Source organism: Carcharodon carcharias, chromosome 33, assembly GCF_017639515.1.
Source record: "Carcharodon carcharias isolate sCarCar2 chromosome 33, sCarCar2.pri, whole genome shotgun sequence".
NCBI classification, from domain to species: Eukaryota; Metazoa; Chordata; class Chondrichthyes; order Lamniformes; family Lamnidae; genus Carcharodon; species Carcharodon carcharias.
This window is the reverse complement of record NC_054499.1, coordinates 7681817-7944837: the sequence shown is the minus strand read 5'-3', so window position 1 is coordinate 7944837 and position 263021 is coordinate 7681817. Positions and strand designations below refer to the sequence as shown.

At 51.4% G+C, this 263021-nt stretch overlaps 2 protein-coding genes and 1 pseudogene across 12 annotated transcripts; 2 read left to right on the top strand and 1 right to left on the bottom strand.

Moving 5' to 3' along the window:
- Positions 1–20694: 20694 nt before the first annotated feature.
- LOC121272384 (monocarboxylate transporter 13-like) lies at positions 20695–209902 on the top strand. Of its 10 annotated transcripts, XM_041179041.1 has the most exons (7): positions 20695–21257; positions 65613–65680; positions 158021–158102; positions 159768–159988; positions 199040–199183; positions 205156–205941; positions 207641–209902. In XM_041179041.1, the coding sequence occupies exons 4-7, from the start codon at positions 159784–159786 to the stop codon at positions 207928–207930; spliced, it is 1425 nt and encodes a 474-aa protein (XP_041034975.1). In that variant the 5' UTR covers positions 20695–21257; positions 65613–65680; positions 158021–158102; positions 159768–159783; the 3' UTR covers positions 207931–209902. The 10 variants fall into 10 exon arrangements, with proteins under 10 accessions (XP_041034975.1, XP_041034980.1, XP_041034985.1 ...); XM_041179046.1 differs by lacking the exon at positions 158021–158102; XM_041179051.1 differs by lacking the exon at positions 199040–199183.
- Positions 209903–217559: 7657 nt separating this feature from the next.
- On the bottom strand, positions 217560–231795 carry LOC121272386 (monocarboxylate transporter 13-like). 2 transcript variants are annotated; one of them, XM_041179052.1, is made up of 5 exons: positions 231670–231795; positions 229429–229651; positions 227848–227991; positions 226228–227016; positions 217560–218674 (listed from the first exon to the last, which is right to left on the bottom strand). In XM_041179052.1, exons 2-5 carry the CDS (start codon positions 229631–229633, stop codon positions 218457–218459), a joined length of 1356 nt encoding a protein of 451 aa, XP_041034986.1. In that variant the 5' UTR covers positions 229634–229651; positions 231670–231795; the 3' UTR covers positions 217560–218456. The 2 variants fall into 2 exon arrangements, with proteins under 2 accessions (XP_041034986.1, XP_041034987.1); XM_041179053.1 differs by lacking the exon at positions 227848–227991.
- A 21654-nt stretch (positions 231796–253449) lies between these two features.
- The window catches only part of LOC121272219, a 14822-nt pseudogene continuing 5250 nt past the window's right edge, over positions 253450–263021 (top strand).

Here is a 263021-nt window from a genome sequence, read left to right as displayed (position 1 = left end):
AGAGATTAAATCTCCCTCTACACTGTTCTCATCAAACACTCCCAGGACAGGTACAGCACGGGTTTAGGTACAGAGTAAATCTCCCTCTACACTGTCCTCATCAAACACTCCCAGGACAGGTACAGCACAGGGTTAGATACAGAGTAAATCTCCCTCTAAACTGTCCCCATCAAACACTCCCAGGATAGGTACAGCACGGGGTTAGATAGTGAGTAAAGCTCACTCTACACTGTCCCCATCAAACACTCCCAGGACAGGTACAGCACGGGGTTAGATACAGAGTAAATCTCCCTCTAAACTGTCCCCATCAAACACTCCCAGGATAGGTACAGCACGGGGTTAGATAGTGAGTAAAGCTCCCTATACACAGTCCCCAACAAACACTCCCAGGATAGGTACAGCACGGGGTTAGATACAGAGTAAAGCTCCCTCTACACTGTCCCCATCAAACACTCCCAGGACAGGTACAGCACGGGGTTAGATACAGAGTAAATCTCCCTCTACACTGACCCCATCAAACACTCCCAGTACAGGTACAGCACGGGGTTAGATACAGAGTAAATCTCCCTCTACACTGTCCCCATCAAACACTCCCAGGACAGGGACAGCACGGGCTTAGATACAGAGTAAATCTCCTCTACACAGTCCCCATCAAACACTCCCAGGACAGGTACAGCACGGGGTTAGATACAGAGTAAAGCTCCCTCTACACAGTCCCCATCAAACACTCCCAGGACAGGTACAGCACGGGGTTAGATAGTGAGTAAAGCTCCCTCTACACTGTCCCCATCAAACACTCCCAGGATAGATACAGCACGGGGTTAGAGACAGAGTAAATCTCCCTCTACACAGTCCCCATCAAACACTCCCAGGACAGGTACAGCACCGGGTTAGATACAGAGTAAATCTCCCTCTACACTGTCCCCATCAAACACTCCCAGGACACGTACAGCACGGGGTTAGATACAGAGTAAATCTCCCTCTACACTGTCCCCATCAAACACTCCCAGGACAGATACAGCACCGGGTCAGATACAGAGTAAATCTCCCTCTACACAGTCCCCATCAAACACTCCCAGGACAAGTACAGCACGGGGTTAGATACAGAGTAAAGCTCCCTCTACACCGTCCACATCAAACACTCCCAGGACAGGTACAGCACCGGGTCAGATACAGAGTAAATCTCCCTCTACACTGTCCCCAACAAACACTCACAGGATAGGAACAGCACGGGGTTAGATAGTGAGTAAAGCTCCCTCTACACTGTACCCATCAAACACTCCCAGGACAGGTACAGCACGGGGTTAGATACAGAGTAAATCTCCGTCTACACTGTCCTCATCAAACACTCTCAGGACAGGTACAGCACGAGGTTAGATACAGAGTAAATCTCCCTCTACACTGTCCCCATCAAACACTCCCAGGACAGGTACAGCACCGGGTTAGATACAGAGTAAATCTCCTCTACACTGTCCCCATCAAACATTCCCAGGATAGATACAGCACGGGGTTAGATAAAGAGTAAATCTCCCTCTACACTGTCCCCATCAAACACTCCCAGGATAGGAACAGCACGGGGTTAGATACAGAGTAAAGCTCCCTCTACACTGTCCCCATCAAACACTCCCAGGACAGGTACAGCACGGGGTTAGATACAGAGTAAAGCTCCCTCTACACCGTCCCCATCAAACACTCCCAGGACAGGTACAGCACGGGGTTAGATACAGAGTAAAGTTCCCTCTACACTGTCCCCATCAAACACTCCCAGGACAGGTACAGCACCGGGTTAGATACAGAGTAAATCTCCATCTACACAGTCCCCATCAAACACTCCCAGGACAGGTACAGCACGGGGTTAGATAGTGAGTAAAGCTCCCTCTACACAGTCCCCATCAAACACTCCCAGGACAGGTACAGCACGGGGTTAGATACAGAGTAAATCTCCCTCTACACTGTCCCCATCAAACACTCCCAGGACAGGTACAGCACGGGGTTAGATACAGAGTAAATCTCCTCTACACAGTCCCCATCAAACACTCCCAGGACAGGTACAGCACGGGGTTAGATACAGAGTAAATCTCCCTCTACACTGTCCTCATCAAACACTCCCAGGACAGGTTCAGCACGGGGTGAGATACAGAGTAAATCTCCCTCTACACTGTCCCCATCAAACACTCCCAGGACAGGTACAGCACGGGGTTAGATACAGAGTAAAGCTCCCTCTACCCTGTCCCTATCAAACACTCCCAGGACAGGTACAGCACCGGGTTAGATACATAGTAAATCTCCCTCTACACCGTCCCCATCAAACACTCCCAGGACAGGTACAGCACGGGGTTAGATACAGAGTAAAGTTCCCTCTACACTGTCCCCATCAAACACTCCCAGGACAGGTACAGCACGGGGTTAGATACAGAGTAAAGCTCCCTGTACACCGTCCTCATCAAACACTCCCAGGACAGGTACAGCACCGGGTTAGATACAGAGTAAATCTCCATCTACACAGTCCCCATCAAACACTCCCAGGACAGGTACAGCACCGGGTTAGATAGTGAGTAAAGCTCCCTCTACACTGTCCCCATCAAACACTCCCAGGACAGGTACAGCACGGGGTTAGATACAGAGTAAATCTCCTCTACACAGTCCCCATCAAACACTCCCAGGACAGGTACAGCACGGGGTTAGATACAGAGTAAATCTCCCTCTACACTGTCCTCATCAAACACTCCCAGGACAGGTACAGCACCGGGCTAGATACAGAGTAAATCTCCCTCTACACTGTCCCCATCAAACACTCCCAGGATAGGTACAGCACGGGGTTAGATACAGAGTAAATCTCCCTCTACACAGTCCCCATCAAACACTCCCAGGACAGGTACAGCACGAGGTTAGATACAGAGTAAAGCTCCCTCTACACTGTCCCCATCAAACACTCCCAGGACAGGTACAGCACGGGGTTAGATAGTGAGTAAAGCTCCGTCTACACAGTCCCCTTCAAACACTCCCAGGACAGGTACAGCACGGGGTTAGATACAGAGTAACTCTCCCTCTACACTGTCCTCATCAAACACTCCCAGGACAGGTACAGCACGGGTTTAGGTACAGAGTAAATCTCCCTCTACACTGTCCTCATCAAAAACTCCCAGGACAGGTACAGCACAGGGTTAGCTACAGAGTAAATCTCCCTCTAAACTGTCCCCATCAAACACTCCCAGGATAGGTACAGCACGGGGTTAGATAGTGAGTAAAGTTCCCTCTACAAAGTCCCCATCAAACACTCCCAGGATAGGTACAGCACGGGGTTAGATAGTGAGTAAAGCTCCCTATACACAGTCCCCATCAAACACTCCCAGGACAGGTACAGCACGGGGTTAGATACAGAGTAAATGGCCCTCTACACTGACCACATCAAACACTCCCAGTACAGGTACAGCACGGGGTTAGATACAGAGTAAATCTCCCTCTACACTGTCCCCATCAAACACTCCCAGGACAGGGACAGCACGGGCTTAGATACAGAGTAAAGCTCCCTCTACACAGTCCCCATCAAACACTCCCAGGACAGGTACAGCACGGGGTTAGATAGTGAGTAAAGCTCCCTCTACACTGTCCCCATCAAACACTCCCAGGATAGATACAGCACGGGGTTAGAGACAGAGTAAATCTCCCTCTACACAGTCCCCATCAAACACTCCCAGGACAGGTACAGCACCGGGTTAGATACAGAGTAAATCTCCCTCTACACTGTCCCCATCAAACACTCCCAGGACACGTACAGCACGGGGTTAGATACAGAGTAAATCTCCCTCTACACTGTCCCCATCAAACACTCCCAGGACAGATACAGCACCGGGTCAGATACAGAGTAAATCTCCCTCTACACAGTCCCCATCAAACACTCCCAGGACAAGTACAGCACGGGGTTAGATACAGAGTAAATCTCCCTCTACACTGTCCCCATCAAACACTCCCAGGACAGATACAGCACCGGGTCAGATACAGAGTAAATCTCCCTCTACACAGTCCCCATCAAACACTCCCAGGACAGGTACAGCACGGGGTTAGATAGTGAGTAAAGCTCCCTCTACACTGTCCCCATCAAACACTCCCAGGACAGGTACAGCACGGGGTTAGATACAGAGTAAATCTCCCTCTACACTGTCCCCATCAAACACTCCCAGGACAGGTACAGCACGGGGTTAGATACAGAGTAAAGCTCCCTGTACACCGTCCACATCAAACACTCCCAGGACAGGTACAGCAAGGGGTTAGATAGTGAGTAAAGCTCCCTCTACACAGTCCCCATCAAACACTCCCAGGACAGGTACAGCACGGGGTTAGATACAGAGTAAAGTTCCCTCTACACTGTCCCCATCAAACATTCCCAGGATAGGTACAGCACGGGGTTAGATACAGAGTAAATCTCCCTCTACACTGTCCCCATCAAACACTCCCAGGACAGGTACAGCACGGGGTTAGATACAGAGTAAAGCTCCCTGTACACCGTCCACATCAAACACTCCCAGGACAGGTACAGCACGGGGTTAGATAGTGAGTAAAGCTCCCTCTACACAGTCCCCATCAAACAATCCCAGGACAGGTACAGCACGGGGTTAGATACAGAGTAAATCTCCCTCTACACTGACCCCATCAAACACTCCCAGGACAGGTACAGCACGGGGTTGGATACAGAGCAAAGCTCCCTCTACACTGTCCCCATCAAACACTCCCAGGACAGGAACAGCACAGGGTTAGATACAGAGTAAATCTCCCTCTACACAGTCCCCATCAAACACTCCCAGGACAGGTACAGCACAGGTTAGATACAGAGTAAATCTCCCTCTACACTGTCCCCATCAAACACTCCCAGGACAGGTACAGCACCAGGTTAGATACAGAGTAAATCTCCCTCTACACTGTCCCCATCAAACACTCCCAGGACAGGTACAGCACGAGGTTAGATACAGAGTAAAGCTCCCTCTACACTGTCCCCATCAAACACTCCCAGGACATGTACAGCACGGGGTTAGATACAGAGTAAATCTCCCTCTACACTGTCCCCATCAAACACTCCCAGGACAGGTACAGCACGGGGTTAGATACAGAGTAAATCTCCCTCTACACTGTCCCCATCAAACACTCCCAGGACATGTACAGCACCGGGTTAGATACAGAGTAAATCTCCCTCTACACAGTCCCCATCAAACACTCCCAGGAGAGGAACAGCACGGGGTTAGATACAGAGTAAAGCTCCCTGTACACTGTCCTCATCAAACACTCCCAGGACAGGTACAGCACGGGGTTAGATACAGAGTAAATCTCCCTCTACACAGTCCCCATCAAACACTCCCAGGACAGGTACAGCACCGGGTTAGATACAGAGTAAATCTCCCTCTACACAGTCCCCATCAAACACTCCCAGGACAGGTACAGCACGAGGTTAGATACAGAGTAAAGCTCTGTCTACACCGTCCCCATCAAACACTCCCAGGATAGGAACAGCACGGGTTTAGATACAGAGTAAAGCTCCCTGTACACCGTCCCCATCAAACACTCCCAGGACAGGTACAGCACGGGGTTAGATACAGAGTAAATCTCCCTCTACACAGTCCCCATCAAACACTCCCAGGACAGGTACAGCACGGGGTTAGATACAGAGTAAAGCTCCCTCTACACTGTCCCCATCAAACATTCCCAGGATAGGTACAGCACGGGGTTAGATAGAGAGTAAAGCTCCCTCTACACAGTCCCCATCAAACACTCCCAGGACAGGTACAGCACGGGGTTAGATACAGAGTAAATCTCCCTCTACACTGACCCCATCAAACACTCCCAGGACAGGTACAGCACGGGGTTGGATACAGAGCAAAGCTCCCTCTACACTGTCCCCATCAAACACTCCCAGGACAGGAACAGCACAGGGTTAGATACAGAGTAAATCTCCCTCTACACAGTCCCCATCAAACACTCCCAGGACAGGTACAGCACCAGGTTAGATACAGAGTAAATCTCCCTCTACACTGTCCCCATCAAACACTCCCAGGACAGGTACAGCACGGGGTTAGATACAGAGTAAATCTCCCTCTACACTGTCCCCATCAAACACTCCCAGGACAGGTACAGCACGGGGTTAGATACAGAGTAAATCTCCCTCTACACTGTCCCCATCAAACACTCCCAGGACATGTACAGCACGGGGTTAGATACAGAGTAAATCTCCCTCTACACTGTCCCCATCAAACACTCCCAGGACAGGTATAGCACGGGGTTAGATACATAGTAAATCTCCCTCTACACTGTCCCCATCAAACACTCCCAGGACATGTACAGCACCGGGTTAGATACAGAGTAAATCTCCCTCTACACAGTCCCCATCAAACACTCCCAGGACAGGTACAGCACGGGGTTAGATAGTGAGTAAAGCTCCCTCTACACAGTCCCCATCAAACACTCCCAGGATAGGTACAGCACGGGGTTAGATAGTTAGTGAAGCTCCCTCTACACTGTCCCCATCAAACACTCCCAGGACAGGTACAGCACAGGGTTAGATACAGAGTAAAGCTCCCTCTACACTGTCCCCATCAAACACTCCCAGGACAGGTACAGCACGGGGTTAGATACAGAGTAAATCTCCCTCTACACTGTCCCCATCAAACACTCCCAGGACAGGTACAGCACGGGGTTAGATACAGAGTAAATCTCCCTCTACACTGTCCCCATCAAACACTCCCAGGACAGGTACAGCACGGGGTTAGATACAGAGTAAATCTCCCTCTACACAGTCCCCATCAAACACTCCCAGGACAGGTACAGCACGGGGTTAGATACAGAGTAAATCTCCCTCTACACTGTCCTCATCAAACACTCCCAGGACAGGTACAGCACGGGGTTAGATACAGAGTAAAGCTCCCTCTACACAGTCCCCATCAAACACTCCCAGGACAGGTACAGCACCGGGTTAGATACAGAGTAAATCTCCCTCTACACAGTCCTCATCAAACACTCCCAGGATAGGAACAGCACGGGGTTAGATACAGAGTAAAGCTCCCTCTACACTGTCCCCATCAAACACTCCCAGGACAGGTACAGCACGGGGTTAGATACAGAGTAAATCTCCCTCTACACTGTCCCCATCAAACACTCCCAGGACAGGTACAGCACCGGGTTAGATACAGAGTAAATCTCCCTCTACACTGTCCCCATCAAACACTCCCAGGACAGGTACAGCAAGGGGTTAGATACAGAGTAAATCTCCCTCTACACTGTCCCCATCAAACACTCCCAGGACAGGTACAGCACGGGGTTAGATACAGAGTAAAGCTCCCTCTACACTGTCCCCATCAAACACTCCCAGGACAGGTACAGCACGGGGTTAGATACAGAGTAAAGCTCCCTCTACACTGTCCCCATCAAACACTCCCAGGACAGGTACAGCACGGGGTTAGACACAGAGTAACTCTCCCTCTACACTGTCCTCATCAAACACTCCCAGGACAGGTACAGCTCGGGTTTAGGTACAGAGTAAATCTCCCTCTACACTGTCCTCATCAAACACTCCCAGGACAGGTACAGCACAGGGTTAGATACAGAGTAAATCTCCCTCTACACTGTCCCCATCAAACACTCCCAGGATAGGTACAGCACGGGGTTAGATAGTGAGTAAAGTTCCCTCTACAAAGTCCCCATCAAACACTCCCAGGATAGGTACAGCACGGGGTTAGATAGTGAGTAAAGCTCCCTATACACAGTCCCCATCAAACACACCCAGGACAGGAACAGCACGGGGTTAGATACAGAGTAAATTTCCCTCTACACTGTCCCCATCAAACACTCCCAGGACAGGTACAGCACGGGGTTAGATACAGAGTAAATCTCCCTCTACACAGTCCACATCAAACACTCCCAGGACAGGTACAGCACGGGGTTAGATACAGAGTAAATCTCCCTCTACACTGTCCTCATCAAACACTCCCAGGACAGGTACAGCACGGGGTTAGATACAGAGTAAAGCTCCCTCTACACAGTCCCCATCAAACACTCCCAGGACAGGTACAGCACGGGTTAGATACAGAGTAAATCTCCCTCTACACAGTCCTCATCAAACACTCCCAGGATAGGAACAGCACGGGGTTAGATACAGAGTAAAGCTCCCTCTACACTGTCCCCATCAAACACTCCCAGGACAGGTACAGCACGGGGTTAGATACAGAGTAAAGCTCCCTCTACACAGTCCCCATCAAACACTCCCAGGACAGGTACAGCACCGGGTTAGATACAGAGTAAATCTCCCTCTACACAGTCCTCATCAAACACTCCCAGGATAGGAACAGCACGGGGTTAGATACAGAGTAAAGCTCCCTCTACACTGTCCCCATCAAACACTCCCAGGACAGGTACAGCACGGGGTTAGATACAGAGTAAAGCTCCCTCTACACTGTCCCCATCAAACACTCCCAGGACAGGTACAGCACGGGGTTAGATACAGAGTAAAGCTCCCTCTACACCGTCCACATCAAACACTCCCAGGACAGGTACAGCACGGGGTTAGATACAGAGTAAATCTCCCTCTACACAGTCCCCATCAAACACTCCCAGGACAGGTACAGCACGGGGTTAGATACAGAGTAAATCTCCCTCTACACTGTCCCCATCAAACACTCCCAGGACAGGTACAGCACGGGGTTAGATACAGAGTAAATCTCCCTCTACACTGTCCCCGTCAAACACTCCCAGGACAGATACAGCACGGGGTTAGATACAGAGTAAATCTCCCTCTACACAGTCCCCATCAAACACTCCCATGACAAGTACAGCACGGGGTTAGATACAGAGTAAAGCTCCCTGTACACCGTCCACATCAAACACTCCCAGGACAGGTACAGCACGGGGTTAGATACAGAGTAAAGCTCCCTGTACACCGTCCACATCAAACACTCCCAGGACAGGTACAGCACGGGGTAAGATAGTGAGTGAAGCTCCCTCTACACAGTCCCCATCAAACACTCCCAGGACAGGTACAGCACGGGGTTAGATACAGAGTAAATCTCCCTGTACACCGTCCCCATCAAACACTCCCAGGACAGGTACAGCACGGAGTTAGATACAGAGTAAAGCTCACTCTACACTGTCCCCATCAAACACTCCCAGGACAGGTACAGCACGGGGTAGATACAGAGTAAAGCTCCCTCTACACTGTCCCCATCAAACACTCCCAGGACAGGTACAGCACGGGGTGAGATACAGAGTAAATCTCCCTCTACACAGTCCCCATCAAACACTCCCAGGACAGGTACAGCACGGGGTTAGATACAGAGTAAATCTCCCTCTACACTGTCCCCATCAAACACTCCCAGGACAGATACAGCACCGGGCTAGATACAGAGTAAATCTCCCTCTACACAGTCCCCATCAAACACTCCCAGGACAGGTACAGCACGGGGTTAGATAGTGAGTAAAGCTCCCTCTACACAGTCCCCATCAAACACTCCCAGGACAGGTACAGCACGGGGTGAGATACAGAGTAAATCTCCCTCTACACTGTACCCATCAAACACTCCCAGGATAGGTACAGCACAGGGTTAGATAGTGAGTAAAGCTCCCTCTACACAGTCCCCATCAAACACTCCCAGGACAGGTACAGCACGGGGTTAGATACAGAGTAAATCTCCCTCTACACTGTCCCCATCAAACACTCCCAGGACAGGTATAGCACGGGGTTAGATAGTGAGTAAATCTCCCTCTACACAGTCCCCATCAAACACTCCCAGGATAGGTACAGCACGGGATTAGATACAGAGTAAAGCTCCCTCTACACAGTCCCCATCAAACACTCCCAGGACAGGTACAGCACGGGGTTAGATACAGAGTAAATCTCCCTCTACACTGTCCCCATCAAACACTCCCAGGACAGGTACAGCACGGGGTTAGATACAGACTAAAGCTCCCTCTACACAGTCCCCATCAAACACTCCCAGGACAGGTACAGCACGGGGTTAGATACAGAGTAAATCTCCCTCTACACTGTCCCCATCAAACACTCCCAGGACAGGTACAGCACGGGGTTAGATACAGAGTAAATCTCCCTCTACACTGTCCCCATCAAACACTCCCAGGACAGGTACAGCACGGGGTTAGATACAGAGTAAATCTCCCTCTACACTGTCCCCATCAAACACTCCCAGGACAGGTACAGCACGGGGTTAGATACAGAGTAAAGCTCCCTCTACACAGTCCCGATCAAACACTCCCAGGACAGGTACAGCACCGGGTTAGATACAGAGTAAACCTCCCTCTACACTGTCTCCGGGACAGTGATTAAATTATTCTCTTAATGCACAAGGCTGACGTGATGCTCTGCCATTCTCCTGATATCTTAGCGTTTTTTTTAACAATCCTTTTCTCTTGTTGACTGAAACCTAGTGAGAATCAGTGTGTGTGGGACCCGTACCCCAGTGAGAGTCAGTGTGTGTGGACCCATACCCCAGTGAGAGTCAGTGTGTGTGGGATCCCTGCCCCAGTGACTCTTGCAGGATGAGAGTTAGGAAAATACTGGTTTACTATCTTTCGTCTCGCTGCATCTTTTAGTGCTTTACATACCTTCCAACTGTACGCAGCATCCAATTGGACCTTATGAATGCAACATGTTATAAACCTTGAACACGGTCGCCCCCCTCTGGCCCTGTGAACTATTACATGAATGCGCAAAACTGCTTCTGGAAAGCTGTGGGTCGTGGCTTGCCGGTTTCATTCTGCAGCCCTCATTGTTCCAGTGTGACTGTCCCTCAGTATTGCTGAGGTGAAATACACATGAACTGACCTCTGGTTGGGTCAGGGTAGGGTCTAACTGAGAGACAGCTCAATTAGGGGATTTTTGTAGTTATTATAGCAGGTCATTTTGTGTACATACATATGTACTTGCAATATTTCTTGTATTAATAAATGTTTATTTGGAAATCCAAATATATTACCAGTAGACATCATATATTTGGAATTCCAAAAGCTGTTCGATCAGGTACCACATGTAAGGCAACTTAATAAGATAAGAGCCCATGGTGTTGGGGGTCAGTATATTAGCATGGATAGGGGATTGGCTAACTAATAGAAGACAGAGAATTGGGATAAGGGGGGCATTTTCAGGATGGCAACCTGATCAGTGCTGAGGCCCCAATTATTTACAATATATATTAATGACTTAGATGAGGGAAGTGAAGGTACTATCGCCAAGTTTGCAGATGGCACAAAAATAGGTGGGAAGGCAAGTGGTGAGGGTGACACAAAGAGTTTACAGAGGGATATAGACACGTTAAGTGAGTGGGCAAAAACATGGCAGATGGAAATTAATATGGGAAAATGTGAGGTTATGTACTTTGGCAGGAAGAATAGAGGAGCTGAATATTATTTAAATGGAGAAAGACTGTGGAAGGCTGCAGCACAGAGGGATTTGGGGGTCCTCGTGCATGAATCACAAAAAGCTAACATAGAAGTTCAACAGATATAAGGAAGGCAAGTGGAATGTTGGCCTTTATTTCAAAGGGAATGAAGCATAAAAATAGGGAAGTCTTGCTAAAACTATACAAGGCACTATTTAGACCACACCTAGAATACTGCGAACAGTTTTGGTCCCCTTATCTAAGGAAAGATATACTGGCATTGGAGGCAGTACAGAGAAGGTTCACTAGGTTCATCCCAGGGATGGAGGGATTTTCTTATGAGGAGAGGTTGAATAGGTTGGGCCTGTACTCATTGGAGTTTAGAAGAATGGGAGGTGACCTTATTGAAACATATAAGATTCTTAGGGGCTTGACAGGGTAGATGCTGAGAGGTTGTTTCCCCTTGTGGGAGAGTCTAGGACCAGAGGGCATAATCTCAGAGTAAGGGGTCACCCATTTAAAACAGAGATGAGGAGGAATTTCTTCTCAGAGGGTAGAGAATCTGTGGAATTCTTTACTGCAGAGGGCTGTAGAGGCTGGGTCATGAAGTATATTCAAGGCTGAGATAGGCAGATTTCTCATCAGGGTCGTGGGGAAAAGGCAGGAAAGTGGAGTTGAGGATTATCAGATCAGCCATGATCTCATTGAATGGCGGAGCAGACTCGATGGGCCAAATGGCCTACTTCTGCTCCTTATGGTTTTAATTTAGTTTTATAAAAACAACTTTCAACTCGGTGGTCTTATTACTACTGAATTCAAAGCCTGCATCTCGAAACATACAAATTGCAAAAATGGGTTATGACAGTTGTTTCAGGTTTCCCTCTGGGACTTGAGCAGCTTAGTCTTTACCATCGGCTGTGTCAGAATGCTGTGTCACCCTTTTCCTAACACTGTCTCTCCTTCCTTCCTTTCTCTCTTTTCTTTCTGTCTCCCTCTCTCTCTATCTCACAATTTCTCTCTGCCTTTCCATCTCTGTCCATCTCTCTCTCCCTCTGTATTTCTCTCTCTCTGTTCATCTATCTCTCTCTGTGTCCCTCTCTCGCTCCTTCTCTCTCTCTCTCCATGCCTCTTGGACTCCGTTTCTTTCTTTCTCTCTTCATCTGTTTCTCTCTCTTTCTGTCGCTTTGTCCTTCCCTCTCTGTCCCTCTACCTCGTTCTCTCTCTCTGTCCCTCTATGTCTGTCTGTCCCTTTCTCTTTTGCTGTCTCTCTCTCTCTCTCTGCCACTTTGTCCTTATGAGTATGTCTCTCTCTCTCTCTCTTTCTGTCTCTGTTCTTCTCTCTTCGACTGTCTCTCCCTCTCTCTCTCTCTCTGCCACTTTGTCCTGATCTCTGCCTGTCTGTCTCTCTGTCTCTGTCCCACGACAGAGTGTTTATCTCCAGACACGGTCAGCCTCGGTGGGGGGGTGGGGGGGGGACGGGGGACGGGACATCCTGATTGACAAAGTGTCGCAATCCCAGTGGCATTTCTCTCCTGGGGAAAAGTTCATTCCTCGATCAACACCGAGAAACAGATGATCCGCCCGTCATCAGGTTGGTCACTGTGGGATCTTGCTGTGCCGCAGGCCGGCCGCCGCCTCTCCCGAGCTGCAGAAGTAGAGACGACTTAACTCGTGGCAAGGCGCATTTCGGACGTCCTGACCTTCTGCAGGGCGCTATGCAAATACAGGCTCCTCCATTCTTGGCTTGAGCGCCTGTTCATCAGTGAGTGGCCATATCGGCGGTGGGACAGTGGTGGTGGTGGGGGGAGGGGGGGGGCGGGTGGGGGTGGTGGGGGGCAGGGATTGTCCCACCCCCGCCCCCCTACCCACTCTGCGCACTGAGGGAGGGAAACATTGAGACACTGAGGATCCTCCCACCCCCCCCCCGCCCCACCATCACCGCTGCTCTGGGCAGATGGTCCAGGTTCGTCTGGTGTCAGTCCTGGCTCATGAGTGAACTGACCACGGCTCAAGTGGGGGGAGGAAATAGGAACATAGCAGTGGGAGGGGACAGGATCATTAGGGGGGAATAGACACTGTTCTCTGCAGCCGTGTGTGTGTGTGAATCCTGAAGGCTGTGTTGCCTGCCCGGTGCTAGGGTTAAGGACATCTCCTCAGGGCTGGAGAGGAACCTGGGAGTGGGAGGGGAGGGATCCAGTTGTCATCATCCATGTTCATACCAACGACATTGATAGGACTAGAAAGGAGGTTCTGCTGAAAGAATTTGACCAGTTAGGAGCTAAATTAAAAAGCAGAACCTCCAAGGTAATAATCTCGGGATTGTTACCTGAGCCATGGGCAAACTGGCAAAGGGTAAATAAAGTCAAGGAGTTAAATGTGTGGCTCAGAGATTGGTGTGGGAGGAATGGGTATCAGTTCATGGGGCACTGGCACCAGTACTGGGGTAGGAGGGAGCTGTTCTGGTGGGATGGGCTTCACTTGAACCGTGCTGGGACCAGTGTCCTGGTGAATCGAATAACTAGGGCTGTAGAGAGGGCTTTAATCTAAATAGAGGTGGGGGGATGGTTCTGGAGAAGGAATACGTAGGCTTACAAAGCAAAAGGATATGGTGGCATTGCAGGGCAGCTACTTAGGTAATGATACCCAGAGTGTGACAGGAAGGGACAGAGTGTACAAACATAAAAAAGAGGAGGAAATAGGGTCAAAGGGGTAAAAAATAGTAAAAAGGCAAAATGAATGGCTCTTTAGTTAAATGCATGTAGTATTCAGAACAAAATGATTTAATCAATGGCACAAATAGGGGTTAATGGGTTTGATCTTAGGGCCATTTCGAAGACATGGTTACAAGGAGATCAAAGGTGGGAACTATATATTCAGGGGTGTGTGACTTTATGAAAGGACTGGCAGGAAGGAAAGGGTGGTGGGGTAGCTTTGTTAGTTCGAGACGGAATAAGTACGACAGCAAGAAATCTTGGATAGGAAGATGTGGAATCCATATGGGTGGAAGCAAGAAATAACACAAGGAAGAAAACACTGGTGGGAGTAGTCTATAGGCCCCCCTAACAGTAGCTATGCTGTAGGACAGAGAATAGATCAGGAGATACTGAGGGTATGTAAAAAAGGCAGTGCATTAATCATGGGTGACTTTAATCTTTATGTAGATTAGGAAAATCAAATTGGCCGAAGCAGCCAAGAGCAAGAATTCACAGAGTATGTTCCTAGAACAATATGTTGTGGATCCAACCAGGGATCAGGCTATTTTGGATCTGGTAATGTGTAACGTGGCAGGTTTAATAAATTATCTCAGAGTAAAAGATCCCCTAGGAAACAGTGATCATAACATGGTAGAATTTAGCATTCAGTTTGAGAGTGAGAAACTTGGGTCAGAAACAACTGTGTTAAACTTAAATAAGGGTAATTACAAAGGAATGAGGGCAGAGTTGGCTGGAGTGGACTGGGAAAGGAGTTCAGGTTGATGAACAATGGCAGACATTTAAGAAAATAGTTCATGACTCACAACAAAGATATATGCCAGTGAGGAAGAAGGATTGTAGGAAGGAGATAAACCAACCATGGTTAACCAAAGAAGTTAAGGATAGTATCAAAGTGAAAGAAAAGAACATACAATGTGACAAAGATTAGTGGTAATCCAGAGGATTGGGAAAGTTTTAAAAACCAACAAAAGATGACCAAAAAATAATAGAGGAAGAAAATAAACTTTGAGGGTAAACTAGAAAGTAACAGAAAAACGGACAGTAAGAGCTTCTTTAAATATATAAAAAGGAAGAGAGCAGCTCCCACAACACTCAAGAAGCTCGACACCGTCCAGGATAAAACAGCCCCACTTGATTGGCACCCCATTCACAAACATTCACTCCCTCCACCCCAGGCACAGAGTAGCAGCAGTGTGTGTACCATCTACAAGATGCACTGCAGGAACTCACCAAGGCTCCTTAGACAGCACCTTCCAAACCCACAACTACTACCATCTAGAAGGACAAGGGCAGCAGATAGATGGGAATACCACCACCTGAAAGTTCCTCTCTGAGTCACTCACCTTCCTGACTTGGAAATATATTGGCCGTTCCTTCACTGTCACTGGGTCAAAATCCTGGAACTCCCTTCCTAACAGCACAGTGGGTGTACCTACACTGCATGGACTGCAGCGGTTCAATAAGGCAGCTCATCATCACCTTCTCAAGGGCAACTAGGGATGGGCAATAAATGTTGGGCCCAGCCAGTGAAGTCCACATCCCATGAATGAATAAAAATAAAGAGAGAATCCAAAATGAACATAGGCCCCTTACAGAATGAGGCTGGGGATATAATATTAGGGAATCAGGAAATGGCAGAGGAGTTGAATAAATACTTTGCACCAGTCTTCATGGTAGAAGGCAGTAATAGCATTCCAAAAATACTAAATAATCAAGAGGCAAACGGGGTGGAGGAAATAAATACAATAAATATCACTCGAGAAAAAGTACTAGGGAAACTAATGGGGCTAAAGGCCGATAAGTCCCCTGGACCTGATGGGTTGCATCCTAGAATATTAAAGGAAGTGACTACAGAGATACTGGATGCACTGGTAGTAATCTTCCAAGAATCCTTAGATTCTGAAAAAGTCCTAGAAGCTTGAAAAAAGGGAGGGAGACAAAAGACAGGTAACTATAGGCCAGTTAGTTTAACATCTGTCATTGGGAAAATCTTAGAGTCTTTTATAAAGGATGTAATAGCAGAGCATTTAGAACTGCATAATATAATGAAGCAGAGTCAGCACAACTTCATGAAGGGGAAATCATGCTTGACAAATTTATTAGAATTCTTTGAGGAGGCAACAAGCAGGATAGATAAAGGGGAACCGGTAGATGTAATATATTTGGATCTCCAAGAGGTGTTTGATAAGGTACTGTACATAAGGCTTCTTAATAAGATAGGAGCCATGGTGTTGGGGGTCAGTATATTAGCATGGATAGGGGATTGGCTAACTAATAGAAGACAGAGAGTTGGGATAAGGAGGGGCATTTTCAAGATGTAACTAGTGGAGGGCCACAGGGATCAGTGCTGGGGCCACAATTATTTACTATATATATGAATGACTTAGATGAGGGAAGTGAATGTACTATCAGCAAGTTTGCAGATGACACAAAAATAGGTGGGAAGACAAGTGGTGAGGGTGACACAAAGAGTCTACAGAGGGATAGATACAGGTTAAGTGAGTGGGCAAAAACATGGCAGGTGGAATATAATGTGGGAAAAGGCAGGAGGAGGCCATTCATCCCCTCGTGGATCCTCCAACATTCAGTTAGATCATGGTGGATCTGAACTTAACTCCATCTACCGCCCTTCGTTCCTTGTCACCCAATCCTCTCAGTACTGAAATTTCTAACTGACACCCAGCCTCAACAGCGTTTTTTTTGGGGGGGGGGGGGTGGGCAGAGAATTCTAGATTTCCGTCCCCTTTGCCTGAAGCTCCCTGATTTCATCCCTGAACGTCCTGGCTCTAGTTTGAACGTTCTGCCCTCTTGCTCAGGATACCACCCTTTCACCCCCATCCCCCACCCTCTCACCCCCATCCCCCACCCTCTCACCCCCATTCCCCACCCTCTCACCCCATCGCCCCCATTCCCCACCCTCTCACCCCATTCCCCACCCTCTCACCCCATTCCCCACCCCATCACCCCCATCCCCCACCCTCTCACCCCATTCCCTACCTTCTCAGCCCGATTCTCCACCCTCTCACCCCATTTCCCACCCTCTCACCCCATTCCCCACCCTCTCACCCCCACTCCCCACCGTCTCACCCCATCCCCCACCCTCTCACCCCCCAACTCCCCACCCTCTCACCCCCATTCCCAACCCTATCGCCCCCATTCCCCACCCTCTCACCCCCCAACTCCCCACCCTCTCACCCCCATTCCCAACCCCATCGCCCTCATTCCCCACCCTCTCACCCCCCAACTCCCCACCCCCTCACCCCCATTCTCCACCCCATCGCCCCCATTCCCCACCCTCTCACCCCCATTCCCCACCCCATCGCCCCCATTTCCCACCCTCTCACCCCATCCCCCACCCTCTCACCCCCATTCCCCACCCCATCGCCCCCATTCCCCACCCTCTCACCCCCATTCCCCACCCCATCGCCCCCATTCCCCACCCTCTCACCCCCACTCCCCACCCTCTCACCCCCATTCCCAACCCCATCGCTCCCATTCTCCACCCTCTCACCCCATCCCCCACCCTCTCACCCCCATTCCCCACCCCATCGCCCCCATTCCCCACCCTCTCACCCCCATTCCCAACCCCATCGCCCCCATTCTCCACCCTCTCACCCCATCCCCCACCCTCTCACCCCCATTCCCCACCCCATCGCCCCCATTCCCCACCCTCTCACCCCCATTCCCCACCCCATCGCCCCCATTCCCCACCCTCTCACCCCATTCCACACCCTCTCACCCCATGCCCCACCCACTCACCCCCATCCCCCACCCTCTCACCCCCATTCCCAACTCCATCGCCCCCATTCCCCACCCTCTCACCCCCCAACTCCCCACCCTCTCACCCTCATTCCCCACCCTCTCGACCCCACCCTCTCACCGCATCCCCCACCCTCTCACCCCCATCCCCAACCCTCTCACCCCATCCCCCACCCTCTCACCCCATTCCCTACCTTCTCAGCCCAATTCTCCACCCTCTCACCCCATCGCCCCCATTCCCCACTCTCTCACCCCATTCCCCACCCTCTCACCCCATCCCCCACCCTCTCACCCCCATCCCGCAGCCTCTCACCCCATCCCCCACCCTCTCACCCCCATCCCGCAGCCTCTCACCCCATCCCCCACCCTCTCACCCCATTCCCCACCCTCTCACCCCCATCCCCCACCCTCTCACCCCATTCCCCACCTTCTCACCCCAATTCCCCACCCCATCGCCCCCATTCTCCACCCACTCACCCCCCAACTCCCCACCATCTCACCCCCCAACTCCCCATCCTCTCACCCCCATTCCCGACCCCATCGCCCCCATTCCCCACCCTCTCACCCCCACTCCCCACCCTCTCACCCCCAACTCCCCACCCTCTCACCCCCAACTCCCCACCCTCTCACCCCCCAACTCACCACCCTCTCACCCCCATCCCCCACCCTCTCACCCCCATTCCCCACCCTCTCGCCCCCATTCCCCACCCTCTCACCCCCACTCCCCACCCTCTCACCCCCCAACTCCCCACCCTCTCACCCCCCACTCCCCCAGCCTCTCACCTCCCAACTCCCCACCCTCTCACCCCCATTCCCCACCCTCTCACCCCCACTCCCCACCCTCATCACCCCCCAACTCCCCACCCTCTCACCCCATCCCCCACCCTCTCACCCCCCAACTCCCCACCCTCTCACCCCCCAACTCCCCACCCTCTCACCCCCAACTCCCCACCCTCTCACCCCCATTCCCCACCCTCTCGCCCCCATTCCCCACCCTCTCGCCCCCATTCCCCACCCTCTCACCCCCACTCCCCACCCTCTCACCCCCACTCCCCACCTCTCACCCCCCCAACTCCCCACCCTCTCACCTCCCAACTCCCCACCCTCTCACCCCCCAACTCACCACCCTCTCACCCAACTCCCCACCCTCTCACCTCCCAACTCCCCACCCTCTCACCCCCAACTCCCCACCCTCTCACCCCCCAAACTCACCACCCTCTCACCCCCCAACTCACCACCCTCTCACCCCCATCCCCCACCCTCTCACCCACATTCCCCACCCCATCGCCCCCATTCCCCACCCTCTCACCCCCCAACTCACCACCCTCTCACCCCCATCCCCCACCCTCTCACCCCCACGCCCCACCCTCTCACCCACATTCCCCACGCCATCGCCCCCATTCCCTACCCTCTCGCTGTCTCCCCCCACCCCCCCCCATTCCCCACCGGTCCCCCCACATGGGTATACTATCACAGGAAAGGATTGACCGGCTGGGTCTCTTCTCTCTTGGGAAAAGAAGGCTGAGGGGGCGACCTGACCGAGGCCTTTAAAATGATGAAAGGTTTTGATCGAGTGGGTCCAGACAGAATATTTCCTCTTGTGGGGGAACAGCAGAACTAGAGGCTGTCAACGTAGGACAGTCACCAGGAAATCCAATGGGGAATTCAGGAGAAACTTCTTTACCCAGAGAGTGTGGGGAATGAGGAACTCGCTCCCACAGGGAGTGGGTTGCGGTGAATCATGTAGAGAGGTTTAAGCGGATAAAAGCAAAGTACTGCGGATGCTGGAAATCTGAAATAAAAACAGAAAATGCTGGAAATGCTGGGCTGGGGTCTGAGGAAGAGTCATAGGGACTGGAAACGTTAGCTCTCTTTCTCCCTCCACAGGTGCTGTCAGTCCTGCCGAGTGTTTTTCCTGCATCCTCTACATTTAAGGGGAAGCTGGGTCAACAGGGTGAGGGGGAGGAGAGTAATACATTTGGATGAGAAAAGATGGGAGGAGTCTCAGGTGGGGAATAAACAGCAGCACGGGGCAGAGGGGCTGAATGGCCTAGTTCTGAGCCCTCGATCCTGTTTAACCTGATGGTAATCGAGCGGAAAGTTCCGTCGACCGTACCAATCCCTTTCATTTTAAACTCCTTCATTGGATCAATGGTCAATATTCGAGTGAACGCGGCATCTTACAACAACCTGCCAGTTATCTAAATTAATTAACTTTTGATCCTTTGTATTATTAGCCCGGTATTATTCTGGTGAATCCACACTGCACCCGCTCCAGGACCAAACGCACCCTTCCTGAAGAGTCATAGAGTTATACAGCACTGAAACAGGCCCTTCGGCCCATCGTGTCCATGCTGGCCATCAAGCCCCTATCTATTCTAACCCCATTTTCCAGTACTTGGCCCGTAGCCCTGTATAATATGGCATTTCAAGTGCTCATCTAAATAATATTTAATTGTTGTGAGGGAATAGTGAAGCAAGGGTGTTAAATATGGAGTGGGCTCTGTCAGGGAAGGAGATGAAGTTCTTGGGGGGTCTAAGCTTGGCTCACGATTGAAGGATGAGAGGTGGAGGTTTCAATAAACAGCAGAGATTCCACCCAGGGCTGCCACTGCTCCTCCGGTGCGGCAGGTGGCGCAGTGCTGGGCGGAGCCGCTCTAGCTGATGCTGCCACTGCTCCTCCGGTGCGGCAGGTGGCGCAGTGCTGGGCGGAGCCGCTCTAGCTGATGCTGCCAATGCTCCTCCAGTGCGGCAGGTGGCGCGGTGCTGGGAGGAGACGCACGAGCTGATGCTGCCACTGCTCCTCCGGTGCGGCAGGTGGCGCGGTGCTGGGAAGAGCCGCTCTAGCTTGTGCTGCCACTCTTCCAGGCCGGCAGGTGGCGCGGTGCTGAGAGGAGCCGCTCCAGGTGCTGCTGCCACTGTTCCTCCGGTGCGGCAAGTGGCGCGGTGCAGACAGAAGCCCCTGCAGCTGATGCTGCCACTCTTCCAGGCCAGCAGGTGGCGCAGTACTGGGAGGAGCAGCTGCCGCTGATGCTGCCACTCTTCCAGACCGGCAGTTGGCGCGTTGCTGGGAGGAGCCGCTCCAGCTGCTGTAACTCCTCCGGGACGGCAGGGGGCGATGTGCTGCGCGTAGCCACTCCAGCTGCTGCAACTCCTCCGGCGCGGCAGGGGGCGATGTGCTGCGCGTAGCCGCTCCAGCTGCTGTAGCTCCTCCGGCGCGGCAGGGGGCGATGTGAATCGCGGAGCCGCTCCGGCTGCTGTAGCTCCTCCGGTGAGGCAGGGGGCGATGTGCTGGGGGAGGGGCCTCTATCTCTGACGCTCCACCGGCGCGGCCAGGAAGGTGGAGCTTTGACCGCAGGATCGACTCCTTCAGTTTGAATGAGCGCGTGGCCGGAGCGAGGGTGGAGAGAGCGAGGTAAGGGAGCGGGACAATGGGGGGGGGGGGGGGGGGGGGGGGGGGGGGGGGGGGGGGAGGGGGGGTCACAGGGGCGGGGCTTGAGTAGCGGGCGGGGCCACATGGGGTGGGGCGACATGGGGTGGGGTCACAGGGGGCGGGGTAACATGGGGCGGGGCAACCTGGGGCCAGGAAGGGCGGGGCTACCGAGTGCTGGGCGGGGCTGCAGCAGAGGGTGGGGCTACCTGGGGAGGGGGGTCACCGGGTGGGGCTACAGTGTTGGTGGGGGAGGGGGTGTCTGAGGGAGAGGGGGATGGGGGTGAGAATGGAGGGAAATAGGTTCATTAATGGTTTGTGGGAATGAGGTGAGGGTGAGTGGATTGGGAATGGGGAAGAGAAGGTGGGGAATGGGGGGGGGGAGGGGAGGGGGAGGGGGAGAACGGGGGGAGGGGAGGGGGAGGGGAGGGGGAGAACGGGGGGAGGGGGGCTGGGGCGTGAGGAACGGGATTGGGGAGGGGGTGGGGAAACGGTGTCGAGGGTTGTGTGTGTGTGTGTGTGTGTGTGTTAGTTTACTGGTGTCGAGGATTGTGTGTGTGTTAGTTTAGTGGTGTGGAGGGTTGTGTGTGTGTTAGTTTAGTGGTGTGGAGGGTTGTGTGTGTGTTAGTTTAGTGGTGTGGAGGGTTGTGTGTGTGTGTGTGTGTGTGTGTGTTAGTTTAGTGGTGTGGAGGGTTGTGTGTGTGTTAGTTTAGTGGTGTGGAGGGTTGTGTGTGTGTTAGTTTAGTGGTGTGGAGGGTTGTGTGTGTGTTAGTTTAGTGGTGTGGAGGGTTGTGTGTGTGTTAGTTTAGTGGTGTGGAGGGTTGTGTGTGTGTTAGTTTAGTGGTGTGGAGGGTTGTGTGTGTGTTAGTTTAGTGGTGTGGAGGGTTGTGTGTGTGTTAGTTTAGTGGTGTGGAGGGTTGTGTGTGTGTTAGTTTAGTGGTGTGGAGGGTTGTGTGTGTGTTAGTTTAGTGGTGTGGAGGGTTGTGTGTGTGTTAGTTTAGTGGTGTGGAGGGTTGTGTGTGTGTTAGTTTAGTGGTGTGGAGGGTTGTGTGTGTGTTAGTTTAGTGGTGTGGAGGGTTGTGTGTGTGTTAGTTTAGTGGTGTGGAGGGTTGTGTGTGTGTTAGTTTAGTGGTGTGGAGGGTTGTGTGTGTGTTAGTTTAGTGGTGTCGAGGGTTGTGTGTGTGTGTGTGTGTGTGTGTGTGTGTGTGTTAATTTACTGGTGTCGAGGGTTGTGTGTGTGTGTGTGTGTGTGTGTGTTAATTTACTGGTGTCGAGGGTTGTGTGTCTGTGTGTCTGTGTGTGTGTTAGTTTAGTGGTGTCGAGGATTGTGTGTGTGTTAGTTTAGTGGTGTCGAGGATTGTGTGTGTGTTAGTTTAGTGGTGTGGAGGGTTGTGTGTGTGTTAGTTTAGTGGTGTCGAGGGTTGTGTGTGTGTGTGTGTGTGTGTGTGTGTGTTAATTTACTGGTGTCGAGGGTTGTGTGTGTGTGTGTGTGTGTGTGTGTTAATTTACTGGTGTCGAGGGTTGTGTGTCTGTGTGTCTGTGTGTGTGTTAGTTTAGTGGTGTCGAGGATTGTGTGTGTGTTAGTTTAGTGGTGTGGAGGGTTGTGTGTGTGTTAGTTTAGTGGTGTCGAGGGTTGTGTGTGTGTGTGTGTGTGTGTGTGTTAGTTTAGTGGTGTCGAGGATTGTGTGTGTGTTAGTTTAGTGGTGTGGAGGGTTGTGTGTGTGTTAGTTTAGTGGTGTGGAGGGTTGTGTGTGTGTTAGTTTAGTGGTGTCGAGGGTTGTGTGTGTGTGTGTGTGTGTGTGTGTGTGTTAATTTACTGGTGTCGAGGGTTGTGTGTGTGTGTGTGTGTGTGTGTGTTAATTTACTGGTGTCGAGGGTTGTGTGTCTGTGTGTCTGTGTGTGTGTTAGTTTAGTGGTGTCGAGGGTTGTGTGTGTGTTAGTTTAGTGGTGTGGAGGGTTGTGTGTGTGTGTGTGTGTGTGTGTGTGTGTGTGTGTTAATTTACTGGTGTCGAGGTGTGTGTGTGTGTGTGTGTGTTAGTTTAGTGGTGCCGAGGGTTGTGTGTGTGTGTGTGTGTGTGTGTGTGTATGTGTGTTAGTGGTGTCGAGGGTTGTGTGTGTGTGTATGTGTGTGTGTGTATGTGTGTTAGTGGTGTCGAGGGTTGTGTGTGTGTGTGTGTGTGTGTGTGTTAGTTTAGTGGTGCCGAGGGTTGTGTGTGTGTGTATGTGTGTGTGTGTATGTGTGTTAGTGGTGTCGAGGGTTGTGTGTGTGTGTATGTGTGTGTGTGTATGTGTGTTAGTGGTGTCGAGGGTTGTGTGTGTGCGTATGTGTGTGTGTTAGTTTAGTGGTGCCGAGGGTTGTGTGTGTGTGTGTGTGTTAGTTTAGTGGTGTCGAGGGTTGTGTGTGTGTGTGTGTGTGTTAGTTTAGTGGTGTCGAGGGTTGTGTGTGTGTGTGTGTGTTAGTTTAGTGGTGTCGAGGGTTGTGTGTGTGTGTGTGTGTGTGTTAGTTTAGTGGTGTCGAGGGTTGTGTGTGTGTGTGTGTGTGTGTTAGTTTAGTGGTGCCGAGGGTTGTGTGTGTGTGTATGTGTGTGTGTGTATGTGTGTTAGTGGTGTCGAGGGTTGTGTGTGTGTGTATGTGTGTGTGTGTATGTGTGTTAGTGGTGTCGAGGGTTGTGTGTGTGTGTATGTGTGTGTGTTAGTTTAGTGGTGCCGAGGGTTGTGTGTGTGTGTGTGTGTGTGTGTGTGTGTTAGTGGTGTCGAGGGTTGTGTGTGTGTGTGTGTGTGTGTGTGTTAGTTTAGTGGTGCCGAGGGTTGTGTGTGTGTGTATGTGTGTGTGTGTATGTGTGTTAGTGGTGTCGAGGGTTGTGTGTGTGTGTATGTGTGTGTGTGTATGTGTGTTAGTGGTGTCGAGGGTTGTGTGTGTGTGTATGTGTGTGTGTGTATGTGTGTTAGTGGTGTCGAGGGTTGTGTGTGTGTGTATGTGTGTGTGTTAGTTTAGTGGTGCCGAGGGTTGTGTGTGTGTGTATGTGTGTGTGTTAGTTTAGTGGTGCCGAGGGTTGTGTGTGTGTGTATGTGTGTTAGTTTAGTGGTGTCGAGGGTTGTGTGTGTGTGTGTGTGTGTGTGTGTGTGTGTTAGTTTAGTGGTGTCGAGGGTTGTGTGTGTGTGTGTTTAGTGGTGTCGAGGTGTGTGTGTGTTAGTTTAGTGGTGTCGAGGTGTGTGTGTGTATGTGTGTGTGTGTGTTAGTTTAGTGGTGTCGAGGGTTGTGTGTGTGTGTGTGTGTGTGTGTTAGTTTAGTGGTGTCGAGGGTTGTGTGTGTGTGTGTGTGTGTGTGTGTGTGTGTTAGTTTAGTGGTGTCGAGGGTTGTGTGTGTGTGTGTGTGTGTGTGTGTGTTAGTTTAGTGGTGTCGAGGGTTGTGTGTGTGTGTGTGTTTAGTGGTGTCGAGGTGTGTGTGTGTTAGTTTAGTGGTGTCGAGGTGTGTGTGTGTATGTGTGTGTGTGTGTTAGTTTAGTGGTGTCGAGGTGTGTGTGTATGTGTGTGTGTGTATGTGTGTGTGTGTGTTAGTTTAGTGGTGTCGAGGTGTGTGTGTGTATGTGTGTGTGTGTATGTGTGTGTGTGTATGTGTGTTAGTGGTGTCGAGGGTTGTGTGTGTGTGTATGTGTGTGTGTTAGTTTAGTGGTGCCGAGGGTTGTGTGTGTGTGTATGTGTGTGTGTTAGTTTAGTGGTGCCGAGGGTTGTGTGTGTGTGTATGTGTGTGTGTTAGTTTAGTGGTGCCGAGGGTTGTGTGTGTGTGTATGTGTGTGTGTTAGTTTAGTGGTGCCGAGGGTTGTGTGTGTGTGTATGTGTGTGTGTTAGTTTAGTGGTGCCGAGGGTTGTGTGTGTGTTAGTTTAGTGGTGCCGAGGGTTGTGTGTGTGTGTATGTGTGTGTGTGTATGTGTATTAGTGGTGTCGAGGGTTGTGTGTGTGTGTGTGTGTGTGTGTTAGTTTAGTGGTGTCGAGGATTGTGTGTGTGTTAATATGGTGATGTTGGGATTCAGTGTGAGGTGAGAGTGACTGCTCTTGACATCAGGGCTGCATTTGACCGTGTGCCAAGGAGACCTAGCTAAACTGGAGTCAATGGGAATCGGGGAGAAACCTCTCAACTGGTTGGAGTCATACCCAGCATAAAGGAAGATGGTTGTGGTTGTTGGAGGTCAATTATCTCAGCTCCAGGAGATCCTCCAGGTTGTGTTCTAGGCTGAACCATTTTCAGCTGCTTCATCAATGACCTTTCTTCCATCATAAGGTCAGAAGTGGGGATATTCGCTGATGATTGCACAATGTTCAGCACCATTCACGGCTCCTCAGATACTGAAGCAGTCCACGTCCTAATGCAGCAAGACCTGGACAATATCCAGACTTGGGCTGACAAGTGTCAAGTAACATTCGTACCACACAAGTGCCAGGCAATGACCATCTCCAATTAGAGAGAATCTAACCATCACCCCTTGACATTCACTGGCATTACCATCACTGAATCCCCCACTATCAACATCCTGGGGGGGTTACCATTGACCAGAAACTGAACTGGACCAGCCACATAAATACTGTGGCTACAAGAGCAGGTCAGAGGCTGGGAATCCTGCAGCGAGTAACTCACCTCCTGACTCCCCAAAACCTATTCACCATCTACAAGGTACAAGTCAGGAGTGTGATGGAATATGCATCATTCGCCTGGATGAGTGCAGTTCCAACAACACTCAAGAAGCTGGACACCATCCAGGATAAAGCAGCCCCGCTTGATTGTCACCCCATCCACAAACATTCACTCCCTCCACCACCGATGCACAGTAGCAGCAGTGTGTGTACCATGTACAAGATGCACTGCAGGAATTCACCAAGGCTGTTTAGACAGCACCTTCCAAACCACGACCACTACCATCTAGAAGGACAAGGGCAGCAGACACATGGGAACGCCACCACCTGGAAGTTCCCCTCCAAGTCACTCACCATCCTGACTTGGAAATATATCGGCCGTTCCTTCCCTGTCGCTGCGTCAAAATCCTGAAAATCCCTCCCTAACAGCGCGGTGGGTGTACCTACACCACATGGACTGCAGCGGCTCAAGAAGGCAGCTCACCACCACCTTCTCAAGGGGCAATTAGGGATGGGCAATAAATGCTGGGCCCAGCCAGATACACCCACCTCTTGTGAGAGAATAAAGAAACGTGGTGTTGGGATTCTTTGAGTGTGTGTGTGTGTTAATATAGTGGTATTGGGGATCCAGGCTATAACCTTGTGGATGTGACACTATGATTTATCAGTGAGGTACATTTGTTGGATGTGTTCTCTCTGTTGTGGGCCAAGTAATTTCCTTTCAGTGTATTGTCGAGCTCTGACCTTCCTGTTCAACGTACTGAGCTGAACGTGTCGGGGGGAAGAGGGGGCGAGAGACTGGGGTACCAGGGGGCAGGGAACCGGCGGGCAAAGGGGTGGGGATTGGGGGCTGGGGGTTGGTGAATACGGGGCGAGAGCGTGGATAATATGGGGAGTGGATGAGGGGAATAGAGGGTGAGGGCTTGGGGAATAGGGGGCAAGAGGCTGGAGAATGTGAGGTGGGGAATGGGGAGGTGGGGATTGGGGTGGGGTGAGGTGAAGTGTGGGGCATAGGGGACGAGGGGCGGGGAATGGGGACGGGGGGGTGGGGAATGGGGGTGAGGGTTTGAGAAGGTGGGGAAAGGGGGCAAGGGGGTCGGAATGGGTGTGAGGGGTGGGGAATGGGGGGATGTGGGGGTGGGGAACTGGGGGACGAGGGGGTGGGGAACAGTGTTGAGGGTTGTGTATGTTTACTGGTGTCGAGGGTTGTGTGTGTGTGTGTTAGTTTAGTGGTGTCGAGGGTTGTGTGTGTGTTAGTTTACTGGTGTCGAGGGTTTTGTGTGTGTGTGTGTGTGTGTTAGTTTAGTGGTGTCGAGGGTTTTGTGTGTGTTAGTTTAGTGGTGTCACGGGTTTTGTGTGTGTGTGTGTGTGTGTGTGTGTGTGTGTGTGTGTGTGTGTGTGTGTGTTAGTGGTGTCGAGGGTTGTGTGTGTGTGTATGTGTGTGTGTTAGTTTAGTGGTGTCGAGGGTTGTGTGTGTGTTAATATGGCGATGTTGGGATTCAGTGTGAGGTGAGAGTGACTGCTCTTGACATCAGGGCTGCATTTGACCGTGTGCCAAGGAGACCTAGCTAAACTGGAGTCAATGGGAATCGGGGAGAAACCTCTCAACTGGTTGGAGTCATACCCAGCATAAAGGAAGATGGTTGTGGTTGTTGGAGGTCAATTATCTCAGCTCCCGGAGATCCTCCGGGTAGTGTTCTAGGCTAAACCATTTTCAGCTGCTTCATCAATGACCTTTCTTCCATCATAAGGTCAGAAGTGGGGATATTCGCTGATGATTGCACAATGTTCAGCACCATTCACGGCTCCTCAGATACTGAAGCAGTCCACGTCCTAATGCAGAAAGACCTGGACAATATCCAGACTTGGGCTGACAAGTGTCAAGTAACATTCGTACCACACAAGTGCCAGGCAATGACCATCTTCAATTAGAGAGAATCTAACCATCACCCCTTGACATTCATTGGCATTACCATCACTGAATCCCCCACTATCAACATCCTGGGGGGGGTTACCATTGACCAGAAACTGAACTGGACCAGCCACATAAACACTGTGGCTACAAGAGCAGGTCAGAGGCTGGGAATCCTGCACTGAGTAACTCACCTCCTGACTCCCCAAAACCTATTCACCATCTACAAGGTACAAGTCAGGAGTGTGATGGAATATGCATCATTCGCCTGGATGAGTGCAGTTCCAACAACACTCAAGAAGCTGGACACCATCCAGGATAAAGCAGCCCTGCTTGATTGGCCCCCCATCCACAAACATTCACTCCCTCCACCACCGATGCACAGTAGCAGCAGTGTGTGTACCATGTACAAGATGCACTGCAGGAATTCACCAAGGCTGTTTAGACAGCACCTTCCAAACCACGACCACTACCATCTAGAAGGACAAGGGCAGCAGACACATGGGGAACACCACCACCTGGAAGTTCCCCTCCAAGTCACTCACCATCCTGACTTGGAAATATATCGGCCGTTCCTTCACTGTCGCTGGGTCAAAATCCTGGAACTCCCTCCCTAACAGCACTGTGGGTGTACCTACACCACATGGACTGCAGCGGTTCAAGAAGGCAGCTCACCCCCACCTTCTCAAGGGGCAATTAGGGATGGGCAATAAATGCTGGGCCCAGTCAGCGACGCCCACATCTTGTGAGAGAATAAAGAAAAGTGGTATTGGGATTCTTTGAGTGTGTGTGTGTGTTAATATAGTGGTATTGGGGATCCAGGCTATAACCTTGTGGATGTGACACTATGATTTATCAGTGAGGTACATTTGTTGGATGTGTTCTCTCTGTTGTGGGCCAAGTAATTTCCTTTCAGTGTATTGTCGAGCTCTGACCTTCCTGTTCAACGTACTGAGCTGAACGTGTCTGGGGTGGGGTTGGGCGTGAGAGACTGGGGTACCAGGGGGCAGGGAACCGGCGGGCGAAGGGGTGGGGATTGGGGGCCGGGGGTTGGTGAATACGGGACGAGAGCGTGGAGAATATGGGGAGTGGATGAGGGGAATAGAGGTTGAGGGCTTGGGGAATAGGGGGCAAGAGGCTGGAGAATGTGAGGTGGGGAATAAGGGAGGTGGGGATTGGGGTGGGGTGAGGCGAAGTGTGGGGCATAGGGGACGAGGGGTGGGGAATGGGGGCGAGGGGGTGGGAAATGGGAGCGACGGGGTGGGGAATGGGGGGGGGTAAGGGGATGGGGATGGGAAACGGGGGTGTGAGGGGTTGGGGAACGAGGGGGCGAGGGGTTGGTGAACAGGAGGGTCGAGGCGTTGGGGAACTGGGGGACGAGGGGTGGGGAACGGTGTTGAGGGTTGTGTGTGTTTAGTGGTGTCGAGGGTTGTGTGTGTGTGTGTGTGTGTGTGTGTGTGTGTGTGTGTGTGTGTGTGTTAGCTTACTGGTGTCGAGGGTTGTGTGTGTGTGTGTGTGTGTTAGCTTACTGGTGTCGAGGGTTGTGTGTGTGTGTTAGTTTAGTGGTGTCGAGGGTTGTGTGTGTGTGTGTGTATGTGTGTTAGTTTAGTGGTGTCGAGGGTTGTGTGTGTGTGTGTGTGTGTGTGTGTGTGTGTGTGTGTGTATGTGTGTTACTTTAGTGGTGTGGATGGTTGTGTGTGTGTGTGTGTGTGTGTTAATTTACTGGTGTCGAGGGTTGTGTGTGTGTGTGTTAGTTTAGTGGTGTCGAGGGTTGTGTGTGTGTTAGTTTAGTGGTGTCGATGGTTTTTGTGTGTCTGTGTGTGTGTTAGTTTAGTGGTGTCAAGGGTTGTGTGTGTGTTAGTTTAGTGGTGTCGAGGGTTTTGTGTGTGTTAGTTTAGTGGTGTCGAGGTGTGTGTGTGTGTGTGTGTGTGTGTGTGTTAGTGGTGTCAAGGGTTTTGTGTGTGTGTGTGTGTGTGTGTGTGTGTGTGTGTGTGTGTGTGTGTGTATGTGTGTGTGTTAGTTTAGTGGTGTCGAGGATTGTGTGTGTGTTAATATGGCGATGTTGGGATTCAGTGTGAGGTGAGAGTGACTGCTCTTGACATCAGGGCCGCATTTGACCGAGTGTGCCAAGGAGACCTAGCTAAACTGGAGTCAATGGGAATCAGGGAGAAACCTCTCAACTGGTTGGAGTCATACCCAGCACAAAGGAAGATGGTTGTGGTTGTTGGAGGTCAATTATCTCAGCTTCCGGAGATCCTCCGGGTAGTGTTCTAGGTTAAACCATTTTCAGCTGCTTCATCAATGACCTTTCTTCCATCATAAGGTCAGAAGTGGGGATATTCGCTGATGATTGCACAATGTTCAGCACCATTCACGGCTCCTCAGATACTGAAGCAGTCCACGTCCTAATGCAGCAAGACCTGGACAATATCCAGACTTGGCTGACAAGTGTCAAGTAACATTCGTACCACACAAGTGCCAGGCAATGACCATCTCCAATTAGAGAGAATCTAACCATCACCCCTTGACATTCACTGGCATTACCATCACTGAATCCCCCACTATCAACATCCTGGGGGTTACCATTGACCAGAAACTGAACTGGAAGAGCCACATAAATACTGTGGCTACAAGAGCAGGTCAGAGGCTGGGAATCCTGCAGCGAGTAACTCACCTCCTGACTCCCCAGACCTATTCACCATCTACAAGGTACAAGTCAGGAGTGTGATGGAATACGCATCATTCGCCTGGATGAGTGCAGTTCCAACAACACTCAAGAAGCTGGACACCATCCAGGATAAAGCAGCCCCGCTTGATTGTCACCCCATCCACAAACATTCACTCCCTCCACCACTGACGCACAGTAGCAGCAGTGTGTGTACCATCTACAAGATGCACTGCAGGAATTCACCAAGGCTGTTTAGACAGCACCTTCCAAACCACGACCACTACCATCTAGAAGGACAAGGGCGGCAGTCACATGGGAACACCACCACCTGGAAGTTCCCCTCCAAGTCACTCACCATCCTGACTTGGAAATATATCGCCGTTCCTTCACTGTCGCTGGGTCAAAATCCTGGAAATCCCTCCCTAACAGCACTGTGGGTGTACCTACACCACATGGACTGCAGCGGTTCAAGAAGGCAGCTCACCCCCACCTTCTCAAGGGGCAATTAGGGATGGGCAATAAATGCTGGGCCCAGCCAGAGACACCCACATCTTGTGAGAGAATAAAGAAAAGTGGTATTGGGATTCTTTGAGTGTGTGTGTGTGTTAATATAGTGGTATTGGGGATCCAGGCTATAACCTTGTGGATGTGACACTATGATTTATCAGTGAGGTACATTTGTTGGATGTGTTCTCTCTGTTGTGGGCCAAGTAATTTCCTTTCAGTGTATTGTCGAGCTCTGACCTTCCTGTTCAACGTACTGAGCTGAACGTGTCGGGGGTGGGGGTGGGGCGAGAGACTGGGGTACCAGGGGGCAGGGGACCGGCGGGCGAAGGGGTGGGAATTGGGGGCCGGGGGTTGGTGAATACGGGACGAGAGCGTGGAGAATATGGGGAGTGGATGAGGGGAATAGAGGTTGAGGGCTTGGGGAATAGGGGCAAGAGGCTGGAGAATGTGAGGTGGGGAATAGGGGAGGTGGGGATTGGGGTGGGGTGAGGTGAAGTGTGGGGCATAGGGGACGAGGGGTGGGGAATGGGGACGAGGGGGTGGGGAATGGGGGTGAGGGGGTCGGAATGGGTGTGAGGGGTGGGGAATGAGCGTGAGGGGGGTGGGGAATGGGGGCGAGGGGGTGGGAAATGTGAGCGACGGGGTGGGGAATGGGGGGGGTAAGGGGATGGGGATGGGAAACGGGGGTGTGAGGGGTTGGGGAACGAGGGGGCGAGGGGTTGGGGAACAGGAGGGTCGAGGGGTTGGGGAACTGGGGGACGAGGGGGTGGGGAACGGTGTTGAGGGTTGTGTGTGTTTAGTGGTGTCGAGGGTTGTGTGTGTGTGTGTGTGTGTATGTGTTAGCTTACTGGTGTCGAGGGTTGTGTGTGTGTGTGTTAGTTTAGTGGTGTCAAGGGTTGTGTGTGTGTGTGTGTGTGTGTGTGTTAGCTTACTGGTGTCGAGGGTTGTGTGTGTGTGTGTGTCTGTGTGTGTGTGTTAGTTTAGTGGTGTCGAGGGTTGTGTGTGTGTGTGTGTGTGTGTGTGTGTTAGTTTAGTGGTGTCGAGGGTTGTGTGTGTGTTAGTTTAGTGGTGTCGAGGGTTTTTGTGTGTCTGTGTGTGTGTTAGTTTAGTGGTGTCGAGGGTTGTGTGTGTGTTAGTTTAGTGGTGTCGAGGGTTTTGTGTGTGTTAGTTTAGTGGTGTCGAGGTGTGTGTGTGTGTGTTAGTGGTGTCAAGGGTTTTGTGTGTGTGTGTGTGTGTGTGTGTATGTGTGTGTGTGTTACTTTAGTGGTGTCGAGGATTGTGTGTGTGTTAATATGGTGATGTTGGGATTCAGTGTGAAGTGAGAGTGACTGCTCTTGACATCAGGGCCGCATTTGACCGTGTGCCAAGGAGACCTAGCTAAACTGGAGTCAATGGGAATCGGGGAGAAACCTCTCAACTGGTTGGAGTCATACCCAGCACAACGGAAGATGGTTGTGGTTGTTGGAGGTCAATTATCTCAGCTCCAGGAGATCCTCCGGGTAGTGTTCTAGGCTAAACCATTTTCAGCTGCTTCATCAATGACCTTTCTTCCATCATAAGGTCAGAAGTGGGGATATTCGCTGATGATTGCACAATGTTCAGCACCATTCACGGCTCCTCAGATACTGAAGCAGTCCACGTCCTAATGCAGCAAGACCTGGACAATATCCAGACTTGGGCTGACAAGTGTCAAGTAACATTCGTACCACACAAGTGCCAGGCAATGACCATCTCCAATTAGAGAGAATCTAACCGTCACCCCTTGACATTCACTGGCATTACCATCACTGAATCCCCCACTATCAACATCCTGGGGGGGTTACCATTGACCAGAAACTGAACTGGACCAGCCACATAAATACTGTGGCTACAAGAGCAGGTCAGAGGCTGGGAATCCTGCAGCGAGTAACTCACCTCCGGACTCCCCAAAACCTATTCACCATCTACAAGGTACAAGTCAGGAGTGTGATGGAATATGCATCATTCGCCTGGATGAGTGCAGTTCCAAGAACACTCAAGAAGCTGGACACCATCCAGGATACAGCAGCCCTGCTTGATTGGCCCCCCATCCACAAACATTCACTCCCTCCACCACCGATGCACAGTAGCAGCAGTGTGTGTACCATGTACAAGATGCACTGCAGGAATTCACCAAGGCTGTTTAGACAGCACCTTCCAAACCACGACCACTACCATCTAGAAGGACAAGGGCAGCAGACACATGGGAACGCCACCACCTGGAAGTTCCCCTCCAAGTCACTCACCATCCTGACTTGGAAATATATCGGCCGTTCCTTCACTGTCGCTGGGTCAAAATCCTGGAAATCCCTCCCTAACAGCACTGTGGGTGTACCTACACCACATGGACTGCAGCGGCTCAAGAAGGCAGCTCACCCCCACCTTCTCAAGGGGCAATTAGGGATGGGCAATAAATGCTGGGCCCAGTCAGCGACGCCCACATCTTGTGAGAGAATAAAGAAAAGTGGTATTGGGATTCTTTGAGTGTGTCTGTGTGTTAATATAGTGGTATTGGGGATCCAGGCTATAACCTTGTGGATGTGACACTATGATTTATCAGTGAGGTACATTTGTTGGATGTGTTCTCTCTGTTGTGGGCCAAGTAATTTCCTTTCAGTGTATTGTCGAGCTCTGACCTTCCTGTTCAACGTACTGAGCTGAACGTGTCGGGGGGAAGAGGGGGCGAGAGACTGGGGTACCAGGGGGCAGGGAACCGGCGGGCGAAGGGGTGGGGATTGGGGGCCGGGGTTTGGTGAATACGGGACGAGAGCGTGCAGAATATGGGGAGTGGATGAGGGGAATAAAGGTTGAGGGCTTGGGGAATAGGGGGCAAGAGGCTGGAGAATGTGAGGTGGGGAATAGGGGAGGTGGGGATTGGGGTGGGGTGAGGTGAAGTGTGGGGCATAGGGGACGAGGGGTGGGGAATGGGGACGAGGGGGTGGGGAATGGGGGGTGAGGGGGTCGGAATGGGTGTGAGGGGTGGGGAATGAGCGTGAGGGGGGTGGGGAATGGGGGCGAGGGGGTGGGAAATGGGAGCGACGGGGTGGGGAATGGGGGGGGTAAGGGGATGGGGATGGCAAACGGGGGTGTGAGGGGTTGGGGAACGAGGGGGCGAGGGGTTGGGGAACAGGAGGGTCGAGGGGTTGGGGAACTGGGGGACGAGGGGGTGAGGAACGGTGTTGAGGGTTGTGTGTGTTTACTGGTGTCGAGGGTTGTGTGTGTGTGTGTGTGTATGTGTGTGCGTGTGCGTGTGTGTTAGCTTACTGGTGTCGAGGGTTGTGTGTGTGTGTGTTAGTTTACTGGTGTCGAGGGTTGTGTGTGTGTGTGTGTGTATGTGTGTGTATGTGTGTTAGTTTAGTGGTGCGGAGGGTTGTGTGTGTGTGTGTGTGTGTGTGTATGTGTGTTAATTTACTGGTGTTGAGGATTTTGTGTGTGTGTGTGTGTTAGTTTAGTGGTGTCGAGGGTTGTGTGTGTGTTAGTTTAGTGGTGTCGAGGGTTTTTGTGAGTCTGTGTGTGTGTTAGTTTAGTGGTGTCGAGGGTTTTGTGTGTGTTAGTTTAGTGGTGTCGAGGTGTGTGTGTGTGTGTGTTAGTTTAGTGGTGTCGAGGATTGTGTGTGTGTTAATATGGTGATGTTGGGATTCAGTGTGAGGTGAGAGTGACTGCTCTTGACATCAGGGCCGCATTTGACCGTGTGCCAAGGAGACCTAGCTAAACTGGAGTCAATGGGAATCAGGGAGAAACCTCTCAACTGGTTGGAGTCATACCCAGCACAAAGGAAGATGGTTGTGGTTTTTGGAGGTCAATTATCTCAGCTCCAGGAGATCCTCCGGGTAGTGTTCTAGGCTAAACCATTTTCAGCTGCTTCATCAATGACCTTTCTTCCATCATAAGGTCAGAAGTGGGGATATTCGCTGATGATTGCACAATGTTCAGCACCATTCACGGCTCCTCAGATACTGAAGCAGTCCACGTCCTAATGCAGCAAGACCTGGACAATATCCAGACTTGGGCTGACAAGTGTCAAGTAACATTCGTACCGCACAAGTGCCAGGCAATGACCATCTCCAATTAGAGAGAATCTAACCATCACCCCTTGACATTCACTGGCATTACCATCACTGAATCCCCCACTATCAACATCCTGGGGGTTACCATTGACCAGAAACTGAACTGGAAGAGCCACATAAATACTGTGGCTACAAGAGCAGGTCAGAGGCTGGGAATCCTGCAGCGAGTAACTCACCTCCTGACTCCCCAGACCTATTCACCATCTACAAGGTACAAGTCAGGAGTGTGATGGAATACGCATCATTCGCCTGGATGAGTGCAGTTCCAACAACACTCAAGAAGCTGGACACCATCCAGGATAAAGCAGCCCCGCTTGATTGTCACCCCCATCCACAAACATTCACTCCCTCCACCACCGACGCACAGTAGCAGCAGTGTGTGTACCATGTACAAGATGCACTGCAGGAATTCACCAAGGCTGTTTAGACAGCACCTTCCAAACCACGACCACTACCATCTAGAAGGACAAGGGCAGCAGACACATGGGAACACCACCACCTTGAAGTTCCCCTCCAAGTCACTCACCATCCTGACTTGGAAATATATCGCCGTTCCTTCACTGTCGCTGGGTCAAAATCCTGGAAATCCCTCCCTAACAGCACTGTGGGTGTACCTACACCACATGGACTGCAGCGGTTCAAGAAGGCAGCTCACCCCCACCTTCTCAAGGGGCAATTAGGGATGGGCAATAAATGCTGGGCCCAGCCAGAGACACCCACATCTTGTGAGAGAATAAAGAAAAGTGGTATTGGGATTCTTTGAGTGTGTGTGTGTGTTAATATAGTGGTATTGGGGATCCAGGCTATAACCTTGTGGATGTGACACTATGATTTATCAGTGAGGTACATTTGTTGGATGTGTTCTCTCTGTTGTGGGCCAAGTAATTTCCTTTCAGTGTATTGTCAAGCTCTGACCTTCCTGTTCAACGTACTGAGCTGAACGTGTCGGGGGTGGGGTTGGGCGCGAGAGACTGGGGTACCAGGGGGCAGGGAACCGGCGGGCGAAGGGGTGGGGATTGGGGGCCGGGGGTTGGTGAATACGGGACGAGAGCGTGGAGAATATGGGGAGTGGATGAGGGGAATAGAGGTTGAGGGCTTGGGGAATAGGGGGCAAGAGGCTGGAGAATGTGAGGTGGGGAATAGGGGAGGTGGGGATTGGGGTGGGGTGAGGTGAAGTGTGGGGCATAGGGGACGAGGGGGTGGGGAATGGGGGTGAGGGGGTCGGAATGGGTGTGAGGGGTGGGGAATGAGCGTGAGGGGGGTGGGGAATGGGGGCGAGGGGGTGGGAAATGTGAGCGACGGGGTGGGGAATTGGGGGGGTAAGGGGATGGGGATGGGAAACGGGGGTGTGAGGGGTTGGGGAACGAGGGGGCGAGGGGTTGGGGAACAGGAGGGTCGAGGGGTTGGGGAACTGGGGGACGAGGGGGGTGGGCAACGGTGTTGAGGGTTGTGTGTGTTTAGTGGTGTCGAGGGTTGTGTGTGTGTGTGTGTGTGTGTGTGTGCGTGTGCGTGTGTGTTAGCTTACTGGTGTCGAGGGTTGTGTGTATGTGTGTTAGTTTACTGGTGTCGAGGGTTGTGTGTGTGTGTGTGTGTATGTGTGTTAGTTTAGTGGTGTGGAGGGTTCTGTGTGTGTGTGTTAATTTACTGGTGTCGAGGGTTTTGTGTGTGTGTGTGTGTGTGTTAGTTTAGTGGTGTCGAGGGTTGTGTGTGTGTTAGTTTAGTTGTGTCGAGGGTTTTTGTGAGTCTGTGTGTGTGTTAGTTTAGTGGTGTCGAGGGTTGTGTCTGTGTGTGTGTGTGTGTGTTAGTTTAGTGGTGTCGAGGGTTTTGTGTGTGTTAGTTTAGTGGTGTCGAGGGTTGTGTGTGTGTGTGTGTGTGTGTATGTGTGTTAGTTTAGTGGTGTGGAGGGTTGTGTGTGTGTGTGTGTGTGTGTGTGTTAATTTACTGGTGTCGAGGGTTGTGTGTGTGTGTGTTAGTTTTGTGGTGTCGAGGGTTGTGTGTGTGTTAGTTTAGTGGTGTCGAGGGTTTTTGTGTGTCTGTGTGTGTGTTAGTTTAGTGGTGTCGAGGGTTGTGTGTGTGTTAGTTTAGTGGTGTCGAGGGTTTTGTGTGTGTTAGTTTAGTGGTGTCGAGGTGTGTGTGTGTGTGTGTTAGTGGTGTCAAGGCTTTTGTGTGTGTGTGTGTGTGTGTATGTGTGTGTTTTAGTTTAGTGGTGTCGAGGATTGTGTGTGTGTTAATATGGTGATGTTGGGATTCAGTGTGAGGTGAGACTGACTGCTCTTGACATCAGGGCTGCATTTGACCGTGTGCCAAGGAGACCTAGCTAAACTGGAGTCAATGGGAATCGGGGAGAAACCTCTCAACTGGTTGGAGTCATACCCAGCATAAAGGAAGATGGTTGTGGTTGTTGGAGGTCAATTATCTCAGCTCCAGGAGATCCTCCGGGTTGTGTTCTAGGCTGAACCATTTTCAGCTGCTTCATCAATGACCTTTCTTCCATCATAAGGTCAGAAGTGGGGATATTCGCTGATGATTGCACAATGTTCAGCACCATTCACGGCTCCTCAGATACTGAAGCAGTCCACGTCCTAATGCAGCAAGACCTGGACAATATCCAGACTTGGGCTGACAAGTGTCAAGTAACATTCGTACCACACAAGTGCCAGGCAATGACCATCTCCAATTAGAGAGAATCTAACCATCACCCCTTGACATTCACTGGCATTACCATCACTGAATCCCCCACTATCAACATCCTGGGGGTTACCATTGACCAGAAACTGAACTGGACCAGCCACATAAATTCTGTGGCTACAAGAGCAGGTCAGAGGCTGGGAATCCTGCAGCGAGTAACTCACCTCCTGACTCCCCAAAGCCTATTCACCATCTACAAGGTACAAGTCAGGAGTGTGATGGAATATGCATCATTCGTCTGGATGAGTGCAGTTCCAACAACACTCAAGAAGCTGGACACCATCCAGGATAAAGCAGCCCCGCTTGATTGTCACCCCATCCACAAACATTCACTCCCTCCACCACCGACGCACAGTAGCAGCAGTGTGTGTACCATCTACAAGATGCACTGCAGGAATTCATCAAGGCTCCTTCGACAGCACCTTCCAAACCACGACCCCTAACATCTAGAAGGACAAGGGCAGCAGACACATGGGGAACACCACCAACTGGAAGTTCCCCTCCAAGCCACTCACCATCCTGACTTGGGAATATATCGGCTGTTCCTTCACTGTCACTGGGTCAAAATCCAGGAGCTCCCTCCCTAACAGCACTGTGGATGTACCTACGCCACATGGGACTGCAGCGGCTCAAGAAGGCAGCTCACCACCACCTTCTCAAGGGGCAATTAGGGATGGGCAATAAATGCTGGGCCCAGCCAGAGACACCCACCTCTTGTGAGAGAATAAAGAAAAGTGGTATTGGGATTCTTTGAGTGTGTGTGTGTGTTAATATAGTGGTATTGGGGATCCAGGCTATAACCTTGTGGATGTGACACTATGATTTATCAGTGAGGTACATTTGTTGGATGTGTTCTCTCTGTTGTGGGCCAAGTAATTTCCTTTCAGTGTATTGTCGAGCTCTGACCTTCCTGTTCAACGTACTGAGCTGAACGTGTCGGGGGGAAGAGGGGGCGAGAGACTGGGGTACCAGGGGGCAGGGAACCGGCGGGCGAAGGGGTGGGGATTTGGGGCTGGGGGTTGGTGAATACGGGGCGAGAGCGTGGATAATATGGGGAGTGGATGAGGGGAATAGAGGGTGAGGGCTTGGGGAATGGGGGCAAGAGGCTGGAGAATGTGAGGTGGGGAATAGGGGAGGTGGGGATTGGGGTGGGGTGAGGTGAAGTGTGGGGCATAGGGGACGAGGGGCGGGGAATGGGGACGGGGGGGTGGGGAATGGGGGTGAGGGTTTGAGAAGGTGGGGAAAGGGGGCAAGGGGGTCGGAATGGGTGTGAGGGGTGGGGAATGAGTGTGAGGGGGGTGGGGAATGGGGGCGAGGGGGTGAGAAATGGGAGCGACGGGGTGGGGAACGAGGGAGCGAGGGTTGGGAATGGGAGGGTCGAAGGGTTGGGGAACTGGGGGACGAGGGGTTGGGGAATGGGGGGATGTGGGGGTGGGGAATGGGGGGGGTGAGGTGGTGGGGAACGGTGTTGAGGGTTGTGTATGTTTACTGGTGTCGAGGGTTTTGTGTGTGTGTGTGTGTGTTAGTTTAGTGGTGTCAAGGGTTGTGTGTGTGTGTGTGTGTGTGTGTGTGTGTGTGTGTGTGTGTGTGTGTGTGTATTACTTTAGTGGTGTCGAGGGTTGTGTGTGTGTGTGTGTTTAGTGGTGTCGAGGGTTTTGTGTGTGTTAGTTTAGTGGTGTCGAGGTGTGTGTGTGTGTGTGTTAGTGGTGTCGAGGGTTGTGTGTGTGTGTATGTGTGTGTGTTAGTTTAGTGGTGTCGAGGATTGTGTGTGTGTTAATATGGCGATGTTGGGATTCAGTGTGAGGTGAGAGTGACTGCTCTTGACATCAGGGCCGCATTTGACCGAGTGTGCCAAGGAGACCTAGCTAAACTGGAGTCAATGGGAATCAGGGAGAAACCTCTCAACTGGTTGGAGTCATACCCAGCACAAAGGAAGATGGTTGTGGTTGTTGGAGGTCAATTATCGCAGCTCCAGGAGATCCTCCGGGTAGTGTTCTAGGCTAAACCATTTTCAGCTGCTTCATCAATGACCTTTCTTCCATCATAAGGTCAGAAGTGGGGATATTCGCTGATGATTGCACAATGTTCAGCACCATTCACGGCTCCTCAGATACTGAAGCGGTCCACGTCCTAATGCAGAAAGACCTGGACAATATCCAGACTTGGGCTGACAAGTGTCAAGTAACATTCGTACCACACAAGTGCCAGGCAATGACCATCTTCAATTAGAGAGAATCTAACCATCACCCCTTGACATTCATTGGCATTACCATCACTGAATCCCCCACTATCAACATCCTGGGAGGGTTACCATTGACCAGAAACTGAACTGGACCAGCCACATAAATACTGTGGCTACAAGAGCAGGTCAGAGGCTGGGAATCCTGCAGCGAGTAACTCACCTCCTGACTCCCCAAAACCTATTCACCATCTACAAGGTACAAGTCAGGAGTGTGATGGAATATGCATCATTCGCCTGGATGAGTGCAGTTCCAAGAACACTCAAGAAGCTGGACACCATCCAGGATAAAGCAGCCCTGCTTGATTGGCCCCCCATCCACAAACATTCACTCCCTCCACCACCGATGCACAGTAGCAGCAGTGTGTGTACCATCTACAAGATGCACTGCAGGAATTCACCAAGGCTGTTTAGACAGCACCTTCCAAACCACGACCACTACCATCTAGAAGGACAAGGGCAGCAGACATATGGGAACACCACCACCTGGAAGTTCCCCTCCAAGTCACTCACCATCCTGACTTGGAAATATATCGGCCGTTCCTTCACTGTCGCTGGGTCAAAATCCTGGAAATCCCTCCCTAACAGCACGGTGGGTGTACCTACACCACATGGACTGCAGCGGCTCAAGAAGGCAGCTCACCCCCACCTTCTCAAGGGGCAATTAGGGATGGGCAATAAATGCTGGGCCCAGCCAGCGACCCCCACCTCTTGTGAGAGAATAAAGAAAAGTGGTATTGGGATTCTTTGAGTGTGTGTGTGTGTTAATATAGTGGTATTGGGGATCCAGGCTATAACCTTGTGGATGTGACACTATGATTTATCAGTGAGGTACATTTGTTGGATGTGTTCTCTCTGTTGTGGGCCAAGTAATTTCCTTTCAGTGTATTGTCGAGCTCTGACCTTCCTGTTCAACGTACTGAGCTGAACGTGTCGGGGGGAAGAGGGGGCGAGAGACTGGGGTACCAGGGGGCAGGGAACCGGCGGGCGAAGGGGTGGGGATTGGGGGCCGGGGTTTGGTGAATACGGGACGAGAGCGTGCAGAATATGGGGAGTGGATGAGGGGAATAAAGGTTGAGGGCTTGGGGAATAGGGGGCAAGAGGCTGGAGAATGTGAGGTGGGGAATAGGGGAGGTGGGGATTGGGGTGGGGTGAGGTGAAGTGTGGGGCATAGGGGACGAGGGGTGGGGAATGGGGACGAGGGGGTGGGGAATGGGGGTGAGGGGGTCGGAATGGGTGTGAGGGGTGGGGAATGAGCGTGAGGGGGGTGGGGAATGGGGGCGAGGGGGTGGGAAATGGGAGCGACGGGGTGGGGAATGGGGGGGGTAAGGGGATGGGGATGGCAAACGGGGGTGTGAGGGGTTGGGGAACGAGGGGGCGAGGGGTTGGGGAACAGGAGGGTCGAGGGGTTGGGGAACTGGGGGACGAGGGGGTGAGGATCGGTGTTGAGGGTTGTGTGTGTTTACTGGTGTCAAGGGTTGTGTGTGTGTGTGTGTGTGTATGTGTGTGCGTGTGCGTGTGTGTTAGCTTACTGGTGTCGAGGGTTGTGTGTGTGTGTGTTAGTTTACTGGTGTCGAGGGTTGTGTGTGTGTGTGTGTGTATGTGTGTGTATGTGTGTTAGTTTAGTGGTGCGGAGGGTTTTGTGTGTGTGTGTGTGTGTGTGTGTGTATGTGTGTTAATTTACTGGTGTCGAGGATTTTGTGTGTGTGTGTGTGTTAGTTTAGTGGTGTCGAGGGTTGTGTGTGTGTTAGTTTAGTGGTGTCGAGGGTTTTTGTGAGTCTGTGTGTGTGTTAGTTTAGTGGTGTCGAGGGTTTTGTGTGTGTTAGTTTAGTGGTGTCGAGGTGTGTGTGTGTGTGTGTTAGTTTAGTGGTGTCGAGGATTGTGTGTGTGTTAATATGGTGATGTTGGGATTCAGTGTGAGGTGAGAGTGACTGCTCTTGACATCAGGGCCGCATTTGACCGTGTGCCAAGGAGACCTAGCTAAACTGGAGTCAATGGGAATCAGGGAGAAACCTCTCAACTGGTTGGAGTCATACCCAGCACAAAGGAAGATGGTTGTGGTTTTTGGAGGTCAATTATCTCAGCTCCAGGAGATCCTCCGGGTAGTGTTCTAGGCTAAACCATTTTCAGCTGCTTCATCAATGACCTTTCTTCCATCATAAGGTCAGAAGTGGGGATATTCGCTGATGATTGCACAATGTTCAGCACCATTCACGGCTCCTCAGATACTGAAGCAGTCCACGTCCTAATGCAGCAAGACCTGGACAATATCCAGACTTGGGCTGACAAGTGTCAAGTAACATTCGTACCGCACAAGTGCCAGGCAATGACCATCTCCAATTAGAGAGAATCTAACCATCACCCCTTGACATTCACTGGCATTACCATCACTGAATCCCCCACTATCAACATCCTGGGGGTTACCATTGACCAGAAACTGAACTGGAAGAGCCACATAAATACTGTGGCTACAAGAGCAGGTCAGAGGCTGGGAATCCTGCAGCGAGTAACTCACCTCCTGACTCCCCAGACCTATTCACCATCTACAAGGTACAAGTCAGGAGTGTGATGGAATACGCATCATTCGCCTGGATGAGTGCAGTTCCAACAACACTCAAGAAGCTGGACACCATCCAGGATAAAGCAGCCCCGCTTGATTGTCACCCCATCCACAAACATTCACTCCCTCCACCACCGACGCACAGTAGCAGCAGTGTGTGTACCATGTACAAGATGCACTGCAGGAATTCACCAAGGCTGTTTAGACAGCACCTTCCAAACCACGACCACTACCATCTAGAAGGACAAGGGCAGCAGACACATGGGAACACCACCACCTTGAAGTTCCCCTCCAAGTCACTCACCATCCTGACTTGGAAATATATCGCCGTTCCTTCACTGTCGCTGGGTCAAAATCCTGGAAATCCCTCCCTAACAGCACTGTGGGTGTACCTACACCACATGGACTGCAGCGGTTCAAGAAGGCAGCTCACCCCCACCTTCTCAAGGGGCAATTAGGGATGGGCAATAAATGCTGGGCCCAGCCAGAGACACCCACATCTTGTGAGAGAATAAAGAAAAGTGGTATTGGGATTCTTTGAGTGTGTGTGTGTGTTAATATAGTGGTATTGGGGATCCAGGCTATAACCTTGTGGATGTGACACTATGATTTATCAGTGAGGTACATTTGTTGGATGTGTTCTCTCTGTTGTGGGCCAAGTAATTTCCTTTCAGTGTATTGTCAAGCTCTGACCTTCCTGTTCAACGTACTGAGCTGAACGTGTCGGGGGTGGGGTTGGGCGCGAGAGACTGGGGTACCAGGGGGCAGGGAACCGGCGGGCGAAGGGGTGGGGATTGGGGGCCGGGGGTTGGTGAATACGGGACGAGAGCGTGGAGAATATGGGGAGTGGATGAGGGGAATAGAGGTTGAGGGCTTGGGGAATAGGGGGCAAGAGGCTGGAGAATGTGAGGTGGGGAATAGGGGAGGTGGGGATTGGGGTGGGGTGAGGTGAAGTGTGGGGCATAGGGGACGAGGGGGTGGGGAATGGGGGTGAGGGGGTCGGAATGGGTGTGAGGGGTGGGGAATGAGCGTGAGGGGGGTGGGGAATGGGGGCGAGGGGGTGGGAAATGTGAGCGACGGGGTGGGGAATTGGGGGGGTAAGGGGATGGGGATGGGAAACGGGGGTGTGAGGGGTTGGGGAACGAGGGGGCGAGGGGTTGGGGAACAGGAGGGTCGAGGGGTTGGGGAACTGGGGGACGAGGGGGTGGGGAACGGTGTTGAGGGTTGTGTGTGTTTAGTGGTGTCGAGGGTTGTGTGTGTGTGTGTGTGTGTGTGTGTGTGCGTGTGCGTGTGTGTTAGCTTACTGGTGTCGAGGGTTGTGTGTATGTGTGTTAGTTTACTGGTGTCGAGGGTTGTGTGTGTGTGTGTGTGTATGTGTGTTAGTTTAGTGGTGTGGAGGGTTCTGTGTGTGTGTGTTAATTTACTGGTGTCGAGGGTTTTGTGTGTGTGTGTGTGTGTTAGTTTAGTGGTGTCGAGGGTTGTGTGTGTGTTAGTTTAGTTGTGTCGAGGGTTTTTGTGAGTCTGTGTGTGTGTTAGTTTAGTGGTGTCGAGGGTTGTGTCTGTGTGTGTGTGTGTGTGTTAGTTTAGTGGTGTCGAGGGTTTTGTGTGTGTTAGTTTAGTGGTGTCGAGGGTTGTGTGTGTGTGTGTGTGTGTGTATGTGTGTTAGTTTAGTGGTGTGGAGGGTTGTGTGTGTGTGTGTGTGTGTGTGTGTGTTAATTTACTGGTGTCGAGGGTTGTGTGTGTGTGTGTTAGTTTTGTGGTGTCGAGGGTTGTGTGTGTGTTAGTTTAGTGGTGTCGAGGGTTTTTGTGTGTCTGTGTGTGTGTTAGTTTAGTGGTGTCGAGGGTTGTGTGTGTGTTAGTTTAGTGGTGTCGAGGGTTTTGTGTGTGTTAGTTTAGTGGTGTCGAGGTGTGTGTGTGTGTGTGTTAGTGGTGTCAAGGCTTTTGTGTGTGTGTGTGTGTGTGTATGTGTGTGTTTTAGTTTAGTGGTGTCGAGGATTGTGTGTGTGTTAATATGGTGATGTTGGGATTCAGTGTGAGGTGAGAGTGACTGCTCTTGACATCAGGGCTGCATTTGACCGTGTGCCAAGGAGACCTAGCTAAACTGGAGTCAATGGGAATCGGGGAGAAACCTCTCAACTGGTTGGAGTCATACCCAGCATAAAGGAAGATGGTTGTGGTTGTTGGAGGTCAATTATCTCAGCTCCAGGAGATCCTCCGGGTTGTGTTCTAGGCTGAACCATTTTCAGCTGCTTCATCAATGACCTTTCTTCCATCATAAGGTCAGAAGTGGGGATATTCGCTGATGATTGCACAATGTTCAGCACCATTCACGGCTCCTCAGATACTGAAGCAGTCCACGTCCTAATGCAGCAAGACCTGGACAATATCCAGACTTGGGCTGACAAGTGTCAAGTAACATTCGTACCACACAAGTGCCAGGCAATGACCATCTCCAATTAGAGAGAATCTAACCATCACCCCTTGACATTCACTGGCATTACCATCACTGAATCCCCCACTATCAACATCCTGGGGGTTACCATTGACCAGAAACTGAACTGGACCAGCCACATAAATTCTGTGGCTACAAGAGCAGGTCAGAGGCTGGGAATCCTGCAGCGAGTAACTCACCTCCTGACTCCCCAAAGCCTATTCACCATCTACAAGGTACAAGTCAGGAGTGTGATGGAATATGCATCATTCGTCTGGATGAGTGCAGTTCCAACAACACTCAAGAAGCTGGACACCATCCAGGATAAAGCAGCCCCGCTTGATTGTCACCCCATCCACAAACATTCACTCCCTCCACCACCGACGCACAGTAGCAGCAGTGTGTGTACCATCTACAAGATGCACTGCAGGAATTCATCAAGGCTCCTTCGACAGCACCTTCCAAACCACGACCCCTAACATCTAGAAGGACAAGGGCAGCAGACACATGGGGAACACCACCAACTGGAAGTTCCCCTCCAAGCCACTCACCATCCTGACTTGGGAATATATCGGCTGTTCCTTCACTGTCACTGGGTCAAAATCCAGGAGATCCCTCCCTAACAGCACTGTGGATGTACCTACGCCACATGGGACTGCAGCGGCTCAAGAAGGCAGCTCACCACCACCTTCTCAAGGGGCAATTAGGGATGGGCAATAAATGCTGGGCCCAGCCAGAGACACCCACCTCTTGTGAGAGAATAAAGAAAAGTGGTATTGGGATTCTTTGAGTGTGTGTGTGTGTTAATATAGTGGTATTGGGGATCCAGGCTATAACCTTGTGGATGTGACACTATGATTTATCAGTGAGGTACATTTGTTGGATGTGTTCTCTCTGTTGTGGGCCAAGTAATTTCCTTTCAGTGTATTGTCAAGCTCTGACCTTCCTGTTCAACGTACTGAGCTGAACGTGTCGGGGGGAAGAGGGGGCGAGAGACTGGGGTACCAGGGGGCAGGGAACCGGCGGGCGAAGGGGTGGGGATTTGGGGCTGGGGGTTGGTGAATACGGGGCGAGAGCGTGGATAATATGGGGAGTGGATGAGGGGAATAGAGGGTGAGGGCTTGGGGAATGGGGGCAAGAGGCTGGAGAATGTGAGGTGGGGAATAGGGGAGGTGGGGATTGGGGTGGGGTGAGGTGAAGTGTGGGGCATAGGGGACGAGGGGCGGGGAATGGGGACGGGGGGGTGGGGAATGGGGGTGAGGGTTTGAGAAGGTGGGGAAAGGGGGCAAGGGGGTCGGAATGGGTGTGAGGGGTGGGGAATGAGTGTGAGGGGGGTGGGGAATGGGGGCGAGGGGGTGAGAAATGGGAGCGACGGGGTGGGGAACGAGGGAGCGAGGGTTGGGAATGGGAGGGTCGAAGGGTTGGGGAACTGGGGGACGAGGGGTTGGGGAATGGGGGGATGTGGGGGTGGGGAATGGGGGGGGTGAGGTGGTGGGGAACGGTGTTGAGGGTTGTGTATGTTTACTGGTGTCGAGGGTTTTGTGTGTGTGTGTGTGTGTTAGTTTAGTGGTGTCAAGGGTTGTGTGTGTGTGTGTGTGTGTGTGTGTGTGTGTGTGTATTACTTTAGTGGTGTCGAGGGTTGTGTGTGTGTGTGTGTGTTTAGTGGTGTCGAGGGTTTTGTGTGTGTTAGTTTAGTGGTGTCGAGGTGTGTGTGTGTGTGTGTTAGTGGTGTCGAGGGTTGTGTGTGTGTGTATGTGTGTGTGTTAGTTTAGTGGTGTCGAGGATTGTGTGTGTGTTAATATGGCGATGTTGGGATTCAGTGTGAGGTGAGAGTGACTGCTCTTGACATCAGGGCCGCATTTGACCGAGTGTGCCAAGGAGACCTAGCTAAACTGGAGTCAATGGGAATCAGGGAGAAACCTCTCAACTGGTTGGAGTCATACCCAGCACAAAGGAAGATGGTTGTGGTTGTTGGAGGTCAATTATCGCAGCTCCAGGAGATCCTCCGGGTAGTGTTCTAGGCTAAACCATTTTCAGCTGCTTCATCAATGACCTTTCTTCCATCATAAGGTCAGAAGTGGGGATATTCGCTGATGATTGCACAATGTTCAGCACCATTCACGGCTCCTCAGATACTGAAGCGGTCCACGTCCTAATGCAGAAAGACCTGGACAATATCCAGACTTGGGCTGACAAGTGTCAAGTAACATTCGTACCACACAAGTGCCAGGCAATGACCATCTTCAATTAGAGAGAATCTAACCATCACCCCTTGACATTCATTGGCATTACCATCACTGAATCCCCCACTATCAACATCCTGGGGGGGTTACCATTGACCAGAAACTGAACTGGACCAGCCACATAAATACTGTGGCTACAAGAGCAGGTCAGAGGCTGGGAATCCTGCAGCGAGTAACTCACCTCCTGACTCCCCAAAACCTATTCACCATCTACAAGGTACAAGTCAGGAGTGTGATGGAATATGCATCATTCGCCTGGATGAGTGCAGTTCCAACAACACTCAAGAAGCTGGACACCATCCAGGATAAAGCAGCCCTGCTTGATTGGCCCCCCATCCACAAACATTCACTCCCTCCACCACCGATGCACAGTAGCAGCAGTGTGTGTACCATCTACAAGATGCACTGCAGGAATTCACCAAGGCTGTTTAGACAGCACCTTCCAAACCACGACCACTACCATCTAGAAGGACAAGGGCAGCAGACATATGGGAACACCACCACCTGGAAGTTCCCCTCCAAGTCACTCACCATCCTGACTTGGAAATATATCGGCCGTTCCTTCACTGTCGCTGGGTCAAAATCCTGGAAATCCCTCCCTAACAGCACGGTGGGTGTACCTACACCACATGGACTGCAGCGGCTCAAGAAGGCAGCTCACCCCCACCTTCTCAAGGGGCAATTAGGGATGGGCAATAAATGCTGGGCCCAGCCAGCGACCCCCACCTCTTGTGAGAGAATAAAGAAAAGTGGTATTGGGATTCTTTGAGTGTGTGTGTGTGTTAATATAGTGGTATTGGGGATCCAGGCTATAACCTTGTGGATGTGACACTATGAGGTACATTTGTTGGATGTGTTCTCTCTGTTGTGGGCCAAGTAATTTCCTTTCAGTGTATTGTCGAGCTCTGACCTTCCTGTTCAACGTACTGAGCTGAACGTGTCGGGGGTGGGGGTGGGCGCGAGAGACTGGGGTACCAGGGGGCAGGGAACCGGCGGGCGAAGGGGTGGGGATTGGGGGCCGGGGGTTGGTGAATACGGGACGAGAGCGTGGAGAATATGGGGAGTGGATGAGGGGAATAGAGGTTGAGGGCTTGGGGAATTGGGGGCAAGAGGCTGGAGAATGTGAGGTGGGGAATAGGGGAGGTGGGGATTGGGGTGGGGTGAGGTGAAGTGTGGGGCATAGGGGACGAGGGGTGGGGAATGGGGACGGGGGGGTGGGGAATGGGGGTGAGGGGGTCGGAATGGGTGTGAGGGGTGGGGAATGAGCGTGAGGGGGGTGGGGAATGGGGGCGAGGGCGTGGGAAATGGGAGCAACGGGGTGGGGAATTGGGGGGGTAAGGGGATGGGGATGGGAAACGGGGGTGTGAGGGGTTTGGGGACGAGGGGGCGAGGGGTTGGGGATCAGGAGGGTCGAGGGGTTGGGGAACTGGGGGACGAGGGGGTGGGGAACGGTGTTGAGGGTTGTGTGTGTGTGTGTGTGTGTGTGTGTGTTAGTTTACTGGTGTCGAGGGTTGTGTGTGTGTGTATGTGTGTTAGTTTAGTGGTGTGGAGGGTTGTGTGTGTGTGTGTGTGTTAATTTACTGGTGTCGAGGGTTTTGTGTGTGTGTGTGTGTTAGTTTAGTGGTGTCGAGGGTTGTGTGTGTGTTAGTTTAGTGGTGTCGAGGGTTTTTGTGAGTCTGTGTGTGTGTTAGTTTAGTGGTGTCGAGGGTTGTGTCTGTGTGTGTGTGTGTTAGTTTAGTGGTGTCGAGGGTTTTGTGTGTTAGTTTAGTGGTTTCGAGGTGTGTGTGTGTGTGTGTTAGTGGTGTCAAGGGTTTTGTGTGTGTGTGTGTGTGTGTGTATGTGTGTGTGTTAGTTTAGTGGTGTCGAGGATTGTGTGTGTGTTAATATGGCGATGTTGGGATTCAGTGTGAGGTGAGAGTGACTGCTCTTGACATCAGGGCCGCATTTGACCGAGTGTGCCAAGGAGACCTAGCTAAACTGGAGTCAATGGGAATCAGGGAGAAACCTCTCAACTGGTTGGAGTCATACCCAGCACAAAGGAAGATGGTTGTGGTTGTTGGAGGTCAATTATCTCAGCTCCAGGAGATCCTCCGGGTAGTGTTCTAGGCTAAACCATTTTCAGCTGCTTCATCAATGACCTTTCTTCCATCATAAGGTCAGAAGTGGGGATATTCGCTGATGATTGCACAATGTTCAGCACCATTCACGGCACCTCAGATACTGAAGCAGTCCACGTCCTAATGCAGCAAGACCTGGACAATATCCAGACTTGGGCTGACAAGTGTCAAGTAACATTCGTATCACACAAGTGCCAGGCAATGACCATCTCCAATTAGAGAGAATCTAACCATCACCCCTTGACATTCACTGGCATTACCATCACTGAATCCCCCACTATCAACATCCTGGGGGTTACCATTGACCAGAAACTGAACTGGAAGAGCCACATAAATACTGTGGCTACAAGAGCAGGTCAGAGGCTGGGAATCCTGCAGCGAGTAACTCACCTCCTGACTCCCCAGACCTATTCACCATCTACAAGGTACAAGTCAGGAGTGTGATGGAATATGCATCATTCGTCTGGATGAGTGCAGTTCCAACAACACTCAAGAAGCTGGACACCATCCAGGATAAAGCAGCCCCGCTTGATTGGCCCCCCATCCACAAACATTCACTCCCTCCACCACCGACGCACAGTAGCAGCAGTGTGTGTACCATGTACAAGATGCACTGCAGGAATTCACCAAGGCTGTTTAGACAGCACCTTCCAAACCACGACCACTACCATCTAGAAGGACAAGGGCAGCAGACACATGGGAACACCACCACCTGGAAGTTCCCCTCCAAGTCACTCACCATCCTGACTTGGAAATATATCGCCGTTCCTTCACTGTCGCTGGGTCAAAATCCTGGAAATCCCTCCCTAACAGCACTGTGGGTGTACCTACACCACATGGACTGCAGCGGTTCAAGAAGGCAGCTCACCCCCACCTTCTCAAGGGGCAATTAGGGATGGGCAATAAATGCTGGGCCCAGCCAGAGACACCCACATCTTGTGAGAGAATAAAGAAAAGTGGTATTGGGATTCTTTGAGTGTGTGTGTGTGTTAATATAGTGGTATTGGGGATCCAGGCTATAACCTTGTGGATGTGACACTATGATTTATCAGTGAGGTACATTTGTTGGATGTGTTCTCTCTGTTGTGGGCCAAGTAATTTCCTTTCAGTGTATTGTCGAGCTCTGACCTTCCTGTTCAACGTACTGAGCTGAACGTGTCGGGGGTGGGGGGGGGGGTTGTTGGGGCGAGAGACTGGGGTACCAGGGGGCAGGGAACCGGCGGGCGAAGAGGTGGGGATTGGGGGCCGGGGGTTGGTGAATACGGGACGAGTGCGTGGAGAATATGGGGAGTGGATGAGGGGAATAGAGGTTGAGGGCTTGGGGAATAGGGGGCAAGAGGCTGGAGAATGTGAGGTGGGGAATAGGGGAGGTGGGGATTGGGGTGGGGTGAGGTGAAGTGTGGGGCATAGGGGACGAGGGGTGGGGAATGGGGACGAGGGGGTGGGGAATGGGGGTGAGGGGGTCGGAATGGGTGTGAGGGGTGGGGAATGAGCGTGAGGGGGGTGGGGAATGGGGGCGAGGGGGTGGGAAATGGGAGCGATGGGGTGGGGAATGGGGGGGGTAAGGGGAGAGGGATGGCAAACGGGGGTGTGAGGGGTTGGGGAACGATGGGGCGAGGGGTTGGGGAACAGGAGGGTCGAGGGGTTGGGGAACTGGGGGACGAGGGGGTGAGGAACGGTGTTGAGGGTTGTGTGTGTTTAGTGGTGTCGAGGGTTGTGTGTGTGTGTGTGTGTGTGTGTGTGTTAGCTTACTGGTGTCGAGGGTTGTGTGTGTGTGTGTGTGCGTGTGTGTTAGCTTACTGGTGTCGAGGGTTGTGTGTGTGTGTGTGTGTGTGTGTGTTAGTTTAGTGGTGTGGAGGGTTGTGTGTGTGTGTGTGTGTGTGTGTGTTAATTTACTGGTGTCGAGGGTTGTGTGTGTGTGTGTGTGTGTTAGTTTAGTGGTGTCGAGGGTTTTGTGTGTGTTAGTTTAGTGGTGTCGAGGGTTTTTGTGTGTCTGTGCGTGTGTTAGTTTAGTGGTGCCGAGGGTTGTGTGTGTGTTAGTTTAGTGGTGTCGAGGGTTTTGTGTGTGTTAGTTTAGTGGTGTCGAGGTGTGTGTGTGTGTGTGTTAGTGGTGTCAAGGGTTTTGTGTGTGTGTGTGTGTGTGTGTATGTGTGTGTGTTAGTTTAGTGGTGTCGAGGACTGTGTGTGTGTTAATATGGTGATGTTGGGATTCAGTGTGAGGTGAGAGTGACTGCTCTTGACATCAGGGCTGCATTTGACCGTGTGCCAAGGAGACCTAGCTAAACTGGAGTCAATGGGAATTGGGGAGAAACCTCTCAACTGGTTGGAGTCATACCCAGCATAAAGGAAGATGGTTGTGGTTGTTGGAGGTCAATTATCTCAGCTCCAGGAGATCCTCCGGGTAGTGTTCTAGGCTAAACCATTTTCAGCTGCTTCATCAATGACCTTTCTTCCATCATAAGGTCAGAAGTGGGGATATTCGCTGATGATTGCACAATGTTCAGCACCATTCACGGCTCCTCAGATACTGAAGCAGTCCACGTCCTAATGCAGCAAGACCTGGACAATATCCAGACTTGGGCTGACAAGTGTCAAGTAACATTCGTACCACACAAGTGCCAGGCAATGACCATCTCCAATTAGAGAGAATCTAACCATCACCCCTTGACATTCACTGGCATTACCATCACTGAATCCCCCACTATCAACATCCTGGGGGGGTTACCATTGACCAGAAACTGAACTGGAAGAGCCACATAAATACTGTGGCTACAAGAGCAGGTCAGAGACTGGGAATCCTGCAGAGAGTAACTCACCTCCTGACTCCCCAAAACCTATTCACCATCTACAAGGTACAAGTCAGGAGTGTGATGGAATATGCATCATTCGCCTGGATGAGTGCAGTTCCAACAACACTCAAGAAGCTGGACACCATCCAGGATAAAGCAGCCCTGCTTGATTGGCCCCCCATCCACAAACATTCACTCCCTCCACCACCGATGCACAGTAGCAGCAGTGTGTGTACCATCTACAAGATGCACTGCAGGAATTCACCAAGGCTGTTTAGACAGCACCTTCCAAACCACGACCACTACCATCTAGAAGGACAAGGGCAGCAGGCACATGGGGAACACCACCGCCTGGAAGTTCCCCTCCAAGTCACTCACCATCCTGACTTGGAAATATATCGGCCGTTCCTTCACTGTCGCTGGGTCAAAATCCTGGAACTCCCTCCCTAACAGCGCTGTGGGTGTACCTACACCACATGGACTGCAGCGGTTCAAGAAGGCAGCTCACCCCCACCTTCTCAAGGGGCAATTAGGGATGGGCAATAAATGCTGGGCCCAGCCAGCGACGCCCACATCTTGTGAGAGAATAAAGAAAAGTGGTATTGGGATTCTTTGAGTGTGTGTGTGTGTTAATATAGTGGTATTGGGGATCCAGGCTATAACCTTGTGGATGTGACACTATGATTTATCAGTGAGGTACGTTTGTTGGATGTGTTCTCTCTGTTGTGGGCCAAGTAATTTCCTTTCAGTGTATTGTCGAGCTCTGACCTTCCTGTTCAACGTACTGAGCTGAACGTGTCGGGGGTGGGGAGGGGTGGGGGGGGGGTGTGGCAAGAGAGTGGGGTACCGGGGGCGGGGAACCGGCGGGCAAAGGGGTGGGGATTGGGGCGAGCAGAACGGGCGGTGAGGGAGTGGAAATTAGGGGGCAAGGGGGTGGGGATTGGGGCGAGGGGGTGGTGAATGGGGGCGAGGGGAATGGGGGTGAGGGGGTGAGGAATGGGGGCGAGGGGGTGAGGAATGGGACGAGGGGGTGAGGAATGGGGCGAGGGGCTGGGGAATGGGGGCGAGGGGGTGAGGAATGGGACGAGGGGGTGAGGAATGGGGCGAGGGGCTGGGGAATGGGGGCGAGGGGGTGAGGAATGGGGGCGAGTGTTTGAGGAATGGGGGCGAGGGGTTGGGGAATGGGAGCGAGGGGCTGGGGAATGGGGCAGGAGGGTGAGGAATGAGGCAGGAGGGTGGGGAATGAGGGGTGAGGAATGGGGAATAGGGGTTGAGGGCATGGGGAACAGAGACGGGGAATACGGGTGAGGGGTTGGGGAATGGGGTGTTAAGGGGGTGGGGAATAGGGGCGAGGGTGTGGGGAATGGGGGGTGAGGGGGTGGGGAATGGGGGGGTAAGGGTGTGGGGAATAGGGGCGAGGGTGTGGGGAATGGGGGGTGAGGGGGTGGGGAATGGGGTGGTAAGAGGGTGGGGAATAGGGGCGAGGGCGTGGGGAATGGGGGGTGAGGGGGTGGGGAATAGGGAATAGGGGGTTGAGGACATGGGGAACAGAGACGGGGAATACGGGTGAGGGGTTGGGGAATGGGGGGTTATGTGGGTGGGGAATAGGGGCGAGGGTGTGGGGAATGGGGGGTGAGGGGGTGGGGAATGGGGGTGTAAGGGTGTGGGGAATAGGGGCGAGGGTGTGGGGAATGGGGGGTGAGGGGGTGGGGAATGGGGGTGTAAGGGTGTGGGGAATAGGGGCGAGGGTGTGGGGAATGGGGGTGAGGGGGTGGGGAATGGGGGTGAGGGTGTGGGAAATGGGGGCTGGGGAATGGGGGTGAGGGTGTGGGGAATGGGGGTTAAGGGGATGGGGAATAGGGGCGAGGGTGTGGGGAATGGGGGGGTGAGGGGGTGGGGAATGGGGGCGAGGGTGTGGGGAATGGGGGGGTGAGGGGGTGGGGAATGGGGGCGAGGGTGTGGGGAATGGGTGGGTGAGGGGGTGGGGAATGGGGGTGAGGGTGTGGGGAATGGGGGAGTGGGGAATGGGGGCGAGGGTGTGGGGAATGGGGGGGTGAGGGGGTGGGGAATGGGGCGAGGGTGTGGAAAATGGAGGGGTGAGGGGGTGGGGAATGAGGGGGCTGAGGGGTTGGGGAATGGGGGGGTAAGGGGGTGGGTGGAGACGTTTTGAGAGGCTGTGGAGGTGGTGGTACAGATGCATGTGAAACTAAATCAGAAACTGCTGACAGAACCTGTGGAGGGAGAAACAGTTAACGTTTCGAGTCCACATGACTCCTCTTCAGAGCTAAGGACAAGTAGGAATGTGATGAAATTTATAGTGTTTGAGTGGGGGTGGAGCAGGTAAAGTAGGGTAGAAGACAGCGGCAGGTGGAGGCTAAAGAAGGATTGATAAAGATGTCCTGGACACAAGACGAAGGGAGTGTTAACATAGTGGTGTAGACTAAAGAAGATGCTGATAGTGGCTGACCCTTGTTCTACGATTAACACCTTCCACTTTCTTACCTTCATGCTGCTATCAGCACCTTCTTTAGTCTTTAACTGTTACAACTCACTGGGGATAGTACGCTGGCGCATCTTTGCAACACAGGCTGCTCGATCCCTTGCGCTCAGTTGTAAGGTGAGTAAAATATGCAGGTGTGGGGCGAAGAATTGAGGCTGAGCAGAGCACGGGGGATGTGCGTTCGCCATGCTGTGGCTGACAAGGGGAGGTCGACTTATGTGTTTAGTATACGCAAAAATATGACTTTTGGGGCCTTAAAGTGGGGTTGTCTTATAACAGCAATCTAAGGTCACTCTGAGCTGTCACAGTTTGTTCTGTATCATTCGACGGTTCGAACTGACGTTGGCTAATGATTGAATGACCGGTCACAAAGCCTTTTCACAGGAGGAACAGCATGCGATCATTGACAAGGGTCGCAGTTTTCCCTTTGATGATCTTCCAAGGGTCTTTATAAAACTGCAGCGCGACCAGGGTCCAGAGTGAGAAGGCCTTGAGTTTCACCTCTGCCTCCCCGCATCCTCCCACTCCACCCACCGCCCCCTGCCCCCTGCCCCCAGCCCCCAGCCCCCACAACCCAGCCCTGTGATATATGTCCTCCAGCTGCCCCATTCGTCCTTCAGGTGAGAGCTTGCATCTGGTGTTAAGTGGACCATTCGACCTTGGGAGGCATCAGCCAGCGACGAGGGGTGGGGAATGGGGACGAGGGGGTGGGGAATGGGGGTGAGGGGGTCGGAATGGGTGTGAGGGGTGGGGAATGAGCGTGAGGGGGGTGGGGAATGGGGGCGAGGGGGTGGGAAATGGGAGCGACGAGGTGGGGAATTGGGGGGGTAAGGGGGTGGGGATGGCAAACGGGGGTGTGAGGGGTTGGGGAACGAGGGGGCGAGGGGTTGGGGAACAGGAGGGTCGAGGGGTTGGGGAACTGGGGGACGAGGGGGTGAGGAACGGTGTTGAGGGTTGTGTGTGTTTACTGGTGTCGAGGGTTGTGTGTGTGTGTGTGTGTATGTGTGTTAGTTTAGTGGTGTGGAGGGTTGTGTGTGTGTGTGTGTGTGTATGTGTGTTAATTTACTGGTGTCGAGGGTTTTGTGTGTGTGTGTGTGTGTGTTAGTTTAGTGGTGTCGAGGGTTGTGTGTGTGTTAGTTTAGTGGTGTCGAGGGTTTTTGTGAGTCTGTGTGTGTGTTAGTTTAGTGGTGTCGAGGGTTTTGTGTGTGTTAGTTTAGTGGTGTCGAGGTGTGTGTGTGTGTGTGTGTGTTAGTTTAGTGGTGTCGAGGATTGTGTGTGTGTTAATATGGTGATGTTGGGATTCAGTGTGAGGTGAGAGTGACTGCTCTTGACATCAGGGCCGCATTTGACCGTGTGCCAAGGAGACCTAGCTAAACTGGAGTCAATGGGAATCAGGGAGAAACCTCTCAACTGGTTGGAGTCATACCCAGCACAAAGGAAGATGGTTGTGGTTGTTGGAGGTCAATTATCTCAGCTCCAGGAGATCCTCCGGGTAGTGTTCTAGGCTAAACCATTTTCAGCTGCTTCATCAATGACCTTTCTTCCATCATAAGGTCAGAAGTGGGGATATTCGCTGATGATTGCACAATGTTCAGCACCATTCACGGCTCCTCAGATACTGAAGCAGTCCACGTCCTAATGCAGCAAGACCTGGACAATATCCAGACTTGGGCTGACAAGTGTCAAGTAACATTCGTACCACACAAGTGCCAGGCAATGACCATCTCCAATTAGAGAGAATCTAACCATCACCCCTTGACATTCACTGGCTTTACCATCACTGAATCCCCCACTATCAACATCCTGGGGGTTACCATTGACCAGAAACTGAACTGGAAGAGCCACATAAATACTGTGGCTACAAGAGCAGGTCAGAGGCTGGGAATCCTGCAGCGAGTAACTCACCTCCTGACTCCCCAGACCTATTCACCATCTACAAGGTACAAGTCAGGAGTGTGATGGAATACGCATCATTCGCCTGGATGAGTGCAGTTCCAACAACACTCAAGAAGCTGGACACCATCCAGGATAAAGCAGCCCCGCTTGATTGTCACCCCATCCACAAACATTCACTCCCTCCACCACCGACGCACAGTAGCAGCAGTGTGTGTACCATGTACAAGATGCACTGCAGGAATTCACCAAGGCTGTTTAGACAGCACCTTCCAAACCACGACCACTACCATCTAGAAGGACAAGGGCAGCAGACACATGGGAACACCACCACCTGGAAGTTCCCCTCCAAGTCACTCACCATCCTGACTTGGAAATATATCGCCGTTCCTTCACTGTCGCTGGGTCAAAATCCTGGAAATCCCTCCCTAACAGCACTGTGGGTGTACCTACACCACATGGACTGCAGCGGTTCAAGAAGGCAGCTCACCCCCACCTTCTCAAGGGGCAATTAGGGATGGGCAATAAATGCTGGGCCCAGCCAGAGACACCCACATCTTGTGAGAGAATAAAGAAAAGTGGTATTGGGATTCTTTGAGTGTGTGTGTGTGTTAATATAGTGGTATTGGGGATCCAGGCTATAACCTTGTGGATGTGACACTATGATTTATCAGTGAGGTACATTTGTTGGATGTGTTCTCTCTGTTGTGGGCCAAGTAATTTCCTTTCAGTGTATTGTCGAGCTCTGACCTTCCTGTTCAACGTACTGAGCTGAACGTGTCGGGGGTGGGGGGGTGGCGAGAGACTGGGGTACCAGGGGGCAGGGGACCGGCGGGCGAAGGGGTGGGGATTTGGGGCCGGGGTTTGGTGAATACGGGACGAGAGCGTGGAGAATATGGGGAGTGGATGAGGGGAATAGAGGGTGAGGGCTTGGGGAATGGGGGCAAGAGGCTGGAGAATGTGAGGTGGGGAATAGGGGAGGTGGGGATTGGGGTGGGGTGAGGTGAAGTGTGGGGCATAGGGGACGAGGGGTGGGGAATGGGGACGAGGGGGTGGGGAATGGGGGTGAGGGGGTCGGAATGGGTGTGAGGGGTGGGGAATGAGCGTGAGGGGGGTGGGGAATGGGGGCGAGGGCGTGGGAAATGGGAGCGACGGGGTGGGGAATTGGGGGGGTAAGGGGATGGGGATGGCAAACGGGGGTGTGAGGGGTTGGGGAACGAGGGGGCGAGGGGTTGGGGAACAGGAGGGTCGAGGGGTTGGGGAACTGGGGGACGAGGGGGTGGGGAACGGTGTTGAGGGTTGTGTGTGTTTAGTGGTGTCGAGGGTTGTGTGTGTGTGTGTGTGTGCGTGTGTGTTAGCTTACTGGTGTCGAGGGTTGTGTGTATGTGTGTTAGTTTACTGGTGTCGAGGGTTGTGTGTGTGTGTGTGTGTATGTGTGTTAGTTTAGTGGTGTGGAGGGTTCTGTGTGTGTGTGTTAATTTACTGGTGTCGAGGGTTTTGTGTGTGTGTGTGTGTGTGTTAGTTTAGTGGTGTCGAGGGTTGTGTGTGTGTTAGTTTAGTTGTGTCGAGGGTTTTTGTGAGTCTGTGTGTGTGTTAGTTTAGTGGTGTCGAGGTTTTTTGTGAGTGTGTGTGTGTGTTAGTTTAGTGGTGTCGAGGATTGTGTGTGTGTTAATATGGCGATGTTGGGATTCAGTGTGAGGTGAGAGTGACTGCTCTTGACATCAGGGCCGCATTTGACCGAGTGTGCCAAGGAGACCTAGCTAAACTGGAGTCAATGGGAATCAGGGAGAAACCTCTCAACTGGTTGGAGTCATACCCAGCACAAAGGAAGATGGTTGTGGTTGTTGGAGGTCAATTATCTCAGCTCCAGGAGATCCTCCGGGTAGTGTTCTAGGCTAAACCATTTTCAGCTGCTTCATCAATGACCTTTCTTCCATCATAAGGTCAGAAGTGGGGATATTCGCTGATGATTGCACAATGTTCAGCACCATTCACGGCACCTCAGATACTGAAGCAGTCCACGTCCTAATGCAGCAAGACCTGGACAATATCCAGACTTGGGCTGACAAGTGTCAAGTAACATTCGTATCACACAAGTGCCAGGCAATGACCATCTCCAATTAGAGAGAATCTAACCATCACCCCTTGACATTCACTGGCATTACCATCACTGAATCCCCCACTATCAACATCCTGGGGGTTACCATTGACCAGAAACTGAACTGGAAGAGCCACATAAATACTGTGGCTACAAGAGCAGGTCAGAGGCTGGGAATCCTGCAGCGAGTAACTCACCTCCTGACTCCCCAGACCTATTCACCATCTACAAGGTACAAGTCAGGAGTGTGATGGAATATGCATCATTCGTCTGGATGAGTGCAGTTCCAACAACACTCAAGAAGCTGGACACCATCCAGGATAAAGCAGCCCCGCTTGATTGGCCCCCCATCCACAAACATTCACTCCCTCCACCACCGACGCACTGTAGCAGCAGTGTGTGTACCATGTACAAGATGCACTGCAGGAATTCACCAAGGCTGTTTAGACAGCACCTTCCAAACCACGACCACTACCATCTAGAAGGACAAGGGCAGCAGACACATGGGAACACCACCACCTGGAAGTTCCCCTCCAAGTCACTCACCATCCTGACTTGGAAATATATCGGCCGTTCCTTCACTGTCGCTGGGTCAAAATCCTGGAAATCCCTCCCTAACAGCACTGTGGGTGTACCTACACCACATGGACTGCAGCGGCTCAAGAAGGCAGCTCACCCCCACCTTCTCAAGGGGCAATTAGGGATGGGCAATAAATGCTGGGCTCAGCCAGCGACGCCCACATCTTGTGAGAGAATAAAGAAAAGTGGTATTGGGATTCTTTGAGTGTGTGTGTGTGTTAATATAGTGGTATTGGGGATCCAGGCTATAACCTTGTGGATGTGACACTATGATTTATCAGTGAGGTACATTTGTTGGATGTGTTCTCTCTGTTGTGGGCCAAGTAATTTCCTTTCAGTGTATTGTCGAGCTCTGACCTTCCTGTTCAACGTACTGAGCTGAACGTGTCGGGGGGAAGAGGGGGCGAGAGACTGGGGTACCAGGGGGCAGGGAACCGGCGGGCGAAGGGGTGGGGATTTGGGGCCGGGGGTTGGTGAATACGGGACGAGAGCGTGCAGAATATGGGGAGTGGATGAGGGGAATAAAGGTTGAGGGCTTGGGGAATAGGGGGCAAGAGGCTGGAGAATGTGAGGTGGGGAATAGGGGAGGTGGGGATTGGGGTGGGGTGAGGTGAAGTGTGGGGCATAGGGGACGAGGGGTGGGGAATGGGGACGAGGGGGTGGGGAATGGGGGTGAGGGGGTCGGAATGGGTGTGAGGGGTGGGGAATGAGCGTGAGGGGGGTGGGGAATGGGGGTGAGGGGGTGGGAAATGGGAGCGACGGGGTGGGAAATGGGGGGGGTAAGGGGATGGGGATGGCAAACGGGGGTGTGAGGGGTTGGGGAACGAGGGGGCGAGGGGTTGGGGAACAGGAGGGTCGAGGGGTTGGGGAACTGGGGGACGAGGGGGTGGGGAACGGTGTTGAGGGTTGTGTGTGTTTAGTGGTGTCGAGGGTTGTGTGTGTGTGTGTGTGTGTGTGTGTGTGTGTGTGTGTGTGTGTGTGTGTGTGTGTGTGTGTGTGTGTGTGTGCGTGTGTGTGTGTGTGTGTGTGTTAGCTTACTGGTGTCGAGGGTTGTGTGTGTGTGTGTGTGCGTGTGTGTTAGCTTACTGGTGTCGAGGGTTGTGTGTGTGTGTGTGTGTGTGTGTGTATGTGTGTTAGTTTAGTGGTGTGGAGGGTTGTGTGTGTGTGTGTGTGTGTGTGTGTGTGTGTTAATTTACTGTTGTCGAGGGTTGTGTGTGGGTGTGTGTTAGTTTAGTGGTGTCGAGGGTTTTGTGTGTGTTAGTTTAGTGGTGTCGAGGGTTTTTGTGTGTCTGTGCGTGTGTTAGTTTAGTGGTGCCGAGGGTTGTGTGTGTGTTAGTTTAGTGGTGTCGAGGGTTTTGTGTGTGTTAGTTTAGTGGTGTCGAGGTGTGTGTGTGTGTGTGTTAGTGGTGTCAAGGGTTTTGTGTGTGTGTGTGTGTGTGTGTATGTGTGTGTGTTAGTTTATGGTGTCGAGGACTGTGTGTGTGTTAATATGGTGATGTTGGGATTCAGTGTGAGGTGAGAGTGACTGCTCTTGACATCAGGGCTGCATTTGACCGGTTGCCAAGGAGACCTAGCTAAACTGGAGTCAATGGGAATTGGGGAGAAACCTCTCAACTGGTTGGAGTCATACCCAGCATAAAGGAAGATGGTTGTGGTTGTTGGAGGTCAATTATCTCAGCTCCAGGAGATCCTCCGGGTAGTGTTCTAGGCTAAACCATTTTCAGCTGCTTCATCAATGACCTTTCTTCCATCATAAGGTCAGAAGTGGGGATATTCGCTGATGATTGCACAATGTTCAGCACCATTCACGGCTCCTCAGATACTGAAGCAGTCCACGTCCTAATGCAGCAAGACCTGGACAATATCCAGACTTGGGCTGACAAGTGTCAAGTAACATTCGTACCACACAAGTGCCAGGCAATGACCATCTCCAATTAGAGAGAATCTAACCATCACCCCTTGACATTCACTGGCATTACCATCACTGAATCCCCCACTATCAACATCCTGGGGGGGTTACCATTGACCAGAAACTGAACTGGAAGAGCCACATAAATACTGTGGCTACAAGAGCAGGTCAGAGACTGGGAATCCTGCAGAGAGTAACTCACCTCCTGACTCCCCAAAACCTATTCACCATCTACAAGGTACAAGTCAGGAGTGTGATGGAATATGCAACATTCGCCTGGATGAGTGCAGTTCCAACAACACTCAAGAAGCTGGACACCATCCAGGATAAAGCAGCCCTGCTTGATTGGCCCCCCATCCACAAACATTCACTCCCTCCACCACCGATGCACAGTAGCAGCAGTGTGTGTACCATGTACAAGATGCACTGCAGGAATTCACCAAGGCTGTTTAGACAGCACCTTCCAAACCACGACCACTACCATCTAGAAGGACAAGGGCAGCAGACACATGGGAACACCACCGCCTGGAAGTTCCCCTCCAAGTCACTCACCATCCTGACTTGGAAATATATCGGCCGTTCCTTCACTGTCGCTGGGTCAAAATCCTGGAACTCCCTCCCTAACAGCGCTGTGGGTGTACCTACACCACATGGACTGCAGCGGTTCAAGAAGGCAGCTCACCCCCATCTTCTCAAGGGGCAATTAGGGATGGGCAATAAATGCTGGGCCCAGCCAGAGACACCCACATCTTGTTTGAGAATAAAGAAAAGTGGTATTGGGATTCTTTGAGTGTGTGTGTGTGTTAATATAGTGGTATTGGGGATCCAGGCTATAACCTTGTGGATGTGACACTATGATTTATCAGTGAGGTACGTTTGTTGGATGTGTTCTCTCTGTTGTGGGCCAAGTAATTTCCTTTCAGTGTATTGTCGAGCTCTGACCTTTCTGTTCAACGTACTGAGCTAAACCTGTTGGGGGGTGGGGGGGGTGGTGGGTGGGGGGTGGGTGGGGGGTGTGGCAAGAGAGTGGGGTACCGGGGGCGGGGAACCGGCGGGCAAAGGGGTGGGGATTGGGGCGAGCAGAACGGGCGGTGAGGGAGTGGAAATTAGGGGGCAAGGTGGTGGGGATTGGGGCGAGGGGGTGGGGAATGGGGGCGAGGGGAATGGGGGTGAGGGGGTGAGGAATAGGGGCGAGGGTGTGGGGAATGGGGGGGTGAGGGGATGGGGAATAGGGGCGAGGGTGTGGGGAATGGGGGTTAAGGGGATGGGGAATAGGGGCGAGGGTGTGGGGAATGGGGGGGTGAGGGGGTGGGGAATGGGGGCGAGGGTGTGGGGAATGGGGGGTGAGGGGGTGGGGAATGGGGGTGAGGGTGTGGGGAATGGGGGGGTGAGGGGGTGGGGAATGGGGGTGAGGGTGTGGGGAATGGGGGGGGTGAGGGGGTGGGGAATGGGGGCGAGGGTGTGGGGAATGGGGGAGTGGGGAATGGGGGCGAGGGTGTGGGGAATGGGGGGGTGAGGGGGTGGGGAATGGGGCGAGGGTGTGGAAAATGGAGGGGTGAGGGGGTGGGGAATGAGGGGGCTGAGGGGTTGGGGAATGGGGGGGTAAGGGGGTGGGTGGAGACGTTTTGAGAGGCTGTGGAGGTGGTGGTACAGATGCATGTGAAACTAAATCAGAAACTGCTGACAGAACCTGTGGAGGGAGAAACAGTTAACGTTTCGAGTCCACATGACTCCTCTTCAGAGCTAAGGACAAGTAGGAATGTGATGAAATTTATAGTGTTTGAGTGGGGGTGGAGCAGGTAAAGTAGGGTAGAAGACAGCGGCAGGTGGAGGCTAAAGAAGGATTGATAAAGATGTCCTGGACACAAGACGAAGGGAGTGTTAACATAGTGGTGTAGACTAAAGAAGATGCTGATAGTGGCTGACCCTTGTTCTACGATTAACACCTTCCACTTTCTTACCTTCATGCTGCTATCAGCACCTTCTTTAGTCTTTAACTGTTACAACTCACTGGGGATAGTACGCTGGCGCATCTTTGCAACACAGGCTGCTCGATCCCTTGCGCTCAGTTGTAAGGTGAGTAAAATATGCAGGTGTGGGGCGAAGAATTGAGGCTGAGCAGAGCACGGGGGATGTGCGTTCGCCATGCTGTGGCTGACAAGGGGAGGTCGACTTATGTGTTTAGTATACGCAAAAATATGACTTTTGGGGCCTTAAAGTGGGGTTGTCTTATAACAGCAATCTAAGGTCACTCTGAGCTGTCACAGTTTGTTCTGTATCATTCGACGGTTCGAACTGACGTTGGCTAATGATTGAATGACCGGTCACAAAGCCTTTTCACAGGAGGAACAGCATGCGATCATTGACAAGGGGCGCAGTTTTCCCTTTGATGATCTTCCAAGGGTCTTTAAAAAACTGCAGCGCGACCAGGGTCCAGAGTGAGAAGGCCTTGAGTTTCACCTCTGCCTCCCCGCATCCTCCCACTCCACCCACCGCCCCCTGCCCCCTGCCCCCAGCCCCCAGCCCCCACAACCCAGCCCTGTGATATATGTCCTCCAGCTGCCCCATTCGTCCTTCAGGTGAGAGCTTGCATCTGGTGTTAAGTGGACCATTCGACCTTGGGAGGCATCAGCCAGCGACTTTAAAAAAATTTTGCCCAGGGTCTTGAGAACTCTGCTGATCTCCGGTAAAACCAACCACCTGGAATTGGAATCACTCCCAACGGGGATGGGATGTTCCCACTTGAAAACAGCTCTGTTAGCATCGCCTCCCCCCCAACTACACTCTGTGTCTGCCAGAGAGGTCACGGGGTTAGGATTTTGCGTTCCTTTGTGCCTGGGAGATTTAAGAGAGTAGACTGTGCTGCTCTATGTCACGCTCCATAATCCTGGCTGGCAAGAAGCAGCCGGCAATCATCCCTCATCTCCGGGTTTTACCGCTTCTCTGCTGCTTCGGAATCAACTGGCTGTATTGTGCGGACTTAAAGCAGCAGTTCCTTAATGTGATGGGACACATCAAGGGTTGGTTGGGGGGAAGGGGGAGGGGATAAATAAAACCAGCCAAGTTGGAACCGATGACCTCCAGAGAGGGATCAATGGGTTCACTGAACACAAATAAGGGTTCCAGGGCAGGGATAAGAGAGGATTGGGAAGTGAGGGTCTTCATGGCATCTTATCATTGGTATCAAACGTGAATAAACTTTAAGCCGGGGAGAAGGGACTCCAGTTAGTGTGGAGAAGCTGGGATTGTTCCCCTCAGAGCAGAGGAGGTTAAGTGATGGTGTTCAAAATCATTGGGCGGGGGGGGGGAGGTTTTGATAAAAATAAACGAGAAGGAATTGGCAGTTGGGGGGGCGTCAGTAACCAGAAGGAAACATTTAAACTAATTGACAGAAGAGCCAGAGGCAGAATTTGAGATTTTCCTTTGTCGAGCAGCGAGCTCATTACAAAAAAAACTTGCATTTGTATAGCGCCTTTAACAATTAAATACTTCTGAAAAAAGTGTAGTCACGGTTGACATGTAGGAAATTCTGCAGCAAACGACCTGGGGAGGCGATGCCTGAAAGGGCGGCGGAAGCAGACGCAATTGGAACTTCCAGGAGGGGAATCGGATAAATACTTGAAAAGGAAATGGCAGATTTGCAGGGCTATGGGGGTAAAGAGCAGGGGGACTGGATAGCTCTTCAAAGGGCCAGCGCAGGCCAAGTGGCCTCCTCCTGTATCATTCAGTCGGCCTCGTTGAAGCTACTCTGTTTTGCCAGGACATGAGTGAGCTGCAGATTCGGAAAGACCTTTGGTCTGCGGCGCTGGTTAGCGGACCCGAACACCTTTCCATCAGTTCCCATCCGCCGTTGACCCGCCATGTGTGGGAGCTACGCCCATGGACACATCGAGGTCCGCGAGGTTTGGCGCTCAGCTCACTGCACCTCCTCAAACCTCTGACAGAGGCTGGCCGGCAACAGGTTCGGAAAGAGGAGGAACTGTGTAAGGTGGTAGCTGAACGAGCCACTCTACGTTTGTGACTGGAGTGGGAACTTTGGAGACGGTCCCTTGGCAATGCGGCAGTACTTGGGAAGAGTTGGCCTGGAGTTACTGCGAGCAGCAGCTTTGGAGCCCGAGGTAAACGTTTGAGGGTAAATTGTTCCAGGAACATTAAAATGCTGAGGTAAGGGAAGGGGAGAATGGTTCGAGGGAGGGTGAGTGGGGCTGGCCTTGGTCTGTGCCAGGAACAGGAGTTATAGGGTAGTGAGTCAGATGAACACCAGGATGAAGAAGAATGAATTGTTGGATGGTTGACCTGTCAATGCTTTTCAGATTTTCCTACTCTAGAGACCGTGTGGACTGTATCCAAACCAGAGACGCAGAAGAGCTCAGACTGTCCTCGAACAGTCTCCCCAGTGGAGATAATCCCCTCAATGTCATGACCTCTGGGGTTCTCTGTTGGTGAAATACCACTCAGCAGCTCTCTCTAACTCATGTTCGCTTATTACACAGGGACAGAAAGTGCAGAAGAGAAGGAACTGTCGAGGTTACCATGGAGACATCCCCTCAGCACTAATGAGGTAACGGGGTAGATAGGGTGTGAGGCCTGTGGAGGAGGTGATTGAAAAGAAACCGACAGTGCAATGCAGACATTGCCTGAGTTATTGTCAGGGCACTGACTCTCACTGGGGTACGGGAACCACACACACTGACTCTCACTGGGGTACGGGAACCACACACACTGACTCTCACTGGGGTACGGGAACCACACACACTGACTCTCACTGGGGTACGGGAACCACACACACTGACTCTCACTGGGGTACGGGAACCACACACACTGACTCTCACTGGGGTACGGGAACCACACACACTGACTCTCACTGGGGTACGGGTCCCACACACACTGACTCTCACTGGGGTACGGGAACCACATACACTGACTCTCACTGGGGTACGGGAACCACACACACTGACTCTCACTGGGGTACGGGAACCACACACACTGACTCTCACTAAGGTACGGGTCCCACACACACTATCACTGGGGTACGGGTCCCCCACACACACTGACTCTCACTGGGGTACGGGTCCCCCACACACTGACTCTCACTGGGTTACGGGTCCCACACACACTGACTCTCAGTGGGTTACGGGTCCCACACACACTGACTATCACTGGGGTACGGGTCCCCCACACACTGACTCTCACTGGGTTACGGGTCCCACACACACTGACTCTCTGTGGGTTACGGGTCCCACACACACTGACTCTCACTGGGGTACGGGTCCCACACACACTGACTCCCACTGGGGTACGGGTCCCACACACACTGACTCTCACTGGGGTACTTTTCCCACACACACTGACCCTCACTGGGGTACGGGTCCCACACACACACTGACTCTCACTGGGTTACGGGTCCCACACACACTGACTCTCAGTGGGTTACGGGTTCCACACACACTGACTATCACTGGGGTACGGGTCCCCCACACACTGACTCTCACTGGGTTACGGGTCCCACACACACTGACTCTCAGTGGGTTACGGGTCCCACACACACTGACTCTCACTGGGGTACGGGTCCCACACACACTGACTCTCACTGGGGTACGGGTCCCACACACACTGACTCTCACTGGGGTACGGGTCCCACACACACTGACTCTCACTGGGGTACCTTTCCCGCACACACTGACCCTCACTGGGGTACGGGTCCCACACACACACTGACTCTCACTGGGGTACGGGTCCCACACACACTGACCCTCACTGGGATACGGGTCCCACACACACTGACCCTCACTAGGGTACGGGTCCCACACACACAAACTCTCACTGGGGTACGGGTCCCGCACACACTGACTCTCACTGGGGTGCGGGTCCCACGCACACTGACTCTCACTGGGGTACGTGTCCCACACACACTGACTCTCAGTGGGGTACGGGTCCCCCACACACTGACTCTCACTGGGGTTCGAGTCCGACACACACTGACTTACACTGGGGTACGGGTAGCACACACACTGACTCTCAGTTGGGTACATTTCCCACACACACTGACTCTCAGTAGGGTATGCGTCCCACACACACGGACGTACACTTGGGTACGGGTCCCACACACACTGTCTCTCACTAGGGTACGGGTCCCACACACACTGACCCTCACTGGGGTACTGGTCCTACGCACACTGACCCTCACTGGGATACGGGTCCCACGCACACTGAGCCTCACTGGGGTACAGGTCCCACACACAATGACTCCCACTGGGGTACGGGTCCCACACACACTGACTCTCACTGGGGTACGGGGCCCACGCACACTGACCCTCACTGGGGTACGGGTCCCACACACACTGACTCTCACTGGGGTACGGGTCCCACACACACTGACTCTCACTGGGGTAAGAGTCCCACACACACTGACTCTCACTGGGGTACGGGTCACACGCACACTGACCCTCACTGGGGTACGGGTCCCACACAAACTGACTCTCACTGGGGTAAGGGTCCCACACACACTGACTCTCAGTGGGGTATGGGTCCCACACACACTGACTCTTACTGGGGTACGGGTCCCACGCACACTGACCCTCACTGGGGTACAGGTCCCACACACACTAACTCCCACTGGGGTACGGGTCCCATGCACACTGACTCTCACTGGGCTATGGGTCCCACACTCACTGACTCTCACTGGGGTACGGGAACCACACACACTGACTCTCACTGGGGTACGGGAACCACACACACTGACTCTCACTGGGGTACGGGAACCACACACACTGACTCTCACTGGGGTACGGGAACCACACACACTGACTCTCACTGGGGTACGGGAACCACACACACTGACTCTCACTGGGGTACGGGTCCCACACACACTGACTCTCACTGGGGTACGGGAACCACACACACTGACTCTCACTGGGGTACGGGAACCACACACACTGACTCTCACTGGGGTACGGGAACCACACACACTGACTCTCACTAAGGTACGGGTCCCACACACACTGACTATCACTGGGGTACGGGTCCCCCACACACACTGACTCTCACTGGGGTACGGGTCCCCCACACACTGACTCTCACTGGGTTACGGGTCCCACACACACTGACTCTCAGTGGGTTACGGGTCCCACACACACACTATCACTGGGGTACGGGTCCCCCACACACTGACTCTCACTGGGTTACGGGTCCCACACACACTGACTCTCTGTGGGTTACGGGTCCCACACACACTGACTCTCACTGGGGTACGGGTCCCACACACACTGACTCCCACTGGGGTACGGGTCCCACACACACTGACTCTCACTGGGGTACTTTTCCCACACACACTGACCCTCACTGGGGTACGGGTCCCACACACACACTGACTCTCACTGGGTTACGGGTCCCACACACACTGACTCTCAGTGGGTTACGGGTCCCACACACACTGACTATCACTGGGGTACGGGTCCCCCACACACTGACTCTCACTGGGTTACGGGTCCCACACACACTGACTCTCAGTGGGTTACGGGTCCCACACACACTGACTCTCACTGGGGTACGGGTCCCACACACACTGACTCTCACTGGGGTACGGGTCCCACACACACTGACTCTCACTGGGGTACGGGTCCCACACACACTGACTCTCACTGGGGTACCTTTCCCGCACACACTGACCCTCACTGGGGTACGGGTCCCACACACACACTGACTCTCACTGGGGTACGGGTCCCACACACACTGACCCTCACTGGGATACGGGTCCCACACACACTGACCCTCACTAGAGTACGGGTCCCACACACACAAACTCTCACTGGGGTACGGGTCCCGCACACACTGACTCTCACTGGGGTGCGGGTCCCACGCACACTGACTCTCACTGGGGTACGTGTCCCACACACACTGACTCTCAGTGGGGTACGGGTCCCCCACACACTGACTCTCACTGGGGTTCGAGTCCGACACACACTGACTTACACTGGGGTACGGGTAGCACACACACTGACTCTCAGTTGGGTACATTTCCCACACACACTGACTCTCAGTAGGGTATGCGTCCCACACACACGGACGTACACTTGGGTACGGGTCCCACACACACTGTCTCTCACTAGGGTACGGGTCCCACACACACTGACCCTCACTGGGGTACGGGTCCTACGCACACTGACCCTCACTGGGATACGGGTCCCACGCACACTGAGCCTCACTGGGGTACAGGTCCCACACACAATGACTCCCACTGGGGTACGGGTCCCACACACACTGACTCTCACTGGGGTACGGGGCCCACGCACACTGACCCTCACTGGGGTACGGGTCCCACACACACTGACTCTCACTGGGGTACGGGTCCCACACACACTAACTCTCACTGGGGTAAGAGTCCCACACACACTGACTCTCACTGGGGTACGGGTCACACGCACACTGACCCTCACTGGGGTACGGGTCCCACACACACTGACTCTCACTGGGGTACGGATCCCCCACACACTGACTCTCAGTGGGGTACGGGTCCCACACACACTGACTCTTACTGGGGTACGGGTCCCACGCACACTGACTCTCACTGGGCTATGGGTCCCACACACACTGACTCTCACTGGGGTACGGGTCACACGCACACTGACCCTCACTGGGGTACGGGTCCCACATACACTGACTCTCACTGGGGTACGGATCCCCCACACACTGACTCTCAGTGGGGTACGGGTCCCACACACACTGACTCTTACTGGGGTACGGGTCCCACGCACACTGACTCTCACTGGGCTATGGGTCCCACACACACTGACTCTCACTGAGATACGGATCCCAAGCACACTGACTCTCAGTGGGGTACAGGTCTCACACACATTGACTCTCACTGGGGTATGGGTAATACACTCCCTGACTCTCACTGGGGTACGGGTCTCACACACACTGACTCTCACTTGGGTACGGGTCCCACACACACTGACTCTCACTGGAGTACGAGTCCCACACGCACTGACTTACACTGGAGTACGAGTCCCACACACACTGACTTACTCTGTAGTAGGAGTCCCACACACACTGACTCTCACTGGGGTACAGGTCCCACATACACTGACTTACACTGGGGTACGGGTCCCACACACAATGACTCTCACTGTGGTACGGGTCCCACACACACTGACTCTCACTGGGGTATGGGTCCCACACACACTGACTGTCACTGGGGTACGGGACCCACACACACTGACTCTCTCTGGGATTCGGGTCCCACACACACAATGATTCTCACTAGGGTACGGGTCCCACACACACTGACTCTCACTAGTGTACGGGTCCCACACCCACTGACTGTCACTGGGGTACGGGTCCCCCACTAACTGACTCTCATTGGGGTACGAGTCCCACACACACTGACTCTCACTGGGGTACAGATCCCACAAACACTGACTCTCACTGAGATACGGATCCCACACACACTGACTCTCAGTGTGGTACAGGTCTCACACACACTGACTCTCACTGGGGTACGGGTAATACCCTGACTCTCACTGGGGTACGGGTCTCACACACACTGACTCTCACTGGGGTACGGGTCCCACACACACTGACTCTCACTGGAGTATGAGTCCCACACACACTGACTTACACTGGAGTACGAGTCCCACACACATTGACTTACTCTGTAGTAGGAGTCTCACACACCCTGACTCTCACTGGGGTGCAGGTCCCACATACACTGACTTACACTGGGGTACGGGTCCCACACACAATGACTCTCACTGTGGTATGGGTCCCACACACACTGACTCTCACTGGGGTATGGGTCCCACACAAACTGACTGTCACTGGGGTACGGGACCCACACACACTGACTCTCACTGGGGTACGGGTCCCACACACACTGACTCTCACTGGGGTACGGGTCCCACACACACTGACTCTCACTGGGGTACGGGTCCCACACACACTGACTCTCACTGGGGTACCTTTCCCGCACACACTGACCCTCACTGGGGTACGGGTCCCACACACACACTGACTCTCACTGGGGTACGGGTCCCACACACACTGACCCTCACTGGGATACGGGTCCCACACACACTGACCCTCACTAGGGTACGGGTCCCACACACACAAACTCTCACTGGGGTACGGGTCCCGCACACACTGACTCTCACTGGGGTGCGGGTCCCACGCACACTGACTCTCACTGGGGTACGTGTCCCACACACACTGACTCTCAGTGGGGTACGGGTCCCCCACACACTGACTCTCACTGGGGTTCGAGTCCGACACACACTGACTTACACTGGGGTACGGGTAGCACACACACTGACTCTCAGTTGGGTACATTTCCCACACACACTGACTCTCAGTAGGGTATGCGTCCCACACACACGGACGTACACTTGGGTACGGGTCCCACACACACTGACTCTCACTGGGGTAAGAGTCCCACACACACTGACTCTCACTGGGGTACGGGTCACACGCACACTGACCCTCACTGGGGTACGGGTCCCACACACACTGACTCTCACTGGGGTACGGGTCCCACACACACTGACTCTCACTGGGGTACGGGTCCCACGCACACTGACTCTCACTGGGGTACGGGTCCCACACACACTGACTCTCACTGGGGTACGGATCCCCCACACACTGACTCTCAGTGGGGTACGGGTCCCACACACACTGACTCTTACTGGGGTACGGGTCCCACGCACACTGACTCTCACTGGGCTATGGGTCCCACACACACTGACTCTCACTGAGATACGGATCCCACGCACACTGACTCTCAGTGGGGTACAGGTCTCACACACATTGACTCTCACTGGGGTATGGGTAATACACTCCCTGACTCTCACTGGGGTACGGGTCTCACACACACTGACTCTCACTTGGGTACGGGTCCCACACACACTGACTCTCACTGGAGTACGAGTCCCACACGCACTGACTTACACTGGAGTACGAGTCCCACACACACTGACTTACTCTGTAGTAGGAGTCCCACACACACTGACTCTCACTGGGGTACAGGTCCCACATACACTGACTTACACTGGGGTACGGGTCCCACACACAATGACTCTCACTGTGGTACGGGTCCCACACACACTGACTCTCACTGGGGTATGGGTCCCACACACACTGACTGTCACTGGGGTACGGGACCCACACACACTGACTCTCACTGGGATTCGGGTCCCACACACACAATGATTCTCACTAGGGTACGGGTCCCACACACACTGACTCTCACTAGTGTACGGGTCCCACACCCACTGACTGTCACTGGGGTACGGGTCCCCCACTAACTGACTCTCATTGGGGTACGAGTCCCACACACACTGACTCTCACTGGGGTACAGATCCCACAAACACTGACTCTCACTGAGATACGGATCCCACACACACTGACTCTCAGTGTGGTACAGGTCTCACACACACTGACTCTCACTGGGGTACGGGTAATACCCTGACTCTCACTGGGGTACGGGTCTCACACACACTGACTCTCACTTGGGTACGGGTCCCACACACACTGACTCTCACTGGAGTATGAGTCCCACACACACTGACTTACACTGGAGTACGAGTCCCACACACATTGACTTACTCTGTAGTAGGAGTCTCACACACCCTGACTCTCACTGGGGTGCAGGTCCCACATACACTGACTTACACTGGGGTACGGGTCCCACACACAATGACTCTCACTGTGGTATGGGTCCCACACACACTGACTCTCACTGGGGTATGGGTCCCACACAAACTGACTGTCACTGGGGTACGGGACCCACACACACTTACTCTCACTGGGGTACGGGTCCCAAACACACTGTCTCTTACTGGGGTACGGGTCCCGCACACACTGACTCTCACTGGGGTACGGGTCCCACACATACTGACTCTTACTCGGGTACGCGTCCCACACGCACTGACTCTCACTGGCGTATGGGTCCCACACACACTGACCCTCATTGGGGTACGGGTCCCACACACACTGACTCTCACTGGGCTACGGGTCCCACACACACTGACCCTCACTTGGGTACGGGTCCCACACACATTGACCCTCACTGGGGTACGGGTCCCACACACACGGACTATCACTTGGGTACGGGTCCCACACACATTGACCCTCACTGGGGTACGGGTGCCACACACACTGACTCTCACTGGGGTACGGGTCCCACACACACTGACTCTCACTGGGGTACGGGTCCCTCACACTCTGACTCTCACTTGGGTACGGGTCCCACACACACTGACTCTCACTTGGGTACGGGTCCCACACACACTGACTCTCACTGGAGTACGAGTCCCACACACACAGACTTACACTGGAGTACTAGTCCCACACACACTGACTTACTCTGTAGTAGGAGTCCCACACACACTGACTCTCACTGTGGTACGGGTCCCACACACACTGACTGTCCCTGGGGTACGGGACCCACACACACTGACTCTCACTGGGATTTGGGTCCCAAACACACAATGATTCTCACTAGGGTACGGGTCCCACACACACGGTCTCTCACTAGTGTACGGGTCCCACACCCACTGACTGTCACTGGGGTACGGGTCCCCCACTAACTGACTCTAATTGGGGTACGGGTCCCACACACACTGACTTACACTGGGGTACGGGTCCCATACACACTGACTCTCACTGGGGTAGGGGTCCGACACACACTAACTCTCACTGGGGTACAGGTCCCGCACACACTGACTCTCATTGGGGTACGGGTCCCACTCACACTAACTCTCACTGGGCTATGGGTCCCACACACACTGACTCTCACTGAGGTACGGATCCCACACACACTGACTCTCACTGGGGTATGGGTCCCGCACACACTGACTCTTACTGGGGTACGAGTCCCACACACACTGACTTACACTGGAGTAGGAGTCCCACACACACTGACTGTCACTGGGGTACGGATCCCACACACACTGACTCTTACTGGGGTATGGGTCCCACACACACTGACTCTCACTGGGATACGGATCCCACACACACTGACTCTCACTGGGATACGGATCCCACACACACTGACTCTCAGTGGGGTACAGGTCTCACACACACTGACTCTCACTGGGTTACGGGTAATACAGACACTGACTCTCAGTGGGGTACGGGTCCCACACACACTGACTCTACTGGGGTACAGTTCCCACACACACTGACTCTCACTGGGGTACGGGTCCCACACACACTGACTCTCACTGGGGTACGGGTCCCACACACACTGACTCTCACTGGGGTACGGGTCCCACACACACTGACTCTCACTGGGGTACCGATCCCACACACACTGTCTCTCATGGGATACGGATCCCACACACTCTGACTCGCACTGGGGTACGGGCCCACACACACTGACTCTCACTGAGATACGGATCCCACACACACTGACTCTCAGTGGGGTACAGGTCTCACACACACTGACTCTCACTGGGGTACGGGTCCCCCACTCACTGACTCTCACTGGGATACGAGTCCCACACACACTGACTTACACTGGGGTACGAGTCCCACACATACTGACTTACACTGGAGTAGGAGACCCACACACACTGACTTACACTGGAGTAGGAGTCCCACACACACTGACTCTCACTGGGGTACAGATCCCACATCCAGTGACTATCACTGGGGTACGGGTTACACACACACTAACTCTCACTGGGGTATGGATCCCAAACACACTGACTCTCACTAGGGTACGGGTCCTACACACACTAACTCTCACTGGGGTACGGATCCCACACACACTGACCCTCACTGGGATACGGGTCCCACACACACGTACTCTCACTGGGGTACGGGTCCCACACGCTCTGACTCTCACTTGGGTACGGGTCCCACACACACTGACTCTCACTGGGGTACGGGTCCCACACACACTGACTCTCAGTGGGGTATGGTTCCAACACACACTGACTCTCACTGGGGTATTGGTTCCACGCACACTGACCCTCACTTTGGTACGGGTCCCACACACACTGACTCTCACTGGGGTACGGGTCCCACACACACTGTCTCTGTGGGTTATGGGTCCCGCGCACACGGACTCTCACTGGGGTACAGGACGCGCACACACTGACTCTGACTCGGGTACGGGTCCCACACACACTGACTCTCACTGGGGTACGGGTCCCACACACACTGACTCTCACTGGGGTACGGGTCCCACACACACTGACTCTCACTGGGGTACGTGTCCCGCACACACTGACCCTCACTGGGGTACGGGTCCCACACACACTGACCCTCACTGGGGTACGGGTTCCACACACACGGACTCTCACTGGTGTACGGGTCCCACACACACAGAGTCTCACTTGGGTACGGGTCCCACACACACGGACTCTCACTTGGGTACGGGTCCCACACACATTGACTCTCACTGGGGTACGGGTCCCCCACACACTGACTCTCACTGGGATACGAGTCCCACACACACTGACTTACACTGGAGCACGAGTCCCACACACACTGACTCTCACTGGGGTACGTGTCCCACACACACTGACTGTCACTGGGGTACGTGTCCCAGACACACTGACTTACACGGGAGTACGAGTCCCACGCACACTGACTCTCACTGGGGTATGGGTCCCACACACACTGTCTCTTACTGGGGTACGGGTCCCACACATACTGACTCTTACTCGGGTTCGCGTCCCACACGCACTGACTCTCACTGGGGTATGGGTCCCACACACACTGACTTACACTGGAGTACGAGTCCCACACACACTGATTTACACTGTAGTAGGAGTCCCACACACAATGACTCTCACTTGGGTACAGGTCCCACCTACACTGACTTACACTGGGGTACAGGTCCTACACACACTGACTCTCACTGTGGTACGGGTCCCACACACTCTGACTCTCACTTGGGTATGGGTCCCACACACACTGACCGTCACTGGGGTACGGGACCCACACACACTGACTCTCACTGGGATTCAGGTCCCACACACACAATTATTCTCACTAGGGTACGGGTCCCACACAACTGACTCTCACTGGGGTACAGGTCCCACATACACTGACTTTCACTGTGGTACGGGTCCCACACACATAGACTCTCACTGGGGTACAGGTCCCACATACACTGACTTTCACTGGGGTACGGGTCACACACACACTGACTCTCACTGGGGTACGGATCCCAAACACACTGACTCTCACTGGGGTACGGGTCTCACACACACTGACTCTCACTGGGGTACGGATCCCACAAACACTGACCCTCACTGGGATACGGGTCCCACATACACGGACTGTCACTGGGGTACGGGTCCCACACACACTGACTCTCACTGGGGTAGGGGTCCGACACACACTAACTCTCACTGGGGTACAGGTCCCGTACACACTGACTCTCACTGGGCTATGGGTCCCACACACACTGACTCTCACTGAGGTACGGATCCCACACGCACTGACTCTCGCTGGGGTATGGGTCCCGCACACACTGACTCTTACTGGGGTACGAGTCCCACACACACTGACTTACACTGGAGTAGGAGTCCCACACACACTGACTGTCACTGGGGTACGGATCCCACACACACTGACTCTCACTGGGGTACGGGTCCCACACACACTGACTCTCACTGGGATACGGATCCCACACACACTGACTCTCACTGGGTTACGGGTAATACAGACACTGACTCTCACTGGGTTACGGGTAATACAGACACTGACTCTCACTGGAGCACGGGTCCCACACACACTGACTCTACTGGGGTACAGTTCCCACACACACTGACTCTCACTGGGGTACGGGTCCCACACACACTGACTCTCACTGGGGTACGGGTCCCACACACACTGACTCTCACTGGGATACGGGTCCCACATACACGGACTCTCACTGGGGTACGGGTCCCACACACACTGACTCTCACTGGGGTAGGGGTCCGACACACACTAACTCTCACTGGGGTACAGGTCCCGTACACACTGACTCTCACTGGGCTATGGGTCCCACACACACTGACTCTCACTGAGGTACGGATCCCACACGCACTGACTCTCGCTGGGGTATGGGTCCCGCACACACTGACTCTTACTGGGGTACGAGTCCCACACACACTGACTTACACTGGAGTAGGAGTCCCACACACACTGACTGTCACTGGGGTACGGATCCCACACACACTGACTCTCACTGGGGTACGGGTCCCACACACACTGACTCTCACTGGGATACGGATCCCACACACACTGACTCTCACTGGGATACGGATCCCACACACACTGACTCTCAGTGGGGTACAGGTCTCACACACACTGACTCTCACTGGGTTACGGGTAATACAGACACTGACTCTCACTGGAGCACGGGTCCCACACACACTGACTCTACTGGGGTACAGTTCCCACACACACTGACTCTCACTGGGGTACGGGTCCCACACACACTGACTCTCACTGGGGTACGGGTCCCACACACACTGACTTACACTGGAGTACGAGTCCCACACACACTGATTTACACTGTAGTAGGAGTCCCACACACAATGACTCTCACTTGGGTACAGGTCCCACCTACACTGACTTACACTGGGGTACAGGTCCTACACACACTGACTCTCACTGTGGTACGGGTCCCACACACTCTGACTCTCACTTGGGTATGGGTCCCACACACACTGACCGTCACTGGGGTACGGGACCCACACACACTGACTCTCACTGGGATTCAGGTCCCACACACACAATTATTCTCACTAGGGTACGGGTCCCACACAACTGACTCTCACTGGGGTACAGGTCCCACATACACTGACTTTCACTGTGGTACGGGTCCCACACACATAGACTCTCACTGGGGTACAGGTCCCACATACACTGACTTTCACTGGGGTACGGGTCACACACACACTGACTCTCACTGGGGTACGGATCCCAAACACACTGACTCTCACTGGGGTACGGGGCTCACACACACTGACTCTCACTGGGGTACGGATCCCACAAACACTGACCCTCACTGGGATACGGGTCCCACATACACGGACTGTCACTGGGGTACGGGTCCCACACACACTGACTCTCACTGGGGTAGGGGTCCGACACACACTAACTCTCACTGGGGTACAGGTCCCGTACACACTGACTCTCACTGGGCTATGGGTCCCACACACACTGACTCTCACTGAGGTACGGATCCCACACGCACTGACTCTCGCTGGGGTATGGGTCCCGCACACACTGACTCTTACTGGGGTACGAGTCCCACACACACTGACTTACACTGGAGTAGGAGTCCCACACACACTGACTGTCACTGGGGTACGGATCCCACACACACTGACTCTCACTGGGGTACGGGTCCCACACACACTGACTCTCACTGGGATACGGATCCCACACACACTGACTCTCACTGGGTTACGGGTAATACAGACACTGACTCTCACTGGGTTACGGGTAATACAGACACTGACTCTCACTGGAGCACGGGTCACACACACACTGACTCTACTGGGGTACAGTTCCCACACACACTGACTCTCACTGGGGTACGGGTCCCACACACACTGACTCTCACTGGGGTACGGGTCCCACACACACTGACTCTCACTGGGATACGGGTCCCACATACACGGACTCTCACTGGGGTACGGGTCCCACACACACTGACTCTCACTGGGGTAGGGGTCCGACACACACTAACTCTCACTGGGGTACAGGTCCCGTACACACTGACTCTCACTGGGCTATGGGTCCCACACACACTGACTCTCACTGAGGTACGGATCCCACACGCACTGACTCTCGCTGGGGTATGGGTCCCGCACACACTGACTCTTACTGGGGTACGAGTCCCACACACACTGACTTACACTGGAGTAGGAGTCCCACACACACTGACTGTCACTGGGGTACGGATCCCACACACACTGACTCTCACTGGGGTACGGGTCCCACACACACTGACTCTCACTGGGATACGGATCCCACACACACTGACTCTCACTGGGATACGGATCCCACACACACTGACTCTCAGTGGGGTACAGGTCTCACACACACTGACTCTCACTGGGTTACGGGTAATACAGACACTGACTCTCACTGGAGCACGGGTCCCACACACACTGACTCTACTGGGGTACAGTTCCCACACACACTGACTCTCACTGGGGTACGGGTCCCACACACACTGACTCTCACTGGGGTACGGGTCCCACACACACTGACTCTCATTGGGGTATGGGTCTCACACACACTGCCTCTCACTGGGGTACGTATCCCACACACACTCACTCTCACTGGGGTACGGGTCCCACACACACTGACTCTCACTGGGGTACGGGTCCCACACACACTGACTCTCACTCGGGTACGGGTCCCACACACACTGACTCTCACTGGGGTACCGATCCCCCACACACTGTCTCTCATGGGATACGGATCCCACACACACTGACTCTCACTGGGGTACGGGTCCCACACACACTGACTCTCACTGGGGTACGTGTCCCACACACACTGACCCTCACTGGGGTACGGGTTCCACACACACTGACCCTCACTGGGGTACGGGTCCCACACACACGGACTCTCACTGGGATTCGGGTCCCACACACACAGTGATTCTCACTAGGGTACGGGTCCCACACAACTGACTCTCACTGGGGTACAGGTCCCACACACACTGACTTTCACTGGGGTACGGGTCACACACACACTGACTCTCACTGGGGTACGGATCCCAAACACACTGACTCTCACTGGGGTACGGGTCTCACACACACTGACTCTCACTGGGGTACGGATCGCACAAACACTGACCCTCACTGGGATACGGGTCCCACATACACGGACTCTCACTGGGGTACGGGTCCCACACACACTGACTCTCACTGGGGTAGGGGTCCGACACACACTAACTCTCACTGGGGTACAGGTCCCGTACACACTGACTCTCACTGGGCTATGGGTCCGACACACACTAACTCTCACTGGGGTACAGGTCCCACACACACTGACTGTCACTGGGGTACGGATCCCACACACACTGACTCTCACTGGGGTACGGGTCCCACACACACTGACTCTCACTGGAGTACGAGTCCCACACACACTGACTTACACTGTAGTAGGAGTCCCACACACACTGACTCTCACTGGGGTACAGGTCCCACATACACTGACTTTCACTGGGGTACGGGTGACACACACACTGACTTACACTGGGGTACGAGTCCCACACACACTGACTTACACTGGAGTACGAGTCCCACACACATTGACTTACACTGGAGTAGGAGTCCCACATACACTGACTTTCACTGGGGTACGGGTCCCACACACACTGACTGTCACTGGGGTACGGATCCCACACACACTGACTCTCACTGGGGTACGGGTCCCACACACACTGACTCTCACTGGGATACGGATCCCACACACACTGACTCTCACTGGGATACGGATCCCACACACACTGACTCTCAGTGGGGTACAGGTCTCACACACACTGACTCTCACTGGGTTACGGGTAATACAGACACTGACTCTCACTGGAGCACGGGTCCCACACACACTGACTCTACTGGGGTACAGTTCCCACACACACTGACTCTCACTGGGGTACGGGTCCCACACACACTGACTCTCACTGGGGTACGGGTCCCACACACACTGACTCTCATTGGGGTATGGGTCTCACACACACTGCCTCTCACTGGGGTACGTATCCCACACACACTGTCTCTCATGGGATACGGATCCCACACACACTGACTCTCACTGGGGTACGGGTCCCACACACACTGACTCTCACTGGGGTACGTGTCCCACACACACTGACCCTCACTGGGGTACGGGTTCCACACACACTGACCCTCACTGGGGTACGGGTCCCACACACACGGACTCTCACTGGGATTCGGGTCCCACACACACAATGATTCTCACTAGGGTACGGGTCCCACACAACTGACTCTCACTGGGGTACAGGTCCCACACACACTGACTTTCACTGGGGTACGGGTCACACACACACTGACTCTCACTGGGGTACGGATCCCAAACACACTGACTCTCACTGGGGTACGGGTCCCACACACACTGACTCTCACTGGGGTACGGGTCCCACACACACTGACTCTCATTGGGGTATGGGTCTCACACACACTGCCTCTCACTGGGGTACGTATCCCACACACACTCACTCTCACTGGGGTACGGGTCCCACACACACTGACTCTCACTGGGGTACGGGTCCCACACACACTGACTCTCACTCGGGTACGGGTCCCACACACACTGACTCTCACTGGGGTACCGATCCCCCACACACTGTCTCTCATGGGATACGGATCCCACACACACTGACTCTCACTGGGGTACGGGTCCCACACACACTGACTCTCACTGGGGTACGTGTCCCACACACACTGACCCTCACTGGGGTACGGGTTCCACACACACTGACCCTCACTGGGGTACGGGTCCCACACACACGGACTCTCACTGGGATTCGGGTCCCACACACACAGTGATTCTCACTAGGGTACGGGTCCCACACAACTGACTCTCACTGGGGTACAGGTCCCACACACACTGACTTTCACTGGGGTACGGGTCACACACACACTGACTCTCACTGGGGTACGGATCCCAAACACACTGACTCTCACTGGGGTACGGGTCTCACACACACTGACTCTCACTGGGGTACGGATCCCACAAACACTGACCCTCACTGGGATACGGGTCCCACATACACGGACTCTCACTGGGGTACGGGTCCCACACACACTGACTCTCACTGGGGTAGGGGTCCGACACACACTAACTCTCACTGGGGTACAGGTCCCGTACACACTGACTCTCACTGGGCTATGGGTCCGACACACACTAACTCTCACTGGGGTACAGGTCCCACACACACTGACTGTCACTGGGGTACGGATCCCACACACACTGACTCTCACTGGGGTACGGGTCCCACACACACTGACTCTCACTGGAGTACGAGTCCCACACACACTGACTTAAACTGTAGTAGGAGTCCCACACACACTGACTCTCACTGGGGTACAGGTCCCACATACACTGACTTTCACTGGGGTACGGGTGACACACACACTGACTTACACTGGGGTACGAGTCCCACACACACTGACTTACACTGGAGTACGAGTCCCACACACATTGACTTACACTGGAGTAGGAGTCCCACATACACTGACTTTCACTGGGGTACGGGTCCCACACACACTGACTGTCACTGGGGTACGGATCCCACACACACTGACTCTCACTGGGGTACGGGTCCCACACACACTGACTCTCACTGGGATACGGATCCCACACACACTGACTCTCACTGGGATACGGATCCCACACACACTGACTCTCAGTGGGGTACAGGTCTCACACACACTGACTCTCACTGGGTTACGGGTAATACAGACACTGACTCTCACTGGAGCACGGGTCCCACACACACTGACTCTACTGGGGTACAGTTCCCACACACACTGACTCTCACTGGGGTACGGGTCCCACACACACTGACTCTCACTGGGGTACGGGTCCCACACACACTGACTCTCATTGGGGTATGGGTCTCACACACACTGCCTCTCACTGGGGTACGTATCCCACACACACTGTCTCTCATGGGATACGGATCCCACACACACTGACTCTCACTGGGGTACTGGTCCCACACACACTGACTCTCACTGGGGTACGTGTCCCACACACACTGACCCTCACTGGGGTACGGGTTCCACACACACTGACCCTCACTGGGGTACGGGTCCCACACACACGGACTCTCACTGGGATTCGGGTCCCACACACACAATGATTCTCACTAGGGTACGGGTCCCACACAACTGACTCTCACTGGGGTACAGGTCCCACACACACTGACTTTCACTGGGGTACGGGTCACACACACACTGACTCTCACTGGGGTACGGATCCCAAACACACTGACTCTCACTGGGGTACGGGTCTCACACACACTGACTCTCACTGGGGTACGGATCCCACAAACACTGACCCTCACTGGTATACGGGTCCCACATACACGGACTCTCACTGGGGTACGGGTCCCACACACACTGACTCTCACTGGGGTAGGGGTCCGACACACACTAACTCTCACTGGGGTACAGGTCCCGTACACACTGACTCTCACTGGGCTATGGGTCCGACACACACTAACTCTCACTGGGGTACAGGTCCCACACACACTGACTGTCACTGGGGTACGGATCCCACACACACTGACTCTCACTGGGGTACGGGTCCCACACACACTGACTCTCACTGGAGTACGAGTCCCACACACACTGACTTACACTGTAGTAGGAGTCCCACACACACTGACTCTCACTGGGGTACAGGTCCCACATACACTGACTTTCACTGGGGTACGGGTGACACACACACTGACTTACACTGGGGTACGAGTCCCACACACACTGACTTACACTGGAGTACGAGTCCCACACACATTGACTTACACTGGAGTAGGAGTCCCACATACACTGACTTTCACTGGGGTACGGGTCCCACACACACTGACTGTCACTGGGGTACGGATCCCACACACACTGACTCTCACTGGGGTACGGGTCCCACACACACTGACTCTCACTGGAATACGGATCCCACACCCACTTACTCTCACTGGGATACGGATCCCACACACACTGACTCTCAGTGGGGTACAGGTGTCACACACACTGACTCTCACTGGGTTACGGGTAATACAGACTCTGACTCTCACTGGGGTACGGGTCCCACACACACTGACTCTACTGGGGTACAGTTCGCACACACACTGACTCTCACTGGGGTACGGGTCCCACACACACTGACTCTACTGGGGTACAGTTCGCACACACACTGACTCTCACTGGGGTTCGGGTCCCACACACACTGACTCTCACTGGGGTACGGGTCTCACACACACTGACTCTCACTTGGGTACGGGTCCCACGCACACTGACTCTCACTGGGGTACGGGTCCCACACACACTGACTCTCACTGGGGTACGGGTCCCACGCACACTGACTCTCACTTGGGTACGGGTCCCACGCACACTGACTCTCACTGGGGTACGTGTCCCACACACACTGACTCTCACTGGGGTAGGGGTCCGACACACACTAACTCTCACTGGGGTACAGGTCCCGCACACACTGACTCTCACTGGGCTATGGGTCCCACACACACTGACTCTCACTGAGGTACGGATCCCACGCACAATGACTCTCGCTGGGGTATGCGTCCCGCACACACTGACTCTTACTGGGATACGGATCCCACACACACTGACTCTCAGTGGGGTACAGGTCTCACACACACTGACTCTCACTGGGGTATGGGTCTCACACACACTGTCTCTCACTGGGTTATGGGTAATACAGACACTGACTCTCACTGGGGTACGGGTCCCACACACACTGACTCTACTGGGGTACAGTTCCCACACACACTGACTCTCACTGGGGTACGGGTCCCACACACACTGACTCTCACTTGGGTTCGGGTCCCACACACACTGACTCTCACTGGGGTACGGGTCCCACACACTCTGACTCTCACTTGCGTACGGGTCCCACACACACTGACTCTCACTGGGGTACGGGTCCCACACACACTGACTCTCACTGGGGTACCGATCCCCCTCACACTGTCTCTCTTGGGATACGGATCCCACACACACTGACTCTCACTGGGGTACGGGTCCCACACACACTGACTCTCACTGGGGTACGTGTCCCACACACACTGACCCTCACTGGGGTACGGGTTCCACACACACTGACCCTCACTGGGGTACGGGTCCCACACACACGGACTCTCACTGGGATTCGGGTCCCACACACACAATGATTCTCACTAGGGTACGGGTCCCACACAACTGACTCTCACTGGGGTACAGGTCCCACACACACTGACTTTCACTGGGGTACGGGTCACACACACACTGACTCTCACTGGGGTACGGATCCCAAACACACTGACTCTCACTGGGGTACGGGTCTCACACACACTGACTCTCACTTGGGTTCGGGTCCCACACACACTGACTCTCACTGGGGTACGGGTCCCACACACTCTGACTCTCACTTGCGTACGGGTCCCACACACACTGACTCTCACTGGGGTACGGGTCCCACACACACTGACTCTCACTGGGGTACGGGTCCCACACACACTGACTCTCACTGGGGTACGGGTCCCACGCACACTGACTCTCACTTGGGTACGGGTCCCACGCACACTGACTCTCACTGGGGTACGTGTCCCACACACACTGACTCTCACTGGGGTAGGGGTCCGACACACACTAACTCTCACTGGGGTACAGGTCCCGCACACACTGACTCTCACTGGGCTATGGGTCCCACACACACTGACTCTCACTGAGGTACGGATCCCACACACAATGACTCTCGCTGGGGTATGCGTCCCGCACACACTGACTCTTACTGGGATACGGATCCCACACACACTGACTCTCAGTGGGGTACAGGTCTCACGCACACTGACTCTCACTGGGGTATGGGTCTCACACACACTGTCTCTCACTGGGTTATGGGTAATACAGACACTGACTCTCACTGGGGTACGGGTCCCACACACACTGACTCTACTGGGGTACAGTTCCCACACACACTGACTCTCACTGGGGTACGGGTCCCACACACACTGACTCTCACTGGGGTACGGGTCCCACACACACTGACTCTCACTGGGGTATGGGTCTCACACACACTGTCTCTCACTGGGGTACGTATCCCACACACACTCACTCTCACTGGCGTACGGGTCCCACACACACGGACTCTCACTCGGGTACGGGTCCCAAACACACTGACTCTCACTGGGGTACCGAACCCACACACACTGTCTCTCATGGGATACGGATCCCACACACACTGACTCTCACTGGGGTACGGGTCCCACACACACTGACTCTCACTGGGGTACGTGTCCCACACACACTGACCCTCACTGGGGTACGGGTTCCACACACACTGACCCTCACTGGGGTACGGGTCCCACACACACGGACTCTCACTGGGATTCGGGTCCCACACACACAATGATTCTCACTAGGGTATGGGTCCCACACAACTGACTCTCACTGGGGTACGGTTCCCACACACACTGACTCTCACTGGGGTACGGGTCCCACACACACTGACTCTCACTGGGGTACGTGTCCCACACACACTGACCCTCACTGGGGTACGGGTTCCACACACACTGACCCTCACTGGGGTACGGGTCCCACACACACGGACTCTCACTGGGATTCGGGTCCCACACACACAATGATTCTCACTAGGGTATGGGTCCCACACAACTGACTCTCACTGGGGTACTGTTCCCACACACACTGACTCTCACTGCGATACGAGTCCCACACACACTGACTTACACTGCAGTAGGAGTCCCACACACACTGACTCTCACTGGGGTACAGGTCCCACATACACTGACTTTCACTGGGGTACGGGTCACACACACACTGACTCTCACTGGGGTACGGATCCCAAACACACTGACTCTCACTGGGGTACGGATCCCAAACACACTGACTCTCACTGGGGTACGGGTCTCACACACACTGACTCTCACTGGGGTACGGATCCCACAAACACTGACCCTCACTGGGATACGGGTCCCACATACACGGACTCTCACTTGGGTTCGGGTCCCACACACACTGACTCTCACTGGGGTACGGGTCCCACACACTCTGACTCTCACTTGCGTACGGGTCCCACACACACTGACTCTCACTGGGGTACGGGTCCCCCACACACTCACTCTCACTGGGATACAAGTCCCACACACACTGACTTACACTGGGGTACGAGTCCCACACACACTGACTTACACTGGAGTACGAGTCCCACACACAATGACTCTCAGTGGGGTACAGGTCTCACACAAACTGACTCTCACTGGGTTACGGGTAATACAGACACTGAATCTCACTGGGGTACGGGTCCCACACACACTGACTCTACTGGGGTACAGTTCGCACACACACTGACTCTCACTGGGGTTCGGGTCCCACGCACACTGATCCTCACTGGGGTACGGGTCCCACACACACTGACTCTCACTGGGGTACGGGTCCCACGCACACTGACTCTCACTTGGGTACGGGTCCCACGCACACTTACTCTCACTGGGGTACGGGTCCCACACACACTGACTCTCACTGGGGTACGGGTCCCAAGCACACTGACTCTCACTTGGGTACGGGTCCCACGCACACTGACTCTCACTGGGGTACGTGTCCCACACACACTGACCCTCACTGGGCTACGGGTTCCACACACACGGACTCTCACTTGGGTACGGGTCCCACACACACTGCCTCTCACTTGGGTACGGGTCCCACACACACTGACTCTTACTGGGGTAGGGGTCCGACACACACTAATTCTCACTGGGGTACAGGTCCCGCACACACTGACTCTCACTGGGCTATGGGTCTCACACACAATGACTCTCACTGAGGTACGGATCCCACACACACTGACTCTCTCTGGGGTATGGGTCCCGCACACACTGACTCTTACTGGGGTACGAGTCCCACACACACTGACTTACACTGGAGTAGGAGTCCCACACACACTGACTGTCACTGGGGTACGGATCCCACACACACTGACTCTCACTGGGGTACGGGTCCCACACACACTGACTCTCACTGGGATACGGATCCCACACACACTGACTCTCACTGGGATACGGATCCCACACACACTGACTCTCAGTGGGGTACAGGTCTCACACACACTGACTCTCACTGGGTTACGGGTAATACAGACACTGACTCTCACTGGGGTACGGGTCCCACACACACTGACTCTACTGGGGTACAGTTCCCACACACACTGACTCTCACTGGGGTACGGGTCCCACACACACTGACTCACTGGGGTACGGGTCCCACACACACTGACTCTCACTGGGGTACGGGTCCCACACACACTGACTCTCACTCGGGTACGGGTCCCACACACACTGACTCTCACTGGGGTGCCGATCCCACACACACTGTCTCTCATGGGATACAGATCCCACACACACTGACTCTCACTGGGGTATGGGTCCCACACACACTGACACTCACTGGGGTACGTGTCCCACACACACTGACCCTCACTGGGGTACGGGTTCCACACACACTGACCCTCACTGGGGTACGGGTCCCACACACACGGACTCTCACTTGCGTACGGGTCCCACACACACTGACTCTCACTTGGGTACGGGTCCCACACACACTGACTCTCACTGGGGTAGGGGTCCGACACGCACTAACTCACACTGGGGTGCAGGTCCCTCACGCACTGACTCACATTCGGGTACGGGTCCCACTCACACTAACTCTCACTGGGGTACGGATCCCACACACACTGACTCTCACTGGGGTACGGGTCCCACACACATTGACTCTCACTGGGATACGGATCCCTCACACACTGACTCTCAGTGGGATACGGATCCCACACACACTGACTCTCAGTGGGGTACAGGTCTCACACACACTGACTCTCACTGGGTTACGGGTAATACAGACACTGACTCTCACTGGCGTACGGGTCCCACACACACTGACTCTACTGGGGTACAGGTCTCACACACACTGACTCTCACTGGGGTAAGGGTCCCACACACACTGACTCTCACTGGGGTACGGGTCCCACACACACTGACTCTCACTGGGGTACGGGTCCCACACACACTGACCCTCACTGGGGTACGGGTCCCACACACACTGACTCTCACTGGGGTACGGGTCCCACACACACTGACTCTCAGTGGGGTACAGGTCTCACACACACTGACTCTCACTGGGGTACGGGTCCCCCACACACTGACTCTCACTGGGATACGAGTCCCAAACACACTGACTTACACTGGAGTACGAGTCCCACACACACTGACTTACACTGGAGTACGAGTCCCACACACACTGACCTACACTGGAGTAGGAGTCCCACACACACTGACTCTCACTGATGTACAGGTCCCACACACACTGACTCTCACTGGGGTACGGGTCCCACACACACTGACTCTCACTGGGGTACGGATCCCAAACACACTGACTCTCACTGGGGTGCGGGTCCCACACACACTGACTCTCACTAGGGTACGGATCCCACACACACTGACCCTCACTGGGATACGGGTCCCACACACACTGACTCTCACTGGGGTACGGTTCCCACACACACTGACTCTCAGTGGGGTACAGGTCTCACACACACTGACTCTCACTGGGGTACGGGTCCCCCACACACTGACTCTTACTGGGATACGAGTCCCACACACACTGACTTACACTGAGGTACGAGTCCCACACACACTTACTTACACTGGATTACGAGTCCCACACACACTGACTTACACTGGAGTAGGAGTCCCACACACACTGACTCTCACTGGGGTACAGGTCCCACATACACTGACTTTCACTGTGGTACGGGTTACACACACACTGACTGTCACTGGGGTACGGATCCCAAACACACTGACTCTCACTGGGGTACGGGTCCCACACACACTGACTCTCACTGGGGTACGGATCCCACACACACTGACCGTCACTGGGATACGGGTCCCACACACACGGACTCTCACTTGGGTTCGCGTCCCACACACACTGACTCTCACTGGTGTACGGGTCCCACACACTCTGACTCTCACTTGGGTACGGGTCCCACACACACTGACTCTCACCGGGGTACGGGTCCCACACACACTGACTCTCACTGGAGTAGGAGTCCCACACACACTGACTCTCACTGGGGTACAGGTCCCACATACACTGACTTTCACTGGGGTACGGGTTACACACACACTGACTGTCACTGGGGTACGGATCCCAAACACACTGACTCTCACTGGGGTACGGGTCCCACACACACTGACCCTCACTGGGGTACGGGTTCCACACACACTGACCCTCACTGGGGTACGGGTCCCACACACACGGACTCTCACTTGCGTACGGGTCCCACACACACTGACTCTCACTTGGGTACGGGTCCCACACACACTGACTCTCACTGGGGTAGGGGTCCGACACGCATTAACTCACACTGGGGTGCAGGTCCCGCACGCACTGACTCACATTCGGGTACGGGTCCCACTCACACTAACTCTCACTGGGGTACGGATCCCACACACACTGACTTTCACTGGGGTACGGGTCCCACACACATTGACTCTCACTGGGATACGGATCCCTCACACACTGACTCTCAGTGGGATACGGATCCCACACACACTGACTCTCAGTGGGGTACAGGTCTCACACACACTGACTCTCACTGGGTTACGGGTAATACAGACACTGACTCTCACTGGCGTACGGGTCCCACACACACTGACTCTACTGGGGTACAGTTCCCACACACACTGACTCTCACTGGGGTACGGGTCCCACACACACTGACCCTCACTGGGGTACGGGTCCCACACACACTGACTCTCACTGGGGTACGGGTCCCACACACACTGACTCTCAGTGGGGTACAGGTCTCACACACACTGACTCTCACTGGGGTACGGGTCCCCCACACACTGACTCTCACTGGGATACGAGTCCCAAACACACTGACTTACACTGGAGTACGAGTCCCACACACACTGACTTACACTGGAGTACGAGTCCCACACACACTGACCTACACTGGAGTAGGAGTCCCACACACACTGACTCTCACTGATGTACAGGTCCCACACACACTGACTTTCACTGGGGAACGGGTTACACACACACTGACTCTCACTGGGGTACGGATCCCACACACACTGACTCTCACTGGGGTACGGTTCCCACACACACTGACTCTCACTGGGGTACGGGTCCCACACACACTGACTCTCACTGGGGTACGGATCCCAAACACACTGACTCTCACTGGGGTGCGGGTCCCACACACACTGACTCTCACTAGGGTACGGATCCCACACACACTGACCCTCACTGGGATACGGGTCCCACACACACTGACTCTCACTGGGGTACGGTTCCCACACACACTGACTCTCAGTGGGGTACAGGTCTCACACACACTGACTCTCACTGGGGTACGGGTCCCCCACACACTGACTCTTACTGGGATACGAGTCCCACACACACTGACTTACACTGAGGTACGAGTCCCACACACACTTACTTACACTGGAGTACGAGTCCCACACACACTGACTTACACTGGAGTAGGAGTCCCACACACACTGACTCTCACTGGGGTACAGGTCCCACATACACTGACTTTCACTGTGGTATGGGTTACACACACACTGACTGTCACTGGGGTACGGATCCCAAACACACTGACTCTCACTGGGGTACGGGTCCCACACACACTGACTCTCACTGGGGTACGGATCCCGCACACACTGACCGTCACTGGGATACGGGTCCCACACACACGGACTCTCACTTGGGTTCGGGTCCCACACACACTGACTCTCACTGGTGTACGGGTCCCACACACTCTGACTCTCACTTGTGTACGGGTCCCACACACACTGACTCTCACCGGGGTACGGGTCCCACACACACTGACTCTCACTGGAGTAGGAGTCCCACACACACTGACTCTCACTGGGGTACAGGTCCCACATACACTGACTTTCACTGGGGTACGGGTTACACACACACTGACTGTCACTGGGGTACGGATCCCAAACACACTGACTCTCACTGGGGTACGGGTCCCACACACACTGACTCTCACTGGGGTACGGATCCCACACACACTGACCCTCACTGGGATACGGGTCCCACACACACGGACTCTCACTTGGGTTCGGGTCCCACACACACTGACTCTCACTGGTGTACGGGTCCCACACACTCTGACTCTCACTTGGGTACGGGTCCCACACACACTGACTCTCACTGGGGTACGGGTCCCACACACACTGACTCTCACTGGGGTACGGGTCCCACACACACTGACTCTCAGTGGGGTACAGGTCTCACACACACTGACTCTCACTGGGGTACAGGTCCCCCACACACTGACTCTCACTGGGATACGAGTCCCAAACACACTGACTTACACTGGGGTACGAGTCCCACACACACTGACTTACACTGGAGTACGAGTCCCACACACACTGACTTACACTGGAGTAGGAGTCCCACACACACTGACTCTCACTGATGTACAGGTCCCACATACACTGACTCTCACTGGGGTACGGGTCCCACACACTCTGACTCTCACTGGGGTACGGGTCCCACACACACTGACTCTCACTGGGGTACGGGTCCCACACACACTGACTCTCAGTGGGGTACAGGTCTCACACACACTGACTCTCACTGGGGTACGGGTCCCCCACACACTGACTCTCTCTGGGATACGAGTCCCAAACACACTGACTTACACTTGGGTACGAGTCCCACACACACTGACTTACACTGGAGTACGAGTCCCACACACACTGACTTACACTGGAGTAGGAGTCCCACACACACTGACTCTCACTGGGGTACAGGTCCCACATACACTGACTTTCACTGGGGAACGGGTTACACACACACTGACTCTCACTGGGGTACGGATCCCAAACACACTGACTCTCACTGGGGTACGGGTCCCACACACTCTGACTCTCACTTGGGTACGGGTCCCACACACACTGACTTACACTGGAGTAGGAGTCCCACATACACTGACTTTCACTGGGGTACGGGTCCCACACACACTGACTGTCACTGGGGTACGGATCCCACACACACTGACTCTCACTGGGGTACGGGTCCCACACACACTGACTCTCACTGGAATACGGATCCCACACCCACTTACTCTCACTGGGATACGGATCCCACACACACTGACTCTCAGTGGGGTACAGGTCTCACACAAACTGACTCTCACTGCGTTACGGGTAATACAGACACTGAATCTCACTGGGGTACGGGTCCCACACACACTGACTCTACTGGGGTACAGTTCGCACACACACTGACTCTCACTGGGGTTCGGGTCCCACGCACACTGATCCTCACTGGGGTACGGGTCCCACACACACTGACTCTCACTGGGGTACGGGTCCCACGCACATTGACTCTCACTTGGGTACGGGTCCCACGCACACTTACTCTCACTGGGGTACGGGTCCCACACACACTGACTCTCACTGGGGTACGGGTCCCAATCGCAATGACTCTCACTTGGGTACGGGTCCCACGCACACTGACTCTCACTGGGGTACGTGTCCCACACACACTGACCCTCACTGGGCTACGGGTTCCACACACACGGACTCTCACTTGGGTACGGGTCCCACACACACTGCCTCTCACTCGGGTACGGGTCCCACACACACTGACTCTTACTGGGGTAGGGGTCCGACCCACACTAATTCTCACTGGGGTACAGGTCCCGCACACACTGACTCTCACTGGGCTATGGGTCTCACACACAATGACTCTCACTGAGGTACGGATCCCACACACACTGACTCTCTCTGGGGTATGGGTCCCGCACACACTGACTCTTACTGGGGTACGAGTCCCACACACACTGACTTACACTGGAGTAGGAGTCCCACACACACTGACTGTCACTGGGGTACGGATCCCACACAGACTGACTCTCACTGGGGTACGGGTCCCACACACACTGACTCTCACTGGGATACGGATCCCACACACACTGACTCTCACTGGGATACGGATCCCACACACACTGACTCTCAGTGGGGTACAGGTCTCACACACACTGACTCTCACTGGGTTACGGGTAGTACAGACACTGACTCTCACTGGGGTACGGGTCCCACACACACTGACTCTACTGGGGTACAGTTCCCACACACACTGACTCTCACTGGGGTACGGGTCCCACACACACTGACTCACTGGGGTACGGGTCCCACACACACTGACTCGCACTGGGGTATGGGTCTCACTCATACTGTCTCTTACTGGGATACGTATCCCACGCACACTCACTCTCACTGGGGTACGGGTCCCACACACACTGACTCTCACTGGGGTACGGGTCCCACACACACTGACTCTCACTCGGGTACGGGTCCCACACACACTGACTCTCACTGGGGTGCCGATCCCACACACACTGTCTCTCATGGGATACAGATCCCACACACACTGACTCTCACTGGGGTATGGGTCCCACACACACTGATACTCACTGGGGTACGTGTCCCACACACACTGACCCTCACTGGGGTACGGGTTCCACACACACTGACCCTCACTGGGGTACGGGTCCCACACACACGGACTCTCACTTGCGTACGGGTCCCACACACACTGACTCTCACTTGGGTACGGGTCCCACACACACTGACTCTCACTGGGGTAGGGGTCCGACACGCACTAACTCACACTGGGGTGCAGGTCCCGCACGCACTGACTCACATTCGGGTACGGGTCCCACTCACACTAACTCTCACTGGGGTACGGATCCCACACACACTGACTCTCACTGGGGTACGGGTCCCACACACACTGACTCTCACTGGGGTACGGGTCCCAAACACACTGACTCTCACTGGGGTACGGGTCCCACACACACTGACTCTCACTGGGGTACGGATCCCACACACACTGACCCTCACTGGGATACGGGTCCCACACACACGGACTCTCACTTGGGTTCGGGTCCCACACACACTGACTCTCACTGGTGTACGGGTCCCACACACTCTGACTCTCACTTGGGTACGGGTCCCACACTCACTGACACTCACTGGGGTACAGGTCCCACACACACTGACTCTCACTGGGGTACGGGTCCCACACACACTGACTCTCAGTGGGGTACAGGTCTCACACACACTGACTCTCACTGGGGTACGGGTCCCCCACACACTGACTCTCACTGGGATACGAGTCCCAAACACACTGACTTACACTGGAGTACGAGTGCCACACACACTGACTTACACTGGAGTACAAGTCCCACACACACTGACTTACACTGGAGTAGGAGTCCCACACACACTGACTCTCACTGGGGTACGGGTCCCACACACACTGACTCTCACTGGGGTACGGGTCCCACACACTCTGACTCTCACTTGGGTACGGGTCCCACACACACTGACTCTCACTGGGGTACGGGTCCCCCACACACTGACTCTCACTGGAATACGAGTCCCACACACACTGACTTACACTGGGGTACGAGTCCCACACACACTGACTTACTCTGGAGTACGAGTCCCACACACTCTGACTTACACTGGAGTAGGAGTCCCACACACACTGACTCTCACTGGGGTACTGGTCCCACATACAATGACTTTCACTGGGGTACGGGTCATACACACACTGACTCTCACTGGGGTACAGATCCCAAACACACTGACTCTCACTGGGGTACGGGTCCCACACACACTGACTCTCACTGTGGTATAGTTCCAACACACACTGACTCTCACTGGGGTATCGGTCCCACACACACTGACCCTCACTTTGGTACGGGTCCCACACACACTGACTCTCACTGGGGTACGGGTCCCACACACACTGAAACTCACTGGGGTACAGGTCCCACACACACTGTCTCTGTGGGGTATGGGTCCCGTGCACACGGACTCTCACTGGGGTACAGGACGCGCACACTCTGACTCTGACTGGGGTACGGGTCCCACACTCACTGACTCTCACTGGGGTACGGGTCCCACACACACTGACTCTCACTGGGTTACGGGTCCCACACACACTGACTCTCCCTGGGGAACGTGTCCCGCACACACTGACCCTCACTGGGGTACGGGTCCCACACACACTGACCCCCACTGGGGTATGGGTCCCACACACACGGACTCTCACTTGGGTACGGGTCCCACACACACTGACTCTCACTCGGGTACGGGTCCCACACACACTGACCCTCACTGGGGTACGGGTCCCACACACACTGACCCTCACTGGGGTACGGCTCCCAGACACACGGACTCTCACTTGGGTACGGGTCCCACACACACGGACTCTCACTTGGGTACGGGTCCCACACACACTGACTCTCACTGTAGTAGGATTCCCACACACACTGACTCTCACTGGGGTACAGGTCCCACATTCACTGACTTTCACTGGATTACGAGTCACACACACACTGACTCTCACTGGGGTACGGATCCCAAACACACTGACTCTCACTGGGGTACAGGTCCCGCACACTCTGACTCTCATTGGTGTACGGGTCCCACTCACACTAACTCTCACTGGGGAACAGGTCCCGCACACACTGACTCTCACTGGGCTATGGGTCCCACACACACTGACTCTCACTGAGGTATGGATCCCACACACACTGACTCTCACTGGGGTATGAGTCCCGCACACACTGACTCTTACTGGGGTACGAGTCCCACACACACTGACTTACACTGGAGTAGGAGTCCCACACACACTGACTGTCACTGGGGTACGGATCCCACACTCACTGACTCTCACTGGGGTACGGGTCCCACACACACTGACTCTCACTGGCATATGGATCCCACACACACTGACTCTCACTGGGATACGGATCCCACACACACTGACTCTCAGTGGGGTACAGGTCTCACACACACTGACTCTCACTGGGTTACGGGTAATACAGACACTGACTCTCACTCGGGTACGGGTCCCACACACACTGACTCTACTGGGGTACAGTTCCCACACACATGACTCTCACTGGGGTACGGGTCCCACACACACTGACTCTCACTGGGTTACGGGTCCCACACACACTCACTCTCACTGGGGTACGGGTCCCACACACACTGACTCTCACTCAGGTACAGGTCCCATGCACACTGACTCTCACTGGGGTACGGGTCCCACACACACTGACTCTCACTGGGGTACGGGTTCCACACACACTGACCCTCACTGGGGTACGGGTCCCACACACACGGACTCTCACTTGGGTACGAGTCCCACACACACTGACTCTCACTTGGGTACGGGTCCCACACACACTGACTCTCACTGGTGTAGGGGTCCGACACACACTAACTCTCACTGGGGTACATTTCCCGCACACACCGCCTCTCATTGGGGTACGGGTCCCACTCACACTAACTCTCACTTGGGTACAGGTCCCGCACACACTGACTCTCACTGGGCTGTGGGTCCCACACACACTGACTCTCACTGAGGTACGGATCCCACACACACTGACTCTCACTGGGGTATGGGTCCCGCACACACTGACTCTTACTGGGGTACGAGTCCCACACACACTGACTTACACTGGAGTAGGCGTCCCACACACACTGACTGTCACTGGGGTACGGATCCCACACACACTGACTCTCACTGGGGTACGGGTCCCACACACACTGACTCTCACTGGGATACGGATCCCACACACACTGACTCTCAGTGGGATACGGATCCCACACACACTGACTCTCACTGGGGTACAGGTCTCACACACACTGACTCTCACTGGGTTACGGGTAATACAGATACTGACTCTCACTGGGGTACGGGTCCCACACACACTGACTCTACTGGGGTACAGTTCCCACACACACTGACTCTCAATGGGGTACGGGTCCCACACACACTGACTCTCACTGGGGTACGGGTCCCACGCACACTGACTCTCACTGGGGTATGGGTCTCACACACACTGTCTCTCACTGGGGTACGTATCCCACACACACTCACTCTCCCTGGGGTTCGGGTCCCACACACACTGACTCTCACTGGGGTACGGGTCCCACACACACTGACTCTCACTCGGGTACGGGTCCCACACACACTGACTCTCACTGGGGTCACGATCCCACACACACTGTCTCTTATGGGATACGGATCCCACACACACTGACTCTCACTGGGGTACAGGTCCCACATACACTGACTTTCACTGGGGTACGGGTTACACACACACTGACTCTCACTGGGGTACGGATCCCAAACACACTGACTCTCACTGGGGTACGGGTCCCACACACACTGACTCTCACTGGGGTACGGATCCCACATACACTGACCCTCACTGGGATACGGGTCCCACACACACGGACTCTCACTTGGGTACGGGTCCCACACACACTGACTCTCACTCGGGTACGGGTCCCACACACACTGACCCTCACTGGGGTACGGGTCCCACACACACTGACCCTCACTGGGGTACGGCTCCCACACACACGGACTCTCACTTGGGTACGGCTCCCACACACACGGACTCTCACTTGGGTACGGGTCCCACACACACTGACTCTCACTGTAGTAGGATTCCCACACACACTGACTCTCACTGGGGTACAGGTCCCACATTCACTGACTTTCACTGGATTACGAGTCACACACACACTGACTCTCACTGGGGTACGGATCCCAAACACACTGACTCTCACTGAGGTAGGGGTCCGACACACACTAACTCTCACTGGGGTACAGGTCCCACACACTCTGACTCTCATTGGTGTACGGGTCCCACTCACACTAACTCTCACTGGGGAACAGGTCCCGCACACACTGACTCTCACTGGGCTATGGGTCCCACACACACTGACTCTCACTGAGGTATGGATCCCACACACACTGACTCTCACTGGGGTATGAGTCCCGCACACACTGACTTACACTGGAGTAGGAGTCCCATACACACTGACTGTCAATGGGGTACGGATCCCACACTCACTGACTCTCACTGGGGTACGGGTCCCACACACACTGACTCTCACTGGCATATGGATCCCACACACACTGACTCTCACTGGGATACGGATCCCACACACACTGACTCTCAGTGGGGTACAGGTCTCACACACACTGACTCTCACTGGGTTACGGGTAATACAGACACTGACTCTCACTCGGGTACGGGTCCCACACACACTGACTCTACTGGGGTACAGTTCCCACACACACTGTCTCTCACTGGGGTACGGGTCCCACACACACTGACTCTCACTGGGGTACGGATCCCAAACACACTGACTCTCACTGGGGTATGGGTCTCACACACACTGTCTCTCACTGGGGTACGTATCCCACACACACTCACTCTCCCTGGGGTTCGGGTCCCACACACACTGACTCTCACTGGGGTACGGGTCCCACACACACTGACTCTCACTCGGGTACGGGTCCCACACACACTGACTCTCACTGGGGTCACGATCCCACACACACTGTCTCTCATGGGATACGGATCCCACACACACTGACTCTCACTGGGGTACAGGTCCCACATACACTGACTTTCACTGGGGTACGGGTTACACACACACTGACTCTCACTGGGGTACGGATCCCAAACACACTGACTCTCACTGGGGTACGGGTCCCACACACACTGACTCTCACTGGGGTACGGATCCCACATACACTGACCCTCACTGGGATACGGGTCCCACACACACGGACTCTCACTTGGGTACGGGTCCCACACACACTGACTCTCACTGGGGTACGGGTCCCACACACACTGACCCTCACTGGGGTACGGGTCCCACACACACTGACCCTCACTGGGGTACGGGTCCCACACGCACTGACTCTCACTGGGGTACGGGTCCCACACACACTGACCCTCACTGGGGTACGGGACCCACACACACTGACCCTCACTGGGGTACGGGACCCACACACACTGACTCTCACTGGGGTACGGCTCCCACACACACGGACTCTCACTTGGGTACGGCTCCCACACACACGGACTCTCACTTGGGTACGGGTCCCACACACACTGACTCTCACTGTAGTAGGATTCCCACACACACTGACTCTCACTGGGGTACAGGTCCCACATTCACTGACTTTCACTGGATTACGAGTCACACACACACTGACTCTCACTGGGGTACGGATCCCAAACACACTGACTCTCACTGGGGTAGGGGTCCGACACACACTAACTCTCACTGGGGTACAGGTCCCGCACACTCTGACTCTCATTGGTGTACGGGTCCCACTCACACTAACTCTCACTGGGGAACAGGTCCCGCACACACTGACTCTCACTGGGCTATGGGTCCCACACACACTGACTCTCACTGAGGTATGGATCCCACACTCACTGACTCTCACTGGGGTACGGGTCCCACACACACTGACTCTCACTGGCATATGGATCCCACACACACTGACTCTCACTGGGATACGGATCCCACACACACTGACTCTCAGTGGGGTACAGGTCTCACACACACTGACTCTCACTGGGTTACGGGTAATACAGACACTGACTCTCACTCGGGTACGGGTCCCACACACACTGACTCTACTGGGGTACAGTTCCCACACACACTGTCTCTCACTGGAGTACGGGTCCCACACACACTGACTCTCACTGGGGTACGGGTCCCACACACACTGACTCTCACTGGGGTACGGATCCCAAACACACTGACTCTCACTGGGGTACAGGTCCCGTACACACTGACCCCCACTGGGGTATGGGTCCCACACACACGGACTCTCACTTGGGTACGGGTCCCACACACACTGACTCTACTGGGGTACAGTTCCCACACACACTGACTCTCACTGGGGTACGGGTCCCACACACACTGACTCTCACTGGGGTACGGATCCCAAACACACTGACTCTCACTGGGGTACAGGTCCCGTACACACTGACCCCCACTGGGGTATAGGTCCCACACACACGGACTCTCACTTGGGTACGGGTCCCACACACACTGACTCTACTGGGGTACAGTTCCCACACACACTGACTCTCACTGGGGTACGGGTCCCACACACACTGACTCCCACTGGGGTACGGGTCCCACGCATACTGACTCTCACTGGGGTATGGGTCTCTCACACACTGTCTCTCACTGGGGTACGTATCCCACACACACTCACTCTCCCTGGGGTTCGGGTCCCACACACACTGTCTCTCACTGGGGTTCGGGTCCCACACACACTGAATCTCACTGGGGTACGGGTCCCACACACATTGACTCTCACGCGGGTACGGGTCCCACACACACTGACTCTCACTGGGGTCACGATCCCACACACACTGTCTCTCATGGGATACGGATCCCACACACACTGACTCTCACTGGGGTACAGGTCCCACATACACTGACTTTCACTGGGGTACGGGTTACACACACACTGACTCTCACTGGGGTACGGATCCCAAACACACTGACTCTCACTGGGGTACGGGTCCCACTCACACTGACTCTCACTGGGGTACGGATCCCACATACACTGACCCTCACTGGGATACGGGTCCCACACACACGGACTCTCACTTGGGTACGGGTCCCACACACACTGACTCTCACTGGGGTACGGGTCCCACACACTCTGACTCTCACTTGGGTACGGGTCCCACACGCTCTGACTTTCACTGGGGTACGGGTCCCCCACACACTGACTCTCACTGGGATACGAGTCCCACACACACTGACTTACACTGGCGTACGAGTCCCACACACACTGACTTACACTGGAGTAGGAGTCCCACACACACTGACTGTCACTTGGGTACGGATCCCACACACACTGACTCTTACTGGGGTACGGGTCCCACACACACTGACTCTCACTGGGATACGGATCCCACACACACTGACTCTCACTGGGATACGGATCCCACACACACTGACTCTCAGTGGGGTACAGGTCTCACACACACTGACTCTCACTGGGTTACGGGTAATACAGACACTGACTCTCACTGGGGTACGGGTCCCACACACACTGACTCTCACTGGGATACGAGTCCCACACACACTGACATACACTGGAGAACGAGTCCCACACACACTGACTCTCACTGGGGTACGTGTCCCACACACACTGACTGTCACTGGGGTACGAGTCCCACACACACTGACTTACACTGGAGTACGAGTCCCACACACACTGACTTACACTGGAGTAGGAATCCCACATACACTGACTCTCACTGGGATACGGATCCCACACACACTTACTCTCAGTGGGGTAGAGGTCTCACACACTCTGACTCTCACTGGGGTACGCGTAATACAGACACTGACTCTCACTGGGGTACGGGTCCCACACACACTGACTCTCACTTGGGTTCGGGTCCCACACACACTGACTCTCACTGGTGTACGGGTCCCACACACTCTGACTCTCACTTGGGTACGGGTCCCACACACACTGACTCTCACTGGGGTACGGGTCCCACACACACTGACTCTCACTGGGGTACGGGTCCCACACACACTGACTCTCAGTGGGGTACAGGTCTCACACACACTGACTCTCACTGGGGTACGGGTCCCCCACACACTGACTCTCACTGGGATACGAGTCCCAAACACACTGACTTACACTGGGGTACGAGTCCCACACACACTGACTTACACTGGAGTACGAGTCCCACACACACTGACTTACACTGGAGTAGGAGTCCCACGCACACTGACTCTCACTGATGTACAGGTCCCACATACACTGACTTTCACTGGGGAACGGATTACACACACACTGACTCTCACTGGGGTACGGATCCCAAACACACTGACTCTCACTGGGGTACGGGTCCCACACACACTGACTCTCACTAGGGTACGGATCCCACACACACTGACCCTCACTGGGATACGGGTCCCACACACACTGACTCTCACTGGGGTACGGTTCCCACACACACTGACTCTCAGTGGGGTACAGGTCTCACACACACTGACTCTCACTGGGGTACGGGTCCCCCACACACTCACTCTTACTGGGATACGAGTCCCACACACACTGCATTACACTGAGGTACGAGTCCCACACACACTTACTTACACTGGAGTACGAGTCCCACACACACTGACTTACACTGGAGTAGGAATCCCACACACACTGACTCTCACTGGGGTACAGGTCCCACATACACTGACTTTCACTGGGGTACGGGTTACACACACACTGACTGTCACTGGGGTACGGATCCCAAACACACTGACTCTCACTGGGGTACGGGTCCCACACACACTGACTCTCACTGGGGTACTGATCCCAAACACACTGACCCTCACTGGGATACGGGTCCCACACACACGGACTCTCACTTGGGTTCGGGTCCCACACACACTGACTCTCACTGGTGTACGGGTCCCACACACTCTGACTCTCACTTGGGTACGGGTCCCCCACACACTGACTCTCACTGGAATACGAGTCCCACACACACTGACTTACACTGGGGTACGAGTCCCACACACACTGACTTACTCTGGAGTACGAGTCCCACACACTCTGACTTACACTGGAGTAGGAGTCCCACACACACTGACTCTCACTGGGGTACTGGTCCCACATACAATGACTTTCACTGGGGTACGGGTCATACACACACTGACTCTCACTGGGGTACAGATCCCAAACACACTGACTCTCACTGGGGTACGGGTCCCACACACACTGACTCTCACTGTGGTATAGTTCCAACACACACTGACTCTCACTGGGGTATCGGTCCCACACACACTGACCCTCACTTTGGTACGGGTCCCACACACACTGACTCTCACTGGGGTACGGGTCCCACACATACTGAAACTCACTGGGGTACAGGTCCCACACACACTGTCTCTGTGGGGTATGTGTCCCGTGCACACGGACTCTCACTGGGGTACAGGACGCGCACACTCTGACTCTGACTGGGGTACGGGTCCCACACTCACTGACTCTCACTGGGGTACGGGTCCCACACACACTGACTCTCACTGGGGTACGGGTCCCACACACACTGACTCTCACTGGGGAACGTGTCCCGCACACACTGACCCTCACTGGGGTACGGGTCCCACACACACTGACCCCCACTGGGGTATGGGTCCCACACACACGGACTCTCACTTGGGTACGGGTCCCACACACACTGACTCTCACTCGGGTACGGGTCCCACACACACTGACCCTCACTGGGGTACGGGTCCCACACACACTGACCCTCACTGGGGTACGGCTCCCACACACACGGACTCTCACTTGGGTACGGGTCCCACACACACGGACTCTCACTTGGGTACGGGTCCCACACACACTGACTCTCACTGTAGTAGGATTCCCACACACACTGACTCTCACTGGGGTACAGGTCCCACATTCACTGACTTTCACTGGATTACGAGTCACACACACACTGACTCTCACTGGGGTACGGATCCCAAACACACTGACTCTCACTGGGGTAGGGGTCCGACACACACTAACTCTCACTGGGGTACAGGTCCCGCACACTCTGACTCTCATTGGTGTACGGGTCCCACTCACACTAACTCTCACTGGGGAACAGGTCCCGCACACACTGACTCTCACTGGGCTATGGGTCCCACACACACTGACTCTCACTGAGGTATGGATCCCACACACACTGACTCTCACTGGGGTATGAGTCCCGCACACACTGACTCGTACTTGGGTACGAGTCCCACACACACTGACTTACACTGGAGTAGGAGTCCCACACACACTGACTGTCACTGGGGTACGGATCTCACACTCACTGACTCTCACTGGGGTACGGGTCCCACACACACTGACTCTCACTGGCATATGGATCCCACACACACTGACTCTCACTGGGATACGGATCCCACACACACTGACTCTCAGTGGGGTACAGGTCTCACACACACTGACTCTCACTGGGTTACGGGTAATACAGACACTGACTCTCACTCGGGTACGGGTCCCACACACACTGACTCTACTGGGGTACAGTTCCCACACACACTGACTCTCACTGGGGTACGGGTCCCACACACACTGACTCTCACTGGGGTACGGGTCCCACACACACTCACTTTCACTGGGGTACGGGTCCCACACACACTGACTCTCACTCGGGTACGGGTCCCATGCACACTGACTCTCACTGGGGTACGGGTTCCACACACACTGACCCTCACTGGGGTACGGGTCCCACACACACGGACTCTCACTTGGGTACGGGTCCCACACACACTGACTCTCACTTGGGTACGGGTCCCACACACACTGACTCTCACTGGTGTAGGGGTCCGACACACAGTAACTCTCACTGGGGTACAGGTCCCGCACACACCGCCTCTCATTGGGGTACGGGTCCCACTCACACTAACTCTCACTTGGGTACAGGTCCCGCACACACTGACTCTCTCTGGGCTATGGGTCCCACACACACTGACTCTCACTGAGGTACGGATCCCACACACACTGACTCTCACTGGGGTATGGGTCCCGCACACACTGACTCTTACTGGGGTACGAGTCCCACACACACTGACTTACACTGGAGTAGGAGTCCCACACACACTGACTGTCACTGGGGTACGGATCCCACACACACTGACTCTCACTGGGGTACGGGTCCCACACACACTGACTCTCACTGGGATACGGATCCCACACACACTGACTCTCAGTGGGATACGGATCCCACACGCACTGACTCTCACTGGGGTACAGGTCTCACACACACTGACTCTCACTGGGTTACGGGTAATACAGATACTGACTCTCACTGGGGTACGGGTCCCACACGCACTGACTCTACTGGGGTACAGTTCCCACACACACTGACTCTCACTGGGGTACGGGTCCCACACACACTGACTCTCACTGGGGTACGGGTCCCACGCACACTGACTCTCACTGGGGTATGGGTCTCACACACACTGTCTCTCACTGGGGTACGTATCCCACACACACTCACTCTCCCTGGGGTTCGGGTCCCACACACACTGACTCTCACTGGGGTACGGGTCCCACACACGCTGACTCTCACTCGGGTACGGGTCCCACACACACTGACTCTCACTGGGGTCACGATCCCACACACACTGTCTCTCATGGGATACGGATCCCACACACACTGACTCTCACTGGGGTACAGGTCCCACATACACTGACTTTCACTGGGGTACGGGTTACACACATACTGACTCTCACTGGGGTACGGATCCCAAACACACTGACTCTCACTGGGGTACGGGTCCCACACACACTGACTCTCACTGGGGTACGGATCCCACATACACTGACCCTCACTGGGATACGGGTCCCACACACACGGACTCTCACTTGGGTACGGGTCCCACACACACTGACTCTCACTGGGGTACGGGTCCCACACACTCTGACTCTCACTTGGGTACGGGTCCCACACACTCTGACTTTCACTGGGGTACGGGTCCCCCACACACTGACTCTCACTGGGATACGAGTCCCACACACACTGACTTACACTGGGGTACGAGTCCCACACACACTGACTTACACTGGAGTAGGAGTCCCACACACACTGACTGTCACTGGGGTACGGATCCCACACACACTGACTCTTACTGGGGTACGGGTCCCACACACACTGACTCTCACTGGGATACGGATCCCCCACACACTGACTCTCACTGGGATACGGATCCCACACACACTGACTCTCAGTGGGGTACAGGTCTCACACACACTGACTCTCACTGGGTTACGGGTAATACAGACACTGACTCTCACTGGGGTACGGGTCCCACACACACTGACTCTCACTGGGATACGAGTCCCACACACACTGACTTACACTGGAGCACGAGTCCCACACACACTGACTCTCACTGGGGTACGTGTCCCACACACACTGACTGTCACTGGGGTACGAGTCCCACACACACTGACTTACACTGGAGTACGAGTCCCACATACACTGACTCTCACTGGGATACGGATCCCACACACACTTACTCTCAGTGGGGTAGAGGTCTCACACACTCTGACTCTCACTGGGGTACGCGTAATACAGACACTAACTCTCACTGGGGTACGGGTCCCACACACACTGTCTCTCACTGGGGTACGGATCCCACACACACTGACCCTCACTGGGATACGGGTCCCACACACACGGACTCTCACTTGGGTTCGGGTCCCACACACACTGACTCTCACTGGTGTACGGGTCCCACACACTCTGACTCTCACTTGGGTACGGGTCCCACACACACTGACTCTCACTGGGGTACGTGTCCCACACACACTGACCCTCACTGGGGTACGGGTCCCACACACACTGACTCTCACTGGGGTACGGGTCCCACACACACTGACTCTCACTGGGGTACGGGTCCCACACACACTGACTGTCACTGGGGTACGGGTCCCCCACTCACTGACTCTCACTGGGATACGAGTCCCAAACACACTGACTTACACTGGGGTACGAGTCCCACACACACTGACTTACACTGGAGTACGAGTCCCACACACACTGACTTACACTGGAGTAGGAGTCCCACACACACTGACTCTCACTGTTGTACTGGTCCCACACACACTGACTTACACTGGGGTACGAGTCCCACACACACTGACTTACACTGGAGTACGAGTCCCACACACACTGACTTACACTGGAGTAGGAGTCCCACACACACTGACCCTCACTGGGATACGGGTCCCACACACACTGACTCTCACTGGGGTACGGTTCCCACACACACTGACTCTCAGTGGGGTACAGGTCTCACACACACTGACTCTCACTGGGGTACGGGTCCCCCACACACTGACTCTTACTGGGATACGAGTCCCACACACACTGACTTACACTGAGGTACGAGTCCCACACAAACTTACTTACACTGGAGTACGAGTCCCACACACACTGACTTACACTGGAGTAGGAGTCCCACACACACTGACTCTCACTGGGGTACAGGTCCCACATACACTGACTTTCACTGTGGTACGGGTTACACACACACTGACTGTCACTGGGGTACGGATCCCAAACACACTGACTCTCACTGGGGTACGGGTCCCACACACACTGACTCTCACTGGGGTACGGATCCCACATACACTGACCCTCACTGGGATACGGGTCCCACACACACGGACTCTCACTTGGGTACGGGTCCCACACACACTGACTCTCACTGGGGTACGGGTCCCACACACTTTGACTCTCACTTGGGTACGGGTCCCACACACTCTGACTTTCACTGGGGTACGGGTCCCCCACACACTGACTCTCACTGGGATACGAGTCCCACACACACTGACTTACACTGGGGTACGAGTCCCACACACACTGACTTACACTGGAGTAGGAGTCCCACACACACTGACTGTCACTGGGGTACGGATCCCACACACACTGACTCTTACTGGGGTACGGGTCCCACACACACTGACTCTCACTGGGATACGGATCCCCCACACACTGACTCTCACTGGGATACGGATCCCACACACACTGACTCTCAGTGGGGTACAGGTCTCACACACACTGACTCTCACTGGGTTACGGGTAATACAGACACTGACTCTCACTGGGGTACGGGTCCCACACACACTGACTCTCACTGGGATACGAGTCCCACACACACTGACTTACACTGGAGCACGAGTCCCACACACACTGACTCTCACTGGGGTACGTGTCCCACACACACTGACTGTCACTGGGGTACGAGTCCCACACACACTGACTTACACTGGAGTACGAGTCCCACATACACTGACTCTCACTGGGATACGGATCCCACACACACTTACTCTCAGTGGGGTAGAGGTCTCACACAGTCTGACTCTCACTGGGGTACGCGTAATACAGACACTAACTCTCACTGGGGTACGGGTCCCACACACACTGTCTCTCACTGGGGTACGGATCCCACACACACTGACCCTCACTGGGATACGGGTCCCACACACACGGACTCTCACTTGGGTTCGGGTCCCACACACACTGACTCTCACTGGTGTACGGGTCCCACACACTCTGACTCTCACTTGGGTACGGGTCCCACACACACTGACTCTCACTGGGGTACGTGTCCCACACACACTGACCCTCACTGGGGTACGGGTCCCACACACACTGACTCTCACTGGGGTACGGGTCCCACACACACTGACTCTCACTGGGGTACGGGTCCCACACACACTGACTCTCACTGGGGTACGGGTCCCCCACTCACTGACTCTCACTGGGATACGAGTCCCAAACACACTGACTTACACTGGGGTACGAGTCCCACACACACTGACTTACACTGGAGTACGAGTCCCACACACACTGACTTACACTGGAGTAGGAGTCCCACACACACTGACTTTCACTGGGGTACGGGTCCCACACACACTGACTCTCACTGGGGTACGGGTCCCAAACACACTGACTCTCACTGGGGTACGGGTCCCACACACACTGACTCTCACTAGGGTACGGATCCCACACACACTGACCCTCACTGGGATACGGGTCCCACACACACTGACTCTCACTGGGGTACGGTTCCCACACACACTGACTCTCAGTGGGGTACAGGTCTCACACACACTGACTCTCACTGGGGTACGGGTCCCCCACACACTGACTCTTACTGGGATACGAGTCCCACACACACTGACTTACACTGAGGTACGAGTCCCACACACACTTACTTACACTGGAGTACGAGTCCCACCCACACTGACTTACACTGGAGTAGGAGTCCCACACACACTGACTCTCACTGGGGTACAGGTCCCACATACACTGACTTTCACTGTGGTACGGGTTACACACACACTGACTGTCACTGGGGTACGGATCCCAAACACACTGACTCTCACTGGGGTACGGGTCCCCCACACACTGACTCTCACTGGAATACGAGTCCCACACACACTGACTTACACTGGGGTACGAGTCCCACACACACTGACTTACTCTGGAGTACGAGTCCCGCACACTCTGACTTACACTGGAGTAGGAGTCCCACACACACTGACTCTCACTGGGGTACTGGTCCCACATACAATGACTTTCACTGGGGTACGGGTCATACACACACTGACTCTCACTGGGGTACAGATCCCAAACACACTGACTTACACTGGAGTAGGAATCCCACATACACTGACTCTCACTGGGATACGGATCCCACACACACTTACTCTCAGTGGGGTAGAGGTCTCACACACTCTGACTCTCACTGGGGTACGCGTAATACAGACACTGACTCTCACTGGGGTACGGGTCCCACACACACTGACTCTCACTGGGGTACGGATCCCACACACACTGACCCTCACTGGGATACGGGTCCCACACACACGGACTCTCACTTGGGTTCGGGTCCCACACACACTGACTCTCACTGGTGTACGGGTCCCAAACACTCTGACTCTCACTTGGGTACGGGTCCCACACACACTGACTCTCACTGGGGTACGGGTCCCACACACACTGACTCTCACTGGGTTACGGGTCCCACACACACTGACTCTCAGTGGGGTACAGGTCTCACACACACTGACTCTCACTGGGGTACGGGTCCCCCACACACTGACTCTCACTGGAATACGAGTCCCACACACACTGACTTACACTGGGGTACGAGTCCCACACACACTGACTTACTCTGGAGTACGAGTCCCGCACACTCTGACTTACACTGGAGTAGGAGTCCCACACACACTGACTCTCACTGGGGTACTGGTCCCACATACAATGACTTTCACTGGGGTACGGGTCATACACACACTGACTCTCACTGGGGTACAGATCCCAAACACACTGACTTACAGTGGAGTAGGAATCCCACATACACTGACTCTCACTGGGATACGGATCCCACACACACTTACTCTCAGTAGGGTAGAGGTCTCACACACTCTGACTCTTACTGGGGTACGCGTAATACAGGCACTGACTCTCACTGGGGTACGGGTCCCACACACACTGACTCTCACTGGGGTACGGATCCCAAACACACTGACTCTCACTGGGGTACGGGTCCCACACACTGACTCTCACTAGGGTACGGATCCCACACACACTGACCCTCACTGGGATACGGGTCCCACACACACTGACTCTCACTGGGGTACGGTTCCCACACACACTGACTCTCAGTGGGGTACAGGTCTCACACACACTGACTCTCACTGGGTTACGGGTCCCCCACACACTGACTCTTACTGGGATACGAGTCCCACACACTCTGACTTACACTGAGGTGCGAGTCCCACACACACTTACTTACACTGGAGTACGAGTCCCACACACACTGACTTACACTGGAGTAGGAGTCCCACACACACTGACTCTCACTGGGGTACAGGTCCCACATACACTGACTTTCACTGGGGTACGGGTTACACACACACTGACTGTCACTGGGGTACGGATCCCAAACACACTGACTCTCACTGGGGTACGGGTCCCACACACACTGACTCTCACTGGGGTACGGATCCCACACACACTGACCCTCACTGGGATACGGGTCCCACACACACGGTCTCTCACTTGGGTTCGGGTCCCACACACACTGACTCTCACTGGTGTACGGGTCCCACACACTCTGACTCTCACTTGGGTACGGGTCCCACACACACTGACTCTCACTGGGGTACGGGTCCCACACACTCTGACTCTCACTTGGGTACGGGTCCCACACACACTGACTCTCACTGGGGTACGGGTCCCCCACACACTATCTCTCACTGGAATACGAGTCCCACACACACTGACTTACACTGGGGTACGAGTCCCACACACACTGACTTACTCTGGAGTACGAGTCCCGCACACTCTGACTTACACTGGAGTAGGCGTCCCACACACACTGACTCTCACTGGGGTACTGGTCCCACATACAATGACTTTCACTGGGGTACGGGTCATACACACACTGACTCTCACTGGGGTACAGATCCCAAACACACTGACTCTCACTGGGGTACGGGTCCCACACACACTGACTCTCACTGTGGTATAGTTCCAACACACACTGACTCTCACTGGGGTATCGGTCCCACACACACTGACCCTCACTTTGGTACGGGTCCCACACACACTGACTCTCACAGGGGTACGGGTCCCACACACACTCACACTCACTGGGGTACAGGTCCCACACACACTGTCTCTGTGGGGTATGGGTCCCGTGCACACGGACTCTCACTGGGGTACAGGACGCGCACACTCTGACTCTGACTGGGGTACGGGTCCCATACTCACTGACTCTCACTGGGGTACGGGTCCCACACACACTGACTCTCACTGGGGTACGGGTCCCACACACAGTGACTCTCACTGGGGAACGTGTCCCGCACACACTGACCCTCACTGGGGTACGGGTCCCACACACACTGACCCCCACTGGGGTATGGGTCCCACACACACGGACTCTCACTTGGGTACGGGTCCCACACACACTGACTCTCACTCGGGTACGGGTCCCACACACACTGACCCTCACTGGGGTACGGGTCCCACACACACTGACTCTCACTGGGGTACAGGTCCCACATTCACTGACTTTCACTGGATTACGAGTCACACACACACTGACTCTCACTGGGGTACGGATCCCAAACACTCTGACTCTCATTGGTGTACGGGTCCCACTCACACTAACTCTCACTGGGGAACAGGTCCCGCACACACTGACTCTCACTGGGCTATGGGTCCCACACACACTGACTCTCACTGAGGTATGGATCCCACACACACTGACTCTCACTGGGGTATGAGTCCCGCACACACTGACTCTTACTGTGGTATAGTTCCAACACACACTGACTCTCACTGGGGTATCGGTCCCACACACACTGACCCTCACTTTGGTACGGGTCCCACACACACTGACTCTCACTGGGGTACGGGTCCCACACACACTGAAACTCACTGGGGTACAGGTCCCACACACACTGTCTCTGTGGGGTATGGGTCCCGTGCACACGGACTCTCACTGGGGTACAGGACGCGCACACTCTGACTCTGACTGGGGTACGGGTCCCATACTCACTGACTCTCACTGGGGTACGGGTCCCACACACACTGACTCTCACTGGGGTACGGGTCCCACACACAGTGACTCTCACTGGGGAACGTGTCCCGCACACACTGACCCTCACTGGGGTACGGGTCCCACACACACTGACCCCCACTGGGGTATGGGTCCCACACACACGGACTCTCACTTGGGTACGGGTCCCACACACACTGACTCTCACTCGGGTACGGGTCCCACACACACTGACCCTCACTGGGGTACGGGTCCCACACACACTGACTCTCACTGGGGTACAGGTCCCACATTCACTGACTTTCACTGGATTACGAGTCACACACACACTGACTCTCACTGGGGTACGGATCCCAAACACTCTGACTCTCATTGGTGTACGGGTCCCACTCACACTAACTCTCACTGGGGAACAGGTCCCGCACACACTGACTCTCACTGGGCTATGGGTCCCACACACACTGACTCTCACTGAGGTATGGATCCCACACACACTGACTCTCACTGGGGTATGAGTCCCGCACACACTGACTCTTACTGGGGTACGAGTCCCACACACACTGACTTACACTTGAGTAGGAGTCCCACACACACTGACTGTCACTGGGGTACGGTTCCCACACTCACTGACTCTCACTGGGGTACGGGTCCCACACACACTGACTCTCACTGGCATATGGATCCCACACACACTGACTCTCACTGGGATACGGATTCCACACACACTGACTCTCAGTGGGGTACAGGTCTCACACACACTGACTCTCACTGGGTTACGGGTAATACAGACACTGACTCTCACTCGGGTACGGGTCCCACACACACTGACTCTACTGGGGTACAGTTCCCACACACACTGACTCTCATTGGGGTACGGGTCCCACACACACTGACTCTCACTGGGGTACGGGTCCCACACACACTCACTCTCACTGGGGTACGGGTCCCACACACACGGACTCTCACTTGGTTACGGGTCCCACACACACTGACTCTCACTTGGGTACGGGTCCCACACACACTGACTCTCACTGGTGTAGGGGTCCGACACACACTAACTCTCACTGGGGTACAGGTCCCGCACACACCGCCTCTCATTGGGGTACAGGTCCCACTCACACTAACTCTCACTTGGGTACAGGTCCCGCACACACTGACTCTCACTGGGCTGTGGGTCCCACACACACTGACTCTCACTGAGCTACGGATCCCACACACACTGACTCTCACTGGGGTATGGGTCCCGCACACACTGACTCTTACTGGGGTACGAGTCCCACACACACTGACTTACACTGGAGTAGGAGTCCCACACACACTGACTGTCACTGGGGTACGGATTCCACACACACTGACTCTCACTGGGGTACGGGTCCCACACACACTGACTCTCACTGGGATACGGATCCCACACACACTGACTCTCAGTGGGATACGGATCCCACACACACTGACTCTCACTGGGGTACAGGTCTCACACACACTGACTCTCACTGGGTTACAGGTAATACAGATACTGACTCTCACTGGGGTACGGGTCCCACACACACTGACTCTATTGGGGTACAGTTCCCACACACACTGACTCTCACTGGGGTACGGGTCCCACACACACTGACTTTCACTGGGTTACGGGTTACACACACACTGACTGTCACTGGGGTACGGATCCCAAACACACTGACTCTCACTGGGGTACGTATCCCACACACACTCACTCTCACTGGGGTACGGGTCCCACACACACTGACTCTCACTGGGGTACAGGTCCCACATACACTGACTTTCACTGGGGTACGGGTCCCACACACACTGACTCTCGCTGGGGTACGGGTCCCAAACACACTGACTCTCACTGGGGTACGGGTCCCACACACACTGACTCTCACTGGGGTACGGATCCCACATACACTGACCCTCACTGGGATACGGGTCCCACACACACGGACTCTCACTTGGGTACGGGTCCCACACACACTGACTCTCACTGGGGTACGGGTCCCACACACTCTGACTCTCACTTGGGTACGGGTCCCACACACTCTGACTTTCACTGGGGTACGGGTCCCCCACACACTGACTCTCACTGGGATACGAGTCCCACACACACTGACTTACACTGGGGTCCGAGTCCCACACACACTGACTTACACTGGAGTAGGAGTCCCACACACACTGACTGTCACTGGGGTACGGATCCCACACACACTGACTCTCACTGGGATACGGATCCCACACACACTGACTCTCAGTGGGGTACAGGTCTCACACACACTGACTCTCACTGGTTTACGGGTAATACAGACACTGACTCTCACTGGGGTACGGGTCCCACACACACTGACTCTCACTGGGATACGAGTCCCACACACACTGACTTACACTGGAGCACGAGTCCCACACACACTGACTCTCACTGGGGTACGTGTCCCACACACACTGACTGTCACTGGGGTACGAGTCCCACACACACTGACTTACACTGGAGTAGGAATCCCACATACACTGACTCTCACTGGGATACGGATCCCACACACACTTACTCTCAGTGGGGTAGAGGTCTCACACACTCTGACTCTCACTGGGGTACGCGTAATACAGACACTGACTCTCACTGGGGTACGGGACCCACACACACTGACTCTCACTGGGGTTCGGGTCCGACGCACACTGATCCTCACTGGGGTACGGGTCCCACACACACTGACTCTCACTGGGGTACGGGTCCCACACACACTGACCCTCACTGGGGTACGGGTCCCTCGCACACTGAGCCTCACTGCGGTACGGGTCCCACACACACTGACCCCCACTGGGTTACGGGTCCCACACACACTGACTCTCACTGGGGTACGGGTGCCACGCACACTGACTCTCACTGGGGTACGGGTCCCACACACACTGTCTCTAACTGGGGTACAGGTCCCACACATACTGACTCTTACTCGGGTACGCGTCCCACACGCACTGACTCTCCCTGGGGTATGGGTCCCACACACACTGACTTACACTGGAGTACGAGTCCCACACACAATGACTCTCACTTTGGATAGGTCCCACCTACACTGACTTACACTGGGGTACGGGTCCCACACACACTGACTCTCACTGTGGTACGGGTCCCACACATACTGACTCTCACTGGGGTATGGGTCCCACACACACTGACTGTCACTGGGTTACGGGTCCCACACGCACTGACTCTCACTGGGATTCGGGTCCCACACACACAATGATTCTCACTAGGGTACGGGTCCCACACAACTGACTCTCACTGGGGTACGGTTCCCACACATACTGACTCTCACTGCGATACGAGTCCCACACACAATGACTTACACTGGAGTACGAGTCCCACACACACTGACTTACACTGTAGTAGGATTCCCACACACACTAACTCTCACTGGGGTACAGGTCCCACATTCACTGACTTTCACTGGATTACGAGTCACACACACACTGACTCTCACTGGGGTACGGATCCCAAACACACTGACTCTCACTGGGGTAGGGGTCCGACACACACTAACTCTCACTGGGGTACAGGTCCCGCACACACTGACTCTCATTGGGGTACGGGTCCCACTCACACTAACTCTCACTGGGGAACAGGTCCCGCACACACTGACTCTCACTGGGCTATGGGTCCCACACACACTGACTCTCACTGAGGTATGGATCCCACACACACTGACTCTCAGTGGGGTATGAGTCCCGCACACACTGACTCTTACTGGGGTACGAGTCCCACACACACTGACTTACACTGGAGTAGGAGTCCCACACACACTGACTGTCACTGGGGTACGGATCCCACACTCACTGACTCTCACTGGGGTACGGGTCCCACACACACTGACTCTCACTGGCATATGGATCCCACAAACACTGACTCTCACTGGGATACGGATCCCACACACACTGACTCTCAGTGGGGTAGAGGTCTCACACACACTGACTCTCACTGGGTTACGGGTAATACAGACACTGACTCTCACTCAGGTACGGGTCCCACACACACTGACTCTACTGGGGTACAGTTCCCACACACACTGACTCTCACTGGGGTACGGGTCCCACACACACTGACTCTCACTCGGGTACGGGTCCCATGCACACTGACTCTCACTGGGGTACGGGTCCCACACACACTGACTCTCACTAGGGTACGTGTCCCACACACACTGACCCTCACTGGGGTACGGGTTCCACACACACTGACCCTCACTGGGGTACGGGTCCCACACACACGGACTCTCACTTGGGTACGGGTCCCACACACACTGACTCTCACTTGGGTACGGGTCCCACACACACTGACTCTCACTGGTGTAGGGGTCCGACACACACTAACTCTCACTGGGGTACAGGTCCCGCACAGACCGCCTCTCATTGGGGTACGGGTCCCACTCACACTAACTCTCACTTGGGTACAGGTCCCGCACACACTGACTCTCACTGGGCTGTGGGTCCCAGACACACTGACTCTCACTGAGGTACGGATCCCACACACACTGACTCTCACTGGGGTATGGGTCCCGCACACACTGACTCTTACTGGGGTACGAGTCCCACACACACTGACTTACACTGGAGTAGGAGTCCCACACACACTGACTGTCACTGGGGTACGGATCCCACACACACTGACTCTCACTGGGATACGGATCCCACACACACTGACTCTCAGTGGGATACGGATCCCACACACACTGACTCTCACTGGGGTACAGGTCTCACACACACTGACTCTCACTGGGTTACGGGTAATACAGATACTGACTCTCACTGGGGTACGGGTCCCACACACACTGACTCTACTGGGGTACAGTTCCCACACACACTGACTCTCACTGGGGTACGGGTCCCACACACACTGACTCTCACTGGGGTACGGGTCCCACGCACACTGACTCTCACTGGGGTATGGGTCTCACACACACTGTCTCTCACTGGGGTACGTATCCCACACACACTCACTCTCACTGGGGTTCGGGTCCCACACACACTGACTCTCACTGGGGTACGGGTCCCACACACACTGACTCTCACTCGGGTACGGGTCCCACACACACTGACTCTCACTGGGGTCACGATCCCACACACACTGTCTCTCATGGGATACGGATCCCACACACACTGACTCTCACTGGGGTACAGGTCCCACATACACTGACTTTCACTGGGGTACGGGTTACACACACATTGACTCTCACTGGGGTACGGATCCCAAACACACTGACTCTCACTGGGGTACGGGTCCCACACACACTGACTCTCACTGGGGTACGGATCCCACATACACTGACCCTCACTGGGATACGGGTCCCACACACACGGACTCTCACTTGGGTACGGGTCCCACACACACTGACTCTCACTGGGGTACGGGTCCCACACACTCTGACTCTCACTTGGGTACGGGTCCCACACACTCTGACTTTCACTGGGGTACGGGTCCCCCACACACTGACTCTCACTGGGATACGAGTCCCACACACACTGACTTACACTGGGGTACGAGTCCCACACACACTGACTTACACTGGAGTAGGAGTCCCACACACACTGACTGTCACTGGGGTACGGATCCCACACACACTGACTCTTACTGGGGTAAGGGTCCCACACACACTGACTCTCACTGGGATACGGATCCCACACACACTGACTCTCACTGGGATACGGATCCCACACACACTGACTCTTAGTGGGGTACAGGTCTCACACACACTGACTCTCATTGGGTTACGCGTAATACAGACACTGACTCTCAGTGGGGTACGGGTCCCACACACACTGACTCTCACTGGGATACGAGTCCCACACACACTGACTTACACTGGAGCACGAGTCCCACACACACTGACTCTCACTGGGGTACGTGTCCCACACACACTGACTGTCACTGGGGTACGAGTCCCACACACACTGACTTACACTGGAGTACGAGTCCCACACACACTGACTTACACTGGAGTAGGAATCCCACATACACTGACTCTCACTGGGATACGGATCCCACACACACTTACTCTCAGTGGGGTAGAGGTCTCACACACTCTGACTCTCACTGAGGTACGCGTAATACAGACACTGACTCTCACTGGCGTACGGGACCCACACACACTGACTCTCACTGGGGTGCAGTTCCCACACACACTGACTCTCACTGGGGTTCGGGTCCGACGCACACTGATCCTCACTGGGGTACGGGTCCCACACACACTGACTCTCACTGGGGTACGGGTCCCACACACACTGACCCTCACTGGGGTACGAGTCCCACACACACTGACTTACACTGGAGCACGAGTCCCACACACACTGACTCTCACTGGGGTACGTGTCCCACACACACTGACTGTCACTGGGGTACGAGTCCCACACACACTGACTTACACTGGAGTACGAGTCCCACATACACTGACTCTCACTGGGATACGGATCCCACACACACTTACTCTCAGTGGGGTAGAGGTCTCACACACTCTGACTCTCACTGGGGTACGCGTAATACAGACACTAACTCTCACTGGGGTACGGGTCCCACACACACTGTCTCTCACTGGGGTACGGATCCCACACACACTGACCCTCACTGGGATACGGGTCCCACACACACGGACTCTCACTTGGGTTCGGGTCCCACACACACTGACTCTCACTGGTGTACGGGTCCCACACACTCTGACTCTCACTTGGGTACGGGTCCCACACACACTGACTCTCACTGGGGTACGTGTCCCACACACACTGACCCTCACTGGGGTACGGGTCCCACACACACTGACTCTCACTGGGGTACGGGTCCCACACACACTGACTCTCACTGGGGTACGGGTCCCACACACACTGACTCTCACTGGGGTACGGGTCCCCCACTCACTGACTCTCACTGGGATACGAGTCCCAAACACACTGACTTACACTGGGGTACGAGTCCCACACACACTGACTTACACTGGAGTACGAGTCCCACACACACTGACTTACACTGGAGTAGGAGTCCCACACACACTGACTCTCACTGATGTACAGGTCCCACACACACTGACTTACACTGGGGTACGAGTCCCACACACACTGACTTACACTGGAGTACGAGTCCCACACACACTGACTTACACTGGAGTAGGAGTCCCACACACACTGACCCTCACTGGGATACGGGTCCCACACACACTGACTCTCACTGGGGTACGGTTCCCACACACACTGACTCTCAGTGGGGTACAGGTCTCACACACACTGACTCTCACTGGGGTACGGGTCCCCCACACACTGACTCTTACTGGGATACGAGTCCCACACACACTGACTTACACTGAGGTACGAGTCCCACACAAACTTACTTACACTGGAGTACGAGTCCCACACACACTGACTTACACTGGAGTAGGAGTCCCACACACACTGACTCTCACTGGGGTACAGGTCCCACATACACTGACTTTCACTGTGGTACGGGTTACACACACACTGACTGTCACTGGGGTACGGATCCCAAACACACTGACTCTCACTGGGGTACGGGTCCCACACACACTGACTCTCACTGGGGTACGGATCCCACATACACTGACCCTCACTGGGATACGGGTCCCACACACACGGACTCTCACTTGGGTACGGGTCCCACACACACTGACTCTCACTGGGGTACGGGTCCCACACACTTTGACTCTCACTTGGGTACGGGTCCCACACACTCTGACTTTCACTGGGGTACGGGTCCCCCACACACTGACTCTCACTGGGATACGAGTCCCACACACACTGACTTACACTGGGGTACGAGTCCCACACACACTGACTTACACTGGAGTAGGAGTCCCACACACACTGACTGTCACTGGGGTACGGATCCCACACACACTGACTCTTACTGGGGTACGGGTCCCACACACACTGACTCTCACTGGGATACGGATCCCCCACACACTGACTCTCACTGGGATACGGATCCCACACACACTGACTCTCAGTGGGGTACAGGTCTCACACACACTGACTCTCACTGGGTTACGGGTAATACAGACACTGACTCTCACTGGGGTACGGGTCCCACACACACTGACTCTCACTGGGATACGAGTCCCACACACACTGACTTACACTGGAGCACGAGTCCCACACACACTGACTCTCACTGGGGTACGTGTCCCACACACACTGACTGTCACTGGGGTACGAGTCCCACACACACTGACTTACACTGGAGTACGAGTCCCACATACACTGACTCTCACTGGGATACGGATCCCACACACACTTACTCTCAGTGGGGTAGAGGTCTCACACACTCTGACTCTCACTGGGGTACGCGTAATACAGACACTAACTCTCACTGGGGTACGGGTCCCACACACACTGTCTCTCACTGGGGTACGGATCCCACACACACTGACCCTCACTGGGATACGGGTCCCACACACACGGACTCTCACTTGGGTTCGGGTCCCACACACACTGACTCTCACTGGTGTACGGGTCCCACACACTCTGACTCTCACTTGGGTACGGGTCCCACACACACTGACTCTCACTGGGGTACGTGTCCCACACACACTGACCCTCACTGGGGTACGGGTCCCACACACACTGACTCTCACTGGGGTACGGGTCCCACACACACTGACTCTCACTGGGGTACGGGTCCCACACACACTGACTCTCACTGGGGTACGGGTCCCCCACTCACTGACTCTCACTGGGATACGAGTCCCAAACACACTGACTTACACTGGGGTACGAGTCCCACACACACTGACTTACACTGGAGTACGAGTCCCACACACACTGACTTACACTGGAGTAGGAGTCCCACACACACTGACTTTCACTGGGGTACGGGTCCCACACACACTGACTCTCACTGGGGTACGGGTCCCAAACACACTGACTCTCACTGGGGTACGGGTCCCACACACACTGACTCTCACTAGGGTACGGATCCCACACACACTGACCCTCACTGGGATACGGGTCCCACACACACTGACTCTCACTGGGGTACGGTTCCCACACACACTGACTCTCAGTGGGGTACAGGTCTCACACACACTGACTCTCACTGGGGTACGGGTCCCCCACACACTGACTCTTACTGGGATACGAGTCCCACACACACTGACTTACACTGAGGTACGAGTCCCACACACACTTACTTACACTGGAGTACGAGTCCCACCCACACTGACTTACACTGGAGTAGGAGTCCCACACACACTGACTCTCACTGGGGTACAGGTCCCACATACACTGACTTTCACTGTGGTACGGGTTACACACACACTGACTGTCACTGGGGTACGGATCCCAAACACACTGACTCTCACTGGGGTACGGGTCCCCCACACACTGACTCTCACTGGAATACGAGTCCCACACACACTGACTTACACTGGGGTACGAGTCCCACACACACTGACTTACTCTGGAGTACGAGTCCCGCACACTCTGACTTACACTGGAGTAGGAGTCCCACACACACTGACTCTCACTGGGGTACTGGTCCCACATACAATGACTTTCACTGGGGTACGGGTCATACACACACTGACTCTCACTGGGGTACAGATCCCAAACACACTGACTTACACTGGAGTAGGAATCCCACATACACTGACTCTCACTGGGATACGGATCCCACACACACTTACTCTCAGTGGGGTAGAGGTCTCACACACTCTGACTCTCACTGGGGTACGCGTAATACAGACACTGACTCTCACTGGGGTACGGGTCCCACACACACTGACTCTCACTGGGGTACGGATCCCACACACACTGACCCTCACTGGGATACGGGTCCCACACACACGGACTCTCACTTGGGTTCGGGTCCCACACACACTGACTCTCACTGGTGTACGGGTCCCAAACACTCTGACTCTCACTTGGGTACGGGTCCCACACACACTGACTCTCACTGGGGTACGGGTCCCACACACACTGACTCTCACTGGGTTACGGGTCCCACACACACTGACTCTCAGTGGGGTACAGGTCTCACACACACTGACTCTCACTGGGGTACGGGTCCCCCACACACTGACTCTCACTGGAATACGAGTCCCACACACACTGACTTACACTGGGGTACGAGTCCCACACACACTGACTTACTCTGGAGTACGAGTCCCGCACACTCTGACTTACACTGGAGTAGGAGTCCCACACACACTGACTCTCACTGGGGTACTGGTCCCACATACAATGACTTTCACTGGGGTACGGGTCATACACACACTGACTCTCACTGGGGTACAGATCCCAAACACACTGACTTACAGTGGAGTAGGAATCCCACATACACTGACTCTCACTGGGATACGGATCCCACACACACTTACTCTCAGTAGGGTAGAGGTCTCACACACTCTGACTCTTACTGGGGTACGCGTAATACAGGCACTGACTCTCACTGGGGTACGGGTCCCACACACACTGACTCTCACTGGGGTACGGATCCCAAACACACTGACTCTCACTGGGGTACGGGTCCCACACACTGACTCTCACTAGGGTACGGATCCCACACACACTGACCCTCACTGGGATACGGGTCCCACACACACTGACTCTCACTGGGGTACGGTTCCCACACACACTGACTCTCAGTGGGGTACAGGTCTCACACACACTGACTCTCACTGGGTTACGGGTCCCCCACACACTGACTCTTACTGGGATACGAGTCCCACACACTCTGACTTACACTGAGGTGCGAGTCCCACACACACTTACTTACACTGGAGTACGAGTCCCACACACACTGACTTACACTGGAGTAGGAGTCCCACACACACTGACTCTCACTGGGGTACAGGTCCCACATACACTGACTTTCACTGGGGTACGGGTTACACACACACTGACTGTCACTGGGGTACGGATCCCAAACACACTGACTCTCACTGGGGTACGGGTCCCACACACACTGACTCTCACTGGGGTACGGATCCCACACACACTGACCCTCACTGGGATACGGGTCCCACACACACGGTCTCTCACTTGGGTTCGGGTCCCACACACACTGACTCTCACTGGTGTACGGGTCCCACACACTCTGACTCTCACTTGGGTACGGGTCCCACACACACTGACTCTCACTGGGGTACGGGTCCCACACACTCTGACTCTCACTTGGGTACGGGTCCCACACACACTGACTCTCACTGGGGTACGGGTCCCCCACACACTATCTCTCACTGGAATACGAGTCCCACACACACTGACTTACACTGGGGTACGAGTCCCACACACACTGACTTACTCTGGAGTACGAGTCCCGCACACTCTGACTTACACTGGAGTAGGCGTCCCACACACACTGACTCTCACTGGGGTACTGGTCCCACATACAATGACTTTCACTGGGGTACGGGTCATACACACACTGACTCTCACTGGGGTACAGATCCCAAACACACTGACTCTCACTGGGGTACGGGTCCCACACACACTGACTCTCACTGTGGTATAGTTCCAACACACACTGACTCTCACTGGGGTATCGGTCCCACACACACTGACCCTCACTTTGGTACGGGTCCCACACACACTGACTCTCACTGGGGTACGGGTCCCACACACACTCACACTCACTGGGGTACAGGTCCCACACACACTGTCTCTGTGGGGTATGGGTCCCGTGCACACGGACTCTCACTGGGGTACAGGACGCGCACACTCTGACTCTGACTGGGGTACGGGTCCCATACTCACTGACTCTCACTGGGGTACGGGTCCCACACACACTGACTCTCACTGGGGTACGGGTCCCACACACAGTGACTCTCACTGGGGAACGTGTCCCGCACACACTGACCCTCACTGGGGTACGGGTCCCACACACACTGACCCCCACTGGGGTATGGGTCCCACACACACGGACTCTCACTTGGGTACGGGTCCCACACACACTGACTCTCACTCGGGTACGGGTCCCACACACACTGACCCTCACTGGGGTACGGGTCCCACACACACTGACTCTCACTGGGGTACAGGTCCCACATTCACTGACTTTCACTGGATTACGAGTCACACACACACTGACTCTCACTGGGGTACGGATCCCAAACACTCTGACTCTCATTGGTGTACGGGTCCCACTCACACTAACTCTCACTGTGGTATAGTTCCAACACACACTGACTCTCACTGGGGTATCGGTCCCACACACACTGACCCTCACTTTGGTACGGGTCCCACACACACTGACTCTCACTGGGGTACGGGTCCCACACACACTGAAACTCACTGGGGTACAGGTCCCACACACACTGTCTCTGTGGGGTATGGGTCCCGTGCACACGGACTCTCACTGGGGTACAGGACGCGCACACTCTGACTCTGACTGGGGTACGGGTCCCATACTCACTGACTCTCACTGGGGTACGGGTCCCACACACACGGACTCTCACTGGGGTACAGGACGCGCACACACTGACCCCCACTGGGGTATGGGTCCCACACACACGGACTCTCACTTGGGTACGGGTCCCACACACACTGACTCTGACTGGGGTACGGGTCCCATACTCACTGACTCTCACTGGGGTACGGGTCCCACACACACTGACTCTCACTGGGGTACGGGTCCCACACACAGTGACTCTCACTGGGGAACGTGTCCCGCACACACTGACCCTCACTGGGGTACGGGTCCCACACACACTGACCCCCACTGGGGTATGGGTCCCACACACACGGACTCTCACTTGGGTACGGGTCCCACACACACTGACTCTCACTCGGGTACGGGTCCCACACACACTGACTCTCACTGGGGTACAGGTCCCACATTCACTGACTTTCACTGGATTACGAGTCACACACACACTGACTCTCACTGGGGTACGGATCCCAAACACTCTGACTCTCATTGGTGTACGGGTCCCACTCACACTAACTCTCACTGGGGAACAGGTCCCGCACACACTGACTCTCACTGGGCTATGGGTCCCACACACACTGACTCTCACTGAGGTATGGATCCCACACACACTGACTCTCACTGGGGTATGAGTCCCGCACACACTGACTCTTACTGGGGTACGAGTCCCACACACACTGACTTACACTTGAGTAGGAGTCCCACACACACTGACTGTCACTGGGGTACGGATCCCACACTCACTGACTCTCACTGGGGTACGGGTCCCACACACACTGACTCTCACTGGCATATGGATCCCACACACACTGACTCTCACTGGGATACGGATTCCACACACACTGACTCTCAGTGGGGTACAGGTCTCACACACACTGACTCTCACTGGGTTACGGGTAATACAGACACTGACTCTCACTCGGGTACGGGTCCCACACACACTGACTCTACTGGGGTACAGTTCCCACACACACTGACTCTCATTGGGGTACGGGTCCCACACACACTGACTCTCACTGGGGTACGGGTCCCACACACACTCACTCTCACTGGGGTACGGGTCCCACACACACGGACTCTCACTTGGTTACGGGTCCCACACACACTGACTCTCACTTGGGTACGGGTCCCACACACACTGACTCTCACTGGTGTAGGGGTCCGACACACACTAACTCTCACTGGGGTACAGGTCCCGCACACACCGCCTCTCATTGGGGTACAGGTCCCACTCACACTAACTCTCACTTGGGTACAGGTCCCGCACACACTGACTCTCACTGGGCTGTGGGTCCCACACACACTGACTCTCACTGAGCTACGGATCCCACACACACTGACTCTCACTGGGGTATGGGTCCCGCACACACTGACTCTTACTGGGGTACGAGTCCCACACACACTGACTTACACTGGAGTAGGAGTCCCACACACACTGACTGTCACTGGGGTACGGATTCCACACACACTGACTCTCACTGGGGTACGGGTCCCACACACACTGACTCTCACTGGGATACGGATCCCACACACACTGACTCTCAGTGGGATACGGATCCCACACACACTGACTCTCACTGGGGTACAGGTCTCACACACACTGACTCTCACTGGGTTACAGGTAATACAGATACTGACTCTCACTGGGGTACGGGTCCCACACACACTGACTCTATTGGGGTACAGTTCCCACACACACTGACTCTCACTGGGGTACGGGTCCCACACACACTGACTTTCACTGGGTTACGGGTTACACACACACTGACTGTCACTGGGGTACGGATCCCAAACACACTGACTCTCACTGGGGTACGTATCCCACACACACTCACTCTCACTGGGGTACGGGTCCCACACACACTGACTCTCACTGGGGTACAGGTCCCACATACACTGACTTTCACTGGGGTACGGGTCCCACACACACTGACTCTCGCTGGGGTACGGGTCCCAAACACACTGACTCTCACTGGGGTACGGGTCCCACACACACTGACTCTCACTGGGGTACGGATCCCACATACACTGACCCTCACTGGGATACGGGTCCCACACACACGGACTCTCACTTGGGTACGGGTCCCACACACACTGACTCTCACTGGGGTACGGGTCCCACACACTCTGACTCTCACTTGGGTACGGGTCCCACACACTCTGACTTTCACTGGGGTACGGGTCCCCCACACACTGACTCTCACTGGGATACGAGTCCCACACACACTGACTTACACTGGGGTCCGAGTCCCACACACACTGACTTACACTGGAGTAGGAGTCCCACACACACTGACTGTCACTGGGGTACGGATCCCACACACACTGACTCTCACTGGGATACGGATCCCACACACACTGACTCTCAGTGGGGTACAGGTCTCACACACACTGACTCTCACTGGTTTACGGGTAATACAGACACTGACTCTCACTGGGGTACGGGTCCCACACACACTGACTCTCACTGGGATACGAGTCCCACACACACTGACTTACACTGGAGCACGAGTCCCACACACACTGACTCTCACTGGGGTACGTGTCCCACACACACTGACTGTCACTGGGGTACGAGTCCCACACACACTGACTTACACTGGAGTAGGAATCCCACATACACTGACTCTCACTGGGATACGGATCCCACACACACTTACTCTCAGTGGGGTAGAGGTCTCACACACTCTGACTCTCACTGGGGTACGCGTAATACAGACACTGACTCTCACTGGGGTACGGGACCCACACACACTGACTCTCACTGGGGTTCGGGTCCGACGCACACTGATCCTCACTGGGGTACGGGTCCCACACACACTGACTCTCACTGGGGTACGGGTCCCACACACACTGACCCTCACTGGGGTACGGGTCCCTCGCACACTGAGCCTCACTGCGGTACGGGTCCCACACACACTGACCCCCACTGGGTTACGGGTCCCACACACACTGACTCTCACTGGGGTACGGGTGCCACGCACACTGACTCTCACTGGGGTACGGGTCCCACACACACTGTCTCTTACTGGGGTACAGGTCCCACACATACTGACTCTTACTCGGGTACGCGTCCCACACGCACTGACTCTCCCTGGGGTATGGGTCCCACACACACTGACTTACACTGGAGTACGAGTCCCACACACAATGACTCTCACTTTGGATAGGTCCCACCTACACTGACTTACACTGGGGTACGGGTCCCACACACACTGACTCTCACTGTGGTACGGGTCCCACACACACTGACTCTCACTGGGGTATGGGTCCCACACACACTGACTGTCACTGGGTTACGGGTCCCACACGCACTGACTCTCACTGGGATTCGGGTCCCACACACACAATGATTCTCACTAGGGTACGGGTCCCACACAACTGACTCTCACTGGGGTACGGTTCCCACACATACTGACTCTCACTGCGATACGAGTCCCACACACAATGACTTACACTGGAGTACGAGTCCCACACACACTGACTTACACTGTAGTAGGATTCCCACACACACTAACTCTCACTGGGGTACAGGTCCCACATTCACTGACTTTCACTGGATTACGAGTCACACACACACTGACTCTCACTGGGGTACGGATCCCAAACACACTGACTCTCACTGGGGTAGGGGTCCGACACACACTAACTCTCACTGGGGTACAGGTCCCGCACACACTGACTCTCATTGGGGTACGGGTCCCACTCACACTAACTCTCACTGGGGAACAGGTCCCGCACACACTGACTCTCACTGGGCTATGGGTCCCACACACACTGACTCTCACTGAGGTATGGATCCCACACACACTGACTCTCAGTGGGGTATGAGTCCCGCACACACTGACTCTTACTGGGGTACGAGTCCCACACACACTGACTTACACTGGAGTAGGAGTCCCACACACACTGACTGTCACTGGGGTACGGATCCCACACTCACTGACTCTCACTGGGGTACGGGTCCCACACACACTGACTCTCACTGGCATATGGATCCCACAAACACTGACTCTCACTGGGATACGGATCCCACACACACTGTGACTCTCAGTGGGGTAGAGGTCTCACACACACTGACTCTCACTGGGTTACGGGTAATACAGACACTGACTCTCACTCAGGTACGGGTCCCACACACACTGACTCTACTGGGGTACAGTTCCCACACACACTGACTCTCACTGGGGTACGGGTCCCACACACACTGACTCTCACTCGGGTACGGGTCCCATGCACACTGACTCTCACTGGGGTACGGGTCCCACACACACTGACTCTCACTAGGGTACGTGTCCCACACACACTGACCCTCACTGGGGTACGGGTTCCACACACACTGACCCTCACTGGGGTACGGGTCCCACACACACGGACTCTCACTTGGGTACGGGTCCCACACACACTGACTCTCACTTGGGTACGGGTCCCACACACACTGACTCTCACTGGTGTAGGGGTCCGACACACACTAACTCTCACTGGGGTACAGGACCCGCACAGACCGCCTCTCATTGGGGTACGGGTCCCACTCACACTAACTCTCACTTGGGTACAGGTCCCGCACACACTGACTCTCACTGGGCTGTGGGTCCCAGACACACTGACTCTCACTGAGGTACGGATCCCACACACACTGACTCTCACTGGGGTATGGGTCCCGCACACACTGACTCTTACTGGGGTACGAGTCCCACACACACTGACTTACACTGGAGTAGGAGTCCCACACACACTGACTGTCACTGGGGTACGGATCCCACACACACTGACTCTCACTGGGATACGGATCCCACACACACTGACTCTCAGTGGGATACGGATCCCACACACACTGACTCTCACTGGGGTACAGGTCTCACACACACTGACTCTCACTGGGTTACGGGTAATACAGATACTGACTCTCACTGGGGTACGGGTCCCACACACACTGACTCTACTGGGGTACAGTTCCCACACACACTGACTCTCACTGGGGTACGGGTCCCACACACACTGACTCTCACTGGGGTACGGGTCCCACGCACACTGACTCTCACTGGGGTATGGGTCTCACACACACTGTCTCTCACTGGGGTACGTATCCCACACACACTCACTCTCACTGGGGTTCGGGTCCCACACACACTGACTCTCACTGGGGTACGGGTCCCACACACACTGACTCTCACTCGGGTACGGGTCCCACACACACTGACTCTCACTGGGGTCACGATCCCACACACACTGTCTCTCATGGGATACGGATCCCACACACACTGACTCTCACTGGGGTACAGGTCCCACATACACTGACTTTCACTGGGGTACGGGTTACACACACATTGACTCTCACTGGGGTACGGATCCCAAACACACTGACTCTCACTGGGGTACGGGTCCCACACACACTGACTCTCACTGGGGTACGGATCCCACATACACTGACCCTCACTGGGATACGGGTCCCACACACACGGACTCTCACTTGGGTACGGGTCCCACACACACTGACTCTCACTGGGGTACGGGTCCCACACACTCTGACTCTCACTTGGGTACGGGTCCCACACACTCTGACTTTCACTGGGGTACGGGTCCCCCACACACTGACTCTCACTGGGATACGAGTCCCACACACACTGACTTACACTGGGGTACGAGTCCCACACACACTGACTTACACTGGAGTAGGAGTCCCACACACACTGACTGTCACTGGGGTACGGATCCCACACACACTGACTCTTACTGGGGTAAGGGTCCCACACACACTGACTCTCACTGGGATACGGATCCCACACACACTGACTCTCACTGGGATACGGATCCCACACACACTGACTCTTAGTGGGGTACAGGTCTCACACACACTGACTCTCATTGGGTTACGCGTAATACAGACACTGACTCTCAGTGGGGTACGGGTCCCACACACACTGACTCTCACTGGGATACGAGTCCCACACACACTGACTTACACTGGAGCACGAGTCCCACACACACTGACTCTCACTGGGGTACGTGTCCCACACACACTGACTTACACTGGAGTACGAGTCCCACACACACTGACTTACACTGGAGTAGGAATCCCACATACACTGACTCTCACTGGGATACGGATCCCACACACACTTACTCTCAGTGGGGTAGAGGTCTCACACACTCTGACTCTCACTGAGGTACGCGTAATACAGACACTGACTCTCACTGGCGTACGGGACCCACACACACTGACTCTCACTGGGGTGCAGTTCCCACACACACTGACTCTCACTGGGGTTCGGGTCCGACGCACACTGATCCTCACTGGGGTACGGGTCCCACACACACTGACTCTCACTGGGGTACGGGTCCCACACACACTGACCCTCACTGGGGTACGGGTCCCACGCACGCTGAGCCTCACTGCGGTACGGGTCCCACACACACTGACCCCCACTGGGGTACGGGTCCCACACACACTGACTCTCACTGGGGTACGGGTGCGTCGCACACTGACTCTCACTGGGGTACGGGTCCCACACACACTGTCTCTTACTGGGGTACAGGTCCCACACATACTGACTCTTACTCGGGTACGCGTCCCACACGCACTGACTCTCACTAGGATATGGGTCCCACACACACTGACTCTCACTGGGGTACGGATCCCACATACACTGACCCTCACTAGGATACGGGTCCCACACACACGGACTCTCACTTGGGTACAGGTCCCACACACACTGACTCTCACTGGGGTACGGGTCCCACACACTCTGACTCTCACTTGGGTACGGGTCCCACACATTCTGACTTTCACTGGGGTACCGGTCCCCCACACACTGACTCTCACTGGGATACGAGTCCCACACACACTGACTTACACTGGGGTACGAGTCCTACACACACTGACTTACACTGGAGTAGGAGTCCCACAAGCACTGAATCTCACTGGGGTACAGGTCCCACATACACTGACTTTCACTGGGGTAGGGGTCACACACACACTGACTCTCACTGGGGTACAGATCCCAAACACACTGACTCTCACTGGGGTACGGGTCCCACACACACTGACTCTCACTGGGATACGGATCCCACACACACTGACTCTCACTGGGATACGGATCCCACACACACTTTCTCTGATTGGGGTACAGGTCCCACACACACTGACTCTCACTGGGGTACGGGTCCCCCACACACTCACTCTCACTGGGATACGAGTCCCACACACACTGACTTACACTGGGGTACGAGTCCCACACACACTGACTTACACTGGAGTACGAGTCCCACACACAATGACTTACACTGGAGTAGGAATCCCACATACACTGACTCTCACTGGGGTACTGGTCCCACATACACTGACTTTCACTGGGGTACGGGTCCCCCACACACTGACTGTCACTGGGGTACGGATCCCACACACACTGACTCTCACTGGGGTACGGGTCCCACACACTCTGACTCTCACTGGAATACGGATCCCACACCCACTTACTCTCACTGGGATACGGATCCCACACACACTGACTCTCAGTGGGGTACAGGTGTCACACACACTGACTCTCACTGGGTTACGGGTAATACAGACACTGACTCTCACTGGGGTACGGGTCCCACACCCACTGACTCTACTGGGGTACAGTTCCCACCCACACTGACTCTCACTGGGGTTCGGGTCCCACACACACTGATCCTCACTGGGGTACGGGTCCCACACACACTGACTCTCACTGGGGTACGGGTCCCACGCACACTGACTCTCACTTGGGTACGGGTCCCACGCACACTGACTCTCACTGCGGTACTGGTCCCGCACACACTGACTCTTACTGGGGTACAGGTCCCACACACACTCACTCTCACTCGGGTACGCGTCCCACACACACTGACTCTCACTGGGGTGTGGGTCCCACACACACTGACCCTCACTGGGTTACGGGTCCTACACACACTGACTCTCACTGGGGTACGGGTCCCACACACACTGACTCTCACTGGGATACGGATCCCACACACACTTACTCTCAGTGGGGTACAGGTCTCACACACTCTGACTCTCACTGGGGTACGGGTAATACAGACACTGACTCTCACTGGGGTACGGGTCCCACACACACAGACTCTCACTGGGATACGGCTCCCACACACACTGACTCTCACTGGGATTCGGGTCCCACACACACATTGACTCTCACTCGGGTACGGGTCCCACACACACGGTCTCTCACTAGTGTACGAGTCCCACACAACTGACTCTCACTGGGGTACAGGTCCCACACACACTGACTCTCACTGGCATATGGATCCCACACACACTGACTCTCACTGGGATACGGATCCCACACACACTGACTCTCAGTGGGGTACAGGTCTCACACACACTGACTCTCACTGGGTTACGGGTCCCACACACACTGACTCTACTGGGGTTCAGTTCCCACACACACTTACTCTCACTGCGGTACGGGTCCCACACACACTGACTCTCACTGGGGTACGGGTCCCAAACACACTGACTCTCACTCGGGTACGGGTCCCACGCACACTGACTCTCACTGGGGTACGGGTCCCACACACACTGACTCTCACTGGGGTAAGTGTCCCACACACACTGACCCTCACTGGGGTACGGGTTCCACACAAACTGACCCTCACTGGGGTACGGGTCCCACACACACGGACTCTCACTTTGGTACGGGTCCCACACACACTGACTCTCACTTGGGTACGGGTCCCACACACACTGACTCTCACTGGGGCAGGGGTCCGACACACACTAACTCTCACTGGGGTACGGGTCCCACAAACACTGACTCTCAGTGGTGTAGGGGTCCGACACACGCTAACTCTCACTGGGATACAGGTCCCGCACACACTGACTCTCATTGGGGTACGGGTCCCACACACCCTGACTCTCACTGAGGTACGGATCCCACACACACTGACTCTCACTGGGGTATGGGTCCCGCACACACTGACTCTCACTATGGTGTGGGTCCCACATACACTGACCCTCACTGGGTTACGGGTCCTACACACACTGACTCTCACTGGAGTACGGGTCCCACACACACTGACTCTCACTGGGATACGGATCCCACACGCACTTACTCTCAGTGGGGTACAGGTCTCACACACAGTGACTCTCACTGGGGTACGGCTCCCACACACACATTGACTCTCACTCGGGTACGGGTCCCACACACACTGACTCTCACTCGGGTACGGGTCCCACACACACTGACTCTCACTGGGGTACCGATCCCACAAACACTGTCTCTCATGGGATACGGATCCCACACACACTGACTTTCACTGGGGTACGGATCCCAAACACACTGACTCTCATTGGGGTACGGGTCCCACACACACTGACTCTCACTGGGGTACGGATCCCACACACACTGACCCTCACTGGGATACGGGTTCCACACACACGGACTCTCACTTGGGTACGGGTCCCACACACTCTGACTCTCACTTGGGTACGGGTCCCACACACTCTGACTCTCACTGGGGTACGGGTCCCCCACACACTGACTCTCACTGGGATACGAGTCCCACACACACTGTCTCTCATGGGATACGGATCCCAAACACACTGACTCTCATTGGGGTACTGGTCCCACACACACTGACTCTCATAGGGGTACGGGTCCCACTCACACTAGCTGTCACTGGGGTACAGGTCCCGCACACACTGACTCTCCCTGGGCTATGGGTCCCACACACACTGACTCTCACTGAGGTACGGATCCCACACACACTGACTCTCACTGGGGTATGGGTCCCGCACACACTGACTCTCACTGGGGTTTGGGTCTCACATACACTGACCCTCACTGGGTTACGGGTCCTACACACACTGACTCTCACTGGCGTACGGGTCCCACACACACTGACTCTCACTGGGATACGGATCCCACACACACTTACTCTCAGTGGGGTACAGGTCTCACACACTCTGACTCTCACTGGGGTACGGGTAATACAGACACTGACTCTCACTGGGGTACGGGTCCCACACACACAGACTCTCACTGTGGTACGGCTCCCACACACACTGACTCTCACTGGGATTCGGGTCCCACACACACATTGACTCTCACTCGGGTACGGGACCAACACACACGGTCTCTCACTAGTGTACGAGTCCCACACAACTGACTCTCAGTGGGATACGGATCCCACACACACTGACTCTCACTGGGATACGGATCCCACACACACTGACTCTCAGTGGGGTACAGGTCTCACACACACTGACTCTCACTGGGTTACGGGTAATACAGACACTGACTCTCACTCGGGTACAGGTCTCACACACACTGACTCTACTGGGGTTCAGTTCCCACACACACTGACTCTCACTGCGGTACTGGTCCCACACACACTGACTCTCACTGGGGTACGGGTCCCAAACACACTGACTCTCACTGGGGTATGGGTCTCACACACACTGTCTCTCACTGGGGTACGTATCCCACACACACTCACTCTCACTGGGGTAAGGGTCCCACACACACTGACTCTCACTCGGGTACGGGTCCCACGCACACTGACTATCAATGGGGTATGGGTCCCACACACACTGACTCTCACTGGGGTACGTGTCCCACACACACTGACCCTCACTGGGGTACGGGTTCCACACACACTGACCCTCACTGGGGTACGGGTCCCACACACACGGACTCTCACTTGGGTATGGGTCCCACACACACTGACTCTCACTTGGGTACGGGTCCCACACACACTGACTCTCACTGGTGTAGTGGTCCGACACACACTAACTCTCACTGGGGTACAGGTCCCGCACACACTGACTCTCACTGGGGTACGGGTCCCACACACACTGACTCTCACTGGGGTACGGGTCCCACACACACTGACTCTCACTGAGGTACGGATCCCACACACACTGACTCTCACTGGGGTATGGGTCCCGCACACACTGACTCTTACTGGGGTACGAGTCCCACACACACTGACTTACACTGGAGTAGGAGTCCCACACGCACTGACTGTCACTGGGGTACGGATCCCACACACACTGTCTCTCACTGGGGTACGGGTCCCACACACACTGACTCTCACTGGGATACGGAACCCACACACACTGACTCTCACTGGGATACGGATCCCACACACACTGACTCTCAGTGGGGTACAGGTCTCACACACACTGACTCTCACTGGGGTACCGATCCCACACACACTGTCTCTCATGGGATACGCATCCCAAACACACTGACTCTCACTGGGGTAGAGATCCCACATACACTGACTTTCACTGGGGTACGGGTTACACACACGCTGACTCTCACTGGGCTACGGGTCCCACATACACTGACTCTCACTGGGGTACGTGTCCCACACACACTGACCCTCACTGGGGTACGGGTTCCACACACACTGACCCTCACTGGGGTACGGGTCCCACACACACGGACTCTCACTTGGGTACAAGTCCCACACACACTGACTCTCACTTGGGTACGGGTCCCACACACACTGACTCTCACTGGTGTAGGGGTCCGACACACACTAACTCTCACTGGGGTACAGGTCCCGCACACACTGACTCTCATTGGTGTACGGGTCCCACTCACACTAACTCTCACTGGGGTACAGGTCCCGCACACACTGACTCTCACTGGGCTATGGGTCCCACACACACTGACTCTCACTGAGGTACGGATCCCACACACACTGACTCTCACTGGGGTATGGGTCCCGCACACACTGACTCTTACTGGGGTACGAGTCTCACACACACTGACTTACACTGGAGTAGGAGTCCCACACGCACTGACTGTCACTGGGGTACGGATCCCACACACACTGACTCTCACTGGGGTACGGGTCCCACACACACTGACTCTCAGTGGGATACGGATCCCACACACACTGACTCTCACTGCGATACGGATCCCACACACACTGACTCTCAGTGGGGTACAGGTCTCACACACACTGACTCTCACTGGGTTACGGGTGATACAGACACTGACTCTCACTGGGGTACGGGTCCCACACACACTGACTCTACTGGGGTACAGTTCCCACACACACTGAGTCTCACTGGGGTACGGGTCCCACACACACTGACTCTCACTGGGGTACGGGTCCCACACACACTGACTCTCACTGGGGTATGGGTCTCACACACACTGTCTCTCACTGGGGTACGTATCCCACACACACTCACTCTCACTGGGGTACGGGTCCCACACACACTGACTCTCACTGGGGTATGGGTCTCACACACACTGTCTCTCACTGGGGTACGTATCCCACACACACTCACTCTCACTGGGGTAAGGGTCCCACACACACTGACTCTCACTCGGGTACGGGTCCCACGCACACTGACTCTCACTGGGGTACGGGTCCCACACACACTGACTCTCACTGGGGTAAGTGTCCCACACACACTGACCCTCACTGGGGTACGGGTTCCACACAAACTGACCCTCACTGGGGTATGGGTCCCACACACACGGACTCTCACTTTGGTACGGGTCCCACACACACTGACTCTCACTTGGGTACGGTTCCCACACACACTGACTCTCACTGGGGCAGGGGTCCGACACACACTAACTCTCACTGGGGTACGGGTCCCACAAACACTGACTCTCAGTGGTGTAGGGGTCCGACACACGCTAACTCTCACTGGGGTACAGGTCCCGCACACACTGACTCTCATTGGGGTACGGGTCCCACACACACTGACTCTCACTGAGGTACGGATCCCACACACACTGACTCTCACTGGGGTATGGGTCCCGCACACACTGACTCTCACTGGGGTGTGGGTCCCACATACACTGACCCTCACTGGGTTACGGGTCCTACACACACTGACTCTCACTGGGGTACGGGTCCCACACACACTGACTCTCACTGGGATACGGATCCCACACACACTTACTCTCAGTGGGGTACAGGTATCACACACAGTGACTCTCACTGGGGTACGGCTCCCACACACACATTGACTCTCACTCGGGTACGGGTCCCACACACACTGACTCTCACTGGGGTATGGGTCTCACACACACTGTCTCTCACTGGGGTACGTATCCCACACACACTCACTCTCACTGGGGTACGGGTCCCACACACACTGACTCTCACTGGGGTACGGGTCCCACACACACTGACTCTCACTCGGGTACGGGTCCCACACACACTGACTCTCACTGGGGTACCGATCCCACAAACACTGTCTCTCATGGGATCCGGATCCCACACACACTGACTCTCACTGGGGTACGGATCCCAAACACACTGACTCTCATTGGGGTACGGGTCCCACACACACTGACTCTCACTGGGGTACGGATCCCACACACACTGACCCTCACTGGGATACGGGTTCCACACACACGGACTCTCACTTGGGTACGGGTCCCACACACTCTGACTCTCACTTGGGTACGGGTCCCACACACTCTGACTCTCACTGGGGTACGGGTCCCCCACACACTGACTCTCACTGGGATACGAGTCCCACACACACTGTCTCTCATGGGATACGGATCCCAAACACACTGACTCTCATTGGGGTACGGGTCCCACACACACTGACTCTCATAGGGGTACGGGTCCCACTCACACTAGCTCTCACTGGGGTACAGGTCCCGCACACACTGACTCTCCCTGGGCTATGGGTCCCACACACACTGACTCTCACTGAGGTACGGATCCCACACACACTGACTCTCACTGGGGTATGGGTCCCGCACACACTGACTCTCACTGGGGTGTGGGTCCCACATACACTGACCCTCACTGGGTTACGGGTCCTACACACACTGACTCTCACTGGGGTACGGGTCCCACACACACTGACTCTCACTGGGATACGGATCCCACACACACTGACTCTCACTGGGGTGTGGGTCCCACATACACTGACCCTCACTGGGTTACGGGTCCTACACACACTGACTCTCACTGGGGTACGGGTCCCACACACACTGACTCTCACTGGGATACGGATCCCACACACACTTACTCTCGGTGGGGTACAGGTCTCACACACTCTGACTCTCACTGGGGTACGGGTAATACAGACACTGACTCTCACTGGGGTACGGGTCCCACACACACAGACTCTCACTGTGGTACGGCTCCCACACACACTGACTCTCACTGGGATTCGGGTCCCACACACACATTGACTCTCACTCGGGTACGGGACCAACACACACGGTCTCTCACTAGTGTACGAGTCCCACACAACTGACTCTCACTGGGGTACGGGTCCCATACACACTGGCATATGGATCCCACACACACTGACTCTCACTGGGATACGGATCCCACACACACTGACTCTCAGTGGGGTACAGGTCTCACACACACTGACTCTCACTGGGTTACGGGTAATACAGACACTTACTCTCACTCGGGTACGGGTCTCACACACACTGACTCTACTGGGGTTCAGTTCCCACACACACTGACTCTCACTGCGGTACTGGTCCCACACACACTGACTCTCACTGGGGTACGGGTCCCAAACACACTGACTCTCACTGGGGTACGTGTCCCACACACACTGACCCTCACTGGGGTACGGGTTCCACACACACTGACCCTCACTGGGGTACGGGTCCCACACACACGGACTCTCACTTGGGTACGGGTCCCACACACACTGACTCTCACTTGGGTACGGGTCCCACACACACTGACTCTCACTGGTGTAGTGGTCCGACACACACTAACTCTCACTGGGGTACAGGTCCCGCACACACTGACTCTCACTGGGGTACGGGTCCCACACACACTGACTCTCACTGGGGTACGGGTCCCACACACACTGACTCTTACTGGGGTACGAGTCCCACACACACTGACTTACACTGGAGTAGGAGTCCCACACGCACTGACTGTCACTGGGGTACGGATACAACACACACTGTCTCTCACTGGGGTACGGGTCCCACACACACTGACTCTCACTGGGATACGGATCCCACACACACTGACTCTCACTGCGGTACGGGTCCCACACACACTGACTCTCACTGGGATTCGGGTCCCACACACACGTTGACTCTCACTCGGGTACGGGACCAACACACACGGTCTCTCACTAGTGTACGAGTCCCACACAACTGACTCTCACTGGGGTACGGGTCCCATACACACTGGCATATGGATCCCACACACACTGACTCTCACTGGGATACGGATCCCACACACACTGACTCTCAGTGGGGTACAGGTCTCACACACACTGACTCTCACTGGGTTACGGGTAATACAGACACTGACTCTCACTGGGGTACATGTCCCACACACACTGACTCTACTGGGGTTCAGTTCCCACACACACTGACTCTCACTGCGGTACGGGTCCCACACACACTGACTCTCACTGGGGTACGGGTCCCAAACACACTGACTCTCACTGGGGTATGGGTCTCACACACACTGTCTCTCACTGGGGTACATATCCCACACACACTCACTCTCACTGGGGTAAGGGTCCCACACACACTGACTCTCACTGGGGTACGTGTCCCACACACACTGACCCTCACTGGGGTACGGGTTCCACACACACTGACCCTCACTGGGGTACGGGTCCCACACACACGGACTCTCACTTGGGTACAAGTCCCACACACACTGACTCTCACTTGGGTACGGGTCCCACACACACTGACTATCACTGGTGTAGGGGTCCGACACACACTGACTCTCACTGGGGTACAGGTCCCGCACACACTGACTCTCATTGGGGTACGGGTCCCACTCACACTAACTCTCACTGGGGTACAGGTCCCGCACACACTGACTCTCACTGGGCTATGGGTCCCACACACACTGACTCTCACTGAGGTACGGATCCCACACACACTGACTCTCACTGGGGTATGGGTCCCGCACACACTGACTCTTACTGGGGTACGAGTCTCACACACACTGACTTACACTGGAGTAGGAGTCCCACACGCACTGACTGTCACTGGGGTACGGATCCCACACACACTGACTCTCACTGGGGTATGGGTCCCACACACACTGACTCTCAGTGGGATACGGATCCCACACACACTGACTCTCACTGGGATACGGATCCCACACACACTGACTCTCAGTGGGGTACAGGTCTCACACACACTGACTCTCACTGGGTTACGGGTAATACAGACACTGACTTTCACTGGGGTACGGGTCCCACACACACTGACTCTACTGGGGTACAGTTCCCACACACACTGAGTCTCACTGGGGTACGGGTCCCACACACACTGACTCTCACTGGGGTACGGGTCCCACACACACTGACTCTCACTGGGGTATGGGTCTCACACACACTGTCTCTCACTGGGGTACGTATCCCACACACACTCACTCTCACTGGGGTACGGGTCCCACACACACTGACTCTCACTGGGGTACGGGTCCCACACACACTGACTCTCACTCGGGTACGGGTCCCACACACACTGTCTCTCACTGGGGTACCGATCCCACACACACTGACTCTCATTGGGGTACGGGTCCCACACACACTGACTCTCACTGGGGTACGGATCCCACACACACTGACCCTCACTGGGATACGGGTTCCACACACACGGACTCTCACTTGGGTACGGGTCCCACACTCACTGACTCTCACTGGGGTACGGGTCCCACACACTCTGACTCTCACTTGGGTACGGGTCCCACACACTCTGACTCTCACTGGGGTACGGGTCCCCCACACACTGACTCTCACTGGGATACGAGTCCCACACACACTGTCTCTCATGGGATACGGATCCCAAACACACTGACTCTCATTGGGGTACGGGTCCCACACACACTGACTCTCATTGGGGTACTGGTCCCACTCACACTAGCTCTCACTGGGGTACAGGTCCCGCACACACTGACTCTCCCTGGGCTATGGGTCCCACACACACTGACTCTCACTGAGGTACGGATCCCACACACACTGACTCTCACTGGGGTATGGGTCCCGCACACACTGACTCTCACTGGGGTGTGGGTCCCACATACACTGACCCTCACTGGGTTACGGGTCCTACACACACTGACTCTCACTGGGGTACGGGTCCCACACACACGGACTCTCACTGGGATACGGATCCCACACACACTTACTCTCAGTGGGGTACAGGTCTCACACACACTGACTCTCACTGGGTTACGGGTAATACAGACACTGACTCTCACTGGGGTACATGTCCCACACACACTGACTCTACTGGGGTTCAGTTCCCACACACACTGACTCTCACTGCGGTACGGGTCCCACACACACTGACTCTCACTGGGGTACGGGTCCCAAACACACTGACTCTCACTGGGGTATGGGTCTCACACACACTGTCTCTCACTGGGGTACGTATCCCACACACACTCACTCTCACTGGGGTAAGGGTCCCACACACACTGACTCTCACTGGGGTACGTGTCCCACACACACTGACCCTCACTGGGGTACGGGTTCCACACACACTGACCCTCACTGGGGTACGGGTTCCCACACACACGGACTCTCACTTGGGTACGGGTCCCACACACACTGACTCTCACTTGGGTACGGGTCCCACACACACTGACTCTCACTGGTGTAGGGGTCCGACACACACTAACTCTCACTGGGGTACAGGTCCCGCACACACTGACTCTCATTGGGGTACGGGTCCCACACACACTGACTCTCACTGGGGTACGGGTCCCCCACACACTGACTCTCACTGAGGTACGGATCCCACACACACTGACTCTCACTGGGGTATGGGTCCCGCACACACTGACTCTTACTGGGGTACGAGTCCCACACACACTGACTTACACTGGAGTAGGAGTCCCACACGCACTGACTGTCACTGGGGTACGGATCCCACACACACTGACTCTCACTGGGGTACGGGTCCCACACACACTGACTCTCACTGGGATACGGATCCCACACACACTGACTCTCACTGGGATACGGATCCCACACACACTGACTCTCAGTGGGGTACAGGTCTCACACACACTGACTCTCACTGGAGTACCGATCCCACACACACTGTCTCTCATGGGATACGGATCCCACACACACTGACTCTCACTGGGGTAGAGATCCCACATACACTGACTTTCACTGGGGTACGGGTTACACACACACTGACTCTCACTGGGGTAAGGCACCCAAACACATTGACTCTCACTGGGGTACGGGTCCCACACACACTGACTCTCACTGGGGTACGTGTCCCACACACACTGACCCTCACTGGGGTACGGGTTCCACACACACTGACCCTCACTGGGGTACGGGTCCCACACACACGGACTCTCACTTGGGTACGGGTCCCACACACACTGACTCTCACTTGGGTACGGGTCCCACACACACTGACTCTCACTGGGCTATGGGTCCCACACACACTGACTCTCACTGAGGTACGGATCCCACACACACTGACTCTCACTGGGGTATGGGTCCCGCACACACTGACTCTTACTGGGGTACGAGTCCCACACACACTGACTTACACTGGAGTAGGAGTCCCACACGCACTGACTGTCACTGGGGTACGGATCCCACACACACTGACTCTCACTGGGGTACGGGTCCCACACACACTGACTCTCACTGGGATACGGATCCCACACACACTGACTCTCACTGGGATACGGATCCCACACACACTGACTCTCAGTGGGGTACAGGTCTCACACACACTGACTCTCACTGGGTTACGGGTAATACAGACACTGACTCTCACTAAGGTACGGGTCCCACACACACTGACTCTCACTGGGGTACGGGTCCCACACACACTGCCTCTCACTGGGGTACGGGTCCCACACACACTGACTCTCACTGGGGTACGTGTCCCACACACACTGACCCTCACTGGGGTACGGGTTCCACACACACTGACCCTCACTGGGGTACGGGTTCCCACACACACGGACTCTCACTTGGGTACGGGTCCCACACACACTGACTCTCACTTGGGTACGGGTCCCACACACACTGACTCTCACTGGTGTAGGGGTCCGACACACACTAACTCTCACTGGGATACAGGTCCCGCACACACTGACTCTCATTGGGGTACGGGTCCCACACACACTGACTCTCACTGGGGTACCTGTCCCACACACACTGACTCTCACTGAGGTACGGATCCTACACACACTGACTCTCACTGGGGTATGGGTCCCGCACACACTGACTCTTACTGGGGTACGAGTCCCACACACACTGACTTACACTGGAGTAGGAGTCCCACACGCACTGACTGTCACTGGGGTACGGATCCCACACACACTGACTCTCACTGGGGTACGGGTCCCACACACACTGACTCTCACTGGGATACGGATCCCACACACACTGACTCTCACTGGGATACGGATCCCACACACACTGACTCTCAGTGGGGTACAGGTCTCACACACTCTGACTCTCACTGGAGTACCGATCCCACACACACTGTCTCTCATGGGATACGGATCCCACACACACTGACTCTCACTGGGGTAGAGATCCCACATACACTGACTTTCACTGGGGTACGGGTTACACACACACTGACTCTCACTGGGGTAAGGCTCCCAAACACACTGACTCTCACTGGGGTACGGGTCCCACACACACTGACTCTCACTGGGGTACGTGTCCCACACACACTGACCCTCACTGGGGTACAGGTTCCACACACACTGACCCTCACTGGGGTACGGGTCCCACACACACGGACTCTCACTTGGGTACGGGTCCCACACACACTGACTCTCACTTGGGTACGGGTCCCACACACACTGACTCTCACTGGGCTATGGGTCCCACACACACTGACTCTCACTGAGGTACGGATCCCACACACACTGACTCTCACTGGGGTATGGGTCCCGCACACACTGACTCTTACTGGGGTACGAGTCCCACACACACTGACTTACACTGGAGTAGGAGTCCCACACGCACTGACTGTCACTGGGGTACGGATCCCACACACACTGACTCTCACTGGGGTACGGGTCCCACACACACTGACTCTCACTGGGATACGGATCCCACACACACTGACTCTCACTGGGATACGGATCCCACACACACTGACTCTCAGTGGGGTACAGGTCTCACACACACTGACTCTCACTGGGTTACGGGTAATACAGACACTGACTCTCACTGGGGTACGGGTCCCACACACACTGACTCTACTGGGGTACATTTCCCACACACACTGACTCTCACTGGGGTACGGGTCCCACACACACTGACTCTCACTGGGGTATGGGTCTCACACACACTGTCTCTCACTGGGGTACGTATCCCACACACACTCACTCTCACTGGGGTACGGGTCCCACACACACTGACTCTCACTGGGGTACGGGTCCCACACACACTGACTCTCACTCGGGTACGGGTCCCACACACACTGACTCTCACTGGGGTACCGATCCCACACACACTGTCTCTCATGGGATACGGATCCCACACACACTGACTCTCACTGGGGTACGGATCCCAAACACACTGACTCTCATTGGGGTACGGGTCCCACACACACTGACTCTCACTGGGGTACAGATCCCACACACACTGACCCTCACTGGGATACGGGTTCCACGCACACGGACTCTCACTTGGGTACGGGTCCCACACACACTGACTCTCACTGGGGTACGGGTCCCACACACTCTGACTCTCACTTGGGTACGGATCCCACACACTCTGACTCTCACTGGGGTACGGGTCCCCCACACACTGACTCTCACTGGGATACGAGTCCCACACACACTGTTTCTCACGGGATACGGATCCCAAACACACTGACTCTCATTTGGGTACGGGTCCCACACACACTGACTCTCACTGGGGTACGGATCCCACACACACTGACCCTCACTGGGATACGGGTCCCACACACACGGACTCTCACTTGGGTACGGGTCCCACACACTTTGACTCTCACTTGGGTACGGGTCCCACACACTCTGACTCTCACTGGGGTTCGGGTCCCCCACACACTGACTCTCACTGGCATACGAGTCCCACACACACTGACTTACACTGGGGTACGAGTCCCACACACACTGACTCTCACTGGGATACGGATCCCCCACACACTTACTCTGAGTGGGGTACAGGTCTCACACACTCTGACTCTCACTGGGTTACGGGTAATACAGACACTGACTCTCACTGGGGTACGGGTCCCACACACACAGACTCTCACTGGGGTACGGCTCCCACACACACTGACTCTCACTGGGATTCGGGTCCCACACGCACATTGACTCTCACTAGTGTACGAGTCCCACGCAACTGACTCTCACTGGGGTACGGGTCCCCCACACACTGATTCTCACTGGAGTACAAGTCCCACACACACTGACTTACACTGGAGTAGGAGTCCCACACTCACTGACTCTCACTGGGGTACGGAACCCCCGCACACTGACTCTCATTGGGGTACGAGTCCTACACACACTGACTTACACTGGGGTACGGGTCCCACACACACTAATTCTCACTGGGGTACGCGTCCCACACACACTGACTCTCACTGGGGTATGGGTCCCACACATACTGACCCTCACTGGGGTACGGGTCCCACACACACTGACTCTCACTGGGGTACAGGTCCCACACACACTGACTCTCACTGGGGTACGTGTCCCACACACTCTGACTCTCACTTGGGTACGGGTCCCACACACACTGACTCTCACTGGGGTACGGGTCCCACACACACTGTCTCTCACTGGAGTACGACTCCCACACACACTGACTTACACTGGAGTACGAGACCCACACACACTGACTTACACTGGAGTAGGAGTCCCACACACACTGACTCTCACTGGGGTACAGTTCCCACACACACTGACTCACACTGGGGTACGGGTAATACAGTTACTGACTCTCACTGGGGTACGGGTCCCACACACGCTGTCTCTCACTGGGGTACAGTTCCCACACACACTGACTCTCACTGGTGTTCGGGTCCGACGCACACTGATCCTCACTGGGGTACGGGTCTCACGCACACTGACTCTCACTGGGGTACGGGTCCCACACACACTGACTCTCACTGGGATTCGGGTCCCACACACACATTGACTCTCACTCGGGTACGGGTCCCACACACACGGTCTCTCACTAGTGTACGGGTCCCACACAACTGACTCTCACTGGGGTACGGGTCCCCTACACACTGATTCTCACTGGAGTACAAGTCCCACACACACTGACTTACACTGGAGTCGGAGTCCCACACTCACTGACTCTCACTGGGGTACGGGTCCCCCACACACTGACTCTCATTGGGGTACGAGTCCTACACACACTGACTTACACTGGGGTACGGGTCCCACACACACTAACTCTCACTGGGGTATAGGTCCCGCACACACTGACTCTCACTGCGGTACGGGTCCCACACACACTGGCTCTCACTGAGGTACGGGTCCCACACACACTGAATCTCACTGGGGTACAGGTCCCACCCACACTGACTCTCACTGGGATACGGATCCCACACACACTGACTCTCACTGGGATACGGATCCCACACACACTTACTCTCAGTGGGGTACAGGTCTCACACACTCTGACTCCCACTGGGGTACGGGTAATACAGACTCTGACTCTCACTTGGGTACGGGTCCCTCACACACTGATTCTCACTTGGGTACGGGTCCCACACACACTGACTCTCACTGGGGTACGGGTCCCCCACACACTGACTCTCACTGGGATATGAGTTCCACACACACTGACTTACACTGGAGCACGAGTCCCACACACACTGACTCTCACTGGGGTACGAATCCCTCACACACTGACTGTCACTGGGGTACGAGTCCCACACACACTGACTTACACTGGAGTACGAGTCCCACACACACTGACTTACACTGGAGTAGGAGTCGCACATACACTGACTCTCACTGGGGTACAGGTCCCACATACACTGACTTTCACTGTGGTACGGGTCCCACACACACTGACTGTCACTGGGGTACGGATCCCACACACACTGACTCTCACTGGGGTACGGGTCCCACACACACTGACTCTCACTGGGGTACAGGACCCCCACACAGTTTCACTCACTGGGGTACGGCTCCCACACACACTGACTCTCACTGGGATTCGGGTCCCACACACACATTGACTCTCACTCGGGTACGGGTCCCACACACACGGTCTCTCACTAGTGTACGGGTCCCACACAACTGACTCTCACTGGGGTACGGGTCCCCCACACACTGATTCTCACTGGAATACAAGTCCCACACACACTGACTTACACTGGAGTAGGAGTCCCACACTCACTGACTCTCACTGGGGTACGGGTCTCCCACACACTGACTCTCATTGGGGTACGAGTCCCACACACACTGACTTACACTGGGGTACCGGTCCCACACACACTAACTCTCACTGGGGTACAGGTCCCGCACACACTGACTCTCACTGCGGTACGGGTCCCACACACACTGGCTCTCACTGAGGTACGGGTCCCACACACACTGAATCTCACTGGGGTATGGGTCCCACACACACTGACTCTCACTGGGATACGGATCCCACACACACTTACTCTCAGTGGGGTACAGGTCTCACACACTCTGACTCTCACTGGGGTACGGATAATACAGATACTGACTCTCACTGGGGTACGAGTCCTACACACACTGACTCTCACTGGGGTACAGTTCCCACACACACTGACTCTCACTGGAGTAGGAGTCCCACACGCACTGACTGTCACTGGGGTACAGATCCCACACACACTGACTCTCACTGGGGTACGGGTCCCACACACACTGACTCTCACTGGGATACGGATCCCACACACACTGACTCTCACTGGGATACGGTTCCCACACACACTGACTCTCAGTGGGGTACAGGTCTCACACACACTGACTCTCACTGGGGTACCGATCCCACACACACTGTCTCTCATGGGATACGCATCCCACACACACTGACTCTCACTGGGGTAGAGATCCCACATACACTGACTTTCACTGGGGTACGGGTTACACACACACTGACTCTCACTGGGGTACGGGTCCCACATACACTGACTCTCACTGGGGTACGTGTCCCACACACACTGACCCTCACTGGGGTACGGGTTCCACACACACTGACCCTCACTGGGGTACGGGCCCCACACACACGGACTCTCACTTGGGTACAAGTCCCACACACACTGACTCTCACTTGGGTACGGGTCCCACACACACTGACTCTCACTGGTGTAGGGGTCCGACACACACTAACTCTCACTGGGGTACAGGTCCCGCACACACTGACTCTCATTGGGGTACGGGTCCCACTCACACTAACTCTCACTGGGGTACAGGTCCCGCACACACTGACTCTCACTGGGCTATGGGTCCCACACACACTGACTCTCACTGAGGTACGGATCCCACACACACTGACTCTCACTGGGGTATGGGTCCCGCACACACTGACTCTTACTGGGGTACGAGTCTCACACACACTGACTTACACTGGAGTAGGAGTCCCACACGCACTGACTGTCACTGGGGTACGGATCCCACACACACTGACTCTCACTGGGGTACGGGTCCCACACACACTGACTCTCAGTGGGATACGGATCCCACACACAATGACTCTCACTGGGATACGGATCCCACACACACTGACTCTCAGTGGGGTACAGGTCTCACACACACTGACTCTCACTGGGATACGGGTAATACAGACACTGACTCTCACTGGGGTACGGGTCCCACACACACTGACTCTACTGGGGTACAGTTCCCACACACACTGACTCTCACTGGGGTACGGGTCCCACACACACTGACTCTCACTGGGGTACGGGTCCCACACACACTGACTCTCACTGGGGTACGGGTCCCACACACACTGACTCTCACTCGGGTACGGGTCCCACACACACTGTCTCTCACTGGGGTACCGATCCCACACACACTGACTCTCATTGGGGTACGGGTCCCACACACACTGACTCTCACTGGGGTACGGATCCCACACACACTGACCCTCACTGGGATACGGGTTCCACACACACGGACTCTCACTTGGGTACGGGTCCCACACACACTGACTCTCACTGGGGTACGGGTCCCACACACTCTGACTCTCACTTGGGTACGGGTCCCACACACTCTGACTCTCACTGGGGTACGGGTCCCCCACACACTGACTCTCACTGGGATACGAGTCCCACACACACTGTCTCTCATGGGATACGGATCCCAAACACACTGACTCTCATTGGGGTACGGGTCCCACACACACTGACTCTCATTGCGGTACTGGTCCCACTCACACTAGCTCTCACTGGGGTACAGGTCTCGCACACACTGACTCTCACTGGGCTATGGGTCCCACACACACTGACTCTCACTGAGGTACGGATCCCACACACACTGACTCTCATTGGGGTATGGGTCCCGCACACACTGACTCCCACTGGGGTGTGGGTCCCACATACACTGACCCTCACTGGGTTACGGGTCCTACACACACTGACTCTCACTGGGGTACGGGTCCCACACACACTGACTCTCACTGGGATACGGATCCCACACACACTGACTCTCACTGGGGTACAGGTCTCACACACTCTGACTCTCACTGGGGTACGGGTAATACAGACACTGACTCTCACTGGGGTACGGGTCCCACACACACAGACTCTCACTGGGGTACGGCTCCCACACACACTGACTCTCACTGGGATTCGGGTCCCACACACACATTGACTCTCACTCGGGTACGGGACCAACACACACGGTCTCTCACTAGTGTACGAGTCCCACACAACTGACTCTCACTGGGGTACGGGTCCCATACACACTGGCATATGGATCCCACACACACTGACTCTCACTGGGGGACGGTCCCACACGTACTGACTCTTACTCGGTTACGCGTCCCACACGCACTGACTCTCACTGGGGTACGGGTCCCACACACACTGACCCTCACTGGGGTACGGGTCCCACACACACTGACCCTCACAGGGGTACGGGTCCCATACACACGGACTCTCACTTGGGTACGGGTCACACACACACTGACTCTCACTGGGGTACGGGTCCCACACACTCTGACTCTCACGTGTGTACCGGTCCCACACACACTGACTCTCGCTTGGGTACAGGTCCCCCACACACTGATTCTCACTGGAGTACAAGTCCCACACTCACTGACTCTCACTGGGGTACAGCTCCCCCACACACTGACTCTCATTGGGGTACGAGTCCTACACACACTGACTTACACTGGGGTACGGGTCCCACACACACTGATTCTCACTGCGGTACAGTTCCCACACACACTGACTCTCACTGGTGTTCGGGTCCCACGCACACTGATCCTCACTGGGGTACGGGTCTCACACACTCTGACTGTCACTGGGGTACGGGTCCCACTCATACTGACTCCCACTGGGGTACGGGACCCGCACACACATTCACTCACTGGGGTATGGGTCCCACACACACAGACTCTCACTGGGGTACGGCTCCCACACACACTGACTCTCACTGGGATTCGGGTCCCACACACACATTGACTCTCACTCGGGTACGGGTCCCACACACACGGTCTCTCACTAGTGTACGGGTCCCACACAACTGACTCTCACTGGGGTACGGGTCCCCCACACACTGATTCTTACTGGAGTACAAGTCCCACACACACTGACTTACACTGGAGTAGGAGTCCCACACTCACTGACTCTCACTGGGGTACGGGTCCCCCACACACTGACTCTCATTGGGGTACGAGTCCCACACACTCTGACTTACACTGGGGTACCGGTCCCACACACACTAACTCTCACTGGGGTACAGGTCCCGCACACACTGACTCTCACTGCGGTACGGGTCCCACACACACTGCCTGTCACTGAGGTACGGGTCCCACACACACTGAATCTCACTGGGGTATGGGTCACACACACACTGACTCTCACTGGGATACGGATCCCACACACACTTACTCTCAGTGGGGTACAGGTCTCACACACTCTGACTCTCACTGGGGTACGGGTAATACAGATACTGACTCTCACTGGGGTACGAGTCCCACACACACTGACTCTCACTGGGGTACAGTTCCCACACACACTGACTCTCACTGGTGTTCGGGTCCGACGCACACTGATCCTCACTGGGGTACGGGTCTCACACACACTGACTCTCACTGGGGTACGGGTCCCACACACACTGACTCTCACTGGGGTACCGGTCCCACGCACACTGAGCCTCACTGCGGTACGGGGCCCACACACACTGACTGTCAGTGGGGTCTGGGTCCCACACACACTGACCCCCACTGGGGTACTGGTCCCACACACACTGACTCTCACTGGGGTATGGGTCCCACGCACACTGACTCTCACTGGGGTACGGGTCCCACACACACTGTCTCTTTCTGGGGTACGGGTCCCACACATACTTACTCTTACTCGGGTACACGTCCCACACGCACTGACTCTCACTGGGGTATGGGTCCCGCACACACTGACCCTCACTGTGTTACGGGTCCCACACACACTGACCCTCACTGGGGTACGGGTCCCACACACACGGACTCTCACTTGGGCACGGGTCCCACACACACTGACTCTCACTGGGGTACGGGTCCCACACACTCTGATCCTCATTTGGGTACGGGTCCCACACACACTTAATTACACTGGAGTACGAGTGCCACTCACACTGACTTACACTTCAGTAGGAGTCCCTCACACACTGACTCTCACTGGGGTACAGGTCCCACATACACTGACTTACACTGGGGTACGGGTCCCACACACACTGACTCTCACTGTGGTACGGGTCCCACACACACTGACTCTCACTGGGGTATGGGTCCCACACTCACTGACTCTCACTGGGATTCGGGTCCCACACACACAATGATTCTCACTAGGTTACGGGTCCCACACACACGGACTCTCACTAGTGTACGGGTCCCACACAACTGACTCTCACTGGGGTACGGGTCCCACACACATTGACTCTCACTGGGGTACGAGTCCCACACACACTGACCCTCACTGGGGTACTGGTCCCACACACACGGACTCTCACTTGGGTACGGGTCCCACACACACTGACTCTCACTGGGGTACGGGTCCCACACACTCTGACTCTCACTTGGGTACGGGTCCCACACACACTCACTTTCACTGTGGTACGGGTCCCACACACACTGACTCTCACTGGGGTATGGGTCCCACACCCACTGACTCTCACTGGGGTACGGCTCCCACACACACTGACTCTCACTGGGATTCGGGTCCCACACACACAATGACTCTCACTAGGCTACGGGTCCCACACACACGGACTCTCACTAGTTTACGGGTCCCACACAACTGACTCTCACTGGGGTACGGGTCCCCCACACACTGACTCTCACTGGAGTACGAGTCCCACACACACTGACTTACACTGGAGTAGGAGTCCCACACCCACTGACTCTCACTGGGGTACGGGTCCCCCACACACTGACTCTCATTGGGATACGAGTCCCACACACACTGACTTACACTGGGGTACGGATCCCACACACACTGACTCTCACTGGGGTACGGTCCCACACACACTAACTCTCATTGGGGTACAGGTCCCGCACACGCTGACTCTCACTGGAGTACGGGTCCCACGCACACTAACTCTCACTGGGGTACGGGTCCCACACACACTGACTCTCACTTAGGTACGGGTCCCACACACACTGACTCTCACTGGGTACGGGTCCCACACACACAGACTCTCACTGGGGTACGGGTCTCACACACACAGACTCTCACTGGGGTACGGGTCCCACACACACTGACTCTCACTGGGGTACGAGTCCCACACACACTGACTCTCACTGGGTGTACAGTTGATTGTATTCGGATAAGCAGTGTCAGGTGATATGGGAAAAGTGATTTTTCCGAGGATTGAGATCTGGAATGTCAGACGGGCGTGGCCCCTAATGTCTGCTGAGTGTGATTGGCCTCCTCAGCTGTTCACCCCAGCTTGGTCAGATTTGGATTGGTTGGGTGGCGTGGGGCGGGAGTGGGGGGGAGTTGCGTGGTTGGTGTGAGGGGTGTCTGTTTGCCTGTAATTTGTCCCCAGCAGTCATCTGCTAACTGACACCAGTTGAAAGAAAGCAGGATATTTGATCAAAAACAAAAATAGCTGGAAAAACTCAGCAGGTATGACAGCATCTGCAGAGATTTGTTCAGTAGCCTTCTGTTTGTGGAATCTTGCTGTGCGCAAATTGGCTGCCTTGTTTGCTATCGCATATCAGTGGCAACAGTTTGAAGAGATTCCTTCTTTGGTTGTTGACAGAAATGTTGAGTTCTAATCCTTAGAGAACCTGCATTGTTGGCAGCCTAATTCTTGGAAGTAGATCGGATGGGAGGAATATTGTCTCTCCCATTGGTCACGGCTGTTTCCTGTAATGACTCTGCCCTGCTCTGAAGGATAATTCTGAGGGAAGACTGCCTGGGGTCTTGCTCTCAAGCAGGTGCAGAGCAGAACGTGCTCCGACAGGCCCTGTCTATTTATCGGTGTGACGAAGGCTGCTGTAAATTGCAGCTCGCGCTTCCTGCTCTCTCAGACTCTGCAGGTTCTGTCACTTGGCGCTTTTTGTAGAAGGTGCCAGAAATATGCCCCCAACCCCTGCCTCGCTTTGGCAGGAGCTGGAGTGAGCGAGCGAGCGAGGAAAGGAATGGCACAGCTTTCACATGTCGAGCAGTCAGCCCCTGTACCGATCTGCCAGGTGTGTGAGACAGCTACCACCGGCACTTCCTGTTTCCATTTCGCACTGTCATGATTACTGTTTCAAATCCCTCCTCGCTTTCGCAGCATTTACGGCTTCTGTTCAGGGAGGGTAGACAGCACTTCCCTCCATGCCTGTGCAATGCAGTAATGCACGGTTTAAATTGTAGGGGGACAAAGTAGGTGGGAGATGTTGTGATTTTCTTTTCCTAGAAATCTCTGTCGACTGTGACTCCCTGAATTGGGCCAGAGCGCAGGACTCCAGGCTGCTGGTACCTCGGTTGGGTACCACCTCAAGACGTTGGGGAAGATACACCTGCCTTTTGAGGAGGGGGCGTTGGGGGGTCTTTCAGCTGGGCCTCCAGATAACCCTGCATCCAAGTGGATGATTGACTGCGAATAGAAACATAGGCACAGGAGCAGGCCATTCAGCCCCTTGAGGCTGTGCTGTCATTCAGTGAGATCATGGCTGACCTGTGACCTGACTTCACGTTTGCCCCATATCCCTTGGGATAACTAAAACCTCAGTCTCAGATTTAAAATTAACAATTGACCAATTGCTGAAGAGAGTTCCAAACCTCTCTCACCTTTTGTGTGTAGAAGTGTTTCCTCATTTCACTCCTGAAAGACCTGGTTCTAGTTTTAAGTCTCCGGCCCCTATCCAGGACTCCCCAACCAGTGGAAATAGTTTCTCTCTCTCTACCCCGTCTGGTCCCTTAATACCTTGGAAACTTCAATCAAATCATCCCTTAACCTTCTAAATTCCAGGGAATACAGCCCTAATTTGTCTAATCTCTTCTCGTAATTTAACCTTAAATTACTGCTGCACAGGCAGGAAAAATCCAATGGGGTTTTAGCCTGTGCTGAGTTTCAGTTTGTTCCCCTAACCAATGTTTCTCTGACTTGAAATCCACAGGACGTGTTCCTGTGAGGAGAGAGTGAATGTGGAGACACCCCTGTCTCACAGGAGGAGGCCAGGCGCCTAATCATACCTGTGCTAGCTCGTTAAAAGGGCTATTAGTTAGTCCCTCCTCCTCCTGCTTCTCCTCCTCCCTGTGTGGTTTCCCTCAGTAACTTTGCCAGTGATCTTAGCGCACAGTGAAGGTTGTTCTGTACGACAGACTGGAACTGGAGAAGTTCTTAAAATGAGAAGTGGATGATTGAAAAGGGGCAAGTTGCCAGTGAACAGTGACGATAGCAGGAGGGGGCAGCACTGACTGCTCACTGGGAGTTGACTGTGCTAGGGAATAAACCACAGGTGCCTTTTTAGATTTGACTTCTCAATGCTTTTTGCATGTTGGTGGTGACAGATCGAGATTTTCTCTTTCTCTGTTTCCCTCACTGCCTCCCAACCTTTCCCTTTTCTCTCTCTCTCTCTCCCTCTCTCTCTTCTCTTTACCCCTCCCTCCCCCTCCCCCTCCCTCCCCCTCCCTCCCCTCCCTCTCCCCTCCATCTTGCCTCTCTCCATCCCTCTCCCCCTCCCTCGTCTCCCCCTCCCTCCTCTCCCCCTCCCTCCTCTCCCCCACCCTCTCGCCTCTCTCCCTCCTCTCGCCTCCCTCCCCCTCCCTTCCCCTCCCTCCCCTCCCTCCCTCTCCCCTCCCTCCCCCTCCCTTCCCCTCCCTCCCCCTCCCTTCCCCTCCCTCCTCCTCCCTTCCCCTCCCTCCCCTCCCTCCCTCTCCCCCTCCCTCCTCTCCCCCTCCCTCCTCTCCCCCTCCCTCCTCTCCCCCTCCCTCTCGCCTCTTTCCCTCCCCCTCCCTTCCCCTCCCTCCCCTCCCTCCCTCTCCCCTCCCTCCCTCCCCCCTCCCTCTCCCCTCCCTCCCTCTCCCCTCCCTCCCTCCCCCCTCCCTCTCCCCTCCCTCCCCCTCCCCTCCCTCTCCCCTCCCTCTCCCCTCCCTCCCCTCCCTCCCTCTCCCCTCCCTCCCCTCCCTCCCTCTCCCCTCCCTCCCTCCCCCCTCCCTCTCCCCTCCCTCCCTCTCCCCTCCCTCCCTCCCCCCTCCCTCTCCCCTCCCTCCCCCTCCCCTCCCTCTCCCCTCCCTCTCCCCTCCCTCCCCTCCCTCCCTCTCCCCTCCCTCCCTCCCCCCTCCCTCTCCCCTCCCTCCCCTCCCTCCCTCTCCCCTCCCTCCCTCCCCCCTCCCTCTCCCCTCCCTCCCTCTCCCCTCCCTCCCTCCTCTCCCCCTCCCTCTCACCTCCCTCCCTCCTCTCACCTCCCTCCCTCCTCTTGCCTCCCTCCCTCCTCTCGCCTCCCTCCCTCCTCTCGCCTCTCTTCCTCCTCTCCCCCTCCCTCCCTCCCCCTCCCCCTCCCCCTCCCTTCCTCCCCCTCCCTCCATCCCCCCTCCCTCTCCCTCCCTCCTCTCCCCCTCCCTCTCCCCTTCCTCTCCCCCTCCCCCTCCCTCCATCCCCCCCTTCCTCCTCTCCCCTCCCTCCTCTCCCCTCCCTCCTCTCCCCCCTCCCTCCCTCCTCTCCCCCCTCCCTCCCTCCTTTCCCCCTCCCTCTTGCCCTTCCTCTCACCCTCATCCCTCTGCCTCCCTTGCTCTCTCTCTCTCCTCTCTCTGCCTCCACCCCCCCACCCCCCCACCCCTTCTCCTCTCCCTGCCTGTCTCTGTTACTGTCTCTGTCTCTCTTTAACGAATCTAAGTAACTCCAGAGAAACCTGAGGTGGAAGTGAAGTGGTTTCATTTAACGTTTCTCCCCAGAATAGCCAAGAAAGTCACCGCAGATCTAACTCCTTCCTCTCATCGGAATCCGACGCCCCCATCCCTCTTTCTCTCTCTCTCTCTCTCTCTCTCCCACACCCCCTCCTTCCTTCAATATTGTTCCTTGGATTTTACTAGATTTGCACTTCTGAGTTTCTGCAGCTCGCAGCTTCTTTCTCTCCATCTGCTAAACGCTGATGTGATTTTCATTTCTCTCCCTGGCCAACTCCAAGGGGCGTTTCAGGCCATCTTTGTGTCTACAGGGACCTGACCTAGGAGCGACAGCCTGATCTGTGGGAGACGGAGAGCGAGCAGGTAAAAGCAGGTGGGCGATCGGGAGGCTGGCATGTAGTGGGGCTGGAATACCAGTGGCGAGGCAACAGAAGCTAGCGATGAGAAACAGAACAGCATCGGAAGACTGCAGATAGGAGACAGCGATGAATAGCTGGACAAGGTTCCAAGCAGGACCAGGACTTGCCTGTGGCAGGAAGTGAAGGCCGAGGGTCTTCTTGTCACTTTGCCCTTCACGTGCTAAATATTAATAATCTGTAAGCCGGGGATGGGAGACTCATGTGGAGGGACCACAGAAGCTGAGGTTAGAGCAGAGGAGGCTAAGGGGGAGATTGAATTGAGGCGTTCAAAATCATGAGGGCGTTTGGATAGAGTCAATGAGGAGAAACTGTTTCCAGTGGCAGGAGGGTCGGTAACCAGAGGGACACAGATTGAAGAGAATCGGGGAAAAGGACCAGAGGGGGAGATGAGGAGAAGGTTTTTTTAACACAGAGAGTTGTTGTGATCTGGAAGGCGCTGCCTGAAAGGGCGGTGGAAGCAGATTCAATAGGAAATCTCAACAGGGGAATTGGATAAATACCTGAAGGGGAAAAATATGCAAGGGCTATTGGGGAGAGGCGAGCAGAGCAGCGGGAATAATTGGATAGCTCTTTCAGGTACAGGCATGAAGGGCTGAATGGCCTCCTGCGATGCATAACTCTGTGGCTCAGCCGGCGATTACTTGAAGGGGTTACTGCTGCTGGCCTGGTTCCACAGCGTCTCTATCTGGGCCAGCCATAGATGTAACAGTCTCAAGCTGCTGGGACCTTATCTGGTTAGAAACAAGACATACTGTTCTGACTGTGACAGCACATTATCTGAGTTGTAGTGTTCAGTCTTGGCTCCCACGGAGGGTGGGTGGGTGGGTGGGCTGGGGTTGGGGGGTAAGTTGGCTGGAGTCTCACTGAGCAAGGAGGTACAGGAAGCCACATTGATTGGCGAGGCTGGGCCAGTTTGGGGGCGCTGATGTGGATGGGGCACTATCCCGGGATGGGGAGGGGGGTGGGATCGTTGGGGGGCGGGGGGGTGGTATTACTGACTGAGAATCCACACCGTACGTACACTGGTTCGAAACTCCCTGCTCTCTGGGGAGCTGCCTCCCTCCGTCGCACTGGGAGCTCCATCCCCCTCAGAAGGTCCCTCCTCTTCCCTCTCGCTCTCCCCTGCTCTCACCACACGCAAGGCAAAACGTGGAACACCCAGAGGAGGGTGGGGGAGGGGGGAGGTGGGGGTCGCTCATTTAAGACAGAGACGAGGAAAAGATTTTTTCTCTGAGGGTCACGAGGAACCTCTTCCTCAGAAGGCGGTGGGAGCAGAGCCTTTGACTATCTGTAGGGCGGAGTCAGGTAGATCCTTGATTAACAAGGTTGGGGGGGCGCGGTGAAAGGTTATCAGGGACAGGCAGGAAAATGGAGTTGAGGCCACAAATCAGGTCGGCCATGGTCATTCTCGAGGGGCAGGGCAGGCTCGAGGGGGCCGGGATGGGGGGTCCGAGATTGTAAAAGGGGCTATAGAATGTGAGCCCATCTTTTTTTTGGTTTAATTTTAGGGTTTAAACCTCCTGTTAAAATGAAGTTGTCACCGAACTCTTGCCCCCTTCTCCCCCCCCCCCCCTACCCCCTCCCCCCCACTCTGTTCTGTCTGACACAGGTGAAAGGTCACTGGCATGGCATCCCAGGGTCCTGGCAAGGTACCCGATGGTGGCTGGGGATGGGTGATTGTCCTGGCAGCGTTCCTCATGTCGGCCCTGGTTTTCGGAGTCATCCGCTCCTTTGGCGTCTTCTTCGTGCCGTTTGTGGAATATTTTTCGGAGGTGTCGAGCACCGTGTCGTGGATCACGTCGATGGCTGTGGCGGTGCAGCAGTTTTCCAGTGAGTAACAAAGGCCGGGATGAGTGCCGGTCGCCTGGGGCGGTAATCGTGGTGTTTAAACCTCTTTTGGCCAACAGCATTGTTTTCACAAGCACTGTGGAGTGTGGGACGCAATTTGTTTAGGGGGATTCACTCAGTGTGTCCCTGCACAGTCACTGTTAATTCAGCAGGGTGAGGATTACACACTGTGTAACTGTACAGTCACTGTTAATTCAGCAGGGTAAGGATTACACACTGTGTAACTGTACAGTCACTGTTAATTCAGCAGGGTAAGGCTTACACATTGTGTAACTGTATAGTGTCACTGTTTATTCAGCAGGGTAAGGATTACACACTGTGTAACTGTACAGTCACTGTTAATTCAGCAGGGTAAGGCTTACACATTGTGTAACTGTATAGTGTCACTGTTTATTCAGCAGGGTAAGGATTACACACTGTGTAACTGTACAGTCACTGTTAATTCAGCAGGGTAAGGATTACACATTGTGTAACTGTATAGTGTCACTGTTTATTCAGCAGGATAAGGATTACACATTGTGTAACTGTATAGTGTCACTGTTTATTCAGCAGGGTAAGGATTACACACTGTGTAACTGTACAGTCACTGTTAATTCAGCAGGGTAAGGCTTATACGTTGTGTAACTGTATAGTGTCACTGTTTATTCAGCAGGGTAAGGATTACACACTGTGTAACTGTACAGTCACTGTTAATTCAGCAGGGTAAGGCTTACACACTGTGTAACGGTACAGTCACTGTTAATTCAGCAGGGTAAGGATTACACACTGTGTAACTGTATAGTGTCACTGTTAATTCAACAGGGTAAGGCTTACACATTGTGTAACTGTATAGTGTCACTGTTTATTCAGCAGGGTAAGGATTACATACTGTGTAACTGTACAGTCACTGTTAATTCAGCAGGGTAAGGCTTACACACTGTGTAACTGTACAGTCACTGTTAATTCAGCAGGGTAAGGATTACACACTGTGTAACTGTATAGTGTCACTGTTAATTCAACAGGGTAAGGCTTACACACTGTGTAACTGTATAGTGTCACTGTTAATTCAGCAGGGTAAGGATTATTCACTGTGTAACTGTACAGTTGCTCTTAATTCAGCAGGGTAAGGATTACACACTGTTTAACTGAATAGAATCACTGTTAGTTCAGCACGGTTAGGATTACTGGGGGATGTGGAAAGGTGGTGGTGTAGTGGTATTGCCAGTGGACTAGTATTCCAGAGACCCAGGGTAATGCTCCAGGGCCCCGGGTTTGAATCCCACCACGGCAGGCAGTGAAATTTTTTTTTTTGGTTGCCAAATTTGCTGATGACACATAGATAAGCAGGAAAGTAAGTTGTGAAGAGGACAAAAGGGGTCTGCAATGAGACATAGATAGGGTAAGTGAGTGGGCAAAAATCTGGCAAATGGAGTATAATGTGGGAAAATGTGAAATTGTCCATTTTGGCAGGAAGAATATAAGAGAAGCTTATTATCTAAATGGTGAGAGATTGCAGAGCTCTGAGGTGCAGAGGGATCTGGGTGTCCTAGCGCGTGAATCACAAAAGGGTAGTATGCAGGTACAGCAAGTAACTAGGAAAGCTAATAGAATGTTATCATTGCGAGAGGAATTGAATACAAAAGTAGGGTGTTTATGCTTCGCTTGTACAGGGCACTAGTGAGACCACATCTGGAGTACTATGTACAGGACTGGTCTCCTTATTTAAGGAAGGATGTAAATGCATTGGAAGCAGTTCAGAGAAGGTTTGTCAGACTAATACCAGGAATGGTCGGGTTGTCTTATGAGGAAAGGTCGGACAGGTTAGGCTGGTATCCACTGGAGTTTAGAAGAGTGAGAGGCAACTTGATTGAAACATATAAGATCCTGAGGAGTCTTGACAGGGTGGGTGTGGAGAGGGTGTTTCCTCTTGTGGGAGAATCTAGAATTAGAGGGTCACTGTTTAAAAATAAGAGGTCACCCATTTAAAATGGAGATGAGGTGAATTTATTTCTCTGAGGGTCGTGAATCTTTGGAAATCTCTTCCTGAAAAGGAGGTGGAAGCAGAGTCTTTGAAGATTTTTAAGGCAGGTGGATAGATTCTTGGTAAGCAAGGGGGTGAAAGGTTATCGGGGTAGGTGGGATGCAGATTTCAGGTTACTGTCAGATCAGCTATGATCTTATTAAATGGCGGAGCAGGCTCAAGGGGCTGACTCCTGCTCCCTGTTCGGATGTACTCACTGTGTAACTGTACAGAGTCACTGTTTATTCAGCAGGGTAAGGATCACTCACTGTATAACTCTACAGTCACTGTTAATTCAGCAGGGTTAGGGTTATTCACTGTATAACTGTACAGTGTCACTGTTAATTCAGCAGGGTAAGGATCACTCACTGTAACTGTACAGTGTCACTGCTTATTCAGCAGGGTAAGGATCACTCACTGTATAACTGTACAGAGTCACTGTTAATTCAGCAGGGTTAGGGTTATTCACTGTGTAACTGTACAGAGTCACTGTTTATTCAGCAGGGTATGGATTATTCACTGTGTAACTGTACAGTCACTGTTTATTCAGCAGGCTAAGGATTACTCACTTTAACTGTACAGAGTCACTGTTTATTCAGCAGGGTAAGGGTCACTCACTGTGTAACTGTACAGTGTCACTGTTTATTCAGCAGGGTAAGGATCACTCACTGTGTAACTGTACAGTGTCACTGTTAATTCAGCAGGGTTAGGGTTATTCACTGTGTAACTGTACAGTGTCACTGTTAATTTAGCAGTATAAGGGTTATTCACTGTGTAACTGTACAAAGTCACTGTTTATTCAGCAGGGTAAGGATTACTCACTTTAACTGTACAGAGTCACTGTTTATTCAGCAGGGTAAGGGTCACTCACTGTGTAACTGTACAGAGTCACTGTTTATTCAGCAGGGTAAGGATTATTCACTGTGTAACTGTACAGTCACTGTTTATTCAGCAGGGTAAGGATCATTCACTGTATAGCTGTACAGTCACTGTTAATTTAGCAGTATAAGGGTTATTCACTGTGTAACAGTACAGTCACTGTTAATTTAGCAGTATAAGGGTTATTCACTGTGTAACTGTACAGAGTCACTGTTTATTCAGCAGGGTAAGGATCACTCACTGTATAACTCTACAGTCACTGGTAATTCAGCAGGGTTAGGGTTATTCACTGTATAACTGTACAGTGTCACTGTTAATTCAGCAGGGTAAGGATCACTCACTGTAACTGTACAGTGTCACTGCTTATTCAGCAGGGTAAGGATCACTCACTGTATAACTGTACAGAGTCACTGTTAATTCAGCAGGGTTAGGGTTATTCACTGTGTAACTGTACGGAGTCACTGTTTATTCAGCAGGGTATGGATTATTCACTGTGTAACTGTACAGTCACTGTTTATTCAGCAGGCTAAGGATTACTCACTTTAACTGTACAGAGTCACTGTTTATTCAGCAGGGTAAGGGTCACTCACTGTGTAACTACAGAGTCACTGTTTATTCAGCAGGGTAAGGGTCACTCACTGTGTAACCGTACAGAGTCACTGTTTATTCAGCAGGGTAAGGATTATTCACTGTGTAACTGTACAGTCACTGTTTATTCAGCAGGGTAAGGATCATTCACTGTATAGCTGTAATTTAGCAGTATAAGGGTTATTCACTGTGTAACAGTACAGTCACTGTTAATTCAGCAGGGTTAGGGTTAATCACTGTGTAACTGTACAGTCACTGTTAATTTAGCAGAATAAGGGTTATTCACTGTGTAACTGTACAGCGTCACTGTTTATTCAGCAGGGTAAGGATCACTCACTGTATAACTCTACAGTCACTGTTAATTCAGCAGGGTTAGGGTTATTCACTGTATAACTGTACAGTGTCACTGTTAATTCAGCAGGGTAAGGATCACTCACTGTGTAACTGTACAGTGTCACTGCTTATTCAGCAGGGTAAGGATCACTCACTGTATAACTGTACAGAGTCACTGTTAATTCAGCAGGGTTAGGGTTATTCACTGTGTAACTGTACAGAGTCACTGTTTATTCAGCAGGGTATGGATTATTCACTGTGTAACTGTACAGTCACTGTTTATTCAGCAGGCTAAGGATTACTCACTTTAACTGTACAGAGTCACTGTTTATTCAGCAGGGTAAGGATCATTCACTGTATAGCTGTAATTTAGCAGTATAAGGGTTATTCACTGTGTAACAGTACAGTCACTGTTAATTCAGCAGGATTAGGGTTATTCACTGTGTAACAATACAGTCACTGTTAACTTAGCAGAATAAGGGTTATTCACTGTGTAACTGTACAGAGTCACTGTTTATTCAGCAGGGTATGGATTAATCACTGTGTAACTGTACAGAGTCACTGTTTATTCAGCAGGGTAAGGGTCACTCACTGTGTAACTACAGAGTCACTGTTTATTCAGCAGGGTAAGGGTCACTCACTGTGTAACTGTACAGAGTCACTGTTTATTCAGCAGGGTAAGGATTATTCACTGTGTAACTGTACAGTCACTGTTTATTCAGCAGGGTAAGGATCACTTACTGTATAGCTGTAATTTAGCAGTATAAGGGTTATTCACTGTGTAACAGTACAGTCACTGTTAATTCAGCAGGGTTAGGGTTATTCACTGTGTAACTGTACAGTCACTGTTAATTTAGCAGAATAAGGGTTATTCACTGTGTAACTGTACAGAGTCACTGTTTATTCAGCAGGGTTAGGGTTATTCACTGTATAACTCTACAGTCACTGTTAATTCAGCAGGGTTAGGGTTATTCACTGTGTAACTCTACAGTCACTGTTAATTCAGCAGGGTTAGGGTTATTCACTGTGTAACTGTACAGTCACTGTTAATTCAGCAGGGTTAGGATTATTCACTGTGTAACTGTACAGTCACTGTTAATTCAGCAGGGTTAGGGTTATTCACTGTGTAACTGTACAGTCACTGTTAATTCAGCAGGGTTAGGGTTATTCACTGTATAGCTGTAAGTCACTGTTAATTCAGCAGGGTTAGGGTTATTCACTGTATAGCTGTAAGTCACTGTTAATTCAGCAGGGTTAGGGTTATTCACTGTGTAACTGTACAGTCACTGTTTATTCAGCAGGGTTAGGGTTATTCACTGTGTAACTGTACAGTCACTGTTAATTCAGCAGGGTTAGGGTTATTCACTGTGTAACTCTACAGTGTCACTGTTTATTCAGCAGGGTTAGGGTTATTCACTGTGTAACTGTACAGTCACTGTTAATTCAGCAGGGTTAGGGTTATTCACTGTGTAACTCTACAGTGTCACTGTTTATTCAGCAGGGTTAGGGTTATTCACTGTGTAACTGTACAGTCACTGTTTATTCAGCAGGGTTAGGGTTATTCACTGTGTAACTGTACAGTCACTGTTAATTCAGCAGGGTTAGGGTTATTCACTGTGTAACTGTACAGTCACTGTTTATTCAGCAGGGTTAGGGTTATTCACTGTGTAACTGTACAGTCACTGTTTATTCAGCAGGGTTAGGGTTATTCACTGTGTAACTGTACAGTGTCACTGTTAATTCAGCAGGGTTAGGGTTATTCACTGTGTAACTGTACAGTCACCGTTAATTCAGCAGGGTTAGGGTTATTCACTGTGTAACTGTACAGTCACTGTTAATTCAGCAGGGTTAGGGTTATTCACTGTGTAACTGTACAGTCACTGTTAATTCAGCAGGGTTAGGGTTATTCACTGTATAGCTGTAATTTAGCAGTATAAGGGTTATTCACTGTGTAACTCTACAGTCACTGTTAATTCAGCAGGGTTAGGGTTATTCACTGTGTAACTCTACAGTCACTGTTAATTCAGCAGGGTTAGGGTTATTCACTGTGTAACTCTACAGTCACTGTTAATTCAGCAGGGTTAGGGTTATTCACTGTGTAACTCTACAGTCACTGTTAATTCAGCAGGGTTAGGGTTATTCACTGTATAACTCTACAGTCACTGTTAATTCAGCAGGGTTAGGGTTATTCACTGTGTAACTCTACAGTCACTGTTAATTCAGCAGGGTTAGGGTTATTCACTGTGTAACTCTACAGTCACTGTTAATTCAGCAGGGTTAGGGTTATTCACTGTGTAACTCTACAGTCACTGTTAATTCAGCAGGGTTAGGGTTATTCACTGTGTAACTCTACAGTCACTGTTAATTCAGCAGGGTTAGGGTTATTCACTGTGTAACTCTACAGTCACTGTTAATTCAGCAGGGTTAGGGTTATTCACTGTGTAACTCTACAGTCACTGTTAATTCAGCAGGGTTAGGGTTATTCACTGTGTAACTCTACAGTCACTGTTAATTCAGCAGGGTTAGGGTTATTCACTGTGTAACTCTACAGTCACTGTTTATTCAGCAGGGTTAGGGTTATTCACTGTATAACTGTACAGAGTCACTGTTAATTCAGCAGGGTTAGGGTTATTCACTGTGTAACTGTACAGTCACTGTTTATTCAGCAGGGTTAGGGTTATTCACTGTGTAACTGTACAGTCACTGTTAATTCAGCAGGGTTAGGGTTATTCACTGTGTAACTGTACAGAGTCACTGTTTATTCAGCAGGGTTAGGGTTATTCACTGTGTAACTGTACAGTCACTGTTAATTCAGCAGGGTTAGGGTTATTCACTGTGTAACTGTACAGTCACTGTTAATTCAGCAGGGTTAGGGTTATTCACTGTATAACTCTACAGAGTCACTGTTTATTCAGCAGGGTTAGGGTTATTCACTGTGTAACTGTACAGTCACTGTTAATTCAGCAGGGTTAGGGTTATTCACTGTGTAACTCTACAGTCACTGTTAATTCAGCAGGGTTAGGGTTATTCACTGTATAACTGTACAGAGTCACTGTTTATTCAGCAGGGTTAGGGTTATTCACTGTATAACTCTACAGTCACTGTTTATTCAGCAGGGTTAGGGTTATTCACTGTGTAACTCTACAGTCACTGTTAATTCAGCAGGGTTAGGGTTATTCACTGTATAGCTGTAAGTCACTGTTTATTCAGCAGGGTTAGGGTTATTCACTGTGTAACTCTACAGTCACTGTTAATTCAGCAGGGTTAGGGTTATTCACTGTATAACTGTACAGTGTCACTGTTTATTCAGCAGGGTTAGGGTTATTCACTGTGTAACTGTACAGAGTCACTGTTTATTCAGCAGGGTTAGGGTTATTCACTGTATAACTCAACAGTCACTGTTAATTCAGCAGGGTTAGGGTTATTCACTGTATAACTGTACAGAGTCACTGTTTATTCAGCAGGGTTAGGGTTATTCACTGTGTAACTGTACAGTCACTGTTAATTCAGCAGGGTTAGGATTATTCACTGTGTAACTCTACAGTCACTGTTAATTCAGCAGGGTTAGGGTTATTCACTGTGTAACTGTACAGTCACTGTTAATTCAGCAGGGTTAGGGTTATTCACTGTGTAACTCTACAGTCACTGTTAATTCAGCAGGGTTAGGGTTATTCACTGTGTAACTGTACAGTCACTGTTTATTCAGCAGGGTTAGGGTTATTCACTGTATAGCTGTAAGTCACTGTTAATTCAGCAGGGTTAGGGTTATTCACTGTGTAACTGTACAGTCACTGTTAATTCAGCAGGGTTAGGGTTATTCACTGTGTAACTGTACAGTCACTGTTAATTCAGCAGGGTTAGGGTTATTCACTGTGTAACTGTACAGTCACTGTTAATTCAGCAGGGTTAGGATTATTCACTGTGTAACTGTACAGTCACTGTTAATTCAGCAGGGTTAGGATTATTCACTGTAACTGTACAGTCACTGTTAATTCAGCAGGGTTAGGGTTATTCACTGTGTAACTCTACAGTCACTGTTAATTCAGCAGGGTTAGGGTTATTCACTGTATAGCTGTAAGTCACTGTTAATTCAGCAGGGTTAGGGTTATTCACTGTATAGCTGTAAGTCACTGTTAATTCAGCAGGGTTAGGGTTATTCACTGTGTAACTGTACAGTCACTGTTTATTCAGCAGGGTTAGGGTTATTCACTGTGTAACTGTACAGTCACTGTTAATTCAGCAGGGTTAGGGTTATTCACTGTGTAACTCTACAGTGTCACTGTTTATTCAGCAGGGTTAGGGTTATTCACTGTGTAACTGTACAGTGTCACTGTTTATTCAGCAGGGTTAGGGTTATTCACTGTGTAACTGTACAGTCACTGTTAATTCAGCAGGGTTAGTGTTATTCACTGTGTAACTCTACAGTGTCACTGTTTATTCAGCAGGGTTAGGGTTATTCACTGTGTAACTGTACAGTCACTGTTTATTCAGCAGGGTTAGGGTTATTCACTGTGTAACTGTACAGTCACTGTTAATTCAGCAGGGTTAGGGTTATTCACTGTGTAACTCTACAGTGTCACTGTTTATTCAGCAGGGTTAGGGTTATTCACTGTGTAACTGTACAGTGTCACTGTTTATTCAGCAGGGTTAGGGTTATTCACTGTGTAACTGTACAGTCACTGTTAATTCAGCAGGGTTAGGGTTATTCACTGTGTAACTGTACAGTCACTGTTTATTCAGCAGGGTTAGGGTTATTCACTATGTAACTGTACAGTCACTGTTTATTCAGCAGGGTTAGGGTTATTCACTGTGTAACTGTACAGTGTCACTGTTAATTCAGCAGGGTTAGGGTTATTCACTGTGTAACTGTACAGTCACTGTTAATTCAGCAGGGTTAGGGTTATTCACTGTGTAACTGTACAGTCACTGTTAATTCAGCAGGGTTAGGGTTATTCACTGTGTAACTGTACAGTCACTGTTAATTCAGCAGGGTTAGGGTTATTCACTGTATAGCTGTAATTTAGCAGTATAAGGGTTATTCACTGTGTAACTCTACAGTCACTGTTAATTCAGCAGGGTTAGGGTTATTCACTGTATAACTCTACAGTCACTGTTAATTCAGCAGGGTTAGGGTTATTCACTGTGTAACTCTACAGTCACTGTTAATTCAGCAGGGTTAGGGTTATTCACTGTGTAACTCTACAGTCACTGTTAATTCAGCAGGGTTAGGGTTATTCACTGTATAACTCTACAGTCACTGTTAATTCAGCAGGGTTAGGGTTATTCACTGTGTAACTCTACAGTCACTGTTAATTCAGCAGGGTTAGGGTTATTCACTGTGTAACTCTACAGTCACTGTTAATTCAGCAGGGTTAGGGTTATTCACTGTGTAACTCTACAGTCACTGTTAATTCAGCAGGGTTAGGGTTATTCACTGTGTAACTGTACAGTCACTGTTAATTCAGCAGGGTTAGGGTTATTCACTGTGTAACTCTACAGTCACTGTTAATTCAGCAGGGTTAGGGTTATTCACTGTGTAACTCTACAGTCACTGTTAATTCAGCAGGGTTAGGGTTATTCACTGTGTAACTCTACAGTCACTGTTAATTCAGCAGGGTTAGGGTTATTCACTGTGTAACTCTACAGTCACTGTTTATTCAGCAGGGTTAGGGTTATTCACTGTATAACTGTACAGAGTCACTGTTAATTCAGCAGGGTTAGGGTTATTCACTGTGTAACTGTACAGTCACTGTTTATTCAGCAGGGTTAGGGTTATTCACTGTGTAACTGTACAGTCACTGTTAATTCAGCAGGGTTAGGGTTATTCACTGTGTAACTGTACAGAGTCACTGTTTATTCAGCAGGGTTAGGGTTATTCACTGTGTAACTGTACAGTCACTGTTAATTCAGCAGGGTTAGGGTTATTCACTGTGTAACTGTACAGTCACTGTTAATTCAGCAGGGTTAGGGTTATTCACTGTGTAACTGTACAGAGTCACTGTTTATTCAGCAGGGTTAGGGTTATTCACTGTGTAACTGTACAGTCACTGTTAATTCAGCAGGGTTAGGGTTATTCACTGTATAACTCTACAGTCACTGTTTATTCAGCAGGGTTAGGGTTATTCACTGTATAACTCTACAGTCACTGTTTATTCAGCAGGGTTAGGGTTATTCACTGTGTAACTCTACAGTCACTGTTAATTCAGCAGGGTTAGGGTTATTCACTGTGTAACTGTACAGTCACTGTTAATTCAGCAGGGTTAGGGTTATTCACTGTGTAACTCTACAGTCACTGTTAATTCAGCAGGGTTAGGGTTATTCACTGTATAACTGTACAGAGTCACTGTTTATTCAGCAGGGTTAGGGTTATTCACTGTATAACTCTACAGTCACTGTTAATTCAGCAGGGTTAGGGTTATTCACTGTATAGCTGTAAGTCACTGTTTATTCAGCAGGGTTAGGGTTATTCACTGTGTAACTCTACAGTCACTGTTAATTCAGCAGGGTTAGGGTTATTCACTGTGTAACTGTACAGTCACTGTTTATTCAGCAGGGTAAGGATCATTCACTGTATAGCTGTAATTTAGCAGTATAAGGGTTATTCACTGTGTAACAGTACAGTCACTGTTAATTCAGCAGGGTTAGGGTTAATCACTGTGTAACTGTACAGTCACTGTTAATTTAGCAGAATAAGGGTTATTCACTGTGTAACTGTACAGCGTCACTGTTTATTCAGCAGGGTAAAGATCACTCACTGTATAACTCTACAGTCACTGTTAATTCAGCAGGGTTAGGGTTATTCACTGTATAACTGTACAGTGTCACTGTTAATTCAGCAGGGTAAGGATCACTCACTGTATAACTGTACAGAGTCGCTGTTAATTCAGCAGGGTTAGGGTTATTCACTGTGTAACTGTACAGAGTCACTGTTTATTCAGCAGGGTATGGATTATTCACTGTGTAACTGTACAGTCACTGTTTATTCAGCAGGCTAAGGATTACTCACTTTAACTGTACAGAGTCACTGTTTATTCAGCAGGGTAAGGATCATTCACTGTATAGCTGTAATTTAGCAGTATAAGGGTTATTCACTGTGTAACAGTACAGTCACTGTTAATTCAGCAGGATTAGGGTTATTCACTGTGTAACAGTACAGTCACTGTTAACTTAGAATAAGGGTTATTCACTGTGTAACTGTACAGAGTCACTGTTTATTCAGCAGTGTATGGATTAATCACTGTGTAACTGTACAGAGTCACTGTTTATTCAGCAGGGTAAGGGTCACTCACTGTGTAACTACAGAGTCACTGTTTATTCAGCAGGGTAAGGATCATTCACTATATAGCTGTAATTTAGCAGTATAAGGGTTATTCACTGTGTAACAGTACAGTCACTGTTAATTCAGCAGGATTAGGGTTATTCACTGTGTAACAGTACAGTCACTGTTAATTTAGCAGAATAAGGGTTATTCACTGTGTAACTGTACAGAGTCACTGTTTATTCAGCAGGGTATGGATTAATCACTGTGTAACTGTACAGAGTCACTGTTTATTCAGCAGGGTAAGGGTCACTCACTGTGTAACTACAGAGTCACTGTTTATTCAGCAGGGTAAGGGTCACTCACTGTGTAACTGTAGAGAGTCACTGTTTATTCAGCAGGGTAAGGATTATTCACTGTGTAACTGTACAGTCACTGTTTATTCAGCAGTGTAAGGATCACTTACTGTATAGCTGTAATTTAGCAGTATAAGGGTTATTCACTGTGTAACAGTACAGTCACTGTTAATTCAGCAGGATTAGGGTTATTCACTGTGTAACAGTACAGTCACTGTTAACTTAGAATAAGGGTTATTCACTGTGTAACTGTACAGAGTCACTGTTTATTCAGCAGGGTATGGATTAATCACTGTGTAACTGTACAGAGTCACTGTTTATTCAGCAGGGTAAGGGTCACTCACTGTGTAACTACAGAGTCACTGTTTATTCAGCAGGGTAAGGATCATTCACTATATAGCTGTAATTTAGCAGTATAAGGGTTATTCACTGTGTAACAGTACAGTCACTGTTAATTCAGCAGGATTAGGGTTATTCACTGTGTAACAGTACAGTCACTGTTAATTTAGCAGAATAAGGGTTATTCACTGTGTAACTGTACAGAGTCACTGTTTATTCAGCAGGGTATGGATTAATCACTGTGTAACTGTACAGAGTCACTGTTTATTCAGCAGGGTAAGGGTCACTCACTGTGTAACTACAGAGTCACTGTTTATTCAGCAGGGTAAGGGTCACTCACTGTGTAACTGTAGAGAGTCACTGTTTATTCAGCAGGGTAAGGATTATTCACTGTGTAACTGTACAGTCACTGTTTATTCAGCAGGGTAAGGATCACTTACTGTATAGCTGTAATTTAGCAGTATAAGGGTTATTCACTGTGTAACAGTACAGTCACTGTTAATTCAGCAGGGTTAGGGTTATTCACTGTGTAACTGTACAGTCACTGTTAATTTAGCAGAATAAGGGTTATTCACTGTGTAACTGTACAGAGTCACTGTTTATTCAGCAGGGTTAGGGTTATTCACTGTATAACTCTACAGTCACTGTTAATTCAGCAGGGTTAGGGTTATTCACTGTGTAACTGTACAGTCACTGTTAATTCAGCAGGGTTAGGATTATTCACTGTGTAACTCTACAGTCACTGTTAATTCAGCAGGGTTAGGGTTATTCACTGTGTAACTGTACAGTCACTGTTAATTCAGCAGGGTTAGGGTTATTCACTGTGTAACTGTACAGTCACTGTTAATTCAGCAGGGTTAGGGTTATTCACTGTGTAACTCTACAGTCACTGTTAATTCAGCAGGGTTAGGGTTATTCACTGTGTAACTGTACAGTCACTGTTTATTCAGCAGGGTTAGGGTTATTCACTGTATAGCTGTAAGTCACTGTTAATTCAGCAGGGTTAGGGTTATTCACTGTGTAACTGTACAGTCACTGTTAATTCAGCAGGGTTAGGGTTATTCACTGTATAGCTGTAAGTCACTGTTAATTCAGCAGGGTTAGGGTTATTCACTGTGTAACTGTACAGTCACTGTTAATTCAGCAGGGTTAGGATTATTCACTGTGTAACTGTACAGTCACTGTTAATTCAGCAGGGTTAGGATTATTCACTGTAACTGTACAGTCACTGTTAATTCAGCAGGGTTAGGGTTATTCACTGTGTAACTGTACAGTCACTGTTAATTCAGCAGGGTTAGGGTTATTCACTGTATAGCTGTAAGTCACTGTTAATTCAGCAGGGTTAGGGTTATTCACTGTATAGCTGTAAGTCACTGTTAATTCAGCAGGGTTAGGGTTATTCACTGTGTAACTGTACAGTCACTGTTTATTCAGCAGGGTTAGGGTTATTCACTGTGTAACTGTACAGTCACTGTTAATTCAGCAGGGTTAGGGTTATTCACTGTGTAACTCTACAGTGTCACTGTTTATTCAGCAGGGTTAGGGTTATTCACTGTGTAACTGTACAGTGTCATTGTTTATTCAGCAGGGTTAGGGTTATTCACTGTGTAACTGTACAGTCACTGTTAATTCAGCAGGGTTAGGGTTATTCACTGTGTAACTCTACAGTGTCACTGTTTATTCAGCAGGGTTAGGGTTATTCACTGTGTAACTGTACAGTCACTGTTTATTCAGCAGGGTTAGGGTTATTCACTGTGTAACTGTACAGTCACTGTTAATTCAGCAGGGTTAGGGTTATTCACTGTGTAACTCTACAGTGTCACTGTTTATTCAGCAGGGTTAGGGTTATTCACTGTGTAACTGTACAGTGTCACTGTTTATTCAGCAGGGTTAGGGTTATTCACTGTGTAACTGTACAGTCACTGTTAATTCAGCAGGGTTAGGGTTATTCACTGTGTAACTGTACAGTCACTGTTTATTCAGCAGGGTTAGGGTTATTCACTGTGTAACTGTACAGTCACTGTTTATTCAGCAGGGTTAGGGTTATTCACTGTGTAACTGTACAGTGTCACTGTTAATTCAGCAGGGTTAGGGTTATTCACTGTGTAACTGTACAGTCACTGTTAATTCAGCAGGGTTAGGGTTATTCACTGTGTAACTGTACAGTCACTGTTAATTCAGCAGGGTTAGGTTTATTCACTGTGTAACTGTACAGTCACTGTTAATTCAGCAGGGTTAGGGTTATTCACTGTATAGCTGTAATTTAGCAGTATAAGGGTTATTCACTGTGTAACTCTACAGTCACTGTTAATTCAGCAGGGTTAGGGTTATTCACTGTGTAACTCCACAGTCACTGTTAATTCAGCAGGGTTAGGGTTATTCACTGTGTAACTCTACAGTCACTGTTAATTCAGCAGGGTTAGGGTTATTCACTGTGTAACTCTACAGTCACTGTTAATTCAGCAGGGTTAGGGTTATTCACTGTATAACTCTACAGTCACTGTTAATTCAGCAGGGTTAGGGTTATTCACTGTGTAACTCTACAGTCACTGTTAATTCAGCAGGGTTAGGGTTATTCACTGTGTAACTCTACAGTCACTGTTAATTCAGCAGGGTTAGGGTTATTCACTGTGTAACTCTACAGTCACTGTTAATTCAGCAGGGTTAGGGTTATTCACTGTGTAACTCTACAGTCACTGTTAATTCAGCAGGGTTAGGGTTATTCACTGTGTAACTCTACAGTCACTGTTAATTCAGCAGGGTTAGGGTTATTCACTGTGTAACTCTACAGTCACTGTTAATTCAGCAGGGTTAGGGTTATTCACTGTGTAACTCTACAGTCACTGTTAATTCAGCAGGGTTAGGGTTATTCACTGTGTAACTCTACAGTCACTGTTTATTCAGCAGGGTTAGGGTTATTCACTGTATAACTGTACAGAGTCACTGTTAATTCAGCAGGGTTAGGGTTATTCACTGTGTAACTGTACAGTCACTGTTTATTCAGCAGGGTTAGGGTTATTCACTGTGTAACTGTACAGTCACTGTTAATTCAGCAGGGTTATGGTTATTCACTGTGTAACTGTACAGAGTCACTGTTTATTCAGCAGGGTTAGGGTTATTCACTGTGTAACTGTACAGTCACTGTTAATTCAGCAGGTTTAGGGTTATTCACTGTGTAACTGTACAGTCACTGTTAATTCAGCAGGGTTAGGGTTATTCACTGTGTAACTGTACAGAGTCACTGTTTATTCAGCAGGGTTAGGGTTATTCACTGTGTAACTGTACAGTCACTGTTAATTCAGCAGGGTTAGGGTTATTCACTGTATAACTCTACAGTCACTGTTTATTCAGCAGGGTTAGGGTTATTCACTGTATAACTCTACAGTCACTGTTTATTCAGCAGGGTTAGGGTTATTCACTGTGTAACTCTACAGTCACTGTTAATTCAGCAGGGTTAGGGTTATTCACTGTGTAACTGTACAGTCACTGTTAATTCAGCAGGGTTAGGGTTATTCACTGTGTAACTCTACAGTCACTGTTAATTCAGCAGGGTTAGGGTTATTCACTGTATAACTGTACAGAGTCACTGTTTATTCAGCAGGGTTAGGGTTATTCACTGTATAACTCTACAGTCACTGTTTATTCAGCAGGGTTAGGGTTATTCACTGTGTAACTCTACATTCACTGTTAATTCAGCAGGGTTAGGGTTATTCACTGTATAGCTGTAAGTCACTGTTTATTCAGCAGGGTTAGGGTTATTCACTGTGTAACTCTACAGTCACTGTTAATTCAGCAGGGTTAGGGTTATTCACTGTATAACTGTACAGTGTCACTGTTTATTCAGCAGGGTTAGGGTTATTCACTGTGTAACTGTACAGTCACTGTTTATTCAGCAGGGTTAGGGTTATTCACTGTGTAACTGTACAGTGTCACTGTTAATTCAGCAGGGTTAGGGTTATTCACTGTGTAACTGTACAGTCACTGTTAATTCAGCAGGGTTAGGGTTATTCACTGTGTAACTGTACAGTCACTGTTAATTCAGCAGGGTTAGGTTTATTCACTGTGTAACTGTACAGTCACTGTTAATTCAGCAGGGTTAGGGTTATTCACTGTATAGCTGTAATTTAGCAGTATAAGGGTTATTCACTGTGTAACTCTACAGTCACTGTTAATTCAGCAGGGTTAGGGTTATTCACTGTGTAACTCTACAGTCACTGTTAATTCAGCAGGGTTAGGGTTATTCACTGTGTAACTCTACAGTCACTGTTAATTCAGCAGGGTTAGGGTTATTCACTGTGTAACTCTACAGTCACTGTTAATTCAGCAGGGTTAGGGTTATTCACTGTATAACTCTACAGTCACTGTTAATTCAGCAGGGTTAGGGTTATTCACTGTGTAACTCTACAGTCACTGTTAATTCAGCAGGGTTAGGGTTATTCACTGTGTAACTCTACAGTCACTGTTAATTCAGCAGGGTTAGGGTTATTCACTGTGTAACTCTACAGTCACTGTTAATTCAGCAGGGTTAGGGTTATTCACTGTGTAACTCTACAGTCACTGTTAATTCAGCAGGGTTAGGGTTATTCACTGTGTAACTCTACAGTCACTGTTAATTCAGCAGGGTTAGGGTTATTCACTGTGTAACTCTACAGTCACTGTTAATTCAGCAGGGTTAGGGTTATTCACTGTGTAACTCTACAGTCACTGTTAATTCAGCAGGGTTAGGGTTATTCACTGTGTAACTCTACAGTCACTGTTTATTCAGCAGGGTTAGGGTTATTCACTGTATAACTGTACAGAGTCACTGTTAATTCAGCAGGGTTAGGGTTATTCACTGTGTAACTGTACAGTCACTGTTTATTCAGCAGGGTTAGGGTTATTCACTGTGTAACTGTACAGTCACTGTTAATTCAGCAGGGTTATGGTTATTCACTGTGTAACTGTACAGAGTCACTGTTTATTCAGCAGGGTTAGGGTTATTCACTGTGTAACTGTACAGTCACTGTTAATTCAGCAGGTTTAGGGTTATTCACTGTGTAACTGTACAGTCACTGTTAATTCAGCAGGGTTAGGGTTATTCACTGTGTAACTGTACAGAGTCACTGTTTATTCAGCAGGGTTAGGGTTATTCACTGTGTAACTGTACAGTCACTGTTAATTCAGCAGGGTTAGGGTTATTCACTGTATAACTCTACAGTCACTGTTTATTCAGCAGGGTTAGGGTTATTCACTGTATAACTCTACAGTCACTGTTTATTCAGCAGGGTTAGGGTTATTCACTGTGTAACTCTACAGTCACTGTTAATTCAGCAGGGTTAGGGTTATTCACTGTGTAACTGTACAGTCACTGTTAATTCAGCAGGGTTAGGGTTATTCACTGTGTAACTCTACAGTCACTGTTAATTCAGCAGGGTTAGGGTTATTCACTGTATAACTGTACAGAGTCACTGTTTATTCAGCAGGGTTAGGGTTATTCACTGTATAACTCTACAGTCACTGTTTATTCAGCAGGGTTAGGGTTATTCACTGTGTAACTCTACATTCACTGTTAATTCAGCAGGGTTAGGGTTATTCACTGTATAGCTGTAAGTCACTGTTTATTCAGCAGGGTTAGGGTTATTCACTGTGTAACTCTACAGTCACTGTTAATTCAGCAGGGTTAGGGTTATTCACTGTATAACTGTACAGTGTCACTGTTTATTCAGCAGGGTTAGGGTTATTCACTGTGTAACTGTACAGAGTCACTGTTTATTCAGCAGGGTTAGGGTTATTCACTGTATAACTCTACAGTCACTGTTAATTCAGCAGGGTTAGGGTTATTCACTGTATAACTGTACAGAGTCACTGTTTATTCAGCAGGGTTAGGGTTATTCACTGTATAACTCTACAGTCACTGTTAATTCAGCAGGGTTAGGGTTATTCACTGTATAACTCTACAGTCACTGTTAATTCAGCAGGGTTAGGGTTATTCACTGTATAACTCTACAGTCACTGTTTATTCAGCAGGGTTAGGGTTATTCACTGTGTAACTCTACAGTCACTGTTAATTCAGCAGGGTTAGGGTTATTCACTGTATAACTGTACAGAGTCACTGTTTATTCAGCAGGGTTAGGGTTATTCACTGTATAACTCTACAGTCACTGTTTATTCAGCAGGGTTAGGGTTATTCACTGTGTAACTGTACAGTCACTGTTAATTCAGCAGGGTTAGGGTTATTCACTGTGTAACTGTACAGTCACTGTTAATTCAGCAGGGTTAGGGTTATTCACTGTGTAACTCTACAGTGTCACTGTTTATTCAGCAGGGTTAGGGTTATTCACTGTGTAACTGTACAGTGTCACTGTTTATTCAGCAGGGTTAGGGTTATTCACTGTGTAACTGTACAGTCACTGTTAATTCAGCAGGGTTAGGGTTATTCACTGTGTAACTCTACAGTGTCACTGTTTATTCAGCAGGGTTAGGGTTATTCACTGTGTAACTGTACAGTCACTGTTTATTCAGCAGGGTTAGGGTTATTCACTGTGTAACTGTACAGTCACTGTTAATTCAGCAGGGTTAGGGTTATTCACTGTGTAACTCTACAGTGTCACTGTTTATTCAGCAGGGTTAGGGTTATTCACTGTGTAACTGTACAGTGTCACTGTTTATTCAGCAGGGTTAGGGTTATTCACTGTGTAACTGTACAGTCACTGTTAATTCAGCAGGGTTAGGGTTATTCACTGTGTAACTGTACAGTCACTGTTTATTCAGCAGGGTTAGGGTTATTCACTATGTAACTGTACAGTCACTGTTTATTCAGCAGGGTTAGGGTTATTCACTGTGTAACTGTACAGTGTCACTGTTAATTCAGCAGGGTTAGGGTTATTCACTGTGTAACTGTACAGTCACTGTTAATTCAGCAGGGTTAGGGTTATTCACTGTGTAACTGTACAGTCACTGTTAATTCAGCAGGGTTAGGGTTATTCACTGTGTAACTGTACAGTCACTGTTAATTCAGCAGGGTTAGGGTTATTCACTGTATAGCTGTAATTTAGCAGTATAAGGGTTATTCACTGTGTAACTCTACAGTCACTGTTAATTCAGCAGGGTTAGGGTTATTCACTGTATAACTCTACAGTCACTGTTAATTCAGCAGGGTTAGGGTTATTCACTGTGTAACTCTACAGTCACTGTTAATTCAGCAGGGTTAGGGTTATTCACTGTGTAACTCTACAGTCACTGTTAATTCAGCAGGGTTAGGGTTATTCACTGTATAACTCTACAGTCACTGTTAATTCAGCAGGGTTAGGGTTATTCACTGTGTAACTCTACAGTCACTGTTAATTCAGCAGGGTTAGGGTTATTCACTGTGTAACTCTACAGTCACTGTTAATTCAGCAGGGTTAGGGTTATTCACTGTGTAACTCTACAGTCACTGTTAATTCAGCAGGGTTAGGGTTATTCACTGTGTAACTGTACAGTCACTGTTAATTCAGCAGGGTTAGGGTTATTCACTGTGTAACTCTACAGTCACTGTTAATTCAGCAGGGTTAGGGTTATTCACTGTGTAACTCTACAGTCACTGTTAATTCAGCAGGGTTAGGGTTATTCACTGTGTAACTCTACAGTCACTGTTAATTCAGCAGGGTTAGGGTTATTCACTGTGTAACTCTACAGTCACTGTTTATTCAGCAGGGTTAGGGTTATTCACTGTATAACTGTACAGAGTCACTGTTAATTCAGCAGGGTTAGGGTTATTCACTGTGTAACTGTACAGTCACTGTTTATTCAGCAGGGTTAGGGTTATTCACTGTGTAACTGTACAGTCACTGTTAATTCAGCAGGGTTAGGGTTATTCACTGTGTAACTGTACAGAGTCACTGTTTATTCAGCAGGGTTAGGGTTATTCACTGTGTAACTGTACAGTCACTGTTAATTCAGCAGGGTTAGGGTTATTCACTGTGTAACTGTACAGTCACTGTTAATTCAGCAGGGTTAGGGTTATTCACTGTGTAACTGTACAGAGTCACTGTTTATTCAGCAGGGTTAGGGTTATTCACTGTGTAACTGTACAGTCACTGTTAATTCAGCAGGGTTAGGGTTATTCACTGTATAACTCTACAGTCACTGTTTATTCAGCAGGGTTAGGGTTATTCACTGTATAACTCTACAGTCACTGTTTATTCAGCAGGGTTAGGGTTATTCACTGTGTAACTCTACAGTCACTGTTAATTCAGCAGGGTTAGGGTTATTCACTGTGTAACTGTACAGTCACTGTTAATTCAGCAGGGTTAGGGTTATTCACTGTGTAACTCTACAGTCACTGTTAATTCAGCAGGGTTAGGGTTATTCACTGTATAACTGTACAGAGTCACTGTTTATTCAGCAGGGTTAGGGTTATTCACTGTATAACTCTACAGTCACTGTTAATTCAGCAGGGTTAGGGTTATTCACTGTATAGCTGTAAGTCACTGTTTATTCAGCAGGGTTAGGGTTATTCACTGTGTAACTCTACAGTCACTGTTAATTCAGCAGGGTTAGGGTTATTCACTGTGTAACTGTACAGTCACTGTTTATTCAGCAGGGTAAGGATCATTCACTGTATAGCTGTAATTTAGCAGTATAAGGGTTATTCACTGTGTAACAGTACAGTCACTGTTAATTCAGCAGGGTTAGGGTTAATCACTGTGTAACTGTACAGTCACTGTTAATTTAGCAGAATAAGGGTTATTCACTGTGTAACTGTACAGCGTCACTGTTTATTCAGCAGGGTAAAGATCACTCACTGTATAACTCTACAGTCACTGTTAATTCAGCAGGGTTAGGGTTATTCACTGTATAACTGTACAGTGTCACTGTTAATTCAGCAGGGTAAGGATCACTCACTGTATAACTGTACAGAGTCGCTGTTAATTCAGCAGGGTTAGGGTTATTCACTGTGTAACTGTACAGAGTCACTGTTTATTCAGCAGGGTATGGATTATTCACTGTGTAACTGTACAGTCACTGTTTATTCAGCAGGCTAAGGATTACTCACTTTAACTGTACAGAGTCACTGTTTATTCAGCAGGGTAAGGATCATTCACTGTATAGCTGTAATTTAGCAGTATAAGGGTTATTCACTGTGTAACAGTACAGTCACTATTAATTCAGCAGGATTAGGGTTATTCACTGTGTAACAGTACAGTCACTGTTAACTTAGAATAAGGGTTATTCACTGTGTAACTGTACAGAGTCACTGTTTATTCAGCAGGGTATGGATTAATCACTGTGTAACTGTACAGAGTCACTGTTTATTCAGCAGGGTAAGGGTCACTCACTGTGTAACTACAGAGTCACTGTTTATTCAGCAGGGTAAGGATCATTCACTATATAGCTGTAATTTAGCAGTATAAGGGTTATTCACTGTGTAACAGTACAGTCACTGTTAATTCAGCAGGATTAGGGTTATTCACTGTGTAACAGTACAGTCACTGTTAATTTAGCAGAATAAGGGTTATTCACTGTGTAACTGTACAGAGTCACTGTTTATTCAGCAGGGTATGGATTAATCACTGTGTAACTGTACAGAGTCACTGTTTATTCAGCAGGGTAAGGGTCACTCACTGTGTAACTACAGAGTCACTGTTTATTCAGCAGGGTAAGGGTCACTCACTGTGTAACTGTAGAGAGTCACTGTTTATTCAGCAGGGTAAGGATTATTCACTGTGTAACTGTACAGTCACTGTTTATTCAGCAGTGTAAGGATCACTTACTGTATAGCTGTAATTTAGCAGTATAAGGGTTATTCACTGTGTAACAGTACAGTCACTGTTAATTCAGCAGGATTAGGGTTATTCACTGTGTAACAGTACAGTCACTGTTAACTTAGAATAAGGGTTATTCACTGTGTAACTGTACAGAGTCACTGTTTATTCAGCAGGGTATGGATTAATCACTGTGTAACTGTACAGAGTCACTGTTTATTCAGCAGGGTAAGGGTCACTCACTGTGTAACTACAGAGTCACTGTTTATTCAGCAGGGTAAGGATCATTCACTATATAGCTGTAATTTAGCAGTATAAGGGTTATTCACTGTGTAACAGTACAGTCACTGTTAATTCAGCAGGATTAGGGTTATTCACTGTGTAACAGTACAGTCACTGTTAATTTAGCAGAATAAGGGTTATTCACTGTGTAACTGTACAGAGTCACTGTTTATTCAGCAGGGTATGGATTAATCACTGTGTAACTGTACAGAGTCACTGTTTATTCAGCAGGGTAAGGGTCACTCACTGTGTAACTACAGAGTCACTGTTTATTCAGCAGGGTAAGGGTCACTCACTGTGTAACTGTAGAGAGTCACTGTTTATTCAGCAGGGTAAGGATTATTCACTGTGTAACTGTACAGTCACTGTTTATTCAGCAGGGTAAGGATCACTTACTGTATAGCTGTAATTTAGCAGTATAAGGGTTATTCACTGTGTAACAGTACAGTCACTGTTAATTCAGCAGGGTTAGGGTTATTCACTGTGTAACTGTACAGTCACTGTTAATTTAGCAGAATAAGGGTTATTCACTGTGTAACTGTACAGAGTCACTGTTTATTCAGCAGGGTTAGGGTTATTCACTGTATAACTCTACAGTCACTGTTAATTCAGCAGGGTTAGGGTTATTCACTGTGTAACTGTACAGTCACTGTTAATTCAGCAGGGTTAGGATTATTCACTGTGTAACTCTACAGTCACTGTTAATTCAGCAGGGTTAGGGTTATTCACTGTGTAACTGTACAGTCACTGTTAATTCAGCAGGGTTAGGGTTATTCACTGTGTAACTGTACAGTCACTGTTAATTCAGCAGGGTTAGGGTTATTCACTGTGTAACTCTACAGTCACTGTTAATTCAGCAGGGTTAGGGTTATTCACTGTGTAACTGTACAGTCACTGTTTATTCAGCAGGGTTAGGGTTATTCACTGTATAGCTGTAAGTCACTGTTAATTCAGCAGGGTTAGGGTTATTCACTGTGTAACTGTACAGTCACTGTTAATTCAGCAGGGTTAGGGTTATTCACTGTATAGCTGTAAGTCACTGTTAATTCAGCAGGGTTAGGGTTATTCACTGTGTAACTGTACAGTCACTGTTAATTCAGCAGGGTTAGGATTATTCACTGTGTAACTGTACAGTCACTGTTAATTCAGCAGGGTTAGGATTATTCACTGTAACTGTACAGTCACTGTTAATTCAGCAGGGTTAGGGTTATTCACTGTGTAACTGTACAGTCACTGTTAATTCAGCAGGGTTAGGGTTATTCACTGTATAGCTGTAAGTCACTGTTAATTCAGCAGGGTTAGGGTTATTCACTGTATAGCTGTAAGTCACTGTTAATTCAGCAGGGTTAGGGTTATTCACTGTGTAACTGTACAGTCACTGTTTATTCAGCAGGGTTAGGGTTATTCACTGTGTAACTGTACAGTCACTGTTAATTCAGCAGGGTTAGGGTTATTCACTGTGTAACTCTACAGTGTCACTGTTTATTCAGCAGGGTTAGGGTTATTCACTGTGTAACTGTACAGTGTCATTGTTTATTCAGCAGGGTTAGGGTTATTCACTGTGTAACTGTACAGTCACTGTTAATTCAGCAGGGTTAGGGTTATTCACTGTGTAACTCTACAGTGTCACTGTTTATTCAGCAGGGTTAGGGTTATTCACTGTGTAACTGTACAGTCACTGTTTATTCAGCAGGGTTAGGGTTATTCACTGTGTAACTGTACAGTCACTGTTAATTCAGCAGGGTTAGGGTTATTCACTGTGTAACTCTACAGTGTCACTGTTTATTCAGCAGGGTTAGGGTTATTCACTGTGTAACTGTACAGTGTCACTGTTTATTCAGCAGGGTTAGGGTTATTCACTGTGTAACTGTACAGTCACTGTTAATTCAGCAGGGTTAGGGTTATTCACTGTGTAACTGTACAGTCACTGTTTATTCAGCAGGGTTAGGGTTATTCACTGTGTAACTGTACAGTCACTGTTTATTCAGCAGGGTTAGGGTTATTCACTGTGTAACTGTACAGTGTCACTGTTAATTCAGCAGGGTTAGGGTTATTCACTGTGTAACTGTACAGTCACTGTTAATTCAGCAGGGTTAGGGTTATTCACTGTGTAACTGTACAGTCACTGTTAATTCAGCAGGGTTAGGTTTATTCACTGTGTAACTGTACAGTCACTGTTAATTCAGCAGGGTTAGGGTTATTCACTGTATAGCTGTAATTTAGCAGTATAAGGGTTATTCACTGTGTAACTCTACAGTCACTGTTAATTCAGCAGGGTTAGGGTTATTCACTGTGTAACTCCACAGTCACTGTTAATTCAGCAGGGTTAGGGTTATTCACTGTGTAACTCTACAGTCACTGTTAATTCAGCAGGGTTAGGGTTATTCACTGTGTAACTCTACAGTCACTGTTAATTCAGCAGGGTTAGGGTTATTCACTGTATAACTCTACAGTCACTGTTAATTCAGCAGGGTTAGGGTTATTCACTGTGTAACTCTACAGTCACTGTTAATTCAGCAGGGTTAGGGTTATTCACTGTGTAACTCTACAGTCACTGTTAATTCAGCAGGGTTAGGGTTATTCACTGTGTAACTCTACAGTCACTGTTAATTCAGCAGGGTTAGGGTTATTCACTGTGTAACTCTACAGTCACTGTTAATTCAGCAGGGTTAGGGTTATTCACTGTGTAACTCTACAGTCACTGTTAATTCAGCAGGGTTAGGGTTATTCACTGTGTAACTCTACAGTCACTGTTAATTCAGCAGGGTTAGGGTTATTCACTGTGTAACTCTACAGTCACTGTTAATTCAGCAGGGTTAGGGTTATTCACTGTGTAACTCTACAGTCACTGTTTATTCAGCAGGGTTAGGGTTATTCACTGTATAACTGTACAGAGTCACTGTTAATTCAGCAGGGTTAGGGTTATTCACTGTGTAACTGTACAGTCACTGTTTATTCAGCAGGGTTAGGGTTATTCACTGTGTAACTGTACAGTCACTGTTAATTCAGCAGGGTTATGGTTATTCACTGTGTAACTGTACAGAGTCACTGTTTATTCAGCAGGGTTAGGGTTATTCACTGTGTAACTGTACAGTCACTGTTAATTCAGCAGGTTTAGGGTTATTCACTGTGTAACTGTACAGTCACTGTTAATTCAGCAGGGTTAGGGTTATTCACTGTGTAACTGTACAGAGTCACTGTTTATTCAGCAGGGTTAGGGTTATTCACTGTGTAACTGTACAGTCACTGTTAATTCAGCAGGGTTAGGGTTATTCACTGTATAACTCTACAGTCACTGTTTATTCAGCAGGGTTAGGGTTATTCACTGTATAACTCTACAGTCACTGTTTATTCAGCAGGGTTAGGGTTATTCACTGTGTAACTCTACAGTCACTGTTAATTCAGCAGGGTTAGGGTTATTCACTGTGTAACTGTACAGTCACTGTTAATTCAGCAGGGTTAGGGTTATTCACTGTGTAACTCTACAGTCACTGTTAATTCAGCAGGGTTAGGGTTATTCACTGTATAACTGTACAGAGTCACTGTTTATTCAGCAGGGTTAGGGTTATTCACTGTATAACTCTACAGTCACTGTTTATTCAGCAGGGTTAGGGTTATTCACTGTGTAACTCTACATTCACTGTTAATTCAGCAGGGTTAGGGTTATTCACTGTATAGCTGTAAGTCACTGTTTATTCAGCAGGGTTAGGGTTATTCACTGTGTAACTCTACAGTCACTGTTAATTCAGCAGGGTTAGGGTTATTCACTGTATAACTGTACAGTGTCACTGTTTATTCAGCAGGGTTAGGGTTATTCACTGTGTAACTGTACAGTCACTGTTTATTCAGCAGGGTTAGGGTTATTCACTGTGTAACTGTACAGTGTCACTGTTAATTCAGCAGGGTTAGGGTTATTCACTGTGTAACTGTACAGTCACTGTTAATTCAGCAGGGTTAGGGTTATTCACTGTGTAACTGTACAGTCACTGTTAATTCAGCAGGGTTAGGTTTATTCACTGTGTAACTGTACAGTCACTGTTAATTCAGCAGGGTTAGGGTTATTCACTGTATAGCTGTAATTTAGCAGTATAAGGGTTATTCACTGTGTAACTCTACAGTCACTGTTAATTCAGCAGGGTTAGGGTTATTCACTGTGTAACTCTACAGTCACTGTTAATTCAGCAGGGTTAGGGTTATTCACTGTGTAACTCTACAGTCACTGTTAATTCAGCAGGGTTAGGGTTATTCACTGTGTAACTCTACAGTCACTGTTAATTCAGCAGGGTTAGGGTTATTCACTGTATAACTCTACAGTCACTGTTAATTCAGCAGGGTTAGGGTTATTCACTGTGTAACTCTACAGTCACTGTTAATTCAGCAGGGTTAGGGTTATTCACTGTGTAACTCTACAGTCACTGTTAATTCAGCAGGGTTAGGGTTATTCACTGTGTAACTCTACAGTCACTGTTAATTCAGCAGGGTTAGGGTTATTCACTGTGTAACTCTACAGTCACTGTTAATTCAGCAGGGTTAGGGTTATTCACTGTGTAACTCTACAGTCACTGTTAATTCAGCAGGGTTAGGGTTATTCACTGTGTAACTCTACAGTCACTGTTAATTCAGCAGGGTTAGGGTTATTCACTGTGTAACTCTACAGTCACTGTTAATTCAGCAGGGTTAGGGTTATTCACTGTGTAACTCTACAGTCACTGTTTATTCAGCAGGGTTAGGGTTATTCACTGTATAACTGTACAGAGTCACTGTTAATTCAGCAGGGTTAGGGTTATTCACTGTGTAACTGTACAGTCACTGTTTATTCAGCAGGGTTAGGGTTATTCACTGTGTAACTGTACAGTCACTGTTAATTCAGCAGGGTTATGGTTATTCACTGTGTAACTGTACAGAGTCACTGTTTATTCAGCAGGGTTAGGGTTATTCACTGTGTAACTGTACAGTCACTGTTAATTCAGCAGGTTTAGGGTTATTCACTGTGTAACTGTACAGTCACTGTTAATTCAGCAGGGTTAGGGTTATTCACTGTGTAACTGTACAGAGTCACTGTTTATTCAGCAGGGTTAGGGTTATTCACTGTGTAACTGTACAGTCACTGTTAATTCAGCAGGGTTAGGGTTATTCACTGTATAACTCTACAGTCACTGTTTATTCAGCAGGGTTAGGGTTATTCACTGTATAACTCTACAGTCACTGTTTATTCAGCAGGGTTAGGGTTATTCACTGTGTAACTCTACAGTCACTGTTAATTCAGCAGGGTTAGGGTTATTCACTGTGTAACTGTACAGTCACTGTTAATTCAGCAGGGTTAGGGTTATTCACTGTGTAACTCTACAGTCACTGTTAATTCAGCAGGGTTAGGGTTATTCACTGTATAACTGTACAGAGTCACTGTTTATTCAGCAGGGTTAGGGTTATTCACTGTATAACTCTACAGTCACTGTTTATTCAGCAGGGTTAGGGTTATTCACTGTGTAACTCTACATTCACTGTTAATTCAGCAGGGTTAGGGTTATTCACTGTATAGCTGTAAGTCACTGTTTATTCAGCAGGGTTAGGGTTATTCACTGTGTAACTCTACAGTCACTGTTAATTCAGCAGGGTTAGGGTTATTCACTGTATAACTGTACAGTGTCACTGTTTATTCAGCAGGGTTAGGGTTATTCACTGTGTAACTGTACAGAGTCACTGTTTATTCAGCAGGGTTAGGGTTATTCACTGTATAACTCTACAGTCACTGTTAATTCAGCAGGGTTAGGGTTATTCACTGTATAACTGTACAGAGTCACTGTTTATTCAGCAGGGTTAGGGTTATTCACTGTATAACTCTACAGTCACTGTTAATTCAGCAGGGTTAGGGTTATTCACTGTATAACTCTACAGTCACTGTTAATTCAGCAGGGTTAGGGTTATTCACTGTATAACTCTACAGTCACTGTTTATTCAGCAGGGTTAGGGTTATTCACTGTGTAACTCTACAGTCACTGTTAATTCAGCAGGGTTAGGGTTATTCACTGTATAACTGTACAGAGTCACTGTTTATTCAGCAGGGTTAGGGTTATTCACTGTATAACTCTACAGTCACTGTTTATTCAGCAGGGTTAGGGTTATTCACTGTGTAACTGTACAGTCACTGTTAATTCAGCAGGGTTAGGGTTATTCACTGTGTAACTGTACAGTCACTGTTAATTCAGCAGGGTTAGGGTTATTCACTGTGTAACTCTACAGTGTCACTGTTTATTCAGCAGGGTTAGGGTTATTCACTGTGTAACTGTACAGTGTCACTGTTTATTCAGCAGGGTTAGGGTTATTCACTGTGTAACTGTACAGTCACTGTTAATTCAGCAGGGTTAGGGTTATTCACTGTGTAACTCTACAGTGTCACTGTTTATTCAGCAGGGTTAGGGTTATTCACTGTGTAACTGTACAGTCACTGTTTATTCAGCAGGGTTAGGGTTATTCACTGTGTAACTGTACAGTCACTGTTAATTCAGCAGGGTTAGGGTTATTCACTGTGTAACTCTACAGTGTCACTGTTTATTCAGCAGGGTTAGGGTTATTCACTGTGTAACTGTACAGTGTCACTGTTTATTCAGCAGGGTTAGGGTTATTCACTGTGTAACTGTACAGTCACTGTTAATTCAGCAGGGTTAGGGTTATTCACTGTGTAACTGTACAGTCACTGTTTATTCAGCAGGGTTAGGGTTATTCACTATGTAACTGTACAGTCACTGTTTATTCAGCAGGGTTAGGGTTATTCACTGTGTAACTGTACAGTGTCACTGTTAATTCAGCAGGGTTAGGGTTATTCACTGTGTAACTGTACAGTCACTGTTAATTCAGCAGGGTTAGGGTTATTCACTGTGTAACTGTACAGTCACTGTTAATTCAGCAGGGTTAGGGTTATTCACTGTGTAACTGTACAGTCACTGTTAATTCAGCAGGGTTAGGGTTATTCACTGTATAGCTGTAATTTAGCAGTATAAGGGTTATTCACTGTGTAACTCTACAGTCACTGTTAATTCAGCAGGGTTAGGGTTATTCACTGTATAACTCTACAGTCACTGTTAATTCAGCAGGGTTAGGGTTATTCACTGTGTAACTCTACAGTCACTGTTAATTCAGCAGGGTTAGGGTTATTCACTGTGTAACTCTACAGTCACTGTTAATTCAGCAGGGTTAGGGTTATTCACTGTATAACTCTACAGTCACTGTTAATTCAGCAGGGTTAGGGTTATTCACTGTGTAACTCTACAGTCACTGTTAATTCAGCAGGGTTAGGGTTATTCACTGTGTAACTCTACAGTCACTGTTAATTCAGCAGGGTTAGGGTTATTCACTGTGTAACTCTACAGTCACTGTTAATTCAGCAGGGTTAGGGTTATTCACTGTGTAACTGTACAGTCACTGTTAATTCAGCAGGGTTAGGGTTATTCACTGTGTAACTCTACAGTCACTGTTAATTCAGCAGGGTTAGGGTTATTCACTGTGTAACTCTACAGTCACTGTTAATTCAGCAGGGTTAGGGTTATTCACTGTGTAACTCTACAGTCACTGTTAATTCAGCAGGGTTAGGGTTATTCACTGTGTAACTCTACAGTCACTGTTTATTCAGCAGGGTTAGGGTTATTCACTGTATAACTGTACAGAGTCACTGTTAATTCAGCAGGGTTAGGGTTATTCACTGTGTAACTGTACAGTCACTGTTTATTCAGCAGGGTTAGGGTTATTCACTGTGTAACTGTACAGTCACTGTTAATTCAGCAGGGTTAGGGTTATTCACTGTGTAACTGTACAGAGTCACTGTTTATTCAGCAGGGTTAGGGTTATTCACTGTGTAACTGTACAGTCACTGTTAATTCAGCAGGGTTAGGGTTATTCACTGTGTAACTGTACAGTCACTGTTAATTCAGCAGGGTTAGGGTTATTCACTGTGTAACTGTACAGAGTCACTGTTTATTCAGCAGGGTTAGGGTTATTCACTGTGTAACTGTACAGTCACTGTTAATTCAGCAGGGTTAGGGTTATTCACTGTATAACTCTACAGTCACTGTTTATTCAGCAGGGTTAGGGTTATTCACTGTATAACTCTACAGTCACTGTTTATTCAGCAGGGTTAGGGTTATTCACTGTGTAACTCTACAGTCACTGTTAATTCAGCAGGGTTAGGGTTATTCACTGTGTAACTGTACAGTCACTGTTAATTCAGCAGGGTTAGGGTTATTCACTGTGTAACTCTACAGTCACTGTTAATTCAGCAGGGTTAGGGTTATTCACTGTATAACTGTACAGAGTCACTGTTTATTCAGCAGGGTTAGGGTTATTCACTGTATAACTCTACAGTCACTGTTAATTCAGCAGGGTTAGGGTTATTCACTGTATAGCTGTAAGTCACTGTTTATTCAGCAGGGTTAGGGTTATTCACTGTGTAACTCTACAGTCACTGTTAATTCAGCAGGGTTAGGGTTATTCACTGTGTAACTGTACAGTCACTGTTTATTCAGCAGGGTAAGGATCATTCACTGTATAGCTGTAATTTAGCAGTATAAGGGTTATTCACTGTGTAACAGTACAGTCACTGTTAATTCAGCAGGGTTAGGGTTAATCACTGTGTAACTGTACAGTCACTGTTAATTTAGCAGAATAAGGGTTATTCACTGTGTAACTGTACAGCGTCACTGTTTATTCAGCAGGGTAAAGATCACTCACTGTATAACTCTACAGTCACTGTTAATTCAGCAGGGTTAGGGTTATTCACTGTATAACTGTACAGTGTCACTGTTAATTCAGCAGGGTAAGGATCACTCACTGTATAACTGTACAGAGTCGCTGTTAATTCAGCAGGGTTAGGGTTATTCACTGTGTAACTGTACAGAGTCACTGTTTATTCAGCAGGGTATGGATTATTCACTGTGTAACTGTACAGTCACTGTTTATTCAGCAGGCTAAGGATTACTCACTTTAACTGTACAGAGTCACTGTTTATTCAGCAGGGTAAGGATCATTCACTGTATAGCTGTAATTTAGCAGTATAAGGGTTATTCACTGTGTAACAGTACAGTCACTATTAATTCAGCAGGATTAGGGTTATTCACTGTGTAACAGTACAGTCACTGTTAACTTAGAATAAGGGTTATTCACTGTGTAACTGTACAGAGTCACTGTTTATTCAGCAGGGTATGGATTAATCACTGTGTAACTGTACAGAGTCACTGTTTATTCAGCAGGGTAAGGGTCACTCACTGTGTAACTACAGAGTCACTGTTTATTCAGCAGGGTAAGGATCATTCACTATATAGCTGTAATTTAGCAGTATAAGGGTTATTCACTGTGTAACAGTACAGTCACTGTTAATTCAGCAGGATTAGGGTTATTCACTGTGTAACAGTACAGTCACTGTTAATTTAGCAGAATAAGGGTTATTCACTGTGTAACTGTACAGAGTCACTGTTTATTCAGCAGGGTATGGATTAATCACTGTGTAACTGTACAGAGTCACTGTTTATTCAGCAGGGTAAGGGTCACTCACTGTGTAACTACAGAGTCACTGTTTATTCAGCAGGGTAAGGGTCACTCACTGTGTAACTGTAGAGAGTCACTGTTTATTCAGCAGGGTAAGGATTATTCACTGTGTAACTGTACAGTCACTGTTTATTCAGCAGTGTAAGGATCACTTACTGTATAGCTGTAATTTAGCAGTATAAGGGTTATTCACTGTGTAACAGTACAGTCACTGTTAATTCAGCAGGATTAGGGTTATTCACTGTGTAACAGTACAGTCACTGTTAACTTAGAATAAGGGTTATTCACTGTGTAACTGTACAGAGTCACTGTTTATTCAGCAGGGTATGGATTAATCACTGTGTAACTGTACAGAGTCACTGTTTATTCAGCAGGGTAAGGGTCACTCACTGTGTAACTACAGAGTCACTGTTTATTCAGCAGGGTAAGGATCATTCACTATATAGCTGTAATTTAGCAGTATAAGGGTTATTCACTGTGTAACAGTACAGTCACTGTTAATTCAGCAGGATTAGGGTTATTCACTGTGTAACAGTACAGTCACTGTTAATTTAGCAGAATAAGGGTTATTCACTGTGTAACTGTACAGAGTCACTGTTTATTCAGCAGGGTATGGATTAATCACTGTGTAACTGTACAGAGTCACTGTTTATTCAGCAGGGTAAGGGTCACTCACTGTGTAACTACAGAGTCACTGTTTATTCAGCAGGGTAAGGGTCACTCACTGTGTAACTGTAGAGAGTCACTGTTTATTCAGCAGGGTAAGGATTATTCACTGTGTAACTGTACAGTCACTGTTTATTCAGCAGGGTAAGGATCACTTACTGTATAGCTGTAATTTAGCAGTATAAGGGTTATTCACTGTGTAACAGTACAGTCACTGTTAATTCAGCAGGGTTAGGGTTATTCACTGTGTAACTGTACAGTCACTGTTAATTTAGCAGAATAAGGGTTATTCACTGTGTAACTGTACAGAGTCACTGTTTATTCAGCAGGGTTAGGGTTATTCACTGTATAACTCTACAGTCACTGTTAATTCAGCAGGGTTAGGGTTATTCACTGTGTAACTGTACAGTCACTGTTAATTCAGCAGGGTTAGGATTATTCACTGTGTAACTCTACAGTCACTGTTAATTCAGCAGGGTTAGGGTTATTCACTGTGTAACTGTACAGTCACTGTTAATTCAGCAGGGTTAGGGTTATTCACTGTGTAACTGTACAGTCACTGTTAATTCAGCAGGGTTAGGGTTATTCACTGTGTAACTCTACAGTCACTGTTAATTCAGCAGGGTTAGGGTTATTCACTGTGTAACTGTACAGTCACTGTTTATTCAGCAGGGTTAGGGTTATTCACTGTATAGCTGTAAGTCACTGTTAATTCAGCAGGGTTAGGGTTATTCACTGTGTAACTGTACAGTCACTGTTAATTCAGCAGGGTTAGGGTTATTCACTGTATAGCTGTAAGTCACTGTTAATTCAGCAGGGTTAGGGTTATTCACTGTGTAACTGTACAGTCACTGTTAATTCAGCAGGGTTAGGATTATTCACTGTGTAACTGTACAGTCACTGTTAATTCAGCAGGGTTAGGATTATTCACTGTAACTGTACAGTCACTGTTAATTCAGCAGGGTTAGGGTTATTCACTGTGTAACTGTACAGTCACTGTTAATTCAGCAGGGTTAGGGTTATTCACTGTATAGCTGTAAGTCACTGTTAATTCAGCAGGGTTAGGGTTATTCACTGTATAGCTGTAAGTCACTGTTAATTCAGCAGGGTTAGGGTTATTCACTGTGTAACTGTACAGTCACTGTTTATTCAGCAGGGTTAGGGTTATTCACTGTGTAACTGTACAGTCACTGTTAATTCAGCAGGGTTAGGGTTATTCACTGTGTAACTCTACAGTGTCACTGTTTATTCAGCAGGGTTAGGGTTATTCACTGTGTAACTGTACAGTGTCATTGTTTATTCAGCAGGGTTAGGGTTATTCACTGTGTAACTGTACAGTCACTGTTAATTCAGCAGGGTTAGGGTTATTCACTGTGTAACTCTACAGTGTCACTGTTTATTCAGCAGGGTTAGGGTTATTCACTGTGTAACTGTACAGTCACTGTTTATTCAGCAGGGTTAGGGTTATTCACTGTGTAACTGTACAGTCACTGTTAATTCAGCAGGGTTAGGGTTATTCACTGTGTAACTCTACAGTGTCACTGTTTATTCAGCAGGGTTAGGGTTATTCACTGTGTAACTGTACAGTGTCACTGTTTATTCAGCAGGGTTAGGGTTATTCACTGTGTAACTGTACAGTCACTGTTAATTCAGCAGGGTTAGGGTTATTCACTGTGTAACTGTACAGTCACTGTTTATTCAGCAGGGTTAGGGTTATTCACTGTGTAACTGTACAGTCACTGTTTATTCAGCAGGGTTAGGGTTATTCACTGTGTAACTGTACAGTGTCACTGTTAATTCAGCAGGGTTAGGGTTATTCACTGTGTAACTGTACAGTCACTGTTAATTCAGCAGGGTTAGGGTTATTCACTGTGTAACTGTACAGTCACTGTTAATTCAGCAGGGTTAGGTTTATTCACTGTGTAACTGTACAGTCACTGTTAATTCAGCAGGGTTAGGGTTATTCACTGTATAGCTGTAATTTAGCAGTATAAGGGTTATTCACTGTGTAACTCTACAGTCACTGTTTATTCAGCAGGGTTAGGGTTATTCACTGTGTAACTCTACAGTCACTGTTAATTCAGCAGGGTTAGGGTTATTCACTGTGTAACTCTACAGTCACTGTTAATTCAGCAGGGTTAGGGTTATTCACTGTGTAACTCTACAGTCACTGTTAATTCAGCAGGGTTAGGGTTATTCACTGTATAACTCTACAGTCACTGTTAATTCAGCAGGGTTAGGGTTATTCACTGTGTAACTCTACAGTCACTGTTAATTCAGCAGGGTTAGGGTTATTCACTGTGTAACTCTACAGTCACTGTTAATTCAGCAGGGTTAGGGTTATTCACTGTGTAACTCTACAGTCACTGTTAATTCAGCAGGGTTAGGGTTATTCACTGTGTAACTCTACAGTCACTGTTAATTCAGCAGGGTTAGGGTTATTCACTGTGTAACTCTACAGTCACTGTTAATTCAGCAGGGTTAGGGTTATTCACTGTGTAACTCTACAGTCACTGTTAATTCAGCAGGGTTAGGGTTATTCACTGTGTAACTCTACAGTCACTGTTAATTCAGCAGGGTTAGGGTTATTCACTGTGTAACTCTACAGTCACTGTTTATTCAGCAGGGTTAGGGTTATTCACTGTATAACTGTACAGAGTCACTGTTAATTCAGCAGGGTTAGGGTTATTCACTGTGTAACTGTACAGTCACTGTTTATTCAGCAGGGTTAGGGTTATTCACTGTGTAACTGTACAGTCACTGTTAATTCAGCAGGGTTATGGTTATTCACTGTGTAACTGTACAGAGTCACTGTTTATTCAGCAGGGTTAGGGTTATTCACTGTGTAACTGTACAGTCACTGTTAATTCAGCAGGTTTAGGGTTATTCACTGTGTAACTGTACAGTCACTGTTAATTCAGCAGGGTTAGGGTTATTCACTGTGTAACTGTACAGAGTCACTGTTTATTCAGCAGGGTTAGGGTTATTCACTGTGTAACTGTACAGTCACTGTTAATTCAGCAGGGTTAGGGTTATTCACTGTATAACTCTACAGTCACTGTTTATTCAGCAGGGTTAGGGTTATTCACTGTATAACTCTACAGTCACTGTTTATTCAGCAGGGTTAGGGTTATTCACTGTGTAACTCTACAGTCACTGTTAATTCAGCAGGGTTAGGGTTATTCACTGTGTAACTGTACAGTCACTGTTAATTCAGCAGGGTTAGGGTTATTCACTGTGTAACTCTACAGTCACTGTTAATTCAGCAGGGTTAGGGTTATTCACTGTATAACTGTACAGAGTCACTGTTTATTCAGCAGGGTTAGGGTTATTCACTGTATAACTCTACAGTCACTGTTTATTCAGCAGGGTTAGGGTTATTCACTGTGTAACTCTACATTCACTGTTAATTCAGCAGGGTTAGGGTTATTCACTGTATAGCTGTAAGTCACTGTTTATTCAGCAGGGTTAGGGTTATTCACTGTGTAACTCTACAGTCACTGTTAATTCAGCAGGGTTAGGGTTATTCACTGTATAACTGTACAGTGTCACTGTTTATTCAGCAGGGTTAGGGTTATTCACTGTGTAACTGTACAGTCACTGTTTATTCAGCAGGGTTAGGGTTATTCACTGTGTAACTGTACAGTGTCACTGTTAATTCAGCAGGGTTAGGGTTATTCACTGTGTAACTGTACAGTCACTGTTAATTCAGCAGGGTTAGGGTTATTCACTGTGTAACTGTACAGTCACTGTTAATTCAGCAGGGTTAGGTTTATTCACTGTGTAACTGTACAGTCACTGTTAATTCAGCAGGGTTAGGGTTATTCACTGTATAGCTGTAATTTAGCAGTATAAGGGTTATTCACTGTGTAACTCTACAGTCACTGTTAATTCAGCAGGGTTAGGGTTATTCACTGTGTAACTCTACAGTCACTGTTAATTCAGCAGGGTTAGGGTTATTCACTGTGTAACTCTACAGTCACTGTTAATTCAGCAGGGTTAGGGTTATTCACTGTGTAACTCTACAGTCACTGTTAATTCAGCAGGGTTAGGGTTATTCACTGTATAACTCTACAGTCACTGTTAATTCAGCAGGGTTAGGGTTATTCACTGTGTAACTCTACAGTCACTGTTAATTCAGCAGGGTTAGGGTTATTCACTGTGTAACTCTACAGTCACTGTTAATTCAGCAGGGTTAGGGTTATTCACTGTGTAACTCTACAGTCACTGTTAATTCAGCAGGGTTAGGGTTATTCACTGTGTAACTCTACAGTCACTGTTAATTCAGCAGGGTTAGGGTTATTCACTGTGTAACTCTACAGTCACTGTTAATTCAGCAGGGTTAGGGTTATTCACTGTGTAACTCTACAGTCACTGTTAATTCAGCAGGGTTAGGGTTATTCACTGTGTAACTCTACAGTCACTGTTAATTCAGCAGGGTTAGGGTTATTCACTGTGTAACTCTACAGTCACTGTTTATTCAGCAGGGTTAGGGTTATTCACTGTATAACTGTACAGAGTCACTGTTAATTCAGCAGGGTTAGGGTTATTCACTGTGTAACTGTACAGTCACTGTTTATTCAGCAGGGTTAGGGTTATTCACTGTGTAACTGTACAGTCACTGTTAATTCAGCAGGGTTATGGTTATTCACTGTGTAACTGTACAGAGTCACTGTTTATTCAGCAGGGTTAGGGTTATTCACTGTGTAACTGTACAGTCACTGTTAATTCAGCAGGTTTAGGGTTATTCACTGTGTAACTGTACAGTCACTGTTAATTCAGCAGGGTTAGGGTTATTCACTGTGTAACTGTACAGAGTCACTGTTTATTCAGCAGGGTTAGGGTTATTCACTGTGTAACTGTACAGTCACTGTTAATTCAGCAGGGTTAGGGTTATTCACTGTATAACTCTACAGTCACTGTTTATTCAGCAGGGTTAGGGTTATTCACTGTATAACTCTACAGTCACTGTTTATTCAGCAGGGTTAGGGTTATTCACTGTGTAACTCTACAGTCACTGTTAATTCAGCAGGGTTAGGGTTATTCACTGTGTAACTGTACAGTCACTGTTAATTCAGCAGGGTTAGGGTTATTCACTGTGTAACTCTACAGTCACTGTTAATTCAGCAGGGTTAGGGTTATTCACTGTATAACTGTACAGAGTCACTGTTTATTCAGCAGGGTTAGGGTTATTCACTGTATAACTCTACAGTCACTGTTTATTCAGCAGGGTTAGGGTTATTCACTGTGTAACTCTACATTCACTGTTAATTCAGCAGGGTTAGGGTTATTCACTGTATAGCTGTAAGTCACTGTTTATTCAGCAGGGTTAGGGTTATTCACTGTGTAACTCTACAGTCACTGTTAATTCAGCAGGGTTAGGGTTATTCACTGTATAACTGTACAGTGTCACTGTTTATTCAGCAGGGTTAGGGTTATTCACTGTGTAACTGTACAGAGTCACTGTTTATTCAGCAGGGTTAGGGTTATTCACTGTATAACTCTACAGTCACTGTTAATTCAGCAGGGTTAGGGTTATTCACTGTATAACTGTACAGAGTCACTGTTTATTCAGCAGGGTTAGGGTTATTCACTGTATAACTCTACAGTCACTGTTAATTCAGCAGGGTTAGGGTTATTCACTGTATAACTCTACAGTCACTGTTAATTCAGCAGGGTTAGGGTTATTCACTGTATAACTCTACAGTCACTGTTTATTCAGCAGGGTTAGGGTTATTCACTGTGTAACTCTACAGTCACTGTTAATTCAGCAGGGTTAGGGTTATTCACTGTATAACTGTACAGAGTCACTGTTTATTCAGCAGGGTTAGGGTTATTCACTGTATAACTCTACAGTCACTGTTTATTCAGCAGGGTTAGGGTTATTCACTGTGTAACTCTACAGTCACTGTTAATTCAGCAGGGTTAGGGTTATTCACTGTGTAACTCTACAGTCACTGTTAATTCAGCAGGGTTAGGGTTATTCACTGTGTAACTCTACAGTCACTGTTTATTCAGCAGGGTTAGGGTTATTCACTGTGTAACTGTACAGTCACTGTTAATTCAGCAGGGTTAGGGTTATTCACTGTGTAACTGTACAGTCACTGTTAATTCAGCAGGGTTAGGGTTATTCACTGTGTAACTCTACAGTCACTGTTAATTCAGCAGGGTTAGGGTTATTCACTGTGTAACTCTACAGTCACTGTTTATTCAGCAGGGTTAGGGTTATTCACTGTGTAACTGTACAGTCACTGTTAATTCAGCAGGGTTAGGGTTATTCACTGTGTAACTGTACAGTCACTGTTAATTCAGCAGGGTTAGGGTTATTCACTGTGTAACTGTACAGTCACTGTTAATTCAGCAGGGTTAGGGTTATTCACTGTGTAACTGTACAGTCACTGTTAATTCAGCAGGGTTAGGGTTATTCACTGTGTAACTCTACAGTCACTGTTAATTCAGCAGGGTTAGGGTTATTCACTGTGTAACTGTACAGTCACTGTTAATTCAGCAGGGTTAGGGTTATTCACTGTGTAACTCTACAGTCACTGTTAATTCAGCAGGGTTAGGGTTATTCACTGTGTAACTGTACAGTCACTGTTAATTCAGCAGGGTTAGGGTTATTCACTGTATAACTCTACAGTCACTGTTAATTCAGCAGGGTTAGGGTTATTCACTGTGTAACTGTACAGTCACTGTTAATTCAGCAGGGTTAGGGTTATTCACTGTGTAACTCTACAGTCACTGTTAATTCAGCAGGGTTAGGGTTATTCACTGTATAACTCTACAGTCACTGTTAATTCAGCAGGGTTAGGATTATTCACTGTATAACTCTACAGTCACTGTTAATTCAGCAGGGTAAGGGCTACTTGTGAATTTGATGATTGAAACATTGCTACTGGATTTATTCTGCTGGAGGCGGTGGGTTGTGTGAGAAATAACTTTGGCCCTTTTTGCTTCAGGTCCCATAGCCAGTGCTCTGAGCAACTGTTTTGATGATTGAAACATTGCTACTGGATTTATTCTGCTGGAGACGGTGGGTTGTGTGAGAAATAACTTTGGCCCTTTTTGCTTCAGGTCCCATAGCCAGTGCTCTGAGCAACTATTTTGCAGCTCGCCCTGTGGTGATGTTGGGTGCATTTCTTGCCAGCTTGGGGCTGATGTTTGCATGTTTAGCTACAAACCTGACTCATCTCTACCTGTCTATTGGACTTCTCTCAGGTGAGGTTGGAAGTGGCTGAAGGGTACTAACGGGAAGGTGATCGTGCAAGTGGCATAGATACTGGGCGATGGGTAGCAGATGTTGTGTGGATGGGCACTTGGCCATTGAGCACTTGCCCATCCTGCTCGGGAGGAAAGATACCACCCAGCGAAGCCCGAAACAGTATGGCCTCCTAGGAGTCGCGGTGCAGAAGGGAGGCCATTCGGCCCATTGTGCTGATGCAAGCCCTTCACTCGGAACTGTCAATTCCTGTCCCATTCCCCTGCCTGTATCCGGAAAGAGTTCTGGTGTGGGCTGGGTGATGAGGCTGCAGTCTCTGTGCCCTGTTATCCTGTGCCTCTAGGTGAGGATAAGGTGGGGCCGTGAGTCATTTCATTTGCAGGACATTGGCAGCACCGACTGGGCTACTGCCCATCCATCCATAGAGAGGGCATCGAGGGGCAGCTGGCCTTCCCTCTAGTCTGTGCAGCCATCCAGAACGTGCAGCGCGTCAATAGGGAAAACTTAGAGGGGTATCGTTGACAGCCACACGGTGCGGGGCAGGAGTCCTATGTAGTCTAGACCGGGGAGGGCAGTGAGACAGATTTCCTTCCTTAAGGACATTACTAAAGCAGCACCGACAATCCACAAGCTTAACGCTCGTTTTACAAACCACCATTTGTCATTTCATTTCTCCGTATTTTAAACTGAAGTTAAATTCTCAAATCTGTCACGGAGGTAATATCCTGTGGATTTTTAGTCCAGGGCTCTGAATTATTAGTACCAATAAAAGAACCACTATTCTTCCATGCCCTTTAATAATGCCTCCATTCTAGCTTCCCCCTTGTAACCATGGAGACCCAGTTAAGAGTTGATGGACTCCTGGCATTTGTATAGCTCCTGGAATCTGGTAGCACAGAAATAGGCCATTCAACCCGTCTGCTCTGTGCTGGTGTCCACACAAACCTTCTCCCACCCCCTCTTATCTCACCCTATCGGCATATCCTCCTATCCCTTTCTCCCTCATGTACTCGCCCAGCTTCCCCTTAAAGCTCTCTGCACCATTCACCTCAACCACTCCCTGTGGGAGCGAGTTCCACATTCTCCCCCCACCCTCTGGGTAAAGACGTTTCTCCTGAATTCCCCGTTGGATTTTTTAGTGACTGCCTCATATTTGTGGCCCCTGGTTCTGGGTCTCCCCCACAAGTAGAAACATCTTTGCTACACCTACCCAATCGAACCCCTTTCACCATCTTCCTATCGGGCCACCTCTCAGCCTTCCCTTTTCTGAAGGAAAGGGCCTCAGTCTCTTCAATCTTTCCTGACAGTTACAACCTTTCAGGTCTTAAGCCACCCGACCACAAAAACGGCCAACGTTTAGTGATGATTTATAAAATACTGAAGTGGTGTTGTATTAGGGTCCAGCAGTGATCTGCGAAAGATCATAACGTTTCAGTTTAGCTGCTAAATCTGTAACCCAGAGAGCGGGGAGAATGTGGAACTCGTTACCACAGTAGTGGTTGAGCTGAACTGTGTAGATACACTCAAGGGAAGGCTGGACAAACCACATGATGGAGAACAGAATAGAAGCGTAGGGTGAGATGTCGAGGGGGTGGGAGGAGTAGAAAATGTAGGACGACAATTTAGCACAGGTTCAACTTAAAAGTTGGTGCTTCCAATACATGGAACTTTTATCCGACACTTGAGCAATTCTACTTCTGTCACCCTCTCTGCCCTGTTTTATTTTACGATAGGCTAACTTTTAAAGACCCCTGCGTTAAATTTTGTCTGGCATGCGTCTGCCCAGTTCACTGGTCTGCCTTTGTCCTCCTGAAACCTATCACTATCCTCCTGGGTGTTTACTGCATTGCCGAGGTTTATATCATCTGCAAAGTGTTGATATTATGCCCTGTCTACCCAAGTCTTGGTCATTAATATATATAAAAAAGTAATTGTCCCAAACCACTGCATACTTGTGTCCAGTCTGCAACACCGCTGCCCATCACCACTCTCTGTCCCTTAGCCAGTTTTATATCCTCGCTTCTGCTGCCCTTTTAATCCCTTGGATGTTGTTTTGTTAACCAGGCTATGAAGTGGTCCTTTTTATTAAATGGGGAGGCGATGGTGTAGCAGTATTGTTGCTGGACTAGTAATCCAGAAACGCAGAGTAATGCTCTGGGGACCCGGGTTTGAATCCTGCCCTGGGAGAATGTGGAATTTGAGTTGAACAAAAGCCTGGAATTCAAAGTCTGATGGTGACCATGGAACCATTGCTGAATGTTGTTTAAAAACCCCATCTGGGTCACTGAAGCCCTTTAGGGAAGGAAATCTGCTGGCCTTACCCGGTCTGGCCCTACGTGCGCATGTGATTGACTCTTAAATGCCCTCTGAACAAGGGCAATTAGGGATGGGCAGTAAATGCTGGCCTAACCAGTGACGCACATGTCCCACAAATAAAATATAAAAAATAAGCCTTTTGAAAGTCCATGTGCACATATCGGTTGCGCTACCCTCATCGACCCTCTCTACTACTTCATCAAGCAACAAATCAGTGATAACCATTGCTTATTAACCCTTGTCCTTCCTAGTGAAAATCAATTTTGTCTCTGTGAGGTTCCCCACTGCCAATATGAAGCCAGTTGGCCTTTAGTTGCTGGTTTGTCCCTTGTTTTCTTTTATGAGGTGGGATATGACATTTATTCTAGTTCTCTGATGCCACCTCTACATCTGAGGAGAATAGAAATATTGTGACTGGAGCCTCTGCAATACTCGCCCTTACTTTTTCTTTTCATTCCCAAAATTTCTAGAAGCATGTTGCACAATAGTTCGAATTTGACAATTCACCAAGCGCAGTGCAGATCTGTTTTTTTCAGTTCTGTATATCAGGTGCCTCGTATATCTGTGACAGGTTACAATGTATGTTTACATTTCATGTCAAATCGTTCCCTGGTACAAAACAGCCCATGGTGTTTTACACAGGTTCCAGCCCACTGTACACTGTGGCGGAAATGCCTTAGGCCATTGCCCTCCTCCTTTGAGTCTTCACGGCAGCTGTCCCGAGCTTTAGTGCATCCTCCGGTGTGTTTTCCTGCACCTTGGAATGTGCCAGGCTGCAACACTCGGTTGCCAGCAGCTCTTTGTACCAGAAGGCCAAGTTTCGGGGCGTCTTTCACGGAGCTGATGGTCCTCCAGCAGCAGTCGATGTTTGTCTCGGTGTGTGTCCCGTAGAGCACAGAGTCCTGCTCGAGATGAACCTCGGCAAAAACCTCTGCATCCCTTTTTCCAAACCTGCTTACTTCCCACAGAAACCTCCAAGCGCATCCTACCCGGACAAGGGGATTTTCTTACTTTTGAGCACTGCCAACTTTTAAGTACCTACCCTTAACCCTGTCCAATTTCTCTACCACCTCTCACTTCATTGAGTCCTTGCTGCATCCTCTTTCCCAAAGGCAAGTGCACAGTTCACAGTGTTCAGCACTGTTCACGACTCCTCAGATAGTGAAGCAGTCCATGTCCAAATGTAGCAAGACCCAGACAATAACCAGGCTTGGGCTCACAAGTGGAAAGTAACATTGGTGCCACACAAGTGCCAGGCAATGACCATCTCCAACAAGAGAGAATCCAACCGTCGCCCCTTGATGTTCAATGGCATTACCATCTCTGAATTCCCCACTATCAATGTGCTGGGGGTTACCATAGACAAGAAACTGAACTGGATTAGTCATATAAATACTGTGGCTACAAGAGCAGGTCAGAGGCTAGGAATCCTGCAGCGAGTAACTCACCTCCTGAACCCCCAAAGCCTGTCCACCATCTACAAGGCACAAGACAGAATGTGATGGAATACTCCCCACTTGCTTGGATGAGTGCAGCTCCCACAACACTCAAGAAGCTCAACACCATCCAGGATAAAGCAGTCGGCTTGATTGGCACCCATCCACAAATATTCATTCCCTCCACCACCAACGCACAGTAACAGCAGTGTGTGTACCATCTACAAGAGGCACTGCAGGAACTCACCAAGGCTGTTTAGACAGCACCTTCCAAAACCAGGCCTCTACCATCTAGAAGGGCAAGGGCAGCAGACACATGGGAACACCACCACCCGGAAGTTCCCCTCCAAGCCAATCACCATCCTGACTTGAAAATATATCAGCCGTTCCTTCACTGTCGCTGGGTCAAAATCCTGGAACTCCCTCCCTAACAGCACTGTGGGTGTACCTACACCACACGGACTGCAGCGGTTCAAGAAGGCAGCTCACCCCCTCCCTCACAAAGGGCAATTAGGGATGGGCAATAAATACTGGCCCAGCCAGCAAAGCCCACATCCCATGAATGAATAAAAAAAAAGGTACACATTCATCGCCATGCTTTCAACCTCCACAGGGAGATTTCCTTTCTGTTCCCTGATCAATCCAACTCAACCCTTCTTCTCCTGTCCCACCCCCTTAAACAGCTTCTACTTCACCACATTTCTATTTCTGTTTAGTTCTGAAGAGTGACACGGACTCAAAACGTTAACTCTGTGTTCCTCTCCACAGATACTGTCAGACCTGCTGAGTTTTTCCAGCGGTTTTTGTTTCTCCTTCATTTGACTATCCTTCTACTCTTAACACCCTGATAAAAGGTGTTAGCGTTCTTTCTACGGTATAGCTGCTAATCTTTGCTGAGAAACTCTCCTTTCCTCTCGCTTCCTCTTTCAGTTCTCCTCTGTACTTTCCGTATTTACTTATATATCATTCACAGCCTCCGGGCATCTGAAGGCTGTTTTTGGACACATAATTGCTTTTGAAGTGTCCTAATGCAGCCAATATGCAGGCAAAACAGCAATGAGATAACACGCAGATAAAGTTTTTAATATACTAATGGATCAATATTAGTCAGCACCCCCAGGGGAAATTTTTCTTGTCTCCTAAATTAGTGCCGTGAGATCTTTCACACCCACAGTGGGGAGATGGTGGTAATGTCACTGGGCCAGTAATCCAGAGGCCCAGGTGAATGCCCTGGGGACATAGGCTCAAATCCCACCACAGCAGCTGGTGGAATATAAAACTAGTCTCACAGTGACTATCATCGATTGTTGTAAAAAAACCCGCCTGGTTCACTAATATCCTTTTAAGGGAAGGAAATGCTCCAGTCTCTGGAGTGGAATATCTACTGAGTGATGGTTGAGCACCTGTAATCTCCTCCAGTCCCAACAACCCTCCCTATCTCTGTAACCTCCTCCAGCCCCTACAGCCCTCCCTATCTCTGTCGCCTCATCCAGCCCCTACAGCCCTCCCTATCTCTGTAACCTCCTCCAGCCCCTACAACCCTCCCTATCTCCGTAATCTTCTCCAGTCCCAACAACCCTCCCTCTCTCTGTAACCTCCTCCAGCCCCTACAGCCCTCCCTATCTCTGTAACCTCCTCCAGCCCCTACAGCCCTCCCTATCTCTCTAACCTCCTCCAGCCTCTACAACCCTCCCTTTCTCCGTAATCTCCTCCAGTCCCAACAACCCTCCCTATCTCCATAATCTCCTCCAAACACTACAACCCTCCCTATCTCTGTAATCTCCAGCCCCTACACCCCTCCCTATCTCTGTAACCTCCTCCAGCCCCTACAACCCTCCCTATCTCTGTAACCTCCTCCAGTCCCTACAGCCCTCCCTATCTCCAGTTTTAATCCCTCCGCCATAGAGAAGTGCAGGGTGGGAAGATGAGGGAGGGGCTGGGGCTGGGCCTTCAGCTGCCTGGGGTCCCAAGCTCTGGAATTCCCTCCCAACCTCACTTTCCTCTTCTGAAGACATTACTTCAAAACCCACCTCTTTGACCAAGCGTTTGGCCACCTGACCTAATACCTCCTTGAGTGACCCGATATCGTACTTTATTCTATAAAAGCTGCTGCGAAGCACTTGGGGACATTTCATTATGTGAAAGGGTGCTGTACAAATGTAAGCTGTTGTTGTTTAACTGTCTGCGTGTACACCTTGTCTCCTCCTGTTGTTTGGCAGGGTTTGGCTGGGCGTTAGTCTTCACCCCGTCGGTTGCTGCTGTCAGTCGGTACTTTAACAAGAGACGGACTCTGGCGATGGGGATGGCGTTCACTGGGGTCGGCATTGGCTCCTTCGTGTTCTCCCCTCTCTTCCAGTACCTGATCGACGAGTACACGTGGAGGGGGGCGCTGCTGATCATCGCAGGACTGATGCTCAACCTCATGGTCTGTGGCGCACTGATCCGACCCCTGACCCTGAAGGAGGACCTGGTGTGTGCGGTGGAACCCACCGGGGATCCGGCCTGTTGCCGCGGCGCCGGGGGCATGATCTTCGACCTGCTGGACCTGACCCTGCTCCAGCACTGGCCCTTCCTGACCTTGGTGCTGTCCATCACCTTGATAAACACCGGATACTTTGTACCTTACGTCCACTTTGTGGCCCACGCCCGCTCCATTGGCTTCGACGAGTACGAGGCCGCGTTCCTGATGTCGGTGGCGGGGGTGATGGACCTGATCGGCCGCCTCCTGTCTGGCTGGTTCTCCGACCTGCGCAGAATGCGCCTGGTTCACATCCTGATACTGTGGACCTTACTGACAGGCCTCAGCCTCATCGCCATCCCCTTCGGCCGCACCTACTCCGTGCTGATGACCATCAACGTGGCTTATGGCTTCTGCGCCGGCGCCTTGACCCCCGTGGTGTTCTCCTTGCTGCCCGAGATCGTCGGGATCGGGAGGATTTACGGAGCGCTGGGGCTGCTGCAGATGCTGGAGAGCGTAGGGGGACTGCTGGGCGCACCCATATCAGGTAAAGCTAAAACTGCCCCTCTCTTTCCCCCTCCCACGGTTCTGCGTTTTTGCTTTTCCGAGATCCGAGGTACATGAGTTTTGTCTGGTCAGGATACTAAAGGTTACAACCAAGGCAGGTAGTTGGAGTCAAGATACAGATCAGCCACGATGTAGTGGAACAGCAGAACAGGCTCGAGGGGCTGAATGGCCTCCTCCTGTGGCTATGTCTCCTAGTGAATAGGTGCTGCATCCTTCCCTGCATCCTTCCTGAGGTGTAGAGCCTGGAACCGAGCCCAATTCCTCCTGACAGTGTCTGACCGAGGCTCCATACAACCGAAGTGTCACTTCCTCCCCCCCCCACCCCCCACCAGCCCCCTCCATATAAAAGCCAGCATTCCTTTAGCCTTTATGCTTGTTTTGTTCACTCACTTTATAAGATCTGTGTGGGCGGATTGCCAAACCTCTTCGATCCTCCAGAATTTCGTCCTTCTCGCCGTTTTTAAAAAGAAATACTCACGAAGGCCCAATAGCACCTCTCACAGCTTCCCACAAACAGCAGTGACCAGGGTTTGTGGTGGAGCTTGAAGGATAAATATTGGGCAGGACATCAGAAGGATGTCCCACTCTCTGCCCCCCACCCCCGCTTCCAGTTGTGGCTGTGGGATCTGCTGCACGCCGCCCAAGAGAGCGGGACAGGGCCTCAGTTCACAGCCTCATCTGACAGATGACACGCCTGACAGTGCAGCACCCCCTCAGTACTGCCTGCAGAGCGTCAGCTGAGATTATGTATCTCGGGTCTCGGTGAGATTTAGTTGAAGGGTCGTTCACGGGGGGACCCAAGTACAAGGTGAGGGGCAGGAGGTTTAGGGGGTGATGTGAGGAAAAACTTTTTTTTACCCAGAGGTTGGTGAGGGTCTGGAATGCGCTGCCTGGAAGGGTGGTGGAGGCAGGTTGCCTCACATCCTTTAAAAAGTACCTGGATAAACACTGGGCACGTCACAACATTCAAGGCAAAAACAAAAACAGAAATACCTGGAAAAACTCAGCAGGTCTGGCAGCATCGGCGGAGAAGAAAAGAGTTGACGTTTCGAGTCCTCATGACCCTTCCACAGAACTAAGTAAAAATAGGAGAGGGGTGAAATATAAGCTGGTTTAAGGTGGGGGGAGAAGTGGTGGGGCGTGGTTGTAGGGACAAGCAAGCAGTGATAGGTGGAGATAACCAAAAGATGTCACAGACAAAAGAACAAAGAGGTGTTGAAGGTGGTGATATTATCTAAAAGAATGTGCTAATTAAGAGTGGATAGCAGGACAAGTAAGGTACAGATAGCTCTAGTTGGCAGTGCGGTGAAATAAGACTAAAAGGGCATAAGAGGTATAGATTTAAAAATAATGGAAATAGGTGGGAAAAGAAAAATCTATATAAATTATGGGAAAAAACGAAAGGAAGGGGGAAGAAACAGAAAGGGGGTGGGGATGGAGGAGGGAGTTCAAGATCTAAAGTTGTTGTCAATATTCAGTGGGGAAGGCTGTAAAGTGCCTGGTCGGAAGATGAGGTGCTGTTCCTCCAGTTTGCGTTGAGCTTCACTGAGCCATGGCTGGCACTGAGAGACTGGTAGCTGAGCCTCTTTGTCTCCATGTTGACTGGTTGCAGCCTTTTATCGAGCTGCTGTTTGAGGCAGACATGTGCTGAGCTAACCTCGCGCACTCTTCTCTTCCAGGCTGGCTGCGCGATGGGACCGGGAACTACACGGCTTCCTTTGTGGTGGCCGGAACCTTCCTCCTCCTTGGCAGCCTCGTTCTCTTTGCCCTCCCCAGTGCCTTGTCCTGTTCCTGTCTCCCACCTGCCAGGCAGCCCCGGATAGAGGAGGAAGCGGAGGAGGAGGAGGAGGAGGAGGAGGAGGAGGGGGAGCGGAGGCCCATGGCTGTCCCTAATGGATCCGGGCAGCAGGCGCTGTGCCTTCCGATTGAGCCCAGCAGTGCAGCTTCGATAAACGCAGATGTGGTCTGAGCCGAGGTGTGACCTGCTAACGCTGGGAGTGGACATTGACGCTTAAACCGAGCTCTCTCTCTCTCTCTCTCCAACTCCAGTTAAGAATGGAGGGAGTATTGACACCTCTGTGTCGGCCAGTGGATTGGAGATGAGACTGAAATTGGCAGCAAACAGAGTCTATATTTAAACGGAGCCTCTGTGAATTACAGCAAGCAGATGCTCATGACTGAAACTACAGCAAAGTCCCCCCCCCACCGATTTAAAAGCAGGATAATTTCCCCAGCAAAAGGCAGTAGGTGGAGGATAGTTACATGATACAAATCACATGCATAAAATCAATCACTTCCAATAGTGTGGCCTCCAGGCATGATTGACAGAGGCATTAGCCAATCATCTCCATGAGGCCAGGTCTTGTGCCATGGCAGCCAGTTAAAAATGACCAACTCTTTCCCCCTCGCTCTCTTCTCCCCCACCCCCACTTAGCTCAGTTCATTAGTGGCACTAGTTGACGCTGACCATCACGGTTTCTGGTTCTGATCCCAGTCTGTTCGCTGTTTGCCGATCTTGGCAACAGTCAACCTCAGCGCCCCTCGGTTGGGGTGAAGCTGGTGTGGGAGGCGAAGGAAAGAACCACCTGACCAGTGTCCCAGCACTCCCCCGCACAGCCCGGCCCCCTCTCCGCTGGACAGCCTGTGTGTGCGTATGGCTGTCGGGAGAAGGCGAGAGCGGGCATAGCAGTTGCTGTAGCGGAATAGCCTATTGCTGCTCGCCTTTGGCGGGTTCAGTGTGTGGATGTGATGCCGGGGGGAGCAGGGACCCCCATGTGAGGAAGGGGTGAAAATGGAGGTGGGTGGCGAGGGCCGGGGTGCAGGGTGAAGCTCCCTGCAGCAGCGGGGAGGGCTGGACTACTGCCGTGCTCAGCTTGGGGCTGTCTCTGGAGCAGATATACCCCATGTGGTGACTAAAGCGAGTAACCGGGACCCCTCAAAGTGGGGTTTTGCAGGACTGTTGCAATCGGAGTGGAAATGGGAGACCACCGCAGCCTGAGTGTGCCCCCTTTTCGAGGCCATTTTGGTTTGGACAGCTCGAGCTGCAGCCTAGCCCTTTGCCCAGAAGACCCCCAAGTTCCACCCCTTCCCACACATGCACCCCCCCCCCCTCCTCAACGCAGCCCACACTATTGGAGGGCAGCACCAGCCCTTGAGGCAGCGAAGTTTGTTGGGTGTCTTTGAGCAGTGTGGTAAAGTAAGCACCTCCTTCCCCCACTCCCCTACAAGACTGGGCCGCGTTGCCTCTCCTGCCTATAAAGAAGCTGCAACTCAGCCATAATCTTTTCCCACCTCTATGGTGGCAAACCCAGAGGAGCCAGAACAAGCCAGCCCGTCATCGCAAACACCAGCTCCCCATCCATCCCAAGCTCTCCAGAGGCTCCAGAACGAAGGTGATAATTGATGCTGCCAACGTTATGAAATCTAATGTCCAGTCCACCCCCCACCCCACCCCCACTCCCCACAACTGCTAGAATAATTGCGGAACTGATAAATAGCTGGGATTCAGTCATGATGCAATTCCCTCATTCCATTTTATTCTCTCAGTTTTTTTATTTCTTTGACATTTTCACCCGCTGTTTTGTGAGACACGATGAAATGTGAATTTGGGCGTCTGGAGAGGGTGGGATGGCTGGAGTTGGACGTCTTTCCGATGGGATGTCCAGTCAGTATTCCAGTTCTCACTGCCTCTGGTCCCTCTCTCTCTCTCTCTCTCTCTCTCTTCCCCCCCCCCCCACCAGACTTGTGCCAGTTTTGTGCCTTGGGAGCCGGGGTTGAACTGTAACTCGGGGAGGGGGTGCGAGTGGGAGACGGCGCTAATTTGGGAAGGGGTCTGTCGATGGCTCCTCCCTGCGATCTCTCAGGAACCCCACGCTCCCGACTTCTCCCGAAAAGCCTTGTTGCCCATTGGTTGCTGCATCTTAACCCGAAACTGAGAATGTGAAAACAATAAAAAAAAATTTATAAAAAAGAATCCTCTGGTTCTCTGGTCTTTGTTAAAACGAGGCTGCTGCCGGCTGAGAGAGCTCTAGGCCCCGATCCCTGGGTGGGTCTGGGTTAGTTGAACTAGGCCGGAATGCTACCATTGACCCTGGGACACAGGGACTATGGGAAGATGGAGCACACCTGCTCCTGGGTGTGTGGCTGCCGGGTGTGGACAGGGCGGGCTGGGTTTTCGCAGGTTGAGACAATTAGCCTGCCTCCATTCACTGAACGGGCCCACACATTGAAGAGGTGCGAGAGAGGAGCAGAACCCCTGAGGATGAGATACAGACCGGACACAAACAAATCGAACGGCACAACAGTCATGGTGGGAGGTACAGGCCCAGGGTGTACCACACGGGAGGGTCAGTGCCCAGGGTGTACCACACGGGAGGGTCAGTGCCCAGGGTGTACCACACGGGAGGGTCAGTGCCCAGGGTGTACCACACGGGAGGGTCAGTGCCCAGGGTGTGCCACACGGGAGGGTCAGTGCCCAGGGTGTGCCACAAGGGAGGGTCAGTGCCCAGGGTGTACCACACGGGAGGGTCAGTGCCCAGAGTGTACCACACAGGAGGGTCAGTGCCCAGAGTGTACCACACAGGAGGGTCAGTGCCCAGGGTGTGCCACACAGTGGGAGGAGCATTGCCCAGGGTGTGCCACACAAGAGGAGCAGTGCCCAGGGCGTGCTGCACTGTTGCAGGTGCTGTTCTTTGCTGCATCCGTCCAAGAGAGCAGGTAAGGGCCTCACTTTACAACCTCATCTGACACGCCTGACAGAGCAGCACCCCCTCAGTACTGCGTTCGGAGTGTCAGCTGAGATTATGTATTTTGGGTCTTGGTGAGACTTAGCTGAAGGGTCAGTCACGAGGGGGCACAAATTCAAGGTGAAGGGCAGGAGGTTTAGGGGGGGAATGTGAGGAAAAACTCTTTCTTACCCAGAGGGTGGTGAGGGTCTGGAACGCGCTGCCTGGGAGGGTGGTGGAGTCGGGTTGCCTCACATCCTTTAAAAGGCACCTGGATAAACACTGGGCACCTCATAACATTCAAGGCTATGGGGCCAAGTGCTGGTAAATGGGATTAGGGAGGTAGGTCAGGTGTTTCTCACGTGTCGGTGCAGATTTTCGATGGGCCGAAGGGCCTCTCCTGCCCTGTGGGATTCTGCGGGACTTGAACCCACGACCTTCTGACTCCGAGGGCGAGCATAACACCCGCTGAGCCGTGGCTGGCACTGAGAGACTGGTAGCTGAGCCTCTTTGTCTCTATGTTGACTGGCTGCAGCCTTTTATCGAGCTGCTGTTTGAGGCAGACATGTGCTGAGCTAACCCCGCGCACTCTTCTCTTCCAGGCTGGCTGCGCGATGGGACCGGGAACTACACGGCTTCCTTTGTGGTGGCCGGAACCTTCCTCCTCCTTGGCAGCCTCGTTCTCTTTGCCCTCCCCAGTGCCTTGCCCTGTTCCCTGTCTCCCACCTGCCAGGCAGCCCCGGATAGAGGAGGAAGCGGAGGAGGAGGAGGAGGAGGAGGAGGAGGAGCGGAGGCCCATGGCTGTCCCTAATGGATCCGGGCAGCAGGCGCTGTGCCTTCCGATTGAGCCCAGCAGGGCAGCTACGATAAACGCACATGTGGTCTGAGCCGAGGTGTGACCTGCTAACGCTGGGAGTGGACATTGACGCTTAAATCGAGCTCTCTCTCTCTCTCTCTCTCTCCAACTCCAGTTAAGAACGGAGGGAGTATTGACACCTCTGTGCCGGCCAGTGGATTGGAGATGAGACTGAAATTGGCAGCAAACAGAGTCGATATTTAAACGGAGCCTCTGTGAATTACAGCAAGCAGATGCTCATGACTGGAACTACAGCAAAGTCCTCCCCCCCCCGATTTAAAAGCAGGATCATTAGGCCATGAGGCCAGGACTTGTGCCATGGCAGCCAGTTAAAAATGACCAACTCTTTCCCCCTCTCGCTCTCTTCTCTCCCACCCACCCCCCCCCCCACTTAGCTCAGTTCATTAGTGGCACTATTTGGCCCTGACCATCACGGTTTCTGGTTCTGATCCCAGTCTGTTCACTTGTTTGCCGATCTTGGCAACAGTCAAACCTCAGCGCCCCTCGGTTGGGGTGAAGCGGGTGTGGGAGGCGAATAAAGAACCACCTTTTGCCAAATATCTTAAACCTGTGTCTGTTCGTTCTTGATCCTCCAACCAGGGGGAACGGTTTCTGCCTGTCCACCTCTGTCCAGACCCTTCATAATTTGGAATACCTCGATCAAACGTCATGTTGATCGATATGCGAAAAAGAGTCCCTAGCGATGAGACCAGAATTAATCTGTTTGTCCAGTTTGACCCGAGGCCCCTGAATGCGGCTAACTTTCAGTTCAAGTTGAAAGGAGAGGGAACGATTATTAAAGGTTGGAGCTCTGGAAATGCTGCCTCCTCCTCCCCCCCCCCTACTCATGCTCCAGAATGTACCAGCACACACATGGGAATGCAGAAAGGGCTGCTTTTCTGCTCTGCTTGGTCTTGTGTAGGTTGGGGTAAGAGAGCTCGATTCTGTCCTGATGACTCTGCGTCTAAGTGTTTCGCCTAATCACTCCGGTGGGATGTTTTACTGTGTTGAAGGCGCCATATAAATGCAAGGTGTTGTTGGATGGTCTGCATCTTCAGGAGAGGATGGGGGTTGAGGAATTTCAAAACCCATCAGCCTTGATATTTTTCACAATTCCTTGTGTCCAACAGCTGAAAGTAAGCCACGTTTATTTTGGAAATTTGCCTCTTCATTGATTTTCTCCCACGTAAACAGTTGACACAATGGGTTGTTGTTGTTGGGAGTAATTCTTGGGAAATGGCTTCCCAGAATGCTGACTCATGGTGCATATTTCCTGCACTGGTGGTTTCTTGCATAAAGGATTTCTCTTCGGATGTAGCTGGAAGCAGCTTACAGATCAAAAGATTTCAGGATCGTACGTCACTGTTGAATGCAGCCGAGCAGTTAAAGGGCTTTTCCTGTTTGTTAGGTGCACAACAGGTCACACCTACTCTCCCAAGTTGTACCTGTTGCATCAGGCAACAGTGAGGAGCCCAACTTGTCTCCTGAGGCTGTTGAATCACACTTAGGAAAGGGTCCCACACACACTGACTCTCACTGGGGTACGGGTCCCACACACACTGACTCTCACTGGGGTACGGGTCCCACACACACTGACTCTCACTGGGGTATGGGTCCCACACACACTAACTCTCACTGGGGTACAGGAGCCACACACAATGACCCTCACTGGGGTACGGGTCCCACACACACTGACTTACACTGGGGTACGGGTCCCACACACACTGACTCTCACTGGGGTACGGGTTCCACAGGAGCAGAGTATTGAGAGGTTTGAGTGAAACAAAAGGATTGGGTGACGGGGACGGAAGATTACAAGAGGCCCAGTGGCATGTTTAGATGATAAGGAAGGTGGATGTGGGTGGGAATTGATTCCAGAGAAAGGCAATACCCGGAACGAACACCACAACTTGCACCAGATTTGACACAGCTTCCTTCCGTGTTATGTGACTATGATACCGCACTAGTTCTGTGGGATCTTTAGCATATCTACATGGAGTACCAGAGGAGGATTTGCTTTATTGTTTCATCAGATAAGATCACTTGTGACAAAGCAGCATTCCTTCAGTATCAGTTAACTCCCAGAGTGGGAGGGTGAATCCACAACTTTTGACCTTGAGTGCTAGCCAAACTGAGTGACACTGACACAGAGAAAGGAGTGTCCTCTGTAGCAGTGGGGTTGTAGGACAGCCCGTTTATATAGATTACAGTTTAAGTGATAAAACACTGCAGATTGGAAAGTACAAAGGTGCTTGATGAATGATAAGATTGCTTACTAATTTACCCAGTGAAAAATCAAGTTTTTTAAAAAATAAAATCTTTCCTTAAACTTCACAAGGACAGATGTCAGTGGAAACTGCTCAGAACCAGCATCTCCTTCCCAGGACAGGTACAGCACGGGGTTAGATACAGAGTAAATCTCCCTCTACACTGTCCCCATCAAACACTCCCAGGACAGGTACAGCACCGGGCTAGATACAGAGTAAATCTCCCTCTACACAGTCCCCATCAAACACTCCCAGGACAGGTACAGCACCGGGTTAGATATAGAGTAAATCTCCCTCTACACTGTCCCCATCAAACACTCCCAGGACAGGTACAGCACGGGGTTAGATACAGAGTAAATCTCCCTCTACACTGTCCCCATCAAACACTCCCAGGACAGGTACAGCACGGGGTTAGATACAGAGTAAAGCTCCCTTTACACTGTCCCCATCAAACACTCCCAGGACAGGTACAGCACGGGGTTAGATACAGAGTAAAGCTCCCTCTACCCTGTCCCTATCAAACACTCCCAGGACAGGTACAGCACGGGGTTAGATACAGAGTAAATCTCCCTCTACACTGTCCCCATCAAACACTCCCAGGACAGGTACAGCACGGGGTTAGATACAGAGTAAAGCTCCTTCTACACTGTCCCCATCAAACACTCCCAGGACAGGTACAGCACGGGGTTAGATACAGAGTAAAGTCACTGAATGCCGTCAGACAGCTTTCTATTGTGTAATGTGGGGCACTGCTGCATTCCTGGCTCCGGCTGTGTTACTGATGGGGATTTGTGTTGTCGAACCCCTGAATCTCCAGAAATTGGACATTAGTCTCCAGGACCTGCTTCAAGCAGCCCTGGAGAAAGGTCGTAGTGAAATTGTAATTGTGTTGTGTTCTAATCTGTGCTTTCTGATTGGAAGGTGGATTGCTGCAGGGGGTGGGTAGGCATGTTGTGTGACAAATGATGAGAATGTGAGGGCATGGAGAGGGCGTGTGGTGATTGGCGGCGTTTGGAGGCTGGGTGTCCTATAACAACATCTCCAGGAATGTTTCCAACTCGGGCTGTCAATCCCGGAGCGAGGATTTATGTCCCTCAGCCTATCGGATGGAGGCCTGTCCTCCCTGATCCCTGATCCAGCTGGAGCCTAGAGACCTCGGAGGAGGCGTTGGCATCAACGGAGTAACTCGGGAGGAACTGTACATGGTGGATGTGCTCTCTCAAATGGGGAGGGAATTCGCAATTGGATCCAACTGCTCTACACTAACATCAGTAGCGCATTTTCAATCACTGGGTGGGAATCAGAAAGCTTTCCAGTTAAATCTGGAGTCAGGCAGGGCTGCCCTCTCTCCCCTGTCCTGTTTGTGTGTTGCATAGAACCCTTTGCTGAGTCCTTCAGGAAGGATCCGGGCATAAGAGGAGTGACGATCCCAGGCAGTGGAGACACTCAGGTCAAAGCCTCTCTGTACATGGACAATGTCGCTGTCTTCTGCTCGGATCCGCTGTCGGTGCGCAGACTGATCCACATCTGTGACCAGTTCAAACTGGCCTCGGGAGCCAAGGTAAATTATGGAAAGAGCGAGGCCATGTTCTTTGGGAACTGGGCTGACCGATCCTTTGTCCCCTTCACTGTCACGGCTGACGGCCTGAAGGTGCTGGGGATATGGTTCGGAGGGACCGGGGTATGCGTTAGAAACTGGAAAGAGCGAGAGTCTATGGTGAAAAGGAAACTGAGCATGTGGGAGCGACGCTCCCTCTCCATTGAGGGTAAGAACCTGGTCATCAAGTATGAGGAGCTCTCGCTGTTGCTGTACGTGATGCAGGTCTGGCCAATTCCACACTCCTGTGTGGTGGCAATCACCCGAGCCATCTTCTGCTTTATCTGGGGGTCGAAAATGGATCGTGTCCGCAGGGACGCGATGTACAAGCCTCTAGATAAAGGGGGGGAAAATGTGTCCAACATCGCCCTCATACTGATGGCCACCTTTGTGTGCGGCTGCATCAAGCTGTGCGTAGACCCTCGGTACACAAACACCAAGTGTCACTACGTGCTGAGGTTCTACCTGTCCCCGGTGTTGTGAAGGATGGGTCTGGCCACGCTGCTGTGGAACGCTCCAAGTAGTTGGACCGTGCTGCACCACCTGTCCCTCGTGGAAAAATTTATGCAGAGAAACACCTTCGACCACAAGTCCATCAGGTAGTGGTCGGCACATAATGTCTTAGAGGCCCTGTGAGAAAAGGAGAGGGTGGATCCTGTGGGATGGTTCCCCGAGCAGACTGTCAAAGACATTTGGCAGAATGCCTCATCGCCAGAACTTTCCAACAAGCACCAAGACTTAGCTTGTCTGGTGGTGAGAAAGGCCCTCCCTGTCAGATCCTTCTTACACACCAGGAGTCTCACCCCCTCTGCACGTTGCCCTCGAGGGGGCTGTGGTGGGGAAGAGACCATTGTTCACCTCCTTGTGGATTGTGCCTTTGTAAAGAAGGTCTGGAGAGAGATGCAGTGGTTTCTGTCGAGGTTCATCCCGAGCAGTTCTGTGACACAGGACTCTGTGCTCTACGGGCTGTTCCCAGGGACACACACCAAGACAAACATCAACTGCAGCTGGAGGATCATCAACTCGGTGAAAGACGCTCTTTGGTCTGCCCGAAACTTGTTGGTCTTCCAGTGCAAAGAGTTGTCCCTGACCGAGTGTTGCAGACTGGCACATTCCAAGGTCCAGGACTACGTGCTGAGGGAAGCACTAAAGCTTGGGGCAGCCACTGCAAAGGCCCAATGGGGAAGGGTCGCTGTATAAGATCTTTCTGCCATAGGGCACCGAGGGGCTGGGAACTGTTGAGAGCCCCTCGGGATGTATGATTAACAATGAATGTCTGCAAATGGTTGTAATATTCATTGTTTGTACTGATACACCTTGTGATACATGTTGTAAAAGTTGAACCTGATTGTACCTTTGTGATGGTGATTTTGAAATGGTTTGGAATGTTCTTCCAGATATTTTATGAATAAAGTATATTTTTCCCAAAAAAAAACTCGGGAGGAACTGTTTCCACAGGGAGAGGGGGTCGTTAATCAGTGGACCCGGGTCGAAGGTCACCCCAAAAGGGCCAGCACACTAAAGGCCTCTTTCTGTGCAGCGTCACTCTACGATTCAATGATTGGGACTTTGAGGGGGGAGGAGAGAGAATAAGGGGCCCCTCAGTTTCGAAAAACAAGAATAAGTTCAGATTCGGGGAGCCCTACCCACCGCCCCCCCCTTTGCTTGAGGAAACTCAGGGTGCAGTAAGTTTACTGCAGTTAAACCTGGCTTGAACAGTGAACTTGCAGCTGGTATTGATACTTTTATTTGTGGTTGGGTGATATGTGCAGCTCCACGGCTCCATCTACTGGTATTGGGTTCCTCGCTTTATGTGAATCAGAGTCCCGCACGCAACAGGAATGAACAGATTGTCTGTGTTCAGTGGTGTCGCCTGAGAGATAATTATGGACTCAGGACACCGGCCGGGGGGTGGACAGAACAGGTCTGCTTTTCCCCATGTAGTGTTTTGGGGTCTTTCACCTGAGAGGGTAGACGGGGCCATGGTTTAACGTTTTATTGCAGGAGTGAGATTAAAAGCACAGCAATCACATTGAGTCAGTCCACAGCACAGAAACAGGCCATTCAGCCCATCTAATATGTGCTGCTGTTTACGCCCCACACGAGCCTCCTCCCACCCCCTCTCCACCTCACCCCCGTCAGCACAAACCCCTGTTCCTTTCCTGACCGAGCCTCCCCTTAAATCCATGTATCGCTATTCAACTCAACTGTTCTCTGTGGGAGCGAGTTCCACATTCTCCCCACCCTCTGGGTAAAGACTGAAACCCACCATTGGATTTATTAGTGACTTCTTCATATCGATGAGATCAGGTTTTGGTCTGATCTGCAAGTGGAAGTCTATATCCATCGCTTCAAACCTCTTCGTTATCTTCTAATGATCACCGTAGACAGGTTACCCACCTTCTAGAGAGGAGAGCCTCAGGCTGTTCAGCCATTCCTGACCTGTATAACCCCCCCAGATTGATGGGAGGTGGACAGAGATTAACAGAATGCAAGGGCATTCATCCTTCAACCAACATGACAGCAACGGGGCTATCAGGTTATGATTGCATTGCTGTTTGTGGGATCTTGCTGTGCGGGAATTGGATGCCCCACTTCTGACATGACAACAGTGACAACACTTCAAAGGTATCGGCTATGAAGTGCATTGGGATCTGCTGGGGACGTGAAAGGTGCTATAGAAATGCAATGAAATGAGTCCATGAGAAAGTAACAGACACGACTGTGATAGACCAGGACTGGGGTCTGGATAGATGGGACGAATGGCCTTTTCTCACCCTGGATTTTTACTATGGTCCTAGCTGAATGGTCCAGTCATTGCCCAGGGGATATTGCAGCTAAACCTGATGCTGTGCTCACTGTAATGATTTAGATTACAAATCTTGGGTCCATCACTCCCTGACTGACTTGTCCCCTTCCCTTTGCGAGAGGGAGGGGCGGTGAGATCCCATTGTAGCGCTACCTGAGACAGAGACAATCTGCCAGGGAATCATGCGACCTCTGCCCCCGGTCACGGTCAGTCAGCTCTGTTTGGGGAATCACGTCTCCCAGTCACTCCTGCCGGCAGCTGCCTGTTACATCAGCCGGAGCAGGGGTGCTCTCTCCGCCGGCCCCAGCGCCGGCTGGATCGCCAGTCCGCTTCCCAGAGAGGACCACCGGGCGGACAAGAAAACTCGGAAGGAAGAGCAGGGCGAGGGATCCCACCAGGATGAAGCCACCTGCAGTCATGAAGGAGGAGCTGTAACTTCCTGTCGCGTCCGCCAGGAACCCTGGGAGAGAAGAGGCAAGTGGGGGGGTCACAAGTCAGCAAATGTTGGTCTTTTCCACTGCACCGGATTCGAACCCGCCACCCCCCACCCCCCCCTCCGCCCCCCCACCACACCCCTGAGTCTACACCCAATTCCTTGTGTTAATGGCTGGACAGATGAGCTCGCAAGGTGAGTGCTAGTGAACGACAGGTGGCATCACAAGCAACCCTAAATCCTGGCTTTGTCAGATGCCCACAGCACACGTTTTCCACCAAATTCGATAAAGGCCACGGTTGTAGCATCTATATCTGCCCTGGTTGAGGACACTGAGGTCAAATATTCCAGGACAAACCTGGGACTGAACTGACGCCTTCCCTGATTCTGATGACTCAGGGCCCACACCTCTATTCAAGGCTGTTCGAACAGCAAAACCTGCCTTTAGGAAGAGGGGGTCTAACGCAAAAACGAGGAAGTGATGCGAAGCCTTTTATAAATCGCTGGTTAGGCCCCAGCTGGAGTCTTGGAAGTCCGAATCTGGGCACCACAATTGAGGAAGGATGCCAAGGCCTTGGAGAGGGTTTGGAGGAGATTATCAGAGGGACTTCAGTCATGTTGAGAGACTGGAGATGCTGGGACTGTTCTCATTAGGACAGAAAAGGTTAAGGGTCGGGGGGGGGTGAAATGGGATGGTGGGTGTTCAATGTTATCAGGGGTTTTGATAGAGTAAATGAGAACAAAGAGTATGATTAGCTCACTTGGACAGAGAATAATGCCAATGGGTTCAATGCCTTGGTAGATCTTCAGGCCTGAGGTACTTCTTGGGGCCTGAGGTAGTTATGGTGACCTGAGGTCGTGGGGTCATGAGGTATATCTTGGGGCCTGAGGTAGATCTTGAGGTCTGAGGCAGATCTTTGGGCCTGAGGCAGATCTTGGGGCCTGAGGTAGTTATGGGGGGGCCTGAGATAGTGGGGTATTGAGATAGTTCTTGGAGTCTGAGGTACATATGGGGGCCTGAGGTAGTTGTGAGGGCCTGAGATAGATCTTTGGGTGTGAGGTAGTTATGAGGGCCTGAGGCAGATCTTGGGGCCTGAGGTAGATCTTGGGGCCTGAGGTAGATCTTGGGGCCTGAGGCAGATCTTCGGGCCTGAGGTAGTTATGGGGGGGCCTGAGGTAGTGGGGTATTGAGATAGTTCTTGGAGTCTGAGGTACATATGGGGGCCTGAGGTAGTTGTGAGGGCCTGAGATAGATCTTTGGGTCTGAGGTAGTTATGAGGGCCTGAGGCAGATCTTGGGGCCTGAGGCAGATCTTGGGGTTGGAGATGGTTATGGGGACCTTAGATAGATCTTGGGGCCTGAGGTAGATCTTGGGGCCTGAGGTAGATCTTGGGGCCTGAGGTAGATCTTGGGGCCTGAGGTAGTTCTTGAGGCCCGAGGTAGATCTTGGGGCCTGAGGTAGATCTTGAGGCCTGAGTTAGTTATAGGGGCCTGAGGTAGATCCTGGGGCCTGAGGTAGTTCTTGAGGCCTGAGGTAGATCTTGGGGCCTGAGGTAGATCTTGGGGCCTGAGGTAGTCCTTGGGGCCTGAGGTAGTCCTTGAGGCCTGAGGTAGATCTTGGGGCCTGAGGTAGTCCTTGGGGCCTGAGGTAGATCTTGGGGCCTGAGGTAGTTCTTGGGGCCTGAGGTAGATCTTTGGGCCTGAGGCAGATCTTGGGGCCTGAGGTAGTTATGGGGGGGCCTGAGGTAGTGGGGTATTGAGATAGTTCTTGGAGTCTGAGGTACATATGGGGGCCTGAGGTAGTTGTGAGGGCCTGGGATAGATCTTTGGGTCTGAGGTAGTTATGAGGGCCTGAGGCAGATCTTGGGGCCTGTGGCAGATCTTGGGGTTGGAGATGGTTATGGGGACCTTAGATAGATCTTGGGGCCTGAGGTAGATCCTGGGGCCTGAGGTAGATCTTGGGGCCTGAGGTAGATCTTGGGGCCTGAGGTAGTTCTTGAGGCCCGCGGTAGATCTTGGGGCCTGAGGTAGATCTTGGGGCCTGAGGTAGGTCTTGCGGCCTGAGGTAGATCTTGCGGCTTGAGGTAGTTCTTGAGGCCCGAGGTAGATCTTGGGGCCTGAGGTAGATCTTGAGGCCTGAGTTAGTTATAGGGGCCTGAGGTAGATCTTGGGGCCTGAGGTAGTTCTTGAGGCCTGCGGTAGATCTTGGGGCCTGAGGTAGTTATGGGGGCCTGAGGTAGATCTTGGGGCCTGAGGTAGATCTTGGGGCCTGAGGTAGTCCTTGGGGCCTGAGGTAGTTCTTGAGGCCCGCGGTAGATCTTGGGGCCTGAGGTAGTTATGGGGACCTGAGGTAGATCTTGGGGCCTGAGGCAGATCTTTGGGCCTGAGGCAGATCTTGGGGCCTGCCTCCTCACCTTGCCCCCTAGTGATGTCACGGCTTGAGCCGTGATTAGCCACCCTCAGATAGCAAGGACGCAACATAGAAAGAGAAATAGGAAGAAACCGTTACCACTGTCAGGAGGGTTGGTAACCAGAGGGACACAGAGGAAGGTAATTGAGAACTGGGGTGGGGTTGGGGGGGGGGGAGGGGGGGTGTGGGTGGGTGGTGGGGTGAGAAGAGGAGGAATTGTTCATGCAGCGAGTTGTTCTGATCTGGGGTGCTCTGGCTGAAAGGGAAGTGGAAGCAGACCCTTTAATAATTTTCAAAAGGGAATAGAACTGGAAATACTGGAAGGGGCAGAATTGTGTGGCTCTGGGGAAAGAGCAGGGGGATTGGGACGAATTGGATATGGCTGCCCTTTCAAAGCTAGGGGCCAAATAGCCTTCGGCGCTCCACGATTCTATATGGTTTTAAACATACTTTTCGATCTCCCTTTTAGTCGGGTTTACCCTGACACATCAGGAAGTGGTGATTGACAGGACAGAGAGGATTCTTTCTGCAGTGACTACCAACAATGCCCAGCCAGTAAACCTCAGTAAAACAGGACTGTGGCATATATATCTAACAGAACACCGCAGGGATATAGCTGCAGGTAACTGTATGGAGACCGTCAATATCTTGATGAAATTGTATCCATGAGGCATTTATTAAATAGGTTATGATGGAAGTTTTGAATTGTATTTGTACGTGCATAGTTCCAATTCGTTAAATTCAAAACTGGACAAATAAGTAAGACATATTTCTACAGCACCTTTCACAGCCTAGGGCTCTAAAAGTGCTTTACATTAAGGGCAAGAAAGCAGTTCAGACCAGTACTCTCATTTCCCAGTTTTTACTCCTCATTCTGGGAGCTAATGGCACGCTCTTGGAAGTGTAGTGTAGTCACACGGACATGCCAACTCTGACCAACCGGTTACGGAAGGCAGGTTCCCTCACTCAAATTCAGCCTGACTCGCGAGAGGGCTGAGAACTCTCGTGATTGGAACTGCAGGCCCTTCCCAGAGTTTTTGTCTGAGCCGGAGAGAAGGGACCAGGGGGCGAATTCGGGGTCACTTGGCCTGGTGCCGCCGTGGAGCATGTGTATGAGACCCTGAGGAGGAGGGGGAGGAGGAGGGGGAGGGGGAGGGGGAGGAGGAGGGGGAGGAGGAGGGGGAGGAGGAGGGGGAGGAGGAGGAGGAGGGGGTGGACTGGGGTCTGCTCCTTGTAGGAAGGACTGGGGAAAGTCTGGCAACCGCCCGGCCAGGGACCATTCCCTGGGAGGCTCAGCATTGGGACACTTCCCCCTCACCCAAGAAGCTCGGCCCCACTGTGGCCTGCCTCCTGCTGGTGCCAAATCGCAAAATGACGATCTCGGGGCGGGGGGAATAACTTAATTATTCTCGATGAGCAAACTGAAGGGAATTGGCAGAAGAGGGCGAGATGAGGGGGAAATCGTTCACACGGTGAGTCGTTCTGACCTGGGAGTTGTGCCTGAAAGGGCACCGGAAGCGGATTCTTAAATAACTTTCTAAAGGGAATAGAACAGGGCAGGTAATTTGTGTTTACAATTTGCAGTGAGGCCAGGTTCAAACTTCAAAACTAAGTTAGTTCCTGTTTGCCTACATTCCAACTATAGACTTTTTCCAGATTCCTGCCATCTTATCTCACGGACTCATAGACGTTTTAAGCACAGAAAGAGACCATTCGGCCCATCACGTCCATGCCAGTCAACAGAGATCTGACTACACTAATCCCATTTTCCAGCGCTCAGCCCATCGCCCTGGAGGCTGTGGCAACGCCGGTGAATATCTAAATACTTCTTAAATGTTACGAGAGTTTCTGTCTCAACCACCCATTCAGGCAGTGAGTTCCAGAGTCCCACCACCCTCTGGGTGAAAAAATTTCTCCTCCACTCCCCTCTTAGCTTTCTACCTCTTACCTTAAATCTCTGCCCCCTGGTTATTGACCCCTCTACTAAAAATGCCTTCCAATCCACCCTATCTATGCCCCTCAATCTTATACACCTCTATCAGGTCCCCCCTCTCAACCTTCGCTGATATCTTGCACCTTGCATGAAACACAATGCCCTCCGTCTGAAGCACCTCCTTTGGAGGGTTCTAGCAGGTTTACAGCAGAGTTTGGGCTCAAAGTGCTCGACTGGGTCTCAGACAGTGAGTTAGGCTCAGGTCACATTGCTACACTGGCTCCCGTCAGTAACCCGAGCAGGACTGACACCTGAGCCTCACCAATTTTGATCCGAGCCGGTGCGTCTTTTGCAATTGTGCCGGGGAACTGAACTGAGCTGACATGACCGACTGACGATATTCTTCAGTGATGGGGTGGACCAAGGACTGGTCGAAAATCATTCTATCCGTTTCCGAGTTTGACCTGAACCTCTGTGTGTTTTACTCGCAGGGTAGACTATTTTCAAGTGGTTGTGGGATCAGTTGTGTCTGTTCCCACCCACAAGGGGAAAATATCCTCCCAGCATCTACCCAGCCAAACGGAGTGGTATTGTCACATGGACTCGTCTTCCAGCGGCCCCCTGGGTAATGCTCTGGGGACCCAGGTTCGAATCCCAGCAGGGCAGATGTGAATTCAATAAAAACCTGGAGTTCAATGAAAACCCATCCCTTAGGGAGGGAAATCTGCCCTCCTGACCTGGTCTGTCCTACAATGTGACTCCTACAGCAATGTGTTTGAACAAGGGCAATTAGGAATGGGCAATAAATGATGGACTAGCCGTCCCATAAATAAATGAAAAAAAAAAAGCCCCCTCAGAATCTTATTGAGACATATAGGCTTGCCTCACGTTCTCCTGGTGGGTTTTAAACTGCCACCCTGAGGGCCATTGCAAGTGGAATCAAGGTTCCACGATGCTATTTTAGGAAGAACGAGGGTGTGTCGGTGAACAATATTTATCCCTCAACCAACGTCACCAGAAACGCAGATTGTCTGTTCATTGTCACTGCACATTGTGCACAAAACGGTCAGCGCGTTTCCCACGGTGACTCCACTTCAAGAAGTGCCTGATGGGCTGTGGGATGTCCTGCAGCGGAGAGAGGGGCCTTCGAAGAGTGCTTGAGAGCGCCTCAAAGTCGCAGCCCGAGCTCCAGCACCGAGCAGCTGCCACAGGAGGGACAGTTACCATTCACAACTCTCTCTCTCTCTCTCTCTCCGCCTTCTCCCTGGATGCCTGACTGGCGATCGGGCCCATTCGAGGCTGAGCTTTCCGTCAGTGGCAGACTCCCGGCAGACGGCTGGTTTATAATAACAGGAAGGCCTCGGTTCCGTCTGTGGATCAACTGGAAAATTGTCTGTCCCAACCCTCTGCGTTAGTCCACTTTGGGCAGGCAGTGGCTGGGGGTGTCATTGTGGGCCTCAGTGCCCTAGGGAAAGGAAAATTGTCAGGGTTCCCACTCCTTTTTTAAAAAATGTAATCTTTCAAGGGGTATGGACATCGCTGGCAAGGCCAGCATTTGTTGACCATCCCTAATTGCCCTTGAACTGAGTGGCTTGCTAGGGCATTTCATGGGGCAGTTAAGAGTCAACCCCATTGCTGTGGGTCTGGAGTCACGTAGGGCCAGACCGGGTAAGGACAACAGATTTCCTTCCCTAAAGGACATTAGTGAACCAGAGGGGTTTTTACAACAGCCGATGATAGTTTCACGCTCACCGTTACTGAGACTAGCTTCCAATTCCAGATTTATTAATTGAATTTAAATTTCACCAGCGTCCGGGGCAGGATTTGAACCCATGTCCCCAGGGCATGAGTCTGGGCCTCTGGATTATTAGCCCAGCGACATTACCACCAGGCCCCAATCTCCCCATAACTTGATAATTATTAAACGCTTCTTGGAACAGTTTGTATGCACACAGCGTAGAAACATAACCTGTGATGCCCCCAGTGGTTAAGCGTGGGAGAAATCTGGCAGAGGGAGCGCAATGTGGGGAAAAGGTGAAGTTGTTCACTTTGGCAGGAAGAATAAAAAAGCAGAGTGTTACTTAAATGGAGAATGGCTGCATAATTCTGAGGTGCAGAGGGATCTGGGTGTCCTAGTGCATGAGTCACAAAAAGTTAGTATGCAGGTACAGCAAGTAATTAAGAAGGCTAATAGAATGCTATCCTTTATTATGAGAGGGATTGAAATGTAAGGATGTTATACTTCAGTTATAAAGGGCATTGGTGAGACCACATCTCGAATACTGTGTGCAGCTTTGGTCTCCTTATTTAAGGAAGGATATAAATGCGTGGGAGGAGGTTCAGAGGAGGTTTGCTAGATTGATACCTGGAATGAGTGGGTTGTCTTATGATGAAAGGTTGGACAGACTGGGTTTGTCTCTACTGGAGTTTAGAAGAGTGAGGGGTGATTTGATTGAAGTTTACAAGATCCTGAACGGCCTGGACAAGGTGGATGTGGAAAGGATGTTTCCTCTTGTGGGTGAGTCCAGGACTAGGGGGCACTGTTTAAAATTAGGGGTCACCCTTTTAGGACAGAGATGAGGAGAATTTTTTTCTCTCAGAGGGTTGCGTGACTTTGGAACTCTCGGCCTCAGAAGGCGGTGGAGTTGGAGTCACTGAATATTTTAAGGCGAAGGTAGATAGATTCTTGCTAGGCAAGGGAATCGAAGGTTATCGGGGATAGATGGGAATGTGATAATTCATAACACAGGCCGATCAACCATGATCTTATTGAATGGCCTACTCCGGCTCCTATTTCACACGCCAGTTTGCTGATACCCATTGTCCAGCCCTAGCACATGAAGAATTGCACAGAAATTACAGCAGAGAAACAGGCCCTTCAGCTCAACTGCTCTGTGCTGGTTTTTATGCTCCGCATGAAGCCCCTCCCACCCTCCTTCATCTCGTCCCATCAACAGATCCTTCTATTTCCTTCTCCCTCATGTGTTTAACTAGTTTCCCCTTAAATACGTCTGGGAAAATTACCTGAAGTGGCCAAGGAAGGAGTGACCCCCCAGTTTCTCCAGAATTCCCAGTTGGTGACTATCGTATGTTTAAGAGCCGTAAATGATTACTTGGGTGAGGCAGACAGGGTTAACAAGATTGCTTGGAATTGTAGCCAGCGCGAGTCAACAGGCGCTCAGAGGGTGGAAATAAGAAAGAGAGGGGAAGGATACGGCAAACAAGAGCTTTTATTACCTGACAGGGGAGGCCCAAGGAGTCCACCGACACTCAGGAGCATCAGAAAGAGCCCAGTTGCATTGAGAATCCGTCCAATTCCTACAATGTCTGGGAGAGTGGAAAAGAAGAGTGGGGCAAGGCCTCCAGAACAGAAGCCATAAAAGAGACTGAGGCCCATTAGGCTGGAGTAGGTGTGCCCCACGGGAAGGAGCAGAAGACTGACTCCAGTGAGAACGCTCCAGGCGAATAGCGTGTGGATTTTCCGAATCAGCTTGAGGTCAGCCAGCCAGCCGGAAAACAGTCGAGCGATGGTCTCAGTGACGGCAGTGAAAGACATGAGGAAGGCAGCTTTGTAATCGCTCAGTCCGAGGTTCTTTCCGTGGGCCATCAGGTGGATGTAGGGGACAAAGTAGCCAGTGGTCATCAGGGTTACTGCCAAACTGTACACCACAAAGCCCCGGTGCAGGAAAAGGGTCAAATCGAAGGCGGAGGTCACCTTCCCCCAACACTCGGTGCTTCTCCTTCCACTGGCAGGGTGTCCCCTTGAGGTCACGAGGAGGTCCTCATGGAGCGTGATGGGCCTGAGCAGCGCTGCACACACACACAGGTTCAACATCACTGCAGACACCACCTGGAGGGCCCCGCGCCAACCATACTCGTCGATCAGGAACTGAAACACTGGGGGGAAGAAGAACGACGCGATTCCCACTCCGGTAAAGGCCAAACCGGTTGCCAAGGCCCTGCGCCTCTTGAAGTACCTGGAGATCGTGGCCATTGTCGGGGTGAAGACTAAAGCCCAACCAAAACCTGCAGAGCAGAACGAGGGACAGTGAAGCATCTTCTCTCGATGGGTGTGTGGCCATTTCGCAGTCTTACCACCCGAATTCATTAGCATCTCGAAGCTGAAACCCTTCACCTCCCACAGGCTTTCCTTCCTCCTACAGACATTTCAAACCCGAGCCTGCCTCATGTAATCGCTGCTTTCCCATCTACTCCACCTTCTCTCCCACTCCTTCAAGAGGCAATTGGATAGGTACTTGCAAAGGAATAATTTGCAGGGCTATGGGAGGTGGGACTAATCGGATATCTCTTTCAAAGAGCTGGCACAGCTGTGATGGGTCAAATGGCCTCCTTTCTGGCCTGTAAGGGTCTAAGATGAAATGCCATTGATCAAATGCCATGTGACCTCCAGGGCTACGTCCAATCAGAGTTGGTAGCCTCAATGAGCAGCGTTCCCCTGAGTGGATCTGTACAAGCCCCCGAACATTGTTCAGTGGACGGACGAGTGGTGGGTACAGGGTCGTGACGGCCTTCAGAGTGGAATAGCCAGGCAGCGTTCCATATCAAGGCTGCGCGTGCAGAACAGCCCACTCGGGCAAGAAATGGGAGGGGTGCCACACTGCCCTGGAGCCCAGACCCCGGAGAGGGAGACACTTCCTGCAGGAGGGGGGTAACTGGAGAGAGGTGGACCGACTCAGTGACCCAGGATAGACTAGGGGGTGGTGCACCTTCCCTTGTCTGATGTTGTGGCAGCTGCAGAGCCAACAGGGGGAGGCTCGGAGACGGAAGACAAACCCCAATGTAGGGGGGGGGGGGTGGAATCTGAAGGAGGGCCCGCATTGACTCTACTGGGCTGACCTGTCAGGAGTCCGATGGAGAGGTACATGTGCAGAAGACTCTGTCCAAACGAGGCTGTGAGCATCCCCAGGGAAGCCAAGACTCCACCGACCATCACCACAGGACGCGCTCCATAATGCATCCCGAATACACTCCCCACCGGACCTGCGAGCGGGAACAAAACGGTGGCCCAGGTTTGCATCTCGAGAGACCAGCAGACACGCGCAGGAGGAACGAACGAGTCAGGCTTAGCGGCGCGTTATCTTCCATCTCCGGGAGGCCCCGTTAGGCAGAGCAGCGAGTTACGCTGCAGCTCCAACTCGACTGCTCCAGGGGCTTCTGCGCTCAGTCCACAGGGCGTCACCCTTCACCTCGGAGGGTGCGTAGTGAAGGGTGACCAGAATCACACCGGGCCAAGAGGGATTGAGTGACGAGGGCCGGCTGCACAGACCTTGTACAAAACACCGCCGACGCTGGAAATCTGAAACTAAAACAGAAAAAGCGGGAAGAGACCAGCAGGTCCGACAGCGTCTGCGGAGAGAGAGAAACGGGGTTGACTGGGCTCTGAAGGAGGGTCGAAACCTTAACTCAGTCTCTCTCTCTCTCTCTCTCCCTCCGCAGTTGCTGTCAGACCTGCTGAGCTATCCCAGCGTGTTCTGTTTTTTGTTTGCTGAGACTTGCATTCCCTCGATTAAAAGGCGCTTGGATTTTATAATAAAAATTGCACGCTTTCAGAGGGTGTGGGTGTCGCTGGCAAGGCCAGCCTTTGTTGCCCGTCCCTAATTGCCCTTGAACTGAGTGGCTGGTTTGGCCATTTCAGACGGGGTGTTGGGTCTGGAGTCACAGGCCGGGTAAGGAGGGCAGATTCCCTTCCCTACAGGGGCATGAGTGAACCAGATGGGGTTTTTAACAACAATCGATGATAGTCGTCATTGTTACTGAGACTCGCTTTTAGTTCCACATTTATCAATTGGATTTAAATTCCACCAGCTGGCGGGGGTGGGATTTGAACCCGTGTCCCAAAAGCATTGGCCTGGGCCCCTGGATTACTATCCCAGTGACAATACCACTACTCCACAGTCGGACAGTGGTGTGGTGATGGAAAGATTCGATAGGGTCGATAGAGGGAAACTATTTCCTCTGGTGGTTGGGGGTGGGGGGTGGTGGGGGGGGGGGGGGGGGGGGGGGGTGGCAGGAAGATTCCTGATCAGTGGGGAGGGGGGCAAACAGCAAAAATCAGAGCGAGACCATTCACAGTGACATCAGGAAGCGCTTTTTCACACCAAGAATGCTTCCCCCTTCCCCAAAAAAAGCTGTTGAGAGCGGGGAATCAATGGAAGAGGTCAAAACTGAGATTGCCTTTTTTTTTTGTTGGGTAGGAGCATAAAGAACCTATCGAATCCTGGGTAAAAGGAATGAAGTTATAGATCTCAGCCATGATCTAATTGGACGGTGCAGAACAGGCTCAAGGGGCTGAATGGCCTCCTGCTGTACATGCATGTCCCTCGAGGGCACAGCGATTGGGCCATGTGCTCGCCCTTGGGGTGTTCGCAAAAAAGTAATGTAAGTTTGGGGAGCAACAGAGGAGGAAAGGTGACTAACTTGCAAACTGCTGCATTGCCATTGCGATGGAAGTAATCCAGGACACGCGGCTGGAAGTCTCCCCAAAGTATTGGGTGAATTGAATGAAGAAAACTCCAAAGGATCGCGTGATGCCGACCAACAGGCAGTTATTCAAGAAGCCAGCCAGGACGATCATCCATCCCCACCCTCCATCCGGTACCTCGCTGATCACAGGTTCAGCCATCGGAGGCTGTGCTGGGACCTGTGGAGGCAACACAACGCTCAAACGGTTAACGGGGAGAGGCCACCCTCTCGCATCCCCACCCCCACCCCAGGCCATCGGACCTTTGATCAGCAAACACTCGTTAAACACTCCAAGCGTCTTGCACGGCTTGCTGGGTTTCATGGACCTCCTGTTCTGATGTGTGATTGTGTGTGCTTATGTGTGTGTGTGTGTGTGTGTGTGTGTGATTGTGTGTGTTTGTGTGTGTGTGTCTATGTATATGTGTGTGTGTGTGTTTGTGTGTGTTTGTGTGTGATTGTGTGTGGGTGTCTATGTATATGTGTGTGTGTTTGTGTGCGTGTGTGTGTGATTGTGTGTGTTTATGTGTGTGTGTGTCTATGTATTTGTGTGCGTGTGTATGTGTGTGATTGTGTGTGTCTGTGTGTGATTGTGTGTGTTTATGTGTGTGTGTTTGTGTGTGTGCTTGTGTGTGTGTGTGATTGTGGGTGTTTATGTGTGTGTGATTGTGTGTGTGTGTGTGTGTGTGTCTATGTATATGTGTGTGTGTGTGTGTGTTTGTGTGTGCTTGTGTGTGATTGTGTGTGGGTGTCTATGTATATGTGTGTGTGTGTGTGTGTGTGTGTGATTGTGTGTGTTTATGTGTGTGATTGTGTGTGGGTGTCTATGTATATGTGTGTGTGCGTGTGTGTGTGTGTGTGTGATTGTGTGTGTTTATGTGTGTGTGTCTATGTATTTGTGTGTGTGTGTATGTGTGTGATTGTGTGTGTTTGTGTGTGTGTGTGTTTGTGTGTGATTGTGTGTGTGTGTCTATGTATATGTGTGTGTGTGTGTGTGATTGTGTGTGTTTATGTGTGTGTGTGTCTATGTATTTGTGTGTGTATGTGTGTGTGTGTGTGTGTGATTGTGTGTGTATATGTGTGTGTGTGTGTGATTGTGTGTATATGTGTGTGTGTGTGTGATTGTGTGTGTGTCTATGTATATGTGTGTGTGTGTGTGATTGTGTGTGTTTATGTGTGTGTGTGTCTATGTATTTGTGTGTGTTTGTGTGTATGTGTGTGTGTGTGATTGTGTCTATTTGTGTGTGTCTATATATTTGTGTGTGTCTGTGTGTGTGAACGTGTGTCTTTATATGTGTGTGCCTGTGTGTATGTCTCTGTATGTGTGTATGTGTCTATATGTGTGTGTGTCTGTCTGTGTGCATGTGTGAATGTATGTGTGTGTCTATGTATGTGTGTGTCTGAAAGACAGTGCCTCCAACAGTGCAGCACTCCCTTTGTACTGACCCTCTGACAGTGTAGCACTCCCTCAGTACTGATCCTCCGACAGTGCAGCACTCCCTCAGTACTGACCCTCCGACAGTGCAGCACTCCCTCAGTACTGACCTCTGACAGTGCAGCACTCCGTCAGTACTGACCCTCTGACAGTGCAGTGCTCCCTCAGTACTGACCCTCTGACAGTGCAGCACTCCCTCAGTACTGACCCTCTGACAGTGCAGCACTCCCTCAGTACTGACCCTCTGACAGTGCAGCACTCCCTCAGTACTGACCCCCCGACAGTGCAGCACTCCCTCAGTACTGACCCTCTGACAGTGCAGTGCTCCCTCAGTACTGACCCTCTGACAGTATAGCACTCCCTCAGTACTGACCCCCCGACAGTGCAGCACTCCCTCAGTACTGACCCTCTGACAGTGCAGTGCTCCCTCAGTACTGACCCTCCGACAGTGCAGTGCTCCCTCAGTACTGCCTGGGATCTCAGCCCGGATTATGTGCTCAAGTCTGTGAAGTGGATCGCAAACCCCCTCAGCACTGAGCCAGGGTGGACATGGTTAATCGCTAAACAACTTTTATTCTTGGTGAGATTTCCAAACGCCTTGATGTTACCTAAAATAATGGAAGGTCTGTGAGTGGAAACTGTCCGATTTCATCCTCTGAATCAAGAGCCACACCTGCATTACCTGTTTTTCGATTCCTGGCAAGGCATTGAGAAAGGAAACAAGTGCAATCAGCAAATCCAATTAACCTGCTGAAAGAACTCACCGATTGTAGTTAGGGGGTTTGAGAGCGAGGATTACTGAACTGACGGACACTGTCAGCACATGAGCTTCGGTCAACAGACAAGAAAGACACTGTCCCCAGGAAAAGAGGATAACAAGTGTTAAAAAAAAAGTTAAGCTGGTTAAAGAATAACTACCGTAACTGCCAGAGTTAGGGATCGTGTCCAAATCACCTCCACCAGAGTGAAATGGAGAAATTTAAATTGCTCGTCCCCTTGACTCAACAGCAATCCTTTCCTTTTACTTACCCCATCCCTAGTTGCCCCTCGAGAAGGTGGTGGTGAGCTGCCTTCTGGAGCCGCTGCAGTCCATGTGGTGTAGGTACACCCACCGTGCTGTTAGGGAGGGATTTCCAGGATTTTGACCCAGCGACAGTGAAGGAACGGCCGATATAGTTTTGGAGGGTGGGTGAGGTATCGGGTGAGTGAGTTTTTGGAACGTGAGCGAGGTATCGGAGGATGGGTGAGGTATCGGAGGGTGAGTGAGGTATCAGAGGGTGAGTGAGGTATCGGTGGGTGAGTGAGGTATTGGAGGTGGATGAGGTATTGGACAGTGAGTGAGGTAAATTGGAGGATGGGTGAGGCATATCAGAGGGTGGGTGTGGTATCGGGGGGGGTGAGGTATCATACGGCGAGTGAGGTATTGGAGGGTGAGTGAGGTATCGTATGGCGAGTGATGTATTGGAAGGTGGGTGAGGTATTGGAGGATGACTGTAGTATCAGAGGATGAATGAGGTATTGGAAGGTGGGTGAGGTATTGGAAGGTGAGTGTAGTATCAGGGGATGAATGAGGTATCGGGGTGAGTGAGGTATCGGAGGCTGAGTGAGGTATCGGTGGGAGAGGTATTGGGGGGTCAGTGAGGGTGAGTGAGGTATATCGGAGGGTGGGTCTGGTATCGAGGGGGTGAGGTATCATACAGCGAGTGAGGTATCGGAGGGTGAGTGAGGAATTAGTGGGTGGGTGAGGTATCGGAGGGTGACCGAGGTATCGGAGGGTGGTTGAGATATCGGAGGGTGAGTGAAGAATTGGTGGGTGAGTGAGTGAGGTATCAGAGGGTGAGCGAGCTATCGGAGGATGACCGAGGTATCGGAGGGTGAGTGGGGTATCGGAGGGTCAGTGAGGTATCGGAGGGTGAGTGGGGCATTGGAGGGTCAGTGAGATATTGGAGGGTGAGTGGGGTATCGGGGGGTCAGTGAGGTATCGGGGGGTGAGTGGGGCATTGGAGGGTTAGTGAGGTATTGGAGGTGAGTGGGGTATTGGAGGGTCAGTGAGGTATCGGAGGGTTGTCAGGTCTTGGAGGGCGGGTGAGGTATTGGAGGGTGAATGAGGTATCGGAGGGTGGTTGAGGTATTGGAGGGAAATGAGGTATCGGGGTGAGTGAGGTATTAGAGGGTGAGTGAGGTATCAGAGGGTGAGTGAGGTATCGGAGAGTGTGAGGTATCGGAGTGAGTGAGGTATCGGAGGGTGGTTGAGGTATTGGAGAGTGAGTGAGGAATTGGTGGGTGGGTGAGGTAAAAGAGGGTGAACGAGGTATTGGAGGGTGATTGAGGTATCGGAGGGTGATTGAGGTATCGAAGGGTGGTGAGGTATTGGATGGTGGGCTAAATATCGGAGGGTGAGTGAGCTATTGGAGGGTGAGTGAGGAATTGGTGGGTGGGTGAGGTATCAGAGGGTGAGTGAGGTATCGATGGGTGAGTGAGGTATTGGAGATGGATGAGGTCTTGGAGAGTGAGTGAGGTAAATTGGAGGATGGGTGAGGCATATCAGAGGGTGGGTGTGGTATTGGGGGGGGGTGAGGTATCGTACGGCGAGTGAAGTATTGGAAGGTGGGAGAGGTATTGGAGGGTGAGTGTAGTATCAGAGGATGAATGAGGTATCGGGGTGAGTGAGGTATTGGAGGCTGTGAGGTATCGGTGGGAGAGGTATTGGGGGGTCAGTGAGATATCAGAGGGTGAGTGCGGTATTGGAGGGTGAGTGGGGTATTGGAGGGTCAGTGAGGTATTGGAGGTTCAGTGAGGTATCAGAGGGTGAGTGAGGTATTGGAGGGTGAGTGGGGTATTGGAGGGTCAGTGAGGTATCAGAAGGTGAGTGGGGTATTGGAGGGTCAGTGAGGTATCGGAGGGTGAGTGAGGTATTGGAGGGTCAGTGATGTATCGGAGGGTGAGTGGGGTATTGGGGGGTCAGTGAGGTATCAGAGGATGAGTGGGGTATTGGGGGGTCAGTGAGGTATCAGAGGGTGAGTGAGGTATTGGGGGGTGAGTGAGGTATCGGAGGGTGAGTGAGGTATCGGAGGGTGAGTGAGGTATTGGGGGGTCAGTGAGGTATCGGAGGGTGAGTGGGGTATTGGGGGGTCAGTGAGGTATCAGAGGGCGAGTGGGGTATTGGGGGGTCAGTGAGGTATCGGAGGTTGAGTGCGGTATTGGAGGGTGAGTGGGGTATTGGAGGGTCAGTGAGGTATTGGAGGTTCAGTGAGGTATCAGAGGGTGAGTGAGGTATTGGAGGGTGAGTGGGGTATTGGAGGGTCAGTGAGGTATCAGAAGGTGAGTGGGGTATTGGAGGGTCAGTGAGGTATCGGAGGGTGAGTGAGGTATTGGACGGTCAGTGAGGTATCGGAGGGTGAGTGGGGTATTGGGGGGTCAGTGAGGTATCAGAGGGTGAGTGGGGTATTGGGGGGTCAGTGAGGTATCGGAGGGTGAGTGAGGTATTGGGGAGTTAGTGAGGTATTGGAGGGTCAGTGAGGTATCGGAGGGTGAGTGAGGTATTGGGGGGGTCAGTGAGGTATCGGAGGGGGAGTGGGGTATTGGGGGGTCAGTGAGGTATCAGAGGGCGAGTGGGGTATTGGGGGGTCAGTGAGGTATCGGAGGGTGAGTGCAGTATTGGAGGGTCAGTGAGGTATCGGAATGTGAGTGGGGTATTGGAGGGTCATGAGGTATCGGAGAGTGAGTGGGGCATTGGAGGGTCAGTGAGGTATCAGAGGGTGAGTGAGGTATCGGAGGGTGAGTGGGGTATTGGAGGGTCAGTGAGGTATCGGAGGGTGAGTGGGGTATTGGAGGGTCAGTGAGGTATCGGAATGTGAGTGGGGTATTGGAGGGTCAGTGAGGTATCGGAGAGTGAGTGGGGCATTGGAGGGTCAGTGAGGTATCAGAAGGTGAGTGGGGTATTGGAGGGTCAGTGAGGTATCGGAGGGTGAGTGAGGTATTGGGGGGTCAGTGAGGTATCGGAGGGTGAGTGGGGTATTGGAGGGTCAGTGAGGTATCAGAGGGCGAGTGAGGTATTGGGGGGTCAGTGAGGTATCGGAGGGTGAGTAGGGTATTGGAGGGTCAGTGAGGTATTGGAATGTGAGTGGGGTATTGGAGGGTCAGTGAGGTATCGGAGAGTGAGTGGGGTATTGGAGGGTCAGTGAGGTATTGGAGGGTGAGAGGGGTATTGGAGGGTCAGTGAGGTATCGGAGGGTGAGTGGGGCATTGGAGGGTCAGTGATGTATTGGAGGTGAGTGGGGTATTGGAGGGTCAGTGAGGTATCGGAGGGTCGTCAGGTCTCGGAGGGCAGGTGAGGTATTGGAGGGTGAATGAGGTATCGGAGGGCGGTTGAGATAATGGAGGGAAGTGAGGTATCGGGGTGAGTGAGGTATTAGAGGGTGAGTGAGGTATCAGAGGGTGGTTGAGATATCGGAGGGTGAGTGAAGAATTGGTGGGTGAGTGAGTGAGGTATCAGAGGGTGAGGGAGCTATCGGAGGATGAGCGAGGTATTGGAGGGTGAGTGTGGTATTGGAGGATCAGTGAGGTATTGGAGGGTGAGTGGGGTATTGGAGGGTCAGTGAGGTATCAGAGGGTGAGTGGGGTATTGGGGGGTCAGTGAGGTATCGGGGGGTGAGTGGGGTATTGGATGGTCAGTGAGGTATCAGAGGGTGAGTGGGGTATTGGAGGGTGAGTGGGGTATTGGAGGGTCAGTGAGGTATCGGAGGGTCGTCAGGTCTCAGAGGTCGGGTGAGGTACTGGAGGGTGAGTGAGGTATCGGAGGGTGAGTGAGGTAGCGGAGGGTGAGTGGGGTATTGGAGGATCAGTGAGGTATTGGAGGGTGAGTGGGGTATTGGAGGGTCAGTGAGGTATCAGAGGGTGAGTGGGGTATTGGGGGGTCAGTGAGGTATCGGGGGGTGAGTGGGGTATTGGATGGTCAGTGAGGTATCGGAGGGTCGTCAGGTCTCAGAGGTCGGGTGAGGTATTGGAGGGTGAGTGAGGTATCGGAGGGTGAGTGAGGTAGCGGAGAGTGGTTGAGGTATCAGAGGCTAGTGAGGTATCGGGGTGAGTGAGGTATTAGAGGGTGAGTGAGGTATCAGAGGTTGAGTGAAGTATCGGAGTGTGAATGAGGAATTGGTGGGTGGGTGAGGTATCAGAGGGTGAACGAGGTATCGGAGGGTGATTGAGGTATTGAAGGGTGGTGAGGTATTGGATGGTGGGCTAGATATCGGAGGGTGAGTGAGGTATTGGAGGGTGAGTGAGGAATTGGTGGGTGGGTGAGGTATCAGAGGGTGAACGAGGTATTGGAGGGTGATTGAGGTATCGGAGGGTGAGTGGGGTATCGCAAGTATGTGAGGTATAGGAGGGTGAGTCAGGTATCGGAGGGTGAGTGGGGTATTGGAGGGTCAGTGAGGTATCAGAGGGTGAGTGGGGTATTGGAGGGTCAGTGAGGTATTGGATGGTGAGTGGGGTATTGGAGGGTCAGTGAGGTATCGGAGAGTGAGTGAGGTATTGGGGGGTCAGTGAGGTATCGGAGGGTGAGTGGGGTATTGGAGGGTCAGTGAGGTATCAGAGGGTGAGTGGGGTATTGGAGGGTCAGTGAGGTATCGGAGGGTGAGTGGGGTATTGGAGGGTCAGTGAGGTATTGGAGTGTGAGTGGGGTATTGGAGGGTCAGTGAGATATCGGAAGGTGAGTGGGGTTTGGAAGGTCAGTGAGGTATCGGAGGGTCAGTGAGGTATCGGAGGGTCGTCAGGTCTCGGAGGGCGGGTGATGTATTGGAGGGTGAGTGAGGTATCGGAGGGTGGTTGAGGTATCGAAGGGAAGTGAGGTATTGGGGTGAGTGAGGTATTAGAGGGTGAGTGAGGTATCAGAGGGTGAGTGAGGTATCAGAGGGTGAGTGAGGTATCGGAGTGTGAGTGAGGTATCGGAGTGAGTGAGGTATCGGAGGGTGGTTGAGGTCTTGGAGGGTGAGTGAGGAATTGGTGGGTGGGTGAGGTATCAGAGGGTGAACGAGGTATCGGAGTGTGATTGAGGTATCGAAGGGTGGTGAGGTATTGGATGGTGGGCTAAATATTGGAGGGTGAGTGAGGTATTGGTGGGTGGGTGAGGCATCAGAGGGTGAACGAGGTATTGGAGGGTGATTGAGGTATTGGAGGGTGAGTGAGGTATATCGGAGGTGGGTCTGGTATCGAGGGGGTGAGGTATACGGTGAGGTATCGGGGGTGAGTGAGGAATTGGTGGGTGGGTGAGGCATCGGAGGGTGAGTGAGGTATCGGAGGGTCAGTGAGGTATTGGCGGGTCAGTGAGGTATTGGAGGGTTAGTGAGGTATTGGGAGGTCAGTGAGGTATTGGAGGGTCAGTGAGGTATTGGAGGGTCAGTGAGGTATTGGAGGGTCAGTGAGGTATCGGAGGGTCAGCGAGGTATTGGAGGGTCAGTGAGGTATCGGAGGGTCAGTGAGGTATTGGAGGGTCAGTGAGGTTTTGGAGGGTAAGCGAGGTATCGGGGTGAGTGAGGTATTAGAGGGTGAGTGAGATATTGAAGGGGGGGTAAGGTACATTGGAGGGTGAGTGAAGTATCGGAGGTGAGTGAGGTATCAGAGGGTGGTTGAGGTATTGGAGGGTGAATGAGGAATTGGTGGGTGGCTGAGGTATCAGAGGGTGAATGAGGTATCGCAAGGTGTGTGTGGTATAGGAGGGTGAGTCAGGTACCGGAGTGTGAGTGAGGTATTTGAAGCGAGTGAGGTATTGGAGGATGGGTGAGGTATCGGAGGGTGAGTGAGGTATCGGAGGGTGGGTGAGGTATTGGAGGGTGAGTGAGGTATCAGAGGGTGAGTGAGGTATCGGAGGGTCAGTGACTATCGGAGGGTCGGTGAGGTATCGGAGAGTGAGTAAGGTATCGGAGGGTGAGTAACTATCGGAGGGTGAGTGAGGTATCGGAGGGTGTGTGACTATCAGAGGGTGAGTGAGGTATCGGAGGGTGAGTGAGGTATCAGAGGGTGGGTGAGGTATCGGAGGATCAGTGAGGTATCGGAGGGTATGTGACTATTGGAGGGTGAGTGAGGTATTGGAGGATGGGTGAGGTATCGGAGGGTGAGTGAGGTATCGGAGGGTGAGTGAGGTATTGGGGGGTCAGTGAGGTATTGGAGGGTGAGTGGGGTATTGGAGGGTCAGTGAGGTATCAGAGGGTGAGTGGGGTATTGGAGGGTCAGTGAGGTATTGGAGGGTGAGTGGGGTATTGGAAGGTCAGTGAGGTATCGGAGAGTGAATGAGGTATTGGCGGGTCAGTGAGGTATCGGGGGGTGAGTGGGGTATTGGATGGTTAGTGAGGTATCAGAGGGTGAGTGGGGTATTGGAGGGTGAGTGGGGTATTGGAGGGTCAGTGAGGTATCGGAGGGTGAGTGGGGTATTGGGGGGTCAGTGAGGTATCGGAGGGTGAGTGGGGTATTGGGGGATCAGTGAGGTATCGGAATGTGAGTGTGGTATTGGAGGGTGAGTGGGGTATTGGAGGGTCAGTGAGGTATCGGAGGGTGAGTGGGGTATTGGAGGGTCAGTGAGGTATCGGAGGGTGAGTGGGGCATTGGAGGGTCAGTGAGGTATCGGAGGTGAGTGGGGTATTGGAGGGTGAGTGAGGTATCGGAGGGTGAGTGAGGTAGCGGAGAGTGGTTGAGGTATCAGAGGGTAATGAGGTATCGGGGTGAGTGAGGTATTAGAGGGTGAGTGAGGTATCAGAGGTTGAGTGAAGTATCGGAGTGTGAGTGAGGAATTGGTGGGTGGGTGAGGTATCAGAGGGTGAACGAGGTATCGGAGGGTGATTGAGGTATCGAAGGGTGGTGAGGTATTGGATGGTGGGCTAGATATCGGAGGGTGAGTGAGGTATTGGAGGGTGAGTGAGGAATTGGTGGGTGTGTGACTATCAGAGGGTGAGTGAGGTATCGGAGGGTGAGTGAGGTATCAGAGGGTGGGTGAGGTATCGGAGGATCAGTGAGGTATCGGAGGGTATGTGACTATTGGAGGGTGAGTGAGGTATCGGAGGGTGAGTGACTATCGGAGGGTGAGTGAGGTATCGGAGAGCGCGTGAGGTATTGGAGGGTGAGTGAGGTATTGGAGGATGGGTGAGGTATCGGAGGGTGAGTGAGGTATCGGAGGGTGAGTGAGGTATTGGGGGGTCAGTGAGGTATTGGAGGGTGAGTGGGGTATTGGAGGGTCAGTGAGGTATCAGAGGGTGAGTGGGGTATTGGAGGGTCAGTGAGGTATTGGAGGGTGAGTGGGGTATTGGAAGGTCAGTGAGGTATCGGAGAGTGAGTGAGGTATTGGGGGGTCAGTGAGGTATCGGGGGGTGAGTGGGGTATTGGATGGTCAGTGAGGTATCAGAGGGTGAGTGGGGTATTGGAGGGTGAGTGGGGTATTGGAGGGTCAGTGAGGTATCGGAGGGTGAGTGGGGTATTGGGGGGTCAGTGAGGTATCGGAGGGTGAGTGGGGTATTGGGGGGTCAGTGAGGTATCGGAATGTGAGTGTGGTATTGGAGGGTGAGTGGGGTATTGGAGGGTCAGTGAGATATCGGAGGGTGAGTGGGGCATTGGAGGGTCAGTGAGGTATCGGAGTGTGAGTGGGGCATTGGAGGGTCAGTGAGGTATCGGAGGTGAGTGGGGTATTGGAGGGTGAGTGAGGTATCGGAGGGTGAGTGAGGTAGCGGAGAGTGGTTGAGGTATCAGAGGGTAGTGAAGTATCGGGGTGAGTGAGGTATTAGAGGGTGAGTGAGGTATCAGAGGTTGAGTGAAGAATCGGAGTGTGAGTGAGGAATTGGTGGGTGGGTGAGGTATCAGAGGGTGAACGAGGTATCGGAGGGTGATTGAGGTATCGAAGGGTGGTGAGGTATTGGATGGTGGGCTAGATATCGGAGGGTGAGTGAGGTATTGGAGGGTGAGTGAGGAATTGGTGGGTGGGTGAGGTATCAGAGGGTGAACGAGGTATTGGAGGGTGATTGAGGTATCGGAGGGTGAGTGGGGTATCGCAAGTGTGTGAGGTATAGGAGGGTGAGTCAGGTATCGGAGTGTGAGTGAGGTATTGGAGGCAGGTGAGGTATATAGGAGGGTGAATGAGGTAGCGGAGGGTGAGTGAGGTATTGGAGGGTGAGTGAGGTATCGGAGGGTGGTTGAGATATCAGAGGGTGAGTGAGGTATATCGGAGGGTGGGTCTGGTATCGAGGGAGTGAGGTATCATACGGCGAGTGAGGTATTGGAGGGTGAGAGGAATTGGTGAGTGGGTGAGGTATCGGAGGGTGAGCAAGGTATCGGAGGGTGGTTGAGATATCAGAGGGTGAGTGAAGAATTGGTGGGTGAGTGAGTGAGATATCAGAGGGTGAGCGAGCTATCGGAGGATGAGCGAGGTATCGGAGGTGAGTGAGGTATTGGAAGGTCAGTGAGGTATGGGAGGGTCAGTGAGGTATGGGAGGGTCAGTGAGGTATTGGGGTGAGTGAGGTATTAGAGAGTGAGTGAGGTATCAGAGGGTGAGTGAGGTATCAGAGGGTGAGGGAGGTATCGGTGGGTGAGTGAGGTATTGGAGAGTGAGTGAGGTAAATTGGAGGATGGGTGAGGCATATCAGAGGGTGTGTGTGGTATCGGGGGTGTGAGGTATCGTACGGTGAGTGAGGTATCAGAGGGTGAGTGAGGTATCGGTGGGTGCGTGAGTTATTGGAGGGTGAGTGGGGTATTGGAGGGTCAGTGAGGTATCGGAGGGTGAGTGGGGTATTGGAGGGTCAGTGAGGTATCGGAGGGTGAGTGAGGTATTGGGGTCAGTGAGGTATCAAAGGGTGAGTAAGGTATTGGAGGGTCAGTGAGGTATCGGAGGGTGAGTGGGGTATTGGAAGGGCAGTGAGGTATCAGAGGGTGAGTGGGGTATTGGAGGGTCAGTGAGGTATCGGAGGGTGAGTTGGGTATTGGAGGGTCAGTGAGGTATCAGAGGGTGAGTGAGGTATTGGGGGGTCAGTGAGGTATCAGAGGGTGAGTGGGGTATTGGAGGGTCAGTGAGGTATCAGAGGGTGAGTGGGGTATTGGAGGGTCAGTGAGGTATCGGAGGGTGAGTGGGGTATTGGAGGGTCAGTGAGGTATTGGAGGGTGAGTTGGGTATTGGAGGGTCAGTGAGGTATCAGAGGGTGAGTGAGGTATTGGGGGGTCAGTGAGGTATCAGAGGGTGAGTGGGGTATTGGAGGGTCAGTGAGGTATCAGAGGGTGAGTGGGGTATTGGGGGGTCAGTGAGGTATCAGAGGGTGAGTGGGGCATTGGAAGGTCAGTGAGGTATCAGAGGGTGAGTGGGGTATTGGAGGGTCAGTGAGGTATCGGAGGGTGAGTTGGGTATTGGAGGGTCAGTGAGGTATCAGAGGGTGAGTTGGGTATTGGAGGGTCAGTGAGGTATCAGAGGGTGAGTGAGGTATTGGGCGGTCAGTGAGGTATCAGAGGGTGAGTGGGGTATTGGAGGGTCAGTGAGGTATCAGAGGGTGAGTGGGGTATTGGAGGGTCAGTGAGGTATCGGAGGTGAGTGGGGTATTGGAGGGTCAGTGAGGTATCGGAGGGTGAGTGGGGCATAGGAGGGTCAGTGAGATATCGGAGGGTCGTCAGGTCTCGGAAGGCGGGTGAGGTATTGGAGGGTGAATGAGGAATTGGTGGGTGGCTGAGGTATCAGAGGGTGAATGAGGTATCGCAAGGTGTGTGTGGTATAGGAAGGTGAGTCAGGTACCGGAGTGTGAGTGAGGTATTTGAAGCAAGTGAGGTATTGGAGGACGAGTGAGGACGAGTGAGGTATCGGAGGGTGGGTGACTATCGGAGGGGGTGATGAGGGTGAGTGTGTGTGTGTGACTCGGGCCTGGGGACTGGCTGAGTTATCAGACTGACATGGTTCAGAGTCAGCTCCTGCCCGCTGGTTTACTGATTGAAGGAATAGGTGCACCTTGCCCAGGGTACAAAGGGCAAAGCTGGTGATACATGTTGGTGTTGTTAATGCTGTGGGACCTGGGAGATAAACATGGCCGTAACAGCACCCCACCCCCGTCTCCGGGCCGGAATAGCCAGCGGGAAACCCTGGCAGCCGAGTCCGGACCGCTGAAGCCGGTTTTTCCCTGCTTCCCGGCTGCTCCATTCACCACCCTTGGCAGCTCCGCTCTCTGATCCACCAATCAAAGGGCCTCTTACTTCCCGCTCACTCCGGCCTGATATGAATCCTTGTTGTCTTTTCGTTCTCAGATGTCGTTGATAATCACACTTTAAGTTTGTGAAGATCAGAGACTCTTGGGTCTGAATTTTCAGCCGGGCTGGACAATGAACAGTCGGCCAGCGTGAGGTGCGTGTGAGAAGCTCAGCGTTACCGGGGTGGGGGTGGGGGTGGGGGTGGGAGGAGAGCCACGATGAGGCACTGACAGAGAGAAAGTTTTAAAATCAGGAAAGAAATGCCAAAGCATCACAATCGAGCACCTCGACATATAGACGATAAAAATAGTGTCCCCAGATTTCTACTTTTATTTTATTTAACAATGGAGACCTCACCCCGCCCGCGGGTGAGGGGTCTGATAAAAAAATGTAAAGGCTGCCTGGCCGATTCTCCTGCCCGCCAACTGTTAATGGGCTTAACTGCCCTCTTCATTGTCGGCAGGCGCCCTTCTGACTCTTGTGCTCCCGCTGACCGAAATAGCGCCCGAGCGCGGGATGTCATCGGGACACTTGCCCCACGACATCTCGCGCGATTTCACTCCGATCGGGTCGAGCATGCGCCCACCCGATCAGCGTAAAATTCAGCCCTTGATGTTTAATTTTGCCGTAGGGTCTAGTACAGGCTCCAGTGCAACTTGGAAATGTGGCCCCCCGGAACACTTACACATACCACATCAGTTCCCAGCTCGGTAGTTCTGAGCTACTTGCCGATATTCACAGATTAGACAACAGTACATAACATCCCTCTTTTAAAACATAATGTCCTAGTCGTTAACTTTTTAGAAACTAAAGGTTATCAAACAACTTCCGAAAATAAACTGACCCCTTCCTTGGAGTCTTTTATAAAATATTAATCACGGTATCGCTCAGGTGATAAGGTGTGGTGCCTCCAGCTTGTAGATTTGGCATTTGTTGATCTTAGTGGGGAATTGGCACTCGGTACAGACTAATGTTGTCCCTGGCGTTGCAAGAGTTGTGCTCGCTGTAGCTAATGCCTCATTTTCTGGTGATGTTGTGTATGTAGCCTTTCCTGGATATCGATGTTCCCAGTGTTGATGCAGGTCTTTTCTGTCTTTCCGTCTCTGGTGTAAGTCGAACATGGACTCTGTTGCCCCTGATTTTCTTACCGGTTTGCTTCTCGGTTATGCCCGACAGTGGTGTCTTGGCTTCAGCAACAACTTTTGCTGGGCCCCAGGTTCTTGTGACCGGGACCGGTGTGCATACACTTTGTTCCTCCAGCAGCTCAGCTCAGGATTGAGCACGTTTGTTGAAGTGCTGACCTCCTTTTTCCTGTGCTTCAGTGAGTTGTCGGCTCACTCCCTCCTGTCACTCGGAGGATGTATTTTGCCTGGCAGAGTAGTCTTAACGTTTCCTTTCATTCATCAACTCTGCAGGCGATTTCATGTCAGCCCCGAGAGGTGTGGATTGGGCTAAAAATCAAGCAAGGTCTGAGTCTTCCCTTATCTCTTGGCGTTTCGCAAGGGGTCTTTTGACTGTCTGGATGTGTCTTTCGGTAAACCCCACGTCCTTGAGGGTAATGGGGTGATGATGTTGAATCTCAACTATTCAGGGAATTCCTGCACTTCCCTGGATGTGAACCGGCTGCCATTGTCACTTATTAATCTTTCAGGAATCCGTTACTCAGCACACAGAACTCAGACGGCTGAGATAATGCTTGTGGCTCTCAAGCCTTTTATTTTCCAGATAAAGGAAACCTTGAGTGGTAGCCTGCAGCTATGACATACCATTCTGGACTGTGTGGGAACAAACCAGCTCCCACAGAATGCCATGGTCTGGATGGTACTTTTCCTCCTCCTTCTGCTGTGTGTTTCTGTACTCCTGTCATACATTGCATGTAGACACCATATTTTCAATGTCTTTGTTTGTGCCTATCTAGTATGCAGCTGATCTGGCTCTGAACTTACAACCTCTCCATAGCCCCACCACTGAGGATGGGGATATTTGTGGAGCCTCCTCCTCCAGTGAGTTGTTTAATTGTCCATCACCATTCACGACTGGATGTGGCAGGACTTCAGGGCTTGGACCTGATCCTTTGGTTGTGGGATCACTTAACTCTGTCTATCATTTGTTGCTTATGCTTTTTGGCACTCAAGCAGTCCTGTGTTATAGCTTCACCAGGTTGACACCTCATTTTTGGGTATGCCTGGTGCTGCTCCTGACATGCCCTCCTGCACTCTTCATTGAATCAGTGTTGATCCCTGGCTTGATGTTAATAGTAGAGTGGGGGATATGCTGGACCATGAGGTTACAGATTGTGTTTGAGTACAGTTCTGCTGCTGCTGATGGCCCACAGCACCTCATGGGTGCCCAGCCTTGAGTTGCTAGACCTGTTCAAAATCTATCCCATTCAGCACAGTGATAGTGTCACACAACACGATGGAGGGTATCCTCAATGTGAAGACAGGTCTTCGTCTCCACAATGACTGTGCGGTGGTCACTCCTACCGATACTGTCATGGATAGATGCATCTGTGACAGGCAGGTTGGTGAGGATGAGGTCAAGTATGTATTTCCCTCTTATTGGTTCTCCCACTACCTGCTGCAGACCCAGTCTAACAGCTATGTCATTTAGGACTTGGCCAGCTCGGTCAGTAGTGGTGCTACCGAGCCACTCTTGGTGATGGACATTGAAGTCCCCCACCCAGGGTACGTTCTGCACCCTTGCCACCCTCAGTGCTTCCTCCAAGTGATGTTCGACATGGAGGAAGCACTGATTCATCAGCTGAGGGAGGGCGGTACGTGGTAATCAGCAGGAGGTTTCCTTGCCCATGTTTGACCTGATGCCATGAGGCTTCATGGGGTCCGCAGTCGATGTTGAGGACTCCCAGGGCAACTCCCTCCCGACTGTATACCACTGTGTCACCACCTCTGCTGGGTCTGTCCTGCCGGTGGGACAGGACATACGCTGGAACGTCTCAGCTGAGGTTAGAGCTTTGCTTGAGAATGTTGTCAGTCTTCCCTCTTGTTCCAGGGCTGCTCCCAGTCCTTCTGTAGAAGCATCGACTTGCAGAGTGACAGGTTCCTTTCTGTTGTAATGTGTCCTGACATATTGCCTTCTTAAGATTGTTGAAACTCCTGGTGCGTGACTTTGACCAATGCTACTCTACATCTTCTCCTGTCAGCTCCTGCAGGTTTGCTATGTGCTCTGACATATGTGGTTTGGAGGAGCTCTGCAATAGGGTTGGATCAAGCCAAGGAAACTTCCCAACTCTCTCTTATCTCTCGGGGCTCCCATCCCAGAGATCACCAGGATTCCTTCAGGGCTTGGATTCATTCCGTCAGGTGTGTACACCACTCCAAAAAACTGGCATTCGGTCACTCTCCCAAAGCGTTTACCTGCACTTGTCTTGGTCCCAGCTTTCCTGGTTCTCTCCATGGCTTCATCTAGATGGAGCTCATGGTCCTTCTTGTCTCCACCATACATCTGGATATCATCTGCTATGCTGACTGCTCCTTTGCATCCTCTGCACGTCTCATCTACTTTCTTAACTTAAATTCAATTTAAGGCCAAAAGGTCGATGCAGGAATTTGTATTCTCCAAAGGACATGTTGGACGTTGTCAACAGTGAAGACTCCATCTCTGGTTTCACTCTCCAGTTGCCATCTCTGGCATCGAGCTGGCTGGAAGGTTTTGCCAGTGCTGGTTTGGTGTCTTCCAGTGTTGGGATGGGGCAGTGATCTCTGTTTATGGATTGATTAAGATCTTTGGGATCCAGGCAAATTTTTAGCTCTCCGCTTGTTTTCTCTCTCACCACGATGGAATTTATCCAGTTTGTAGGCTCTGTGACTCTAGCGATCACCTTCTTTTCTTCCATCGCTTGGTGCTCTCTCTCCCTCTTTCCTTTTAGTTCTACTGGTACTTTACGTAGGGGGGATGAATTGCTAGTTTCATCGTTGGGTCAATAGTGACGTGATGCCCAAAATCTACAAAACACGAGCCATCTCATCGAAACCCTCTGGGTACATTTGCACCAGATCATCTTTGCATCTGATCAGGGGATGTTTTTCAATGGACGTACTCTCTCCAACCCTCGGTGTCGCCTCCTTTAACTCACAGTTTACTGAGATAATTTGCAGCTCTTTGCAACTACTCAACCCCAGGATAGCAGGAACATCTGATTCAGTGACGTAGGAACATAGGAACAGGGAAGGCCATTCAACCCATCAAGCTGGCTCTGCCATTCAATACCATCATGGCTGATTGAACACTTCAATGCCTTTTACCCACATTATCCCCAGGACCCTTTACATTATTGTTAATCAGAAATCTATCAATCTCTACCTTAAACAAACTCAAGGACTGAGATTCCATGGCCCCCTGGGGTAGAGAATTCCAAAGGTTCACAGCCCTCTGACTGAAGAAATTTCTCCTCATCTCAGTCCCAAGTGGCTTCCCCCTTATTTTGAAATTGTGTCCCCTGGTTCTAGACTCCCCAGCCAGTGAAAACATCTTACCTGCATCTACCCTGTCCATTCCTTCAAATATTTTGTAGGTTTCAATGAGATCACCTCTCATTCTTCGAAACTCCAGAGAATACAGGCCCAGTTTGCCCAAGATAAAAGCAAAATACTGCGCTTGCTGGAAATCTGAAACAAAAATAGAAAATGCTGGAAAAACTGAGCAGTTCTAACAGCATCTGTGGAGAGAAAGACAGAGGAGGCCTATCGCTGGTCTTCTATCCAGCTTCAACTGCTCCACCCCCCCTTAAACAGTATAAATTCCATCACATTTTTAATTCTCTTTAGTTCTGAAGAAGAGTCATATGGACTCGAAACGTTAACTCTGTCTTTCTCTCTGCAGATGCTGTTAGACCTGCTGAGTTTTTCTAGCACTTTCTGTTTTTGTCCCAGTTTCCCCAATCTCTCTTCAAAAGTCAGTCCCACCATCTCAGGAACAAGTCTGGAGAACCTTCGTTGCTCTCCCTCTGTAGCAATAATATCCTTCCTGAGGTAAGGGGACCAAAACTGCACAGAGTACTCCAGGTGCGGTCTAACCAAGCTTCTACACAATTGGAGCAAGACTTCACTACTCTTGTGCTCAAATCATATTAGGTTAAAGGCTAACATTCCATTAGCCTTCCTAACTGTCAGCTGCACCTGTATGTTAGCTTTCAGTGACTTATGGACAAGGACACCCAGGTCCTTTTGAACATCCACACTTTCTAATCTCTTATCGTTTAGGAAATATTCTGCATATCCAAAGTGGATAACCTCACATTTTTCTACATTATATTCCATCTGCCACGTTCTTGCCCACTCAGTAAGTCTGTTCAAATCCTCCTGTAGCCACTTTACATCTTCCTCACAACACACATTCCTGTCTAGCTTTGTATCATCCGTGAACTTAAAAGTATTACATTTGGTCCCCACATCCAAATCATTGATATAGAACATACAGTTCACATCTTTGCCTTCGTGCATCCCTCTGATTTGGTTTGCTCCTAGCTGTTGAATCCCAGTTCCCCCAATTCCATTAGCATGATATTGCTCGTTTTCAGAACACCTTTATTTGGCTAACTAATTTCGTCCAGATTTTCAGGAAAGATCCTCTGGTATAATCTGAGAGGGACGATGTTAGACTGCGCTTGGTATCAATCTTCACCTTCAGATTCATCATTCTGGGCTTATTCCTCACCCTCTTCCTGATCTGAATGGTGATGTGAATTACTTTTCTCTGGGAACTGTCGCTTCTAGACATTTCATGCAGTTGTGTAGTTCCAATGTCGCAGACTCATGGTCATCTTCCAGGGTATGAATGTTCCCCGTTCATTCACCCTGTTGCTCTGGCTCTGGTGCCTGGTCTACCACCTTCTCCCTTTGTCCTGCACACCTTTCCCAAATGATTGGCCTTTCCACAAGCTCTGTAGATGGATTCATATGTGGGATGTTCCCATCCGTCTCTGAATTCATGTGGCTGCCCACAGCCCCTGGACGTCCTTTCCTCTGTTTGCTCTATGTTCTTCTTTCTGCTTGCACTGCATCAACACTGCTGACTTTCTCTTGGTTTAACTGAAGGCTAGCCATTTGGGTAGTCAGTGTCTTCAACTGTCTACTTGTGGCTACGTGTGCTCTGGCAATGTCTGCAGATATTGTGAGCTCATCTTTCCTAATTAGTGCTTTCTGTACTTCAGGGTGTGCAGAACCCCTGGTTAGTAGATCTATCAGCCTTTTGTCTGTGTCCTTAACCTTACATTTTCTATCAGCATTTTTAAATCTTATTACAAAGTTATCTGCTGGCTCACCTAATTCCTGTCTGAGACTTCGAAATTCATACCAGTAGATCTGATGAATCAATCTTGGCTGGAGATGGATGCTGAGTTTTTCAAGCGTTTTGTTTGAGTTTTTGCTGTCCTCATCAGAATGCTCCCAGTTGCTAAATAAATTTAATCCTAATCCCCTGCCCACAGAAGGATATAGCGGATCCTCTCTTCATTACTAGTGCATTTTACGAAACCACTGAACATTAATCTGCACTAATGTTTAAACTTTCACATGCCTCTTACGACATCATTGGCTTCCTGGTTCATTGTGGACTGTAGCTGTGCAATCACTGCTGTACCGGTCGACGTTTCATTTGTCTTCTCTGCATGATGATACTCTGCACTCCGACACCAGAAGTGTTGAATTGATGATCCATCTCAGCCTCCTCTGGAAATCCCCAGCATCACAGATGCCAGTCTTCCGCCAATTCAATTCACTCCATGTGGTATCAAGAAACGGCTGAAGGCACTGGATACTGCAAAGGTTATGGGTCCTGACAACCTTCCCTCCATCATAAGGTCAGAAGTGGGGATGTTCGCTGATATTTGCACAATGTTCAGCACCATTCACAGCTCCTCAGACACTGAAGCAGTCCATGTCCAAATGCAGAACACCCGGACCATACCCAGGCTTGGGCTGACAAGTGACAAGTGACATTTGTGCCACACAAGTGCCAGGCAATGACCATCTCCAACAAGAGAGAATCTAACCATCACCTCTTGACATGGAATGGCATTACCATCACTGAATACCCCACTATCAACATCCTGGGGGTTGCCATTGACCAGAAACTGACCTGGACCAGCCATATAAATACTGTGGCTACAAGAGCAGATCAGAGGCTAGGAATTGTGTGATGAGTAACTCTCCTCCTGAATCCCCAAAGCCTGTCCACCATCAACAAGGCACAAGTCAGGTATGTGATAGAAACTCTCCACTTGCCTAGTTGAGTGCAGCTTCAACAATACTCAAGAAGCTTGACACCATCCAGAACAAAGCAGCCCACTGGATTGGGACCCTTTCCACAAACATTTACTCCCTCTGTCACTGACGCACAGTAGCAGCAGTATGCACCATCTCCAAGATGCACTGCAGGAACTCACCAAGCCTCCATAGACAGCACCTTCCAAACCCACACCCACTACCATCTAGAAGGACAAGGGCAGTAGATACAAGGGAACACCACCACCGGAAGTTCCCCCCTAAGCCACACACCATCCTGACTTAGAAATATATCTCTGTTTCTTCATCATTGCTGGGTCAAAATCCTGGAACTCCCTCCTCAACAGCACTGTGGGTGTACTTCACCACAGTGACTGCAGTGGTTCAAGATGGCAGCTCATCACCACCTTCTCAAGGGCAATTAGAGATGGGCAATACATGCTGGCCAAGCATCCCTTGAACAAATGAAAAAGAGTCTCAGGATAAGGAGTTCAGCCATTTAGGACTGAACTGAGGAGAAATTTCCTCACTCAAAGTGTGGTAAATCATTGAAATTCCCTGCTATGGATTGTCAGAACATTTGAAGACCAAATATAAAAACAAAAAACTGCGGATGCTGGAAATCCAAAACAAAAACAGAATTACCTGGAAAAACTCAGCAGGTCTGGCAGCATCGGCGGAGAAGAAAAGAGTTGATGTTTTGAGTCCTCATGACCCTTCAACAGACCAAGATCCATTGAAGTTCAGGGAATCAGGGATTATGGGGACAGCTCAGGAAAGTGGAGTTAAGGTATAAGATTAGCCATGTTCAGGTCAGGAGGGCCGAATGGCCTACTCATGCTCCCATTTATGTCATTCATTCCCCTTTGCCGGATCAGTTGACCACAGAGTAATGGCTACGGTGTTTCCCACAATTCCATGGTGTTGGGAACGGCCTCTATCAGTGACACGGACCGCGCTGCACTCTGGGAGGGAGAACCCGCCACACATGTGCAGTTCCACCACCCGCATTATCCGAGCTACTTTTTAATTTTTTTTATTATTATTAACTTCCTGTCCGGTCATACTTACAGTTCCCGCTCGATTCTGAAGAGTCGCTTCGTCCTTTCGCCATTCGATTTAAAATAAACGGGAGGAGGATGAGGAGGCGGTGACGTCACGCCAACATGGCGGCCGCCGGTGTCCAGAATTCGACAAGGAGCAGCGGCGGGTCTGGGCGTGGGCAAGAGATGACTCAGGGAGGACCAGTGGGCGAGGAGGGCCTGAGGACAGTTAGAGCGGCTCGTAGCTGCCAGGAGGGGAAACAGCAGCAGGAACTCTTCCCTAAGGCCTGTTCAGTTGTTTGGGACCTTGGGAACCTCTTCAAATATAAACTTCAGCTTCTAAATTCACCAACAACTACAACCATTCAGTCTGCAGAACAGTTTCACTCTCATTCCCAGTCCATATCCCACCTTTTTCACATCAACTGTGGTATGAGATACTTAATACCTTTATATGTTAAAATAAAACCTAATAACATGTCAAATTTAATTTGCTTTGGGGTCAGACAGCAGTCAGACCATCAATTGCACTTTGACCCTGTGCTATGGTGATACATTTGCATTATCTAATTTGAGCGTAAAACCCCCAAAGACATTCAACTTTGCCTGTGTTCTTCTAATGTACTTCCTGTTTGGCTAGAGTGAGTGACATTATAAAGCAGCAACACATTTCACCTTTGGAACAGAATCACTTTAACCAAAACTGATGTTAACCATTCCGAAGATAATTGAGGTGTAATTTAGATTCCGTGTGTTTATTGTGTGTTGGGGAAGGGTCCCCCAGAGTCAACACTGATGTGTGAAAGTGAAACATTCCTTGACAATTGTGTTAGAGTTTTTTTTAGAGGGTTATAACTGGTGGGGTAAGTAGGGGGAACAATGAAGGAGTGCATTTGGATTTCAACTCAGCTAGTCTCTCTCTGTATCAGGGAAGCAGACCAACAGCTGAAGATGGGAATAGTTTGCAAATCTCTTCCTTTCTGGTCCAGCACAGACACGATGTGAATAAAGGATGTCAACCTAGGTTCCCTGCAGTATCCAGCAGAGTGTAGATTGGTACAGATGTGAGTGTGTGTGATTTTGGCATAAATCACGTGTTGGTGGTTTTCAAAGGTGTCCCAAAAGAATTGGTAGCTTCATACCCCTTTAAGGGAGGTGATGGTATAGTGGTATTGTCACTGGGCTGGTAATCCAAAGACCCAGGTAATGCTCTGGGGACTGGGGTTTGAATCCCACTAGAACAGATGGTGGAATTTGAATTGGTGGAATTGTAAATTTGAAATCAATAAAAATCTGGAATTAAAAGTCTAATTTTGACCACGAAACCATATTCACTAATGTCCCTACACATGCAGCAATGTGGTTGACTCTTAAATGGCTGCGTGATTAGGAATGGGCAACAAGTGCTGGCCCAGCCAACAACGCCCATGTCCCATGAACAACTACAAAAAAGAGAATTTCAGCCCCTTTCTGGGGACTGAAGGAGTGCCCCCTAGACTCAGGATATGATCTCACCGATATGATCCTATTGCACATGAAAGGCCTATATTATTATTTCCTGTAACAATGGGTGAAAAAGTACTTCATTAATTGTAACCTCTGCTGGATAAATCACACACACTCAGAATTCATTGTGACATTTTTACAGCCTTTATTCACATTGTGTCCATGCTGGACCAGAAAAGACAGGCTTTGCAAACTAATCCCATTTTCAGCTGTTGATCTGCAATGCTGTAGGTCACAGTGCGTTTTACGCTGGAATTAGATAATGAAAATATATCACCGTAGCACAGGGTCAAAGTGCAATCGATGGTCTGACTGCTGTCTGACCCCAAAACAAATATTAAATTTGATATATCATTAGATTTTATTATATAAAAGTGTAAAGTATCTCACACCACAGTTGATGTGAAAAAGATGGGATACAGACTGGGAATGAGAGTGAAACTGCTCTGCGGACTGAATGGTCCTTGTTGTTGGTGAATTTAGAAGCTGAAGTTTATATTTGAAGAGGTGCCCAAGGCCTCAAACAACTGAAGACTGTTCCTGTTGCTGTTTCCCTTCCTGTCCACTGGGGGCCGCGCTAACTCTCCTCAGGCCCTCCTGACCCTCTGGTCTTCCCAACTTTGAAAGGTTAACTCTGTTTCTCTCCCGCCACAGACGCTGCCGGACCTGCTGAGCTTTTCCAGCATTTTCTGTTTTTGTTTCAGATTTCCAGCATCTGCAGTATTTTACTTTTATCAACAATTTGACACATGAATCACAGATGTGCACAATAAGCCAAGGGCACTCTAATGTTACTGAGTTTTGGCTGGCTCAACATTAGAATTTGGAAGGATACCTGTCCCTATCCCTAATTAATTCATGGACAGTTTTCGACACCTTCAGCCTAAACCATAGTTAGAAAAGATTTTGACGCATGCGCAGTGTGTGTGTGTCGGGGCGGCGGAATGACGTCATTGGCGTTCAGTGGGACAGTGCGCACGCGCAGACCTGCCACCTTGCGTTGGCAGGAGTTACAGGGTTTAGTTTTAAAACCGAATGACCAACGGAAGAAGCGACTCTTCAGAATCGAGCGGGAACTGAACGACTGACTCAGTGAGGAGATGAAGAATGATTAAAAAAAAATTAAAAAGCAACTGAGGGGTGGTGCAACTGCGCATGTGCGTTGGGTTCTCCCTCCCAGAGTTCAGCGCGGCCAGTGTCACTGATAGAGGGTTTTCCCGGCCGCGGGGCCATGTGGGACAAGCAGCCGCCATTGCTCCATCTCCAACTGAATAAACCGGATTGCAAGATCCAATGGCACTATTTTGAAGAGACGGGGAGTTATCCCTGCCCCATATATACCCTTCAATCAGCATCTTATTCTTATAATTGATTGTGGGAGCTTGCTGTGTACAAATTGGCTGCCTCATTTCTTACATTGCAAAAGTTCAAAACTATCTCGGGTGGAAAGCAGTTTGGGATGTCCTGAGGTTATGAAAGTCTCACTTCCTTCATGCCTCTATGTCAACTCGTTCATCACCTTGTTCCCTGACACAGATCTCGCGCCAGGCCAGAATGGCCCAGCTTGTTTACAGTGAGCCACTTGATGGGGGCTGGGGTTGGATGGTGGTTCTGTCAGGATTCCTGAAAAATTGTTTGATGTTTGGAATTATCCGTTCTTTTGGAGTCTTTTTCATTCAATTCGTTCAATGCTATGAGGAGTCATTCAGCCGTGTCTCCTGGATCAGTTCAATCTTGGTGGCCACACAACAGTTTGCAAGTAAGCACTTCTTTGTCCCTTCCCTTCTCGACCTTATTTTGAAGCTGAACTCTGAACCAACAAATCTCTTATCGTGGGGCTATCTCATTGGGTAGCTGCACTGTGTGGTATAACACTGAGATACACAGATTGGCAAGTTGCCTGATCTCAGCCCAGGGTACAGTGGGGAATATTACGATTGGCCTCGGTGCTTCTAGGATAGAGAGGAGGGGAGAATCATTCCTGGCTCCTGCACTTGTTTGCTACCCAATGATTCCTGTTGAAAAGTCAATGCTCGAGGAGGAAACATTTGTGTTGAGCAGTGACGTCCTCCAGCACTGACCAGTGTTCCAACAGTCACCATCTAGAAGACCTACTGCGAAATCTGGACTAGGTGAGCAAGGAAAGGGTTTGGTGAAGCCTGGGATACAGGCAGCAGAGTTTTGGGTGAGCTATGGTTTACAAATGGTTAAAAGTGAGCACACGCTGCCAGTCCTGCCCTCTTTCCACATTGTGGCGCTCTAACATACTGAGCCCATTGAGAATCACACAAGTCACATACTTTGCATTTATAGGTCCATTTGGCAGTCTATGGGAAACACGGTGGAGCCCACCCTGTGGTGATGGTTGGTGGGGTTTTAGCATGCTTGGGGATGCTCACGGCCTCATTTGGACAGAGTCTTCTGCATTTGTACCTCTCCATTGGACTCCTGACAGGTCAGTCCGATGCAGTTAAAATAAGCTTCTTGTGTTACAACGCGGCATGGTGCTGCAGGGGTGTGAACTTTGACCCCATCATTCATCAACATGAACTGGAGCTGAAAGCCTGAGATGGTGATGAGGACAGGCACTCACCTCATCCGCTTCGCCTGGTTAATCAGCTCCATTTACCAAGTTCCGCTGACAGCAACTAGCTGTCTGTCAAACTCGTATCTCTCCATGCCACTGAACTGGCAACCAGTCAGTTTGTCCAAGGGATTACTGAGTGGTTGAGATCCAGGATTGATTCCCGACTCCACACTGGATTAGCTGAACTCAGCAATTGAGAAGGGGTTAGGGACAGGACGAAAGGGTTTAATCATGATGGTCAAGTCATTATAAAGTGTGGACCAGACTGATAGAGCAGCCAGTCCTGTATATTTTGCATGCTTTACCCCTTTGGTAAACCAGGGAATACCCCCAATCCCCCTCCAACCCACACACCCAGCAGATCAGCGACTATTAGATTGTATCTAATCTTTGATGACACATGCTGTACAACAGCACCAGTGTAGTATTTCCATCGTCTATAATAAGTAGATGGGATTGTGGAATTCAAAACACAAACAGATCTTATTGGATGGTGGAGCAGGCTTGAGGGGCCTGTTTGACTGTTCGTATGATAGACGCACCTTTTTGGAGAAGATGCTTCACTGTCCCTTGTTCTGCTCTGCAGGTTTTGGTTGGGCTTTAGTCTTCACCCCGACAATGGCCATGATCTCCAGGTACTTCAAGAGGCGCAGGGCCTTGGCAACCGGTTTGGCCTTTACCGGAGTGGGAATCGCGTCGTTCTTCTTCCCCCCGGTGTTTCAGTTCCTGATCGACGAGTATGGTTGGCGCGGGGCCCTCCAGGTGGTGTCTGCAGTGATGTTGAACCTGTGTGTGTGTGCAGCGCTGCTCAGGCCCATCACGCTCCATGAGGATCTCCTCGTGACCTCAAGGGGACACCCTGCCAGTGGAAGGAGAAGCACCGAGTGTTGGGGGAAGGTGACCTCCGCCTTCGATTTGACCCTTTTCCTGCACCGGGGCTTTGTGGTGTACAGTTTGGCAGTAACCCTGATGACCACTGGCTACTTTGTCCCCTACATCCACCTGATGGCCCACGGAAAGAACCTCGGACTGAGCGATTACAAAGCTGCCTTCCTCATGTCTTTCACTGCTGTCACTGAGACCATCGCTCGACTGTTTTCCGGCTGGCTGGCTGACCTCAAGCTGATTCGGAAAATCCACACGCTATTCGCCTGGAGCGTTCTCACTGGAGTCAGTCTTCTGCTCCTTCCCATGGGGCACACCTACTCCAGCCTAATGGGCCTCAGTCTCTTTTATGGCTTCTGTTCTGGAGGCCTTGCCCCACTCTTCTTTTCCACTCTCCCAGACATTGTAGGAATTGGACGGATTCTCAAAGCAACTGGGCTCTTTATGAGGTTAATGAGTATTGGAAGTCTACTTGGGCCTCCCCTATTGGGTAATGCAAGTTAATACCTCTGGGATGGATATGATTGCAGTAGATAAAGTCTTGAAGAAACAATGAGATAGGAAGGAAGTGGCAAATGGTGGCAATTGATGTTAGAGTTGTACATCAGTTAATGTAGATGTAAGAAATTGGTAATGTTCACTAGGGTGAGATAACTGATTGTAACAGTGTGTAAACCTACACACTGATAGCCCAGCAAGAGCCAGTTCCTTTAGAAGCTCCCCCACCTCCTTCTCTTTCTATATTTCTGAAATGTCAAGTACACTTGAATATAAAGTCCCAGCCTTGGTCACTTTGCAACCATGGGCCGAACTCAATGGCCACAGCCGGGAGGATTGCTGGAATCTGAGTGGTAAACCCGCCATGGCTATTTCTGGGAGACATGTTGGGGATTAAGTCCCGATCGAGTCCCTACTTCATCTGCTTCGGGATTTCCAGCTTCTGTGAGTGGAACTTCCCACTGCAAATCCTGCTGTGAGGTGATGTCCCGTCTCTGGGAGTTGCTGGCCAATCAGAGACTGGCAGCTCTCCAGGACTAGACAGCACCAGCAGGAGCGGTGGCCACTGCCGGGACTGCAGCACAGCCGACAACAGGAATCAATGCTGAAGCCCCTCCCCTGAGAGTCTTTGATGGGGACCGTGTAGAGGGAGCTTTACTCTGTATCTAACCCTGTGCTGTACCTGTCCTGGGAGTGTTTGATGGGGACAGTGTAGAGGGAGATTTACTCTGTATCTAACCCCGTGCGGTACCTGTCCTGGGAGTGTTTGATGGGGACAGTGTAGAGGGAGATTTACTCTGTATCTTACCCCGTGCTGTACCTGTCCTGGGAGTGTTTGATGGGGACAGTGTAGAGGGAGATTTACTCTGTATCTAACCCCGTGCTGTACCTGTCCTGGGAGTGTTTGATGGGTACAGTGTAGAGGGAGCTTTACTCTGTATCTAACCCCGTGCTGTACCTGTCCTGGGAGTGTTTGATGGGGACAGTGTAGAGGGAACTTTACTCTGTATCTAACCCCGTGCAGTACCTGTCCTGGGAGTGTTTGATGGGGACAGTGTAGAGGGAACTTTACTCTGTATCTAACCACGTGCTGTACCTGTCCTGGGAGTGTTTGATGGGGACAGTGTAGAGGGAGCTTTACTCTGTATCTAACCCCGTGCTGTACCTGTCCTGGGAGTGTTTGATGAGGACAGTGTAGAGGGAGCTTTACTCTGTATCTAACCCCGTGCTGTACCTGTCCTGGGAGTGTTTGATGGGGACAGTGTAGAGGGAGTTTTACTCTGTATCTAACCCCGTGCTGTACCTGTCCTGGGAGTGTTTGATGGGGACAGTGTAGAGGGAGATTTACTCTGTATCTAACCCCGTGCTGTACCTGTCCTGAGAGTGTTTGATGGGGACAGTGTAGAGGGAGCTTTACTCTGTATCTAACCCCGTGCTGTACCTGTCCTGGGAGTGTTTGATGGGGACAGTGTAGGGGGAGCTTTACTCTGTATCTAACTCCATGCTGTACCTGTCCTGGGAGTGTTTGATGGGGACAGTGTAGGGGGAGCTTTACTCTGTATCTAACTCCATGCTGTACCTGTCCTGGGAGTGTTTGATGGGTACAGTGTAGAGGAGATTTACTCTGTATCCAACCCCATGCTGAGGTGTTGCGGAGGGTGCTAGTCAATTCCCTCGATGCTGTGCAGCTGCAAATGTTGCATCCCAGGCTGGGATACTCTGCACCTGCTCATCGGTTCATAGAACACAGCACAGAAGACCATTCAGCCCATTGTCCCCGTGCTAGCCCTTTGGTAGAGTTATCCAATTAGCCGTACCCCTGTTCTCTTTCACCAAAATCCTGTCGACTCTTTTCCCTTTGAGCCTTTATCTAATTCCTTGCTGAAAGTCACTATTATTAATCTGTTCCCACCACCATCTCATCCAGATCATAACAACTCGATGCTGCCAATGAAAGTAGCTTCTCATGTCACCCCTTGTATTCTTCCCATCATCTGAAATTCATGTCCTCTGGTTTCCCGATCATTCTGCCAGTGGAAACTCTGTCCTCTCTTAAAGCTGTGGTTGGGTAAAACTGCAGATGACCAGTGGGATCCAGAGGACGAGGGGAGCTAGGAAGTAAACCAAAGATAGCAGGAGCTACAAAAAGATCTCCAAACAAAAACTCAGAAGGACTATGGAGATCAACAAGATTTTGAACGATTATGTGAGAAGCAATGTTATGGCCTAGGGCATTGTGTGTCCTTCACAAACAGACGTGAATGACATTGCAAAGGAAAGGAAAGGAAGTGACAGACTTGCTCAATAATGATTTGGCCTCAGTGCAGTACAGAGCTTTCTAGTCTTCACTGACTCATCGCTTGTGGCATTGCTCGGATAGCTGTTTTCAAAATACTGGAGCTGAGTTCGCTCCAGTATAAGTTTTGACCTGTTAAAGTATCATTGACCTCAGTATCGGGCTCTGCCTCCTCCTTTCACTTCCACTTCCAGCCCAACTCCTGTGGGAATGGAGAGGGGCCTGACTTTTACTTGGGTTGCCTGCTGTCTATCTCCGTTGTTTGGGCCCTTGTAATCTCTGGCCCCTCATTGGTCAGCAGGCCCCTGTCAATGAGACACATTAAACCAGTCAGAAAGATCAGGTCATGGGCAGTGCCACATTTACATCCCATTGGTGAAGCACATCGTCAGGGAAACAAGGTGAACCAATCAGAAGTGATGAGCAGACATCAGTCATTCGAGAGAGAAACTTTTTCTGGTATAGACACACGTACCGATGGGTAGATATGGTAACATGGTAAGTACGTTACTGGACTAACAACACATAGGTTGAGAGTTCCAATACCACCATTGCATTATAAGCCACGTTTGTAGGGACCTCCACTCCAGTGCCAGGGTACTTTCCTGAAATCTCAGTGATTATACAGCTGCTGAATTAAATTGTTAACTTGAATTGTGTTAAATCTATTTCCAGGCGACCTCTCCTCTCTCTTTAAGTCTGAAACATGTTACGGGGGTGTCCAGGACTTTCAGTTGTGCATTTTCCTTGCTTATTGTTTTCAGCAGGAACACACGTTCCAGTTTATTCAGCAGGGAGCTGCTCCACCAGGAGAGGAAGTTCAGTCCCAGTGTTGTAGTCTGTGTTACAACCACAGCTGATGCTAACTGCTGCACAAAACAAACCCCAGAGGGAAACTTGGCTCATGGGACATAGGCTCTTTTCCTATATTCTGAAAATGAGAAGAAAACATACTGATCTCAGCAGCAAGAAGTCCGGTAACACTTTTGGGATTTTAAGAATTAAAAATAAAAATTTTATTAACAAGGAGAAAAGAAAACTTAAGCACACAAGATTACAGTTACACAGTTAAAATTAGTCTTACAAATCATCCCCCCAAAAGACTCCCTACTTGGGCAGAGACACAAGTAAACACATTCCAGGCAACACTCCCTTACAGATGTTTAACTATAAAAATCCGGTAATGTTACCCAAGGCAAACTGCTGTAGCTTTAACTCTCAGCCCAACCATCTTCAGCTGCTTCATCAATGACTTTCCTTCCATCATAAGGTCAGAAGTGGGGATGTTCGCTGATGATTGCACAATGTTCAGCACCATTCACGACTCCTCAGATACTGAAGCAGTCCATGTCCAAATGCTGCAAGACCTGGACAATATCCAGGCTTGGGCTGACAATTGGCAAGTAACATTCACACCACACAAGTGCCAGACAATGACCATCTCCAACAAGAGATAATCCAGCCATTGCCCCTTAATGTTCAATGGCATTACCATCACTGAATCCCCCACTATCATCATCCTGGGGGTTACCATTGACCAGAAACTGAACTGGACCAGCCATATAAATACTGTGGCTACAAGAGCAGGTCAGAGGCTAGGAATCCTGTGATAAGTAACTCACCTCCTGACTCCCCAGAGCCTGTCCACCATCTACAAGGCACAAGACAGGAGTGTGATGGAATACTCCCCACTTGCCTGGATGAGTGCAGCTCCCACAACACTCAAGAAGATTGGTACTGTCCAGGATAAAGCAGCCCCGCTTGATTGGCCCCACATCCACAAACATTCACTCCCTCCACCACTGACACACAGTAGCAGCAGTGTGTGTACCATCTACAAGATGCACTGCAGGAACTCACCAAGGCTCCTTAGACAACACCTTCCAAATCCACAACCATCACCCTCTAGAAGGAAAAGAGTAGCAGATGGATGGGAACACCACCACCTGGAAGTTCCCCTCCAAGTCACTCACCATCCTGACTTAGAAATATATCGGCCGTTCCTTCACTGTCGCTGGGTCAAAATCCTGGAACTCCCTCCCTAACAGCACAGTGGGTGTACCTACACCACATGGACTGCAGTGGCTCAAGAAAGCAGCAGCTCACCACCACCTTCTCAAGGGGCAATTAAGGATGGGCAATAAATGCTGGCCCAGCCAGCGATGCCCACATCCCATAAATGAATAAAAAAAATCAAGGCATACCACATGACTCTGCTGTGGAAATCTAAAACTTCAGAACCAGGCTGCTTTCTGCAGCCCAAGACTTTCCTGGCTTGACTGGATCACTGATTCAAACTGCAGAAACTTAGAGCTGTTTCCAGGAGATCTTCCTCACACAACCAACAACCAATAACCAAGCTCTCCATAGTAACTCTAAAATACCTTTTTCCCCCTTTCATCTCAGGTTCCATTGTTCTCACACCTCTTTGAAACTCAAGTCCTTCCAAATATGAAATCTTTCATGTTTCCATTTTGCCTCTGCTTTTGGGTCAATACAATGTAATATACCCTCTTCTGTTTACTCCTGGAACTCCTGTAAGATGCCAGTGAATGAGCAGCAGTGAGTAAATGTGAAGAATCAAACAGCACAGAAAGCTGTCATTTGGCCCCTTTCCTAGCCTCTACAACCTGCACAATGGTAATAGTCTGTACACACTGTCCATTTCTGTGAGTGTGTGTGTGTAGGTTTCTGTATGTGTGTGTGCCTATGTGTGTGTGTGTTTTTTTTCTGTGTGTCTGGGTGTACCTTTCCATCTGTGCCTGTGTGTCTGTGTTCTCTTGTGTTTCTGCGTGTATGCATGTTTAAGTCTTGAATGTTTTTCTGTTTGAGTGTCTGTGTGTATGTTTCTGTATGTGGGTGTTTCTGCATGTGTGTGTGTATGTGTTTGTAGGTTCCTGTGTGTGTTTGTGCATGTGTGTGTCTGTGTGTTTGTTAGTTTTTGTGTGTGTGCCTGTGTGTTTTTTCTCTATCTGTGTGTGTCTTTCCATATGTCCCTGTGTATGTCTGTGTTCCCTTGTGTGTTTCTGTGTGTGTGTATGTTTGTGTCTTGAGTGTTTTTATGTTTGTGTGTCTGTGTGTGTATGTTTCTGTGTGTGTGTGTGTCTGTGTGTCTTTGTGTATGTTTCTGTGTGTGTGTGTGTGTGTGTGTGTGTCTGTATGTGTATGTTTCTGTGTGTGTGTGTGTCTGTGTGTCTTTGTGTATGTTTCTGTGTGTGTGTGTGTGTGTGTCAGTGTTTTTGTGAATGTTTCTGTGTGTGTGTGTGTGTCTGTGTGTGTATGTTTCTGTGTGTGTGTGTGTGACAAAACTATCATATTTTTTAGAATATTATTGTAGGCTTATGGGTGTGAGTGTGGATGCTTCTGTCTGTGTGACTGATTTAATTAGACTAGACATGCTTAGACTATAAGATTGGAATTATCAAAAGAGTAAGTAAAAAACAGATTTTTGAAATGGAGATGGATGAGCTAGGATGAGGGTTCGACAAATAGGGTGTGAAGGAAATTTGCATTTTTAGATAAGTGAAAGGGTTGTTTGATTTTCAAAGGGATGGTGTAATGTTCACAACTAACAACATAAGTGATGCAAAGCGATACGTTTATTTTTCCCAGAAGCACTGACCATAAGGATAACATGAAAGATTTTTATATTATGGGAAAAGTGAATTTCCAAAGACATGTAAAACAATGGGTTTTTATACTTTACAGAGAGGGAAACATATATAAAGAAGGATGGAAGGCAAAGTGGGGGTGGATGTGTAAAATCCTGAAAGGTACACCACGTGACACAGAATTTAACTAAGCCCTAGCCACTCTGAAGAAGTGCTGCTCCAGTAACTAACGTTGTGTTAAAAGCTTTTGGAACTCCACTGTTGAGTGGGCGCTGTGGTAACCTTGCTGGATTGCTTATTTAAATTTAAAATCTATTTCGGACTGTTGCCTTAAAGTGGGTATGTAGTTGGGTGTCAGGTTGATTAACAATTTTGGGATTTCTTATGATATCAACTGTAATCTTATGTATGTGTGTCATGAAAATATAATAATTGTCATAATATTATTGGAATTTATTTTAAAGGTAGGGTAATAGTGGAGTTTGGATTAGTTTCTGTGTACAGGTGTGTGCACATGTGTGTGTGTGTGTTTGTGTGTATGTGGATTTTAATTGAATTACAGTGTACAGCTAGTCTGGGTGCTTTGATGAATCGAAAGGAAACTAGGTTTGAAATGCTAATTTCAAAACAATGCAACATTATTGAAGTTTTAGAATGTGAGGTGTGAAGAACATTTGCATCTTTAGATAAACCAGAGTAATGAATTTCAAAGAGATGGTAAGGTGTTACACCAAGCCAATAGAGGCTAAGCCAAACAGTGTGTTTATTTTCCCCAAAGATTACTGATAATATGAGCGCTATGGAAAATTTATATTATGGAAAAAGTAAAGTTGCAAAGACATATTGGAACAATGGGATTTACATTGAAAAGGGAGAAACATGTATAAAGGAGATGAGGCTATGTGTAAGGGAGAAGGAATTCTATGATCCAACAAGTGTGAAAAGCCTCCAGCCTCTATGTACCAAGCTACTGTCTCCAGGAACCAAAGCTAAGGGAATTCATTTTAAATATCACTGTCCATTGTGTGCTTTGCCTGGGTCTGTTGAAATCTATGTTGTTTTATTGATGCCTTAGCAGAGGTGTAACTGGGAGCTAGACTAATGAGGAGATTTAGGAGTTATTATAGTAGTAATTTGTAGACCTGTGTATGTGCTTAAAATCATTTCTTTTATTAATAAATGTTTAATTTAGTTTTGTAAAAAGTGTTTAAGACTCGGTAGACTTATTACTACTGAATTCAAGGCACTC

Excerpts from the sequence above, each read along its gene's own strand:
- LOC121272384 (XM_041179046.1), top strand. The coding sequence starts at position 159,784 with ATGGCATCCCAGGGTCCTGGCAAGGTACCCGATGGTGGCTGGGGATGG. Across the intron at positions 159,989-199,039 it reads GGCGGTGCAGCAGTTTTCCA|GTCCCATAGCCAGTGCTCTG; the intron begins GTGAGTAACAAA and ends TTTTTGCTTCAG. Across the intron at positions 199,184-205,155 it reads GTCTATTGGACTTCTCTCAG|GGTTTGGCTGGGCGTTAGTC; the intron begins GTGAGGTTGGAA and ends GTTGTTTGGCAG.
- LOC121272386 (XM_041179052.1), bottom strand. The coding sequence starts at position 229,633 with ATGGCTGAACCTGTGATCAGCGAGGTACCGGATGGAGGGTGGGGATGG. Across the intron at positions 227,992-229,428 it reads GGCAATGCAGCAGTTTGCAA|GTCCGGTGGGGAGTGTATTC; the intron begins GTTAGTCACCTT and ends TCCCGCTCGCAG. Across the intron at positions 227,017-227,847 it reads CTCCATCGGACTCCTGACAG|GTTTTGGTTGGGCTTTAGTC; the intron begins GTCAGCCCAGTA and ends TCTGCTCTGCAG.